General features: G+C 40.6%; 1 long non-coding RNA gene across 5 annotated transcripts; it reads right to left on the bottom strand.

The window, feature by feature from the left end:
• Positions 1-65492: 65492 nt before the first annotated feature.
• On the bottom strand, positions 65493-195346 carry LOC138739128 (uncharacterized). Of its 5 annotated transcripts, XR_011342020.1 has the most exons (5): positions 195155-195346; positions 191240-191311; positions 188601-188634; positions 65735-65911; positions 65493-65562 (listed from the first exon to the last, which is right to left on the bottom strand). It is a non-coding gene; the product is annotated as an uncharacterized lncRNA (long non-coding RNA). The 5 variants fall into 5 exon arrangements; XR_011342019.1 differs by lacking the exons at positions 65493-65562; positions 65735-65911 and adding an exon at positions 172148-175942; XR_011342022.1 differs by lacking the exons at positions 65493-65562; positions 65735-65911 and adding an exon at positions 179545-180202.
• Between the last annotated feature and the right edge of the window lie 93012 nt (positions 195347-288358).

The following is a 288358-nucleotide window of genomic DNA, read 5'->3' as shown; positions in this document are numbered from 1 at the left end:
AGGAGAAGTTAAAAGATGCTGTGTGTGGGCAGGGTCTTCAACAATTTTGTGAGCCCTCTTCAAACAACGATCCCAGTAGATCACGTCATGGGTGGGGGGGGGGGGGGAAGGAAATGGAAGAAGGGAGACACCAGCGATCCTCTCTGCCACTCTTATGGTCCTGTGGATTGACCTCCGATCCAATGATCTACAGCAATCATACCACATTGTTGCAGCCAGCCAAGATAATCTTGATGGAGCTCCTGTGCTCCTGTAGAAAGTTAGCAGGATGGTGGCTGGTAGCCTTGCTCACCTCAGTCTTCTCAGGAAGTGCAGTCAATATTGTGCCTACTTGACAAGTGAGGAGATGAATGTTCAGGATAGATCACTTAAATGGACCCTGAGGAACTTTATTTCCCATCAAACAAACTGCTAGAAACTGACAGACAAATGAAGATATGCTAAAATAACTTTGCTCATACACCCACACTAGATCTTTACAGGGCCTCAGAGAGAAGATATTTTCTTACAAACATCATGAACAAGGCATTGCAGTTCTATGCATCACAAGTTCCTACTCCTCACTGAGATAATGCACATGTGCCTCATGTGAAAAGTGCAAACTTACCTCCATTTCCTCCCAGCATGGTGGGTGCTCTTGATGTGGAAGTTCAGAATAGAAATGAGTCAGTGGGCCGGAGTCTAAATACCCATTGCTGGAATGGACACTGGAGTAGCCATTCTCCTCCAAAGGATTATCTGACATCACAGTATCAGAGATTGTTACCCATGTTAACTATTGGAAAAGATTTTGCAATCCTCTTCAATCGTGGACTCCCTAGAAGGTATAAATTGGCTTTGAGCAAACTCACCAAAGGCTTCTTCCTCACCCCCAACTGCTGCCCGCAGTCGCACTCAGTTAATTCAACGGACATGTCAAAGCATTATTGCAACAGGCCATACAATTAATTACTTACCAATTGATGTCACTGTTCTGTGATTAGTGGCCTTGTGAATGTCAGAGGAAGGCAATGAGGCAGTTTAATTGCAAAAAGCACCTAAATGTGAATGCAATAGATTTTCAATGGGATAGTAGAATTTCTAGCCCACTGACTCCACCTGAATATTTTCAGGCATTGTTTTCAACCAGCAGCACACTGACTGGCTTTCATCCTTGCAGAATTTTACTGTAGGCCTGATCCTGCTCTCATGAACAATCCACATCCCTTCAACAACCCAGAGCAGGATTGCTGACTGCCTTTGTCCTCCTTAACCCAGCCAGGCACATTGATGCTGGTAGTTTCACTATGCATGCTGTCAAGGTTTCATCCTTCCCGGTTTGATGGCTAAATTCTCAGCCGAGTTGATGCACACCTTCCATAAACGAAATGATTCAGAAACAATTCTACAGTGTGGACAAAAATAATTGAGCCTGGGAATTTTCTATATTCTTCTGAAAGCTCTAAAAATAATACTGCTGCATGCATGCTTGTCTTCGAGCCACATTCTTTCATAAATAATGGTGCCAAACACTTAAATTGCTATGAGAGCAAGTTTGAAGGAAATCTCCAGGATAATTTTGCAGTGTCATTTTCACTATGAAAACTGCTAATATGAATAACCTACGTGAGGAGGAGCACAGTGTTCCTTGCATGAAGTTGACAGTTCATTAAATGTCGAGTTTGTTCAACAGAGAGAATGTAAGGAGCTGGGGTTGAGAAGTGCTGGGGTTAGGAAGTGCAGGGAAGGATGGGGGGGGGGTTGTTTGTGGTGAAGGGGTCTGGGATCATGCTGTGAAGGATTGCACATTTTAACTATTCATATCCCTTTCAATTTCAAGTAGAGTCAATAGAAAACTTGCAGATTTCTTACAAATCAGAAATTGGGGTTTGCCAAGTTAAAAGAAGAGGTTATCATGCATTTGTTATCCAAGTACTTAAAACATTTTCTCATTTTTATTCAGAATCAGTGTTGATTTCCAGATGCTAAGAATATTATACATAAAGCTTCTTTAAATAGCTTCTTTCTTCCTTCCCACCCATTCATGGAGTCAATCAGACCCACCCAAGCCTATGCAATATTGAAAATGATGTGTGGGAAAAAAAGGGAGATCTTAAAAGAAGATTAGCTTTCATATATTGTTTATGAACTTGTGCAATGACTTCACTAAAATATTCTCATTTCAAATACACTTTGAGAGGGTTTTCATGTCAATAATAGTGATATTTAGTGCCTTCAGGTCAATTTACTCTATACCTCCAGCTTGGATGAATCCCGTTCAATAAACAACAAGGAATTTTGGTCATGACCATTGTTTCCCTGTAGCACAGTAAAATATACAAAAACTCACTGAAGTAAAAGACAAGCTGAGTCTGTTCCTCTCCTTCTGCACTAATTCCAGACCATACCTTCTCCCATTCACGCCTCTTGCCTCCAAACCCATTCACGCCTCTTGCCTCCAAACCCTCTGCTGACTACATCCTGAAGAGATAAACAGTTTGGCACAATAATGGGAAAATTCCAGAGGATCACCTCTGATCCAACACAAAATAAGACCATTCTGACTGGGAGGGGAACTTCGCCCATTTTCCATCAACCTAAGAGAACGGGACAACAACTTTCTGAATTCTGCAAAATAATTGAGAAATGTATTCCATATAAAAGATAAGGTCTGGTTAAAATCACCCTTAGTCCTCAAAGCGTTTTTAAAAATTCATACGTACAAATATCATGAAAAGAAAAAATCAATTCCTTGATAACAGGGTAGAAATGCATAAACATTACCTGCACACTGAATGACAGGCCATGCTTTCAATGCATTGAATAGCTTGTGAGTACACTCTCCTCAAAGCTTTGGAAAATATCAGTTGGAAAAAAATTATGTCCTTTAGATCCATCAGAATGTGTTGAATTTTATCAGTTCAGCTCGAGTAAATTTAACTGCTTGGCTACATTAGTTTTTAAAGTGTAGTTATTCATTGGTAATTAGTGAAGTTGAAGATTAGATGTTCAGTACATTCTATCCACATAGATGTTAAAGGTTGCATAATCTAATGAAAGGGAACCTCAGATTTTGGCCTGTGTATTGGTGCTCCCAGCCCACATACCCTAGACTGTATATTGCTTAATCAATTCTATACAAGGGATAAAACTAGATACAGGATGTCATCATCACTTATCCATGATACTATTGACAAGTAACCACCACAAATCCCTTGTAGGTACAAAATCCTGCCTTCACACCGAGGACGCTGTACATTCAGTTATGTGATATGTTTTGAATGGAATTAGAGTCAGAACACTTATGGAGCTTCAAACTGGGAATTCATGAGATCTTATGGTCCAGCAGCAGAAATATGCCCATCATAATTGGTAAACCCCTGGATCAATACATAGTTCACCCTATCATCACAATCAAACCATGGAAACAGCCATGGATCATCAGAGAGTACCGTATGAAAAGCATGCCAGGAGCAGCAATGGATATATCTAAAAATGATATGCCAACCAAGCAAATTTGGGCCAAATTCATGCCATGCAGCAAAAACAGCAGGACACAGATAAGAGCTCAGCTCACTCTAAATAGTTGACATTTAGACAGCAATAAAAGGAGTAGGTTGCAAGAGCATTCCCATTCCTCAGTAATGAGCCCAGTGTATTGATGACAAAGACAAACTCAAGCATTCGCAAACCCATGTGTCCAGAGTGCCAACTGGATGATCCATTTGGATTCCTCCTGAGATTTAACACAACAGATTTTAGTCTTTAGTCAATTAGATTTATGACACAAGTAGTGTTTGAAAGCAATGAATATGGAAAAGGTAATGGGAACAGATCACATCTGACCACCTGTGCTCCAACCAAGCCATTCCATTACAGTTATAACATTGACAAAGTAGAAATTCACAAAAAAAAAACATGACAAATACAACCTCACTGCTTATAACCGCTACTCTCCTCAGCAAAGTGATGGAAGACACCATTAACAGTGCCATTACTCAGCACTTCCTCACCAATAATCTTCTCTTCATTACAACAAGATGACTTAGCTCATTGCAACACTGGTTTAGATATAGACCAAAAGGATGAATTAAGGAGTTGAGGTGAGAGTAACTGCCTTCAATAGTCAGGCAGTATTTGACTGAGTGTATCATCAAGGATCCTCAGTAAAATTGAAGTCAAAAGGCTTCGGGAGTAAGTGGCTCCAATAGGTGGGCTAATAAATTGTTCAAGGGAAGACATTGAAAGTCACAAAATCTGTAGAGCAGGGAGGAAACAATGAGAGCATGTAAAGGGGCAGTGAGAGGGTGGAGTAAGTGGGGAAAAGATGGTGGAGTAAAACAATGACATATCTCTGACCAATAATATTACATATCAACAGACTTATATTCACCATACTGCATTCATGCCATGGTAACAGATCTCTGCCCAATTGTATTACACAGCTGGATATGGACCTGATGTTCAAGTCTAATGATCACATTGGATGACCTGAGTTCATGGGCCTAACGACTGAGTATTTCACCTCTGGTTTCTCATCTCAGAGGCATGGTGTTATGTGGACATTGGTAGGGCCCTGAGGTTCAGCATCAGGGGCCTCTGAGGCATATCATTGTTAGGACCTAAGGCTTACCAATGTAACATGGCATTAGGAGGGTTCTGAGGCCTGTTTTCTTGTGGCTCTGAGGCCTGATGATAGTAGGGTTTGAGGCCCTGTGTCAGGAGGCGTGAGGGATGGCATGGAGAGGGCCCCAAAGATTGGTAGTGGAAGGGTATGAAACCAGGCATCAGGAAGGCTCCAACACCTGTTTTTGTATGGTCCTGGAGGCTTGGTCTGCGAAGACCCCACATGTTTCTCGTGAAGATCTGTCAAGCTTCTCATTTTAAGGATTGTGACTGTGCTTGGGATTGCTGCCTACTGTTGTCAAGTCTAGAACTGGGATTATGAGAACTATTAGGGTGAGAGTCTCTTGTGCCTATTGGTTTTAGAGTGGAGACACAGATAGCATGAAAAAACCTTTATATTCCTGATGCCTCATTCGTGTGCACTCATCAATATGCCTGTGTTCCATGCTTACATTTAACTAGCTGTCATGGCCAAATTTAGAGCAATTGCAATTGTTCCTCCCTGCCACGTAAATGGTATAGATTAAAAGTAGCTGAGGCAACAGCTTTGATCGCTGTACCTCATTAGAAATGGGTTTGCCTTCTCAAAAGTCATTCTTCCTTTCTCTTTCCTTGCTGTTAATCTTTAATCCATGACCTATGAGCACTTAACTGTAAGCAATAGCCTATTTTGGAGCAGCTTATTAGTATTTAAAAAAAATATATACTGTATCCACTGGGGCCCCTTTATCGACAGTTTCTTAACTGCCTTTATTCATTCAGTGAAAATAATGCTCTAATAATGAGAAATTTGGGGCTTATTACAAAAATTTCATAGCTTTCTTCAAGATAAACAATATTAAATCCAGGAAGGTGAGCAATTTACTGATTGCTTTGTTTGTTGCTTTTCTTTTCTTCTTTGGCTTGGCTTCACGGACGAAGATTTATGGAGGGGGTAAAAGTCCACGTCAGCTGCAGGCTCGTTTGTGGCTGACAAGTCCGATGCGGGACAGGCAGACACGGTTGCAGCGGCTGCAGGGGAAAATTGGTTGGTTGGGGTTGGGTGTTGGGTTTTTCCTCCTTTGCCTTTTGTCAGTGAGGTGGGCTCTGCGGTCTTCTTCAAAGGAGGTTGCTGCCCGCCGAACTGTGAGGCGCCAAGATGCACGGTTTGAGGCGATATCAGCCCACTGGCGGTGGTCAATGTGGCAGGCACCAAGAGATTTCTTTAGGCAGTCCTTGTACCTTTTCTTTGGTGCACCTCTGTCACGGTGGCCAGTGGAGAGCTCGCCATATAACACGATCTTGGGAAGGCGATGGTCCTCCATTCTGGAGACGTGACCCACCCAGCGCAGCTGGATCTTCAGCAGCGTGGACTCGATGCTGTCGACCTCTGCCATCTCGAGTACTTCGACGTTAGGGATGAAAGCGCTCCAATGGATGTTGATGATGGAGCGGAGACAACGCTGGTGGAAGCGTTCTAGGAGCCGTAGGTGATGCCGGTAGAGGACCCATGATTCGGAGCCGAACAGGAGTGTGGGTATGACAACGGCTCTGTATACGCTTATCTTTGTGAGGTTTTTCAGTTGGTTGTTTTTCCAGACTCTTTTGTGTAGTCTTCCAAAGGCGCTATTTGCTTTGGCGAGTCTGTTGTCTATCTCATTGTCGATCCTTGCATCTGATGAAATGGTCAAAATATCTAATCAATCAAACTACTCTTGATACCTTGCTGAGCACAGCAACAGTATTTAGTGAGTGAGGTAATTCGTTCCTTTATACCTTCGTGCTCAGACATTCATGGGTTATCAGAAACGGACACTATGAAAGGACGAAGTCCTTCAATTGTGATTGCATCCAAATCCACTATCAGTGATCAACATTTGACTCAAAGGATCTTTTTAAAAAAAAACTTAAATTTATTGTATTTGCCTTTTGAGATAATGACCATTCAGAAATCTACTGCATCATGGAACATTCCTCAACTTCAGCGACTGCATCAACACAATTTGGGTATAAACCCCTGAGAGGATTTAATTTCGATGGGAAGGGGATTTGGAACCAGTGTAGAGGGGTGGCAAGAGGAGGGATTGAAGAAATGGCAGATGCTAGGGGAAGTAAGTCTGAAAATGAGAAGAAGGGACAGTTGAATAAACACAGCTGTAATCGTGGGCTGAAGTGTGTTTACCTTAATTGAAGAAATATTGTGGGTAAGTTGGATAAATTTGGGGTCAGGATTGGCACAAGGAGTTATGATGTTGCATCCATTACAAAGACATAGCTACAAAAGGGACATGATTGACAGCTCATTGCTCCTGGGCTTTAAATTAAATTTAGACATTCAGCATGGTTACAGGCCCTTCTGGCCCATGAGCCTGTGCCCCCCAAATACACCCATTTACCAGTAAACCCTGTGTATATTTTTGAAAGGTCAATGGATTGGGCGGTGTTCAAGGACTTAGCTGAGGACCTGAATGATTACACTAGGGCTGTCATAGACTCTATCAAAACAGCTGTGGAAGAGTGCGTCCCACCAAATCGTTCGTGATTTTCCCCAAAAGAAGTACTGGATGAACAATGAAATCACGAAATACTGAGAGCTAGGTCAAAGGTATTTAAGTCCAGAGATCCAGATCAATACAGAAGGATCAGTTAATACCTGCAGAAAGCTATCTTCCGGGTGAAGTTATGATCCCGGATGAAAATGGAAACAACAAGGGACACCCGACAGCTGTGGCAGGACCTAAATGCCATAACCTGCTACAAAAACTTAACTGGTGAAGTAGCATACGGCAAAGCTTCACTCCCAGAGGAACTCAATGCCTTCTACGTCTGATTTGACGACAGTAACAGCGAAAACTACCCCTCCACACCCCCACATCCCCTGATGATCCCATCCTGCCTGTATCGGAGGATGATATGCATGCTGTGTTCAGGAGAGTAAATCCAAGCAAAGCATTCGCCCCAGATAGAGTACCAGGCTGAGTATTAAAAATCTGTGGTGACCAACTTACCAAGGTATTCAAATATATATTCAATATCACACTGTAGCAGGGTGTGCATCCAACTGCTTCAAACAGTTATCAATCATACCGGTGCCCAAGAAGAGTGTAGTAACCTGCTTTAATGGCTATTGACCAATAGCACTAACATCAACAATGACAAAGTGTTTTGAAAGGCGTGTGATGAAGCAGATCAACTCCTGTCTGAGTGGCGGCCTGGATATATTCCAGTTCACCTATCATAACAACAGGTCTACAGCAGATGCCTCTTCACTGTCTCTACACAATGCCCTGGAACACTTGGACAGCAAAGATACATTCATCAGGATGCTCTTTATCTACTACAGTTTGACATTTAACACCATCAACCCCTCAAAACTGATCAGCAACCTCCAAGAGCTGGGACACACCACCTCTTATGTAATTGGATCATGGATTTCCTCATTTCAATACTACAATCAAGATCACATCTCCTCCACACAGTCCCTGAGCACCACAGAGCTGCATTCTTAGCCCCCTGACCTACTCACTTTATACCTACGATGGCGTGGCTCGATACAACAATAGCACCATCTACAAATGTGCTGACGATACCATGTTAGTGGGTTGTATAAAGAAAGGTGATGAATCAGCATACAGGAGGAGATTGAAAACTTGGCGCACCAACAACAACCTTGCACTCAATGCCACCAAAACTAAGGAGCTAATTGTTGACTTCAGGAAGGGAAAGCCAGAGGCATACCATCCAGCGATCATTGGGCAGTCAGAGGTGGAATAAAGATTTAAGTTCTTGGGAGTCACTATCATGGAGGATCTTTCCTGGACCCATCACACCAATGGCATTGTGAAAAGAATTCACGTCAGTGCCTCTACTTCCTCAAGACTTTGCAGAGGTTTGGTATGACACCAGAAACCCTGTATTATGAGTTCCCATTTCATTTAGAGCAAGTATCACTTTAAAGGCTATTACAGGCTTGAATCATTCACAGCATCAGAGAGACAAGGTGGGATCAGCTAGGACAGGCTGTACCCAAATTTACTACTTTGTAGAGGGAAAGGACATTGGGTGTGTTTTTTTCCCCCCCTCAGAGAGAGTCCTGTGGGTGGAACACTGAAGGAACAGCATTGAGTGATAAGTGGCTATCTCATCTGTGTGATAATGGACAGTTTGGCTGATTCTTCCTGCCAAGGGAATTATTGAACTCCACCATGACCAAAGAAAAGGTCACTTTGATTGACCTGCTCCTGGGTTTTGGAAGCACTGTGGAAATCACGTGTTTTGTTTCCCCTACACACTGAAAAGGGGAATTGTGGCAACCATTCGTACGAAAGGATATTTCTCTGGAAGAAACTTTACAAGGATTTGTGAATTTTCCACAGTTCAGGCACTAGTCTCTCCCATCTCATTTCTTTAAAACTCCCAGTTTAAAAGTTTGCCTTTCAACAATAGATTTCTAAGACTGAACTTTGGAATGACTTTCCAGAATTGTGCCTAAGCTGTAATAGTTTTGGTATCTCTCACACACACACCCACACGCCCACACGCCCACACGCCCACACGCCCACACGCCCACACGCCCACACGCACACAGGTTTGATTTGACCAATGTGTTACATTATTAGTAGTTATTAATTAATATAGTGTTTCAAAAGAAAAAATAACACTGCCTTGGTGAAATTCCATTGATGCTGGTCTGTGATGTAACCCCTGGCAAATTTCTACTGATGTGTGGTAAAGTGTGCTGACTGGCTGCTTCACAGTCTGGTAATAGGGACACCAATACCCCCGAAAGTAAAACACTCCAAAAGGTAGTCGATATAACTCAGGACATCACAGGCAAAACAAACTCCACGATAGAGAACATTTGCAGGTAACACAGCCATTGGAGAGCAGTAGTAATCATCAAGGATCCACACCACCCAGCACACGCTCTATTCTTGCAGCTGCCATCAGGGAAGAGGTTTAGGTGACACAGGTCTCACACCACCAGGTTCAGGAACAGCTGCTACCCCTCCACCATCAGACTCCTCAACAACAAACTCAATCAGGACTCTTGTGCACTTCATTGATTTTTTTTTCCCTCTCTGTATTGTATAGTTTGTTTACATTCAGTATCTATTTACAGTTTTTTAAAAAGTTATTTACATGTATAGGCTGTGGACATTTTTTTGGACTACGAGTAAGAGGCAATTCTGCCTTGTGCACAGGAAAGATAAAAGAATCTCAGGATTGAATGCAATGTCATGTATGTACTCTGACAATAAATCTGAATCTGAAAGGTGGGAGGCAATTGGAGTACCAGAGGAAACCCACTCATACACAGAGAGATCATACAAACTCCTTACAGACAGCGCCAGATTCCATCACAGGGTACTGGTGCTGCATAGTATTGTGCTAACCACTACACTAACTCTGCTGCCCATGGCTTTAGGCAGGATAGAGGAGATTTTTAATAAAAGGTGGAGCTGGAGGTTTAACATGGATAATCAGGGAGAAAGACACAGCTGTACCAAGAGAGGTAGGTTCAACGACTGAAGCAGTGTGCATTGAGATCAGAAATAAGAAAGGAGCAATTACTCTGAAAAGGCTATCCCAGTGGTTCTCAACCTTTTTCTTTCCACTCATATATCACTTCAAGTATTCCCTATGCCATTGGTGCTCTGTGATTTGTAAGGGATTGCTTAAGGTAATATGTGGATGGAAAGAAAATGGTTGAAAAACCACTGCTTTAATCATTATGTGCACAGTTTCGTAACTCCAAAGGAAATGGAACAAATGACAATTTTTCTCAGGCAAAATATTTCAGTAATAATTGGGTCTAGAGCAGTGATTCTCAACCTTCCCTTCCACCTCACGTTCCACCTTAAGCAATCCCTTACTAATCACAGAGCATCAATGGCATAGGGAATACTTAAAGTGGTATGTGAGTGCAAAGAAAAAGGTTGAGAACCACTGGGCTATACTATAGGCCTCCAATAACCATAGGGAAGTAGAGAACAGATGATTATGGAAAGCTGCAAAACCAACAGAACTGTTAGAGTGGGAGACTTTTTTTTTTGCAATATTGCCTGGGATGTCCTTTGTGCCAAAAGCTTAGATGCAGCAGACTGTTTCAAGTGCAACCAGGAGGGTTATTTTTTGAATCACGTGTAGTTTAGGCCCAACGAGGAATGGAGATAAAACTAGATCCTGCTCTGGCAAATGAGCCTGGCCAAGTGATTGGAGTTCCAGCGTGAGAGCATTTTGGGAACAGTGATCACTCTTCCCTCAGTTTCAAGATATTTATGGACAACTACAAGCTTGGGCCTGGAAAAAAAGTACTAACTTGGGGAAGAGAAAATTATGACATAATTAGACAGGATCTGAAAGGAGTAAATTTAAAGCAGCTGCTATCAAGCAAGCCCATAACTCCCAGGTGGGAGTTGTTTAAAGTCCAACTAAATAGCATCCAGGAATGGAATGCTCTAATGTGAAGGAACACACTGATGGCATGACGAGAGAACCTTGGATAAATGGAGATGCCATGAATTTAGTCAAAAAAGTAGAACATGTATGTAAAGTTCAGGAAGCTTCAAATCAGACAGGACCCTGGAGGAATACAAAGGTCACCAGTGAGAGCTCACGCAGAGACATTATGAAGGACAAAAGGAGCAATAAAAATATTGTGAATGAGCAGCATTAAAGAGAATTAAAAACATGATGACCAGGGAGAGGATAATGCCATTCAATGAGTCAGAAGAAGTGGGTGAGGTACCAGAATACTTTGTATCAGTATTTCCCAAAGAGGATTGTGATATGATGTGGATAATTCTCATGTGTTAGGAGATAAAGAAAGAGGTAGTGTTGGGTCTTTTGAGGAGCATTAAGAAGGACAAATCCCCAAGGTCTGATGGATGTATTCTATCTTATTGATAAAGGGATGTGAATAAATTGCTGGGGGTCTTGACCAAACGCTTTGCATCCTTACTGGTTACTGGAGAAGTCTGGAGTGTGGCTGATGTGTTGAGGATCTGATGAAGGGAAAAGTAACAATAATCCAGGAAATTATAGGCCAGTAAACCTCATCAGTGGTAGGAAACTATTGGAATGTATACTTGACATAGTATCTATGCTCATTTGGAAAGTCAGGATAAGATGAGGAACAATCATTGTGGCTTGGTGAAGGGCAAATGTTGTCTTTTAGCAAGTGACCTTATCCTTTGTGATAAGCTGATCTAAAAAGTACAGATGTTTGATATCCAAGACTTTTGCACTCTTATGGTGAATTTATAGTTTGGTTATAGAATTGCTGTCCACAGAAGACAGATGTCAGGGATGATGAAAGGCTGCAGATTTCAATGTTGGGGCCTCTATGGTTTCACATGCGTGTGCGTGTGTGTGTTTATGATTTGGATGATTGGGGATCAAGTCTACGGATGACAAAGAATGGTGAAGCTGTGGACATTGTAGAAGATTATCAAATAGTACAACAGTGGTTGTCAACCTTTTTCTTTCCTCTCACTTACCACTTTAAGTAATCCCTATGCCATCAGTCTCTGTGCTTAGTAAGGGATTGCTTAAGGTGGGAATGTGAAAAGGAAGCGAAGGTTGAGAATCACGGCTCTAGACTCAATTGTTACTGAAATATTTTGCTTGAGAAAAATTGTAATTGGCTCATTTCCTTTGGAGTTATGAAACTGTGCACATAACGAGTCAATTAGGTATGATTAAAACAGTGGTTTTCAAACTTTTTTTTCCACCCACATACCACCTTAAGCAATCCCTTACTAATCACGGAGCACCTAATGGCATAGGGAATACTTAAAGTGGAATATGAGTGGAAATAAAAGAGTTGAAAAGCACTGTTCTAGATCATTTACAGATATGAGCAGAGAAATAGCAGTTGGAACTTAATCCAGACAAGTGAGAGGTCAATTCTAAGTGGAATTTATGATAGGAAACTGAAAAGTGTTGATATGCAGAGAGATCTGGGAGTCCAGGCCCATAATCTCATTGAAAGTGGCCACGTAAATAGATAATGAAGATTAAGAAAACTTTTGGTATTTTTGCCTTCATAGGGGATTACAGAAAAGTAAGGAAGTCATTTTGCAACTCTAAAACTTTGGTTAGTCTGGATTTTAAGATTCTGTGCAATCTCACCACCCCATCCACAGTAAGTATGTGGAGGCTTTGGAAAGGGTAAAGATGTTGTCTGGTTTAGAGGGTATGAGCTTATGGGGAGGGAATGGACTGACCAGTGTTTCTTTCTCTGGAGTGCAGGAGGCTGAGGGGCCTAATAGGGATTAATTTCATCAGGAGACACATTGATGGGCTGTACAGTCAGATTCTTTTCCCAAGTCGCACTTGAGTGGACATGCATTTAAGGAGAGGAGGAGGGAAAGTTTGAGGGTGACAAGTGGAACAAATCTTTTACAGAGTGGCTGGAGCATGCAGTCAGTGGTAGTGTGAGATTTAAGTCAGATTCATTGGATTCATGGAGAAGCAAGTCCAGACACAGGCTAACAAACAAGGGATGATCTTTATTGTACACACGGGCAAATCGTAAAAAGGAAGGCACAAAGCAACTCTGATACTAAAACAATATAGGCATTCACATCAGATACAGCAATCTCAGATACCAGTGGCTACCTACTCACTCTAATATTTGGTTACTAACACATTCATTACAAGACAGACTTCAACACACACTCTTGATTCATTGTACCAATGGGGTATGTTTTTCCACACAATACTAGTCACTCTCTAAGTATCTTCTTCTTTCTTTTCTTTGGCTTGGCTTCGCGGACGAAGATTTATGGAGGGGGTAAAAAGTCCACGTCAGCTGCAGGCTCGTTTGTGGCTGACAAGTCCGATGCGGGACAGGCAGACACGATTGCAGCGGTTGCAGGGGAAAATTGGTTGGTTGGGGTTGGGTGTTGGGTTTTTCCTCCTTTGTCTTTTGTCAGTGAGGTGGGCTCTGCGGTCTTCTTCAAAGGAGGTTGCTGCCCGCCAAACTGTGAGGCGCCAAGATGCACGGTTTGAGGCGTTATCAGCCCATTGGCGGTGGTCAATGTGGCAGGCACCAAGAGATTTCTTTAGGCAGTCCTTGTACCTTTTCTTTGGTGCACCTCTGTCACGGTGGCCAGTGGAGAGCTCGCCATATAACATGATCTTGGGAAGGCGATGGTCCTCCATTCTGGAGACGTGACCCATCCAGCGCAGCTGGATCTTCAGCAGCGTGGACTCGATGCTGTCGACCTCTGCCATCTCGAGTACTTCGACGTTAGGGATGTAAGCGCTCCAATGGATGTTGAGGATGGAGCGGAGACAACGCTGATGGAAGCGTTCTAGGAGCCGTAGGTGGTGCCGGTAGAGGACCCATGATTCGGAGCCGAACAGGAGTGTGGGTATGACAACGGCTCTGTATACGCTTATCTTTGTGAGGTTTTTCAGTTGGTTGTTTTTCCAGACTCTTTTGTGTAGTCTTCCAAAGGCGCTATTTGCCTTGGCGAGTCTGTTGTCTATCTCATTGTCGATCCTTGCATCTGATGAAATGGTGCAGCCGAGATAGGTAAACTGGTTGACCGTTTTGAGTTTTGAGTCACTCTCTAAGTATAGAGCACACCTTATCAACACCTCCAGTGATGTACGCAGTTCATGACCTGGTGAAGAGCAGCATTTGTAGTCAAGACCAAGGAGAAAAGAGACTGGTCAGTTGCCAGTGTTGAGCTTTTAAAGTGCAGTGAGATGGGGAGTCCAGCCCAGATAATCTGTAAGTTATTAGGTGTGCACTATTATGTTGGGAGAGTCCAACCTTGATTGCCAGGTGATGCAACTTCTGACTCGCCTCCAGACAGAGAGGTTACATGGCCCTCCACAATCCAAAGTCCCAGACAGAAAGGGGACATGACCCTTACAATCCATAATACTGGTGGCAGCAAATACTATAGTAATATTTAGATTATAATATTTTCAGTTGGTTATAACCATTAACGGAGCGGAAACAGGCCATGTTGGCCTTTCGAGTCTGCACCGGTTCACTGATTTTGTGCGCCCTCTTCAGGCATTGGTCCTGGTAGATCTTCATTCAATAACGATGGGCGAATTCAATGCATTTCGTTTGGCAAGTCTTGCGAAAACACGTCAGTGAATGGGCATGGTTCTTAGCTGATGGTGGATACAGATGATCTGATGCCAATATCTAAATCTCCATGTCTCAGAATCTATTAATGCAAATGTGGACTATTATCTGTTACAGGGATATTTATTACAAATCTAATATGATTTGAAATTTGATAGTTTAAGTCTAGATACTTCAAAAGAGTTACAGTAATAGTTACACCCAATTAGTAAAGCACAGCTAAAATCAAACCAACTCACACCCACAACTCAAACATAATGCAACATTGCTCATGTGGTGAACTTTGAAATGTCAAATAAATTTTTAATTAGTAGGTGGCATGAAAATAAGTGGCACTGATGACACTGAGGTGTGTAAGTGTTAGACTATAATATGATATTGGTCACCTGGGCAGTGCAATGGTTGGTGGAAATTAATCCTGATAAGGTGATGACAGAGGTCTAATCAGAGTTGGCAATACGGTATATGATGTTTTGTGGGACTTTAGGCGCAGTAAGAGAGGGACCTTGGTATATCCAAAGATCCTAAAGGTGGGAAAAGAGGAGATAGACTGGTGAAAGAGGCATACAGGATGCTTGTCTTCATTGGATGGGGCATAAAATATAAGAGCATTGGGGTCATAATACAACTTTGTAAAACAAAGTTTTGGCCACAACAGAGAGTATTGTGTGCAAGTGTGGTTGCCACATTATAGAAAGGATGTCATTGCTCCAAAGAGGGTGTGATTAAAACTTACTAGGATGTAGGCTGGAATGGAATATTTCCATTATGAAGATTGACTGGAGAAGATGGATTAGATTTTCTGGGAGTGACAATGTCAGTGGCGTCGTGAGGGCTAACCAAGGTATACAAAGTTATGCTGGACATAGGGCATATAGTAGTAAACATTTCCCCCATACAAAAATCTAAAACTGAAGGCAAAGGTTTAGGGTGGGGAGTGAAAGTGTAAATGGGATCTCAGGATTAAAAAAAAATCACCTAGATTGTGATTGCAATGCAAAATATACTGCCTGAGAAGATGGTGGAGGTAGGCACTCTCCCATTATTTAAATACAAGGATTAGCACTTGATTTGCCAAGGCAAAGAAGATGGGGTTATCATAGATGAGTGAATGATGGTCTGAAGGCTTTGGTGCTGTATTACTATCCATGATCACTGCAATAGATGGTAATTGGTGCTAAAAATAGTACACAGCTGTTAATACAAACTTCCTTCATGCCTAAGAATGATATCCAAATGACAGCATCATAAAGTGATGAGATAGGATTGAAATATCAGTGTAATGTAATCCTTTGCCAATAGTCAGATTCCATAATTGCAATTTTCTGTGAGCTGAGTAAACAATTAACACTGAAAACTGCCACACTTGTTTTCCTTTGAATATTAGATTATTTTCTTCATCCAATTCCTTTTGTATGGATGAAGATTTTCAAGCAAGAATGACCATTCTTGATGTGCAACAAGTTGCATTTGCTGAATCATCTACAGCATAACTATTAAGTTCTCGCCAGGATGGAAGTACTGATCATTATGATCAGTTTCTTCAGATCACATGTGAAGACTTGAGTATTAATCTCTGCCAGGAATGTTTTGCTTAAGGCAAGTAGCAATATCAACTTTTCCTTTTTATTTGTAGGCCAATTTCAAAGATGTTTTTCATAATCTCAGCAGTCTGCTCTGAAAGCACAATTTGGTTGGCTTGAGAACAATCCTTTGTAATATCAATGGTCTGTTTTAACATTCACTTGTTCAGAGATCTGTGGTTTCATTTGTCACAGGTGAACAAAATTGCTAAGAGCTCCTTATTGATTTTTGAATCTTTGCTCCTTTTCACATCCTTGATACACAAGCAATTGGTTTTCCATAGATGCATCACATTGTCGCTTGCCTCTTAAGATACTAGTGACCACTGTGTTTAATTGTTCAGTGAGCGACCTCTTGGGATTATCTCCAGAGCTAATATGCGTGCTTCCTTGTTAAAATGGTGTGGTTTTACTATAACTAATAGATGCAAGAGAAACTTCAAGGATATTGTGCATGTCTCAACAAATGTTAAATGCTCCCTTGTGTTTGGATATTGCCATCTCTAAAATAGCTTTAGCTTTCACTGAGCTACACAAAATTTTTGACTTTATCTGTGGAAGCCTGATCACTGGGGGAGTTTAAGGAGGAAATTGATAGGCATCTCTTTGGATTGGCTTCACGGACGAAGATTTATGGAGGGGTAATGTCCACGTCAGCTGTAGGCTCGTTTGTGGCTGACAAGTCCGATGCGGGACAGGCAGACACGGTTGCAGTGGTTGCAAGGGAAAATTGGTTGGTTGGGGTTGGGTGTTGGGTTTTTCCTCCTTTGTCTTTTGACAGTGAGGTGGGCTCTGCAGTCTTCTTCAAAGGAGGTTGCTGCCCGCCGAACTGCGAGGCGCCAAGATGCACGGTCTGAGGCGATATCAGTCCACTGGCGATGGTCAATGTGGCAGGCACCAAGAGCTTTCTTTAGGCAGTCCTTGTACCTCTTCTTTGGTGCACCTCTGTCTTGGTGGCCAGTGGAGAGCTCGCCATATAACACAATCTTGGGAAGGCGATGGTCCTCCATTCTGGAGACGTGACCTACCCAGCGCAGTTTGATCTTCAGCAGGGTGGATTCAATGCTGTCGGCCTCTGCCATCTCGAGTACTTCGATGTTGGAGATGAAGTCGCTCCAATGAACGTTGAGGATGGAGCGGAGACAACGCTGGTGGAAGCATTCTAGGAGCCGTAGTTGATGCTGGTAAAGGACACATGATTCGGAGCCAAACAGGAGTGTGGGTATGACAACAGCTCTGTATACGCTAATCTTTGTGAGGTTTTTCAGTTGGTTGTTTTTCCAGACTCTTTTGTGTAGTCTTCCAAAGGTGCTATTTGCCTTGGCGAATCTGTTGTCTATCTCGTTGTCGATCCTTGCATCCGATGAAATGGTGCAGCCGAGATAGGTAAACTGGTTGACCGTTTTGAGTTTTGTGTGCCCGATGGAGATGTGGGGGAGCTGGTAGTCATGGTGGGGAGCTGGCTGATGGAGGACCTCAGTTTTCTTCAGGCTGACTTCCAGGCCAAACATTTTGGCAGTTTCCGTAAAACAGGACGTCAAGCGCTGAAGAGCTGGCTCTGAATGGGCAACTAAAGCGGCATCGTCTGCAAAGAGTAGTTCATGGACAAGTTGCTCTTGTGTCTTGGTGTGAGCTTCAAGGCGCCTCAGATTGAAGAGACTGCCATCTGTGCGGTACCAAATGTAAACAGAGTCTTCATTGTTGAGGTCTTTCATGGCTTGTTTCAGCATCATGCTGAAGAAGATCGAAAAGAGGGTTGGTGCGAGAACGCAGCCTTGCTTCATGCCAATGTTAATGGAGAAGGGTTCAGAGAGCTCATTGCTGTATCTGACCCGACCTTGTCGGTTTTTGTGCAGTTAGATAACCATGTTGAGGAACTTTGGGGGGCATCCGAGGCGCTCTAGTATTTGCCAAAGCCCTTTCCTACTCACGGTGTCGAAGGCTTTGGTGAGGTCAACAAAGGTGATGTAGAGTCCTTTGTTTTGTTCTCTGCACTTTTCTTGGAGCTGTCTGAGGGCAAAGACCATGTCAGTAGTTCCTCTGTTTGCGCGAAAGCCGCACTGTGATTCTGGGAGAACATTTTCGGCGACACTAGGTATTATTCTATTTAGGAGAATCCGAGCGAAGATTTTGCTTGCAATGGAGAGCAGCGTAATTCCCCTGTAGTTTGAGCAGTCTGATTTCTCGCCTTTGTTTTTGTACAGGGTGATGATGATGGCATCACGAAGGTCCTGAGGCAGCTTTTCTTGGTCCCAGCAGAGCTTGAAAAACTCATGCAGTTTGGTATGCAGAGCTTTGCCGCCAGCCTTCCAGACCTCTGGGGGGATTCCATCCATACTTGCTATTTTGCCACTTTTCAGTTGTTCAATTGCCTTATATGTCTCTTCCTGGGTGAGGACCTCATCCAGCTCTAGCCTTAAGGGCTGTTGAGGGAGCTGGAGCAGGGCGGATTCTTGGACTGAGCGGTTGGCACTGAAAAGAGATTTGAAGTGTTCTGACCATCGGTTGAGGATGGAGATCTTGTCGCGGAGGAGGACTTTGCCATCTGAGCTGCGCAGCAGGCTTTGGACTTGGGGTGAGGGGCCATACACAGCCTTTAGAGCCTCGTAAAATATCCCTGAAATTGCCAATGTCCACGCTGAGCTGGGTTCGTTTGGCGAGGCTAGTCTACCACTCATTTTGGATCTCCCGGAGTTTGCGCTGAAGATGGCTGCATGCGCGACGGAAGGCTCGTTTCTTCTTTATCCAGGAATACTTTGCAAGGTGAGCCTGGTGGGCAGCTCGCTTCTTTGCCAGCAGCTCCTGGATTTCCTGGTTGTTTTCGTCGAACCAGTCCTTGTTTTTCCTGGAGGAGAAGCCCAGTACCTCTTCAGTGGATTGCAGTATGGCAGTCTTCAGCTGATCCCAGAGGGTTTCAGGGGACGAGTCCATGAGGCGGATTGCATCCTCGAGCTTTGCTTTGAGGTTTGCCTGGAAGTTTCCTCTCACTTCGTCTGACTGCAGGTTTCCAACATTGAACCTCTTTCTGGGGGCTTTACTGTACCTGGACTTTGGCTTGAAGTGAATGTTGAGCTTGCAGCGAACCAGCCAGTGGTCAGTGTGGCATTCTGCGCTGGGCATGACCCTGGTGTGGAGCACATCTCATTTGTCTCTTTCTTGCACCAGGACGTAGTCCAGGAGGTGCCAGTGTTTGGATCGGGGATGCATCCAGGTAGTCTTCAGGCTGTCCCTCTGCTGAAAAATGGTGTTTGTAATGACAAGCTGGTGTTCTGCGCAGAGCTCCAACAGGAGCCGCCCGTTGTCGTTGCACTTGCCGACACCATGCTTGCCCAGGATTCCTGACCAGGTTTCTGAGTTTTTGCCGACGCGAGCGTTGAAGTCGCCAAGGATGACAACCTTGTTGGCTGCAGGGGTGCGTTGAATGAGCTTGCACAGATCAGTGTAGAACTTGTCCTTTTCTGCTGGTTCTGCCTGGACGGTTGGAGCATAGACACTGATGAGGGTGATGAGACGCTTGTTTTGAAGGGGGAGTCGCATGGACATGATCCGGTCCGAGTGGCCTGTCGAGAGGTTTTCGAGTTTGGAGGCAATGGAGTTCTTGACCATGAAGCCTACACCAGATAGGTGTCGTTCATCCATAGGATTGCCAGACCAGTAGAGTGTGTAGCCCGCGCCGCGTTCTTGCAGGCTGCCTACATCTGCAAGGCGGACTTCACTGAGAGCGGCTATGTCGATGTCAAGTCTGAGGAGTTCATGTGCTATGAGGGCAGACCGACGTTCAGGTCGGTGGCTGTCAGCCTTGTCTAGCATGGTTCTGATGTTCCAGCATGCTAGCTTGAGTTTGTGAGCATCTTTAGAGGGGGAACACATGGAAGGGGAGGACGTGGAAATGACCTTGGGCCTGCGCAAAGGAGCTTTTAGGTGGAGTGCAGTGTGCACAGTACTGGCCCCACCCGTTACACCCATGGTTCGTGTGCCGTAGCCAAGCAAGCTGGATCATGGCAGCGAGGTCCTTGGGTCGTAGGTTTTATATCGGAGTGGCCTTCTCCTATGCAGGTTTCTTACCCGGGCTGGAGGGGCCTGCCTCCCCTCCTAGGTCGGACGATACCTGGTCGCAAATCACCTGTGGACATGGCCTAGGTAAGTTTAATTGGGTTCTCTAACTACCTCTGAGGTAGGTCAGGGACTTGGTTGGATTTTGACGGGGTTGACTGAGTCACACCCTTTCTTACTGCTGTGTAACTGGGGTGTAAAATGTAAAAAGCGAGGGGGAGGCGGTGGCCCCGGCCTTGGCAGAGTGAAGCAGACGGAGGCCCCGGTCCGGGCAGAAAGAAGGAGGTGGCGGCCCTGGTCTGGGCATAGGGATAGCGGCGGCAGCCCCGGCCCCAGTCCGAGCAGAAGGTAGGCGGCGGCGGCCCCGATCCGGGCAAAAACGTGGGGGAGGCAGCGGCCCCGGCCTCGGTAGAGTGAGGCAGGCAGAGGTCCCGGTCCGGGCTGAAGCGAGGGGGAGGCGGTGGCCCCAGCCTCGGTAGAGTCCTCGGCTGTAGTCTACTTCACTCTTTACTACAGTTTACACCTCCTTCAAATGCCATCATTCATTAGGACAGAAGCAGGCATTCATCCCACCATTTCAAAGTGCAGAGAAACAAAAACTGCAGAATGTGCTGATACGACCGCCAGCCTACTGCATCTAATTAGTCAACATATCGAGGGATATGGGGAAAAGGCTGAAAATTTAAACTAGATGCATGTTCTATAACAGACTTGATGGGCCAAATGGCCTACTCCTGTTCTTTATCTTGTGATCTTTACTTAAGACTAGTCCCTATTTACTGGACCATTGAAGAAAGGCTTTGTAATGTGTACCGCAATTTTGATTTGCTTCTTTGTTTTTATTTTTCTTCAAAACCTACAGCCACCAAATGATTTTCTATTCCCTCGATATTTCACCATATTATGCATTTCCTGGTGCAGAATTGATCCCAAAAGGTGTTTGCTTTTAATGGTTCTTCCTAACCTACAGCCACCAAATGATTTTCTATTCCCTCGATATTTCACCATATTATGCATTTCCTGGTGCAGAATTGATCCCAAAAGGTGTTTGCTTTTAATGGTTCTTCCTAACCTACAGCCACCAATTGATTTTCTATTCCCTCGATATTTCACCATATTATGCAATTCCTGGTGCAGAATTGATCCCAAAAGGTGTTTGCTTTTAATGGTTCTTCCTAACCTACAGCCACCAAATGATTTTCTATTCCCTTGATATTTCACCATATTATGGATTTCCTGGTGCATTGATCCCAAAAGGTGTTTGCTTTTAAGGGTTCTTCCTAAGTAGTTAAGCATGATGAGCATTTTTACCCAAGTGCTAAAATACATCAACATCGAGAGTCATTAAAACTTTAGAAACTTGGAGGCATTGAACTCCATCATCCAATACTGCCGATTGACAATTCAAAATCAAAGATTAATAGAATATTACAATAATGTCCCCTTGTCCACCGGGTCCTTTCTATGCGACAGCTATTTACAATGATCCCATCTTATTCTTCCAAGATGCCCAACACCACCACTAATTATTAGAATATTGGAAAATTTACATACCAAATACACATTTTTAGGAATGTGGGAGGAAACTAGAGCAACAAAAGAAAACCTACAAGGGTACAGGAAGAACATGCAAGCTCCACATTGTGGCTATGAATGAGTCACAGATGAGAATGCAGATATTCAGTGTAACAGGTAGACAACTGGGGAAAAAAAAATCATTTGGAAACCCCAGAGAATCTCCATGAGCACAAATGTTTTCATACCATTAAAAACAAAGACATCAGGTAGTGATTGAAATCAACTTCAATAATTGCAATTGCATAGTTTACTTCAATATTTTTTTGAGCAAATGGATGGTTCTATTGAATGACATGTTTACAAAGGGAGCACATTATACTTGAAAAGATACCCCTGAATATTCATTCAATCACTTCTGCTGGGACAACTAAAGGTACTTCATCAGAATTCTAGGAGATGTTCTTCTATTAATTGTATCCTTGTCACTACTGGATAATGTTCTTGATCAAATGTGCCTTTTTGCCTCAAAGAGATCTTACAGTTCTGCTCAACACAAACTCACAGTTCAATTTACTTTTACAATCATTATGCTGAGCCAACAGTCACCCCAAAACTCTGAAGAAAACAAGCTAATGAGCTAAATTTAATCATGGGTCTAAGTGATTTTGCCTTTGTTTTCATCAGTACATGAAATACAGCCTTACATTAGGCACCTGCATTTATCTGATATGTTGCTCGATTCCAGTTTAAATATAATACATTCCTCATCACCCAAACCATAAGCATGGACCTCATTAATGCCATAAACTGTTCTGGATTTGATTTGGCTGTGTTTATATTCAGATTAAGTATTTCCAAAGCACAATGATTCCTATATTTATTAAATTGTTTGCAATTTAATTGCAAGACACAATTCTCTTGTGGAACTCACGTTTTCTCCACTTCCAGGACTTCTGCATCTCAAGGTTTCCTTCACTTTGGTTAGTAGTTTTCTCATGTCACCAGAGAGTTTCTCAGGGTCAGTTATTACATTAACATTCTGTCCTGTTCACTAATTACTTTAAATTGAACCTCCATGCTTTCCACTACATGATAAATATTTAAGGTCAAGTTTGTGACTTGAAGCATTTTTTCCTCTTACCCTTGAGCATGCAGTTCAATGCAAGTTTATCTTTGAGTATTTCATGAACCATAATTGCATGAAACTCAAAACCTAATGTGAGATTTTAGGGCAGTGTTCTGATTACATGTTTCACCAGAAACTTGACTTCTTTTGATTTGAAAAATAAAATCTCTCAAAAGTAGTGTTTTTGCACAAATTCTAAGTACTATAGAATGATTAAGTATGGAAGAAAGCCATACGCCACATTGACTACACCATCTCTAGTAATATTAGTCCAGCTAGTCCAACTGCCTGTTCTTAACTCATAATATTGCCCTTTGTTTTCTTTTAGAATTGAAATGTACTCCCACTATTATCCCTGATAGTACATTCTAGATCTCCACCCCTCCACCACATGTTTAAAAAAAATCTTCTCGTGTTGCTTTGTATCCTTTTGCCATTCACACCGTTCCTAAAATATGGCACTCAGAACTTATCACATTACACAAGATATTCTTAACTGTGAAAAGAGAAAGAATCAAGATCCTAGTTTTGGTAGCAGAATTCCTGGGTCTTCACCTTCCTGCACACCAGTTTCAACATTCAATGGATGGGCAAACATTTATTTGGTTCATCTCCTTGCTTGCTAATTGGGATAACACACATCCTTCTCTCATTGTACCCCACAAAACTAGAGGATATTGTTGAAAAACAAATAGAGACAAGTACTTTGTCATTATTTTACTCCACTCCTCCTCATACATTACTCAGTCTAAAGTTACATTTTGGAGTCTCACTCCAAGATCATGATTATAGAACTTATGTTGAAATGTCAGTGATAAAAATGAATGACACAAAATCAAGGTTATCCATATTTTAGGCAAGGTAATGGTGTGGGAAACCACTGTAATTATCTGGTCAAGCATACCTATTGACCGAATGTACCTCTGATCCCTCCCCACAGGCTCCTGTATAAAGGTGATTGTTCCCCAGCCCCCACAGCTCAGTGCAGGACAACCAAACAGTAGAGATATGCTATGTTTTCAAGTGAATTAAAGCCTATTTGTTTCTCCACAAAAGTCTCCTGAGTGATTGATGGTGGATCAAATAGGTCAGATCTTTTGAAAGGATTTAAAAAAAATCAAAATGCAATTGTCCATTTACTAACCTCCTGCAGAGCTTCCACACATTCAGCAGACCAGAGTCAATCGTAAGCAGACGACACTTTAGGATGAAGCCCCTTTGTCAAAGCAAAAAATTGTAGCATGATTTTTTTTCATATTTCCAGCATCTGAATTTTTTTTGGTCATCATCGGAAGCTCTTCTGTGGTGCTGATCTCTCCAAAGAGCTCGATTTTCAGATTGAATATATCAGCAATTTTGGCCCCACTGGAATGGGAGTCTGAGTGGTATAAAGCCATCACATACCCTTTTGCACTAATCCGAGCTGACACCTTTTAATTTTTCCACCTTCCTCAAATTATTCAGTTTTAAATCCTACCTTTGGTTTCCCCCTACACTGTTTCACCAGCCCTCTAATATTGCAGCCAAGTGCCTCATCTTTTCCCCAGGATCTTGCTTGTGCTTTCAAACACCAATTTTAACTTGCACTTGATATGTTCTGCGAGAGAAGGGTGTTGCCCTGGTGAGGCCTAGAGGTTTCCTGGCACCTGCCACTGCACTAGGAAAAGAAAGTTAAAACTGATAACATTGTTTTAATGTTTATACAGTAGAATTGCCAAAACTATATTGCAATATGATGCAACTATTTCTGGATGAGATCATCAAAAGCCCCAACATAGAATATAAAATTCTAGAGCAGCAGTCTCAATATGTCAGTCTAGTCTTTCAGGAAATATACATTAAATAGGGGTATTTTTCCAAAAAGCTGTTGGTAACCTGAACAGTAAAGAAGGTTATCCAAGATTACAACAGGATCTAGATCAACTTGGGATATGGGCCAAGGAACAGGAGATAGAATTTATTTTGGACAAGTACAAGGTGTTGAATTTTGATAAATTAAACCAATACAAGATTAGCACAGTAAATGACAAGTCTCTGAAAAGTATATCAGAACAGAGAGACCTTAAGGTACTGGTAAATAATTCCTTGAAAGTGGCCTGCTCCCGTTTCTGATGTATTGGCACTGGTCACTGCAGTCACCTGCACCATTGCAGCATCAATAGCCAAGCGCACAATGTGGGAAGTGACCCAATGCAAAGCTGCCTCTTGCGGCAGGGCTAAGCCAGGGGGCTCACATCTTTGCCCTTCCCAGTCCTATACTCCACTTCCCTCTTCCCAGTGGACGGTGGGATGTCGGGGATGTAGCTGGGAGCGGGGGCTGGGGTATGGAGCAGTCTAACCTCTGCACTACGTGGTGCTGACTCTCCATTTAATGGGGCCATGGCTTGCCCATGGGAATTGACAGGACCCTTCACTGCTGCTGCCAGCTTCAGCTCTGTCCTAGCTTAGCACTTGGATGATGTCCTCATTGGGGACCCCCTTCAGACTCTCTTCCTGGTCTGTCATCTTGGTTCTCCTCTGCTAGAGTGCCTGAACAGAGGCTCTGACTCTGCAGCAGGCCATGCCTCAGAGCTCTCCTGGCCGAGCCCTGGCTTACCCACCTCTGTGGCCGATGACCCTCCTCTTTACCCAAAACTCCTACCATACACCTCAGATTGGCATGACCTGGCCCATGCGAGGAGAACCAGAGTCCAGCGTGTACTGCTATCTCCGCTCCTCTGCGGGACTGTTTCTGCAGTGCCCTCTTCCATCTCCTTATCATGCAGACCAGGCTGTCATTATCCTGGGACACCTCCCCCCCCCCCCCACCCGATTTAGCTGCAGGGATTTGGAGTGCCTGGGGAAGCTTTGGGAATGCTGATCTCTTCTCCAGCCAACACGTTTTTGCGAGCTGCTCATTGCATGTCAAAGAGCCGCAAGTGACTTGTGAGCCAAGGTTTAGCCACCCATATTATAGATGCATATAAAATCATGAGGCCTTGGATAAAATTAATGGTTGCTATCTTCCCAGGGCAGGAAACAAACTGGATGCATATATTTCAGGATTGTTGAAATCCTGACCAACAAACCTATGAGGAACTCCAAACATGAAAATTAATCATGGTTATTGGTTTTTTATAGTCAGAGAACATAGTGAGAGAGCACAGTAGTGGAAGGAAAATCACAGGATTACTGGTAACTGGACTTTTGCCTCATTGAATATCAGGATCTCATTAAATCCAATGAGAATGAAGACAAGACTTGGTGGATAAAGGGCAGCCACTTTGCCCATCAGTTGCAGACTGGCTTCCCCACAGGAGACTGCCCCTGGAATATAACCAGCAACCTCAAACAGCTTACTGGTCATTGGGAAAACTACCTTCTTAAAATGGCCTGAAAGAGAAAAATGCCATAATACTTACTATCTGATGAAAAACAGAGGAGTGCCTCTTATCTTTAATCAACAGACTCATACAGACGGACATAAATCAGTCTGCTGTTTCATGTCAGTGTTCTGTGTAGGGTGGTTGTCATGCCTCCTACAATGCGATACCTCAAAAGTTAGAACTACTTCTGAACTCCTACAACCAGCCCACGCAGGTTACGGGGAGAATGTATAAACTCCTTACAGAGAGCACCGGATTCGATGCTAACTCTACGTTAACTGTAATATTGCCCAGATGTATAATCATTTGTTGAATTTAAAAAAAAATAAAACCACAAAGAATTCACATAATTGATAATACAAATCAAATCCAAAATACATGTGGCATATATAAAATGAAAATAAAGGGCAAGGGCAACTTATTACTTTAAAATTTCTTAAAATATTGAGACCTTAAGGAGAAAGCGAATGTCAGAGCATTATTTAAATATTCACACCCACCCTTTGTAAATATGGGCATCATAAAACCCATCTTCCCTTGGCAACTTACTACTTTGGAATGAACTCATTACCTCCTTTACTGTAAAAGGAGAATTCAAATCTATTTAGAATAAAAATGTATTAATCTTATTTTCTTTTTGAACTAATTTTGATTGATAAAATTCAAAATAAAATTCTTTAAAAGAATAATTTATTTCTTGTGATTTATATGTAATAATCCCAGAATGCATTAATTGTTCTAGATACCTGTTCTGCTTTCAATTGCCATGCAAGAATCTTGTGCGCTCTCTCCTAATTCATAATATTGATGCTTTAAAAAAAATTCAGCTCTATAAGTCTGAATAGTATTATATTTTTTTATATAATTAATTGTCTCTTCTTTAGAAGGTTACTTTTGCAACTCTTTTTCCAATTCCTCTACATCTTGTTCCAACTGATTTGCCTCTTTCATATAATCCTTCTTAATTTTGGCTGAATAACGTATTATTTGTCTTCTTAAGTAGGCTTTAAGTGCTTCCCATATAATAAATTTGTATTAAGAAAAAATTGAATTGGTTGATCTGGTTGAGGGGAATCTGGAATATATCACAAAGGGGGCAGGAGATCATATCTAACCAAGTTACTCTTGCTCATTGAATTACTAAACTTCAAAAGCATTGAACTTCAGAAGAATGATACAATGTATATCTATCAACAAACTGCAGAACTTGGTTCTTTTGCAATCTTTGACATTGTTGCCATGATAAATAGTGTGGTTATCTACAAATCAGAAATATGAATGGAAAATGGGAAGGATCACAGCATGGAGTTCTGACACACTATTGCACACATCACTTGCATCTTCAGGATTATACATTCATTCCTACTCTTTGCTTCTCTCATCAGCATTCTGTCATTCCCGTCACAACACTCATTTCAATATTAATCTGCACAACAAATCTCTTGCATGACAAATTCACAAATGCCTCCTGAAAAATCACCTGCAGTTATCTCATACAGTTACAGGATTACAATACGTATAGGACAAAATACGGGCCAAAGCTTAGCATAAACAAGTCTTGAGCAATGAAGGAAATGAGGCTTCATGTTATTGGATAAAAGGATGGTACTACATGATTACAAAATACTAAATGTAATCACAATAATTTATAAAGGTCACAGTGATGCTCTGGGGAATTAGTAACCTATCTGTGTGACTTTTATCAGGGAAAATGTTAGACTATTTTATTTTGGGGAATTAATTTAACCCTTTGGACTCTATGTCCCAGTTTTCCAGGACTACCAACAAGCGCATATATTCTGTGTCCCAGTTTTCTGAAACTGGTTTTATACCCAATCACAAGCTGGTTCATACTGTAAAGGTCTACACATGGACCCAGTCCAGAGTATACATTATGAAAGGTAAACAATGGCCAGAGTCCAAAATGGTTAAGAATATCAATTACATTAAGGCTTAATGCCAATCTTGCAGGTTTTCATTTCAATAATGTAAACAAAAAAAGATTGTGTCTTTGTAAAAATAAAGTCTTTGTAATGGATTAAATAAATATCCCAGGCATTTAACTTTTAAAATACTTCTGAAAAAATTCCTTATAAAATTTATGAGTGTGATGAAAATCTGCTTAAGGAAGATAGACTGAAAAGAAAATTCTGATAAATGATAATTGGTTAACTAATAACAATAAATTTCTAGGATGTTGTTTATCATAACAGCAGCTTTCAAGACCATGATTGGAGTCTGCCATTCCAGTTATTCTCTTGGAGTAATACTGCAGGAATGTATGAATTATTCCTCAACCAATAGTTTTTCTCAGCAGTTATATTGAATTGATTTGTTCATTTTTTGTTCAATTTGTTTGTTTTTTTTTGAACAATTTTTTTGAACAATAATTTGTTCAATTATTCATAATTGCATTTGAATAAGTGATGATGCCTTACTTGATTACTGGTTAATATGCATGCAAATGACCACTAGGAACTGTGGGATGTCCTGAGGTAGTGAAAGCTGCCATAAGAACTCAAGTTCATTCATAATTTTAAGCAGAGTATTTAAAATTAGAAAATCAGAATTGAGGAAGAAGTTGGAGAACTTCCCATCTTGAATCATTCTATTCAAATCATAGATTTCCAAAAATGTGAAAAAAAATGGAGCTTTTTAAAATGAACTCAATTTTAGCCCAACTAATAATTGGGCTGGTAGTTCAGTGGAGAAATATCAACAATATCCTTTTAATTTGCCTCTGACATCTGCACCTACACATTTACACACAGATATCCAAGATGAACTGCAGCTCCGATACAATCGCATCTGTCTTCCTCTATTGCTAGACTCAGCAGTGGATCCAGGGTGCAGCACAACCATCCTGAACAGATATTGAACTTTGATATGGATGGCATATGTAGCATGACATCATTCATTCAAATGGGATCATTATTCTCAATAAAGAAGGTAAATGCAGGTAAATCATTTATTTTTCTTTATTCCAATTTATCTGGTCTGTGGTTGATATCTGGTTGTTGACTAAATTGATTGTTATGCAATTCAAATATTTTCATTAATTTTTATTTTTCATGGAAATACTGTATTTAAAACCATTGAATTATCAGCATTTGATGTCTCTAATCATCTATAAAAATCCAGAGGCAGGCCTGAATATTAGTGGCCTTGTCACTGTTCACTCTGACTCACTGTACAGCTTTGGCAGTTAGGCTACGAGATTCATTGGTATCACACAACATTGATCATCCCATACAATTCTGTTTGTGGCCAAATTGGAGGTAATATGACATTTCCCTGTTGCAGTAATCAAATTTTTTTTAAAAGTTAGAAATCTGAAATAAAATGAACAGAATTTGCTAGAAAAGCCTTCCTGGCCAGGAAGCAACAGAATGAAAAAGTAAAATAAAACTGTCATATTAAATTTGCATCTCTTTTCACAAATGCTGCCTGACCTACTGATATTTACCCCCTCCCTCCCCCCCCCCCCCCTCCAGTGTTTTCTGGTTTTATTTCTGGTGATCAAAATTTTGTAAATGAATACTTGGCAGTTAACTGAGCCCCACCCATTGTTATATATTTTTCTGGTGGCATGATTCTAGTCTTTGGGAGAAATTACCATATCTTCATTCATAAGTTCTGAATCCTTTGCTCTTGAACGAATTCTCATTTTCTCATTCAGTCAGCACTTAAAAAAAAAATTGCCTATTTAAGCACCTGACTAAACGTCTCTTAGCCATCGTGATTTTATCTGATTATACCACCATCTTTAGTAACAGGTTCCAGATATCAATCTGTGCAAAAAAAAACTTTCTCCTCAATACCTCTTTAACACTCTTTCCTTTCATCTTAAACTAATGCCCTTTGGTTTTTGATATCTTGACCATGGGAAAATATTCTTGACCATCTACCCTATCTAGTCACTCTTCAGCCCCCTTTGCTCTAGTGAAAAAAAAAAGCCCAGCCTATCCAATCACTTCCAAAAACAAAAGATCTTAAATTCAGCAACATTTTGATGAATCTCCTCTGCACTCTCTCCAGAACAACTACATTTTTACTGAGTGGCAACCAGAACAACACACAATATTTCAAACCAAGTCTAACCAGTGTTTTGTAAAGCCGCAGCATAACATCCCAATCATGCCATATGCCTTCTTCACTGCCCTATCTCGCTGTGCTGCCACTTTCAGGGAAACAAAGTCCCTCTATTTTTCAGCATTCCACAATAGACTACTGTAGTGAACTGGAATTCACTGTGAGTTGCTCTGATGACTGGCTCCTCCCTTGACTCCACCCTCACCAACCCCATATAAATCCTGGTTTTCCCACCTTACCTCAGATTCACCTGAGGACTATTGTATCTACCAGCCATTGACTGTAAGCTATGAAAAGAGTGTTTTAACTCTTCTGAAGTCTGAGTGCAATCAGTTGTGTTACACCTACCATTTTCCATTAATGTTCAACTCTTGATTGCATTCCTAAATTTATCATTATATAAATATCACGTTAAATTCCATCTGCCAATGTTTGCCCAATTTTCCATCTGATTTCTGCCACACTGTAGCCTGTGACAGCCTTCCTTGCCTTCCACAACTTGACCAATGTTGCCCCACCCACAAACTAATTAATAATTTCTCCAACATTCACCTACAAGTCATCAATGACTATTACAAAAGGTAAGGGTCCCAGCACTGATCCCAGTAGAAGTCACATAATTCCAATCAGAAAAGCATCCTTGCACTAAATGTCTCTGTCCCCTATCTCCAAACTAATTTTAGATATATTTGCTAGGTCACTTTGGATTTCATGTGCCTCAACTTTCTGGACAAGCTGCCCTGCCATCACTAATTATGCAAAACATGCAAAGTAATTAAAGCTGTTCAAGCTGTATGCAATACTAATTTAGTTTTCTCGTCCTGATACTTTTCCTGTTCTGATATACTGTCGTCAATAATAACATTTATTTGTTCCTGCTCAACTTGTTCTTTTGGAACCATTTTCTTCAGAAAATTCCTGATTTTTAGACCCAGTAATATTTTTAGTGAAATACCTCCCTTTGGCCCAGGAATAGATCACATTTGACTTAGTGGGAAACAAATGATTACCAGTAATTTTCACACATTAAGCCACTGTGTTCTCTTGAATCTTCTATTTTTTTTTCTCTGCACCCTTCCTTATTTTTGAGATTGTTTATTTATGATGGAGTTCCCAGGATTAGTCAGTTCAGCATGTTACATTTTTCACCCACTGTCAGATAATTCAATTTTTCCATAGGAATTACAGGTGAAGTCCTGTTGAAGGCTAAGACTTTGTATGATCTAGAAATGCAGTGACTTCATAAATAACACACATTAATCAGAGCAAATGAAAGTAAAACAAGGAGCAGACAGAAGGTTTGTAAATTTGACATTTGCAGTTTAACAACTCACCTCCCCCTCTCCCCCCCCCCCCCCCCCGCACCACACACACACAAACTGGCTAGGTGCATCATCCCTTCTAGCACTTGGCAGAAGGGCTCATCTCACTCAGTCCAGCAGTGTTCTGCTATACACAGAGCTCAGGAGTCATATATACTTCTAATGGTGCAAAACCAAATTAGTATTCCAAACAAAATGTTAAAATATTAGTGAGACCCAAAAATATGTTAACCATTGTAATACATTCCTTTCTTCTCATCTTTCTTGTGTCTTCTCTACCCTCTTGCTAAGTTGGTGGAAGGCTGCTCACATGCTTTAACTCGAAAATTCTTGTGTTTATTTTCGAGTTATCTTAATTGTAAATAGTTACATAGTTTTTTTCTTCTAAAATTAATGGCAGGCAATACAACATTTACTAACACTGTCTCTAGCAGCTGAAAACTTTCCCTGCAACACTTATCATAGAATTTAACTGCACAGAAAGTACCCATTCATCACAAAGGATGTTACTTAATGTAAATGCCCACTATTCCCACTGCCTGACTTTTTAAAGAAATGTTAGACTTTTACACAACCACTTCATTCCAGGATATTTGCAGCTTTTTTTTTTAAAAAAAAGCTATGCCTTCTGTCTAAGATGGAATAGTGGAGTCATTCCAGTCCTGGCTTTTTTCTAATTCCAACATCAATGCATTTGGATTCATTTACAGGTTCTTTTGCCATTTATCTCAAATCCATGTTCTTACATTATTACCCCTACTGCCATAACATCACATTAAAATTAGTTGTTAAAGTTGTGGATAGCATCAGTGCTATGCTTTGTTTAGAGATTCATTCCTGGCGAGAAGTACAAGCCACATCATTTAGTGGAGGCAGGATTTGTAACATGGCCTTCAAAACTCCCCAAATTAAAGTCAATGGAGATTAGCAGAATTCATTTTAGAGACAGTAAGGAACACTGTGGTAATCGTGTAAAATAAGTTGTTCTCCCTTGATTTACAATGGACCAGAAATGAGTTATATGTTGTCATGCAAGAGCTGACTGAAAGTTTTAATTAAAAAAAAACAAAAGATTACTTTGTGCTGATCTCAAACTTTGTGTTACAGAAGGTTTTTTTTTCAAAAAAGTAACATTACCATGACTGAGATTGATTGAAGTAGTTTTCAAGGGTGTTGTCAGGAAGCATTAACTCACCAACACCCTGTGCACTAATGGGGAGTTTGAATCACTTAGAGCCAGATCTCTTTGCTGCCCTGGTTTAAATAAGGAAATAGTGCCAAATTCCAATGCACTTCAGGTCTTTACGCTCAGGGTTACTGGTTTCTCCATACCAGACTGCGATGTAGCCAGTCACCACACATCTGTAGAGATCTGCCAGGATTTCTGGTCTCATACCAAACCTCCGCAAACTTCTGAGGAAATAGAGGCACTAATGTGTTTGCTTCACAATGCCATTAGTGTGATGGTTCAAGGAAATAACCTCCAAGATAGTGACTCCCAAGAACTTAAATTTGCTAACCCTCTCCACTTCTGATCACTGGATTGTATAGCTCTGACTTTCCCTTCTTGAAGTCAACAATTAGCTTCTTAGTTTTGGTGACAATGAGTGCAAGGCTGTTGTTGGTGTACCATTCAACCAAAGTTTCAATCTCCGTCCTGTATTCTGACTCATCACCTCTTTTTATACAATTCACTCCCACACTGATTGTGGTCTGGAGATGAAGAAATCCATGATGCAATTACACAGTGGGGTGTTGAGTCTAATGTCTTGGAGTTTGCTGATCAGTTTTGAGGGGATGAGAGTGTTAGATTCTGAACTGTGGTCGTTAAAGAGCATCCTGATGTCTTCATCTTCACTGTCCAAATATTCCAGGGTTTTATATAGAGCCAGCTGGATGGCATCCACTGTAGACCTGATGCTACAATAGGCGAACTGCAACATATCCACGTCACCACTCAGACAGGTGCTGGTTGATGGTCAGCAATGGTCACAACTATCAATACATACACAGCAATAATATACAAATAACTACACATTGGATGTGAATAAATCACTGCTGAGCATTTTCAACTCCCAATTGTGAATGCAAGGGTTAAACACACAGTACCCATCAACCCTCTCCTATCTCTAGCAGGCAAAGTACATTAATAAATAGTATATTAATTACAACTAACAAGTATATCAAATGAACCTGGTCTCCAGCATCACCCACATCTTGGGATCCAGGATGGGTCCATTGCAGTCGGCCCTCCGTTAGCACCTGTAGCTTGGGGCTCAGTGATAGTCTCCAGGCAGCAGCAAAAGAGAATGAGAAAAACTCCATGTGCTGCTTTTTTTTCAATGCAGGACAAGTCCATATGACCTGTGATGATCAATCATGCATTAGCCTCACCTTTGGGCAGATCCATGACACCTGGAGGACCAATTACATGTCAGCTGCAAGGTCCTATCACATATCAGCCTCACAGGTGGGTAGATCTAACTCTTGATTGGCAACTGAGATCAATTCTGATCTTAGGCTCACTGGATAAGCCACGTGACCCTCCCTTTACACATACCCCTCCACTCCCCAACAATCCCTCCCCCTTCCCCCCGCCCCCAATATTGTCAAGAAATGGCTGGAATTCATCCAAGTGACATTCTACCTCACAACTAGGACTGTGTGGTAGCTTGTGTCATGGCTATATTGACCTTGATAGAATTCCAATGCATTTTATGATGACAAATGACTCAGAATCAGAATTTGTCATATAAATTCATGTTTATTTCATGTCATGTAAACTATTTTGAAATTTGTGGTTTTGCAACAGCATTACGGGTGCAAAATTGCAATAAATTTCATAAAAAAAAACAAATGAATGTAAAAGAAGAGAAAAGTGAGGTAGCGTCTGTGGTTCATTGTCCAATCAGAAATCTGATGGCAGAGGTGAAGAAGCTGTTTTTATTGCAGATGATTTTTTGTCTCCAGGCTCCTGTACCTCCTTCATCAGTCAGAAGAGGGCATGGCTTGGGTCAGAGATGATAGAGGCTTTTTTTGAGACACCACCCCTTGTAGATGTCCTTACATGGGTGAAGACTAATGCCCTCGATGGCTGAGTTCACAATTACCTGTAGCTTTTTCCTGTCTCTTTGCAAGACTCTTTGGTGACATACCAAATCTCCTCATAAGTTTATTAAGTGTGTAAGAATGGAGGACCATCGCCTCCCCAAGATCGTGTTATATGGCGAGCTCTCCACTGGCCACCGAGACAGAGGTGCACCAAAGAAGAGATACAAGGACTACCTAAAGAAAGCTCTTGGTGCCTGCCACATTGACCATCGCCAGTGGGCTGATATCGCCTCAAACCGTGCATCTTGGCGCCTCACGGTTCGGCGGGCAGCAACCTCCTTTGAAGAAGACCGCAGAGCCCACCTCACTGACAAAAGACAAAGGAGGAAAAACCCAACACCCAACCCCAACCCACCAATTTTTCCCTGCAACCGCTGCAACCGTGTCTGCCTGTCCCGCATCGGACTTGTCAGCCACAAACGAGCCTGCAGCTGACGTGGACATTTACCCCTCCATAAATCTTCGTCCACGAAGCCAAGCTAAAGAATTTATTAAGTATGAAAATGCAGGTTAAATATGAGTTTAGAGTGGAAGATAGAAGTTCAATCTCTGCCTCAACATTCTGTGCTGATTTGTATCCTAACTTCACTTGTTTTTGGTATTAGCCCAAGTTAACCATTCTATTGTCAGTGATGAAATGCCATTCTTTAAACAAATTGTTCCTTGCCTTGTTGTGGTTCTTTGATTGAAGCAGCTCATTCCTGCATTTCTAAAGAGTTGATTAATGGGTTTCAGATCAAAAACAATCTGACTTTTACTATTTCCAAGGACTTTGGGGATGAACTGTGGTTATTATTGTTATGTGACTATTCAGTGTTTTGTTGGTAATCAAAACCACAGGGATTCTGACAAGAAAATAAATGGTTAAAATTCATTAAATGCATGTCAGCTCTCTCCTTCCTTTTTACATTTTGTATATTTGCAGAGTTCTCTGTTATAGCCTTTTGGGACCTTATGATTTGATATGTTCTAAATTGCTTTTATTGTGGAACCACCCACTCCTGCCAAGGTAGATTTAGTTCACTATTCTCACATACATACCATGTTTACTCTTTGATTGTACAAGATGGAGATGAATATCCAGACACTAGTGTAGTCCCATTTTGATGGTTCCATGGTTGGCTTTTGGTTCAAATAGGATCACATTTAACTCCCTCACTCTATGATTATTCATTACCATTTAGAATCAACTTGTTAACAAATTCAGTGTATGAAAATAGAATTTAAACCAGCAACTAGTCAGCTCCATATTGGTTGAATGTCTTTATCTTTTTTCTCTCCTGTAGTGATTGCAAACATCTGTAATAATCTACCACGAGAAAAATATTGGCAACGTGATTCCCTCCTAGAAATTTTATTACAATGTATATAAGACAGGGTTTACTGAGAAAAATACAGAATAATGTATAATGTATGTGCCCCTGTTATTTCCTACTTCCTTCAGCAAGAACCATATTGAAATTATGTTTCAACATTTAATAATTTTAAAGGTTTTGCTTCAGTGAGCAATTGTGACATTTAAGAGATTTTTACCCAGAAATCTCGCGATATTGCCGGAAGGATGACCCGGCATGAAGCCGACTTTGGTCGTTTACACAGAACTGAACAAGCTGGCATAATGCTGGGTCAGTGTGTCTTTTTACACAGCAAGCCAGCATTCTGGGTGCAAAAGAGGCAGTGTCGACATCTAGTGTGATGTATTACACATGTGTTGGATATATCTTTCTGCACAAAAATTACAGTAGATCTTGATGTGCTTAAGCTACTAGGTGTGAATATGTATACCGCCCTTCGAGTGCAAGCACATTTTCTGCACATAGTACACGTCTTTATGATACACAGATGGACACAGAATTCATGCGAGCAATGTGTTAAAGCGATCAGAAATACATTAGAGGAGAAATTGAAGAGTATCAGAGAGATGCTTGAGGCAGAAAGGCGGGTGGACTTTAGATGCCATAGACAGAGTGGTTTAGTTCTTGTGAGTCAATTCACGCTGATCTCAGATAGAAAGATGTGGAGAAAAGAGAGAGGCCACACCAGCCCATGAATGTCCTCAACAATTTTGATGAGTGGGGGAGTCATTTTCATATGCCTCGGGCCACTTTTGATTTTGTATTGGAGCTCGCTTTGAGCCACAAATGAAGCACAAGACAACAAACTGGCGAAAGTCTCTGGAATCTCAGCTTAGACTTGGCATTGCTGTGATATTCCTATCAGGACACCACCTCCCCCCCCCCCACCCCACCGAGGACAAACTAGCCAACCACAAAACCACAATAGGAAAGGGTGACACTTCATTGTTCTTCAAGATGTTGTGGACCACAACCAATGGTAAGGATCATGGCCTGAGTTACAATTATTTGCCTCTATCAGTTAATGTGTTTCATATGTCAATCTAAACATAGACTTTTTTTTGTTGGTGCACTGGAAAAAGCAAAGCATGTAGCAGGTTGTGTGCAAGTGCAGCGAAAAGACTGAGACAACAGGCTGAGAGCTTGAGTAACACAACTCCTTTTACTTGAATTCCGCATTGCTGCCTTTAAGCCCGCCTCTAGTCCTAACTCCTGTGTTCCGGCACTTGCGTTTGGACCTGAAGAGATGGTCTCACGACACCGTCTTTGCTGTGGCTGCCCCGCTGACCTCACGTGACAAGCAGGGCCAGTTCGCCGCTACAAACATGTGCGTTGCCACACAATCCTCCTCCCACAGAACCAGCACCGATGGTCTTGCGATACATCAAGGATGAGGTCTGCTGGTTTGGCGGCCAACCCCTACATACCAGTGGAGGGACCTGTACTGGTTGGGACAGGTCCAGGTGGGCTGGTTTCAAACAGTGCAGTATGAATAACTTCTCCTTGCCCCCCAATGTCAAGCATAAACATGGACATGTTTCTTTGCAGCACATTTTAGGGCCCTTCATAAGGATGCTGAAGGGGAGTTCTGTGTTCACCCTTTCACTCAAATACATACTCACAGGAGGACAAGTCTGCCCGACAATGTCAAGGTGGACATGCTGGAATCAGCGGGTTGGAGCTTCAAACTGCTGGACTTTGTGCTTGATCTGCTGCTGGACCTTGGGAGACTGGCAGTCTGTGATCTGATTGCATAGCTGTGCCAAACAAATCTTGCAAATACTAGCTGACCTGTCGTGCGGATGGAGGGGTGTGACAAACTGTGGATTATGTCAAAAACTGTTCTCCTCCATTGGGCGGGGATCAATGGCCAGGGTTGGCCTGTGGACTCATCGCAGAAGGGTGTAGTACCATTGGTGTCAAGTGGGAGGACTTGGAGCTGCAATCCTGTGACTACAGTGCTGAAGCTGTGCATCTCAGGGTCATCTTGCTGGGCATGAGCCAGATTGTGGTAGTCGATGCCCTGCACCGATGCATTGACTGCTGGCCTGGAGAGTGCGTCGGCAACACCTTTTTTTTCTGGAGAGATGTCGAATAGCGGTGGTGAATTCTGAGATATAGGATAAGTGCCTCTGCTGTCGGGTGGACCATGGGTCAGAAGACTTTGAGAAGGCCAAAGTGAGCGGCTTGTGATTGATGTAGACAGTGAATGGCCGCCCTGTCAATCGCGCTATAATTCAGTTCAGGCAGTCGCAGGTGGTGGCTGAAAAGGGCGACTGATCTCCATGAATTGTTAATAATGTTCCAGGACAGCAACTACTGCTGTGTTTGATGCATTGACAGTGAGGGCCATCAGTACATCCAGTTATGGGTGGAGTAGCATCATTGTATGGGCCAGGGCCTCCTTGGTCTTCTTGAAAGCATTGTGAACCTTGTCCGACCATGTGTGCTCTTCTTCAAATTTGACATCAGGGCTACTGCGGAGATGAACTGGTTTAAAAGTTCACCATGCCCATGAACTCTTGAAGACCCATTAGTGTTGCCAGCTTGGCGAACTGTTGTACAGCTTCCACTTTGTTGGGTAGGAGGGGTGGCACTATCTTTGGTAATTTTGTGGCCTAGGAAATCTATTTCTTTAAGGGCGAACTGGCACTTCTCCAGGTTAATGGTGAGGCTGAACTGAGTGAGGTGGTTGAATACTGGCCCAGTGTGTCATGTGCTCCTTGGGTGTGCTGCTGACTACCAGGATGTCATTGAGGAAGATAAAAAGGAAAGGCAAGTTTCTGCCAACCGTGTCCAAGAGGTGCTAGAATGTCTGCGCTCCATTTTTCAAGCCAAATAGAATGTGAAGGAACTCGAACATGCTAAAAGGAGTGATGATAGTGGTCTTCTGGATATCATCCAGGTGGACGGGGATCTGAAGGTATCCCTGGATCAGGTCGACCTTAGAGAACAGTTTTGCACCATGGAGGTTCGCTGCAAAATCCTGGGGAATTGGATAGTGGTCAGGTGTCTTTGCATCATTGAGGCATCTGTAGTCCCTGCAGGTTCTCCAGCTGCCATTAGACTTTGGAGATTTCAACGACCCATGCAAGGTTGCAGCATGAGCCGATTACTGGCTATGGCGTATGGCTGATCGAATAGCCTTCTCCTCATCTGGGACAGGATCTCAGGCTGTAGTTTCCTCATGGACACGGGGGTGGAGATAAGTGTTATACCCCCTATGTTGCTCGAAACCCCATGGCCCGTCCCTATGCACTACCAACAACACCACCATTAAAAATTTCAGCAAGAGGCGAATTCCTGCACTTTTCAGTTTGGTCCTTCATACTGGCTTCAGTGGGAATACCTCTGTTGGGCATGGATTTCCTGCAGGCACACTTCCTACTAGTAGACCTCCAGGGCCGATGACTAGTCCATGCTGAGACTTTCCACACCATGCCCCTTGGCACGTCCAATGAGCTGTGAACCCAGCTTGCTTCCATGGACTCAATACAGCCAATGCAGTCGCCTCCTCGCTAGTTTACCCTCAATTCTGTGCCCTCAGTTCACCGCCATCATGTCAGTGCACAGCGTCCAGCACCACATCGCGACCACTGGCCTGTCATTGCATTCACACGCCAATCGTCTAGCCCCAGACAAACTCAGCCTTGCAAAAGACGAGTTCAAATGCATGGAAGTGCTTGGCATCATCCACCATTCTGACAGCCCTTTGGGCATTTGCTGAAGGAATGCCTACTTGAACATGAGGCAGGGCTTGTGCCCTTCTGCCAGTGTGAGCATTTCGTCCATGAGGGCGGAGGAGATCCTATCGCCTAGGCCATCAAAGTGAAGGAGCCTGGCGGCTCTCTCGTGTCGTGAGAGGCCATATGTGTTATTGAGGAGGTTTTTAAGAGCCATGTATTTACCTTCCTCTGGTGGTGCCTGGATGAGGTCATTGACCAATGAGGCCATTGACCAATGAGGCAGCTTCGTGGTCGAGAGAGGTGACAACGTAGAAGTATCTCGTCGAATCGGAGGTTATCTGTTTGATCTGAATCTGGGCCTCAGCTTGGCCAAACCAAGTGTTGGGCCTGTTTGTCCAGAATGTTGGCCGCTTCAACGCAATGGCACCTACAACTGCTGGTTCCATTGTGTTGCGTCTTCAGGACATGGAAACTCGGGGTCACCAGTGTAGTGTGTTGTGTGTGAGCACAACGATAAGACTGACACAACAGGCTGAGAGCTCGAGTAACACAATTGTCTTTATTTGAATTCTGCACTGCAGCCTTTAAACCCGTCTCTGGTCTCGCACTCCACACTCCAGCACTAGCGTCACGATGACGCAACCGCATACGCATCCTTCCTGACTGGAAGAGATGGTCCCACGACACCTTCTTTTCTGCGGCTGCTTGCTGACCGCACGTGACAAGTGGGGCCAGTTCACTGCTATAAGCATGTGCATGGCCACAAGCAGGCTTTAAATTTTGATTGTAGCATTCTTTTTGTATTTAACACATTCACTCATAACCCTGGATGAGTTGTCCTTGATGACACCAATCTTCTGACCTTTGTAATCAATTCTTCCTATGAGATGAGCTTCACATAATAAAAGTTCCTTAGTTTTAAATTCATGAAAGCAGGCTATAACTGAACAAAATCTTTGACTGGGAGCTGGTTTGGGAATCAGCAATCTGTGTGCACGATCTATCACAGGGAGAGTAGGCCGAATTGCAAATCCAAACAATTCAGCCAGAACTCTTGCAAAAAAAAATTAGTAGGCTGGCCACCCTCAGTTAACTTTTTTCAATCCCCAAACTCATGTTAATCTTATGCTTCTGTTTTCTAAATTAATAACCTTCTGGGTTAATATTTCATTAGTCTTTGATAAGATTTTACAGTGCTTTTGCATATCATGCATTCTTCCTTTCAAAGCATTCACCATTTCCTCATTATCTTGAATATGCTTATCATGTTCTTCTCAGGGTTTTTATGAAAAGAATCCAGTTTTGCGTCCATCTGCTTAAATTCAATTCTGAATTCATTTTTGAATTGTTGTAATTCATCAGAGGATTCTTTTCAATATTGGGGAAGCAAATCCTCTTTTCTCGTAGCTTTACTCCTTGTATCCATATTGAAGACATATCAAATTCAGTAAGCAGTGTAGAGCTTAAGAATAAGGTTTTAAAAAGGTTGGAAACAGTAAGGTATATTGGAGCAACTTCAGAAAGCTGCTACTCCATCAACAGACTGCAGGAACCCCGCTTTAAAATTTTCAAATTTCACGCTGAAAGATCATACACATTACACATCATCATAATGTCATATTCCTTACCCAAGTTGGTTCCGGAATACCAGATCCGCCTTTTTACACAGACGGCGTCCCGGGGCCGATGCTGCGCCTGCTGTTGGAAAAAAAGCCAGGACAGGAATGATCCCACCAATCCGTGTTGATGCTTTTTAGACAACAGGCGTAGTGTAAAAAAAAGCTGCAAATATCCTGGAACTAAATGGCTGCGTAAAAATCTCCAGTGATTTTCTACTCACACTGCATTATTTAAACCTGCAAAGACTGGATAGTCATGTAATATGACCTAATTATGTTGGTAGGTTATCAGAAACACATTCTATTTCAAAAATAAAGTGAGAGTATTACTAATCTGCTCAAAATAGAGTGATAACAATATCACAAAAAAAAAGCTGGGACAAGCATTTTATTAAAGTTTGCACTCGTGGAATAAAACTGATAAAATGATTAGAACCATAGAATGCTACAGCAGAGAAATTAGGCCATTTGGCCCTTTTAGTCTGTGCTGACCATTATTCTGCTATTCCCAATGACCTGCTCCCATTCCATAACCCTCTAGACCTCTCCTATCCATGTATCTATCCAATTTATTCTTAAAACTTAAGACTGAGTCGCATTCACCACGTCAGATGGCAGCTCATTCCACACTTCCACCATTTTCTGAGTGAAGGACTTTCCTCTAATGTTCCCCCAAAATCTTTCCCCATTCATCTTAAAGCTATGACCTCTCATATTTATCTCCCCCAATCTGTATAAAAAGCCTACTTGTATCTACTCTATCTATACCTCTCATAATCTTGTAAATCTCTATCAAATCTCCTCTCATCCTTCTTTGCTCCAAGGAATAAAGTCCTAATGTAGCCGACCACTGCAAAGAAGCGCACGCACGCACGCACGCACGCACGCACGCACGCACGCACGCACGCACGCACGCACGCACGCACGCACGCACGCACAGTGCAGCAGGTTAAGCTCACTACTTTATTAGGGTTGGAAAGGCTACTTATATACCTTTCAAGTTCCTGGCGTTTTTTTTTTGCTGATTGATTGAAGCATCCGTATGAATAACAATAGAGTTAATTCATGAATATTAATGTCCTTCTTCCCCAGCCTGTTTCTTCTGAGTTAGGTGGGCAGCTTGACCAATGCCATTTTAGGGCTGTTGGTCTGATGCTGCCTCAGCTTCTACCCCCGCTACAGTTCGTTGTCCTGGGAGTCACTTTAGTGATCTCTGTCCACATCTGCTGCCGCGCGATGTGCCGGCCCGATCTCCGCAATTGCAGGCCACCACACTAATCTGTTTAATCTTTCCCTGTAACTCAACTCCTGAAGACCCGGCAACATCCTAGTAAATCTTCACTGCACTCTGTCAATCTTATTCATGTCCTTCCTATAGTTAGGTGACCAGAACTGCACACAATATTCCATATTTGGCCTCAATCTCTTAAACAACTTCAACATAACATCCCCAATTCCTATACTCAATATTTAGATTTATAAAGGCTAAGGTGGCAAAAGCTTTCTTTACAACCCTGTCCACCTGTGACACCACCTTCAGGGAATAATGTATCTGTATTTCCAGATCTCTTTGCTTCTCTTCACTCCTCAGTACCTAACCATTTACTGTGATTGTTCCACCTTTGTTTGCCCTTCCAAAATGCAACACCTCACACTTGTCTGCATTCAATTCTATTTGCCATATTTTTGTCCCATTCACCCAAATGGTCCAAATCTTCCTCACTGTCCAAAACGCCTCCTATCTTTGTGTCATCAACAAACTTGGTGATCTAATTTATCACATTATCATCCAGATCATTGATATAGACAACAAACAACAATGGTCCCAACACAGATCCTTGAGGCACACCACTCATCACAGGCCTCCAGTCTGAGAAGCAACCTTTCACTACCACTATGTGTTTTCTCTCACACATAAAATTTTGAATCCAGTTTACAACCTCTCCATGGATACCTAGTGTCTTAACCTTATAAACTAACTTCCCATGGGGGACTTTGTCAAAGGCTTTACTAAAGTCAATGTAGACAACATCCACAGCCTTTCATCTTCTTTCTTGGTAACCTCCTCAAAAAAACTACAAGATTCGTTAAACATGATCTACCACACACAAAGCCTTGCTGCCTGCCCTTAATCAGCCCATGGAGGTTCAAATACCTATAGATCCTATCTGGCAACATTTATGCCTCAACCAAAATCACCAAAACTAATTAACGGCCATTATCACCTCGCTGAGCACAATGTGAAATTATTACCACACCTATGAATCATTTGAAATGTCAAAAGATGCTGAAAGCTCAAAGTGAACTTAAGTTCATTTTTTAAAGCATTTAACTTTCCTTTTGGATCTCTGTTAATGTGCTTCCAGATACATTTAATATAAGTCAGGCCACTTTTAGTGTTCATTTCTAGTTGCTGTAGGAAAGTAATTATAGGGCTTTCGTTGTGGTGGCTCATTTCTTTATCCTTGAGAGGCTTGTCAAGTAACTTTAGGAGACATTGAAAATCAAGCACACAAGCTGGAATCAGTTACATAATAGGCTGATTGATGATAAAGAAAATTTTCAGACCAGTTGAGTTTTTACAGCAATCCAATGACTCCCATGGTCAGTTTTAATGGTGTCACCCCAGTTGTGTCCAATTTTATGGAATATTATTTGCAATGTGCCATGATGAGGATTTAAACTATTGACCATTTTTTAATTACTCCATTACTTTGAACTCTGCATTGAAATTCATGCACTTGGACTCCATTTACCCAATGATCTCAAATAAACAATCCTTTAGCTCTCCAATTGACCTGTCTGATTGTAGAGCGGTAATGGAATTAATCTACATTGCTTTGTTGGTTGCATTCGATTGGTCCCTCCTGGTCAATGGCACATGTGCAGATGCTGAAGAAAATGTTGTTCAATTGTGATGACATTCCAGGAATAAAACAATCTCTACATTTTTGAGGACTGATCTCTTGGGTAACATATTGGAAGGTTGCTTCTAACCTGCTGCTGTTGTGGGAAGAAAACTTTGTTCAATGATTTGTAATAATAAAGCAGAAATGATTAATTATAAGATTTCATGTGAGGAACATGGTTTTCAAAATAATTGTTGTGAGTCAATCTCATAAATTGTTTTCATTTTTTTAAGGAGCTGGCCTTCAAAGAAATCAGAACAAGGAAAATAAACTGATCTGTAATAGCAAACTCTCAGAAATAGTCAAAAACAAAGCTTTAAATAGATATTCCTAATGTGACAGATTCCTGGCACAACCTAATGCACTGAGTTTCCATTTAACTACATTCTTTAAACTGAACTATTTATCCCTTCACTTATTCATTTATGTAGAAATAGATTGCAGCTGGAAAATGATGCAGGAATTGCAATGCACAAATCACCAAAGCTTGTTTGACTCAATGCAGGTTTAATTATGCATGACTGCATTGTATTGCCAGCTCCAACTGTGATGTATATAGTCTTAGCACATGTGCATGGGATTCAAATGTTGAATGGCTAGTGCCTAATGCTGACTGAAATCATGCCTGCACCTCTTAAGGAGCAGGTCTTCCTTATTCCCATTGTCATTCCAAAGTTGGAAAAACTGCATGAAGTAATGGTGGGTTGAATGGTGTCCATACAACTTTCATAAATAGGATTTTTAAAAATGGATAAGATGGAGAGGCAAAGAAATATCTTTTATCTCCAAGGGGCCAGAAACCTAATTGGGAAACAGCAATGGAAAAAATCACTGACAAGCCAACAGCAGAAGTCAAGCAGCAGGGTTAAGGAACAGCTCCAGAATTAGTTTGACAATTTCAAATGCATGGTCTCTGAAAACATCAACACAGTCCCCATGTTGACAACTACCCCACTGGCCTTATCCACTGCCTAAAACAATTCATCACCATCTTTAACCTAAAAATTAGTCTCTATCAATCACTACTTCTACCTGACATTCAGAGCTACACCATCTCTTCACACAGTTAAAGCAATAGACACATGCACTTTTCACAGGGTTGGTGCAGCTCCAGCTTTTCCACAATGGCATGAACATTTTTTTTTGTTCTGTAGAATCTAATTAATGATAATGTGGTGAGCTGACTTGGTTGGGTTTTGCAAAATGAGTGATTATCATGCAGATTTGAAATGATTAGGATCAGAAGAAATGAGAACTTTAAGATGCGCAGTGGGGAATTTGTATGTACAATTAACTCATGGGATGTGAACTTTTCTGGAGGGACATTTTAAGATTATTGCTAATGGTCCTTCAACTTCTTCAGGGGTTATGGCAGGAAGGAAATTGTTGGAGTTTAATCAACAACAAAGATATGCTTGAGTAGAGATGCCAAGGAGATAGTAGATGCTGGAATCCAAACATAATCTGCTGGTGGAACTCAGGGGAGTCACACAGCAGCAATGGGAGAAAAAGTATTGTTGACGATTCCAGCTGAAACTTTTTGTGGGGACATTTCCAATGTGAAACTAGTGACGTTGACTGACTTGCAGAGCATTTGTGAAGGAGAAGTTGTAACTTTTCCAGGATTTGTGAAAGGAACTTTGACAAGATACCATTAGGCATTGTGCAGACGTAACTTTGATGAAGGGCTCAGGCCTGAAACATTGGTTACCCTTTACTTCCTATAGATGCTAAGTTTCTCCAGCACTTTTGTAAATTTTGCAGATGGAACAGTCTGCAAAACAAAAGTAGCGGAGGGAAGAAATATTAAAATTATTTTTTGAGAGGGACATAAAGCTACCTGCTATGTCATGGGTAATATCTAGTTTTTTTAAAAAAAACCTTCTTGGATTGGCCCATACCAAAATGATGAAAAAAATATTCTTTAGTGTAGCAGGAGCTCTTTTCATCTGGTTAAGTGGAGACTATTCATATCTGATGCCCATCAATAGTAAAAAGGCTTTAGTACATCAGAAAGACTATGCAAATTATGACTCAGATCCAATTAAGATTCTGGTCAATGGGCTGCAGAGGGTCCTGCTACATAAAAAAAAATCTGATTCTGAGCCTATTGATGCAGCTCAATCTTCTAACTAGGACACGATGACAAAGTTGGGGGAAGAGCCCTTCCATTGGTTCTTCCTCTGTTAATCTTTCTCCTCCTTTCTTGTAGGCATATTGAACCAGCAACAATGGACCCATTCCAGTTTGCCTATCGGCCAAACCAATCTGCAGATGATGCAATAACCCCAATCCTCCACTCTGCCTTACCCTCCTTGAGAATGATGCCTTACATGCCAGGCTATTGTTCATTGACCAGCTCGCCATTCAACACAATCATATCTCAGAGGCTGGTGGATAAACTGGCTTTGCTGCGACTCAGCACATCTCTCTCCTGGACTTCTTGAAAGACCACAGACTGTCCAGGTTGGCAGCAAAATTTCAAACTGCATCACACTGAGCACTAGCCCACCTGAGGGCTACGTGATCATCCCACTTATTTAACAATGCTAACTCACAACTGGATTGCCAGGTTCAACTCCAATCATCAAGTTTATGGATGACACATGTGTGTACAATCAATTTAATGTTCACAGAACTTTAATACTGTTGCTGGTATATCTTGCATCCCTGTGTAGGTGCAACAGGTGAGAATTTTAGAGCATCTCAACATTGTACTCTCAACATTTCATGGAGAAATTCATTATGTTGCCCATGTGCTCCTGAGCCAGAGCGAATGGCTTGCATTTATTTTTCTTGAGTGAGCCTCTGTTATTTTCCCTGTTCCTTGGCATCTTGCAAAATGGAAATTGTTTCAGATCTTTTGCGTCTACTCCTGTTGTCTACATGCAAATACAAAGCAAAGGGCCATTTGAAAATTGTTGCAAGAATCAAGTCTACAACAAATGCCAGATTTCAAAAAAAACATTTGTCTGGAGAATTATGCTTTTAATAAATATTGGTACTCAAAAAATATTTATCATTTATTCGTTCTCCAGTAATGAACCCCTTGTCCTGTTCACCCTATCCTGGGAGCTCTCCTCATTTTCTCACTTGCCTTCTGGAGTCAGCCAGATTGCCTGAAGAGGCATAATTTTGCAGTGGAATGGTTGATTTCATGCTGATTTCACAAATGTCAGTGACATGTACAGATGTTTATATTCAGCATAGCTAACTAAACTGCATTTATTTAGAGACCCGTCGATTACTGAGAATCTTTTTAAACAGTGCCGGTGGTATGACTGTTTATTATGCTAGGGAGCTTCTTATACTACTAGATTCTCTGTTAATAGATGCCATCAATTGTATTTTTCTAGGCCAATTTTTCAGGACTGATATCAGATTAGTGTTATGCAGGGTTTGATGTCATCAACTGCTTTGATAGCACACATGACATATGGGCTTCCAGACTATCTAACCAGATGAGGAGCTCAAGTTATATGTATGACTGGAAGCTAATTGCCACCCATAGTGCTAGAAAAATGATACTGCATGACCCAATTTCTTTGCTACCGGATTGCAGAAAAGCTTCACTATTATTACAGCTGTAAAATCATAGAGCAACACAGCAAAGGAACAGTCCTTTGACCCATTTTGTTCATGCTGGCTAAGTTCCATTTGCCTGGCTTGGGCCCATATCCATCTAAACTAATCATTCTCAATGGGGGCCAAATGCCTCCCCTGGGGGCCATGACATGGAGTGAACTCATATTTTTTTAAATATCACCAGTAGGATAGAAGTGCAGAAGAAACCAACTAAAATGACTGTTTTACAGGGAAGGGGCGCCATAAACTTTGATCAAGGGCCATAACCTAAAAAAGGTTGAGAATGGCTGCTTTAAACCTTCTCAGTCCATATACCTGTCCAAATGGCTTCTAAATTGTTAATATAACTTATGTTTGGATTAGTTTGTATTTTGATTTAAAGTAAGTGTACAAGTGCTGGGGCATACCTAACAGAAATCTGTGAAACATAAAAGCTGCAAATGCTGGAGTCTTAAACAGACAAAAAATTTCTAGAGCAACTCAGCAGGCCAGATAGCATCTATGGGTACAAATGGCCAGTCAATGATTTGGGACTCTTTAGATTTATTTATTTTCATACCAAGCATTTGTGTAGGTACAGTGATTGAGATTTCCCAGTTATCATATTGGATCCATGTGACAGGTAAATTGTCAGTTTGAATTTAATTGACCAAGTTTTATTCACGTAGGGCTATCTATATGAATAAATGAATGGGGAAAACTGAAGACTCAGTGGCTGGTCATTTTCAGGATAACATTTTCTACTTTTTACTTTATTATCTACTTTTTTTGCTGCTGAACTGGGCTCTTCTCCTCTGTCCAGACAAATGTATAGAGGCTGCTAGACAGGTAGGGAAATCAGTACGTAATGTTATGAATATAAAATTGAATGAGAAATTCAGATGAATCTTCATTTCCCAGAGAGTTAAAATGTGGAAAATACTACCATGTGGAATTGTATGTAAAAGGTTTGGAGAGATGCAGAATTGCCTGAGGGAGGAAGGAGAGATGGAAATGATGAAAGATTGGTATAAAATAAATAGTTCTAGAGGTTTAAACTGAATATAATGATGAACAGACTTTAACTTAAGTTAAAACAAATCTGTATTTTTTTTATAAATGAGGGTTAAAACTGGTGAAAATAAAGCTGATGGATTCTGATTAATTTCTGTACTTTGGGAGGTGCACTTTCCAACTTAGTCTGGAGGATACATGAAAAAAAAAAGCTGCGAACGTTGGTAATCTGAAATAGAGCAGAAAATTCTGGAAAAACTCACCGTGCCTGGCATCACCTATGGAAATAAAAGCAGTCAATATTTTGGGTCTGTGACACTGTCACAACACAGCTGTAATTTATTATTTTGGCTGGCAACTCACCTCAAGACTTTCCAGCATCTACAAAGTGTGAGCTAGGAGGAGTGATGGTGTACTTGGATCACAATGAAAAAAGATGATAGCATCTAAGAATAAATAATTGGTTTGACCAACAGTCTTTTTGAAGCACTCATTTGCTCCACAAAACAAAAGTAGTGAAGGGAACTGAAGACCTGTACCTGCAGATTTTGGTTGTTGGAGGATAATTATCCCTCCTCCAGGGTGCTATTGCTGGAGATAATGAAGTGGTGTTCCACCAGGCAGCTCACAAGTACGCTGTGGAGTAATGTGTCAGTCTCAACCATTTCCTGGCGTTCATTCAGTAAGGTTAGAAGGGAAAATATCTGCAGCTGAAAACTTGAAAGTCCTCAGTAAAACAAATTGTGCCTGCCTCCAACAAGGTCTGAAAAATGTTCTAGTTTTTTTATATTTATTTGGTATATAGACATTGGTATATAGATATAGACATTGCTTTTGAGCATTTGTTGCTTTGGAAAATTCAACTTGAAGTAATTCGCATAACACTGTTGGACAGGGCTTTCCAGGATTTAGATCCAATATTACTGAAAAATAGCAATAAACTTCAAAGTCAGAATTGTATGCAGTTTGAAAAGGAACATGTATATGATGATGTTCCAATTAACCCAAAGTTTCTGATTTTCAGGACAGTAGAAGAAGTGCCAGGGAAAGTAATTTATAGTGCATTTATAGATGCTGCACACTGCACCAACTGTGCATCAGGTTGGAGGGAGTGAATGTTTAAGGTGGATAATGTAAGTAAACTTCTTTGTCTAGGATGAGGAGGTGTTGAACTGCTGCACTCATCCAGGAAAGTGGAGAGTATTAATTCACACTCCTAAATTTTGTTTTGCAGATGGTAGGAATGGCTCTTTTTTACTCTAAAATCCTTTTGGATCATTTTTTATATTATTTGCTAGCATCCATTTAAATTTAATCTTTTCCTTTCTAATGACCTTCATATTTGCCTTTGATAAGCTTTTAAAAGCTACCCAGTATCTCTATCTTCCCACTAATTTTTTGTTTCCTTGTATACCCTTTCATTTGCCTTTAGTTTGGCTTTTTCTTCTCTTGTCAGCAACAGTTGTGTCATTTTTCCATTGAAATACTTTTTATTTTTGGAATTTTCCTGTCTTTCACTTTGTTATTTCTCATAGAAACGCCAGCCATTGGTGCTCTGCTGTCCTCCCTGCAAGAGAGCCTTTCCGATTAACTTTTGCTGGTTCCTCTCTCATAGCTCTGTCGTACCCTTTATTCCATTGGTTTACTGATACCTCTGATTTTAGTTTCTCCCTCTCAAACTGCAGGGTGATTTCTAACATATTATGATCACTGTCTCATTAGGGTTACCTAACCTTCAGCTCCCTTATCCACTGTGATTCATTACCCATTGAAGAAATGCCATTTCCCTGTTCGGCTCAGCTGTTCTAAGAATCCATCTCATATTCATACAACAAATTCTCTCTATTGAGATTCAGTCCAAACCTATTTTTCCCAATCTACTTGCATGTTAAAATGATCATAACATTGGCCCTCTGTCACACCTTTTGCTCTTGTAATTTGTTGTCCACATCCGGTTACTGTTTAGAGGTCTGCATATAAGTGCCAAGTGTCTTTATCCCTTGCTATTTCTTAATTCAATCCAGAATAATTCTATATCTTCTGATCCTATGTCACCTCTTTCTAATGATTTAATGTTATTACTTAACATCAGAGCTGCACCACCCCCTCTGCCTACCTGTCTAGCCTCTTGTTACACTGTATATCTTTGGACACTCAGCTTCCAATGCCATCCATTCTTTAGCCGCAACTTCACGATGGCCACAACATCATACTCGTCAATGTGTAGCTGTACTTAGCCCTGTATTGGTTGCTTTATTTGACTCTGTGTTTCTGTTGCATTGAAACTCATCCCCATGGCTGCAATTTTGCCCTCTCTGACTTGCCTTCTACCCAAACTCCCTACCAGCTGACTCTACTTGTGCACCAGCTGCCTTTTTCTCTGTTTCCATTTTGGTTCCCACTCCCCTGCCAATCTAGTTTAAACACCCACAACAGCATTAACAAACATCCTTACTAGGATATTGGTTTCCCTCCAGTTCAACTGCAACCAACTGCACTTGGACAGGTCACACCTGCCCCAGAAATGGCTCCAATGATACAAGAATTTGAAACCCTGTCCCCTGCTCCATCTCATCAGCCACTCATTTGTCTGTGCTATCTTACTTTTCTGACCTTTCCTAGCTCGTGGTACTGGGAGTAATCTGGAAATTATCACCTTGGAGGTCCTGCTTTTCAGCCTCTTTCCTAACTCCCTAATCTTACTTTGCAGGACCTCTACTCCACTCCTGCCTATGTCATTGCTACCAATATATATCACATCCTCTGTCTGCTCACCCTTCCCCTTAAGAATATTTTGTAACTGCTCAGAGACACCCTGGACCCAAGCACAGGGGAGGCAACACACTATCCTGGAGTCTCTTTTGCAGATGAAGAATCTTCTATCTATCTCCTAACGTGAGTCTCCTACGACTATTGCTCTGCTTGACTTCACCCTTCTCTTCAGTGTGGTGAATGTCTGCCAAGCTGCCTGTCTCCCCTCTGGTTAGCCTTGCTGTACTAACATTGGCTGTGCATTATCTCTACTGTTAAGGACATTCCCCTTGGGTATAACTGTATATACACCTATTGTCTTTCATTATTGTACCATGAGTTACTGCTAATAAAAGCCATGATTATTGTTTGACCACATCATCTTTGTCTACTTCATCAACTGGTACTTCAATTTTATTAGTAGAAATAGATGCAGCACTCAAGCCAGAGCGGCTGATCATCGACCAGTCTGCCCCGAGGGCCAGAGAAATTTTCAACCACTGGATTGCTTGTTTCGATTACTACATGGCTCGAAAAAATGTGGTCGATGAGGCAATAGAGTGGGGCTCTCTCCTGGGTGAGGTCCCTTTCGCCATAACACAAGGAGCTACCACTCTGGCTATAGCCCGGGAACGTCTGACTGCTTACTATGCAGGGCCACGGAATGTGGTGCTTGCTCGACACCAGTTGCTGACTAGACGCCAAAAACTTGAGGAAAGTGATGCTGCCTATGCTCTGGGCCTCAACTCGCTGGCAAATGAATGTGATGTCAGGGCAGTCAATGAGCAGCAACACCACAATGCCTTGAAGCTGGATGTTTTTGTCAATGGGATTGACTCCAGTTACATCCGACAGAGGCTGCTGGAGATGGAGCGCTTAGCCTATGACTGGGCAGTCACTCTAGCCAAAACATTGAGAAGTGCCATGCGGTCCAGTGAAATGCTAGAAACCGAAAAGGAAACATCCAGGAGTTCTGGAACCCCGAACGAAAGAAAAGGGTGAACTCCTGAAAAATGCTACTTCTGTGATAAGAGCTGGTACCCCAGACAGAAGGGCCCTGCTCGATTTGCTACCTGCAGCTAATTTGGGCAACTCAGCCACTTTGCTAAACCGTGTAAGGCAAAAAGTACTCCCACTGATGAGAAGAAGAGAGGCACCAAGAAAATGTGTCCTGGAGCTGCAGGAATGGAAGACAATTGTGAAAAGGGGAATCTTCAGATGAGCAGGCTGAATTGACTTCAAGTGACAGGAAGGTGAGATCCCCTGTGATAGCTCAATTGACTGTAAAGCTTGGAGGATGTTACAGAATGGAACGGTCGACTATGAAGGGGGAGGTGAACAGTGAGACTCTTGATTGTCTAATAGACTTGGGGAGTACTGACAGCTACATCCACGAGAAAGTTGCCAGAGCCTTAAATTTGCGGAGATATCCAGCGAACCAAAAGATAACGATGGCTTGCGGTGAACTTACAAAAACTATATGGGACAAGTGTAAAGTTACTTTAAATATGCAGGGACATTGCCTTGCTGATGTGTTGCTCTTTATTATGCCGGAGCTCTGTGCCCTTGAATTACAGGAGTTAGATATTCAATCTCAGATGAACAGTGTAGTGTTAAATTTCGGTGGACCACTACCTACACTTACTATTCCCCGTACTAGTCTGTCTGCATTAAAGATCAAAGCTTCTTCCCTTTTCAGTGATTTATCCCCTGAGTGTCAGCCGATCGCTACTAAGAGCCATTCTTACAGCAAAGAGGATCAAACCGGAGTCCCAGAGACTGCTTAAAGAGGGAGTAATTGAACCTAGTAAGAGTCCATGGCGGGCCCAAGTGGTAGTTGTGAAAAATCACACTAAGAGATGACTGACTATTGACGACAGCCAGACAATCAACCGTTACACTAACCTGGATGCCTACCCACTGTCACGCATCAATGAAATGATTGATCAGATAGCGCAATACAAAGTGTACTCCACTATCGACCTCAAAGCAGCTTATCACCAAATCCCCATTAAGAAAAGGGAACGGCCCTATATGGCTTTTGAGGCTGATGGGGTGGGGGTGGGGGGGTTTATACCAGTTTAAAAGGGTACCTTTTGGGATCACTAATGGTGTGTCCATGTTTCAGAGGGAAATGGATAAGATTGTTAGGACGTATGAGTTACAGGGTACATTTCCCTATCTGGATAATGTCACTATCTGTGGGAAAACACAGGCTGAGCACGACAACAACTTAAATAAATTTTTAGCAACAGCTAAAGAACTCAATCTTACATTTAACGAGGGCAAATGTGTGTTCAATGTGACAGAGCTACCCATTCTGGGCTACATTGCCCGCAAGGGTGAAATCCACCCCGACCCGGAAAGAATGGCCCCCCTTAAAAAGTTGCCACCCCCAAACTCAGCAAAAGCACTTAAAAGGTGTATGGGATTCTTTTCCTACTACTGCAAATGAGTTTGGGACTACGCCACGAAGGCACGCCCTCTGTTTGACGCTAAATCTTTTCCTCTCTCTCCAATGGCCTTGAAGGCTTTTGAGAAAATTAAAGCTGATATTGCCAAAGCTGTACTCTTGTCCATTAACGAGGATGTCCCATTCCAAGTGGAAACTGATGCCTCAGATTGTGCCTTGGGAGGAACCCTTAATCAAAAGGGCAGATCTGTGGCATTCTTCTCCCACACATTACAAGGACCTGAACTTAAACATCCTGCCATTGAGAAAGAAGCCAAGGCTATTATTGAAGCTGTTCACTACTGGAGACACTTGCTAGATGGCAGACAATTTACTCTTGTCACTGATCAGCAATCTGTGGCCTACATGTTCAGTACTAAACACAAAAGTAAAATCAAGAATGATAAGATGGCACACTGGCGAATAGAACTCTCAACTTATAATTATGAGATCCAGTACAGACCGGGCAAGTTGAATGATCTCTCTAACACATTGTCATGATCTGCTGCTGGTGCTCAGCTGGAGGGGCTAAAAGAGATCCATAGCAGACTGTGCCACCCAGGAGTCATGAGGTTCTTCCACTACATAAGGGCTAACAACCTTCCTTACTCTCTGGAAGAAGTCAGGAAACTGGAAAACGCAAACTTCAATACTTCAAAATTCCAGAGGCCACTCTCATCAAGGAGACCTGATATTTTGAGAAGATTACCTTAGATTTTAAAGGACCGTTACCTTCCAACAACAAAAATGTATATTTCCTTACTGTAATTGATGAATATTCCAGGTTTCCCTTTGTGATACCCTGCCCTGACGTCTTGTCAGTGTCTGTCATTAAGTCACTTGACAGAATTTTCAGCATTTTTGTTTTTCCCAATTACATTCTTACCGATAGGGGCTCAGCATTCATGAGCGCTGAACTGCGGCGAGCCCTGCTATGGAAGGGGGTTGCCACCAGCCGTACCACGAGCTACAACTTACAGGGCAATGGGCAGGTCGAAAGGGCTGATGCTACAGTCTGGAAGACTGTTAATCTTGCTTTAAAAAGACATGGTTACCCTGTTACCTGGTGGCAGGGGGTGCTGCCTGAGGCACTACATTCTATTCGGTCTTTATTGTGTACTGCAACAAATCAAACACCTCATGAACGTATGTTTGCCTTTCCTAGGAAATCAGGAACTGTGATGGACTGCCTAGCCTGTTTGTCTGAGTCTGGAACCGTGCTACTGAAAAGCCATGCTCGGACACGTAAAACAGACCTCCTAGTCCAACCGGTTCAGCTATTGCATACCAACCCCAACTACACTCATGTTAAATTCCCAGATGGGAGTACTGACACTGTACCCCTAAGAGATCTGGCCTCACCTGTTTCGCCCCTTCCTCACACCCCTACTCAGAGTGAGCCTGAGAGATTGGGTTCACCCCCCCCCCCCCCAGCCTGTGACCCCTAGTAAGCTTTCAGATGGCCATGCTGAGCCCTCACGCTGGCGATTCTGAAGCAGGTCCAGAAGTCAGTCCTTCCCACACTACAGATCCAGGAACTGTACCAGTTCCCAAGGTTGCAAAGGAGCCACCTGTTTTGAGAAGAAGCACCCGAATTTGTAAACAAACTGATAGGCTGACATATTCATAAAACGTCTCATTATATTTTGATTGCTTGCTAGATGTGTATTTTGGTGTATTTTGGCTGTTAGAGTATTCGCAATGCCAAACATGGTATCCATGTTTCGCTTGCTTCAGTCTTTCCTAGCAGCTGTCCTTTTGATTTTAACCCTTCTTCTGCCAGGGGGAGACTGTGGTGAATATCTGCCAAGCTGCCTGTCTTCCCTCTGGTGAGCCTTGCTGTACTAACATTGGCTGTGCATTATCTCTACTGTTAAGGACACTCCCCTTGGGTATAACTGTATATACACCTATTGTCTTTCATTATTGTACCATGAGTTACTGCTAATAAAAGCCATGATTATTGTTTGACCACATCGTCTTGGTCTACTTCATCAACTGGCACTTCATTCAGAGGCTCAGAGCTGATTACAGTGCTGTAGGTCTGGCTACTGCCTTGCCCAGATAGATCGTCCATCCCAGCAGTATCCAAAGAGGTATACCTTTTTTTTACTGATGCAAACAGCCATATGGGCACTCTGCACTGACTGTGCATTCTCTTTTCCTCTCCTAGCAGTCATCTTGTTCCAGCCTCTTGCCTCTTGGGTGTGACTGTCCCCTTGTAGCTTCTCTCTATCTCCCTCTCTGCCTCCCGAATGATCCGGAATTCACCCAGCTTCAGCTTCTGTTCCCTTACGGACTATAAGGAACTGCGGCTGGATGCACCTCTTGAAGATGTAATCATCAGGCACACTTATGCCCTTTATGTCTATTTTTGTTCATTCACTACCTGCTGCGGACCCAAACCTGCAACCATGCTCTTCATTATTTGACCAGCCCAATCTGTTATGAAGCCATCCTTGATAATGGACATTGAATCCCTCCCTCAATTAAAAATATTTTGTGGTCTTAAGTGCTTCTGTAATGCCTATCCATTAGGCTCAATTGGAGAAACATGAATTCACCTGTTCATTGAGGATGAAAGGCAATAATCTGAAAGAACTTTCTTTGCCCATTGTAGACACAATGCCACAAGACTTTATAGGGTGTGGAATCATTTTTGAGGACCTCGAGGTCCACTCTTTCTCATCAGCATGTGACTTTATCACCACCTTTGGTGGGTCTGTCCTACTGTTAGGCCAGTACATGCCAGGCAGCTGGCACTTTGTCGTAGGTTAGGATTTTGTGCATATGACTGTCAGGACACTGCACCTGCACAGATATTTGTGACAATGATGTGTCTGAATTTAGGGGCTTGGTTGATGCTGAATTTTAGTAATTGCAAAAGATTCATATAATGTCATACATTGAACGTTGAAAGAGGTGTAGGTGCCACAAGACTCGCACGACCAGGTTCAGTAACAGCTGCTACCCCTCCACCATCAGACTCAAGGACAAATGCAATCAGGAACTCATTTAAGGACTCTTACTTGTGTGCCTTCTTGATTTTTTTTCTCTCTCTATATTGCACAGTTTATTCACATTTCTTTATTTGTTTATGTGCATGTTGTGTACAGTTTTTTTCCCCACCACCAATAAGTGGTGATTCTCCCTCGCCTGCAGGAAAAAGAATCTCAGGGCTGTATGTGATGTCATGAATGTAATTTGACAATAAATCTGAAATCTGAAAATCTGTATCAGTTTGCTTGCCAGACAGAGTTTAAATGCTACATTGGAACTGCCATGTGCAGTCATGGACCTGGATGGTCTCTTCTTGTGCTTTCTTTGAGGCCTGTTTAGGAAAGATGTAGAAAATTATCAGCACCTTTTACAGTAGTGGATCCATAACCAAAATGGTTATAACACACAGCCATACAGATCACATACAAGGACCTGCTACATTTTTTTCAGCCCATGTGTTTATAGAGTGTTACACAAAGCAATGGTTTGGTGATACTGTGTTATAAGAGCTTATGAAATTTCAGATGAAAAATAACAGCTCAGTATAGTCTGTTCCACTTCATATATTGTGTGGTCTCACATAATCACGTAATAGATATGTTCACTATGCCACCTCATCTAAAGCTATATAATCTCTTGAAGCAACAAAAGAGATCTGAAAACAAGTTAATTAGAATGAGGTGGAAAAGTCTGGAAAATATAAAGTAGCAAGATTTGGAAACCTCTCTGACCTTAATTAGGATTTTGCAGCACCCACCTCTTGGATCGGTACTTGGAAGTACGACGTTGTGCTCATTGCACCAACATCACAGCAAGAGGGATAGGATTTACTGCTCAATGTTCTTAGGTTTTATGTTGTTAGGCATAATAGAGAAGGAGGCAAAAGAGCATTACAAATCGGAGAGTGCCACAGCTGCATTCAGAGAGGACCTAATTGTGGATTTGATGACTGAGGCAGTGTTGATTGAGATCAGAAATAAGAAATAGCCCTTCCATTCACAACTGAAAGTTGGAGACACAGATATGTAGACAAATTATGAAAAGTTTCAAAAGTAATAGGGTTGTCTGAGTGGGAGACTTTAATTTCTTTAATATTGACTTGGAAGTCTTTAATATCCGAAGCTTGGATGGGGAAGAATTTCAAGATTATTATTGATAAGATAACCTTGGACCTTGCAGAAAAGTATGCAGGAACTAAGGGTAGTAAATTGGGAGCACTTTTATCTACCAAGCTCACAAATGATGTGTGAGAGTTATTTTAGGACTAGCTAATGAGAATCTACGAACAACATGTTCCAGTATCAAGGAAGGTAAGAGAATATCATATGATGAGAGAGTTAAAAATAAAGCATATGTAAGGTTCCTTGAAGGAATATGAAGATTGCAGGAGAGAGAAGCAATAGGAGGCCAAAATGGGCCATGAAAGCATTAAAAAACAATAGGATAACTAGAGAGAGGATAGATAGATAGATGCACTCAAGGACAAAGGAAGGAATTTATGCTCGGAGTCAGAGGAGGCTGGTGAGGTATTATCGTAAATGAGTTTGTTATATTGGTCTTTATGAAAGAGAACACTTTCTGTGATATGAACATAATGTGGAGAATGCTCATGTGTTAGGGATTTGAGATCAAGAAAGTGGTGGCCTTAATGTAGAAAAGTCCTCTGGGCCTGATGGGGGATACATTCCATGTTATGAAAGAAGCAGTTGAAAAGATTGGGGCCTTGACAAAGATCTTTTTATCCCCACTAGTGACAGGAGAGATCCCAGAGGATCCCTTCACGTGTTGTCATCCTATATATTCCTACCAAAATAAAACAAAACCCTTCCTACCTTGTAACTTTCTATTTTTCTTTCTTCCATGTGTCTGAAGTATCTCTTAAATGCCCCTAATGTTTCAGCCTCCACTACCACCACTAGGCACCCAAAACTCTATGTGTGAAAACATCTTGCCCTGATTTCTCTGCTAAACTTTCCTCCCTTCATTTTGTACTGATGTCCTCTGGTGTTTGCTATGCCTGCCCAGAGATAAAGGTGCTGGCTGTCTACCTTATCTACACCTCTGAGAATCTTGCAGACTTGTTTTAAGTCCCTTTGTTCTTCCACATTGTTAAGCATCCGATCATTAACCCTATACTCAGCCTTCAGGTTTGACCTTCCAAAATGCATCACCTCACATTTACCCAGATCAAACTCCATCTGCCACTTTTCTGTCAAATCTGCATTCTGTTTACATTCTTTTGTAACCTACAACAACCATCAACACTATGCAGAACTCCTCCAACTTTTGTATCATCCTCAAACTTAATGACCCATTCTTATACTTTTTCATCTAGGTCATGTATAAAAATCACAAAGAGCAGGGGTCCCAGACAGATACCTGCAGAACTACACTTGTTTCTGACCTCCAGGCAGAATAATTTCAGTCCACCACTACTCTCTGCTTTCTACAGGCAAACCATTTCTGAATCCACACAGGATCCATGCATCACATGCATCATGTCTTTCTGAATGAGTCTCTCTTGGGGGGACCTTGTCAAATGCCTTACTGAAATCATATACACCATATCCACATCCTACCTTCATCAATTTCTTTTGTAACCTCCTCAAAGAACTCAATTAGGCTTGTGAGACACAACCTTTCTCTCACAAAGCCAAGGTGACTGTCCCTGAGAAAGCTTACTTCTCCAAATACTGTCCTTAAGAATTATTTCCAATAGTTTGCCCACCACTGACCTAAGACTCACTGGTCTATATAATCCTAGCATTCTCCCTATTACTTATTTTTATCAACAAGGGGTCCACATTTGCCATTCTCCAGTCCTTTGGCACTTCCCCTGTGGCCAAAGAGGCTATAAAGATCATAGCCAATGCCCAAGCTATCTTTTCCCTCCCTTCCCACAGCAACCTGGGTTATATTTCATCTGGCCTTGGGGCCTCATCAATTCAAATGTTTTCAAGAAGATCCAGCATTTTCTACTTCCTAATTCTAATATGGTCCAGCACACAAGCTTGTTCTATTCTGACCTCACCTTGACCAAACTCCTTTTCTCTGGTGAATACTGAAGCAAAGTATTCATTTAGGATCTCCTCAATTGCCTCCAACTTCAGGCACATGTTACCTCCTTTATCCTTAAGTGGCTCAATCTTCACTCTCCTGGAGAGAAGCTAATGTTGTACTCATGTTCAAGAAGGGGTGGGTGGGAGGGAAAGGATAATCCAGGTAATTATCAGATAAAAGTCTCATATTAATGGAAGGGCAACTATTGGAAGACATTTTTTTTGCAATTCCTCTTTATTGATCATCAGGAAGAACTGTGATTTCTGAACCACAATGGGTTTTTTTTGTGCATTGTGTCCTCCAATAGGAATTTGTTTACAAAATAGTGGACCAGAATCTACTACTAATTGTGAGCCATCAGTGCTTGAAGCTAGTCTTGATGGAAAATACATTTGTATTATTTTTTAAATTTGTCAAGTCAAGTTTATTGTCATCTGATTGCATAAGTACAACCTGACAAAACTGCGTTCTCCAGTCCTCGGTGAAAAATATTCAGACACACAGCCAGATATAACCACATACAAACAAATAATACATATGAAGGACAAGTATTTTATCTAAAAAAAATAAAATAAATATAATTTTGTACAAATGAGAATTTTGGTTTGTTAGTGTGAACAGCTCCTTTGGTCATTCAACATTCTCACAGCCCATGGGAAGAAGCTGATCCTCAGCCTGGTGGTGCTGGCTCTGATACTCCTGTATCTCTTCCATGATGGGAGCAACTGAAAGATACTGTGTGCAGGGTGAAAGAGGTCCTCAATGATTTTGTGCACCCTCTTCAGAAAATGATCCCAATAGATCATGTCAATGGGGGGAGGGAGACTCCAGTGATTCCCTCTGATACTCTTATGGTCCTGTGGATTGACCTCCGATCCATTTCTATGCAGCAACCGTACCACTCTGTGATGCAGCCGGCCAGGATGCTCTCGACAGAGCTCCCATAGAAGGCTGACATAATGGTAGCTGGTAGCCTTCCCCTCTTCAGTCTTCTTTGGAAGTGCAGTCACTGTTGTGTCTTCCTGACAAGTGAGGAGATGTTGAATGTGCATGATAGGTCACTCATTAAGTGAACTCCAAGGAACTTGGTGCTCTCCGATTTGGTATTGATTTGCTGCTGAAGTCTTCACAACCCTAAATGCTGAGTACCTGTGAAGTCATGTGGCCTTCTGCACATAAATGCTGTCCAATAAGCAGAAATGAGAAAGTTCCAACTGCAAAACAAATTATTGAAACTATCAAAGAACAGGGTGTCCAATATACTGACAACTTTGATTCTGAATGACGCTGATATTCAGGAATATTCAAATTTCAAAAAAACACAATTTAAAATTACTGCAGAATTCTTAAACTAAAAAAAGCTAGAAACCAGCAACTAAAATACTTGAGAATTGTTAGAAGCTTAAGGTCAATGAATACATAATGATGTAAATATATTAAGACTTGCCTTTTTGTCAACAGCTTTTCTCCCTGTGGGGTAAAAAAAAATGAATTTACTGCTCCTGTGCCAGACTGATTGGGCACGATTCAGTAGCCAATGGAATATCCTATCAGAAAGATTTATTTCCCAGGGAGTTTCTCAGCTAGCCACTTCATACATGGAGCACTGAATGCAGTGATGGGGTAATCAAGTGAAATCCCAGAGTAATTGCTTGGAAACCATAGGTAACTCATGCTCTGAGACCAATATCCTTAAGGAGCTCCATAATAGAGCACATTGGATAAAATCTAAGTGAGCAATTCCAAACAAATTCAGGATTTCAATGTTCCCAAGAGCATTCCAAACCCAGTGGCACTAATAAATTGCTGACAATTCAGCATGGTATTATCAGCATTTCCCTGCACGTCCCCACCCAATTGTTTGCTGAGTTTCTTTCTGGAATTCAATGTCCTTTACAATAACCTTATAAGGTGACATATTGAATCTGTGTTTATTTGCAGAAAGTTTTCCCTGTGGAAGCACATTGATATAAATAGTTCTGGTTGATAAGCTGGATGGTTATTTTAAGAGATATGTCTCACTGGAAATCGTAGACAATTTAACGTGGTCAACAAATAATACATTATCCCATTATCTGTATTCTTTTTCATAAGACATTCAGTGGAGGCAACAGTAACAGATTATTATTAGTGTCATAGTCTAATGGTTATTACATTATATTTAATAAAGAGAAATGTCTTTGGCTGAACTGGTCCATGGTGGCATTTACATTTTCTTCTTGCGTCACCCTCCACTCTTCTCTGCAATGGAAGGCAGTCATTAAATCTTTTTCAACAATCCCTTCATTGCACTACAAACAACAATTTATCCCCAGTCTCTTGTACAGAAACACTCATGTATCTAAATTTATTTCAATGCACACATTTGCAATGATATATCCTGGAGTCATGCAAACCATGAAATATCCATCTACCAAACTCATTCTCATTTTTTTTTGTTCTCCCTGGATTTCCTTGACTTAACCTTTATAAAATGGAGGCAATTTAAGTGCTCAACTAACTTACCTTCCCACATGTCTTTGGGATGTCACAGGAAACCTGAAGGAAATGCATGCAAACTCCACAAAGCCAACACCCAAGGTCAGATTGAACTCAGGTCACTGTGAGGCAGCAGATCTACAGTTGGATCACTTTGACTTCATTTATTTCCATGTTTGCTGGGCACTCATTCTTTGATATTCACTGTTTTCATTTCACAATTCTTTTTCCAGTATCACCAATGCATGAGAAAGATTCCAGCAAAGAGAAAGAGGAGAAAGAGGTTACCGTATTATTGCACCAGACATCACTGAGCATCTAGTCAGATACTGGTGCAGCAGGATTGTACAGACTAGAATAGAGTATAGCATTTTGTGTGAAGTGATATCTGAGATGGATATATCCCACGCACCTTATTTATCCTTGTAGTTCAGCAAGAGGGTAAGAGAAGCTGGTGTCAGTAAGGTTACACTGTGGCGGCTCACCACAAGGCAGGCGAACCGGACCTGCTTGTAAGCCACATGGTGGGGCAGCCGGCCAAAATGGTGCTGTTGGGGATTTCCCTTCCTTCTAGGTCGGGGCTCAGAAACCCGCGCTTGGGGACCACGTGACGCCCGGGTGATGTCAGCAACCTCCAGCGTGGTTCTCAGCCAGCTCCAGACTGGGAGTATAAGTGCAGCCCAGCAGCCTGCAATAAACTAGTCTGCTCACTGAGCTCAACCCGTCTGGTTGTGTGTGTTATTGCAGGAGCAGTGTAGCCGCCATTACAACACCTTAGTTCTTCATGCTATTATGGAAGTATGTTAATATGTTTGATGCATTGTTTTGTTTGCCTGTGAGATATTGAGGAACTTTGGGAAGTCCTTTCTACTGCTCTGTTACCATTCCTGGTGGCAAATTGACAGCTTCCAGGTTTCACCATCAGGGACATCTTGATTCATTGTTTCATAGAACTGGAGTTGATGCTTCTATTGAAGGATTTTGGCATAGAACCATTGAACCATAGAACATTGCAGCATAGAAACAGGCCTTTTGGCCCTTCTAGTCTGTGCCAATCATTTATTCTGCTTAGTTCCAGCGATCCATAGCCCTCTGTGGTGTCTCTCTCCTGGAATGGACCCCATTGCATATAATTTGCAGTCGTACTCACAATCGGGTGTGACATGTATGAATAGTTGGTGGTTTAATCATGAACTGATAATATTTAAATCTGTATAGTTCTATTAGGCACTGCTCAGTGAAAAAAGATATGTGGTTCTGCAACACAGTTATTCCAAAGTTTCAATGTTCTGCTCAGTGGGCAGTCACTTCAGGCTGATATCAATCGAGATGGCTATGACTGCTGGTTGACACTGTAATCAGTTAAGAGCATACAAGAGTATTGCCAATCTCTGGAAACTGCAGCCTCTGGAAGTCCTTGGTGGAGAATTGTCTACAATTGTCCACTGATGATGGCCACTGGCAGAAAGTGTTAAATTAGTTTGATATGGAGATAAGACAATTCACTGTTTCTATGTGGTGTGACAGATTATTGTATTTAGATATGTTTTTAGGAGATAGATTGTGGGAGTAGTGTAGGTCACAAAGAAACACAAACACTTCACAACACCAATCTCATTTTAAAATGCCAGAGCTCTGCTCAAGCCAGACAGTCCAGGCTCCCAGTACCTTTGTAAAGACAATGGAAACTGCTTTGTTGAAGGACTTCATAATTAAGTGTTATTTGATATGCTGTGGAGTAATGGATTAATGTTTTGAAAAGCAAAAGATGAACAGACTCAGAAGATTGGGTCCAGTGCTATAATTTGTCTGAATACATTTTGCTGTTCTAAGAAGGTTATGTGGTTTTTCTCTAAGTTTGACAGAGAGAGAGAGAGAGAGAGAGAGAGAGAGAGAGCTGTTTTTCTGCAGTGGCTTTTGGAAGCTTGTTTGAAACCCCATTTTGAAGAAGGCTTGTGATTTCTGAGTTCAGCCTGTTCAATGCCCTTGTGGTCCATACAAGAGGAGATGGCTGGCTGTATAATGTTTTGCCTGAGTTAAGAGAAACAGAAAAGGAACCCTGTAGTGACCTGAACGAAAGAGGTTATCATCTGGAAAACCCTGATGGTGCAGGTTTCTTTGGCAGGACACTGAAGTGGCTGATCAGAAGGAATCAGTTTGTGTGTGTCCAACGAGCAACAAATCCCTCTCTGAAAATTGACAAGAACCTTCCTGAGCTGTAACAATTTATCTTTCAAGCATTAGTTTATTTGTAATTATTTAACACATTCCTGGTGAAAATTCATAAATGTTAAATTATGTGGACAGTATAAGAATTGGCTGATACCAGTGAACTTGGAAGAGTGAGAAGTGAGATTGGACTGTGAATCAAAGAACTTTTCTGAACTTACATATACATTACATACACATGTGCTTAGATTTAGAAAGGGGTCAAGTTAGGTTAAGTTAATAGCAATGTTAAAGTTTGATCCTGTTTTTATATTTAAAGAAAATTAAAAGTAACTTTTGTTTAAGTAACCATTTGTCTTGGTGAATTTCTATTGGTGCTGGGTTTTGGGGTCCTCTGGGCCTGTAACAGTGGCCTTCAAAGCAAATATTTCCAGCAGTTACAATTATGTCATTGTAAGTTGATGCTGAAGCTGAAAGTTGCAATGCTTTATAAAATGGACAATCTTCTTAAATTAACTGTATAGGATAGGATAAATTATTAATATCTCCATTATCTAGAATCACCTACCTTTGAACTGTTGAGAGCTGATGCATTGACCAGCTGCCTTAATTAGAACTGTCCAAGTACATGGAGCTGTATTGAATGAGATAAAGTATTAGTAATCCAAAATCTTATTTTAATAATCTGAAAACATGAATTCAGACTTCACTTATTCTAATTCTATTTAAGAATTAATCCACATAAGTAACCAGAAATGTAAAACACAATTTATTAATATTCCTATCGGAAAAGATTTTGCTATTACCAGGCCCATCTTCAATCTTATGCTCTGTAATTTCTCCCTGAAGCATTTTCTTTTCAACACTCTCTGTTCCTTCAAGATGCTCTTTGACACCTGTTGTTTTGAATTCATCTTTCTTATTTAGATCATTGGTTTTTTTTTCCTTGATTGTTTTGCTGTAAAATGGCTTGAGAAGCCTTCCTGTGAAAAATAGAATTTAAAAGTGTATGGTCTTCATGCTGTGAAATTGGCATCTCAGTCTGGTTGAAACATTCTCACAGGTGCAGAAATGTCTGACTGTTTTTCTCTCTCTCTTATCTGGCCAAAAGATTAAGAATAATGCAATTATTGTACATTCTATAGAGGAAAATCTTGGGTAAAATTCATTGTTTTATTTAAAACAGCTCTGTATATTTTATGCAGAATAATTTAAACAAAGGATGCACAAACATTTTAAATGTAGGTGGCCATTAAGTTATCGCCTGCTATTTATGCTGGCTAGAATTGTTAAACTCAATATAGTTATTAACTGATAAATAGTCAATGTAAAATTGAGTTCAATACTGAGATAAACTTGGGAGGTAACTGTACAAATCTCCGAACCTAATACTCGATTGGTGGTATCTGAGAAGAAAACAGGAATTCTACCATGGACATCAGGTGACTCTCCAAAACATTTTGCTTTTTAAATTTATCTTTTTTACTCAGCTAATTTATTCTTTACCAGATTTAATAATAAATGTACTTGCTGGATGAACATTTCCAGTGAGAATTGCTAGATTTACCCTTCAATATAAAAATAAGTGAATAAATGCATGGTAGGAGCTAATCCTCAATGCAATCCATTTATCACAATCCTCTTAGGTAGAGGGGTAGAGAAAAGTTGGGAATGATCAATTCCAGTTCCAATATATACCTGAAAAAAGATGCCATGATAATGGGAAAGATAGCTTTGTGGGTTCTCTCCTCGAAAAAATAGGAGCAGTCTTAAATATATTAGTCAGGAGTTTAAGACTGTTTCACTCCTCCAATATTTATCAATGGTTCCTCTTATCATTATTAATGTTAACTGGTTCAAGTTTCAATGTTCCACTCAAGGTGTTGATTGAATTCCTGTTAACTGAATTTCTATCTCAACATGAGCCATTATATTCCCTGCACCTTTGAACAAATATCCCAAAATATATCTCATGGGCATGTTTCTGATCTGTTCCAGTCTGGCAAGTAGGCATTTGTGTACATATTGAAGATGGTGATTTCTCTGGGTGCAACTTCACTACAACTAATCAGGGTCTGTATAAATACGATGGTTAGCTTTGAGAACCAATTATATCAAGTGGCTGCAGTGTGTGTAAATATGGTACAGCTGCAGTTCTGTTTCTCTGCCAGTCATAGAACAATGCTGCTTCTGAGGAAACTTTATCTGGCATGAGGATGAAAGCTGAAAATGCTCAGGTCAAGGTTTACTGAAGGCCATGAAGTGCCAAGCAATCTCTGCGAACAAACCTTGGTTTTCAATCATGTGGGAAATTATGAGTTTAAAGAGTTTAAAGACATTATCTTTGAGGTATTGTATTTTTCTGTTTCTGTGTCCAAACAAATTTTATGTTTTACAGTTGAATTATTTGTAGCAGTGAAGTAAAGTTTTGATGGTGTTCCTACTTATCTCCATTCTTGATGTGGTAGAAGGGTTGTATTCTGGCATCTTAGAATAATGTAATTTCATTACATTACACTATTCACCATTACAAAATTGTAAATTGACTCTACTTAGTTAAATGCAATGATAATATTTCCAAGTCATGTTATTTAATGACAGAAACTTGATGTGGCAAGCTCATTTGTAGCATTTTAGGGTGGCATTAATATCGACCTCAAAGAAACCAGGAACTCCTATCTCCTCTTCCCTAATCCTCCACTGGCTATTTACCATGATCATCACCCTTGACAGGTCTCTGATTTTGTTTGCTGAGTTGTCTTTTCCCACAATTCTTCTTGTAGAGCCTTATGTCCAGCCATGGGCCAATTTTCAGACCATGCTACTCCGCTCACTTTCCTTGCCTGACTGACCCTGAATTCCTGATCCTCTTTTGGAAGGGGAGGGAGGGAGAATGGAGAGTAGGTTAGAAGAAACCAGAGAGGTCGATATTAATCCCATCTGGTGGAGAGTGGCCAGATGGTAAATCAAGTGTTGTCCCTCCAATTTACAGCTGGTCTTGGTGGCATAGTACATGAGGCCATGGACAGACTTGGGAGTGGGACACAGAGTTGAAATAGTTGGCCACTGGGAGATCCCTGTTACTGATGCAGACAGAGCCAAGGTGGTCAGCCTTAAAGCTCGGTCCACTGATGAAATTTCAGGAATTAAAATGAATATAAACCCTCATACAAGGACAACTTTGTGCAGCTTGTTGGTACACAAAATTTTCTAGATGTATTCAGATGAATAAAATCAGACTCGTGTTCTTGACCTGAACCACAAATACTAATGATTGACAACCCTGAACTTTATCTCCAGCGTTATTCCCACCTCCATGGTGATCATTGTCACAAATCCCCCTAACTAGAATCCTTACGGCAAATGTGAAATCAAGCAGTCTAACATTATATTTTAACATCAACTATCAATGCTAATTTAAAATTCAAACTTTTAACCTATTCCCCAAGCTGGATACAAGGTCAAATTTGTGTTGCAGCACTGGCTGGCAAATGCTGTTAGTCACTTCATCTCATCACTAGAGAAGGGAATGATCCGCAGTTGCCTGTCAGGTCAATAATTATTTTGATGCCATTAATGGATTGCTTTCTATAAATCACTCTCTATGATATACAGCCACTTTCAAAGAGTCCCCTGGCAGTGAATACTTTGATCTAGCACTAACTAGTTTCCCAATGCTATTACCAGCCCACATGTGGAGGCTCCGATAGCCCAGTGATTAGGGCACTGGTCTTGTAAACCAGGGGTTGTGAGTTCATTCCTCGCTGGGGCCTCATTTCTGCAATGGGTACTGGACAAAAAAAGTGACGACTTTCTGTCTTCCTTACAGTATGTATGTTACATTAATAATCGCCAGACAAATGCTCTCAATGACCAAGGAAGGAACTGTTGTAAGGGTCTTCTGCTCATCTACTGTTGGTTCAGAGTGGATTCCAATGTGCCTGTTATTCCACCTCTTAAAGTGTTTTTCACCAATCTACATTGCTCTGCCTTGCAGTCAGCACAACTCTTTAATAAGGAAACAAGAATACATATATACTGATGGATTTGGAATAATCTGGTAGAATGTAATTCACTCTTAACCATAAAATTTAAGACAAGTAAATGATCCTTCCCATCAAAGGAAACCAATAAATAATGCCTCCTTTCATCTTTACTATGGTCACTTTGTCTCTCTGTCTTAAACATTGCAATCTTGCTCTCCTTTTCTCTGTCCCATCCATCATCTTTGTTTCCACAGTTGCTAGCTTTTGCGCCTCTGTCTGTCCCATCATTCTCATCATGGTCTCCAAGGGTTTATCCAGGCAGGGGGCTCTCTTCCTCTGCTTTGAATGTCACTTCAAACAGCAGCAGTTCTGCACATTTAAAGATGCACATCAACACGGCAGTAGAAAGTGGGAGTAAACATCTTCTTCCCCTGAATAACCAGAATACAAATTAAATTATTTCCAACGTCCTTACTTTAGATGAAACTGGACGAAGATTCTATGGAGGTTCTGGTGTGATCAATAATAATTCTAATGAGTGTGTTTTCAAATCACAGATGAGTCAGGCTAACCCATACCTTGAGAGCCTGCGTCTATTCCCCCCATCACAAAATGGTATGTTTTTTTTTAGTATACCACAGAGTGTTGCCATTTAGTTATTATTTCACTGAGAGTTCACTGAGTTTCTTTTTTTTCTTTTAGCTCTTGAGTATTGCAGTACTGATGTCCATCAGCAAAATACATTTTGTTCCAGACAGAACAGCAGAAACCTTGGTTAAAATTTGCCCTCATAATAGAAATCCTTTTCCCAGCAGAACAAAAGAAGTATTTCTAGTTGTATATGACGTGCTGATTTGGCATAGTGTTATCTTAGTGGCTTCAAGTGCCATTTAAATATTGATGTCAGCGTGACAGCTGGGAGCATCTGGGAAAATGTATAGTTTAATGACATTTCCACTGTATACTGAAAATTGATCTTGATTTCATCTATAGACACTTCATTCCACATCTATAGACACGTCATTCCAAAATCTCCAGATCAATGACAGGGAGTGAATGACTTCACTTTATTTTAGCAATGCCTTAATCCATCACCTCGGGGATAATCAGCCATTCTTTTCATAATATTTGATACAAAAATCAGATGCTATGTCTGAACTGGTATTTTCACTGAGGATGGGTGCATATACTTAGCTTTCTAGTTGGAATCTCCCTGAGAATTGTCACAATTATAATGAAGTCTATGTGCACAGCTTAAGTCTTTGGTAGCTTGAGACCTTTTGCCTAAGACATTACTTGACCCCAGCAATACTGAAGCAGTGCCTTGTGTCAAAGCGCAGCTAACACATGCAAAATGGAGATGCTTACTGGCCACAAGGCAGGTCAGAAGGATCATCAAAAATGATACCACTGACAGAAGCCTGCTAAGAGCCTGCATGACCTGACATGTGGGCAGCAGCACTGGGTAGCTGTTCTAAACAATACATTTTTCAAAAAGAAAGAAAGCTTTAAAAAGATATAAGCCTGTTTCTAAACAAAGGACTTATCAAGTTTAATGACAGCAGCTGAATGGGCCAATGTGTGATGCCATTTATTGGCATTTGGAAGCAACAATTCAATGCCACTAACTTTGAGACTTAACTCAACACATAAAAGCATAATTAGATTATTTACATATTGTGCTACATGTTAAACAAATCTTGGAATGACTCTGTAGTACTGCTCATTGAGAAATTCCACTTCACATCCAACCACCCACAGGTGATAAAAGTTCATTTTCCAACATAACTCAAATTATTTTCAACAGATTGCTTGAAGTTATTTAATTTTATGTTTTGAAAAGATATTTTAAAATAGAAATAGGAATAGTTTATATGCATCTGGATGAAAGAATATTTAGCACATTTTCTACCATTTTGGGGGTTGCATAATGCAATAATACTGGAATTATTAGTTTGACAATAACAATCAGTTGACAACAAAATACAATTCCAAAACAAAATTGTGAGGAGCAGACATTCCCAACCGAGGTGAGGTGAGACAAGAACCAGGGAACATGGGTGAAGGGTGAAAGGTGAAATGTTTGAATGGAACATTAGGGAGAACTTTTTCACTCAAAGAGTGGTGAGGGTGTGGAATCAGCTGAAAGATCAAGTGGTGAATGCCTGCTCAGTTTCAACATTTAACACAAAATTGGATAGGTACATGGAAGGGAGTGGTATGGAGAGCTCTGGTTTTGGTACAGGTCAACGGGACTACACAGAATAATAGTTCAGCATGTACTAGATGAGCCAAAGAGTCTGTTTCTGTGGTGTAGTGTTTTGGAATCAACATGCACATTGGTGTGTACAATAAATATACAGTATGAGCATATAAATATGTACACCTCTTAGTTGTAGTATGTAGGTGATATCTATACCTGTGTATATAAATGCATGTATGTCTCTTTATTTATTTATATATGTTGTGTGTGTGTGTGTGTGTGTGTGTGTGAGTGTGTGTGTGTGTGTGTGTGTGTGTGTGAGTGAGTGTGTGCGCGGGCGCGCATGTGTGTGTGATTGAATTCTTTCTACATGACTCCAGACATAATAGTTGTAAATTTTTAAAATTCATTGTCCTTGAATAAGATGTTGTATCAAGGCAATTAAAAAAAGTCATTTATTTATTTATTTCATGATTATTGTCTTTTACGATTGAATAAATTTTGTTACCTTGATGGTGAATGTAACATTTCACTGGAATAGTCAGTGCCCAGTTAACTCAACAGATGGCAAATAATAGAATTTTTAAGGAAGGTTATATTTGAATTGTGAGATTCTCAACTCATCTTAATGGAAATCTTTGATAATTGGCTGTGGCTGAGGGACCCATACAAGCTGTAGGTACTTGCAGTCAGGCGATCCACACAGGCTGCGGGCTGCTGGAAACTAGCTCATGGAAACATGTATCAGAGCTGGGATTCAAGAGGGTGCTGAGGGCAAGAAGGGGTCTTGAAGGGCCTTGGGCACTGAAGGCTTCCCGATCACATTGAAAGTTTGCATCTGGAGCTCAGGTTGCCGAAGAATTGAACAGGAGTTTGTGCGAGTGAATCCACTGACAATTAGTGACTCTGAAGAGACTCTGATGGGGACTCTCATTTGCTTCTCTTTCTCTCCTACTGTTAATGGCTCTGGATGACAATAATGGTGACTCTCTTTGAGTTATGGCAGGCAGAAGGCAATTTCATGTAATATTACAGGTTCTGTGCTATTACATGACAATAAAGTAATTTTGAACTTTGAATTTATGCCCTTATAAGCATCTAAAGTTTACATTTGCTTACAACTTACTTCAACTTTTTAAAATTTAGACATACTGCACAGTAACAGACTATTTTGCCCCACGAGTCCATGCTGCTCAATTAACCTACACCCCTGGTACATTTTTGAACAGTGGGAAGAAACCAAAGTCCCCAGAGAAAACTCACAGGGAGAATGTACTGATTCCTTACAGACAGTGTGGGATTCGAACCCTGGTCAGGTCCCAATTGCTGATGTTGTAAAGGCGCTATACTAAACAGCTGCACATGTTTCTCTTGTTCAGTAATTGAACTTTTTTTTGCACTTGATCTAAATGCAACATTTGAACCATGTTCATATTGATCATTAGATCAATATGTTTCAGCAGTTAAGATTTCAAACATTTGCTTTTTTTGTTTTATGCTTAATGTTTATTTGATTTGGTGTTTATCTCAATGGGAATGAAAAGAATTGATGTATACCCAGTTCAGTCAGATGTTGCTTTAAATGGCATGATTGTATGGTCATATGTGAATGTTAATCATTTTCTACAATTATAGATGCTTGATGTCTAAACAGCCCTTTATCTCTGCTTCTTATCTTTCTGTTCCCCAACGATAGACTCACTCTTCTTAATTTAAGGTAATTAATATCATTTTTGAGAAATACATTAGACATATTTATATTATTTTTTTTTCAGGATCAGTTGATGATATAGGAACAAGGAATGGATTTATAAAAAAAAATTCACCACAAAAGGAGTTCCTCTTGTTAAATCAGACTGTGATATATGCTTGAGGGGAGAGGGCAGGAACACTGGTGCAAAGTGGAACCCTTTCACACTGTCTCTGCCATCATAGATGGGACATCAGAACATACAGTTCCAGAAATTCTGCTCCGAGAGCAATCCCACAGAGTATATATTATTCTTCTTAGGACATTTCATTTTTTTCAGTCGAGATTTTGAGGTCAATTTAGTACGCTTCTAACAAGATATAATTAAACTTGACAGACTGACAAAAGTTGAGAAGCATTTTGATCAGTTTGAAATTATAACCTAAGTAAAGGACAGCTGATCATAAGTTGCCGACTTACTAGTATGTTATCAGGAGAACTGTTCCTCACATGCTACTTTGTACAATTCAAAATTTCACTGTTATTATCATTGCATTTTGTTCACAGTTAAGGGGGACTTTGCAACACTCTTCAGAACAGAGTAATATTGTAACTTGAGTTCTGCCATAATGGTTTAAATTGGTAAAATAATTGAATGGGTCTTTTTTTATTGGAATTATGATAAAAAAGATACCAACTTATTGCACTTTGAAACACAGCAATCATTTGTTTTATTCATCGTTAGAAGACCGTAAAGAATTACATCAGATTTCATGCTCTTTCCCACTTTGCCACGCCCTCTCTAGGTTACCTTGGTGACAGTGTTGCTAGGGATTACACAGTGGGAGTTGTAAGGGCCAAAGAAGATCAGCGCTTTGTCATTTTCCATTCAAAGGCAATTGTCCCTGAAAAATGTGAAGTACTTCAATATCTGAAGGCCTGGGCACTGATATAAAGGCAGACGGCAACTCCAAGTAAAAAACTCATAATTAACTTGGTGTTCACCAATGGATCGTTCATTAATGGGCATTTCATGAAGTGGACAATTCTCAGACGTTCATTGTGTAATCCAAATAATGCGGCTCCCCAACATTCCAGGGTAATTGTTGTAATTTATTTCAGGCTGTCCACCAAACACTTCAGAACTTGTGTCCCCAAGTCTCTTTCTGCCTAAATTGCAAGCTGTTTCAGACTGGGTAAAATAATGTAACTCCAGTTAATATTCGCTCTGTTTGATCCTTTCTAGAGATCTTTCCAGGTTTATCTTCTCGTCCGTTGTTGGAGGATTTGTATCAAATGTGCACCATGAAGAGAAATGGCAGTGGAGCTGAGGTGAGAGAACTGCTCCCAGAGTCTCTGTACCACATTTCCACCCCGTACATGTTTTCCAGTTTGCTGCCTGCTGCTTTTTCGATGCCATACACACTCCTTCATGCCTCAACCTTTCAATAAAGCTGCTGTGTGTTTCTTCTCACAGTTCTAAAATGATCCATTTCCTGTCATCATTCTGGCTCTGTAGGGTTTTTGGAAGTGTAGACTCCAAATATGATGGAAAGAGTTTTTCATCAGTTGTTACTTCCAGCTTTGTTGGTGAATATTTGAAGGAATCTTTCTGAAACTCTTGCAGCATGTCACTAAGGGAATGTGCAATCAGCAGGGGTTCTTGACTTTTGTGTTTAAAATTCCTGCCTGAGCCTGTAGCAAGGAGACCCTGTAGCTTAGGGCTGCATTTGTATGTTGCAAGGGACATGAATATGAATCATGTTTAGCTGGATTTGCTATTGTGTTCTCCTTTCCTACTGAGTTCATGTTCAGAAGCAGGAATGCCATTCAAGATTTCATATTCTGCCAATTGTAACACTTGTGCCAGAGAGAAGTCAATATTCGCAGACTTTGGTGTGAACTTGGCAGTTTATCCCCTGCTGAAATTTGTGCTACTATCATGAGAAACTGTCCCTGTGATTTAGAGGTGCATCAACATAACCCAACCCAGAATGGGACCTAATGTCTCCACCCCAGCAGTAAATCTGTTGCCTTGGAGATGCTTTTTCAGATGTCTGATCACTGGCATCAGTCCAAGCGATATAGCACTTTTCAGTCCACTGTGAGTTTCCTGGCATCTCTTACTGGCCCCAACATTGGCTTCCATAGTACCTCCTACCATGATTTATTTGAAAGGGATGTGGCTTTGGGATCAATCATTGTATGCAAACAAAATGACATATCTGTGCTTTGGTCAGCGCCCCAGCCCCGACGTCCCGCACCAGCCGCTCCTGCCCTGTAGTCCTGTGCCAGCCACTCCTGTCCCGTAGTCCCGCGCCAGCTGCCCAGCCCCGTAGTCCTGCACCGGCTGCCCCTGCCCTGACTTTAACCTGTGCATTATTGCAATGTACACATGCTATCAGTGTAAAAAGACTAACAGTTCTGACTGATGCTCATGTTTAATATCCTCAGACCATGTTCCTACATCTCTAAGATAATCTGGATGTAAAGATGAGCAGTAGACTTGAATGTTAAGTTTTGAGATATGAATTTCACTGATCAGAATGTTTACGCTAAAATGGCAATTGACCAAACTCAAAACCTGAGGCAACTCACTGGAGTGTGGGAAAATGAAAACAATTACTCACCATTAAAATACAAAATAAAAATACATGATGAGAAAGAAGAAAAGGAATGAAAGAAATTTGATTTTTAATACAAATTTTGTACACATTTAATAATCCATATAAAGAGCTTTTTTAACCAATGAAGTACTGGAGAAGCGTTGTCACTGTCAAAGTGTAGGAAACATGAAAGCCAGTTTGTGTCCTCAGAGCTCCTACATTTAGCAAGGTGATAATTTCCACAAAAATAGAAATAATTCCCAGGAATTCCTCAATTCTACAATGGAGTATCAGCATAGACCAATGACCCTCAACCTTTCTTTTCCATAGGTGCTCTGTGGTTTGTTGGGAATTACTTATATGGTACGTGAGTGGAAAAAGAAAGGTTGAGAACCCTAGCATTGACTTTTTAGTGTTTGAATTTCTGGAATCAGCCATTAGAAGGGAGACTGAAAGTCAAATTTGTGGAAATGTAGTTAGGGAAGTCTTTAGAAAAAAGAGAATGTGGCTTGAGAACATTTTTACTAAAAGAGAATAGAAGGTAAATTTATTGTTTATGCAAAATCTCTGAGAGTGAAATTAAGGAAGAGATGAACAAAAGATTAGTGCTAAAAGAGCTAAAGGGTTGGAATATAAATGATGGGAGGACAACATATTGATAGAATGGGCAGGGTCATGGACATTCTTGAAGAAAAGTTTAGAGGATCAGTGAACCAATAGATGTTCACAGTAGTGGTGGGGTGGGGGTCAAGAGTGAGATTTTAGCAACTTTCAGGTGGAATCGCTGGGAAAATGTGGCTCCAGAGCCAGCTGTGGGTGTCTGCGAAGTGACATTCAGGTGGCAGCGTTGAAGGCGTTGTTCTGCCACCTGAAAGGTCTGCAGCAGAGAGAGGTGCCGTGGTGCAAGCGCCAGCTCCTGAGTCGGGCAGGGGCAGCCAGCGTGAGAAGTCAGGTCGGGGTAGCCGGTGCAGGACTACGGGGCTAGGCAGCTGGCGCAGGACTACGGGACAGGAGTGGCTGGCACGGGACTCCAGGGCAGGAGCGGCTGGTGCGGGATGTCGGGGCTGGGGCGGTGACCACCCCATCCCCAATGTCCCACGCTGGGGGGCTGTCAGGCAGTGTGGAGGGGGGCTGTCAGGCACGGGGAGGGGTCTGTCAGGTGCGGGGAGGGGGGGCTGTCAGGCGCGGGGAAGGGGCTGTCAAGCGCGGGGAGGGGGGCTGTCAGGTGCGGGGAGGGGGGCTGTCAGGCACGGGGAGGGGGGCTGTCAGGTGCGGGGAGGGGCTGTCAGGTGCGGGGAGGGGCTGTCAGGTACGGGGAGGGGGGCTGTCAGGCGCGGGGAGGGAAGCTGTCAGGGTGCGGGGAGGGGGGCTGACAGGCCTGTGGAGTTGGGTCGCTGGCTGATTGTCATCAGCCCGCCCCTGCTAGGCACCTGAAAGCATCTAGCTGTTTTCAGGCTGCTGCTTTCAGGTGCCTAGGGGGTGCGCTCGGAAGTGGAGAATATACCTGCCTGAGGTGGGTTGAGTAAATGCTCCTCGGGGATGGGTTTTCCGCTTTCAGGTGGCCTCCCAACAGCTGCATTGGGGTATTTTAGATAGCTTTACATTCAGAAATTCTGGCCACCTGAAAGCGACTTTTGTTAGAATCATAGAAAATGGGTGAGATGAGCTGCATTGGAGGCGAGCTGATGGCAGTGAAGGGTAGGAAAGTGGAATAATCCAGATTAATAAAACCAGATCTGATTTTAGCACTGAAAGGACCAAGATGGGGTTGGTTATTCATGCTGGGTAGCAAGAAAAGACAGTTGTAGAACTAGAGAAAACTACAGCACAGAAACACAACCTTTGACCCTCCTTTACTGGGCCAAACTATTTTTTTGGCCTAGTCCCACTGACCTAATCCTTCCATAGTCCTCATGTCCATGAACCCATACAAATTTTTTTCTTAAATGTCACAATTGAGCTTGCATTCACCAGTTCATCTGGCAGCTCGTTTCACACTCCTACCACTTTCTGTATGAAGAAGCTTCCCCTAATAGTCGCTGTACACTTTTTCCCTTTCACCCTCAACCCATGTCCTTTACTTTTTTTTCTCATCTCAGTGAAAAAGGCCTGCTTGCATTTACTCTATCATAATCTTATTCTTTGGCTTGGCTTCGCGGACGAAGATTTATGGAGGGGGTAAAAAGTCCACGTCAGCTGCAGGCTCGTTTGTGGCTGACCAGTCCGATGCAGGACAGGCAGACACGATTGCAGCGGTTGCAAGGGAAAATTGGTTGGTTGGGGTTGGGTGTTGGGTTTTTCCTCCTTTGCCTTTTGTCAGTGAGGTGGGCTCTGCGGTCTTCTTCAAAGGAGGCTGTTGCCCGCCAAACTGTGAGGCGCCAAGATGCACGGTTTGAGGTGTTATCAGCCCACTGGCGGTGGTCAATGTGGCAGGCACCAAGAGATTTCTTTAGGCAGTCCTTGTACCTTTTCTTTGGTGCACCTCTGTCACGGTGGCCAGTGGAGAGCTCGCCATATAATACGATCTTGGGAAGGCGATGGTCCTCCATTCTGGAGACGTGACCCATCCAGCGCAGCTGGATCTTCAGCAGCGTGGACTCGATGCTGTCGACCTCTGCCATCTCGAGTACCTCGACGTTAGGGGTGTGAGCGCTCCAATGGATGTTGAGGATGGAGCGGAGACAACGCTGGTGGAAGCGTTCTAGGAGCCGTAGGTGGTGCCGATAGAGGACCCATGATTCGGAGCCGAACAGGAGTGTGGGTATGACAACGGCTCTGTATACGCTTATCTTTGTGAGGTTTTTCAGTTGGTTGTTTTTCCAGACTCTTTTGTGTAGTCTTCCAAAGGCGCTATTTGCCTTGGCGAGTCTGTTGTCTATCTCATTGTCGATCTTTGCATCTGATGAAATGGTGCAGCCGAGATAGGTAAACTGGTTGACCGTTTTGAGTTTTGTGTGCCCGATGGAGATGTGGGGGGGCTGGTAGTCATGGTGGGGAGCTGGCTGATGGAGGACCTCAGTTTTCTTCAGGCTGACTTCCAGGCCAAACATTTTGGCAGTTTCCGCAAAGCAGGACGTCAAGCGCTGAAGAGCTGGCTCTGAATGGGCAACTAAAGCGGCATCATCTGCAAAGAGTAGTTCACGGACAAGTTTCTCTTGTGTCTTGGTGTGAGCTTGCAGGCGCCTCAGATTGAAGAGACTGCCATCCGTGCGGTACCGGATGTAAACAGCGTCTTCATTGTTGGGGTCTTTCATGGCTTGGTTCAGCATCTTATATACCTCTATCAAATCACCCTTCATTCTTCTGCACTCCAAGGAATAAAGTCCTAATGTGGTGAACCTTTCCCTGTAACTCAAGCCCCTTTTACACTTGCGTCCCAGTAAATAGGCCATTCAGTGTCCCGTTTAGGAATGGCATTTTTGTATTTTCAACCTTGGCCACTCTTAACGTGGACACTGGATGCTTTCACACTTACAAGGTGCCATCCCTGGGGATAGGACTGTTCTACCTTCAATTGGAAGTGTCCAAATGCAATTCTCAGTTTCACACTTGGCTGATTGCAATGCCAGAGCCTGCAGACACTCGGGATTGCAGTAGGGGTTGAGGCAGTCGATCCTCACGCTGGCATTCAGACAATGTTTGCAGTCACAATTGACCCTTTTTCAGCTGATTGGCTGTTAATTTCTGGGATCACATGCAAGTGTGAAAGGGACTTTAGTTTTTCAAGATCTGGCAACATCCTTTCTAAATCTCTTCTGCACTTTTGCATTAATGATTAGGTGACCAAAACTGCACACAATACTCCAAATTTGGACTCACCAATGTCTTATACAACTTCACTATAGCATCCCAACTCTTATACTCAATACTTTTATTTATGAAGGCCAATGTGCCAAGAGCTCTCATTATGACCCTATTTAGCTGTAACATCATTTTCAGATAATTAAGTATCTGTATTCCCAAATCCCTGTTCTATCACCCTTGGTTTATCCTTCCAAAGTGTGTCACCTCACATTTATCTGCTTTAAATTCTATCTGATACTTTGCAGCCTATTTTTTCCAACTGGTCCAATGGTTATGATCTGTTTGTGCAATTGCTTGTGCAATTGCTGAAATTTTGCATGGTCAATTTTAGGCTGGAAGGAAAGGAAATGGAGATTAGAAAACAGTATCTGGTGTCATTTCACACACTTATTCTTATTTTTCCACCAGGTTCAGTATCAGATTCCTGAACAACAAATTCAATCAGAAACTGTTAGGATTTTTACTTTGCACATGATTTATTACTGATAATTTACTCATTACTTTGGTTTTGCACAGTCATTTTGTTTACATTTCTCTCTTTTTTCTCAAGTACAGTCTTTTTGCACTACAGATAAGTAGAAATATTGCCTGGATTGCAGGAAAATAGAATCTCAGAGTTGTATAAATCTGAATGTTGACCTTTCTTTGATTGCCATTCCCATCCAATAATCTCCATCACTTCCATGACCATTTCCCTAATCTCTCACCCTCACCTTCCCTATTTGGACCACTCAGTCTTCTAGACATTATTAGAAAATGAAAGAGCTTCACAACCATTTCCTTGTGCTAGGCAAAATACCTTGCACTCGCATGCTGCCTGGGGGACACAGAGATTATCAGTATGGGGTCCAGTGCAGAACTACTTAAATGTGTTCCTTCTGTTTGTAACATTTCTTGGGCATTGGCTACTATTGTGTGGAATAGAACTTACAAGTCTTAACAAACCTTTTACATCTTTTGGATCACACTGTGTTTAGAGTCTTCATAACTCAAACGTTTCATGAATTTGGATTTCTAAAAAGTATGTTTTGTTTGAACTCACTCCAAGTTGAATCATTTGAGATTTTTATTCTGATCTCTTTTTAATTTGAATTGGCTCAGATTTTAGAGATGGTTAATTTAATCATTGCAATGTACTTATACACTTGTGACAATGTTTCTTGCAAATTTACAGAGGGTTTGAAATACCAAAACACTGTTGTAAGGCACTCATTATGAACATGTAAGGAATGACTTCTATTTAAATAAAAATGTTTGTATTGTTGCAGGAAAGACACCTAGAACGCATTTGTCTCTTTTTCATAATAATGGGGAAAAAAGCAGATAGAAACTATCTTTGGCACATTGCCAGTGGAAAATATTCAGGGATTATTTTGGCTAATTAAAAATTTATCTGTGAAACAAAATTAAATGAAAGGCCAAGAAAGCTAATTTTTACATTGAATGGCCTGGATAAAGGAGATTTAAAAAAAAACATCAAAAACAAAGGAAAATGTTAAGTATCCAACAACTGGTCAACCCAGTCCAGGGTTGTAATTGACCTCTAATGTGATCAACATTACCACTCAGTTTTATCAAATCGCAGCTACCTGCAGTGGAATGGAATGTTGCATAACCAACTTTCTTGGCAAAACTAAAGATGACTAATAAATACCAACATTGTCTGTTACACCCATGTTCAAATAAAGAGTTTTTAAAATGCCCAAGGGCATCCAGAAATGGAATTCACTAAATACATATTTTAAAATATCATCTCGGTATTGGTGGATGTGAAAGGCATTGAGAAGTTTTGTTGTTTCATCTTATGGGTGCAGCAGCCTTTAGGAATATTTTGAAGTGAGAGCATTTAAGGGGAGTCCAAGTGCATATAGAAGAAACTAGGCCTGCAGCCAAGAACTCCAACATTGAATCAGTTAACCAGGAACAGAAGAGAAATATAAGGAGACATTTTGTTCAGGTACGAGGCTGAGACTGAAATGACAATCTGCAGGGTGAATGTGTAACTTTTGGGGCAGGAATTTAACATTGGAGGACACCTCTTGCCTTTAATTGCATTCCAAGGGGTGTCTTCAGGCAACAACAGAGCACCAACTACCCCCCCCCACCCCCACCTAGCCCCCTCAAAATCACTTGTGTTGTTATCATGCAGTTGGCATGGGTAAAATGACCTTTCACCATTAAAAAATAAGATGGCAGGAATATGCACCTTTGTGGAATTTATCAATTCCCCAGGATGCAGTTACACTGATTGTGGTCATGTGTAACCTACTCTTGTTCTTTGATACTCTAACTCAGTGGTTCTCAACTTTTTTCTTTCCACTCACATACCACTTTACATATTCCCTATCTCATCAGTGCTCTGTGATTAGTAAGGAATTGCTTAAGGTGGTATGTGAGTGGGAAGAAAAAGGTTGAGCTCTTTGAATCTCCAGCTCTTTGATACTCTAGCTCTTTGCAGAGGATGAAACAATAGAATACTGAATCTTTGGTCAGTGGCACCATATAACTGAAGATAGCTTTGCAGAGACACTGCATCTCAAGGAGAGTAATTGTGAAACTATTCTTCAGTTTAGCAATTGATTCTTTACTTTATTATTTAAGGAATGTCAGAGCCAAAGCAGGAAAAAAATCAAACATTTATTGTAACAGAATTATGGAAATCTTTTTTTATGAAGATCAGTGATTAATTATACAGACTTGATTGTTTCCAGATTCCTCTATTATCATCTACATAAATGCACAAAATCTGTTAACTTTTGTTTGCCGTAAAGACAAAGAAGCGGCATTATTCCAGTACCCCCACCAATAGGAGAAACAGAAACAACAGAGTCCCCTCAGAGACATGGAGTGTCCATGGATTGGCCTCCTGTCCTCCCATAACTCTGCAGCCACGTCTTCCTGTCTGTTCCAGCAGTGAACCACAGTTTCTCATTCTGAACTAATATAATCTGAAAGCTGTTAATATCTGAGGCCCTTTGGGAGCCTTGCTTGCCATTGGCACCCTCATGAATCCTGGTCCGATTCTTGGTTCCCACAAGTCCATGTACTACAGCCTGCAGCCTGGTATGGTTCCTTTGGCCTCTGAGCATCTTGCTGCTGTGATCTCTTTCTATGTAGGGTTCCCACCTTGTCTTCTTTTTGGTGGAAATGAGAGGAAGAAGGATGTGTTAACTTGCTTTTGTGGCCTTGTGCCTGTCCATTGATCCCCAGGAGCTCACAGTCCTTGATGTTTCAGTTGCCTGTAGGTTTGTCAATGTTTATAAAAACACCGCCAGCCCCTTCAACAGGCCGTTTAAAACCTGTATTGATTTATTGGCATAAAGACTAGTCAGTAGGCCACTAGCGCAGTAGTCTTGTGTCTCTGCTCTCCATTCTGTGCTCTCCTGGGTCTGCACCTGTGGGAGTACTGTCATTAAGTGCCACCATATTGGTTTTCAGAAACAGACCAAGTATGGAATCTTAAATTGTGGCAGGTCACTATAAAAGAAAAGCCAGATAAACCTGACTTAGTATGCAAAGAGATGACTTAAGTTGGGGATGAAAAACTGTTTTACATAAAATACCTGTTTAAGTTATTTAAAAAAAAATTAAATTTAAATTTAGACATACAACATGGTAACAGACCATTTCAGCCCACAAGTCTGTGCCCAATTTACATCCAATTAACCTACAACTCTGGTACGTTTTGAACGGAGGGAGGAAACTGGAGCCCTTGAGGAAAACCCATGCAGGCATGGGGAGAATGTACAAATTCCTTACCGACAGAGCAGGATTTGAACCCCAGACCTGATCGCTGCCGCTGTAAAGGTGTTGCATTAACCACTATGCCAACCGTGCCACTTTTTTAAATGAACCTTTTATAGTTTATAACAGATTACTGGTTTAAGTCAAAGCAAATAGAATTCAAGAGAAACCTTTGACATCCTTAGGAGAATGGGCGAACAGATACAGGATAGGCAATATGAACAAGTATGAAATCTGCAGGATGTGAGTGGCGAGCCTCAGTTGGGAATGCATCAATGTTTCAGTTTATTGATGATTAATGTCAAGATGGAAGGAAGCCTATTCAAATTTGTTGAAAGCTCTTCCTCTGAGTACAGCCTAACTGGGAAAATAAGCAATGATTCAAGGTTCAAAATTCCTTTATTGTCATGTAATAAAGACAGTGCAATATTACATGAAATTTGTTTTGTTTGCTGTGATCCGCCATCAGTAGAAATAGCCTTAAGTGTCTCTTACAGTCAGAGAAAGAGAAGCAAAAGAGAGTCCTCTCAGAGTCACCAAATGTCCATGGATTCAACTCTAGCACTACTGCAGCACCCACAGACAGAGTCCAGTCCAAACCATCAGCAGCCCGAGCTCCAGATTTGAACCTCCAACATGACTAGGAGACCGTCAGTCTGTTTTTGCCACTTTCTAGTGCCATGTGCCAGTCCCTTGCTTCCCTGGAGTCTGCAACATCTCGTGGCTGCTGCTGACCATAGGCATTGCCATCTTGGGTGCAGGGTTAATTAGGACAAGCTATTATAGGAAACATATTTTCCTTAGTATAGTTTTATGCACTTTCGATAAGTAGAAATTCTGCCTGGCCCGCATGGAAAAGAATCTCAGGGTTGTATGTGGTGTCATGTATACATTCTGAAAATAAATCTGAACTTTGAACTTTTAGGAAGAGGAACTTTTCATAAAACCAAATCCATCAGGGATCTGGCAGGAATCATTTTCTGTCCTGGAGCTGAGAGTGTGAGATGTTTTTTGCTTCAGCATGAATATCATTGCTGTGTCAACTGCTTCAGTCAAGGCCACAGCAAGGCAAGAACTGCAATGGTCCAGTTTATCCTGCACTATTGAATACATAGGTTTCAGCAACAGGACGCAACCCACAATATCAGCGTGGTCATCAAAGTAAATTAGCATGTTCTGCACTCTGTTGATAAAACACTTATTTTGGATCAACCTTACCACTTCTCACACTGACTTTCTCAAAGTGATGGAGAGTTTTTGGACATCACTGAAACACGGAGAGCTGTTGGTCACAAAGTTGCTAATCTCAAAATGGCACCAACTGATGCAGCAAACCTTGTAGTATATTCAACTTCTTCCACATTAAATATTTTGGTTAAATTAAAGTATTCTATAGAAAACACCATTTGTGGTGGATACTTCACTGCCAGCTGCTGTGAACTTGATTAAGGTTGTGCTACTTAATAAGTCAACATCCTTTTGCAATATATGCGGAAGGAGTAGTGTTTTCAAAAGCTAAAATAATAATTTACATCTGTATGCAAACCTTCCAGGCAATTGTCCTCATCTAGATTGATTTAATTTCTTTTATATTTCTGTTCTAAAGATTCCAGAAGACTTTTCTGTGACTCTGAAGCTTTTTTTTTCTGCATGCTTTTCCAATTTATTGTCATTTGCAAATTCTGTTCAGTGATCTAGCGTTCAGTTTCTGCAGAACTAGTCAAGTTTTGCTCAAAGCTATTAAACAAATCTCTATGGCATTTACTGCACAGGCAAAACTTGTGCTTACTGCCCTAAGTGATAGACTAATGCACAAAGATTAACACCTAAATAAACATCAAAAGGTAGTTTGTAATTTCAGAAAGTGTCTGTATCATAAGCCTATGCCACGCCTGCATTAATGGTATTTTTCTGGGCATTGACTAAGGTTACTGTAATAAAGGAAATTTGTTCAAATGCTACCTGCAAATCTCAGCCGCTTGAATATAAATGCATTTTGCAGAAAGCCTGAAGTCATCCCTTTTACCACTATGTTAATTTTCCCTGATATTTGAAGTCCCTTGCACTCCATGCCATGATATCATCTGCTATGATGAATGTGTGTATGGAGGAATGTATATGAATTCTGAATGCCAAAGAAGGTTCTTTGAATTTATTTTGGAACTCATGACATCAACCACAACAAAATTTGCACAATGTGGATTGGCACTTATTTGGTATTTTACGAACAAGATTTAGCAATCACAGCACTGACTTGGATACTCAGCTTAATAAGCACATGGACAAATCTTCAGCTATTTCTCTTGCTGTATAATGGAGATGAACCATCTGTTCAATAATTGCAGGTCACTATCACTTTCCTGTGGAAATGCATCTGACACTTTCTATCAGAAAGATCTTTTTTTTGCCAATATAACAACAAAAAATTAGGCAGTGAATAATTCATTCCTAACCATGTTCTGCATCATGGTCGATGGATCAATTATATTGTCTTATTTTAAGAATGGTTGAGCAAGTAGTTGGGATTTTTCCACAAATTAATCATCCTTTCTTGGGATAAAGGATTCCATTATCATTTATCAACAGCAGTCTTTAAGAATCCCTTCCAAAAAAAATAACTGAATCAATTTAGAGAAACACAAAGGCTGTGGATCCTGTAATCTTGAACAGATGAAGAAATGTTGGAGAAACTCAGGTCAGACAGCATCCATGGGAAGAAATGGTCAGGTAACATTTCAGATCTGAATCCTTTATTAAGACTAAGATAAAAATGAATACAATTATATAAAGGGAGAAGGAAGCTGGGGTGGGAATGGGGCAAAGGCAATAGAATATAGGACAGAAGGTGTGAGAAGTGGAGGGAGAAAACATGAGGAGGGGAGGAGGACAAAAAAATAGAGAAAAAAAGTACATGAGTAGGTAAAGAGATGTAAACAGTGGAATCAGATGAGGATGGGAGTTAATTAAAATTTGGAAAATCAATGTTCATGCATTAGGGTTAAGGCCGTCCATATCTTGATATGATATGTCGTTCCTCATTTATGATTGGCCTCACCCTCACAATGGATGAGGCTGAGGACAGATTGTGGGGATGGTTTGGGGAGTTAAAATGGTTCCTGCAAACTCAGGATTCGACCCACAAACAGGGTATTGGTGTCCAGCGGAACGGTCACCCAATCTGCATTTGATCTCAGAGATGTAGTGTGGGCCACACAGGGTACCCAACTGTGGAAATTACATTGAAAGATGTGCATGTCAAATCAAAGAGTGATGAAGAAGGGAAGAGATGGCTGACAGTCGATCATGTTGAGGCTGGTAGAAGTGTTGGAGGATAATGTGACACGTGAGGAAGCCGGTGGAGTGACAAGTGGAGATCAGATGGACCACTTGATCTTCATCTCAAGGGACAATATGCCCAGATATATATTGTTAATGCATTGACTTCAAAGTTACCAGGATTATACCTCTTCTAATCCTATTCCATTGCTTTCTCAGAATTTCGTTGCCTCCATCACATCTGTTCCTAGGATGAGGTTTCCATTTGAAATCTCTCACCTGCATCTCTGCTAGTTTGTACTCTGTCCTTACCCTATCTCACCTGAGGTAGAACAAGAACAGAGTCCCTCTGGACCTCATTTCTGGTCCAAGAACAATTTACATTAGAAAATCTATTATTGAGTTCATGGTTTTGGGTACTAGACTGGAAACATTGTAACTTGTGATTAGCACATTAAGTTTAATAATTAGAAAAGGATTGTTCAATGTCTTACGTGTAAAAATAATTCTGCCTAAAGGTTATATGGAGAAGTCATATATGGGAGTTATCAATATTTGGAATCGCTATAGTACAGGTGTTAATTTTAACCATATGGGTAATGTATGTAAATAGAAGAATTAAAGAATGATGTAAATTGTTTAATGTCTAAAAACTGTATAACCACTTTGTAGGTAATAATTAACGTGTAATTTTAACTATGTACCAGCTAACAGTTAATATGATTTGATATACTGAGCAACCTCAATAGAACACTACTGTTACATCATAGTTTTGGATACCCTACAGTTATTATATTGTCATCTGAAAATAAAATCAGTTAAGTATTTGCATCCATTATTTTAAAGTCATGTTGAACTTGAAGGTCTATTAAATTGTAGTTCATAAATGATTATGAAACATTCTTTTAAATTATTGCATAAAGCAGTAATGAAGTGTTTGTTAGCACTGATTCAGTCCTTACACTGTCCAAACTCACAAATCTTGTAGAGTTGATTTTCCAGGAAGAGATTTCTTCTTAAATGCTCACACTGATTTTCTTCACTCCCTCTTAGCTTCTTAAGAGCTCTAGTGCTTCTTTCCATGATGAGGTTGCCCTCTAATAGCAAAAGGAGACAGTTAGAAGTGGTCATGATTACTCTAAAGCCACTTAGAACAGCACCTCCTCCTTCTCCAGAGAATACTGACAATCTTCTTAATTTCCTGGTCTTTTTTTTTCCATTGTTCTCTTCTTCTTCTGGGCTCAAGATGCCTCTGCCTTCAGATATATATATAAAACATTAAAATCATATGAAATTACATCAGCAATGAGGTCAGTCTTAATTCCTTGAAAACATGCGTTCAGTTATTGGAATTTTAAACAGTTGCCAACCCCAGTTTCTTGTAAACCATGTGATCTTCTCTCTCTGACTTGCAGACATCACATCTCCAAAAGATGACATCACTTCTATTTGGAAAATTGAATGTGAAGTTCAGCAGCAGGAGTCTTAGCAGTGAAGAGGAATAGAGGAACAATAGATCAGTTGAAGTTGCTGCGTAAGTTGATAGAGTAGGTAAGAAGTTCTATGGTGTGCTGGACTTTATGAGTTGGGTCATTAAGGTCAAGAGCTGTGAAGTAATGTTGCAGCCCTTTAAACTTTGGTTAGAGCACACTTAGATTATTGTCTCTAGTTCTGGTTGCCTCATTATAGGATTATGTGGAAACAGTTGTAATTTACCAGGATGCTGTCTGGATTGTTAAACATATCTTATGAGGAAAGTATTAGTGAGCTAGGGCTTTTCTTTTCAGAATTACAACAACCAGATGATAACCAGGCAGCATTTCTCATTAAATTGTTTGAAAATAGTCCCTTTGTGAAAAAAAAAAGCATTTTCTTTCTTTTTCAATCTTTTTATTAAGTTTCAGATTAATGAGCATAAGAATGATGCAAAGAGATTGGGATTGGATTAACAATGGTTAACATAAACAAACACAGACATCGAGCAACATATTTAAACTGAGCCTCCAAATCACTTAAAGGTCAAACATGAAAAGGAATCAAATTTTATTACAAAAATACCCTCTTAACTAAGAAACAAAACAAAAAAAAAAGAAAACAAAAGTGGGGCTTTTCAGCTGTTAAACAATTATTTGAAAAAAAAATTAAAACTTTTTTTCAGAAGATTCAAGCTGGTTCTGTTATTGTATTACCAAAAATTTGCTGGGGATACTTCTTTAGTATCTCTGATTTCAACTTTGCTTTATGATGTAGAACAGTGGTTCTCAACCTTTTTCTTTTCACTCACATCCACTTTAAGTACTCCCTATGCCATAGGTGCTCTGTGATTAGTAAAGGATTGCTTAAGGTGGTACGTGGGTGAAAGATAAAGTATGAGAACAACTGATGTAGAAGAATGCAATTTTGTTATTAAAAATATGGCAACCCATGTTGGGAAATAAATTAAGGATTACTTTCAGAGAAACTTCTTGTAATTAATGCTAATTCAGTTACTTAGCATCCCATTAGTCGAAGCACATGAATGAGGTTTTGGTTTCTTTTGGTAGAGGTTCAGAGTCTGGAGATTTGAATATTGGTGATGCATTTTTAATGAATTCACATGCCATTTTCATGATTTTGATTAAAGCTGGTGTGACATAGTATAAAGATATGTTTTTGGGAGATAAATTGGGAAAGGCTTGTTAGAGTAGGTCACATACAAACACTTTAAAACATCTTATTTGAAAAACTGGAGCTCTGCTAATTTTAGACATATCAGGACCTCAGACCTTTTGCAAGAGCTTTAAAGAGTGCTCAAGAGATGTCACTAATGGATTGTTGTTTACAAAAGGCAACAGATGAAAGACCATGTTGGAGCTGCTCCTGTCTGGAGGAGAGCTTGCTGTTGTAAGAGGGTCATGTGATTTTGCAAGCAGAGTCAAACAGGCTTTTGCTCAGAGAGAGAGAGAGAGAGAGAGAGAGAGAGAGAGAGAGAGAGAGATCACTTGACAGTGTTACAGTTTGCAGAAGTAGCTGGGACTGGAACAGAGAAGCTGGCAAGCCCATTTGGAAGATGGCCTGGTCAAAGCCCTTGTGGTTCATGCAAGAGGAGTGGACTGGCTGTCTAATGTTTCACTTGGAATAAGAGAAACAAAAAGGATCTCTGTGGTGACCTGAAAGAATGAGGTTACCATTTGGAGAACCCTGAAGGGGGCAAATTTCATCAGCAAGACAATGAGGTGACTAATGGAAGTACATCAGTTGTGGATGACCTGGAACAACAAATATCTCTCTCTGAAAACCGACAAGAACCTTCCTGAACGGTAACCATTTACCTTTCAAGCACCAAAGCCTGGTGGACTTTATAAATGATAAATTCTGTACACAGTATAAGAATTGCCTGCAACAAGTGAACTTGGATAAATGAGAAGTGAGATTGAACTGTGAACCCAAGAACTTTTCTGAACTTACACACACATTACACACATGTGCGCTTCGAATTAGAAGGGGATTAAGATAGGTTAAGTAAGTTAGTGATAAGTTAAAGTGTGATTCTATTTTCATGTTTAAAGATAATTAAAAGCAACTTTTGTTTAAGTCACCATTTGTCTTGGTGAATATCTATTGCTGCTGGGTTTTGGGATCCTCTGGACTCATAACACTGGTGAGCATGGAGGTCTGTTGGGGAGAAATTCCAGTAGAATTCAGCTTTCGCAGAATCACAGAGACATAGCAAATTTGCCAAAATCATCCATATATAGAGAAAACTCATACACCACTTGTAACTGTGTAACAGCAGACATTTCCAGTCCCATCAATCATCTGTGTATTTTGGTGCAGAGTGTGCAACACCATTCAGTTTAAAAACACAAAGGGAGAAATTATTTGGTGCCATCTTGTTCTGGCTGCACATATTAATTGTTTCCAGTTGTTGTCATTGTAATTTTTTTCTCTTTCCTATGTACAAAATTTATTATACAATCTAGGTTGAAGCAACAAGAATATTGGGGAGAGTCAAAGGGTGTGGTGGTGTGGTGGTGGGGTTTTTGGCTTGAAACCCTTGAAAATATTTCTGTTTCTAAATCAAATTTGGAGCGTTTCTAATAACAACTAATTGCAAGCACCAGACAACAAGTATTTATCTTGTTATTCCTCTGCATCTGTGCAGATGACCTTGAAATTCATTGGAAAGGCAAGATTTTTACTTTTAGGCTTGAAATGAATTCCTGAGGATGTTACTGAAAGTGAAACTCAAATATTTTGACTGAAATCCAGATGGCCATTTCGCCAACATAGTAAACACACACTGAAATGCTAGAGAAACTCTGTTAGTCTTTTCAGTGTCCATGAAAAGCAAAGCTACATTGTCGACGTTTCGGGCCTGAAGTCTTCTTCAAGGAATAAGCAGAATATGCTCTGGAAAATTTTAGCAGAAGGAACATTAAAATTGTTGGACTCAGGGAAAGCACTGAAGGTCAAAATTCTATTAGCCTTTTCTATGAATGGATACCTGAAGTCCTGGAAGAGGATATAGTTGGACAGAATATTGATATTGAAAGGGCACAAAGAGCCCTTATACTGTGACCAGCATCAGATTAAAAAAAAGCCACATTCTATATTGATCAAGTTCTTACGGCATCAGGATAGAAAAGATATTTGACTGTAGCGGTGGAAGGAACAAAAGAGAGAGGTGGTTCACTTGAGTTTGAAGGAAGAATTGTTTTTATGGATATAAGTGCAGGATTACTGAAATGAAGACGAGAATTTAATCCAGTTAAAAGCTCCCTCTAGCAGAAAAGGTATAGATTTGTGTTGCGTCATCCAGCAACTTTAAAGATTATTTTGACAGAGAATTTTTTCTCAATATAAGCATACAGAACAATTTGTGGAAACGTTGCTGAATATTAGACTTCAAGGATGAATAATTAAAGATAATGCTGTGTGTTTTTCTATTCTTTTTATATTCAGATACAATTCTTGTATACAAAGAATGATTAATTACTATATGGTGAATATCTCGGAGTGGGGGGAATAATAAGGTACTGGTTTCTATTGTACCAAGTGTACTTTTGTGGTGATTGCCATAACCCGTACAATGGGGGGAGGGGGGTAAAATAGTGTTGAATACTGTATTAACAATGCTAGAAGTGGATGGGAGGTTGCTAATTTTGATGTATGCTATGTCTTCTTCTTTGGCTTGGCTTCGCGGACGAAGATTTATGGAGGGGGTAAAAGTCCACGTCTGCTGCAGGCTCGTTTGTGGCTGACAAGTCCGATGCGGGACAGGCAGACACGGTTGCAGCGGCTGCAGGGGAAAATTGGTTGGTTGGGGTTGGGTGTTGGGTTTTTCCTCCTTTGCCTTTTGTCAGTGAGGTGGGCTCCGCGGTCTTCTTCAAAGGAGGTTGCTGCCCGCCAAACTGTGAGGCGCCAAGATGCACGGTTTGAGGCGATATCAGCCCACTGGCGGTGGTCAATGTGGCAGGCACCAAGAGATTTCTTTAGGCAGTCCTTGTACCTTTTCTTTGGTACACCTCTGTCACGGTGGCCAGTGGAGAGCTCGCCATATAACACGATCTTGGGAAGGCGATGGTCCTCCATTCTGGAGACGTGACCCACCCAGCGCAGCTGGATCTTCAGCAGCATGGACTCGATGCTGTCGACCTCTGCCATCTCGAGTACTTCGACGTTAGGGGTGAAAGCGCTCCAATGGATGTTGAGGATGGAGCGGAGACAACGCTGGCGGAAGTGTTCTAGGAGCCGTAGGTGATGCCGGTAGAGGACCCATGATTCGGAGCCGAACAGGAGTGTGGGTATGACAACGGCTCTGTATACGCTTATCTTTGTGAGGTTTTTCAGTTGGTTGTTTTTCCAGACTCTTTTGTGTAGTCTTCCAAAGGCGCTATTTGCCTTGGCGAGTCTGTTGTCTATCTCATTGTCGATCCTTGCATCTGATGAAATGGTGCAGCCGAGATAGGTAAACTGGTTGACTGTTTTGAGTTTTGTGTGCCCGATGGAGATGTGGGGGGGCTGGTAGTCATGGTGGGGAGCTGGCTGATGGAGGACCTCAGTTTTCTTCAGGGTGACTTCCAGGCCAAACATTTTGGCAGTTTCTGCAAAGCAGGTCGTCAAGCGCTGAAGAGCTGGCTCTGAATGGGCAACTAAAGCGGCATCGTCTGCAAAGACTAGTTCACGGACAAGTTTCTCTTGTGTCTTGGTGTGAGCTTGCAGGCGCCTCAGATTGAAGAGACTGCCATCCATGCGGTACCGGATGTAAACAGCGTCTTCATTGTTGGGGTCTCTCATGGCTTGGTTCAGCATCATGCTGAAGAAGATTGAAAAGAGGGTTGGTGCGAGAACACAGCCTTGCTTCACGCCATTGTTAATGGAGAAGGGTTCAGAGAGCTCATTGCTGTATCTGACCCGACCTTGTTGGTTTTCGTGCAGTTGGGTAATCATGTTGAGGAACTTTGGGGGACATCCGATGCTCTCTAGTATTTGCCAAAGCCCTTTCCTGCTCACGGTGTCGAAGGCTTTGGTGAGGTCAACAAAGGTGATGTAGAGTCCTTTGTTTTGTTCTCTGCACTTTTCTTGGAGCTGTCTGAGGGCAAAGACCATGTCAGTAGTTCCTCTGTTTGCGCGAAAGCCGCACTGTGATTCTGGGAGAATATTCTCGGCGACACTAGGTATTATTCTATTTAGTAGAATCCTAGCGAAGATTTTGCCTGCAATAGAGAGCAGGGTGATTCCCCTGTAGTTTGAGCAGTCTGATTTCTCGCCTTTGTTTTTGTACAGGGTGATGATGGTGGCATCACGAAGGTCCTGAGGCAGTTTTCCTTGGTCCCAACAAAGCTTGAAAAACTCATGCAGTTTGGCATGCAGAGTTTTGCCGCCAGCCTTCCAGACCTCTGGGGGGATTCCATCCATACCTGCTGCTTTGCCACTTTTCAGTTGTTCGATTGCCTTATATGTCTCATCCTGGGTGAGGACCTCATCCAGCTCTAGCGTTAGGGGCTGTTGAGGGAGCTGGAGCAGGGTGGAATCTTGGACTGAGCGGTTGGCACTGAAAAGAGATTGGAAGTGTTCTGACCATCGGTTGAGGATGGAGATCTTGTCGCTGAGGAGGACTTTGCCGTCTGAGCTGCGCAGCGGGCTTTGGACGGGGTGAGGGGCCGTACACAGCCTTTAGAGCCTCGTAGAAACCCCTGAAGTCGCCAATGTCCGCGCTGAGCTGGGTTCGTTTGGCGAGGCTAGTCCACCACTCATTTTGGATCTCCCGGAGTTTGCGCTGAAGATGGCTGCATGCGTGACGGAAGGCTTGTTTCTTCTCTGGACAGGACGGCTTTGTAAGGTGAACCTGGTGGGCAGCTCGCTTCTTTGCCAGCAGCTCCTGGATTTCCTGGCTGTTTTCGTCAAACCAGTCCTTGTTTTTCCTGGAGGAGAAGCCCAGTACCTCTTCAGTGGATTGCAGTATGGTAGTCTTCAACTGATCCCAGAGGGTTTCAGGGGACGGGTCCGTGAGGCGGGTTGCATCGTCGAGCTTTGCTTTGAGGTTTGCCTGGAAGTTTCCTCTCGCTTTGTCTGACTGCAGGTTTCCAACATTGAACCTCTTTCTGGGGGCTTTACTGTTCCTGGGCTTTGGCTTGAAGTGAAGGTTGAGCTTGCAGCGAACCAGCCGGTGGTCAGTGTGGCATTCCACGCTGGGCATGACCCTGGTGTGGAGCACATCTCGTTTGTCACTTTCTCGCACCAGGATGTAGACCAGGAGGTGCCAGTGTTTGGATCGGGATGCATCCAGGTAGTCTTAAGGCTGTCCCTCTGCTGAAAAAGGGTGTTTGTAATGACAAGCCGCTGTTCTGCGCAGAGCTCCAACAGGAGGCACCCATTGTCGTTGCACTTGCCGACGCCATGCTTGCCCAGGATTCCTGGCCAGGTTTCTGAGTCTTTGCCGACGCGAGCGTTGAAGTCGCCAAGGATGACAACCTTGTCGGCTGTAGGGGTGCGTTGGATGAGGTTGCGCAGGTCAGTGTAGAACTTGTCCTTTTCTGCTGGTTCCGCCTGGAGGGTTGGAGCATAGACACTGATGAGGGTGATGCAACGCTTGTTTTGAAGGGGGAGTCGCATGGACATGATTCGGTCCGAGTGGTTGTCGGAAAGTTTTCGAATTTGGAGGCAATGAAGTTCTTGACCATGAAGCCTACAGCAGATAGGCGTCATTCATCCGAAGGCTTGCCAGACCAGTAGAGTGTGTAGCCCGTGCCGCGTTCTTGGAGGCTGCCTACATCTGCCAGGCGGACTTCACTGAGATCGGCTATGTCGATGTCAAGTCTGAGGAGTTCATGTGCAATGAGGGCAGACCGACGTTCAGGTCGGTGGCTGTCAGCCTTGTCTAGCATGGTTCTGATGTTCCAGCATGCTAGCTTGAGTTTGTGTGCATCTTTTGAGGGGGAGGACGTGGAGGGGGAGGACGTGGAGGGGGAGGACGTGGAGGGGGAGGACGTGGAGGGGGAGGACGTGGAGGGGGAGGACGTGGACCTGTCCTCGGGCCTGCGCAAAGGAGCTTTTAGGTGGAGTGCAGTGCGCGCAGTACTGGCCCCACCCTTTACACCCATGGTTTGTGTGCCGTGGCCGAGCAAGCTGGGACGTGGCAGCGAGGTCCTTGGGTCGTAGGTTTTATATCGGAGTGACCTTCTCCTATGCAGGTTTCTTACCCGGGCTGGAGGGGTCTGCCTCCCCTCTTAGGTCGGTCCATACTGCCCGGACTGGGGCCGAGGCCGCCGCTGCTCTCCCTGTGCCCGAACTGGGGCCGCTGCCTCCAACTCTCTGCCCGGACCGGGGCCTCTGCCTGCCTCACTTGACCGAGGCCGGTGCCGCCGCCTCCCCCTTGCTCCTGCCCGGATCGGGGCTGCCGCCGCCTACCCTTTGCTCGGACCGGGGCAGGGGCCGCCGCTGCTCTCTCTGTGCCCGGACTGGGGCCGCCGCCTCCCACTCTCTGCCCGGACCGGGGCCTCTGCCTGCCTCACTTGACCGAGGCCGGGGCCGCCGCCTCCCCCTTGCTCCTGCCCGGATCGGGGCCACCGCCGCCTGCCCTTCGCCCGGACCGGGGCCGGGGCCGCCGCTGCTCTCTCTGTGCCCGGACTGGGGCCGCCGCCTCCCACTCTCTGCCCGGATCGGGGCCTCCGCCTGCCTCACTCGACCGAGGCCGGGGCCGACGTCTCCCCCTTGCTCCTGCCTGGATCGGGGCCGCTGCCGCCTACCCTTCACCCGGACTGGGGCAGGGGCTACATGACATATGCTTTAACTATCTTTTTATCTGCTGGGATGGCTGGATGTGTGCCCCATCATGGAGGATACAGATTACGCAACTTATTGGAGGAGACACATGGGGAGAGGTGAAGGGGGAACATGTAGACATGTACACCTCTGTCTGATGAATAGTGCAGTGAAATACATGTTTTAATATTAATGGGTTAAATGGGTAGTGAAGATAAAGAGAATATTGTTATATATTAATAAAAACAGAGTAGATTTAGCCTTCCCACATGAAACTCACTTAACTGAGAAATAATTTTTAAAATTAAAAAAAGAGACTGGGTAGTGCAGGTCTTTGCTTCTTCATTTAAATCAGTGGTTCTCAACCTTTTTTACCCCACTCATATACCACTTTAAGTAATCCCTATGCCATCAGTGCTCTGTGATTAGTAAGGGATTGCTTAAGGTGATATATGGGTGGAAATAAAAATGTTTTGAAAACCACTGTTTTAATCATACCTGATTGATTCGTTATGTGCACAGTTTCAGAACTCCAAAGGAAATGGGGCAATGACAATTTTTCTAAAGTAAAATATTTCAGTAACAATTGAGTCGAGAGCAGTGATTTGCAACTTCGCTTCCCACTCATCAATATCAAAGTGGCTTTCACCACTTTTGTCCTCATTACCTCTTTCGTTGATTTATCTAAATCTGGATCCAGACAAAAATTGAAATCTCCTCCAACTAAAATATTTTCATAAGCATTTGCTAAACTAAGAAATGTTTCTTGAATAAATTTCTCATCTTCTATATTTGGTGCATATATATTCATAAGGGTCCAGGATTCTGAAGATATTTGACAGTGCACCATAACATACCTACCTGCAGGATCTATAACCACATCTTGTACTCAAACTGGAAGATTCTTGTGTATCAAAGTTGCCACTCCTCTTGCTTTTGAATTAATTCAGTGGTTCTCAACTTTTTTTCTTTCCACTCCCATATCACTTTAAGTATTCCCTATGCCATAGGTGCTCTGTGATTAGTAAGGGGTTGCTTAAAGTGGTATGTGGTTGGAAACAAAAAGTTTGACAATAGACAATAGGAGCTGGTGTAGGCCCTTCGGCCCATCGAGCCAGCACCGCATTTTACAGATCATGGCTGATCACTACCATTAGTACCCCTTTCCAGCCTTATCCCCATAACCCTTAACTCCTTTGCCCACTCGAGTCTTATCTAACTCTCTTTTGAACATAATCAGCAAATCTGCCTCTACCACCCTCTGTGGCAGAGCATTCCACAGATTCACACTTCTCTGGGTAAAAAAATGTTTTCTCATCTCCGTCCTAAAGGGCCTACCCTGTATTCTTAAACTATGCCCTCTAGTCCTCTTCTCCCCCATTATTGGGAACAAGTAATCCGACTTCACCTTGTCTATCCCCCTGATAATTTTGTATACCTCAATCATGTCCCCCCTCATCCTTCTAAACTCCATCGGATACAAGTCCAGTTTTTCTAGCCTATCAGCATATGTCAACCCCGCCATCCCTGGAACTAACCTTGTAAATCTGCGCTGCACACCCTCTATAGCTAGTATGTCCTTCCTCAAAATTGGAGACCAGAACTGGATGCAATACTCCAGGTGGGGTCTCACCAGGGCCCTGTACAACTGCAGAAGGGCGTCTCTGTTTCTATACTCCATTCCCCTCTTTATGAAAGCCAACATGCCATTAGCCTTCTTCACAGCTTTCTGAACCTGCACGCTAGTCTTCAGTGACCGGTGAGCAAGTACTCCCAGATCCATTTGCTCCTCCCCACTCCCTAGCTTGTCTCCATTTAAATAATACTCACCTTTCCTATTATTGTCCCCAAAATGGATAACCTCACATTTGCTTACATTGAACGTCATCTTCCATTCAGCAGCCCACTCCCCCAACCTGTCCAAGTCCCTCTGCATTTTCCTGACATCCTCCTCACACCCCACACTGCCACCCAGTTTCGTGTCATCTGCAAATTTGCTCAAGTTATTATTAATCCCCTCATCCAAATCATTGACATAAACTACAAACAACTGAGGACCCAATACCGATCCCTGCGGCACTCCACTCGTCACATCCTGCCATCCTGAAAAAGACCCGCTTACCCCAACCCTTTGTTTCCTATTTCTTAACCAATTTCCTATCCATGTCAGCACCTTACCTCCAATACCATGCTCCCTGATCTTGCCCACTAGTCTCCCGTGTGGTACCTTATCAAAGGCCTATTTCAATAACAATTGGGTCAAGAGCAATGATTCTCAATCTTCCCTTTCACTCACATACGACCTTAAGCAATCCCTTTCTAATCACAGAGCATTTATGGCATAGGGATTACTTTAAGTGGTATGTGAGTGGAAAGAAAAAAGTTGAGAACCACTGGTTTAGGAAATAGATTTGACAATATGTTTGCCTAATGATTCATAAATGTGTAGGTGCAGGGTTCTTTCCAGGATTTGGGCAGAAAATCCAGCTTGACTCAGAGCCTCATTTAATATCAAAGTGCATTCAGAGTGATTGTTTCTTAGACAAACTTGAATTTTTCCCTATGTCCTTATCTGAGTCACAGAGATTAAATTTTACTTTTCTGATCTACATTCCCATTTTATTTATCACCTCTTTAAAACAGATTGCCATGTCTGTTTATCTAATTTTCTTAAAAAAAACAGATGTCATAAAGACCCCACTACCTATCCCACAAGAACTCTGCTTTCTCTTTGCTAATCTATATTGGTTCCATCCTCTAGTCTGTTTGAATTTGTATTGTCTTTGAAATGTAAACTTTTTTTGTCCTTGGCCCTTGGAATCTCAGTTAGGACTTACAACTTTTGGAGATTTTTCTTTGTTATTTCCTTCCAAACTCATTGATTGTCTGGCACATACATTCAGATTCCCCACCAAACAGTTATTCTCTTAAAAGTCATCTTTACAAGTAAAGTTTTAGTCTTGTATCTTAATTTTTGGCCCAGCTTCCATTTTTGTAATATTATACTTCCACATATTATTGTGGGTGTTCCCATATTTATGAATAAAATGTAATTTTGTATCTGGTCCTTATGTGAGAAACAGACCAGCATGAGGAAATATGAAAGAAAATAATAAAAGTCAAACAGCAAATAATCAGTTTGAGGACATTTTGGAGAAAAGATGCTGCGATTCTCATTTATAACACTTTAATTGTCTTTTCGTGATCTGACAAGCTTCTGAGAGAAATAATAAAACAAGATAGTTTAGCAGTAAGGTAACCATGGGGAGGTCTGAAAACAGTCCTGTCTTCCTTATTTCCTCTGTCCTATTCTTGTTTACTTTCCTCACTTCAGTTCACTCTTGTCCTTTTCTCCTCCCAGCTGTCCCTTAATCCCTTTCTCCCATCCCAATTCCTGACTGAAATAACCATCCAAGTGAGACATCCCTAGTGGCCCATGCTTCAATAGAATTTTCATGCAACTGTTTTAACAAAGAGGTCAATGGACACCTTAATACTGGATGAAGTATCAAAGACACAGTTAGTGTTTCCTCTTCGAGAGTCAAACAGAGTTTATTGTAATATGGGTAGAATGGGATGGGGGTGAAATGGTGATCGACATGTGTGTGTGTGGTGGGGTGGGGGTGGGGTGGATAAACAGGTGCATTCTTTATTACCTAGTAGAACAACAAGCCCCTGTATTCAGTTAGCTCACTGCAGTGCAAGATAAGCAGGCCTCCTACTGTTGAATTATGACCTAACTTTCAAAGAGATGCCCTCAGGATCTGCGACAAGCCTTCAAACAGCTTGAAAAATTGAAGCTTTTCAAAAGAAAGCCTCCTTGCTGCTGAGTTTGTCTGATTAAAAGGCCTTTATTTTTTATCAGACCTTTAAGTGGATCAGAGGTACGAAAAGTTCAATGTCAACTGTCTCCAAAATGGTAACAGAATTTCTCAAAATAATTTTTTGCTGTGGTCAGACAATTGTAGAAAAAGTGTACCACTAAATGTGTGAAATTAGAGCAGGCCAGGCTCTTGAATATTGAAGGCGATTGCAGGTGATAGTATATGCTCTCGACTCCACCAACCTTTGACTGTTACGTTCTCAGTTACCCTTTTGAAAAAAAGGTATTTGTCATTAAACATTAAAGGAAACTGAATCATAGATGTTTGAGTCTCTGTTCAAATGTTGTCTTTTCTAAAACTACATGCACTATATGTTAAAAAAATCTAAAATTGCTGCACACAGTACATGAAACAAAAAACATACAATAATCAGCAATTTATGTGTCAAAGTCCTAGCATCGCACAGCACAACAACAGATCCTTAATCCTCACACTTTACCGCACCCCATGTCCATGTCAACAATCTAGTATTCATCTGCTCTAATCCTATTCACCAGCTCATCTTCCACAACCTTCAATGTTTTGGAAATTCAAGTGCTCCTTTATGTGGTTTTATAATTGCTAAGTTTTAAATGTAACTCTCAACATAATAATCCATTGAGTGTGCCAGTTATTCATCTCTTCCTTATTCATGTACCTATTTGGCTGCATTCTCATGGACAAATTGTACTCTGTTCCTGTCAATTTCTCTCAGTTTTGCAGGGTCCTCAATATTCTATATTAATAGCTCATTATTCAGTGTCAAAGAATGTGGAAGGGGGCATGTGGACATTTTTCCATCATCTCCATCGAAACCCAAACTATTTATGGATTTTCGTCACTGTTTTATTGTCCATTGTGTCTTGCCGCTTGACAAATTGCCTTCGGATATTATTGTGACAAAAGCAAAATAACATTGAAAAGTTTCTGTGACTTTAATTAACTGGACCATTTGTAAAACTCAGCAATTGAAGCAAGTGGAGACAATTGGATAAATGATGCCAAATATTTCCTGATCTTTATCACAGACAGTGTAGGTAATGTTAGTAAGACAGAATTTGTAGTATGTTTACAAAGCAGGTAATTGATCTTTGCTGATGTCTGCTTGGGATAAGTCTGCATGAGCTGCATACAAACCTGAAATACTGTATTGATATTTTAGATTTTCTTGAGTTGAACAGTGTTCCTGCACTACAAATAATGACATACCATATTTTGTTTTATTGTTTCTTTGAAACCACTGACATGTGAAATAATATCCAGCCTTTATTTGTGTTTTGCTGATCACTTTTGGTGTGAAATGCTTCCAGAATTTGTTTTGCTAATCTTTGTACCACATAGATACTTTAACAATTCATAAGTGAATTTCCTACAAATAGAAGTTAATTATCATTTGCACCCAATACATGTTTCAGGAATGATCTCGGGACATAATGGCACATTACAATACATTTTGTTGGCTTACTTCAGGAGAACAATACAGCACATTAAAGGCCCTTCAGCCCAGATTGCTGTGCTGCCCTATATAAACCTACTCCATGATTAGCTTCAGCTCTTCCCTCCTTCACAGTCCATAACTCCAATTTTTATACATTCATGTTCCTATTGTATCAACCTCAACTACTACCCCGACAGTGTATTCCATGCACCCGCCATTCTCTTTGAAGAAAAGTTTACCATTGACATCTCCCTGAAAATTATCTCAACACACCTTAAACAGAAGTCTTCTGATATTGACCATTGCTGTCCAGGAAGAAGATTGTGACTGTCAACAATCTTATACACATCCATTAAGGTACATCTCATCCTCCATTGCTTCAAGGAGAAAAGTCCCTGCTCTGTCAGCTTTTCCTAATAAAACATGTTCTTTAATCCAGACAGCATCCTGGTGAATATCCTTTCCACCCTTTCTAAAGCTTTTGCATACTTCCTATAATCAGGTGACCAAAACTGAACACAATTCCATACATTAAGATTATACTTGTTTGAAATTTATGCAGTGGTTGGCCTGGAAAATGCTGTTTAATTCCAAAAGCTTCACTAATGAAACCTCAATTTTATACAGACTTTGGATAACTGTGGGCTCTCAAGTCCATCAGATCAAAATTAGTTGGAGAAGAGCATCTCATATGCTTATTAGTACGTTGTCTTTTGATCATGAAAATGGGTGATCTTGCAAATTATAGAACCATAGAAAAATTACAGTTCAGAAACAGGCCATCTCGGTCTCTCTCGTCTGTGCGGAACCATTTTTTTCCCTCATCCCATTGACCTGCACCCTGGCCATAGCCCTCCATACAGTTCCTATCCATATACCTGTTCAAATTCATCTTAAATGTTAAAATTGAGCCCACATTTGCCACTTCAGCTGGAAGCTCATTCAACACTCCCACCACTTTCAGTGTGAAAAAGTTCCCCCTAATGTTCCCCCTAAACCTTTCCACTTTCACCCTTAACCCATTTCCTCTGGTTTGTATCTTACTTACCCTCAGTGGAAAAAAAAAGCCTATCTACATTTATTCTGTCTATCCCTCTCAATTATAAATACTATCAAATCTCCCCTCATTCTTCTATGAACCAGGGAATGAAGTCCTAACCTATTTGATCTTTCCCTGTAACTCAGTTCCTGAAGTCTGGGCAACATCCTAATACATCTTCTCTGTACTCTTTTCATCTTATTGATATCTTTCCTGTAGTTAGGTGACCAAAACTGCACACAGTAATCTAAATCTGGCCTCATCAATGCCTTATATAACTTTAACATAACATACCAACTCCTGTACTCAATAATTTGATTTATGAAGGCCAATATGCCAAAAGCTCTCTTTAAATCCCTGTCCACCTGTGATTCCATTTTCAGGGAATTATATATCTGCATTCCTAGATCCTCTGTTCTGCTGCACTCCTCAGTACCTTATCATTAACCATGTATGTCCTTTCTTGGTTTATCCTTCCAAAAGGCAACAGCTCACACTTGTCTGCATTAAACTCCACCTGCCATTTTTCATCCCATTTTTACAGCTGGTTCAGATCCCTCTGCAAGCTTTGAAAATCTTTTTTGCTGTCCACAACACCTCCAATCTTAGTGTCATTAGCAAACAACTTAAAAATTCATGATTTAAGATGTTGTTTGACTCACTGGTTCGGACAGCAACATTGTTGTTACAAAAAAAAAGTCCATTTACTGCTTTTATCAACTCTTGTCATGTAGAGGATTCAACTTGCTACATTTTTATCATGATGGAGCTGGACTGAAGTACAAGCCTAGTCATTAAATCTATAAGACAATTACATAATGGCCCTATGGGATCTGGACCCTGAACAACATGAAACTGATTCTTTAAAAAATAAAGACACTCATTAGGGAAATGAATAGGTGAGTTATGTTGAAAATATTGGGCCAGAGATTTAGTTCTAGGTTGGAAGTAAGAATGTGACATGGATAAAGGCCGAAGGAAAGATAGAAAATGTGTAAGGTAAGAGAAACTATGTGAGAGATTTATAAATAAGGGAGAGCAAATAAAAAATAATAAAAGAGGTCATAAATAAGTGCAGACATGTTAGCCCTGAAGTTAATCTTTCTGACACATCCATGATTTTACCTTTCACATTCATCAACATCTCTGTCATTCCTGAAAAAGAAACACATAAATGCTGGAGAAACTCAGCAGGTCAAACAGTGCCTTGATATGGCAAAGGTGAAGATACATCACCAATGTTTCAGGCTTGAGCCCTTCATCAAGGTGTGGGGAAACATGAGAGATGTCCAAACAAAAGGGGGAAGGTGGGCGGGGGGGGGGGTGTGGTGGTGAGGGTGGGAGATGATAGGTGGGAGGGGGGAGTTATTGCAGTGGGGGAGGAGTCTAGACTAGGTGGAGAAAGAGATAGGAAGTAGGAACTGGAATAACTACTGTCGTCAGAAGGGAGGGGAGGAGGGGGGAAACAGAAGCTTATTAGTGGATTCTGTTGACATGGTGCTTAAGTAAAGAAAAAACACACATATTCTGTCATTCCTACTGGCTAGATTTAAATGAAGTACACGAGTAAAAATTGTCCATGTATCACTGCCATCAAGTTGATTCTAGATGAAGGACACATATACAATGTTGGCAGCTTGTATTAGAAACAGGAAAGCAAGTGTTGTCAAAAGGTTGATGATAACTATAGATTCCTGTACACAAGTTACCAGTAATCTATTGTGGTAAAATGCAGAAAATGGGTAAGCGTCAATAACAAAATTCAATAATTTTGTATTGCATTTTAATCTTCCCACCTTGACCCACAACTCTTACTGAAGAAAAATCAAAGTGTCATCGAACAACTTTTTTAACTTCCCTTTTCTTTAATTGCCTTAAACATCTGAAAAGACAAAATAAAGGCCATTTAACTGGATAGGCTATTGCATGATCTATCTTTATTCCCCTTCCACTACCATATTATTGCTTTTCCTTTCACAATCTTTATTCCTCCTGGCCTCTGATTTCAGGTTATGAACATAATGACGTAGAATATCATACAAGGAGGAATCCATTCTCTCTGACAAGAAAGGAATTACATGGCTGGAAACACTCACTCCAAGCAAAGGACAGCTTACTGTCTGCCCACAGAGTGGTAGAAATTTGAATGCAGCTCATGTGTTGGCCCGCTGCCGCAGTGAGCAAGCCAGCGCTCCAAGTGGCGAGCGCAACGTAAAGCCAGCAGACCGAGCAACGGCACTGGCCCCAGGAAGCGAACTGGTGGATGAATGGCTAAAACAGCCTAAAGGGCCAGCGACCCTAAAATGGCACTGGCCCCACTGCACAGCCAACAGACAGGGACAGCGCGTGGGGAAGAAGTTATAGTCATGCAAGGGTATATCTGCGTCCAGGAAAACCCGCTGTTGTCATGCAGAATGTGACATCAGTAATCAGGGCAAATGGCGGGAACTCGAACAATATAAAAGTCAGGCTTGAGCCCTAATAAAGCAGAGATGAACCTGACCACACTTGTGAGTGTTATTCTTTTGTGTAGTGCCCGGCTACAATTGGTGACCCCAATGATTTAGACGGCATCTAAGCCCAACGATGAATGAACAGGCAGCAGTCCATGCAGTTGCCTGCAAGCTGCTGACCTTCTGGACAAATCAGGCTGAGGCACATTTTCAGATCTGGCAGATCACGGCAGAGGGAACTTGGTACTACCACGTGGTGAGCACATTGGACCGGTACACAGCGAGTCAGGTGGCCAACTTTATCCAAGAGCTCCTGACTAATTGAGCTTATACTGCCTTCAAAGAGCTACTCATCAAGATATTTGAGCTCTCATGGTGCAAAAGGGGAGCACGTCTGCTCCATCTGGACAGGCTAGAGGTTCGGCCCCTTTCAGTCTTTCAGTGCTCATGAACGAGATGCTAGCCCTCCTTGGCAATTTGCTCAGCTGGGTGTAGAGCTTGCGGAGGTGCATCAGGTGTTCCTGTCTTGTCTTACTCACCACAAGAATGTTGTCTAAGTAGTCAAAAGTGCCATCCAGGTCTCGGCCCACAGTGTCCACGAGCCCTGCATTATGTTCAAGCAGGCTTTCCTTGAACAGCTACCTGAGAACGTCCAGCTGCTGCTAGCAGATGCCGACTTCAGTGACCCCTGGAAAATTGCTGCACAAGCAGATGTCGTATGAAAGCAGAAGAGAGAATGCTCAGCGTCCATGGGTCTCGTCGCAAGACCCTGCAACCAGACCAGAGTAGACCCACCTAAAGAGCAGCAGCTCCCCAGAAGGAGTGACCCTAATGGATAGTGATGCTTCTATCACCAGCGATGGGGCTCTGGAGTCCGCTGCTGCAGGCATCCCTGCACGTTTCATGGAAATGCCAGGGCCAGTCGTGGTTAATGGCCATGGTGGCTGGCCAACTTGATAGCTTCCTGTACATTTGGGACCCCCAGTCCAGACGATGTTTCCTTATGGACACAGGAGTAGAGGTCAGCATCCTGCCCCCGTCGGGATAGGACAACAGGAACAGACAAGTGGGCCCCATGTTGAGGGCTGCTAACAACAGCACCATCTGGACCTACGGTATCCATAAGGTCCAACTGCGGTTGGGTGGCAGCATCTTTTTGAGGGTATTCACGCTGGCAGCAGTGAGGCAACCGCTCCTTGGAGCAGACTTCCTATGTGCCCAGAGCCTCCTCGTGGACCTAAAAGGCTGATGACTGGTCCATATCAAGACCTTCCAGACCATCTCCCTCTGAGATGACAAGCTTCTGGCCCTCCACCTGGATTCCATACAGCGATTCATGGACGAATATGCCAAGGTCCTGGTCAAGCTCACCCGCCCCTCCCCCCCAGTTTTCCACAGCAATGCCACGGCACAGGGTGCAGCATTACATCCTCACCCAGGGCCCACCAGTCCACACTCGAGCGAGACATCTGCCACCGGAGAAGCTCCAATTAGCCAAGGAGGACTTTAAAAAACTGGAAGAGCTGGGCATCATAAGGCGGTCATATAGCCGGTGGCTTTCTCCCCTACACATGGTGCCCAAGGTCACTGGGGGTCAGAGATCATGTGGTGACTTCTGCTGCCTCAACAAGACCACCATAGTCTGAGGTTACCAGAAGGAAGCAATTTTGAATATGTGATTACAGACACAATGATAATTTAAAAAATTATAACAAACATGTACATCAAACTGCAAGAAAAGGAGAACGAGGAAACAAACTGTAAACCTAAATAAAAATGGGAACAAGATCTAAACATAAAGATAAAGAATGAAACATGGGAAAAGCTATGCTCCGGAACTATGAGAAATACAATAAACATGATACAATATAATTGGTTATGCAGGCTATACATCACACCCCAAAAGTTAAATAAATGGGACCCAACAGTATCAGACAGATGTTTTTGCTGTAAAAAGGAAATGGGAACAACAATACATGCAATTTGGACATGTGAGAAAGAGGAAAAATTTTGGGAAGATCTAAACCAGAAATTAAATAAAATCACAAAAAGCAATATACCAAAAAACCCAGAGATCTTCCTTCTAAGTAATATAAGAAATAAAGAATTTGGACTCGATTTGGATGGAGCACAAAAAAGATTTATTATGATAGCCCTAACTGTAGCAAAAAAATGAATTATGTCAACCTGGAAATTAGAAGACAACTTGAGAATACAACAGTGGTACATAGAAATAAATAAATGTATTCCATTAGAAAAAATAACATATAATTTAAGAAATAACATCACAATATTCGAACAAATATGGGAACCATACATGAAATACAATAGAGAAATCCTACCACGGACCTCCACCACCTAAAATGACAGAAGGAGAAGACAACGAAATGAACTGACTCAGTTTATAAAAGTAAAAGACAAAAATTTCTTGTTTATTTTTATTAAGTGACGACATTGTTTAACGGATTTAATGTATCTTATAGATTGAACTTTGAATAAATGGGAAGGAGGGGAGAGGGAGGGAGGGAGGGAAGGGAGGGGGGAAAAGGGGAGAAAATGACACTGTATATATTCAAGAGAAAAATGTCTGTATGTATTTTGGTCAGTATGGTTTATTGTGTGAAAAATAAAAAAAAAAACAAGACCACCATACTGGATCAATACCCCATGCCATACATCCAAGACTTTGCGGCCAACCTGCACGGGGCAAAGATCGTCTTGAAAATGGACCTCATGTTGGTAGATCATCAGATCCTGGTGCACCCTGATGATATCCCCAAGACAGCCATCCTAAGTCCTTTCGGCCTGTTCGAGTTTCTGCAGATACCGTTTGGATTAAAAAAAAATGCTACACAGACTTTTTAGTGGTCGATGAACGCTGTGGGCCGAGACCTGGATGCCACTTTTGACTACTTAGACAACATTCTTGTGGTGAGTAAGAGAAGACAGGAACACTTGATGCACCTCTGCAAGCTCTACACCCAGCTGAGCAAATTCGGACTGACCATCAACCAGACCAAATGCCAGTTTGGGCTTGAGACCATTGACTTCCTTGCCACAGGATGGCCATGGAGGGAACCACACTGCTACCCAGCAAAGGGGAGACCATTTGAAAGTTTTCCAGGCCAAGAATAACCAGGGAACTTCAGGAGCACAGGTTCATCTCCTCGGCAACCTGGATCATGCGGCCAGTGTTTGCTTAGATGGTGGACAAAGCAAAGAATGTTACATGGGTATGAGGAGTCAGCAGAGGCCTTTGTGCAGGCCAAGGAAGCCCTGGCAGGCACCGCTCTCCTAATACATCCCAGGGCAGATGCTCCAACAGCCCTGATGGTGGACACTCTGGAACACGGTCGGTGGAGTCCTGCAGCAACAGATTGAAGGAAGTTGAATGACCACTGGCTTTCTTCAGCAAACATCTGTGTGCCCCAGAGCAAAAGTGCAGTGTTTTTGACAGGGAACTATTGGCACTGTACTTAGCCATCTGCCACTTCAGGTACTTCCTCGAGGACAGGACTTTCATGGTCTTCATGGATCACAAACCCCTGACTTTTATCCTGGGCAAGATTTCGGACCCCTGGTCAGCCCGCCAACAGCGTCACCTCTCATACATTTCCAAGTACCACAAAGATGTGAGGCACATCTCTGGAAAAGACTACGTGGTGGATGACACATTGTCCCGGCAGAGTATCCATGTGCTGTCGAAAGGAGTGGACTTCCTAGCATTGGTGGAGGTGCAGCAGGACGACAAGGAGATGTCCAAATACAGAACAGCCATACTTGAGATTACAACTTCAGGACATCCCAGTGGGCACAGGTAACCTCACCCTCCTGTGTGACGTGGCCTCCGATAGGTCAGACCCATCATCCTGGTGGGTTGAAGACGACCAGTCTTTGACTCTATCCATGGACTGGTACACCCATCCATCAGGACCATAGTCTGGCTGGTGGCCAACAAGTACGTGTGCCATAGTTTATGGAAGCAGGTCAGCAGGTGGGTGAAGGCATGCACACAGTGCCAAACAGCCAAGGTACAGCGGCATATCAAGACCTCACCACAGCATTTTGAACCTGCCAAGCGAAGGTTTGACCATGTTCACGTGGACATAGTTGGATCTTTCCCAGTATTCCAGGGTTTCTGCTACTTGTTCATGATAGTTAATTGTTTCACCAGGTGGCCAGAGGCAGTCCCCCTGGCAGACACTTTCATGACCTCGTGCACCAGCGCCCTCATCTCATCTTGGGTGGCACGTTTTGGACTGCCTTCACACATCACGTCCAACAGGGGAGGCCAGTTCACCTCCAGTCTGTGGTCCGATTTCACCAGCCTGTGGGGTGCCCAGTTGCACCATACAACAGCTTACCACCTGCAGTCAAACGGGCTTGAAGATTGCTTCCACAGGTACCTCAAGGTTGCGCTTATGGCCAGACTCCATGGACCCAACTGGGCAGACAAACTACCGAGGGTACTACTGGGGATACACACCACACCCAAGGAGGACCTCAACACCTTGTCAGCCTAACTCGTTTATGGAGTTCCACTGGTTATCCCAGGAGAATTCGCACTATTCCTGGTGGACAACGAGATGATGTACCAGCCCTTCTCCACAGACTGAAGGAAAGAGTCGGCAACGTGGCTCTGACTCTATCATCCCAGCACCATGAGGACCAACATACCCAAGGACCTGCAGGATTGTGAGCCTGCATTGTTCTCTGATACAAAGACTGTACAAAGGTCCTCTCTGGGTCATACTATGGTGTGCTGTTAACCAGACTCAGACACACACAAGGTAAAGACTGTACAACAGGCTTTAATCCACAAAGACTTACACAGAGCCAGGCTGGCTGTAGCTGCAGTAACTCTGAGTGAGACTTCGGGAGGCCGGCACAGGTTTATATCCCGGAGGGTGATTGACAGCCGGCCAGGTGTTGTCCTGTCCCCTTACACTCCTGCAGGTACAGAGGTTGCCCCCTGCAGTAGGCCAGTGGTACACTCCTGAAGGTACAGCGGTTTCCCCCTGCAGTAGGCCAGTGGTGTACCACCACATTCACCCCCTTTAAATTGTCCCGGTGGGGGGGGGGAACAGTAACAAGGAATTATACCCACTATACAAAATACAATATTTACAGATTGAGATGATCTAGCGGCCGTTGGGTCTCTGTGACCATCATAGGACTGGCTCCTGGTCACTGGTTGGAGGGGAAGTGGGGGCCTAGTGGCATTGGTCTGTGTGACTGGTGTGGAGCCGCACAGAGGGGGCCAAGGCGAATGTGTGAGAGTTGTATTGGATGGGGGGGGGGGCAGGTTCATCCCCCAGGGCTGAAGCTGGCCCCTGGTGGTCAAGGAGGTTCTGCACACCCCATAGCTTCATGGAGACAGGGATGTATGCCCAGTCGGCATCATCCTGGGCTGAAGGATGCCGTGAAGTGATGGGTGCTCCTGTTGGTGCCAGGTCCCTGGGTGAGATTGGTGTCCTCCCTGCCACTGCCGAACCTAACATAGGTGTAGTTGCGGTTCACGTGTAGGAGGAAGACCTGATTGATCAGGGGTTCGGGCTTGTGTGTCCGTACATGCTTACACAGGAACACTGTCCCGGGGACATGAGCCATGCTGGGAGGGACATTGCAGTCGCCGATTTCCTGGGAAATGAGAACAGACTTTCATGAGGGGTCTCATTGGTAGCCATTCACAGCAGTGACCAAATGGCATGGAGCGCCTTGGGCAGAGTGTCCTGCCGGTACTCAACGGCCCACCCTTTCGACTTGAGAGCCAGGAGTACTGCCTTCCAGACCACCCCATTTTCGTGTTCCACTTGCCCATTGCCTCTCGGTTATAACTCGTTGTGCGGCTAGTCGCGATGCCTCTCGCCGTCAGGTACTGGCACAGCTCATCACTCATGAAACTAGACCTCTGGTCACTGTGGATGTAAATGGGGTAGCCAAACATGGTGAAGATCTTCTCCAGGGCCCTGATGATGGTGGCTGTGGAGGTGTCCGGGCAAGGGATAGCGAAAGGGAAGCATGAGTACTCAGCAACTACCGTGAGGAAGTAGACCTTTTGGTTCGTGGAAGGCAGGGCCCATTTGAAATCCATGCCAAGATGCTCGAAGTGCCAAGTTGCCTTTATGACATGGCCCTGGGGCAGGCGGAAGAAACGGGGTTTACACTCCACGCAGAACCGGCAGGCTTCGGTCATATTCCCTGATGTCCATGATGGCATATGGCAAGTTCCGGGACTTAATGAAGTGCTACAACCTGGTGACATCCGGATGGTAGAGGCACTCATGTAATGCCTGTAGCCTATCGTCGAGCATAGGTGAGCAGTTCCGAGGGAGGGCATCAGGGGAGTTGTTAAACTTCCCGGTGTGGTACTGGATGTTGTAGCTGTAGGTTGCCAGCTCGACTCACCAGTGCAGGATCTTGTTGTTCTTGATCTTGCTCTTGTGGGTAGTGTTAAACATAAACACCTCGGCCTGCTGGTCCATGAGGAGGGTGAATCTCCTGCCAGGCAGGTAGTGACGCCAATGGCAGACTGCTTCAACAATGGCCTGGGCATCTTTTTCAATGGCAGAATTCCATAGCTCGGAGCAACGGAGGGCCCTAGAGAAGAAAGCGATGGGGTGCCTCCCTTGGATGAGGGTAGCAGCGAGGGCTACCTTGGAGGCATTGCTCTCCACCTGGAAGGGGGTGTCCTCATCTACGGCCTTCATCGTGGTATTCGCGATGTCTTGCCTGATGCGGATGAAGGCTGCCTGTGCCTCAGGTGGGAGGGGAAAAGTTGTAGCTTTGGCCAGTAGGCAGACCTTGTCCAAGAAGTGAGGGACCCACTGCGAGTAATAGGAGAATAGGCCAAGGCACCTGTGGAGGGCCTTTAGCTGGGGGGGGGGGGCAGGGAGAGATAGTTCCATTAATGGGTGCATCCTTTCTGTATCTGGGCCATTGACCCCAGGGGCCACGATGGGTGTAAGTGAGGTTCAGCTCCCCAGCCATTTGGAAGAATTCTTCCAGTTTAGCATCGTGGTCCTGTGGGTCATGGCCACAGATAGTGACATTATCCAGGTATGGGAACGTCACCTTTAGCTTGTGCCGGTCTACCATGTAATCCATCTCCCACTGGAAGACGGAGACCCCATTCGTGACCCCAAAAGGAACCCGGCGGAACTGGTACAGGCGCCCGTCTGCCTTGAAGGCAGTGTAGGGCTTGTCCTTCAGGTGGATGGGAATTTGGAGATATGCCGACTTCAGGTCAATGGTAGAGAAAACCCAGTACTGGGCTATCTCGTTAACCTTATTGACTATCCTCAGCAGGGGGTAGGCATCCAGTTGGGTGTACTAGTTAATGGACTGGCTGTAATCCACGACCATCCTCAGCTTACTTCCACCTTTGACCACCAGGACTTGGGCTTTCCAAAGGCTGTTGCTGGGCTCTATGTCACATTGTCACATTCCACCTGGAGTTGCTGCCCCTCTGCCTTGATGAAGTCTCTGTCTGCGGTGCAATAGCGCCTACTTCTGGTGGTGATCGGCTTGTAACCTAGCGAAAGATGTGGGAAGAGCACCAGTGGGGTAATGCGTAGTGTGGAGAGGCCGCAGGTTGGCTGGGGCTGGTAGGTTGGCGTGCTGCTTAACATGAGTGGAGGTTGGGGGCCCCCCCCGAAGGCAAGGGTGACACTCTGCAGGAGGCACTGGAAATCCAGGCCCAGGATGACTGTGGCGCAGCGCTTAGGCATGACCAGGAGCCTGAACCTCATGTATGTCTCCCCTCCCACAGTTATGTCAGCCGAGCAGCGCCCGAGGGTACCAACAGTCTTATCCTTGGTGGCGAGGGCGATCGAGCAGGTGGTGGGGTGGACATAATCTCACGGAGTGGGCCACGCGTGGGTGAATGAAGCTCTCAGTGCTGCCACTGTCGAACAGGTACTTTGTTACCTGCCTGTTGACTTGCGTGTCCATCATAGAGCACCCGAGGTCATGAGGGATGTCCCTGGTCAGAGTGGTGGCCGCCAGGACCATCTTGGGGTCAGAGTTGTCACTCTCTGGTTGTGTGTGGTGATTTATGGTGCCTGGAAGCATGGGGAGCATCGGTGGGGCGGTCTGGTCATTGCCAGTGTTGACCACGTTGTTCCCATCGTTGTCGGGGGCCCTCCGCGTTGGCCGCTGCCTGGCCGAAGATGTTGGCAGCATGTGTGGGCCTGCTGGGTGGCTGGCCTCCTTCCCCAGCCATGTTCATTGCGCTGGGGGAAGTGACATCGTCGTGGCCGGTGGAAGTGATGTCATTACATCAGCTGGAAGTGACGTCACACCATGAGCAGGAAGTGGAGTCACTGTAGTTCTCGGCAAGTGGCGCTGGCGAGGGCGGGGGCTGGTCCAGGTGCTCAGGGGTCTGCGGGGGAGGTGGGGAGGTCATAGAGGGCCACTGAGCTGCTGGCTGGTTTTAAGAGGATCACTTTAACAAAGTGGCCTTTCTTGCCGCATCGGGAACTTTACTGGTTCCTAGCTGGGCAATTTTGGCATGATCGTCAGTCTGACCCACACCAGGATCCATAGTACTTAAAGGGGCACCAGGCACCCACCGCAGCGATGTTCTCCTCCCCAGCACGGTCTGGAGCTGCAGTGTGAGAGGGCCATGATGGAGCCTGGGGGAAGCTGGAATCGAAGGCTTCGATGTGCAGGGCTGCTGCTTCGAGTGTTTGGACCACTTCCACTGTTGGTCAGGATGTAGATACTATCTTCCAGCAGCCTCTGCCGGATGGCCCTCGAGCGTAGCCCTCAGACGAAGGTGAACCGGATCAGCCTCTTGACCTCCTCTGCGCCTACCCTGGGTTCAGCCAAACACGGTTAGGCCAACTCTCGCAGGTGTCCCAGGTAAGATTCAGCTGTCTCCCCGGGTTGCTGGGTTCGGGTATTGAGGAGGTACCTTGCACATATCGCATTCATGGGGGGCTTGTACAAGTTCTCGAGAGTGTCCATGCACTCTTGTACGTGGAGCAGCCTTAGATTGCCTGGAAGGCGTGGGAACCCAGCTTTGACTGAAGTAGGACCAGCCTCTTCTGATCTGAGTCCAGGATGCTGCCTGTGTGCGCCTCGATGATTGCCTCGACTGGGTGCCATCAGATCTTGAAGCGTGTCTGGGCTTCCATGTGGCATGGGTCGACTTTGAGGCTCCCTGCGCTCAGGAGTTTTTCCATGGTAGCTTTGGGAAAATTTTGTGTATTAAATTGTGGTTCGCTGTTAGCCAGACTCAGACACACACAAGGCAAGGACTGTACAACAAGCTTTAATCCACAAAGACTTCCACAGAACCAGGCTAGCTGTAACTGCTGTAATTCTGACTGAGAATTCGGGATGCCGGCGCAGACTTATATCTCAGAGGGTGATTGACACCCGACCGGGTGGGGCTTGATCCATTCTCCATTCAGGCTGACTGATTGACAGCTGGCCAGGTGTTGACCTGTCCCCTTACACTCCTGCAGGTACAGAGGATGCCCCCTGCAGTAGGCTGGCGGTACACTCCTGCAGGTACAGAGGTTGCCCCCTGCAGTAGGCCGCTGATGTACCACCACACATATACAACAATGGGGCCACATTCATGTTGGAGATTGAAGGAAAGACTTCATCTCAGACAGGTTGAAGTGGCACACCCGGACCTGCGGACCTGGTGTAAACACCAGCGCCATGCAAAAGAGGCTGGCCACCAAAACCTACAGAGACTTTGGCTCTGGGCACCACAGACAATTCTGCATTCTGCTGATTCTGGGGGGTGGGGGGAGTGGGTGGGGTCATGTGGCAGCCTACTGCCACAGCAAGCAAGCTGGTGCTCCAGGCAGCGATCACAATGTAAAGCCAGCAGTCTGCGCAGAGGCACTGGACCTAGCAAGCAACCTGGTGGATGAATGGCTAAAGCAACTTCAAAAGCCAGCAACCCTAAAATGGCACTGGCCCTGCTGTATAGCCAACAGACTGGGGTAGCACGCAAGGAAGAAAGCATTGTCATGCAAAGGTGTACTCTTGTGTGGGAAAACCAACCTTTGTCATGCAGAATGTGATGTCGGTAATCGGGGCAAATGGTGGGAACTTGAATGATATAAAAGTTGGGCTTGAGCCCTAATAAAGCAGAGCTGAACCTGACCACACTTGTGAGTGTCGTTCTTTTGTGTAGTGCCTGGCTACAGTCATTTATTTGCTGGATGAGTCTAAGTTGATGCATAGGCCTAAAACACAATATGTCAAGGAAACATAATGGGAAAAAAAAAATAATTTAACTATGTCTGTTTTTCAATCAACTATGGTATTGAACGTGCAGCAAACCCAGGAAGAATTTCTATGCTTTCAGTAACATGAAAACTATTTTAGGTTTGATTATGCTCTTCTGAAAAGTCTTGTCATAATTTGTAGTGCTATCGGCTCAATTAAAATGCAAAATATGTGGGAGCATGGTCAGTGTGATACTATTGCAGTGCAAGTTATCCAAGTTCAGATCCATCACTCTCTGTAACACTGTAACACAGTTGAAACCCTGGAACACCTGGATAGCAAATATACATACATCAGGATGCGCGTTATCGACTACAGTTTGGCATTTAACACCATCATTCCCTCAAAACTGATCAGTAAACTCCAAAACCTGGGATTCAACAACCTACCTGTGTAATTAGATCCTTGATTTCTTCACCTGCAAACCACAATTGGTGAGGATTGGTAAGAACATCTCCTCCACAATTTCCATCAGCACTGGAACACCAGAAGACTGCATTCTTAGCCTCCATTTTACTTGCTTTACCTCTATAACTGTGTGGCTCGATACGACAACAGTACCATCTACAAAATCTCTGATGATATCATGGTGGTGGGTTGAATTAAAAGAGACAATGATTCAGCAGACAGGAGGGAAGTTGAAAACTTGGCTGAATGATGCACCAACAACTCTCCATGTCACCATAAACAAGGAGCTGATTGTTGTCTTCATGAAGGGAAAACCAGATGTGTATGATCCAGTGATTATTGGGGAATCAGAGATGAAAAGGGTGAAGAATGATCTTGGAGGATCATTCCTGGACCCAACACACTAATGACATCATGAAGAAAGCACATCATTACTTCCTCAAGAGCTTGCAGAGGTTTGGTATGACATCAGAAACCCTGGGAAATTTCTACAGATGTGAGGTGGAAAGTGTGCTGACTGGTGCATCACAGTCTGGCAAGGGGACACCAATATCCCCAATTGTAAAGCCCTGCAATAGATAGTGGACACATCCTGGCCTTCACAGACTAATCCCTTCCCACCATCTATAACATCTATGGAGAACGCTGCTGTCAGAGAGCAGCAGCAATAATCAAGGATCCACACTACCCAGCCCAAGCTCTGTTCTCACTGCTACCATCAGGAAAGAGGTACAGGTGCCACAAGACTCTCACCACCAGGTTCACGAACAGCTGCTACCCCTCCACCGTTGGACTTCTCAACAAAAAGCTCAGTCAGCCTCTCATTTAAGGACTCTTACTTGTGCACTTTATTTTTTTTAAATTCTTTCTGTATTGCACAATCAGTTGTTCACCTTTATTTTTTAAAAAAAGTGTGCAATTGAGTAGTCTTTTTTTTGCATTACCAATAAGTGGTAATTGCCTAGCCCACAGGAAAAAATATGCCAGGTTTGTATATGATGTCATGCATATACTCTGATAATAAATCTGAAAGATGAAATCTGTAAGGAGTTTGTATGTTCTCCCTATGGATTTCCTCTGGCTTAATTGGTCTCATAGGTTTATTTAGGTAGTGTGGGCTTGTGGGGAAGAGGGGCTGCAATTGTGGTGTTTCTAAATTAAAATTAAAAATTACATCATTAAAATGTTGCATTTACCAAATAAAAATATTTTTATGCTAACATTTGTGGAGTTTGGTCTTTATATCCTATTCAGGATATGATGCTTCAAATTTCTGTTTCAATATAAACTTTAATGAAAGGTTCAGGTAGTAATTAACTATATTATTCACTATTTTCATCCAAGTTGCTTAGAATTCTTTTTCTGCTTTTAGTTGTCAGAGGTGTGGTGGATCTGGGGAGGAGGGTGTGGGTGGTTGGGGTGGGGGTGGGAAGAAGAATTTTGTCCATACAAGTGAAATTGCTGGTGCTAACTCTCTCTCTCTCTCTCTCTCTCTCTCTCTCTCTCTCTCTCTCTCTCTCTCTCTCTGTCTTCCCATTTCCTGTAGGGTTTATGTCTAATGAAACAAGCATGAGTAAACACGATACTGTTTTCACTGCAATCCCAAGGGAATAATGATCATAATTAAAAGAGTGATTCACAAAGATGATAAAACCTCACATTCTACTAATGATAGGCATAAAATATTCAGACTTATTTTCACTCAAGAGGTGGATTCAGCGTTGACTGAAACATATAGCTTGCAATGAAAGCTCAGTGTCCAAACCATGTATAACTGGAAGTCTTCATTTTTGGATGTAATTGACTAGCCACAAAGAATATGCTTGCAAGATTAAGTTGTCATAATGAAAGAATTTCATTATTGCTGATTTAGCTATGTGACCAAAGCATTCCCTAATTCAGAATTTACTGTAGAGGATAATCAACCAGATTACTATCTAACCAAGAACAGAATACAGAGATTGTTTTGAATGTACAGTAAAGGATATTAATTATTGAAACACTGGCAGAACTAGCAAGTGATTTGCAGAGCTGTTAAAAAATGCATCTTAATTGCAATTTTTGCTTTGTAAAGGATCAAATGAAATAATGATGAATCAGATGTTGCAACTGTCCATTAGTGCTGTGAAGCATATTTTGTCAAAAAAAAAATGTCAGGACCAAGTCAATCCATAAATCAAAGTTGGCATGACAGGAATAAAATTAGTATAATTTTCTCAATTTCATCTTTATATTTTGTGACACCCTAGTTCATCTCAATCTTCTGCCATGACTGCATCCGACTCGATGTAGTCATATGGTTCAGGACTGAGTGAAATTTTCCCTCACTCTTGGGGCTTCCAGTCACTCTTAGTCATCAGAAGCAAACTGGGATCAAGAATTCCAGTTAATTTGTTTTTCCCTCTCTGGGTGAAGGACACTGTAGAGTCATCAATCATAGAATAGTTCAGGATGGAAGAAGGACAACAACACATCAGATCAGTGTTGGTATCATTTTTTTTTTTGAATGGCCTCTTAATGTGCAATTATCCAGATGAGCACTGACCTTTGCCTCACACAGGATGTTGCAAAGCTATAAACACCCTTTTGCATTTAAAGTCTTTTGTGATGCACTTTACAGAATCACTTCTCCCTCTTGTTCAACCTGTAAATTCCCAGAAGAGCAAATATAATCAATCCTCAATATAGTCTTTGTGAAGAACCAAAATATGTAGTATATGTGTCCAAGATTTGGAACAGAAGTTAGCAGGCAATATTGATTTGAGTCAATACAGATTTGTATATTACCCAAGTCTCAAGATCACCACAGTTCATAAGCAAATTGAAATGAAGGCTTAGACCATTGGTTCTCAACCTTTTTTGCCCCAGGCCCCACTTTTAATTTAAAAAAAATTGTACTCCCCACCATTAGTGGAAAAAAGTTATATATTGAAAAGTAATAATTAAATCATCTACTGCAAGTGCATTTCAATGCAATTAAGGTCGGGAATACACTGGAACACATATTTCATATTCAGCGACTACTTCAATATGTCATCCAACTCAAACACACATTCAACAATTATCATCACCTTGCCCTAGATTCTGGCTGCAGATTTTTTTGATTCGAGGGACTAGTTTTGTTAATTTCAACCTTAAATCTCCATGTTTTGTAATTTTCAGTCAGTTTCTCTTAGCTTATAGCAAATCACTAACACCAATGAAGCCACATTCTACTAAATAAGGTGATGTAAAATGTATTAGTAGTTCCCTTGCTAAAGTAGTCGAATTTGGGTATTTCCTTTCAATATCATTAAACAGTCACATCATGGTTCCTTTCACTTTGAACAGAGTTTTCACAGATGCATCATGTTGCAACTCAGCTAACTCCTCCTGGTATGCACTGGAACTTTAGATAAGTCCACTAGCAATGGCTGAGTTAATCAAGAGGGAAAATCCATTGCCTTTAAATCACAAAATCTATCATTGAAGTCAATAACCAACATTTTCAAATGGTCAACAATGACATTTGTAGCAGCATTAGTTACCTCACACTTATTCAACCAATAGAAATGACTGACATTTCTTGCAGAAATATTCCTTTGGCATAATTCTAGAAGTGTCATGAATCCAAATATCTTTGTTTTTGCATCAACGTGCATCATATTTGCGACTTGGAGTTGCTTGTTCAATGTACTTTGTTTCTCAAATATGCCCTTCAAGTAACTCAGATAAGCTTTGCCATTTATGGTAAGCAAAAGCTTCATTTCAGGTTTGTCAATTAAAAAGTTGCTAAGAAGATCAAACAGTTCCATAAACCTTTTAAGCAGTTTCCCTTTGATAACCATATTACTTCAGTGTGAACTAATAATCTCGTATGTTGTGCATTTTTTAATCAATACAAAACTGCATTTTGGCATTGGCTTTGATGGCATTGATACACTTGATCACAAAATGCAGTATCTCGTGTACAATAGGGAAACCTTGGCAACTAAGTTTTCTCAGAGGATAACACAATGCACCAACATGTTTGAATTTTCATCCTTCAATAATTTTAAACATCCTATTTGTAATGTGCGTCAAAAGACTCAAAGACTTGTTGATCCAAACCAAGGCTTTTATTAACTAAAAGACTGGAGCATATCACAAGTAGGTCGACCAGTCCAGAATGACCTGGTCTGGCTAGGAGCAATCCTTTAAGACCTGCCAGTAGGTGTGGCTACACTCTCAGCCAATCACAGTCATCCTACACTACCATCTGTACATATGTACATATACACATTGGTGATAGAATCTGTACTATCACACTATTTTTTTTGCCCATCATAGCAGGTGCACCATCTGCAGCAGAAGATACAATGTTTCCTTTTGGAATTTCATTTTCATCCAAATAATTTTTGAGCTTGCTGTAGATGTCAACTGCAGTCATGGTTGTTTCCAATGATCCACAAAACAGCACATCTTCTTGAAACCTTTCCTGATCAATATATCTCACATATGTCAATAACAGAGTTTCACTGTCCTGTATGGTAGATTCATCCAGTTGTATTGAGGACATTTGTGATTTCAACTTCTCAGTAAGCTGTTTTTCAACATCTTGATTCATGTCATCTATTGTGTTGCAGTCAGTACTATTACTCAATGGCATTGCTTGGACATCTTTGTCATCCTTTTGCAGAACTGTTTTGAGGAACAATGATATTGCGGGTTTAATTGGTTTCTCCCCATTCATAAGATTCTTCCCATGGTTTGCTATCAGTAGAGAAATTTCATAGTTAGCTTCAAGAGTATGATTCAAGGCTGTAGTTTGGATAGTGAATAATGAACTGATTTTTGATCTTTTTTCTCTTTCAGCGATTTAAAATATTCCAATTTTGAATTGACATGGTTAGAATATTTTACCCTCAAATGAGCTTCAAGATGGCCTGCTTTCATTGATTCATTTGTCAAAGTCTGTTGGCATAATAGGCAAAGATGTGCATGTTTATCATGTACAGCAGGTATAAACCTAAATTTCAAGAACTCCACTGAATATTGACGAACCTTTTGCTTGCTAGGTCTGCTCGTTTTGAATATACAACAGCGCAAGCTCCCTGAAAGAGATCAATCAATATTTTATTATGTCTTAGAACTGTAAAATGTAATAAAAGTAATTATCGAATCAAGGGAAGAATACTGACCCTAAAAAAAACATTAAAAAAAAACTATACTTTCTGGGGTACCTTTTTTTTCCGATTTTGGTGTCCCCCTCAGGCTGGCACCTGGGGCGGACTCCCCCCGCATCAATATGCTTGTGCACAAAGATACATGTAGATACAGGTCTTACTCACTATTGAACTGAAAAAGTAAAGAGTTATGGATGGAGACATGATTTTTGAGATCATTTGGAATCCTCATCGCCAATGAGATAATTTCAAATGTGATAATAAGATTGGTCAGAAAAAAAAAAATTATGATGTTAACCAAGGATAACAACAGTTAAAACAGGAGAAAAAAAACAGAGAAACATCGGAAGAGCAAAAACTGTTATGAAAATAGAAAGAACAAAGTGATTTTACTTGGAAGTTACCACATTTGTGTTGTACTGACTGTGTTGCCAAGTCATAGCTTTCACACCAACAAGTTTATTTTTTCAAACCAACTTTTAAATTATTTCCCCAAATATTCTTATGGCCCACTAAAATATTCTTAAGCCCCACAGCCCACCAAAATATTCCCAGGCCCCACCAGTGGGGTGTATGCCCCACCTTGAGAAACTATGACTTAGACCCTGCTGCAAAGTTGAATAAAGCCAACAGCATCCCTGAAAATTGCATGAATTGGGAGAAAAAAAGAGCTAAATAATTTTCTCTTGATCTTGGCCTCCAGCTGTCCTGCTCTCTAAGTGCCATCAACAAATCTACCAATTTATCTGACTAGGTTCCTGGCAATGGGTAAATGTGCCTATATGTGCTCCAATGCTGCCACAGAGGGAAGTGTCCTCCCACAGTCCAGCACCAAAGAGGGATAATTCTATTTATACTTGAGTCTGACCACAGGTGTAATGTCTACCTATGTTGAGTCCCAGCACGAATGAAAATGTTGCCTCACCCTCCAGGCCCATCACAGAGGGAAGTGTCTGCCCACACACAAGTCCCTCCATTGAGGGAAGTGTCTACCCACACTCATGTCCCATCACAGAGGGAAGTGTCCGTTCACACTTGAGTCCCACTATGGAGGCAAGTGTCTATAAATGCTTCTGTAGCATTGTAGCTTGTGTTGCTTTCTTGCTTCAGAAGTGATGATTTAAAGATAAAGGCTCATGAGAACATTTCTGATGTTGAAAATAGTATGTGGGAGAGAGGTCAGGGTGCACGTTTCTAAGTTGGGCCATAAAGAGGCCAAAACTGCACCCATCAAATATAACTTCTTCAGACAAACATGAAATGTTAACCTCCGAAACTGCAAGAATTTAAAAAGGATGGTTTATTTAAAATTCCAAGCTTAACTTTGTTCAAGTTTATTGCCATCTGATTGTACAAAATACAGCGTGATGAAACAGCATATCTCTAGACATACACACAGACATACTGTACAGTCTACACACAAATGACATATATACATCGGGATCCAAAATACATGTAAAATTAATTTAAGGATTTCTGAAATTGTTCAACAGTCTCACCAACTGTGGGAAGAAGCTGGCAGTCCTGGCTTTTATGCTCCTGTACATCTTCCTTGAGGTAGTGACTCAGAGATATTGCAGTCTGAATGGTAAGGGTTCTCAATATTTGTCTGAGCCCTCTTTAAGCACTGCTCCCTGTAGATATCATCAATAGAGGGAAGGGAGGCCCCATTATTGTTCTCAGCAGTTTTAATCACCCTATGAACTGACCTCCAGTCTGATACTTTGCAGCTACCATATCACATTATGATGCAACCATTCAGGACACTCTCTTGTGCTCCTGTAGAACATTGCTAGGATGGTGGCTGGTAGCATTGCCCTCATCTTCTTTAGGAAGTGTAGGCACTGCATACCTTACTGACTAATGATGGATGCCAAGGAATTTATGCTCCCCACTCTCTGTACGATAGTGGACTCTCTAAAGTCCACTATCTTCTCTTTGTCTTGTCCACATTGATCAAGTTGTTGATCTTGTATCACTGTACAAGCCTATTAACCTCCTCTCTGTAAACTGACTCATCATTGTTGCTGATGAGTTCATCTACCATTGTGTCATCTGCAAACTTGATGATCCTGTTGGAGCTGAATCTGGCAGAAGAGTACCTAATACTTCCTTGGTGTGTCCAGCTCTAGATTTAATAAGGCTAGGTGGGACTGTTGTCTTTCCAACTCAGAAGTGTAAGGTAAAACATCATGAGATGGGAATGTGTAAGGAGTTACCCTGTACAGGGCTGTAACAAGATGTGAATGCATCCTTGTACTTACAAGATAAGAGAGACATTGATGGATTGAGAGGCAGGAAGCTAGCAGGGAAAGGATAGCAACAGTTTTAGTCATTGGACAAGTAATGATATGATGATGTTCTAAGCATGTATCCAAGGGTATAAAAAATCACCATTTTGCTGATAACGGCAGAATGCATTCTTCGACTAACATGGTTAGTCGCAAGTGTTACAATCCGGTAATAAAGAACAAAGAACCCTGATTTCGACTCAGTCTGGTGTTTGTCTCACTCATTCATGAACAAAGCAGACCTAACAGAAGGTAGGTGGGGGTTGCATGCTTTCAAGTTAACCATTTTCCAGCAGTTTGCAAAGATTCTATTAGAATGATCTTATACAAAGTTGTTTGCAGACCAGATATAACTAAACTAAATTTGACACATCACTCTGTCATGTGTGAAATTCACCCCTATGGTCACCCAGCTCCTGCTGATGACGTTTTATCCACTTACTTCATCTCTGACCTGAAGATAGCAGTGAGAAAGGGTTGTCATCATGGTGATGGGGTACTTTAAAAAAAATTATTTAAAATTTTGCAAAAATACAAAACATAAACGTAAAATAAAACTAAATCCACCTCATAACCCCCCCTCCCAATCCTACCCCCCCAGAGCTTATAAAAAAAAACCATTTACATAAAATCATAAAAGGTTGAGGTGTGGTGTGTCAATCTACATCATTAAACTCAAATAAAATATCTAAATTCATATATTCCAAATACGAAGTCCACATTTTAACAAAAAAAAACTATTGTGAATTTTTGTTGTTCTGGGTGTCACTTGTTAAGATAAAATGAGTAAACTGAATTTTGTGACATTTAATGTAAAAGGGATGAACCATCCGATAAAAAGGAAATGTGTGTTGGATTATATTAAGAAGATGAAGGTGGATATTGCCTTTCTGCAAGAGACTCATCTGACTGAAAAGGAACATTTGAAACTGAAACGAGATTGGTTTGGACATGTTTTGGCACCTTCCTTCAATTCTACAGCCAGGGGAGTAGTGATTTTGAAACATAAAAAAGGTGCCTTTTGTTTTAGAATCTTTTTCTGAAAATGCTGGAAGAGTTTTGACGGTTAATTGTAAATTGTATTCGGAAGCTTGGATCCTAATGAACTTGAATGTACCATTTGTTACAGATGCGTTTTTACATTTGAATCAATCAAATGAGAATATTATGGTTGGAGGGGATTTCAACTGTTGTTTGGATCCACTGTTGGATGAATCTCCAAAAATTGTGAAGAAAACTAAGATGGCAAAAAGAGTAATTGAGTTGATGGGGGACTTAAATCTGGTTAAAACATGGCAACGAATTAATCCGACTGAGAAAGATTATTCTTTCTATTCTGCACGGCATGAATCATTTTCAAGAATAGATTTTTTTTTCATTTACAAGGTAGGATTGAGCAAGTGGAATATAAAAGTAGAATTTTGTCAGACCATTCATTGTTGTCGATTTCTTGTATAGTTGCTGAGAAGGAGGGAATAAATTACTGTTGGAGATTGAAAGAGATGTTGTTAAAAAGACCTGAATTTATTCTTTATATTAAAAACTAAATTAAGTTTTTTTTTAAGAAACGAATGAAGGATCTGTACAAAGTCAATTTACATTGTGGGATGCTTTAAAAGAATATTAATGAGGTCAAATTATTAGTTATAAAGTAGAAGTCAATAAACAAAATAAAGCAGAACTTTTAGGGTAAGAAAAAGAAATTGCAGTGTTGGAAAAAAACATTTCAGAAAAATGCAACACAAGAGAATAAGATAGTTATCTAATTTGAAGCGTCATTACAATACAAAGCAAACTTATAATTATGAGAGAATGATTCAGAGATCAAAACAGCATTATTATGAATTAGGAGAAAGGACGCGTAAAGTGTTGGCTTGGCAGTTGAAGTCTGAACAAGTCCCTAGAACAATTAATGCAGTTCGGGGAAATTCAGGAAATACTTATAAACCACAGGAGAGTAATGAAGAATTTCATGTTTTTTTTTTTTAAATCAGGATTTATGTGCATTTGAAGGGACTGCAGATATGGAACAGATGAATTCTTTTTTTTAAAATCAAATTTAAATTTACCTTTATTGGATGAGGAAGATATAAAGTCATTAAATAGTCTATTTACTGATTTTTCAACTTAAGGAGGTATTACAATCTATGCCAAGTGGAAAATCACCTGGGAAAGATGGTTTTACAAAGGAATTTTATAAAGAATTTCATGATTTGTTGTTTCCGGTGTATATGGAAGTACTTAAACAAGCTACGGATACAGGTTTATTTCGCGTCATTTTCAAGAGCATTGATAATGGTTATACCAAAAAAAGACAGAGACACATTAAAAGTTGTGTCGTATAGACCTATATTTTTATTGAAATATAGGTTTGTATGGGTTATTGAACCATTAGCTCAAACAATAAGACAGAATGAACAGATAAGAGGGAAGCGAGTTATGGATGAAGAGTATAAGATTAATCTATTTGCAGATGATGTTTTGATATATTTGACAAATCCAGAACAATCATTGCCGCATCTGCAGGAATGTTTATTACAATATGGAACATTATCTGGATACAAGGTTAATTGGGATAAGAGTGAAATTTTGCCAGTTGGAGAAGGAGATTATTCAGAATATAAAAATATTATCAAATTGAAATGGTCTGATAAAATTAAATATTTAGGAATAATTGTCATGTTGATTATCAATCTTTATATAAGTTAAATTATCTTCCTTTATTAAAAAAAATTAAAGCAGATTTAATTAAGTGGAAAGATCTCCTGTTAACTTTAGTTGGGTGAGTTAATTGTATTAAGATGAATATTTTTACTCAAATTCAAAATTTATTTCAATCAATACTGTGTTCTCTTTCAAAGGGATTTTTTCAGGATTTAAATAAAGATGAGAGAATTTTTATGAAAAAGCAAATTACCACGGGTAACATTATATGAACTTACTTGGAAGTATGCGTTAGGTGGGCTTCAATTACCGCATTTTCAAAATTAATATGAAGTAGCCCATTTGAAATTTATTAGTAGACTGATGGATTTGCACCAACACCTGAGTTGGGCTAAAGTTGAGATGGCTTGTATTACTGAAGTTGAGCTGCAACAATTTATATTTTGATGGAATGTAAATTTGTTGTGAGAATATGAAATGCCAATATAAAACATCTATTAAATGTATGGACTAAAAATTATAAGATTTTAGGATCAAAATGTAAATTGTTAATTTTAACCCTACTATGTAACAATCAGCTTATTTCTTTTTCAATGTTTAATAATCATTCTATGGGTATAAAGATGTTACAGGATTGTTTTGTCGAAAGACAGTTTCTTTTAATCAATTGAAAGAATATTTTGATATTGCTGAAAATTCTTTGTTTGTTTATTATCAACTTCGAGTTTGGTGAAAGATATGTATGGTAGAGAGATGATTTTACCTGTATTGACAAAATTTGAGTCTTTGATTTCTTCTATACCAAAAAAAAGTTATATTTCTGTTATGTACCAAGTATTTGTAAGACAATATGGATAAACCGGAATGGGAGAAGTCTAAGCTTAAGTGGGAAAATGATTTAACCTTTGTTTTTCCTGAAGACTATTGGGTAGATATGTATCATAATAGTGTTACTAAATTGACGAATGTGTGATATGGAATAGTTAATTAGAACTTTTTACATCAGTTGTATTTAACCCCAGAGAAATTGAAGATATGGTTTTAGTAATTTGGAGTCTTGTTTTAGATGTGGTGTATGTACTGGTACTTTTTTTTACATGCTGTTTGGTCTTGTGTTCATGTGCAACCATTTTGGCAAGAAATTAGGTTAACTTTGGAAAAATTATATGACGTTAAGTTACCATTCGATCCATCTATTTTTTAAAATGGGTTATATGATTCCTTTAAAGGGATTAGGGTTGGATAAATTTCAAATTGCATTTGTATGCTTAGCATTGTCTGTAGCTCGAAAATATGTAGCAAGTACATGGGAAGATAACAGTGATTAATATAATGTGGTGGCATAATGAATTGAAAGCTTGTATTGTTATGGAAAAAAAATACATATAATCTGCATGATAATTTTGCTTTTTTTGTTAAAAAATGGTTACCATATATGGAATATATGCATTTAGATGTATTTTGATTTATTATATATTCTTAGTTTCTGATTATATATTTTTGGCTCTCCTTAAAAGAAAAATTAATATATATTTTTAAAAAATTAATATATATTTTTACTTTCTGTTTTTTATTTTTAAAAAATAAACATACATGCTTATATAAAATTGTCTTTATGGAATGTATGCTGTATTATTACTAATGATTTTTCAAATAAATAAAGTTTAAAAGCTGCTGTAAGTAACCATCTATTGTAGGTTAGTTGGCAAAAAGAATCAAAGGAGAGTTGGAATATATCTCAATTTTATTCCCCCCCATAGAGCCATGGTTTATATGCAAGAAAAAAAGGGAAAACAAATGTTTGGATTGTTCCTCTGGGGATCGACATGAATTGAAATGTGCAAAGTGGTGTTCCTATAACCAAAAGAGTTAGAGAAATATTGACTTTCATGATTTATTCCCCTCCCATCACCTTGGAAGTCCTGCCTCAGGGAGAATCAAGATTGTACTGAAAATATCTTTCCTAATGCATTGGAGCATTTGTCAGTTTTCGTATTCAAACAGAGACATTCTTATTCTATCAACACTGTTAACCTTCATCTGAATAAAAATAAATGTCTTAAGTAGTTAACAGTTTTTCATGCTTAACTACGCTCAATTATGAGCAGGCCAAGTGAAGAGGAATACTAAACCATGGACTGCTTCCATTATGACAAAATGGGTATTGATTTGGCTTACAGAATGAATCTGGTGTATTCTACAACAACAACATAAAATGAAGGCTCCAAAGACAAAATGCTGATGTATATTTAATGCCTCTGTAATGAGGCTACATTCTGCATGAAATCCAGTAGGGATTAGCTCAGTCGCTCGCGCAATGCTTGGAGGAAAAATGAGATTGTATAAACTAACATTATTAATAAATTGGCAATGCAACTGATATGGACACAGTCTAGCAACAATGATTGCTGGACTCTGCATAAAAGTCCAAACTCACAGGCTGCAAACTAAAGTCATTATACTCCTCTAATTATTTTTATGTATTGTTTTTGTATTCTCACTGACTGGTAAATTTGAAGACATCATTTGAAGTACTGCTATCATTGCATTGCTCAGAAAGGAATTGAAATAATCATCTCTGTCAGAGAGATGTGTTCCATGGCTATACACATATTGAAAGCTGCAATATATCCCAAGAATGCCTTTATCATGTAAAAAAAAATTCTGACGTACCATCATATGAATGCCTTGTTGCTTGTTATAAATGACTGTCCGTAGAAAGTGGATTTACAATTCATTCAGTGTAACATTTTGGAACTAGAAACTTGGTCTAAACTCTCGTGAAATCTGGTCTTGCTCTAATGGTCTGACATGTACATGGCCTAGATATCACTTGACTCTGGCACTCACTCTTTGTCACTTTGGCATTGGTTGTTATTCATATCAAAGAGATTTGGGATCTGCTCCAATTCTGTGTGCCATCAAAACATTTTGTGGATTTGTTCCAGGATAGAATAATCTCCAGATGTTTGAACTGAAAAATAAATCCTGTTAGTGCTTTATTGTATTTTTAGGAAATGAGCATTAAAATGAGGAACAAATAAATGCTGCCTAAATCAAATGCTCCATTATTTTTCCCTTTCTTAAATTTTATCTTCAGAGTCTAATTTTTGATCAAACTTGTAGGAAATCTCTCTCAGACCACTTTATGAAATCTCAGCTGAAAAACTATTAATAGATTGTTTATATGGTAAAGTCTTTCCAGAGTTTGCAAACCATTCTGATAATCATTATAGAGATTGCTGGAATAGAGGTGTGAATTGTTCACTTGCTTCTTTGATTTGATTTCCAGATATTTTATTTTCTATGACTGCTCTTCATGCACACATATCTTTCTGAAGTTAATTGACCCAAATTTGCAGACAATCCAAATGTGGACTTATCCCACAATACACACTAACTTAAATTTTTTGGGATAAATGTCACCATTTTACTTATTTTTTTTTGAGTGGGTGCATTCAACGTATAATGAAATACAGCATCTTCCATTTTAAAACCTCTTTTTTATTTCCTTTCACTATGGTGGATGTTGCTGTGATAAAGACCTCACCAAACAATCTCTCATCTTTCTGAACTATATTTATGCTGAATACAACTCCATGACGTGCAAGCATCACTTAGATTGTTAGCTATTTAATGGTATGATTTAGTGATTTAACATGTGTTATTTCATGATATTCTTTATAGAATTGCTGATATTGGCCCACAGAAACTGGTCAACAGGTTCTGTACATTCTTCTTTGGCTTGGCTTCGCGGACGAAGATTTATGGAGGGGGTAAAAAGTCCACATCAGCTGCAGGCTCGTTTGTGGCTGACAAGTCCGATGCGGGACAGGCAGACACGATTGCAGCGGTTGCAAGGGAAAATTGGTTGGTTGGGGTTGGGTGTTGGGTTTTTCCTCCTTTGCCTTTTGTCAGTGAGGTGGGCTCTGCGGTCTTCTTCAAAGGAGGTTGCTGCCCGCCAAACTGTGAGGCGCCAAGATGCACGGTTTGAGGCGTTATCAGCCCACTGGCGGTGGTCAATGTGGCAGGCACCAAGAGATTTCTTTAGGCAGTCCTTGTACCTTTTCTTTGGTGCACCTCTGTCACGGTGGCCAGTGGAGAGCTCGCCATATAACATGATCTTGGGAAGGCGATGGTCCTCCATTATGGAGACGTGACCCATCCAGCGCAGCTGGATCTTCAGCAGCGTGGACTCGATGCTGTCGACCTCTGCCATCTCGAGTACTTCGACGTTAGGGGTGTAAGCGCTCCAATGGATGTTGAGGATGGAGCAGAGACAACGCTGGTGGAAGCGTTCTAGGAGCCGTAGGTGGTGCCGGTAGAGGACCCATGATTCGGAGCCGAACAGGAGTGTGGGTATGACAACGGCTCTGTATACGCTTATCTTTGTGAGGTTTTTCAGTTGGTTGTTTTTCCAGACTCTTTTGTGTAGTCTTCCAAAGGCGCTAGTTGCCTTGGCGAGTCTGTTGTCTATCTCATTGTCGATCCTTGCATCTGATGAAATGGTGCAGCCGAGATAGGTAAACTGGTTGACCGTTTTGAGTTTTGTGTGCCCGATGGAGATGTGGGGGGGCTGGTAGTCATGGTGGGGAGCTGGCTGATGGAGGACCTCAGTTTTCTTCAGGCTGACTTCCAGGCCAAACATTTTGGCAGTTTCCGCAAAGCAGGACGTCAAGCGCTGAAGAGCTGGAGCCAGCTGTACATTATGATAATAGTTAAACCACATTGTAAAAAAAAAACTTGAGAAACAATGGCATAAATGCAAGATGTTTTTATCTAAATTCTTTCTTGCCTGTGACATCCCCTCAAGCCTTCAAATTCCAGGCAGAAAAATTTAAAGGTAGTTAATCAGGACTTTTGGGAGTATCTTTCTGGTTCAGTGAGGCTTTTCCTTGTGAACAGAAACAAAAATATAAATGCTTGAACTTAGGAGTGAGATCCAAGTCTCAAGCTTACAAAACATTTGCAAGAAGGCAGCATATTTGTGTGGAGCACTGGAGACATCTAGCTAGAACGGGACAATTTAGTTCATGTGCCTGGGTCAAACATTTAAGTATTTCTCAATATCTCAGTGGAATTGCATTGTTAAAAGTTAGTTTTTGTAGAAATATTGTGATGAGTGCATTTTGGGTAATGCTATATAGCAATCATAAAAATACATTTTATACTATTTGCCCAAGAATATAAGCAGCCTGGTTTTGCCTGCTTGATGACTCACACGCGGTCATTTCAAACCGCATATATTTTGGGGGAATTTATTCTATGCTTCCAGAACACAAACTTTTTTTTAAAAAAAAGCATTTTCTATAGTCGATATTCATGCAGCACACAAACAGTTCTGTTCCTAATCTACCCTTGCTGCCATCTTGAACAGCATCAAGAAAAAAATTGCAAGCAGTTGGTTTGTATGAGCTGTTGATTTCCTTGGCATGTATTTTTGGATAGTGCATTTTGAATGATTGTTACAATGGGCAGATTTCATCTGATCTGTGTTGTATGTCATGTTATAATATTTAACATTTCTATTACATATATCCTGTATCAGAGTATAGAGTTCTTTAACGAGCCAAATACCAGGTATGTATTAAATGTTCCTCAGATTGATTTCTGGTCTGTTAGATTTGATTTGATAGGGCTCAAGCAAACTGACCCTCTGCTCAAGAGTTTAAAAGAATGACAGGTGATCACATTGAAATATATAAAATTTTTAAGGGGTTGACAGAATAGATGGAAGGCTTATGTTTCCTTTGGTTGGGGAGCCAAGATGTAGGTGGGGTTACACAGTCAGTCAATAAAAGTTTTTTTCAGACAAAGATGTGCAAAATATTCTTTAGCCAGACTGTAATGAATTTCTGGAATGCTCTATTAAAAAAAACTGTCAGGACTCAGTCAAAAATCTCAGGACACAGATTTATTAGTTTGTGGATATTAAGGGAATTATAAGATTTGGGGTCAGTGAAGAAAACTCTGATGTTAAGTAACAGCCATAACCTCATTGAACAGCAGGAGCATAGATCTGAATGACCTCTGCCTACTTCTAGGTTTATGCTTGTAAATACAGGCTGTTTTAGTAAAACTTGCCTTTCTGTCATTCATTTATTCAAAATGCTCACATTACATAAGACTTTCAGTTCCTGCTAAAATATATTTAAAATTTAAAATAAAACATCTTAGCTATTTGGTTGGACTCATTCAGTCTCCCAATCTTGTTACAATTTTGTTTTGCATTCTCTCTGATAGTTTGTTCCTTGGTAATAAATTTGTGTCTTAATTTCATCCAGATTTATTCTTGAATGAAAGTTGTTATTAAATAGGATTTTAAAAGGAGTATTTACTGGGGTTGAACAAGGAGATACATCAAATGTTGCACAGCTGTGAATCACAATATTCTATTTCCTTCCTCCAGCTCGTTGGAAAACTGAAATCAGGGGAAATCTTTAAGTTTTGGCCATGCATCCAAGAGTTTCTCACGCTTTTTTTCCCCCCACTTACTTCATTGCAGGGCTTTAAAAAAAAACCATTGCTTTCATTTACACTGCTGTAAATGCTCCAGGAATTAATGTTTATTTAATCAATGATTGTTTGCAAATTTAATTTCTTCATTTTCTATAAGCGTGGAAGAACTTGTGATCCAGCTCCAAATTGATTGAACAGATTTCACAAGAGAAATGTAAAGATCACAGGATTCAGATCTAACTATTCTGCATCCCTGTTTACAGTTAAAAAGGTTGAGTTATAAATTATGAGTACACAATGCACGAATGCTGACTGGAAACAATGTTTCTGGACATCATCTATGCCACCATCACATAACAATATTCAGCTGTGTTCTTAAAAGAATGTTGTTTTCTGCAATCAAACATAATTCCTACTCTAATTTCTATTACATTTATTTTATTTTTACATGCATTGCATTTCAGCTGCAGGTTTTGCACATTCCCATCAACTTTGGAGTTCTGATTTCTGTAACATCCTCAATTATTGTGCTATCCTTATCCACTTCAGTTACTGTACCTTTTTTGTCTTCAGTTATGGTACCTTTAAAATCACCCTTGGTTTTTCACCACTATCTCATTCATTCTGAGGTACAACATGATCCCATTCACTCTCAGTAACTCTACCATCCCATTCACTTTCAGGCACAACAATGACCAAAGGGTTAAAATTTGAGTTTTAATGTAAATGGGCTTCAAAACCCTGTAAAGAGAGAGTACTGGCATTAAAAAAATTGGAAGTAGGTATTGCTTTAAATTTTTAAAAATATATATACACAAGAAACAAATTTAATTGAAAAGGAACACCAAAAATAGAAAAGAGACTGGGTGGGAACAGTAATAGTGCCACATTTTAAGACAAAAGTTCAAGGAGTATCAATTTTAATCCATAAAATGTTTCTAATTAAAATACATAATACAGTTTTGGACCCTTTGGCTGGTTTGTTTTAATACAATGTCAGACTTTTTCTTGAACAATGGACATTAATGAATATTTATGCTCTAAATGTGGATGATAAATTTATACAAGAAATTTTTCATGGGAGAAGGTCATGAAAATATTTTAATAGGTGGAAGTTTAAATTTTTGTTTGTACCTGTTATTGGATAGGTCTGCAAAGAATATGTTAAAATCCAAGGCAGCAAAAATAACTCTGTTATTAATGCAAAATTTGACTGGTTGATATTTGGAGAAGGATATACCCTAGAAAAAGGGATTATTCATTTTATTCTAATAGGCATGATTCATATTCCAGAATAGATAAGTTTTTACTATCATCAAGACCACAGGGTAGGGTAGAACAAGTTCATTCTAAAACAAGGCTTATATCAGATCATTCTCCTTTTACTTAAGCTTTAGATTTAGAAAATCAACAGAATATGAGCTTCAGGTGGATGTTTAATAGCATATTGTTGAAAAAGAAAGATTATGTTTATTAAAAATCAGATAAAATGATATTTGGACCTTAATGATGACTATGGATAATAAATTTATTCTTTGGGATGCAATGAAAACATATATTCATGGTCAGATAATAAATTTTCTTCTAAAGTTGAAAAGGAATATATGTCTTAGATTAATGATTTAGAGACAGAAATATCAACCTTAGAAAAGGAATTACATAAGCAGTCATCAGAAGAAAAAATATCTAGTGAATAGAAAGTTACAGTATAATATTTTCAGGTACAACACAATTCCATACACCCTCAGTTACACACTTCCCCTTTCAGTTCAGGTGCAGCATTTTCCTCAAGTTCCCATTCGCCGTCAGCAGAATCCTATGTACCATTTGGTACAAAATGTTCCCATTACCCTCAAATACAACTCTTCCTGAAACTTCAAGTGAAGACTGATGTAGGCAAGGCTACTGGCCACCATTATGTCAACCTTCTGCACAAACTCTTTAAAGGATGTCCTGGCCATTTGCATCACTGTGGAATATGATTGTTGCAGAGGAATGGATTGGAGGTCAATCCACAAGATCATAAGAGTGGCAGAGAAGATCACTGGAGACACCCACCTGCCCATCAACATGATCTATCAGAATCATTGTCTGAGGAGAGTATGAAAAAAATCATTGAGGACCCCTACCACCCTGAACAGAGTAACTTTCAATTGCTCCAGTAGTGAAATAGATATCGGAGTGAGGAGCAGCTTCATCCCACAGACAGTGAAAATGCTGAACGACCAAGAGAACTGCTCATACTAACCATCCAAGACTCTCGTAATCATCAAACTATTTATTTATATATATATTTTTGTCCTGCATACGTTTTGTTGGCATGTGTGTTACGTCTGGCCGTGTGTCTGCATCTTTTTCACTAAGGACCAGAAAATATTGTTTTGTCAGGTTGTACTTGGCAGTCAGATGACAAACATGAAAATGACTTGAACACAATCTCACTCACCCTCAGTTACTACATCTTGTCATTTAACCTCAGGTTCAATGCATTCCATTCACATTTAGGTTTTACACATTCCCATGCTTCTTCAGTCATTTATATTTTATTAATTGTCAGCCACACACACCTTTACTTAACTCATGGCAAAAAGAGCAATGCTATTAGCAAAACCTTGAAAGTTAATATAGACTGGAAGTAAAAATATTTATTTGCTTTGCTGTAGGAAGGTCTGTGAGGAATGAGTGAATAACTGAATTTAGGGACACATTTTCTTCAAAGACAAAGATCCACGGAGTTTAAATGTTAACAAAATTCTATGTTATTCAAATCTATAATTAATGGCAACTTCTGATACTGTCAGCAGTATGGAGGAGGATGAAAAGACATATAGCTTCTACTATATGGATAGGATTGGAATGGTTATCCACAGGGCATATCGACATATGGAATTTGTAGAAACAGCAAAATGATGTTAATCACAACTTTTGATCTAACGTGACTTACATCAATGCTATCTCAGTCATCATATTTGTTTGCATTGCTGAAAATATCAGTGAGGAAACATTTGTTATTTGTAGCCTTTTTATCTGTCATCGTTAAATTAACTGTATTGTTGTTGATGCTTTAGGGAGGATAGCAGTTTGTAATACCAACAACAGAATACAAAATTATTATTTAATTATGACAGGTTGTCTATCAAATTACCTACGGAATAATCAATAGTGTGACCAAATACATCGGGTGCCTGCTCGTTGTGTTTGGAAAGCATCAGGTTTGTTGGGTTCAGAGAGACTAGTCTGGACACAAGTGTTACAATCAAAGGTAACTTTATTGAACACAGATGACAAAGAGGAAGTTGTCAAACAATACTTCATTACTCTCATAGTAAACAATAATATAGATGTTCACATTGGACCCAGGTTGGACTCCAATACCAGTGGCCGCATGTGTATCCACTTCACAGACAGGAACACTCCTGATTCACTATACTAACTGGGGTACAGCTCTCAGCAAGCACTGATCTATTGCAATAATCCAGTTCAATTAAGTGTAGTGCACACCTTATCCATGACTCCTTCAGCGATGTCTGGGACTTGGACCAAAAGGCAGAGAGAAAGAAACATGGTGTGCATTGAAGTTTTATGTGGTTCTGAGCTGGTCATCTGGTCAATGATGACACTGAGTCATTTAAATAAGCCAACAGCAAGGTTTGCACTAATGGGTGGCTCGCATCCAACCTTGATTAGCAGGTGATGAGACTTCTGAATAACCTTCAGACAGGGAGGTCACATGACCCTCTGCGATCCCCAATGTTCCAGACAGAGGCCACGCGTTCCTCCACAATCCACATTAACACTGCTTGACTAACACACATTCAGATTAAGATTTTAGCTCTTGGAGTTAGCCAATTCTTCCTGCCCCTCCTTGTACATATGTTTTAAATCATAGGGTACCAAGACACTGATGATAGTTTGGGCAATTAAGATTTCAATTTTTTGAAAAATAACACTTGAGGAAAAGATTCAAATTACTTTGTATGCAAGTGCCATTTTTACCTGTCATTCAAGTGCGTAAATACCTCCAAACCTATACTTATTTATTCAAAGTTGCATTGGATGTAGTAGTTACTTTTCATGAATATGTGCACCTTGAAACATGAACCTTTCACTCATCCTATTGCAAAGCAACACTTTTCTACAGATTTATTTACATCTCAGGAATTATAAGTGCTTTGTAAGGCAATAATGATGATTTATGAGCAATTTAATCTTAATTTTACTTATAAGCTAGCTGTTTTAATTCATTGGTTCTAAGTGACGAAGCTCTTTAGTTTGTAAGAAAACAACATAATTGATTAATGGACTTGTCATGGTGACAAGTGAAAGTTCTTTTTTTATATTGGTCTGTGCACCCTTTGATTTGACCATTCACATCTTTACTTGGAGAGGTGGCAAGGTAAGAGTCTTTACCAAGGTCACTGACTTAGAGCAAAAGTCAGTCAGCAGAGGAGAAAAGAGATGAAAAGGTAAGGAGTCTTTTTTAAGGCACTTACCTGGGACCTGTTGTGTAAATCAGGAGGGGAAGGCTCGGGCAGTGATTAGATAGAGAGTACAGGTGAGGGAAATTGAGTAAATGGTTTAGGGCTGCAGAGTAGTTGTTTTTCAAAGACAAGCAGCACATAAAGTAGGAACAGGTCTGGGAGCGGCCCAGGGAGTGAGTGGCCTGGTGAAGGAATGGGACACCTGAGGCTTTGACCCAAGAGGCTTCGGCACAGGTAAGAAATAATAGAGGGGTGAGTTTTTTTTCCATTATTTTCACTTATTTTATTTAGACACAAAGTTTGTTTCAGGCATGGCAGGTGAGCTCAAACCTGTGTCGTGCTCCTACTGGCTATGTGGGACCTCAAGGATACTGTCAATGTCCCTGGGGACTACGTATGCTGGAAGTGTGTTCAGCTGCAGCTTCTGATTGACCACATGTCAGCATTGGAGCTGCATATGGACTCACTTTGGTGCATCCGGGATGCTGAGATGCTGGTAGATAGCATCTTTAGTGAGTTTGTCACACCACAGTTTCAGAGGGTAAAGGATAGGGACTGGGTGACCAACAGTAATTATTAGGAAGGTAGTGCAGGAGTTTCCTGTGGTTATCTCCCTGCAGAACAGATATGCTACTTTGGAGATAGCCCACCTGAAGGAAGCAGTAGCCAGGATCATGGCTCCATGAGTGGCTCTGCTGTGAGAGGGCAGGAAAAAGAGTGGTAGGGCAATAGTCAGAGGATTCAATTGTAAGGGAAATAGACAGGAGTTTCTGTGGCTGCAAACAAAACTCCCAGTTGGTATGTTGCCTCCTGGGAGCAAGGGTCAGGGATGTCTCGGAGTGGCTAGAAGACATTTTGGAAGGGGAGGGTGAACAGCTAGCTTTGTGGTTCATATTGGCACCAATGATATTGGGGGGAAAGGGGATGAGGTCCTGCAAGATGAATTTAGGGAGTTAGGAAATAAATTAAGGAGTAGGACCTCAAAGATAATAATCTCTGGATTGTTACCGGTGCCACAAGCTAGTCAGAGTAAGAATAACAGGATATCTAGAATAAATATGGGGCTTGAACGGTAGTGTAGGAGGGAAGGCTTTATATTCTTGGAACAGGTTCTGGGGCAGATGGGACTGGTACAAACAGGACTGTCTGCATCTGGGCAGGGCCTGGACCAATGTCCTTGGGGGTATGTTTGCTAGTTTAAACCTTTCCCATCAGTGCTAATGTGTCAGGGGGATGGGTACCAGTCCAGAGAGTTAGAGGGGTGTAAAAAGAAGATAGAGGCAAAAGATAGCAAGGTGAAAAGCAATAGTGACAGGCAGGTAAGACCAAGGTGAAAATCAAAAAGAGATTCTTATCCCTTTTACCATTATGTAAATATGTGGCTAAAGTAAGTCTGAAGGCCTTGTGTCTCAATGCAAGCAGCATTAATAATAAAGTGGATAAACTGAATGTGCAGATATCTATTAATGACTATGATAGTTGGAATCACACAGACATGGCTTCAGGTGTCCGTGACTGGGAGCTCAACATTCAGGATTACTCGAAATTCAGGAGGGATAGATGGAATGGAAAAGGAGGTGGAGTAGCATTGTTGGTTAGGGAAGAGGTGAATGCGAAAGAAAAGAAGGACATTAGCTTGGAAGATGTGGAATCGATGTGGGTAGAGCCGCAAAACATGCTAGTGGGTGTTGTGAACAGGCCACCTAACTGTAGAAGTGAGGTTAGTGATGGCATTAGGAAGGAAATTGGTAATCTGTCCAAGAAAGTGACAGCAGTTATAATGGGTGACTTTAATCTACATGTAGATTGGGTGAACCAAATTGGTAAGGGTAAGGAGGAAGAGGATTTCTTAGAATGTATTCAGGATTGTTTTCTAAATCAGAATGTTGAGGAACAGATGAAGGAACAGGCCATTAACTGTTACAATATCAAACCAGCAACCACAAAGAAGGCATATTACACAGGGGTAAAGATGAACAATTACTTTATTAACAAAAATTCACTTTCAAACTTTAATTCAAAATCCCCCTTTTATAACAATGCCCACTGGTTACTATGCAAATTTCTATAACAGTGTAAAATTAATATAAAATATGTAATTAAAGTCTAAGCTACATTTCCAACCAGCCTACAGAAAAACTTAGACACAAAACACACAAGACTCACAAAACTTCAATCTCAACTGAAGAAAAGATCACAAACTTGGTCCGGATCCTTCTGGCTACCTTTGGAATGTTCATCCCTTTTAAAATGCCCAACATTCTAAACTGCCTTCCAGTTCTAAAATCATATTTTGGGCCTTCTTCCACTCCACAGCACCCCCAGTGGTGGTTTGTATTCCAACTCCAGAAATTTTTAGATCATTTTCTGCACATGCCCAGTCTGTCTCCCGCTCTCTCAGCAGTCCACCTTCACCTTGGCTCTGAAAGAGAAACTGTCACTTTCCAATACAAATCATAGGCCAATACGCAACACAGAATTCTGTAACACTACTGAGTAATGGAGAACTGTTAATGAACAATCTTGTTGTGAAGAACCCCTTGGGCAAGAGTGACCACAATATGGTGGAATTAGACATTAGAATGAAATGTGACAGTGAATTCAGGTACAAAGGTTCTGAACTTGAAGAGGGTAACTTTGATGAGACAAGAATTGGCTAAATGGTACTTAAAGGTCTAACAGTAGAAATGCAATGGCGATAGTTTAATGATAGCTTGGAGCAAGTACAATAGATATACATCCCAGTTTGGAAAAAATAATAAATCAAGGAGGGTAGTGCATCCATGGCTAACAAGGGAAATCAGAGAGTATCAAATCCAAAGAAGCAGCATATAAATTAGCCAAAAAAATATATTCCTGATGATTGGGAGAAATTCAGAGTTCTGCAGAGGAGGACAAAGGGATTAATTAGGAAAGGTAAAAGATTATGAGAGGAAGCTGGCAGGGAACATAAAAAAAGACAAAGTTTTTATGGATACATTAAGAGAAAGAGGTTGGTTAAGACAAATGTGGGTCTGTTGTGGACAGAAACGGGTGAGTTAATCATGGGGAACAAAGGTATGGCAGACAGAATGAGTACCTTTTTTTCTGTCTTCACCCAAGGAGGACAGAACTAATCTTTAGGAAATTGTTGAAGATCAGGGACCTAATGTGAGGGAGGGAATAAAGGAAATAATTGTAAGTTGAGAGGCTGTATTAGTTAAATTGCAGGGATTAAAGGCAGATAAATCCCCAGGACCAGATGGTCTGCATCCAAGAGTTCTGAAGGAAGTAGCTCAGGAAATAGTGGATGCATTAGTGACAATTTTTCAAGCCTCTTTAAATATTAGATTAGCTCCTGAAGATTGGAGGGTGGCTAATGTAACCCCACTCTAAATAAGGGAGAGAGAAACTATGAAACTACTAGAATCAGTTAAAGATGCAATCGCAATACATTTGGAGAGAAATGGTATCATTGGATGGAGTCAGCATGGTTTTGTGAAGGGAAAATCACGTCTGACTAATCTAATAGAATTTTGAGGATGTAACCAAAAGAGTGGATTTGGGAAAATCAGTGGATGTGGAATATCTAGACTTTAGTAAAGTAGTTGATAAGGTTCCACACAGAAGACTAGCATACAAACTTAAAAAGCATGGTAAAGGAGGTACGGTATTAAGGTGGGTAGAGAATTGGTTGATGGACAGGAAGCAAAAAGTAGGTATAAATGGGTCCTTTTTGAAATGGCAGCCAGTGACTATTGGGGTACTCCAGGGCTCTGTGCTGGGGCCACAGTTATTTACAATGTATATCAATGACTTGTATGTGGTAATAGATAGCAATATCTCAAAATATGAAGATGACATGAAGTTGAGTAGCAGGGTTGGCTGTGTTGATGATGCTAGGAGGGTGTAGAGTGATTTGGACAAGTTAGGCAAGTAAGTTAAGATGTGGCAGATGCAATATAATGTGGATAAGTTATCCACTTTGGAGGTAAGAACAGGAAAGAGGATTATTATCTAAATGGTATCTATTTAGGAAAAGGGGAGATAGAGAGACTTGGGTGTTGCTGTGCATCAGTCATTGAAAGTGGGATTGCAGGTGCAGTGGGCAGTGAAAAAGGTGAGAAAGGTGAATGCTATGTTGGCATTCATAGCAAGAGGATTTGAGTACAGCGATCCTGCTACAGCTATACAGGGACTTGGTGAGACCACATCTGAAGTACTGTGTGCAGTTTTGGTCTCCTTATCTTAGGAAGGACATCCTCGCCATGGAGGGGGTGCAGAGAAGATTCACTAGACTGATACCAGGGATAGAAGGACTTGCATATGAAGAAAGGCTGGATAGACTAGGCATGCATTTTCTGGAATTTAGAAGATTGGGGGGGGGGGGAAGAAATCTTATAGAAACAAAATTCTTAAGGATTTAGACAGACTAGACGCAGATAGGTTGTTTCCAATGCTGGGAAAAACCAGAACCAGGGGTCACAGTTTAAGGATAAGGAGTAAGTTTTTTTTAGGACAGATGAGGAATGTGAAAGAGTGGGTAATATTTTTAGGAAAAGTAGGAATTATTTCTCATGGAATGCCCATTATTTATTATTCAACCAACATCACATTGCTCTTTGTCAGTCCATACAGTGAACAAATTAGCTATTCTTTGTACTTAAAAAAAAAAAAAAAAAAAAAAAAAAAATCAGTGTTCTGCTGAATTATCATTGTTGGGTGCAAACAGAACATAACAGCATAGCATACAGGCCCTTTGGCCCACAATGTTGTGCCAATGTACAAAAACCTGCTCGACAATTGAAACCTTCCCTACCTCATACCCATGACCTATTTTTATTCCATTTATGTGCCTATCCAAGAGTATTTTAAATAGCCCTATTATACTATTCACCTTTGTTGCTACAGGTAATTTATTCCAGGCACCCATTACTCACTGTGTATTTAAAAAAAAAAAAAACACAACTTGCCCCTGATGTCTCCCCTAAACTTTCTTTCCATGACCTTATTTATACAAATGTCTTCTGGTGTTTGCTAATAAAAATTACATACATAATTTTGGAATATATAGAGCAGTGAAAGGTACTGGGTAAATGTAATTTATTCTTTTATAGTTTATTATGTTTCACTTAATGTGCTCCCTTAAAGTGTGCTAGCATGGAAATAATACTGATAATCCCCCATACAATGTCAAAGAGCTGATGGCTACTTTGTCAGCACTTAGTATGTGTTGTATGCATGCATAGTAACAAATTATATTTTACTGTGATTGTCTGGACATACACCCTTAAAATCTAAATGCTATTTAAAAGGAAATATTTTATGATAGATTATATTTTACTTCAAGATGTGATCCAAGATTTAATGACTATCCAGGTATTAATGAGGTAAATAAATACTTTCAGGATTGAGTTACATCTGCAAATCAGAAAATATGTCCATCAAATGTAAACCGTGTTGAGAGGAGACAGTGTAGATCCACTAAGATGCTGCCTGGCAATGATAAATTCTGCCAGCATCCTAATGTGGTACACTAAAGCCATTTCCATTACAGCAGAACAGGTAATGAGGTAAATAGATTAATGTGCATTTGACGAAGGGACAGAATGCATACAGCCAAAAATTGGGAGCCAAGAATGTACAGTATGTATTTATGATATTAAATATACGATTTAGTGTAAAGAGAAACAGAAGATTTTGTATCAATGTATCGCACAATGAAAAATTAATGATTAATAGGATAGATTTTGTGATAACAATGAAGTCTGAACAAACATTGCCAATATTAGTGCACAAAGCAATCAGCCACTTATAAGGAAGAAATAAATTACCTGTCATTTGTGACTCATCAGATATTTGAGAGAACTTTGTCCTTCTCTGCGATCAACTTCATGAAAATGCCCAACCTTTAATCTTACCATGAATTTTAGGACATTGCTTGACGTGTCAGTTAATTCTCAGAATGTTTGTCAGAAAGAGCTGAGTGTTATAAAGGGTGAGGTCATGGGGAGAAATTTCCGAAAAACCCTTTCTATATTGAAACAACTTTAGATAGGGAGATGAACTTTGCCACAAGTTTAGAAAACTGTCAAAAACAATGTTTTGAATCCCTTAAACATATTTAGATTAATAATGTTTTTAAAATACAGAAAAAAGTATTTCATAAAACTAAGCACTTGAAATTAAAAACATTTAAATAAATGGAAATGATTAATTCAAGTTAACTAAAAATGAGCTGCCCGTGACAACCAGTTCTCTCCATTTAAATCCATCATTCCCAAAATAGGCATTGTCACCCCGTCCACCCTCAGGGGCAGTAAAAAGATCCAAGGGGGCCGTGAGGGAAAAAGAGCAGTTTCAACGTTTCTCGCAAACTCAGCCCGCAACACTCCTTGTGTGCTATCTATCAAGTGAGGAGGGGGATGAGGGTGACTGTCCAGGATGGTGATAGCTGGGGATGGTGATGGTCAAGGATAGGACCACTTGGGATGGCAACTGCCTGCCCGGGACAGTGACTGACTTGAATGATTAGTTTAAGTATTTGATTTTTTTTTTAGTTTCACATTCATACCTTGTATTATTGTGGCATGTACTTTTCCTAGTAATTGCATTGCTATATTTCTGATTTTTTTCAGATTCATTGTTGTGATTGCTATAATTTTTTTATGAAGAACTTGTATTTTTATGTTGCAGAATAATATATGGTTGCAACAGAAACAAAGTAGTGTCAGCAATATAGTGTGGAAACAATGTAGTTACAAGTCAGATGCAAATTTACCCTTTCATGTTTACCAAAAGTTTCATTTGTGAAAATGTTCAATTAATTGTTTTAAATTTACAGTAGACCCAATACTAAGAAAGTCTTTGTTTGTGTGAGGGGGAGGGGTGGTGGTGGTGAGGGGGGTGGGGGGTGCACTAGGTTGTGGCCTGGGAGCGAAGAGGGAAGCAGCCCAAAAATGTTTGGGAACCCCACTGATTTAAATGAACAGAGATATTGTTTCTGCACTATGTCTAATCCTAACAGGTTGGCCAACCCAGAGCCCAGGAGGAGTCCAAGATTAGGCATTGTCTGAGATTACCTGGTGAGCAAGGAGCTCAGGATTTCAATGTTTGTGTATCCACAAGATGGAATGCCAAACCTCCTGGGCCATGAAAGGGAAATAGCAACAGTGATACAAAAAACTATTGCCTGAGACCACATGACCTCTTCTGACCAGATAATGATTCATCTCATTATAACCATTTGCAAAAAGTTTCAGGAGATTACACAAGAAATCCTATCTTCATTTCTTACTTCACGTTGTGCTTCTTTTCTCTTCCTTTTTCTGTACATGCTTTGACACAAATTCATGTACACTGACCTTCTCCCTCAATATATTTCCTCTGTTTATCCTTCAGTCTCGTTTGATAAGGATCAGACCACTTCTCCGATTATTCACCAGGTGCAAGATCTTTTGATTCCCTCTCTTTGCTATTTTCTATTCTTATATCTGGTCACTTTGTGAAAACCTGAACATTCACACAGCTATCCATGTAAAAGAACATGTCAGGAGATGCCCTGCACCAGATCAATCTGGCTGAATGCCCCATGGGTTTAAACGAAGTTAAGTTAGGTAATTGGAGGGAAAGGAAATGCACATGAATATGAACTGGATGAACACCCTATTCCCAAACAATAATTTTGTTGAATAATACATTGCAGCAAACAGAAAATTGACCTGTACAACATGGTGCCCCCATGACATCTGGTGTAAAGGAGCCTTTTAAAAGGACTGATGTAGATGTCAGAAAGCTATCTGGCTTGGAGGACAGCAAAAGAGGGGGAGAATCTGAACATTGAGAAAACTCAAGCAAGTTTGTAATAGTTTTCCTTTGCTCTCCCTCTCAATAATGCCACTTCATCTCCAATCTTATTTTACCCCAGTTCATGAAGGTCAAATTATTTCTGGATTGTCACCCAGAAATAACTGTGTACCTGTACCTTCAGGCCCCACACTTCAGGATTTGGGCACATGATGTGCATTACTTCTGCAATCCTTCCTTCCATTATTTTCCCTTCCTCTACCATTTCCTCATCTCCTTGGTGTAAATACAGACTGGCTGTCCATGCATTTGAATAGATTCTGATTCAAAACATATGGAGGTAGTCAAGCATGTGAAACATTTTTACTGGCTGTGGATACTGTTCAGTTAAATACTCTTATGAGTTTTATTTTCCTTCAATGAAGAGACTTGTAAAAACATATGTTGCAGCTACCTGGCATCAATGCTTCTTTCCTTATTTATCATATTTATATTTCTTTATTACTGTCCTTAAGGGCATTTAGTCCATCAGGTCCATGTCAGATTTCACAGCATGCAAGCAATCCCATTCCCCCACTCATTTACCTGTAATTGATCCTTGTTCACATCTTAATCCATTAAGATAGGAAATATTATTATTCTGGCCAAGCTATCAGCGACTTAGAAACCAAAGAAACAGTGAATGCTTTTGAATTAATATGGAATTTGAGTTAAACTCATTGAATTATTTGACTCATAATTCACTGATTGCTATACTTTGGATTTTCATTACTGTTATAACTTAATGCCAAAGTGTGAGAGACAAGGGAGAAGTCCATGTCAGCTATAAATTAATATCACTGGCAAAAATGTCCAATGAAAATTAAATAAAATCAACCTAATGATTTCCTTGTGGTGATATTAGGTTTACTGTTGTCACAACCAGAATCCTTATCTACTTCAGCAACACCTGGGGAGCCTACATTCTCTTTAGAGTTCTTTCATGTCCTTCATCCATCACACCACACCCTGAGTTAAAAGGAATGTTTCCGTAATTGGCTGAAGCAGATGAGTCTAGCCTGCAGCTCAACTCTAAGGCTGCCACAGAGGCCAGAGTGCATCGGTATTATTCGAACAAACTATTTTCTTACTGCCAGTACTCTACATAAGAGTTAAAGCTAATTGTGCGCTGACTGTCTTGGCTTTCAATTCTTCCCAGGCTGCCTGTTGGGAGGACTGACTGCCAATCCTGCTGTTCACAGCAAAGCTGTGAAAACAAACACTCAGGAATCAGAAATGCTGATAACCAAATCCCCCCAATAGAACAAACAGACCCTTGGACTATAAATAAAAGCAAGAACTTCCACATTTCAAACTCTTACATCTGTTTTCAACCCTGCAAGCATGAACATCCAAAGTGTTATGTGAAGTCCATTTTAGAGCCTGTGTTTTATTGTTTTATCTAGTCATTGATGTGACATTGTGCAAGAACTGATTACTTTATTAAGATGAGTCTTGCTATTGCTTTGGGATGCTCCCTTCATAAAGTCAGGCCCAACTAGAACATGCTGAACAATTTTGACCTTCTGGGATAATCCTAAGGCTGCAATTGGTCCACATCTCTCAGACCATCCTACCTATAAATCTGCACAGACCACTGCCTTCAAGCAGACTACAACACCACTGCCGCAATCTGCCACTACTGCAGCCAGCTAAAGCACCCCTGACGACTCTGTTCTGCTGAAGAAGCCACAGGCTCGGGGTGCGGGAAGAAAGGACACTACCAACACGTCTGCAAGTCCAAACCCTCCCATTTGAGCAGCACTGCATGTGCCCCCGGGGTGGATCGTCAATCCCAATGTCACTTCTGACCCTGAATGGCTCAACTGTGTGAGTGACCTGAGAGTCACCATCTAACTGAATGTCACTTTTGCCTTCTTCCTCATGGAAGATGTTATCACCATCTTCCTTCTTCTTGCCTGAGATGACCATGTGGTCAACATGGAGGCTGCCATCTTACCGACTGGGCCTCACTTCTGACAGCAATGATGACCCAGTCCTTCTTCGATCCTACTCGGCCAAGGCAGTCCCCACCTGATTGCACATTTGATGATGGAGATAGTTAAACAGGAAGAGAACTAACTGCCTGTTTAACAGTGGGAGCACGGAGTTTCATTGACCCAGACACTGCCAGCAAGCTCTCCTGGTTAGATCCACAAGTGGCACCATCTTGATGCCTGCTAAGGATCGATCTGCAGGTATTGTATAGCGTCATTAGTGGTTGGGGGGTGGGGTGAACATTATGATAATTTTCATTTGCTTGTAATGCCACAGCTCTACACGTCAATTCTCCTGCATCTAGACTTCCAGAGCCAGTTTAGAAGTGTCATGGTGTTCGGAGGACCACAACCACCATTAATGGTATTCAAGCCCAACTCACAGGCCCTCCCAGCCAGTTGGCCAGTCCTGCCTGCAGCCTCTCCACCCTCTGTGTACCCCCTCCATCATTATTTGAGAGCCTGACAAAGCCCATCATGACAAAGAGCAGGTGCTATATCGTTGAGCACAGGGCATTAATTAAGTCCGAGGTACAGCAATTCCTGGTGGAGGGGATCCTAACCCACAGTTGCAGCCCAAAATCAACCAGGCAGGCCAGTGGCATTTTTCCCCCCCACACCATCCATGGCATTCCTCAATTGAGAAGGAGGCACAGGCGACCATTGAGGCAGTATGCCACTGGCATCACTACCTGGCCGGGAAAAGATTTATCCTGTTCATGGACCAACAAGCCTTGGCCTTTATGATTAACACTAAACTGGAGGGTAAAATCACTATAAAATTTTGAGGTGGAGAATCGAGCTCTCCACCTACATCTATGATATCCTATACTGGCTGGGCAAGCTCAATGGCTCATCCAGATGCCCTATTCCGGGGATATGCACCAGCACGCATCTCGATTGCCTCAAATCCCTCCACGACAAACTCTTCCACCCCGGGTCAAGAGACTGTTCCACTTCATAAAAGCTCGGAACTTCCTGTACTCCTTTGAGGATGTCAGGTCTCTGACCAGACACTGTCAGGTCTGAGCAGAATGTAAATTGTAATTCTTCTGGCCTGACAAGGCACACCTCAAAGCCACATACCCCTTTGAACAACTCAGTATCGATTTCAAGGTGCCCCTGCCCTTGTCCAAGAGGATTGTCTATTTCCTCCACATTATCGAGGAGTTCTTTAGATTCCCCTTTGCCATCCCCTGTCCCAACATGACCGCAGCCACTTTTCAGGTACCCAAACTATATCTATAGTGCCCAGGGATTCTCCTTCATGAGCAACAAGCTGCAGTAGTACCTGTTGGCTAGAGGCATAGCCACCAGTAGGATCACAAGCTACAACACCATGGTGAACAGCCAGTTGGAGAGAGAAAACACCACCATTTGGAAAGTGGTTCTACTGGCCCTCAAGTCAAGAGGCCTGGCAGTGTCTCATTGGCAGGAAGTCCTGCCAGAAACATTCCATGCCATTCAATCCCTCCTACACACTGCTGCTAACAAGATCCTGCATGAACACATTTTCCTTACCCTGGAGGTCAGCAACCAGACCCACTCTGCCTCATATTCCCAAGACCTGTCCTGCTGCAAAAACATGAGGGGCCATTAAGACCGACCCATTGCTCAAACAGATGGAGCTCCTGCAATATGCCTACGTCCAGTACCCCGATGGCCATGAGGACATTGTCCCTGTCTGTAGAACCCTACCCTCCCCCCGGCAGTCCAGACCCTACCTCCACCCAAACCACTTGGCCTCAGGGACTGAGTGCAGATTGATGATACCCCTCAGGCCCCAATACCACATCCCCACCCCCCCTTCCAGCTTCTTTGACTACCACAACTTCCCCCACATATGACCAAACCCCACCCCATACAGAGACGGCCTACCGCTCCAGCCTCAAGACACACGACCAGCAATGGAGGCGACCAGTTCACCAGAGGAAACCACCCAACCAGCTGTACCAGTGGGGTTTTGTTTTAAAAGAGGGGGTGAATGTGGTGACATGTATAAACTCTTGTGTGTATGAGTGGCTGGCCCACCCACTGATGACTCACTCTGTAGTGACTCCTCCCCTTGTGACCTGGCCATAAAGGTCAACCCCCCTTCCCCTGTCCTCCATTAGAGCACAAGAATTGGGCCAGCTATAATCTAATATGTATTAAAGCCCATCATTCACCTCACTCAGTCTTTGGTGTAATGGATAGAACATATCAGAGTAAAGGAGATGTGCAGGATGTCTTTAATGCAGAAATTAATGTGCCTGGAAACAGATACAATTGTAATGTTTGAGGCTTCTAGATAGACACATGAACATGCAGGGAATAGAGGGATACATGTAGCCCCTTTTCAACTGGCATCTTGTCCCAGGAATTAACTGGGACAGGGTCCAGGGGAAAAAGAAAACTCTCCGAATGCCAGCGTCAAATGACATCATTTCACACTGGGGTTTAACCACTCGACCCCTACTCATATCCCCAGCTTCAGTTGATGCCAACATGCTGATAAAACCAGTGGAGAAGGGACAACAGAAAGTCATCTGCTTCCAGTAGAAGGTAGAACAATCCTATCCCTAGGGATGAGTTGTGTCCCATTTAAGGGTGGTCCAGTGGAAATTGCAGTTTCCTATCCCAGGACACTGCACAGCCAATTAACTGGGATGCCAGTGGAAAAAGGGCTGAACAGACTCAGGTAGAAGAGGTCTTAACATAATTTTGCATCACATTCAGCATAAACATTGTGGGCTGAAGAGCCTGTTACTGCACTGTTTTATGTATCTGGACAACTGCTAGAGCCTCTCCAAAATGTAAGGTGGTACCATGTTGTGCTCGTTCAAATTAATTCCTGACTTCCCGTAACATCCTGCAGCTACCACACAGCTTTCACCTCCCTCCCCATATGGCCTCTTACTTAATGAATTTCTGTTATCTTGCTATCTGATCTTGTCTCATGGTTTTCAATCTAATTCCCTACCTCAGTTTGCTTTCCCCATTCTTTCAAATTCATCTCATGATTTTTTTTTCTCTAATTCTGACTTTTCATCTCTAACTTTCTCCCCACCTGTTTACTTGATCTTTAGCCGCCCTGGATTTTTATGACCCTTTCCCTCTCGCATTCTCTCTCCCAACCATAGTGTGAGATCACAGAGGTGGAGTCCAGAACAATATCTCCAATGCAAAAACAGGAACTAGGATTGTCAGTTATAATTCACATAGCTCTTTGGGCATTAAAGCCATTCACTGTAAATAATGCTCTCATAATGCTTCATTACAAGCATAAGAACTAGACACAAGTGAACTATTTGGACCTTTGTGTCTGATTTGCTAATCAGTATAATCATCTCAAGTCCACTCCTGTGCCTTGAATGCATATGGTTTCATCCCATTATGATCCAAAAACCTATTGATCTTTGAATATACTCAGTTACAACTTCTCTCCTACTCTTGGGGAGATGATTCCAAACATTCATCACCCTATGGGTAAACAAATTTCTCACCACTGACTTAACTCAGCAGGCAAGAAAAGTCCTTTATATAGCAAAGATAAAATTACCAATGTTTGTGGCTTGAGTCATTCACCATGGGAAAATGTTGACAGGCATCCGAATAAAAAGGCAAAGGGGAGGTGTGGTTGCAAAAGCAGGAGTTGATAAGTAGAGAAGGGAGGGAGGGCACAGCAGCAAGCAAGGGGAGGAGGGATGGCTGGGTGAATAGAGAGTGAAGGGGGTTGAGAGTTGATAGGGGGAAGCAAGGGGGAAAGGAGAGCAGGTTAGCAGAAATCATAAACATCGATGTTAATGCCATCCAGCAGGAGAGTGCCCAGATGTAAAATCAGGTGTTTCTCCTCCTGTTTACTGGTGATCTTGATGGGATAGTACATGAGACCATGGACAGACGTGAGTATGACAAAACCGAAATGGTTGGCCACTGGGAAGTCTGTCACTGCTGCAGACAGAGTGAAGGTGCTCAGCGATCTTCCAGTCTGTTCCCAGTCTCTTCGATGTACAGAAGGCTACAAAGGGAGCACCGGATGCAGTAAATCAATCCTGTGGATACACAAGTGAAGTGTTGTTTCACTTGAAAGTCCTGTTTGGGGTTCCAGAGCTGAGGGAGGAGGTGTGGGTTCAAGTGTGGCACTTCCTGCAGCCTCAGAGGTATGTGCCAGGGGTGATTGGTAGGGAGGGATGAATGCAAAAGGGAGTCATGGAGAGAGTTGTCCTTACAGGAGGCAGAGAGGGGAAAATGTCTCTGGCTGTTGTAAGTGGTGGAAATTTGAGGATAATGTGTTGGATGCAGAGGCTGGTAGGGGAGGACAAGGAAATCCTATGTTTGTTGCATCTGGGGACAGAGGGAGCCAGGGCAGAAGAGTGGGAAATGGAGATGTTGATGATGGTTGAGGTGATGGTGGTGGAGGGGAAGCCACGTTTGTGGCAGAAGGCAGACTCTTTGGAAGATCTGGACTGGAATACCTAATGTGGCAGAGACAAAATTGAGGGAAAGGGATGGAATCTTTGCAGGGGACACTGTTCAGCTCCGTTGTATGGGTTAATGGGGTTGTTCTGAGGACTGGAGATAAAAAGTGGGCATGGGGAAGATTTGAGGTGGATGAATTAGAGAAAGAGGTTTCAGAGAATGGAGCACTGAGAACCAGTGGAAAGAGAGAGTGAGAATGGCCATTGTAAGGAGGGGAAGGGAAGCCAAGCATAGGTACATGCAAAGGTTTGAAAGGAGAAGTTTCATGATGGAGAGAGAACAGGGGCCTAGCATTTCACTGGGGGAGATGAAATTCAGGAATAAGGAAGAATGATTGTGAGATGGATCATGGGAGAGTGTTGTAGGGGCAGAAATTATGGAAGAGGTGGTATCTTTGTCAATCTATTAAAAATATGGTATAGAGAAAATAGATAAAAGGAGTTAGGTCACTGAAAGTTGGAAAAAGTGAAGATTTAAATAACTTACTCCCATTATCGCTCTTCAATCTTCCAATATTTCAATTATCCAAATACATACACATCCTCAAATATATATCACATGTGTGTAGATGCACATGCACACATGTATAAGTTGATGTGTGTATAGCACACAAATTTACCTCATGCTCACTGTATAGACATTTGTCCAGATTTCCTGAGTATTGATTTCAATGCAGCTGAAGGTGAAGTCTTGTGGTCTTGGTCACACTTGTCCATCAGTGTGTCAATCTTGCACAGTATCTAGAATTCAATGGTCATCTGCTGAAATTGGAGTTCTATTGGCAGCTTCTACTGTTTGAAATACAACTGTGGACCTGCAATATCAGGAAACTCAGTGTGCCCCATCAGCAAGATTCCTGAATGTTTCTCCACTATCATCAATTAGAAAATCAGACCATTTAACAAAGACATTGGCCCCCTTGACTGAGACATGGGCAAGTGAATGCAACTCAAGGAACCAGGCTTTGTGTACACCAGGATGAGGAACACAATCTTTATGAGCAGGCTTTGCTGACAGTAAGAGGTAATTGGGATAAGAGATCAGTTACTCTTTAGCTCATTTGAATGTAATACCAGTGTGCAACAGTCCATAAACCTCAATGCAAAAAATGAAGACATGGCCAAGAAGGACATCTATTCCTACCTTGAAAAAGGCCCTGCCAATTTCCCCAGAGGGAGTTAAACTGATCCCTTGGGTGTCTTTGATGCTAGAAAACTCCCCTAGTAAAGGATACTCAGCAAGGAAGGAGTGGAGACCTTCTCTTTGTAACTTCTTGGAGTACAGTCTTGTAAAAACCACCCTGTATCTCCAAGAAATAAATGAAAGGCCCCATGGCAATGCCCCTGATCAGGCATTAGATTAGAATTAGCTATGGATGAACCTTGTTGTAGCCAAGATATACCAACTATTTATTATGAAACATTATCCTTGGACCTTCTTTCTTGTGCTCAGTCTGCACCAAATCAGAATTTCAAACTGCACATGATAAATTGGGGGACACATTGGAATCTGGAGCAAAACACAATCTGGTCATTGAGTTGAACAGCATGTAGAAACTCTCACATCTAAATTTGGAGAATGACAAAAAAAAATGGCAGTTCCAATGAAAGCACGGATCTGAAAAGGTGGGGGGCGGGGGGCGGGAGGGTGCTGGAAGAGGTTACTCAACCACCTCCTCAATCTCACATTTTAGAAGATAACATTAGCTGCTTCTACTTTAATCCACCCTTGTCCTGGAAAAAAACGATACAATGAAACATGCTAAGCAGATACTTGTGGAGATTAGGCTCAACTTGAATTCCTGAAACCAATGTGAGTCTGCTGATGAGTAGGTTTTAAATGCCAAATGCCTTACCTTAGAGATGACCCTGGATCACACAAAGGGTCTTGATCAAAACTGGTGACTGCAGAACTTCATTTGAAATTCAGGGAAGGGAGATCAAGGTCTGATTTCCCTTCTACTTCATACTTCGAAAAAGTGACAAATTCTATTTTATTTTTAAGCTTTTAAGGCTGAGTTATTAATCTAAAGACATCTAATGTTCATCTTATCAAGACTGCTTTTACATCTTAAAATTTAAAAGCTTTTCAATAAGCAGCGAGAATAACTATTAATTGAGAGAATGCATTTTGCCTTGTTAATATTTCCTTTTCCAAGTGACTCGTAAGTTTATCAGTAAAGGTTGGTACTGATATTAAATTCACTTCATATGGCTGAATGTTTCAACATTCAATGTCACCCAGTAGTAATTATGTAAATAGTAAAATATAAACCCCCATCTTTTCAAGAACAAAGACATTGGTGACCTGCTCTCCTCTATAAATAAAAAACCTGCCCTCTCTCATTCTCTTGTATTTGCATTATTGATCTCTCTCTCAGCAGCACAGCTTTGCAGGCCTATGAGGAAGTTGGGCTGAATTATGTTGCCTGCTAGTTCAGGCACTAGCGTTTCTCCAAGATCATGTCAAGTTTATTATTACACGTCAGAAATATCAGATTAGAGCTTGTTTAGTGAGCAGACCATTGGATATCTCATACACAGTACGAAAAGTAAAACAGTACAAGAGTGCAGATACACAGAGAGGGATCAGTTAGTACACAATAAAGGAGCCATAATTTTATTATTGTGGGATTCATTCAGGAGTATGATAATGGTGAGAAGGAAATTTAACTTGAATCTAGTGGTATGTGATCTCATACTTGCATATCTTCTTCCTGATGGGAGGAAGTTGACTAGAATATGATTGAGGTGGGATGAGCCTTTTAATTTCAAAGTTTAAATCTCTCTCTCTCGCTCTTTCTCATATGACCTATAACTGCAAACTGTACTCAAAAGAAATAAACAAATTTAAGCAAAACTGACTGCAAATGAAGAAATATAAAGGTTCAGTGATAAATAATGAGCAAAATATGAGTGTTTAAATAAGTCTCTGATTAGGTTTGTGGTTAAAGAGTCTGATGGTAGAGGGTAATGGCTATTCCTGAAGCTGGTGGTGCAAGTCTTGTAGCAACTATACCTCTTTCCTGATGGCAGCAGTGAGAATAGAGCATGTCTTGGCTGATGTGGTTCTTTGATGATTGCTGCAGCTGCTCTGATGGCAGTATTTCATGTGGATGCTCTGGATAGTAACATGTTGGCTGCTTTTCCAAGGTGGCAGGAGTTAAAGATGGAGTCAATGGTGAGGAGGGAGGTGGGTCTAATAGACTACACATTCACAAAAGTTGACAGTATCCTATGGTGTTTAATACAGTTCAATACCACACAATGTTGCACTCTGGTAGGATGCTTTCATTGTGTGCCTGATGAAGTTACCTTCTATCTCTACCTCAGCACTAATAATCTGGATCAGGGAATGAGTTTTGTCCCTCCTCCGGAAGTCTATGATTATTGACGTTAGGAGCATGGGTGGAGCTCACAAACTGGTCTGTATTGTGAGGTGGAAAGCTTTAAGTTTTTAAGTGAATCGACACACCTATGGTAATTTACGAACAATTTGTCCTTGCCCAACAGCATTGATGCTATGGGCAAGATTGTGCACCGTTTCTTACAAAACAAAAAGAAATTCAGCATATCTCCATTGTCTCTGGCTATTTAAAAAAAAAATATAGATTGGCCTTGTAAAATGAAATTAGAGCTTGGTACAGGATCTGTCCAAGACCACAAAAAATTGCAGCGAGTCATGAAGAAGCTCAGGTGATCATACAAATCAACCTCCACTACATTGATTCTGTCTATATTTCCCACTGTTTTAGGAAAGCTGCCAATGTATTACTGGACCCATCCCATCCTAATCTCACTAATTTCTCCTCAGGCAGAAGATACACGAGTTTGAATGCATCGCCCTCCAGATTCAAGGCGTATATGCAGCAAGTATAGCTTAAAACTATACATTTGATGGAAATTCTTCTGCACGAGTAGTCTTATAATGCTGCCATATATGGTAATATGTTGTCCACTAACTTTTTAAAATGTATATAAATAAATAGGAGGGAAAGGATTTGTAAAAAAACATAGATCAAAATACATCACTCCCTACAAGCAGGCAATGCCCCAAGACAACCAAGCAGCCTGTGGACACTTCATCTTGATGTTATTACCACAGACATTGGGGAGTAAATGCCTGCAAGTGCTTTCCAACCTGCACATTTGTGGGAAACACCCAGGCCAATTGCCAGTAAGGTGCTTGGGGTGCTCCTTTCTATACGAAAGGAACTTGCAGTCTTGCAAGTTCTGGGGTATATAGGACCTGGCCTGACTATACTGAGATGTCAGTATGGGTGCTAAAGAACCAAGCTTCTCGTGGAGCTGCCAATTAGTGTACGTCTTCACCCAATTTCTGACCTGTTTTTGAAGGCATGTTGGCTCTCATCTGGAGAGTCATTCTGATCAATTGATGTGCCAACCTATGTACTGTGTCAAGTACCTGCTGCTTCTAGACCTTCGGAACAATTGGGGGAGGACAACCTGTAGATATGTTACACAGGAGTTCCAGATCTCCCAGGCTTACCAGAATTTCTTCAGCTGCAGATTCAAGACTCCTGTTCTGTAATGCAGAATGTCCTCATCTGCCTGTTGCACTTTTGCAAACACAACCTAGTCCACCTCTTGGTCTAAGGTCTTCACGGATTGTATGGCCGAATGAGACTGCGCATCTGCCACTACATTGGTCTTTTGTGAGATGTATTCGATAACCATTGTAAAGTCAGAAATATATGATAATGTCTCAGTTGATGAGCTGACCATGGATCTGACATCTTAGTGAAGGCAAATGTAAGTGGCTTGTGGTCTGTAAAAGCTCTGAAATGCCTGCCTTCTAGAAAGTATCTGAAATGTCTGATAGCTAGGTACAGTGCCAACAATTCTCAATAAAAAGCACTCTACAGGAGTTCTGGTGATGTTAGGTGCTTGCTAAAGAGAGCCAATGGTTTCCAATGCTCAAGCACCCCTCCTACTAGACAAATCCACTGTCAGGGGTGTCAGGACATCTGTTCTTGGGTGGAGCAGCAATACAGCATTACCCAGTGCTTCCTTGGTGTTCTTGAATGTTACAGACAATTCTTCATCCAAAATTATACCCTTTGCCTGACACCAGGATGAAGAGAGGGCGCATAACACAAGATGGTAGAAACTGGTGATAAAGGTTCTCCATTCCAGCAAACTGCTGAAAATCTTTAACTGTGCTGGGCTTAGTGAATGCCCCGATCACCTCAACCTTTGCCGGTAGTGGCTTTGCCGATTAGTGACCAAAATTGATGGTCACTAACCTAAATTGACACTTGACTGGGTTGATGGTCAGCCTAAACTCATTCCAATGAGAGAAAAGCTTGCACAGATGGGACAGATGATCTTGACAACTGCAGCTAGTGATAATTATGTCAACTAGGTACACGAAGTCGATATTGCATTCCACTCTATTAAACATTGGAAAGTTGGGGGGTGTGCCAAGATGGCGTATATTCCACCTTTCCCCAGCTGGATTACTAAATACCCAGTTTATAAAAAGCATAAAAGTGGTTAAAATATTATTGACAGTTGTTTAAATAACAGTGATTTATGATGGCATCTAATGTGAAAAAAATTTAAACCTCAACTTTTTCAGAAAAAATTATCATACAAAAGTGCGGAAGAATTGAGGTCTACCTGCATAGCTGAATTCATGGAATCATCGTTGGGAGTCTCCAAGCCTCAGGACTCCAGCCTGTTCGAGTTTGACCTCAGTGCCGAGCCTGCCTCCACAAATTGGTGGCAAAATTTCGGTGAGCTCAGCCATTGCCGACCCACGGATGGCACGGCCGACAAGGGGACCTGTGAACCCGCGACCTCACTGGGTGGCCCGGGGGTGTGCAACGTAGCATCAGAGGATGCTCCTTCACATTCAACGGCTTTGCTTGGCTTGCGTGGGGCATCCCAGGTCCAAAGATTGCTGGACAAAGTATGGGCTGTGTGGGAGCCCAAATGCCGATGTCCTGAAGAGGTCGGGTTGCTGGCGTCAGGTGTCCAGACCCACAGATATTCAGCTAAAGGTTGTACGATGACTGAGGAAGAAGAGGAACTTACCTTATTAGAATTTGTCCAGGAGGAGGAGCCTGTAGTTAAAGGAGACAGACCTCAAAAAGTGGAGGAGGAATCTGGAATGGATTCAGTGTTTACTGTTTTGGAAGGGATTGCTTGTCAAATGCACAATATGTGAAAAGAAATATCAACTCAGGTGAATCAAGGATTTATGGAGATGAAAATAAAAATGAATACCCTGTGTGATGAAATTTCAACTATGAAACAGGAAATGACTGTAGTTAAGAGTGATATTAATAGGTGTACAAAATCAGTTGATACTGTGCAAGATAATTTTTTAGAAAATTGTAACAGCCTTTTCTGAGTGTCAAAATCAGGTGGAATGAAATATTGAAAAAATGGAAAAAAATGGAAGGTTCTTTTGTAGAATGGAGGATTCAAAAAAGAGGTTTATTGAAGAAGATTGATTCATTGGAAAATCAGAGCCAAAGGGATAATGTGAAAATAATTGGTCTTCCAGACGCCATTGAAGGTTCCGATCCTATAAATTTTTTTAAGCATTAGATCCCAGAGGTGCTGGGTAAAGAGCTTTTTCCTGAAGGCTTGGAATTGGATCAGGCTCATTGAGCTCGGAGAAGAAAACCACTTCCAGGACAAACACCGAGAGCAGTCTTGGTTCGTTGTTTAAAATACCAAGATAGAAAAATTATTCTATGCATGGCGGTACAGAAAGTACAGAAGAATTAGTCACCATTAATGGTTCAAAATAACAGTGTTTTTTAATGCCGATTTGAGCCAACAGGTTATTAGAAGGCGACGAGAATTTAATACGCCAAAGATGTTTTGTGGTGAAAAGGCGACAAGTTTGCTTTTCATTATCCTGCAATTTTGAAGTTTTTTTTAAAATGGAAATTTTCAATCTTAATTCTTTGAGAATGATCATGATGCTTTGGCTTTTGCTAATTCTTTGCCGGAAATGCGAAGAAATGGGCGTTCTCCTCTGTTGTCTCCTAAGAGGAGGAGAAATGGAAATGGAAATGTACATGGGTATGGAAAGAATGGAAAGAAAGAAGAGTTGACACAAAGTTTACCTGAGGTTGAAGATCCTGAACAGTCATTGGGCTTGGAATCATTGGGCTGAATATATGGACTATATTTTATTGTGTTTAATTAAATAATAAATATGTATCTGGCTGGGGGTGGAGGGTAGATGACACTGAAAACTTTGATAGTCATCTACCACTAGTGGGTTTACCACACCCAGATTTTTAGGATATTACTTCCTTTGGGTGGTTTATTTTTGTGTTTTTTATAAAAAATATTGAGGGTTTTTTTTTTGGAAGAGTTCTAGACGGGAGCATTATTTTATAGTGTGTAAATATATATTAGTAGTTAAAAAAGATGTCTAAATTGAATTTTGCAAATTTTAATATTCAGGGATTAAATAATCTAATTGAGAGAAAGAGAATATTGGCTTATATAAAAAATGAAAATTGATATTGCTTTTTTACAAGAAACACATTTGACTGAAAAAGAACATTTGAAATTGAAAAGAGATTGGGTTGGTCATGATTTTTCTTTTAATTCTAATGTAAGAGGAGTAGCGATTTTGATTAAAAAAATATCATTTGAATTTGAATCTTCAGAGGGGTATGGTGGCAGAGTCTTAAGAGTGAACTGTAAAATTTTTGCTGAATCTTTATGCCCCCAATATAGACGATGAGCACTTTATTTCAGATGCTTTTTTTTATTGTTAACTCAAGCTAATGAAAATGTCTTAGTTGATGGTGAATTTAATTGTGTTCTGGACCCTTTACTGGACAGAAATCCAACAAGTTTAAGGAAATCAAAGATGGCAACACAAATTAATGCATTAATTAAATATTTAAACATGGTGGATATTTGAAGAAAAGTTAATCCTACAGAGAAAGATTTTTTTTAAATTCTTCACGACATGATTCATTTTCTAGAATTGATTTATTTTTGGTATCAGAACATTTACAAGGTAGAGTATTATGAGCTGAATATAAAAGTAGAATTATATCAGAGTAGAATTATATCAAATTTGGAGGTAGTACATCTGTCATTTAGATAGAGGTTTAATGCAATGTTATTGAAAAAAAGAGTTTGTTATTTTTGTTAAAGAGCATATCTCTATTTTTTACTGAGAATATTAATTCTGTGGATATTCATTTTGTAATATGGGATGCTTTAAAAGCATATTTGAGGGGGCAGATTATTAGTTATTCTACAAAAGTTAAGAAACAATATATGGCAGAAAGGTTAGCGTTGGAAAATATGATTGCTGAGTTAAAGAAAGATTTTCAGAAAGGTGTAACAGAAGATAAAAAAAATGCATTTGCAAGGTTGAAATTACGTTATAATACTTTACAAACTTATCAGTTTGAGCACTTAATTAATCGATCTAAACAACATTATTGTGAGTTGGGGAAGAGCACATAAAGTACTTGCTTGGCAATTGAAAGCTGAACAGATATCTTTGACTATTAATGCAGTTAAGAAGAATTCAAAAGTTACTTATAAACCTCAGGAAATTAATGACCAATTTTATTCATTTTATCTAAAATTATATACTTCTGAGGGGAAAAAGATAATGGTTCTATTGACTCTTAATTATCTAAATTAAAGTTACCTGTATTAGATGGAAATGATGTTCAGGAATCAGAATCTCCATTTACAGATTTTGAAATTAAGGAAGCTATTCAGGAAATGCCTAATGGAAAGTCTCCAGGGGATGATGGATTCCCTGTGGAATTTTATAAACTTTTTAATGATGAAGTGTTGAATCAAGTTACTGAAGATCAGAAGTTACCAGAATCATATTCAAGTACTTTAATAACGGTCATTCCAATAAAAGATAGAGATCCATTAAAAGTGTCTCATATAGACCTATTTCTTTATTAAATATAGATTATAAAATTATAGTGAAATTATTAGCTAATAGACTTGCTAAATATTTACACAAATTGGTAAATATTGATCAGACAGGTTTTATTAAGAATAGAAATGCATCAGACAATATATTTCAATTAATTACTTTAGTCAATGCATATAAAAAGCAATCTAACTGTTAGATGCAGAAAAAGCTTTTATTAGGGTTGAGTGGGATTTTTTATTTAAAGAGTTATAGAAAATTAAATTTGGCCCTTTTTTACTGGTTGGGTTAAGGCTTTATATATGAACCCGATTGCTTGGGTGGTGACAAATGGACAGATTTCTTTACCCTTTAAATTGACTCATTGAACTCGACAGGGCTGCCCATTGTCACCAGCCTTATTTGTGTTGGTTATTGAACCGTTAGCTCAGGCTATTAGACAAAATGAAGAAATTAGAGGGATGAGGGTTAAGAATGAAGAATATAAAATTAACTTATTTGCAGATGATGTGTTGGTATACTTGACGGAACTGGAACAGTCGTTGAAAAAATTGCAAAAGCATTTGTTGGAATTTGGAGAATTATCGGGACATAAAGTTAGTTGGGATAAAAGTGAAATTTTACCAGTTGTAGTGGGAAATTATTCTGAATTTAAAACTATTACAAAATTAAGGTGGACAAGTAAAATTAAATATTTAGGTGTGTTTATGCATACCAATTATCAATCCTTATATCAATTAAATTATGAACCTATATTAAGATGGATTAAAGCAGATTTGATTAAGTGGAAAGATCTTCCAATAACTTAGATTGGTTGGTTTAAATGTATTAAAACTACTCTTTGCAGACGATGCCGCTTTAGTTGCCCATTCTGAGCCAGCTCTTCAGCGCTTGACGTCCTGCTTTGCGGAAACTGCCAAAATGTTTGGCCTGGAAGTCAGCCTGAAGAAAACTGAGGTCCTCCATCAGCCAGCTCCCCACCATGACTACCAGCCCCCCCACATCTCCATCGGGCACACAAAACTCAAAACGGTCAACCAGTCTACCTATCTCGGCTGCACCATTTCATCAGATGCAAGGATCGACAATGAGATAGACAACAGACTCGCCAAGGCAAATAGCGCCTTTGGAAGACTACACAAAAGAGTCTGGAAAAACAACCAACTGAAAAACCTCACAAAGATAAGCGTATACAGAGCCATTGTCATACCCACACTCCTGTTCGGCTCCGAATCATGGGTCCTCTACCGGCATCACCTACGGCTCCTAGAATGCTTCCACCAGCGTTGTCTCCGCTCCATCCTCAAAATTAATTGGAGCGACTTCATCCCTAACATCGAAGTACTCGAGATGGCAGAGGTCGACAGCATCGAGTCCACGCTGCTGAAGATCCAGCTGCGCTGGGTGGGTCACGTCTCCAGAATGGAGGACCATCGCCTTCCCAAGATCGTGTTATATGGCGAGCTCTCCACTGGCCACCGTGACAGAGGTGCACCAAAGAAAAGGTACAAGGACTGCCTAAAGAAATCTCTTGGTGCCTGCCACATTGACCACCGCCAGTGGGCTGATATCGCCTCAAACCGTGCATCTTGGCGCCTCACAGTTCGGCGGGCAGCAACCTCCTTTGAAGAAGACCGCAGAGCCCACCTCACTGACAAAAGGCAAAGGAGGAAAAACCCAACACCCAACCCCAACCAACCAATTTTCCCCTGCAGCCGCTGCAACCGTGTCTGCCTGTCCCGCATCGGACTTGTCAGCCACAAACGAGCCTGCAGCTGACGTGGACTTTTACCCCCTCCATAAATCTTCGTCCGCGAAGCCAAGCCAAAGAGAAAGAAGAAAGAGAAAATGAATATTTTTCCTCAAATTCAATATTTATTTCAGTCAATACCTTGTTTACTTTTTAAGGGCTTTCTTTTCAAGATTTGAATAAATCAGTGTGAGAGTTTTTATGGAAAGGTAAATTAGCTCGAGTGGCATTGCATAGACTTACATGGAAGTATGCATTGGGCGGATTATAATGACTATATTTTCAAAACTATTATGAAGCGGCCCAGTTGAAATTTGTTAGTAGATTGATCGATTTAGATCAGCCTCCTAGCTGGTCTAAAGTGGAGATGGTGTGTATTTCTAGGGTTGAGATACATGAATTTATATTTCATTGGAATTTTATTTTGTTATAGCAATATGATATGCTAATATTGAAACATTCATTAAAGATTTGGATAAAAAAATCAGGTTGTTAGGGTCAAAAGATAAATGATTAATTTTAACTCCATTGTATAATAATCAGCTTATTCTTTTTTAATGTTTAATAATCATTTAAAGTTTTGGGATTCTAAAGGTATAAAGACAATACAAGATTGTTTTGTAGAGGGGCTATTTCTTTCTTTTAATCAATTGAGAGAAATATTTGCTATACCTGTAAATTCTTTGCATATTATCAACTTTGAGCTTTGATAAAAGATAATTATGGTAGAGAGATGATTTTACCTACTTTGTCGAGATTTGAATCTTTGATTTCCTCTATACTGAAAAAGGGTTATATTTCAGTTATGTATAATTTGTTACAAGATAGTATGGATAAGTCAGATTGGGAAAAATCTAAACTTAAATGGGAGAGTGATTTAGTATTTATTTTTCCCGAATATGACTGGGCAATTTTGTGTCAGGACAATGTAATTAAATTGACTAATGTAAGATAAGGAATGATTAATTATAATTTTTTACATCAATTATATTTGACCCCAGAAAAGCTAAAAAAAAATGGGTTTAGTAATTCAGATTCTTGTTTTAGATGTGGCTCATGTATTGGAACTTTTCTACATGCCATTTGGACTTGTGTTAAAGTTCAAAAATTTTGGCAAGGATTAGAGTAATTTTGGAAAAAAAAATATAATTTTATATTGCCGTTAGATCCAATGATATTTTTGTTGGGAAATTTGTATTCGTTAAGGGGAATGGGATTGGACAAAATTCAAATTGCTTTAGTACGTTTGGTATTATCAGTAGAGCGTAAATGTGTTGCTAGTACTGGGAAAGATGATACTGAGATTAATATATCACATTGGCACAATGAATTGAAAGTATGTATTGTCATGGAAAAAATTACATAATTTACACAATTATTCTTCTCTTAGTAAGTAGTCTCCGTATTTGAAAATATGCATTTAGATATAAATGTTAATAACATTTCAAAGTATAATTTTCTTTTTATTTAGATATAATCTACATATATTTTTTGCTCCCCTTAAGGGAGTTGGCTGAAGGGGTGGGAGGGTGAGGTGGATGTTAATACAAAATCTTTTTTTTTTGATTATTTCTATACTGTATGTTATGTTTTTTTTCTATCATTTAAATAAAGTTTGAAAAAAACATTGGAAAGTCTGCAAGACATTCTTGAGCCCAAAAGGCATCCTTCTGAATTCAAAAAAGCTAAAGGGTGTAATAATAGCTGTTTTCAGAATGTCATCCAGGTGGACTAGGATCAAATGATTCCCCCAGACCAGGTCCACCTTTGAAAAGATGCAGGCTCCCTCCAGGTTGGATGTATAAAGTCCTGTAAATGTTGTACTGAGTAATGATCCAGTGCAGTAACATTATTGAATCAGTGGTAATCACTGCAGGGTCTCCATCCACCTGTGGCCTTGAGTACCATGTGAAGAAAGGAGGTCCAGGAGCTATCAGACCATTGTACAATACCCATGTCCTCCATCCTTTCAAACTCTTCTTTGGCCAGATGTTTTATCTGGAGGGAGTCTGCAAGCTCAGGCATGCATCAGTGGCCCTTTGATATGTGATGCTGCACTCCATGTTTTGTCATTGCTGAGGTGAATTGCAGCATAGTTATTGCAGGGAATTCTTCCAACAACTGGTAAATTAATTCTCTGTAAGAGTAACAGAGTCTAAATGAAGGGCTGGCAACTTGGTTTCACCTAGGGCAAAGGCCTGGGAAGTGTTGGTATGAACAAGCCTTCATTTTAGATCAGGGGTCAGAAAAGTGGTCTACATTGACTCCTGGGGGTTGATGGGACTATCCAAGGGGTCAATAAATGACTAGGCTATTGAGAAGTTTATTATTGATCATATTTACTTAGCATGCTTGGCAGTCAAATGAGAGATTAAGGATTCCATGAAACAGTCAATGGTTTTAAAAAAGTTTGCCAGCCCTTGCTCTAGATCAACTAGCAGCCCATGTGTTCTGAGAAAAAATCAGTTCCCAGTAGCAGTTGTGCAACCACAGCCAATGTGAATGTCCACATGTACTTAATATCACCAAACTGAAGCATAATCCTACACATGTCAAATGTCTGAATAGTACTGTAGTTTGTGGCTTTCAATGATGGCCCAGGTTTTCTCTTACATGTGTCACACCCAAAAGAAGGGGGAAAACACACTGATCTCAGCCCTTGTATCCATCAAGAAACACCAGCTGGAATGCCTGTCTCAATGGCCAGCCATCAGAGCTTCTGCACCCCATCATTGATGGTAGAAACACCAATGGGTACTATCTTCATCCCATTGTTTCCTGGCTGACTGACTTGATCATGCCTACTGCTAGTCTGTTGGAGTTGCACAGCCCTGCTTCAGTGAGCAGGATCAGATGATCTATCCTACAGATGCTATGCTCTCTTGCTTAGCCCACCATAGAACATCAGCACAGGCCACAACTCTCCAGCAGCATGTGAATATTTTTTGAGAACTGCTCCCAGAAACCCTACTCAAACAGGAGGCAGGGCCTATGCCCTTCCACTAGTGCCAGCATTTCATTCAGGAGCACAGAAGGGATCCTGTCTCCCAAGCCATCCAAGTGAAATAAACAGGCTGCTCATTCACATTATGAGAAGCCAAAGATAAACTTGCCCTCCTCCAGAAAAAAAAAACAGAAACTTAGCATACTCTTTTGATCCAGGGCACTTGCTACATTGTAGTACTGCATAGAATGAGATCTTACCTGCCTCAACCAGAATTGGGCTTCTGCTTGGTCAAATCATTCACATGGTTGTTAAGTCCAAAACATTCACAGTTTCAGAGCCCATTTTCCATATTGGAATCACCAATGTAGCAAAGTATTCTATACTTAACTAACATAGACATCAGTGCACACACTATGAAGCCTAATGCAAGACTGATCTCCAGGCTTGCATGCCGGGTTTATATACATCACTAATTCTGTCACATGGACAGGAGGTGACAAAATCAGTGATGTCATCAGCCCAGATAAAAACCTGTGTTGGATGAAGGTCATTTTTAAAAAAAAATTCTACAGCACATCTGCCATTTTGGGACCTGGTTTGCTTGCTGATAAGTGGGTAGCTGCAATGTAATATTTCTATCTACCAAATCAGTAAAAATATTTTGAAGAGAAATTAAATAGGCAGCCAAATGCCTCTACTTTTTAAAAAGTCTGAGGAATGCTTCAACTTCTACAGATGTACTATGACTATTTGCATCAATGCCATGTTTGGAACTTAAGTGCCCAGGCAGGCAGAAAGCTGCATAAAGTGGCAAACCCAGTCAGGTTTATCAAGGGCACCAAAGTTCTGTCTACTGAAGATGGTTATGTGAGGCACTGCCTCAAGAAGACAGTCAATATTATGAAGGATCCCCATTCCAGAGTACAGTATTCAGATTTAATGATATAGTAAGCTCGAACTGCTTTTCTGATTTTTTATTTTATTTTTTATTTCACTGTGGTGATAAATATGCACTTTGCCATCTAGCTTTCAGATCTGGAAGCTGTCTTCTATATTTGCTGTACGTTTTCATTGTTTGTGGGTCTTGTTTATTTTCCAGTGAAACACATCCTGGCAAACATCAGTGTTGTTCGGCATCCAATATTTCAGTATTCATTTCTGGAATGGTTTGCTGAAAATGTTGTTGCCAACAAATATTGATGTGATTTCTTGTGGAGTCGGAATTGGGTCCTGGTCCCTTTTATTGGTTAATTCAGATCTTTGCCCCTATCCACATCCATTCATCTTTAGCTGAATTGTATTTTATGCAAGACGCACATTGTTTTATACGTGGGGATCAATGGTAATGTGATTTTTAAAGTCTTTAATGCATCTGACTGTTTCACTGAAGCATTCTAGATGCATTTGATGAGAATGATTTTATCTTTTTATTACATGGTGTTTCAGCTGATAGATTACTTCCAAATTTTAATGTTTGTTCCCATCTCATGGCTTTCTGAAGTGATGTGGCTCTTAACTTCTCAGACCCATGAAAACAAAAGATATTGTTCCTTTTGTCTGATTCCCCAGTCCAAATTGTGGAATTTTACTCTTCCTTATGCCATGAGTAGATATGGTCTTTATTTTGATTACCTATCTTCTTTCAGGTTTTCAGAAACAACTTTCTGGTACAAATGGAGTGGAGTGATATCATTCAGTATTCTTGAATCCAATTTTCATTTTAGGTTTATACACCTGAGGTTATTTCTTAATCTTTTTCTGATCTAGATGGATTTCATTCTCCTGATGAATGCCATGTCTGATTTTGACTTGAACTCTCTTGAACTCAGTGGATGTTTTGCCTTGATTTTTGGTACTAGTCATTTCACTCTTTATTTTCCAACTTCTCAGTACTTGGATTTTGAAATGATTCAAACTCCTCATTCCCAATCAATGCTGAACCCCAAATGAGCTGATTCACCAACTCCTCCAACAATTGTATTTATTGACAATTTCTAAGTAATTTAAAGAAATCATTGATAGTTTTGTTTGTATCTTTCCTCAGGTGTTGAAATCCATTTCTGCTAATGCTGAACTTTTTAAAGGTCATGTCAAGATTATAATTTTTGCTCTTCTTTCCCAGTTGTTGTAAACACCGGAACCTTTCTCTCTGGTCTTTAAAAAAAAAAGATAAAACTGATCTTCAATTCCTCATCACGTCTTTAAGAAAACTATTGAATTTTAGTCTATAATTTTTGTTTCAATCTTCTGAGTACTTTTCTGCTGTGTCGGACCATGAACTGAACTGCACACTTGTAAAATGATGTTGTCTTTGCACTGTATTTTTAACTGCTGGACTCTGCTTCGGCTGACTAGCTGGACTGCTTGCCAAACAAATTTTCTCACTTTACCTTGGCTCATGTGACAATATATATGAACTTTAACTTTTGCAAAGTTATTGGCTTCCTTATACAATGTGGGCATAAATTGTGCAGAGATTGGAACCACTTTTACACATGGACTCGGACAATACTGCGGCCAGATGCCTTATTTGTAAACCAATTCAGCACTTGAACCCTCATAAACTCTAGTTTTATTTCACCGACTTAATTGCTGCCATCATGTTAGGTATTGTTTGTTTTTCAGAACACTATTAAGTAGGTTCCAGACTAAGGTCTGTGTCTTAACAATGTGCTTATTCTTCCAGCCCAAGCCATGTGCTCTGAGGAATGATAAAATTTATTCCTATTATACAGAATACAGTGCACTGGAGAGTCATGTGGAAGAAGTACTAAACAGTACATTTATACATTACCAACAATTCTCTATTTATAAAGAGATTCTACAAAACACTGTTATAGCCTAGAGTGCAGTTAGTTACATGGCACAATCCAACAACTGGATTTATTGACTATTTCTATAGTTTTAAAATAATAATAATTTGTTCAGAGCCAATGTTGCACATTGCAGTTCTGATGCAAGGTCATCCGCCTGAAATTTTAATTCCATTTAGTTCGGTTGAGGATATTTGTCCTTCCAAGTACTTCCAGCATTTTCTGTTTGCATTTAAACCAATACAATTTGACAATTTTCTGTTCCACTTGCAAGTCTTCAGATAATGGACCAACCACCTTGAACCTTTTTTTCCAATCAAAATTCATAGGCGCAGCTCACAAAACTTCATCAGCACCATTCAAACTCATGAACTCTAGCAGAAGGTGGTCTAAATGGTGTTTACTCGGTCCAAATAATGGATCTACCCAAAAAAAACTGCAGCAATTCAAGAAACTAGTTTACCACCAGCCTGTCTGTAAGAACAATATTGAAACCATTGATAATTGCTGACATTTCTTGTTGACACTATATTAGGTGAATTAAAAAGCACAGATTAATTTTCTCCTGCAGCACAAACCAATGAAATGGGATTTAATAAGAATTATAGCCAACAAAATATTAATGTGAACTTTTTGCAAATGTCTCAATTATATTCATCGACTATAACGTATACTGTATTTGCACATAAGTAGTTTATAGGAATCCTTTACAACTGATCTGTAAATGGCACTTTATCAACTCAGTAGATAAATACAAAATGAATAGTTACCTTTTTGTTACTGAGTAAACATCATGACATCAGAATAAATATCAGAATTTATCTTCATGAACTTGTCATAGAATTTGTTGCTTTGCAGTGAAAATATTGCTATAAATTTAATATACCTTTCAAAATAAATAAATTAGTGCAAGAAAAGAGGAGAAAGTGAAGTAGTGTCTGTGGTTCATTGTCCATTCAGAAATCTGATGGCAGAGGGGAAGTCGGTGTCTGGTGCCGCTGGGTTCTCATCTTCAGGTTCTGGTACCTCCTTCCTGATGGTAGAAGAGTGGCCTGGGTGGTGCAGCTCCTTGAGAATGTAGAATGCTTTCTTAAAACCTTGCCTCTTGTAGATGTCCTTGTTGGAGTGAAGACTGATGGTGCTAGCCGAGTTAACAGCTCTGGAGTGTTTTCCTGTCCTATGCATTGACACCTCCATACCAGACAGTGATGCAACCAGCCAGAAGGCTCTCCATGGTACAACTGTAGAAAATTTCAAGCATCTTTCGTGACCTACCAAATCTCCTCACAAAGTATAGCTGCTGGTGAGTCAAAGTAAAGAAACTGTCAGATTTTGTTAAATTCTCCAGTATTATTTCCTCCAAGCTTCATTCAGAATGACTTTTGGGTGAATGTGTGAATTTGAAGAACTTTTGGTTTACAACCTTAAGGATCAGCAATTTTTTTCCCAATATTTCCATATCATGATTGAATTTTTGAATGATAGGATCTCAGGATAGTAAATGAGAATGCCAATTGTGATTCAATTGTCTCAAGTGTTCACAAAATCCTCCCATGACAGCAGCATTGGAATTCAATGTGAATTCAGGAGGAGAACCTATGAATGTCCCCTTTTGGACAGGCCTCTGGCACATGCGATGTCGCTGATTGTGACATCATTTTCCAGATGTTAATTTTATTAAATAACAATATTCTGTGTCATTACCCAGGTTTTGACAGCATAATCAAGTAGAGTCACACACCTGGATTTCTTTGAAGATTGATTGAAAAGCCATAAAAATGCTATTTTGATTCACAGAACTTCAATAGATTTTTTGTTTCATGTACAAAAATCCAAACCCATCCAAAAATCAAATCCTCCACATCAAACCTTTGCTAAATTAAAGAAACAACATCCTGCAACAGCTGATAGAACCAACCATTTCACTTGGAGTTACATAGAGCTCAGAAAATGTCAGCACAGGAATGGAATCTTCAGCCGATTATGTCTATGCCGAATATGATGCTCAAATGAAACTAAAACTCTGCTACCTGCACATGATACAGACACCTTCATGTAAAAAAAAATCTGCAGTGTACATCTACTTTAAATTCCTTTTATTTTCAAACATAATGTTCCTGCCATGTCTGATAATACATGGTTGCCTTTTGTAATGCTTCTTCACTTATGACCTGGGATTAAATATAATAGTTGGGAGACTAATTTCCAACTTTTGCTGCATAAGGACATCAAAAATTATTTATTGGAACAGTGAAATGCCTAACATTGAGTATGTGCTAAACTTCACTTTTTAGAGATTAGATTAGAGGTTAACAATGAAACACATTCCTTGCAAATACAGTTATGACAAATAATGACTTGCATACTCTCATAATCTCAGGGTAGACCAAACTGATCCACAGTCACTGATATTTCTGAATTAGTAGACTCTGTTTTAATGCAAATATTTATTTCTGTGGATCCAAGCTGAGACTAAATGGTTAAGAAGAGGACTTAATTGTGTAATAAAATACTTGAAAAGATGTGAACAACTTGATAACTGTGATAAACATCTGTATATTTATCTATTGGGCTACACCCATTGGGTGACGGTACCTGTGGCTCCTACCACAGACTCCTTAATAAAAGTGACTGTCTCAAAGCCCCCTACCTAGCTCAGGACAGTCGACCAGCATAGACATGCCTCCTTTCCATTATGAATAAAAGCCTGTCAGTTTTGCTTAACCTCCATTCTTTTGGAGTTATAGATGGTGCATCAGTATCCATTCTAATAACATTGTTGTCAGATTTCCCTATTTATTCACTATTATTTCTTAATTTGCCTATTCTAAACACCTATCCTCAACAATTTCATTGAATTTTAGAAATGGGGCATGACCAACAAATGTGTATGATTTAATATGTCATATTACATTAGGGTGATGTTTAATCTTTTCAAAGAAGTGTTGTCAACAAGATTTGATACTAAGTCACAAGACAGGCTAGAAGTGGACAACAAACCTTTGGTAGATTTTAAGGAACATTTTAGAGATCCAAAATGGAGTGATAGAAGGACAGAAGTCTGGAGTTTAATGTTATGATAACTCAAATCAGAGATGCCAGTTATGAAATAGTTATATTGGAGAATGATCAAAAATTATAAATATATAGCTGTAAATATCGCTTTTGTTTGTGTGCAGAAAATTCAGAGAAGGGATGGATAGTGTGATGAGGATGTTTGAAAACAATAATGATTAAAAAAAATTGAGATAATGCTTACCTGGTTATCTCAGTGTCAACATAAAAATGGGTCTAGGTCTACATCAAAATATTGCAGAGTTGATTTGAATACCATCTCACTCCAGCAGGACGTGGTACCCACCTGTTTCAAACAGGCCTCAATCATTCCAGTGCCCAAGAAGAGTGCAGTAACCTGCCGTAAGGACTATTCACCAGTAGCACTTACATCAACAGTAATGAAGTGATTTGAAAGTCTGGTGGTCTGGTGTTGAAGCATATCAGCTCCTGTCTGAACAACAGGTCTATAATGGTGGATGCTAGCTCACTGGCTCTACACAAAGCCCTGGAACACCTGGTCAACAAAGAGAATTCATCAGGATGCTCCTTATTGATGACAGTTCAGCATTTAACACCATCATCTCCTCAAAGCTGATTAGCAAACTCCAACACCTGGGACACAATACCTCATTGTATAATTGGATCATGGATTTCCTCACCTCCAGACCACAATCATTGAAGATTAGTAAGAATTTCTCCTCCACTATCTCCATCAGCACTGGAGCACCATAGGGCTGTGTTCTTCAGCCCCTGCTGTACTCACTTTATACCCATGACTGTGTAGCTCAGTATGTCAATAACACTATCTACTAATTTGCTGATGATGCCACAGTAGTGGGTTCTATAAAGTAAGGGGATAAGTCAGCATAGAGGATGGGGATTGAAAATGAGGCTGAATGGTGCACCAGTAACAACCTTGCACTCAATGTCACCAAAACCATGGAGCTGATTATTGACTTCAGGAAAGGAAACCCAAGAGGTATACAATCCAGAGATCATTTGAGGGGATCAGAGGTGGAGAGGGTGAGCACATTTAGGTCCTTGGAAGTCACCATCTTGGAGGACCTTTCCTGGACCCAACACACCAATGGCATTGTGAAGTGAGCATATCAGTACCTCTACGACCTCAGGAGTTTGCAGAGGTTTGGTATATCACCAGAAACCCTGGCAAGCCTCTACAGATGTGTAGTGGAAAGTGTGCTAAATGGCTGCATCATGGTCTGGTATGGGAACACTAATATCCCTAGTGTAAAGCCCTCCAAAAGTAGTGGACGTAACCCAGGATATTACGAGCAAAACCCTCCCCACTATTGTGTCGGAGGGCAGCAGCAATCATCAAAGACCCACACCACCCAGCATGTGCTCTTTTCTTGTTGCTGCCAACAGAAAAGAGATATAGTTGACACAAGACTCTCATAACCACGTTCAGGAACGTGCTACTCCTCCACCATCAGACTCCTCATCAACAAATTCAATCAGAGACTCATTTAAAGATTCTTAACAGTGCACTTCATTGATTTTCTTTGCTCTCCCTGTATTGCACAGTCAGTCTGTTTACATTTGTCATCTGTTTACAGTTCTTTTGATTGTTTACATTTTGATGCTGTGTACAGTTTATTTTTGCACTACAAATTAGTGGTAATTCTGCCATGTCAGCAAGAAAAAAAGAATCTTACAGTTGTATGTGATGACATGTATGTACTCTGACAATAAATCTGAAATTGAAAAAAATCTGATTGATTCACTGAAGATAGAACACAAAATGCTTGCCAGAGAACTTTATTTGAATACTTTTGACTGTGGATTAAAACATTATTATGGATGCAGAATGAATTAATCATTGTATGGATATCTGGTCAGCAACAATTCTGGCCAAGTCAATGGGTGTATTTAAGACAAAGATTTATAGGTTTTTTTTAGCCAGGGCATCAAATGTTATGAGGAGGAAGTTAGGCAGTGGGACTGAGTAGGAAGATGAATGGGCTCATGATTAAGGGCTGAATGTTTATTTTTGCTCCTATGTCATTTGGAGTTATGGTCTTTTATATTAATTACCAAAGTGAAAAAGCCATTCATCCCGCCATGGGATTACATTTTTGCATCAATGGGTTATATGTCTGTGGTTGTTCAAAGATAAACTAATTCAGCAAAAGGTTAAAATCTTCATGCCTTGATGTGGGTAAGGTTCAATGGAAATGGAAAAGAACTATTATTCATTTGTAAGCAAATGATAAGGTTGATTGTAAACAGGGCGTTAAAACTGGTATATTGTCAATGTATCTGACATGGCAAAAATTATCATTATCACTTCAGATCAGACGTGTAAATGATGCAACAAATATGAATCTGTTGTTGAAAATGCCAAAGACAAAAGCAAGCAAATAATTGAACAGCTTGTTGTGCACGGCATCTTGTGAAACTAGATAAATTCTTGTAACAATACAATGTTCTAAAATATGGCAATGCTGCTGGACCTGCTGTAACACCACCACTGCCACTAGTTCAGGCCCGGGAGAGTGGGGAACAGCGACACAGTGCTGCTTAGCAGGCTTCTGCTGCCCTGTTGGGAGGCTGAATGGCTCTATAAAGGTTTTAAACAGACTGCGAAAGGAGCAGAAGGTATTTATTTTCATCCTGTAGCCACATAGGTCTATGCCCAAGATGGTGGCACTTGTGCTGAGCTGCGTACCATGAGGGTTTGCTGACTCAGGGGAGGAGCAGGGCACCAAAACTGGGGAGAACACCTCTCCCCACCCGTCCCTCCATTGAGAAGGAGAAACCTGGGAGACAATCCTTCAGGGAAGAGGCAGACCAGCGAGGGGCTCAGCGGGTGAAAGACTCACACAGGCTGTGGACTGCTGATGTCTGTGGTGCGCAGTTCGACAGAATCAGACACATGCAAGGTTAAGACTGAACAGCAGGCTTTAATCCACAAAGACCTCCACAGAGCCAGGCTGGCTGTGGCTGCAGCAATTGGGTGTGAGGCCTTGGGAGGCCGGCGCAGGCTGATATCCCAGAGGGCGTTTGACAACCGATGGGTGGGGCTTGATCCATTCAGGCCGACTGATTGGCAACTGGCCAGGTGTTGTTCTGTCCCCTTACACTCCTCCAGGTACAGAGGTTGCCCCCTGCAATAGGCCGGTGGTGTACCATCACATTCACCCCCTTTAAAATTGTAAATTGTCCCGGAGTTGGGGGGGGGGGTAACAAAGAATCGCACCCACTATGTACATACAATATTTACAGGTTGAGATGATTCAGCGGCCGCCAGGATCTCTGTGACCATCGTGGGACTGGCTCCTGGTCACTGATCAGAGGGGAAATGGGGGGGCTGGTGGTAGGGGTGTGTGTGGCTGGTGCGGTGCCACGTGGAGGGGTGGCCAGGGGGGCCGGGGTTGATGTATGAGGGTTGTATTGGATGGGTAGGGGGGGGCGGGTTCATCTCCTAAGGCTGAAGTGGGCCCCTGGTCGTGGAGGCCCCTCGTGCCCCATAGCTGCAAGAGGATGGGTATGTATGTCTGGTCAGCATTGTTCTTTATCTTGCTCTTGTGGTTAGTGTTAAGCATGAACACCATGGCCCACTGGTCTGTGAAGAGCGTGAATCTCCTGCCGGCCAGGTAGTGGCGCCAGTGGCGGACTACTTCCACAATCGCCTGGGCCTCCTTTTCAATGGTGGAGTGCCCTAGCTTGGAGCCGTGGAGGGTCGTGTAGAAGAAGGCGATGGGGTGCCCCTCTTGGTTGAGGGTAACAGCGAGGGCCACCTCGGAGGCATCACTCTCCACCTGGAAGGGGGAGTCCTCATCCACAGCCAGCATCGTGGTGTCTGCGATGTCTTGCCTGATGTGGGTGAAGGCTGCCTGCGCCTCCAGTGTGAGGGGAAAAGTTGTGTCTTGGGCCAGTGGGCGGACCTTGTCCAAGAAGTGAGGGACCCACTGTGAGTAAAAAGAGAACAGGCCCAGGCACCTGCAGAGGGCCTTTAGCATGGGGGGGAGGGGTAACTCCATTAATGTAACCTACCCATTGACTTGCATGTCCATCATCGAGTGGCCAAGATCGTGGGGAATATCTCTGGTTAGTGTGGTGGCGGCCAGGACCATCTCGAGCTCGGAGTCGTCGCTATCCAGAGGGATAGGGAGCGTCGATAGGGTGGCCTGGTCATTGCCAGTGTTGACCATGTTGCCATCAGTCACTGTGTGCGGCGAGCGGCAGCTGATGGCACCCGGGGGCATGTAGAGTGTAGGTAGGGCAGCCTGGTCATCATCTGTGTTGACCACGTCATTCTCAATATTGTTGGGGTCCCTCTGTGTCGGGCGTTGCCTGGCCCAAGATGGTGGCGGCATGTGGGGAGCCGCTGCATGGCTGGCCTCCTTCCCCAGCTGTGTCCACTGCGCTGGGGGAAGTAACATCATCATGGCCGGTGGCAGTGATGTCGTTATGTCAGCTGGAAGTGACGTCACGCTGTGAGCCGCAAGTGACATCGCTGTAGTTCTCAGCGAGCGGTGAGGGTGAGGGGTGGTGCAGATGCTCAGAGCACATGCTGCGATGGTTGCTGGCAGGACTGGATGTTGCGTGCTTGAAATCGGGGAAGGCGGAAGTCATCACGGGGACAATGGCGCTGCCCGGCATGTGCATGTGGGGGGGGTCGGCGGGGGAGGTAGGGAGGTCATAGAGGGCCGCTGAGCTGCCGGCAGGTTTAGAGAGGCACACTTTTGCAAAGTGGCCTTTCTTGCCACGTCAGAACAATACTGGTTCCTAGCTGGGCAGTTTTGGCGTGATCGTTGATCTGAACCACGGCAGTACCCTCAGTAGTTACAGGGCACCGGGTACCTGCCGCTGCGACATTCTCCTCCTCAGCTTGGCCTGGGGCTGCAGCTGTAGTGTGAGAGGGCCATGAGGGAGCCTCGGGGAACCCAGAATAGAAGGCTTCGACGTGCTTCCAGGATTTGGACCACTTCCACAGTCCTGGTTAGGGCATAGATGTCTTCCAGCAGCTTCTGCTGGATGGCCCTAAAGTGTAGTCCTTGGACGAAGGCATCCTGGATCAGCCTCTTGACCTCCTCTACACCTACCCCAGGTTCAGCCAGACACGGTCGGGCCAACCCTCGCAAGTGTCCCAGGTAAGACTCAGCCATCTCCCCATGTTGCTGGGCTCGAGTGTTGAAGAGGTACCTTGCACAGACCTCATTCATGGGGGCTTGTACAAGTTCTTGAGAGTGTCCATTGTGTTTTTGTAAGTGGAGCAGCCTTTGGTTACCTGGAAGGTGCGTGGACCCAGCTTTGACCGGAGTAGGACCAACCTCTTCTGATCGAAGTCCAGGATGTTGCCCTTGTGTGCCTCGATGATTGCCTCGACAACATGCTGCCAGATCTTGAAGTGTGTCTGGGCTTCCGGGTAGTGTGGATCGACCTCAAGGCTCCCTGCACTCAGGAGTTTTTCCATGGCAGCCGTGGGAAAATTTTGTGGATTACATTGTGGTGCGCTGTTAGTCAGAATCAGCCACACACAAGGTAAAGACTGAACAACAGGCTTTAATCCACAAAGACCTCCACAGAGCCAGGGTGGCTGTGGCTGCAGCAACTCAGTGTGAGGCCTCAGAAGGCCGTCACAGGCTTATATCCCGGAGGGTGATTGACACCCGAATGGGTGGGGCTTGATCCATTCAGGCCGACTGACTGGCAACCGGCCAGGTGTTGTCCTGTCCTGTCCACTTACACAGGTACAGACGTTGCCCCCTGCAGTAGGCCGGTGGTGTACCACCACAATGACTAACAGTCAAAGAATCCTCACAAGCTGTCGGCTGCACAAAACTGGTTCATAGTAACTGGATATAAGAACTGAGATTTGAGAGGGTGCTGCATGCACCTGGAACTGTTCTGGGAATCACAGAGCGGTTCCTGCTGCGTGAGAGATTATGGGCAGGGAAGAAGGCTATTGCTCTGCTGTGTATTTATGATGGGTGGCACTACAGTACCAGTCTCTCCGCATGCATCAGCTCCAGAGGGTGCTATGAGGTGCTTCTCGATATTAATGGGATGCTGGAGAAGCCTTTTAGAACCTGTCTGAAAGGTGTTTTAGATCCCCTCTTGTAGCTGGCCTCCATGTGGAGGCCTGACATGAAATGGCTTAGTGTCTTTGAAGGCATTCTCTTGCTTCTCTTTTTCTTATTGTTAGTGGTGTCAGACAATGCTCATGACTCTTTGTTTGCCTATGGAAAACAAAAATTGAAGCAAATCATGTATTTTACATTTGTATGTATTATTACATTACAATAAAAGGAACCTTGTAACATGCTTGTTGTGTTTAGAAATTATCAGGTTCAGTGGGTTCACAGAGAGGTAAGTCTGAACACAAATGTTACAATCAAAGGTAACTTTATTGAACACACATGGGAGACAAACAGGAGAAGATGTCAAACAATACTCCACTACTAAACAACTATATTCACATTGTCCTATGACTGTAATAGGGACCACAGAATCAGTCGTATCTCAGAATGGACATGTTGGAATTGTCGAGTACTGAAGTCTTAAACTTTTTAATTAAATCTTTTTTTTTCATTGCACATTTGATGATAACACTTACAGCTTCTTGAATTTGTTGATCTTTCCACATTCTGGTCCATGCTTTTCTTAGTTGGTGTTCCAGAATCCTGGGGCAGAGCGCAGCAATCTTGATTCTTGTGAGCATGTGCAAGTCTCCGGTTGGCGCGTGTGCGAGCCTGCTGTGGGTTGGCGCGTGTGCGAGCCTGCTGTGGGTTGGCGCGTGTGCGAGCCTGCTGTGGGTTGGCGCGTGTGCGAGCCTGCTGTGGGTTGGCGCGTGTGCGAGCCTGCTGTGGGTTGGCGCGTGTGCGAGCCTGCTGTGGGTTGGCGCGTGTGCGAGCCTTCTGCAATGGAGTTTGGTTGGCACATGCATGTGAGTTAAGCACCCTGACAATATTGAAATCACTTTCTTAACTCGTGTGCACTCATGCCAGCTGAATTCCAATACATGAACCCACAGTGGAGCACCGTAGGTTCAGATATTGGAGTTCGGTTGGCCCATCCATGAGACATAAGCGCACTGATGATATTGAATTTGCATCCTTAACTCTCACGTGAGCCAACTGATCTCCAATACACAAACCCACTGTGCATGCGCCTACTGAAGACTCTCGCATTTGCACAGGAATAAGATTGCTGTACCCCTCCCGGGGACCCTGGAACGCTAACTAACAAGGAAAGTATGCACATTTTGACTCTTGAGTATCCTGCATCCCTGTATAGTTGGTAATATACAACATTACCCGTGTAAATAAATATCCTATCTTCAATACGCTTCTGCATGTATACACATTTCACAGACAGGGATTCTCAAACACACTCGATTCCCTGTAACAATGGGGGTGTGGCTTTCTGCAAGCATTGATCTATTGAAGTTATACAGCTCAATTCAGTGTTGTGCACACCTTACCTGTGACTCCTCTAGTGATGTCCATAGTAACGACCTGGCATAGAGCGATGTCCAGGCCTTGGACCAAGAGGCAGAGAGAAAGAAATTCAATGTGCACCAAAGTTTTGTACTATTCTAAGATGGGCGTCTGACATGAATCATTTAAATGAGCTAATGGTAAGGAGTGCACTAATGGGTGTCCGGGGTCCAACCTTGATTGGCAGGTGATATGACTTCTGAAAGTTTCAGACAGGGAGGTCAAGTGACCTTCCACAATCCACATTGTTTCAGACAGAGAGGCCATGTGTTCCTCCACATATAATAATGGCAATACTAAATTCTTCCTGTCCACAACCAGTGAGTAGTGGAAGGGATCAAGGGCATGGTTAAGAAAGGAAATGCATAGTGCACAGCTCTAACCCGCCAAATGTGTATCCCCTCTCTTTTTATTTATGGTTAATGCTCTGCTCTGTCAGATATTGACATTTACTTCACTTAATTTAATGGAATCCAAACTGATTTACTTGTATTACATGTACAGGTTAGAAAAAGTCAGATTTAAGCAATGGAGGAACACATGGCCTCTCTGTGGCAGTATTTCTTTCAGAATTCCTTTTGAGCTCATTATCCTCAAGAAATCCCTCAATCATCTCCAGTTTCCTTCAAGTTTCTTCTACACTAAACATGCCGCCATTCCCTCTTCTCCTCCCCAACTTAATTGTCACCTTCCACCCCCAGGGTCTTATTGCTAATAATTAAGACTCAAATATAGCCAAGTCTTCAGTTGTTTTAGGTTTCACATGCAATTGCCAACATTATTGTGTTTCTTAGTACCCTGGGCCTACTTAGAGCTGAAGTTTTACACTGAGTACAAACCTGCTGCAAGTACAGAGAGGTGAAGTTCTTTGCATTTGATGAGGGAAGGATAAATTCCTTCACAATGTTATACAGCAAATTTGAGGCAATAATTGGATTACTAAGGCTAACTCTGTATTGTTTATAAAGATTAGATCATATCATTGTGAATATAAAATGATTAAACATGTCATTGATTCCATGGATGTGAATGTGGGAACATTTGATTGAGTTATGGATATAATAGTTACTACAATTTGCTTCATTTTAGCATTTGTTAGCTGGTTACCATCTTCTTCAGAAGCTCTCTAACATTGTCCATATAGATATTTTGATTCTCTTTTTAATCCTTATCCTTGGATACTGATGACAACTGACAATCTTTTATATCTTTTTGCAGCACTGCTCTCTCAAATTGTTTCATACGATTTGTCTGACTTCAAGTTTATATGTGCAGAAATGTCCAACTCTGGGGAGGATTGAAGACACTCTTTCTGAACCCATGAGAGGCTCAGCAACTTACTGATCATTTACATCCCAGGATGGGATGTTTTCATGGTAACAGACACTGCTGACCCATGAGCTCATGCCACCTAAATACCCCAATTTACCTACAATGCCCATATGTTTTGGAAGGAAACCGGACCACCTGGAGGAAGCCTACACGGACATAAGCAGAACGTACAAGCACCTTACAGATAGAACCAGATTTGAACCTGGGTCACTAGGTTTTGTGTTATCTGCTATGCTAACATGCAGAGTCATTTGAAGAGATGAGTTTTCATCTGCTCCATCATTATTCCACTTCAAAATGTTGCCTGACTTTGCTCATTCATCATTTGCTGAAACTCTCATCTGCCTTTTCTATCTCTTGAAATGAATTGTTCAATTATTTTTTGGGGCCTCCAATCTTCTTTCCTTTATGAATAAACCTGAGCTCAGCCAAAACTCTGCTGCTGTACCTAAACACATTCTAAGTCAAACACATTCTACGCCTTACACATCAACCACAAAACAGCATTGGTGATGGTTAAAAAATCATCTTCACTCATTGCATTCCCAATGTATTCACCCTAAGCACCAATTTCCTTGACTTATAATAGTCAGATCTCACCCACTCAGTTTTGGATCCATCTCTTGAAATTCTTTCAATTCCACCCCCCCCCCCCCCGTCCGCCCCATCCCAACTCCCAGCCTTTTTGATTTCTCTGCTACTTCATCTGTGACCTTTGGCATAGTACTCAAATTAATTGTTTTGCAATTGGGAACTTTGCTTCCAGCAACCTTATGTCCAAATAATGTAACTTTTTAATTTTTTTTTCTGTTTGCAACATGATAGAAGCTGATTTCAAACATTTCAACCCATGCTACCCAATTACACTCAAATTAACCTACAATCTTGTATATTTTGGAAGGTGGCAAGAAACTGGAGCACCTAGGTAAAACCCACACAGACACAGAGTGAATGTATAAACTCCTTACAGCCAGTGCCGGATTTAAGCCTGCGTCATTGGCACTCTAATAGCCTTGTGTCAACTGCAACACTAACCATGCTGCCCTACAATTCTTAAGTTATTCGAAAGAAGATATTTTTGACCTGAGATTCTTGCTATCTGCTAAAAGGAACTACAGTTCATATGTAAAATTTCATGCAAATTAATCTGGGACTAACCATGGTTTTATTGAGTAAAAGCAAAAAAAAACTGAACAGAATGGGGCACTCTATATCTAGCCAACCAGGTTTGGACCAGAACGCATGTTAGGAGGGACATTAGCGAGTTGGTGGCGGGAGGGGACTGGATTTGTCATGCCATAACTGTATGGAACATTAAATTTCTAAATTAAGTTATTTTTACATTTTCAATTTCAAAAGACTGTGAGTATGGGAAAGGCCTGATTATATGAAACTCAAAGGTAATTCTGGGGTGTTCCAACCCAGCTGGCTGCATTAACATGTTATATTAATACATTTAGGAGATAGACAACATGCTTGAAATTATTTCAGCCTTGGTGTTTAAAGAGATGTTGCAAGAACAAGTTGGGGAAAGCACAAGGAAGCAAACACAATAAAAATCAAATATTAAAAGTCTGCTCATTACTTGATGGGAGGAACGAGACTGGCAGTGACATCTGTCACTGGAGGTTTTCATCAGAAGTACAGTCCCACTCTGGGAGGTGCAATCTGAAAACAGTCAAAAACTATTAACAGAGAAAGAAGAGTGAGCCCGGTGGACTATTTATCTATATCCTGATGCTCACAAAATAGACAAAACCCATTTGTCTAATTATTATTCCTCCCTCCCCTTTATCATCAAATAATGGAAGGTAGCAATGAAAGTGCTATCAAGTTATTCACCATTAACTTGCTGTTATGAATTTACCAGACCACTTAGCTCATATTATAGCCTTGAACCACCCACTGATTTCCAGCAGAGAAATGAGAGTGGCTGCTTTTAACATCAGGGCAACATTTGACTGAGTGTGGAAATGAGGAGTACTGAGGAAAATGAAGTTCATTAAATTTAAAGGGAAAGTACTTGACTTGCAGTAGTTTTCTGTTCCAAAAACGAAAATGATTTTTTAAAAATTGGAGGTCAATAAATCTTTCTCTGACCAGATTAGTGGTGTGTTACATTAAAGCTACACAATTACAAGGTAATTACTTTGTTCAAAAAAGAGAAGTTAACCACTTACTCTTGACACTGTTAAGGCATTTCCTCTCCATTAACAGTCTAGTATTACAACTGAGCAGAAGCTTAGCTGGACCAGCAACCTAAATGCTATGGCTTTATATCCTGGGACAAGCACCATCTACAAAGCACAAGATAAAGAGTGTGTCTGAATGCTCTTTGTAGACTTGGTGCTTGCAGTGTCAACAATGCTCAAAAAGCTCAACAAAATAACCCAACTGATTATTGACCCCATCTACCTTGGTAAACCTTCACTCCCACCAGCTCACCTTGGATACAGTGTGCGTGTGTAGCTTCTCACCAGGAATCTTTTGACACCACCTGCCATGCATACGATCACTACCACTCAGAAGGATAAGTACAGGAAGAACACCACATCCAGATGGATGTCCATTGAATGATGAGCTACCTTGATATGGAAATATGTTCTTTATTGGTGGATCTAAATTATGGAACTCCCAACACACTGTGCTGTGCAAAGACCTTTACCAGTAGAACTGTAATGATTCCAGAAGGAGGTTAAATATATGGGTATTCCTGGTGGTAGAAATAGTAGAATAAGTTTCTCCAAGCCTCTCTTTTTTGCCTTCTTCAGCTGCTCAGTAACATTATTCTTCATGCCAACATTGCTTCAGCTGCACGGTTCCTTTGAACAGTGCTATCCACATTCAGCCACCACGGTTTCTCAGTCTCAACTTTATTAGGTCATCTTACCTCACCTTAACAGTTTCTACTGTTTGTTTTACCCCAACTTGCACATGCTGTCATCCTTCTCAAAATTCACATCTGACGATCGGATTCTGTAAGAGGACAGCGGCCTGTGACAGAATTTAATTACATTCACTCAAGTACCTGCAGTACTCATTCATGTTGACTTGAAATCAGCAGTGTTTATGCGCATGAAGATTGTGAACCGATATTTCTAATCTATGGCTTTACTCTTCCACAAAACTTTCACACATCCTGGAGGAGGTGGTGTAACAGAACAATGATGATTCCTCAGAGGAGTAAGCTAAAGACACACCATGACACAACCTATGTAGATGATGCACCATTATTTCAGTGGTCCTTGTCTACTAGTTTCTAACCCTGTGATCCAAGTCTGAGGGCCTTCATCAATTGTAAAAACAAGAAACTGCACAGTGGGCCACTCAAGAAGCATGTGATATACTGACAACACCAGCATCATTGCTGCTCTGTATTGGGCAATTGGAATAGTTTCCCTCAAGCATGGTTAGAAAGATGCTTGTAGCCTTTGTGATGACCCCACAAACACTGATCAAATCAGTGACTGGAGATCATAACCAATGCATTGCACATCATGACAATTAATATTATTGTGCCTGATTATCCTCTGCCACAATACTTATCAACTTCAATGAAACTGAGCTAAGATACTGACATGTTGATCACAGATATCTGGGAATGAATTTTAAGACAATGTCAGCTTGTCATCTTCTGTTCATTGCTCTGATTTGTAAAGTATTTTGCAATTTCATGGCTGCAATAGACACAAGAATAGGTGAGGAGAGATGTTGATGGAAAAGGACAGGAAGTGGAGCAAAGCAAAAGCATCTTCACTAATCAGAAACCATTAAGAATTCTCAGCAGGTCGAGTAGTTTCTAGGGTGGGAGAAATAGATTAACATTGGTTACCTATCCAGATCAAGTTTTTTTTAAAATTTCAGACTTCTGGCATCGGCCGTATTTTAGTTTTTCATCTTTCACATTTCACCATCCCCTGTAAATACATGCTTCATGTCTTGATGCTGGAAATTGCCACTATGCATGCAGACCATGATAAGATGAACCCTTGCACTAACTCTGAGAATGCTTACCAAAGGATCCCAGTATTTAAAGCAATGCAGTAATTTCTATCTTCTTTAACACTCAAGGAGTGTTAAGAAGGGGTAAAGATTCATTGTTCCACAAAGTTTTGCCCAAGAGAGTGCACATTATGTTGGATTGTAATTTTATACTAAAATTTTGACAAATGATTTTTTTTCACCTGTTTCTTTGAGCCTGTATTTTTTTAATTGCTGCCTGGTAGCTGGACTTTCAGTCTGTGACCAGTGATGAGCTGTCACCTGTTGAGCATGCATGCTTAATTGAATAGTTAAGAGTGAAAAGTTTGATTAAACATTTAACTCAGTGCCCTCGGATACTTAAGTTAAAAATGTGCAAGAAATTTGAACAAAGTTACTCGGTACGCTGAGATTCACTTTTGAGGGAACATGCAAAAAAATGTGAAGCAACTTCAGGGGCCTGATTCAAGATGCACATAGGGAACAAAGTGAGGGAAAAAAACTAATGACAATGTGGTTTCCTTCTTCATCATTATAAATGGAAGATCATGTGAGTGTAAAAGGCATGTGAACTTGTCATGGATGTGCTGGGAATCATTTGCTCCCAGAATGGATAGGTGCTTGGAATGTAACTGGAGAGGACCTATTATTACCAACTGCATGACCCTGGAAAGTAGCCACCAGTACAGATGTAGCCTTCATTTATATCAGATGCAAGTGGGCAGGAGTATGGGAAAATCCCATTCTGGGACTCTACATACTGTAAACTTGGAAAATAAGGTGGTGAAATTAAGAACACTAAATGGTATTGAAGAGCGCGTCGAAAGAACCAAAGACTTGTTGATCCAAACCGAGGCTTTTATTAACTAAAAGACTGGAGCATATCACAAGTAGGTCGACCAGTCCAGAATGACCTGGTCTAGCTAGGAGCAATCCTTTAAGACCTGCCAGTAGGTATGGCTATGCTCTCAGCCAATCACCGTCATCCTACACTACATATACGTTGGTGATAAGAATCTGTACTATCACAGGTATTTATTAAACTGAGGAGGGTGATAAAGACAATAAAGCAAATCAATAATCTGCTTGGTCAGAATGAGGAAGCTAATTTATGTGATTTGCTGACATTCAAACCCACAAACAGTGTGAGAAGTGGAATATACAAGGAAAATCGAACCTTTATCCTCCCTCTTATGTGAAGATGCAGGTCAATGAATTGCAAGCCCATGCTGGTTCTATATCCCCAGTACCAACCACTCTTGTTTTTGCTAGTACTATTCTACCAAATGTTCACTTTTCACGTAGTATGACGAAAGATAACAATGATGTGATAAATCAAAGCCTGGGAGCATGTCGTATTTCGTCCATCCAAACACCAGAGTTTTTCAAGGTAAACTCTGAGCAGATTTTCAGTGTCCAAAACATTGCTTAAAAGCTTTCAACCATACATCTTTGTGGTTCCTCTATTTTTAATGCATTTCACAGTCAATTCTTGAGCTTCCTCCTCTGTTGCTCTTATTTTGCCATGCTAAATGAATGAATTTTAGGAAGCCTGAGAAATACACATGGAGCCATGGTAACTGTTCAAAAAAAACATAAATATTGCTCTGACTGCGCAATCAACATATTGAAACTGACAACCCACCTTTCCCAAGGGGCTTACTTACACACTGCTTAATATACTGGAATTAAATGTGGAAGTCAGTGGGTTGGAGTTGACATCCTAACATGCTGTTAATTTCAAATTGCAAAACCCCACATGCACACTCCTACAACTTAAACTTCAGCCCCAAGTGTCTACTGACTGAAATTTATGTTCCCTCTCAACCACAACTGAATAATCTCTCTCGTAGCCATTGCAAGCAGCTGCTGTGTATTTTCTTGCTTCTTATATTTTTCACAGATGGGGAAGATCTTCCCAGAACAAATTAATTTTGAATAAACATAATTTGAGATGAGTCAACTGCAGGAGTGTTAAAGAAATATTGTATTGCTTGTGGTGAACAGAAAGAATGAGCTGAGGATATTTTTAAAAATGTCTGCATTAAAGTTGTAGCAGATCTTCATACTTTCATGTTTTGAATGGTTTTATACTTAGGATGCAATCAAATAATAATAATGATTAAGCTGTCTGTGCTGAAGACCTAAAGTGAGCTGAACATTATGGAATAATACAAGAAGAATAGGAGGAAACTTTGCCTGTGTTTTGAAAGAGATATTCAATAATTCATGTCTGATCTTCGAAGATTGCACGAACATTTTCTCAGCCCATGAGTCCACCAGTTTAAATTCATCCCATCTGATTGCACATGGTCCACATCCCTCTCAACTGCCTATATGTCTCATGAATATTGATGCCGTAATCACTTGCAGCGCGCTGCAGGCACCTGCCACCCGCTCTCATACTGCTACTGAACGTGGGATGAACAGGGCAATATAGTGGCTATTTAGCGGGTTACCCATCAGTGTGAACACTCCCAACCAGAGGTGGGGTGTAAAAATCAATCGTGTTCTTTGGGATGTCAGTGTGAAAGGGGCTTATTTAAAAAAACCCTACCTCACACACCTTTTTTAAAATCTTTTTCTCTCACCTTAAACCTCTGCCCACCAGTATTTGGCAATTTCACTTTGGAATATACACTCTGACTATCTCACTTATATATGTGCCTCTCCTAATTTCACTAACTTTCATCAGGTCACCCTTTACCTTCTAATCCTTCAAAGAAAACGATTGAGTTTGTTCAAACTCTGCGTTTAGCTACAACTTACTAATCCAGACATCATCCTGGTCAACATTTCTGCATCTGCTTCAAAACCTCCATGTCATGACTACTAACAGTGTGGTGACCAAAACTGCATACAATACAGCAAATATGACCAAAGCAAAGTTTTATGTAAGCGGCAGCATTATTTCCCAACTGATGAAAGCAAGCGTGCCAAATGTGTTCAAAACCACCCTATCCACTTGTGTTGCTACTTCCAGGAAAGTATGGATTTTCATTCCAAGATAAGAAAATCTGCAGATCACGTGCAATAGACAAATGTGCAGGAGAAATTCAGCAGGTCACATCATTTTCCTATCAAAGTGCTCAGACCTAAAGCATTATTTACCCTTTACATCCTATGGATTTTGCCTGATTTGCTAACTTTTTTTTCCAGTACATTTGTGCATTTCCCTCTGTAGGTCAACACTCCTAAGGATTTTGCCATTTACTGAATACTTTTCTCATGCATTTGAACTCCCTCCCAAAATGCAACAACTCCCATACATTTTAGAATCCTCTCTATCACCCCTCAGGCATTGAAATCCTGGAACATTAAACTGCCAATTCTGTGTCATTCTCAACCAAGCTTCTGTAATATCATATCATAGTTGGATGTACTAATCTAGGCCCTAAAGTCACCTGCATTGCCCATTGCATTCCTTGCATTTAAATAAATATCCTTCAGATCATCTGGCCCATTATGTTCATTAACCTGGCCCTACCTCCTCTCCTTATTAGTCTAACTAGACTAAACCTTTACCTCTCCTCAATCTCATCTCCACTGGAAGATCTACTGATCCACGTTCTACTCCTTTGTACACTCGCTTATACCCTCCTTGTAATTTTAGCAATCCTCCAGCAAGAATACTGATGTTCCTCCAGTTTAAGTACAACCTGTCCTTGTTGTTTAGGTCCCACCTGCCCTAGAAGAGAGCCTGATAATCTTGGAATCCAAAGACCTCCATCCCACACTAGTTCTTTATCCATGCATTTTACTTTATTTATTTTGTGCCTTGCTCACACATGCCATAGGGAGTAATGTGAAGATAACAGCCCTTGAGGTCCTGCTTTATAATGTTCAACCTCACTCCCCAAATTCTCCTTGCAGGATCTCTGTGCCTGTACTAATGTGGATCACAACTTCTGACTGTTCACTCTCCCTTCAGAAAATACTGTTCACATTCAGACTTTCTTGATTCAGGCATCATATCCATTTCCATAATCCTGCAATATTTTGTTTTTCAATAATGACATCAGAAACCCTGGCAAATTTCTACTAAGGTGTGTTGGAAAGTGTGCTGACTGGCTGCATCACGATCTGGTACGGGGACATCAATACCGCTAATTGTAAAGCCCTCCAAAAGGTATTATTGATTTTCTTTTGTTTTACTTTCTTTGTATTGCACGATTTGTTTACATTTGTTATCTGTTTACATTTCTTTATTTGTTTACAAGCATATACAGTGTACAATTTTTTTTTTGTACAACCAATTCGTGGTAATTCTGCTACACCTGCAGGAAAAAGAATTTCAGGGTTGCATGTGATGCAATGTACATGTACTCTGACAATAAATTTGAAATCTAAAATCTGAAAATCTGATTTCCTTTTGAATGTTGCTCAAGGCTGAAATTATGACAGTATATTGAGGATATTGGAGGCCAAAAGTGGAGAATTGCTGCAATATTAAAGGGTTTTAGGTCAGGAGAAGATTATGGCATTCAGGATAGTTGAAACAACAAAAGGATTAGAAAACTTATGAGAATCATAAGAATGTATACTGCTGAATGGAGAGCCAATATACTTTAAAGCTCTGAGATGATGGGAAAATAGAAAAGATTATGAAAAAAAACCCATCAGATTATGACAATAAAGGAGGGTGATCATACAGAATTGGAATAGATATGTGGTCAGAAGAATTGGTCATGTTAAAAAGGATGAAATGCTTGTTGCTGTACCAATGACTTTTGTTTATCTCTTAATTCCTTTAACATAACATAACAATTTACAGCACGGAAACAGGCCATTAGGCCCTTCTAGTCCGCACCGAACCAAACACCCCTCTCTAGTCCCACCTCCCTGCACAATGCCCATAACCCTCCATCTTCTTCTCATCCATATACCTGTCCAACCTTTTCTTAAATAATACAATTGACTCTGCCGCCACTATTTCTCCCGGAAGCTCATTCCACACGTCTACCACTCTCTGAGTAAAGAAGTTCCCCCTCATGTTACCTCTAAACCTCTGCCCCTTAATTCTTAACTCATGTCCTCTTGTTTTAATCTTTCCTCCTCTTAACGGAAATAGTCTATCCACATCCACTCTGTCTATCCCTTTCATAATCTTAAATACTTCTATCAAATCCCCTCTCAACCTCCTACGCTCCAAAGAATAAAGACCTAATCTGTCCAATCTCTTCCTATACTCTAGATGCTTAAACCCAGGTAAAATTCTGGTAAACCTTCTCTGCACTCTCTCCACTCTGTTTATATCCTTCCTATAATTAGGCGACCAGAACTGCACACAGAACTCCAAATTAGGCCGCACCCACGTCTTATACAGTCTCAACATCACCTCCCAACTCCTATATTCCATGCAATGATTGATAAAGGCCAGCATACTAAAAGCCTTCTTCACCACCCTATTCACGTGAGTTTCTACCTTCAGGGAACGATGTACCATTACTCCTAAATCTTTCTGCTCTTCTGTATTCATCAATGCTCTCCCATTTACCACGTATGTCCTATTCTGATTCTTCTTACCAAAATGAAGCACCTCACACTTATCAGCATTAAATTCCATCTGCCATTTTTCAGCCCACTTTTCTAAGCAGCCCAAATCCCTCTGCAATCCTTGAAAACCTTCTTCATTATCCACTATTCCACCTATCTTACCCTATCATTGAAATCCATCTGCAGTGGTTGGTCCAAGCCCAAAGATGTGGCAATTCCTTTGTCTCCACATTTCTCTCACTTCTAAGACCTTCTTAAAATGAAATTTGTATCCTCTATCATTATTGTTGCCTTTTTTGACATGATGGCAAATTTTCTGTGAAATAAGTTTTTCCCAATGTAAATGCATTGACACAATGCCTTTTTGACTGTGAATCCAATAAAATGTATGGGGTTTAAAGATTAATTGGGTGGCACTGGCTCGTGAGCTGGAAAGGGCCTGTAACTGTGCTATATGGCTCATTTTTTAAAAAAAAATGTACATTAAAAAAATAATTTAATTAGGTTACCAATTAATATTTTAAAAGATTGCTCTTAATTTTCAATCCAACATGTGTTGCAAAATTAATTTAAAAAACTTTCTACAAACCTTTTGTCAATAAATAGACGAAGACTCTTTGATCCTGTAAAATGAACAGAGAAAAATCTGAATGGAAATATTAGATGTAATATTAAATATTTCAAAGGATTCAATTCTTTTTTCTAGAGAACTAGTAATGCTGAAGGAATTGAGATGCAGATGAGTTGATATCTAATTGAAGAGTGGGACAGGTTTGAATGCTCTTCTACAGATTGTCAAAATGAAGTTATGTCTGTGAGAGCCACAAATATACAAAAAGGACTGAATATATTTGGGACTTCAAAAATAGTGTAACTGAAATATGATAGTTTTTTTTGTTAATTTGATGCAGGTAGGTGAGTAAATATAGTATCAGATGGCAGTGTTCTGACATGCAGTGTAAATAATATTTATTGTGTTTGTTAGCTTACAAAGTTATGTCTGTTCCCCTGTTTCTGAATTGCTTATGTGGCCCAGATGAAGTTGACTTCTACATACTTGGCCAGAATTATCACAATAATGTGCAAGATTTGTCTTTTCAGAATGATGTTGAGATCGTACTTATTTCAGAATCAGGATTTATTGTCATGAAGAAGTCTTGAAATTGAAAGTGTATTGCAGCAGCCTCAGTAAAAAAAACATGCATATTATAACCATCTTACGACATTACTATAAAAATGAAATGATAATAATAACAGGGCATAAAAAGTAAGGCAGCGTCTTTGGTTCATTGATATTCAGGAATCTGATGGGAATGGGGAAGAAGCTGTCCTTGTGCCACTGAGGTGCTTGTCTTTAGTCTCCTGTACCTTTTCTACAATGGTAGCAAAACTGAAGAGGGCATGTTCTGGGTGTTGGGGGTCTTTGAAAATAGAAGCTGCTTCTCGATGGAGTATAATCTGGTGCCTGTGATTGCGCAGGCTGAGTTAACAGCCCTCTGGAGCTTATTCTTGTCCTGAGAGTTGGTGCCTCCATACCAGGCAGTGATGTAACCAACCAGAATGCTCTCCATGGTGCACCTGAAGAGGTTTACAAGAGTCTTTCTGACATATTGAACTGCCTCAGACACCTCACAATGTCTGAGCCTTCTTTGTGATTGCATCAATGTGGAGGCTCCAGGACAGATCCTCAGAGATGTTGACACCCAGGAATTTGAAGTTCTTGACCTTCTCCACTACTGAGCCCTCAATAAGGTATGGGTCATGTTCCTCTGACTTCTTCCTGAGGTCCACAATCATCTCCTTCATTTTGCTGATGTTGAGTGCAAGGTTGTTGTTGTTACACCATTCAATGAGCTGATCTATCTCCCTCCTGTATGATTCCTCATTGCCGTTTGCGATTCTTCCAACAACTGTGGTTCTGTGGTTTTATCAGCAAACTTGTAGATGGCCTTGGAATTGTGCCTGGCCACACAGTTAGGGGTGTATAATGAGTAGAGCAGTGGGCTAAGCACACATCTTTGCTATGTGTCTGTGTTGATAATCAGTGAAGAGGAGATTTTGTTTCCAATTTGTACTTACTGTAGTCTTCCAATCAGAAAGTCAAGGATCCATTTGTAGAGTGGGGTACAGAAGCTGAGAGTTTATAGCTTCTTGATCAGCACTGAGGGAATAATGGTGTTGAAGGCCAAGCTGTAGTCGATGAAGAACAGCCGTATGTATGAATTGCTGTTTTCGAGGTGATCCAGAACTGATTGGAGAGTCAGTGATATTGCATCTGCTGTGGAGTGATTGTGACGATAGGCAAATTGCAATGGGTCGAGATCTTTGCTGAGGTACATGCTAATTCTGTCCATGACCAGCCTCTTGAAGCATTTCATCACAATAGAAGTTAGTGTTACTGGCCAGTAGTTATTGTGGCAGCCCTCGCTACTCTTCTTGGTGCCGGGATGATTGATGCCCTTTTGAAGCAGGTGGCAACCTTTGACTGTCATAATGAGAGGTTGAAAATGTCTGAACATTCCAGCTAGTTGGTTGGCACAGATTTTCATTACCCTGCCTGGTATTCCATCAGGGCCTGATGGTTTGTGAGGGTTCACCCTGTTGAATTATGTTCTGATGTCACCCTCAGAGACAGATATCACAGGGTCCTCAGACTTTTCAGGGATTCTAGTAGGCATTGTTTAGTTCTTCTGAAAGCTGACATAGAAGGTATTCAGCTCATTGGGTAGTGAAGCATTACAGCCATCTACAGTGTTTGCATTTGCTTTGAAGGCTCAAATGGCCTGCACTCCCCGCCATAGTTGGTGTGTATCTGTCTCTGCCTCGATTTATCTTCAGAATTGCCACTTTGCTTTGGAGATGGCCTCCAGCAAGTTTTATCTCGACTTCTTGTAAAGATCTCAATTCCCATCCTTAAATGCCCTTTTTCCCGCCCTCAGCATTATCTGATTCATCCAGGGCTTCTGGGTAGGGAACACCCAGTATTTGTGTGTGGACACACACTCATCCACACAGGTCTGTGAATTGCTGAGCCACAATGTATGATACATTAAAGAGAACTTGGAGAAATATTTTGAGCAGAATTGAAATGGAATTCTAGACATATACAGGCATTTAAATTACCCTGCAAAAGGCCCGCATAAGTCTCAATTATATTCAGTCATACTATATGTCAGAGCATCACCAGTGCCAGTTTGTGAAAATACAGCTCCAATATGGAGCAGTTACCTGGATGTTAAGCAGATGGATGATGGTCCTCGTATAACAAAATTAATTGAAACTCAACTAATCCAACAACATCTGTGAAAAGAGAAAACAGTTAACATTTCAGTTAGAAGACCCTTCATCAGAATAGTTTGTTGGTTATTACGGAACTTAGTTTCCAACCTGTGCAATACACAAATGTGTTGGAGAAACTCAGCAGGTCACGCAGTATCCATAGGAAGTAAAGGGTGACCAATATTTTGGACCTGGGCCTTACTTTAGGTATTGTAAGGGCCCAGGCATTGCACTCAACCCCAACATTTACCAATTTATTTTCGTTCAACTTAGTTGCCAATAAATTATCATTGATGCTGTGCCATGCCTTGGAAAAAATAAGAGGGTTTATGTCATGGCACATCACATGAGAAGGTCCATTAACAACCAAGGGGTCAATTTAGATGCCCAGTTTGTACCCAATTTGGATTCAGCTATTGCCTATAGACAGCAAGACAGATGAGTGAAGGGTGAAAGTTGGTGTGGAGAGAAAGAAAACTTCCTTACTATTCTTTGAGTGCTACTATATTGTCTTGTTCATAGAACAATACAGCACAGTACAGGCCCATCGGCCCTCAATGTAGTGCCAACCCAGATATTCCTTCCTAAAAAAAAGTGCAAAAACCCTCCCTACCCCATAACCCTCTATTTTTTTTAATCCATGTGTCTATCTAAGAATCTCTTCAATGCCCGCAATGTTTCAGCCTCCCCACCACCCTGGCGAGACATTCTAGGCACCTATAACTCTCCGTGTATATATAAAAAAATAACTAACCCCTGATGTCTCCCCTAAATTTCCTTCCTTTAACTTTGTTCACGTGTCCTCTGGTGTTTACCAATAGTGTTGGGTTCAAACATGCTCGTAATAAAAACTACCTTGAGTCTTGAGTCGCGTTCATAGCTTGCTTTGTTTTACATACTCCGAGTGAACATCTACTTGCACAGGCTTTCCCTGCTAGTCCTAGCTAACTGATGTCCCACCAATAGTGTTACACCACAGTTACCTGTCTCCTGCCTTCCACATTTTTGAGAGGACAAAATGTCTGATGCAACCACAACAGATTGTAATGCACAGTAAAACAAGAATGTCTGCAAAAGCTGCATTTGTGGTTAATACAAAAGTGCTGGAGGAACTCAACAGATTCTGCAGGATGACTTGACGAAGAGCTTGGGCCTTCGTTATACAGTACAACTCCAATTATCCAGGATTGGTGGCAGTGTTTCAGCCAGCATTTTTTGTTTGGTGAGAATTAAACATTATTTTAAAATTTTGGATAAATGAGGCCATTTGAAACAAATAAAAAATCCCTTGTCGCAAAGTTTTCAAGGAGTACGGCCTCCCGGGCAGGAGAAGGATCTCTGGCTCCTCTCCTTTCCTCCCCTCTTGGCACACTGGAGCTCCCGACCCTGACTCTGAACCTTCCCCTTGGCCTACTATCACATATGCACACCAGATTCCCCGGTGTGTGGTAGGCCTAGGGGAGGATTCGGAGTCAGGGGTATCGGGAGCTCCAGTGACTGGAGAGACAGGAACTCGCTAACTCACCAGTGAGTGTTCCATTAGCCCGGGAGCCTCCACAGAGATCAGCAGCAGTGGTGAGCACATGTCGGGGATGGGCGGCAGTGGTTAGGAGGTCTTGGTGATTGGCAGCGCCATTGCAGCCAGCATTTTTTTTGGTGAGAATTAATCATTATTTTAATGTTTGTTGTTGTTTAAACATTGATACAAGTGATTTGCTGTTGCGAATGGGCTATTTAAAAAAAAATGGTCAATTCTCTGAAAAAGTATTTATCCGACATAATTCCTGTCCCAAGCTTTGCAGATAATTGGAGTTCTACTGTATATCTTTGCCTCGTATGGATGCTGCAGACCTGTTGAGTTTCTCCAGCACTTCTCTGTCTGAATTCCTGAAGCACAACAATCTCATGATATTTGCATGAGAACCACAAACTTTTCTGGAAAACTATGAATGAATAAATGTGTAAAATTATTCTCAGTGTAGAGCAAATAAAAATATGGCATAAAATCCAGATATTCCCTTGGAAAAAAAATGAACAGAAGTTTTTAAAATCTTTTTTGTGCAAGGTTATTGCCACAAATTTTACCACAGGTAGTTAATGAGGTGTTGAGACAATTTAAAAAAATGATACTAAAATATTATTTTGGTGGATAGCCCTATTTATCAGTTAAGCCTTAACATATACACTGCACCAAACAGACTCCTATTGACCTGCTGAGCTTCTCCAGCATTTTGTTTTTACTTCAACCACAGTGGCAAAAGATTTTTGTTATTTACTTCTCACTACTACTGAAAGCCCTCCGAGGAATGTCTACACTGAAGAAGTTTGCTTTTGCTCTCCGTAGGGAGTTCTATAGATTTTCTCTCATTGCTCCCCATCTGTAATCCCTGCTGCTCTGAAGCTTAACGACCATATTCACACCCAGGCTCGATTGGACAGCCATGTTGCCTTCCTCTCTACTTGGCTGCACTGCCATCTTGAGCCTCGTGGTTTCCAGCTCTGGTTCCAGGCCTCACAGTTTGGACCCTGCAAGGATCTCAGCATTAACTGCTGCTCTCTCCACTTCTCCCGATGACTCCGATGCACCACCCTTGCCTTGATGTGGAGATATCAGCGATAACTCACCCTCTCACCACCAATGCTCCGAACCTTGCTGGCCATGGCCTGCAGTGGATTTCTCCTGTACTTCATCTGCCGCTGGATCCACGCATTTAACCTTGCCTCTTCACCTACTTGGTGTCCATCAAGAACTGTAAGCTCACCGCTCTTGAGATTGCAGCCTCTGTGACCCTCCACATAGATCCCCATCTTGGCCCTGAAACCCTACCCTTTGGCACTCCAAATGCCATGGCTGCCAATCCGACCATGGCTTCAGCCACCAACTCACCAGAATTCCTTAGGCCATGACACTGACTTAAGCCCGGGGCCCAGCCGTCCACCGGAACACCGACTCTGGCCGCAGACCCCACGAATCTCCCAATGCCACTGTCACCCACTCCCACCTAGGCCTCAGCTGCTGTCATGTTGGTACTCTCAATGCCATGGGGCTGCCCACTCCCACCTGGACCCCGGCCACCAACATGACATTACTCCTAATGCCACAGCCACCCAGTCCAACCCAGGCTATGACCCTCTACTCACCAGAGCTGAAGAATCCTCGACTAGCAACTCCCGACACAGACTATTACCACCAGACGACGCTGGAGCCTCCTTCACTGACTTGCACTGCATGTATCCCAACACAGATTGTTACTGGACTCCTGACCTCACTCCTGGATCCTACTTACTTCTCCCCCTCTCTACCCATTCCCTATCCTACATCTCTCCCTAATCCATCCCCATCTCCTGTATTCTGCCCCTCCTCTCCCCAACCTTCATCTCATTAATCCCTTTCTCTGGCTATCCCACTCACCCCCGACACCCCCCTCCTCCTCCCTCCTCTGCCCTCCCCAATCTCCCTCTCATCAACTCCCCTCCTCCTCCATCCAATGTCCCCCAGCTTTCAGCTCCATCCTTGTACCTCCCAACCCTACTTCTCCCATTCCCCCAATACCCTCCACAACACCAATCCCAACACCAGCACCTGTTTTGTTTTCACTATTGTTACAAGATCAAACCAGCAACCACAAAGACCAGCATATCACACAGGAGTAAAGATGAACTTTATTATCAAAAATTCACCTTCAAGCTTTAATTCAAAATCCCCCCCTTTTATAACAATGCCCACTGGTTAATATGCAAATTTTTATAACAATGTAAAACTAATAAATTCCCCAGCCTAGATATAAAATATGTAATTAAAGACTGTTATATTTCCAACCAGCCCATAGAAAAAAACTTAGACATAAAACACACAAGACTCACAAAAATTTGATCTCAACCGAAGCAAAGATCATAAACAAAATTCAGTTTGTTTGGTAAACTGAAGCCAAAACATCTTTGAGAGAGAGAGAGAGAGAGAGAGAGAGAGCACAAAATTTGAAGTTGTCTTCTTGTGTTGCTTGCAGAGAGAGGAACAATGGCTCAGTCCGAATCCTTCTGGCTGCCTTCGGAATATTCCTCCTTTTTGAAATCCTGACATTCTAAACTGTCCTCCAGACCATGACTCATGCTCTGGGCCACCTTCCACTCCGCAGCACCAAGTCCAGAATTTTTTTTTCATTTTCTGCACATGCCCAGTCTGTCTCCCACTCTCTCAGCAGTCCATCTTCACCTTGGCTCTCTAAGGCAAACTGTCACTTTTTAACATAAAACCACACAACACATAGGCCAATACACAACAAGGAACACTGGACCACCTCCCCTGCTAAGATAAATGTGGTCCACAAGAACAAATTTTTAATAATTAATGGAAGTATTACATAAATGAAATAAACACTCCAGTTTTTTTTACAATAAGTATGTGATTAGATTCATATCTATCCATATTAACATATTGACAAACAATCTGCTATTACATTTATGTGTGTAATAATTAAATCATACCCTTGTAATAGTAAGCTCCAATTCAACAACAAAGCTGGTGATAAAGGACAACCTTGACAAGTTGCTCAAGTTAACTTAAAGGATTCTGACATCAAACCATTCACCAATACCCTAGCTACCGATTTACTATATAGAGCCCTAATACAACCAATAAAAAAAGGACCAAACTTAAATTTCTCCAAAACTTTAAACAAAAAATTCCATTCAACTCTATCAAATGCTTTTTCTGCATCTAAGGATATCACCATCGGATGATCTGAAGATTGTCGAAATCTATTAATCAAACTAATCACACGTAAAATATTATCCGAGGCATATCTATTCTTTATGAAACCTGACTGATCCATATGAATCAACTTAGGTAAAAACTTAGCTAATCTATTCGCCAAAATTTTAGCTATAATTTTATAATCTATATTCGACAATGAAATCGGTCTATATGAAGATACTTTCAAAGGATCTCTATCTTTCTTTGGAATTACTGCAATTAAAGCACTAGAACAAGACTCAGGCAATTCATAATGTTCTCCAACCTGGCGTAGTACATCTCCAAACACTGTAGAGAGGTCATCATAAAAAACTTTATAAAATTCGACCGAAAACCCATCATCACCAGGTGATTTACCGTTCGGCATTTCCATTGTAGCCATTTTAATTTCTGAGTCAGTAAATGGTGCTTCCAATTCCTGTATATCTACATCCTCTAATGTCAGTAAGTTCAACTGTGATAAAAAAAGATCAATCGATCCGTTTTCTTATTTTCCTTCAGATGTATATATTTTTTTTATAAAATGAACAAAATTCATCATTAATCTCGCGAGGTTTATACATAATAAGCGAATTCGATCTAACAGCATTAATAGTCCTCGAAACCTGTTCTTTCTTTAATTGCCATGCCAATACCTTATGTGCTTTCACTCCCCATTCATAATATTGTTGTTTAGTCCTATTAATCATACACTCAAATTGATAAGATTGCAAAGTATTATATTCCAATTTCAACCTGGACAATTCTATCTTCTGATCTTCTGCAACGTCTCTCTGAAATTCCTTTTCTAACTCACTAATCCGTTTCTCTAACTCAAGACTCTGATTTAATATACTCTTTTTTATTTTAGAAGTATAACTAATTATTTGTCCTCTCAAATAAGCTTTCATAGTGTCCCATACTACAAATTTACTTTGAAGAGAATTAGAATTTTCTTTCAAAAAGAAATTAATGTGTTCTTTCAAAAAATCAATAAATTCCGTATTTTTTAACAACATTATATTAAACCTCCAATGATCGGCCACTTGAACTTTCTCTTAAGTTATATATGTAAAGTATAACAGAGAATGATCCGAAATCACCCTACTTTTATATTCCGCTTGTTGTATTTTCCCCTGTAGATGTGCCGATGCAAAAAAAAAGTCAATCCTTGAAAACGATTCATGTCGAGCTGAATAAAAGGAGAAATCCTTCTCTGTCAGATTAAGACATCTCCAAATATCCACTAAATTGAGATCTTTCATCAACGCCTCTACTTGGATTATCAGCAGTATTCCTTTGAAAGGTTTTCCCTGGTGTCCACTTAGGCTTATGGGTTAAAGCATATTCCTCTGCGAATTTAGCCAATTCTTGCCAAGTTTTTATATTTTTCTCTGCCAAGTACTCTTGAATATTGTCAGGAACAAAATTTTTAATCTCCTCAATCAGAATGATTTCCCTCAATAAATCAAAGTTATTTTCTTCTTTCATTGTGGCACACCACTGATCAAAACACACAACCTTCCTATAAGCAAAATCCAGGTAAGATTGGGTTGCTGCTTTTTTTAAACTGCTGAACTTTTAGTATAAGCCTTTCGAACTAGTTCATAAGATCAGAGTATAACCTGCTTTACAAATTCATAATCAGCTGCTTGTTGTACAGTGAGACATGAGTACACCTGTTGGGTTTTCCCTTTAAGAACATTTTGTAGCAGGAGTGACCACTGGTCTGGTGGCCATTTTAAATTTACAGCTACTGGAATGCTGGAAATACTGGTCTATTTCAGCTTCCTCAAAAGGAGGAATGAACCTCACTTCTCTATTGACCAGAAACTTCTCCTCCTGACCAGCACGTGGGTTTTGGGCTTCTCCCTCTCCTTGGGTTAGGTTCTGGCTCAATTTAGCTTGTTCTAGCTCATGTTTCCATTCTTTCTCTCTCTCCTCCCTTGCGGCTGCCCTTTCCTCCATTTCTGCCTGCCTTACTGCTTCGTGTTCGGCTTTCCTTTCTGCCTCTCCTTTTTCCTCTCTCTCTTCCCTTTCTGCCTGCCTTACTCCTTTCCATTCGGCTTTCCTTTCTGCCTCTATTTTTTCCTTTAACATGTGTAATTAAAGTCTAAGTTATATTTCCAACCAGCCCATAGAAAAACTTAAGACACAAAACACACAAGACTCGCAAAACTCAATCTCAACCAAAGCAGAGATCATAAACAAAATTTAGTTTGTTTGGTTAACTGAAGCAAAAAGATCTTTGAGAGAGAGAGAAAGAGAGAGAGAGAGAGAGAGAGAGAGAGAGAGAGAGAGAGAGAGAGAGAGAGAGAGAATGAACAAAATTTGAAGTTGCTTGCAGAGAGAGGAACAATGGCTATGTCCTGATCCTTCCGCCTGCCTTCAGAATGATCCTCTCTTTTAAAATGCTCAACATTCCAAGCTGTCTTCCAGACAATGACTCATGTTTTGAGCCTCCTTCCACTCCACAACACCCCCAGTGGTGGTTTGTCTTCCAAGTCCAGAAATTTTTAGATAATTTTCTGCACATGCCCAGTCCGTCTCCCACTCTCTCAGCAGTCCACCTTTACCTTGGCTCTTAAAGGCAAACAGTCACTTTCCAACACAAAACCACACAACACATATACCAATACACAACACAGAACTCTGAAACACTATCCCCTCTGGCCTTCCTTTCTCTGAGACTGAGTTCTCAGTCCTCATGGAGGCCTCACCTTCATCCCCCTCTTCCCACACCTCATTGAGTTTCTTGCATGCCGTGACACTGAACTCTTCCTCTGTCACCTCAACCTCCAGGCTTACTTCTATGACCATGACTGTCCACCTCTGACCCAAGACACTTGCTCCCACTTCAAGCCTTCTTCCTCCTCCTGGACATCTCATCCTGGCCATCTGCCCGCTCTGGACCTTTTTGTTTCCAACTGCTGCCAAAACATCAACTGTCTCATCTTTACCACATCCCCTCTCATATACTAACCTCACCTCCTCAGAATGCTCCGCCTTCCACTCTCTCTATAACAATCCCAATATCACCATCATACCCACAGGCAACGGTGGTGCTGTTGTAAGCTTGCACAGGCCAGTTGACAGCTCTCGGACAACTCTTCCTATTGACCCTTCCCACAGGACTCTACCATGGCACATCCACCCACTGTCTCCAATACCATCAACCTCATCACCTCTGGTCATTCTCCCCCCCCCCCACCCCATGGCCACCAACCTCATCCCCTCTCACCTCCACACTCTTCATTTCTTCTACTCAAGATACCTAAACCCAACGATCCAGGTAGACCCATTGTTTCTTCCTGCTCCTGCTCCAGTGAACTAGTTTCATCTTACTTTGACTCTATCTTTACCCCCTGGTCCAATCCCTCGCCACCTACATCCACAACACCTCACATTCCCTCCATCTCCTCAATGACTTCAGATTCCCCGAACGAGACTGCCTCACCTTCATGATGGATGTCAAGTCCCTTTATACCTCCAATTTGCACATAGAATGTCTGAAAGCACTTTGCTTCTTCCTGGACCAAAGTCCTGACCAATCACCCTCTACCACCACCCTCCTCTGCTTGGCAGAACTTGTCATCACTCTAAACAACTTTTCCTTTAACTCATCTCACTTTCTCCAAATCAAAGGAGTAGCCATGGGTACCTAAGTGAGTCCCAGCTACGCCTTCCTGTATGTGGGCTTTGTGGAGCAATCCATACTACAAGCCTACACAGACAAGATCTCTCAACTCTTCCTCCAGTATATTGATGACTCCATCTGGGCTGCCTCATGCACCCACAGTGATCTTGTCAATTTCATCCACTTCACAGCCAACATCCACCCTGATCTCAGCATCTCCGACAACACTCTCCCCCTTCTGGATCTTTCTGTCTCCAACTCAGGAGACCAGGTTTCCACTGGTATATACTATAAACTCTCCAACTTTCATCCCCCTTCTCTCAATTTTTCCATCTTCACCACATCTGTTTCCAAGATGAAGTCTTCCAGTCCAGATCTTCCAAAATGTCTGCCTTCTTCCACAAACATGGCTTCTCCTCCATCACCATCAACTCAACCCTTAGCTGTATCTCCTCCATTTCCCACTCATCTGCCCTGGCCCGATCCACCCCCAGATGCAACAAACAGAATCCCCCTCATCTGGCAGAATTTTCAGCACTTATTACAGGATCCCTTCACTAAACATAATTTTTCCTTCTCTTACCCTCTCGGCCTTCCACAGGGACCGTTCCCTCCATGATTCCCTTGTCTATTCATCCCTCCCCACCCCCAGCACCTTTCTTTGCACCCACAGGAGGTGCAACTCTTGTGCCCACACCTCCTCCCTCACCACAGACCAGGGCCCCAAACAGTCCTTTCAAGTGAAGCAACACTTGAAAGCAAAGTCCTTTCAGACATTCTATGTGCAATACATCCAGATGACTTATTTACTGCATCCAGTGCTCCCTTTGTGGCATTCTCTACATCGCAGAGTCCGGTTGTAGACTAGGAGATCTCTTTGCTCAGTACCTCCTCTCCATTTGCAACCACACTAGCCAACCATTTCAATTCCAAGTCACACTCCCATGCTGACATGTCTGTCCATGACCTTGTGCATTATCCCATCTTGATCACCTGCAGACAGGAGGAACAACACTTTATTTCTGTCTGGGCACCCTCCAGCCAGATGGCATTAACATTGACTTTATTGCTTTCCATTAAATCTGCGTTTTCTTTCCCCTCCCCCTTTCCTGTCCTTCCACCCACCGAGTTATCCCTCCTCCCCCTTATTGCTACTGTCCCCTCCCTCCTTTCTCCACCTATCTCCTGCCTTTGCCACCCAACCCCCCCCCACTCTTTGGTTCAGATGCTTGCTGATATTTTCTCATACTTTGATTAAGGGCTCAAACCCAAAACATTTACCTTTGCTATATAAAGGATAATGTTTGACCTGCTGAGCTTCTCCAGCATTTTGTGTTTTTACTTCAACGACAGTGACTACAGATTTTTTGTATTTACTTCAGCCTCGTATTGATAATTTGTACAATTTTATCATATTATTCAACATTTTTTTTATTGAGTGCAGTTTTCTTATGCCACTTTAAATGCTAACAGAATGAAATCTTTGGAAACCTTTTGTTATTTTATAATTAATCTTGCTGGTAGGATTGTTTTGTCCTGCATATTTTTGAAATAATTCTGCTGTGACTAGCTGTCTGTCATTGAAATTACAAAATATTGCATTCTGAGGAATAAATATGATACCAAAATTCCAGTGGCTCAGGTGAGATTACAGAGACTAGGATGGGTGGATGAGGTGTGCCGAAAATAAAGGATATTGTCATTCATAGCCTGAGAATGTTAAGCAAGGGCAAGAAGTTGTGGAAGTAAATGAGTGACTCTGATGTATTGAAACATGAATTCTGGCACCTGGCCCAATGTCTGGGTGGAGGCAATATGAATGTGTTATTGTTAGATGATGACTGAAGAACAAACTGGAATGGGGGGGGGGTGGGCGGGAGGTGGTGAGTGTATGTTGTTATTATAGACAGCCAACTGAACAATGAGTGGACAAAACTTAGAAGTTCTCAGAATAATTGACATTGAGAATGTAGCTTGTGGAGATGCGAGAAAAAGCAGGAAGTTCACTCAAACATTTGGAGGTTAAAACATTTGATGACACCTGCCAGTAATTTTTTTACTGAAGTATGAGAAGAGTTTAATTCCATTGGCCTAATTGGTTGAGCTTTGTTTTATTTATTTATGAATTACTGGTGTCTCAGAACAAAACCAGCATTTATTGATTATCCTTAATCATCTTTCAAAAGTTTGTGATGTGTCACCTGTTAAATTGTCATTTGAGATGTTAGCTGGGAATCATCCAGTAATGAAACTCAGTCAGGATTTAGTGTTGACCAGGTGATGACAATTTGCTCATGCGCTAAGGTGATAACTCCAGTGACTGTGCAACATCTTGCTGTCCTGCTCAGTCTGGGGATGTGTGTGTGTGTGTGTGTGTGTGTGTGTGTCTTTTCAGGATCCATAAAAAGGAAAGATATATTGCTGACATTTTGGGCCTGAGCTCTTCAGGCAGAGTGCTCAGGGGATGTGTGGCTCAGCTAGTAGGTGTTCTCACATCTCCCTGAGAAGTGCTGTGGTCCCAACGAGTTTCAAAGCCACCACAATTGACCCCATACCATGAAATCATCTGTGTTCTGCCTTGTCGCACGTGTGTCTATCATCATGAAGTGCTTCGAGAGGCTTGTTGTGGGACACATCCAGTTCCTGTTTCCCCATCACTTGACCCCCTGCAGTTTGCCTACAGACCCAACTGCTCTATGGACAATGCCATCGCCGCTGCCTTCCATCTAGCCTTCACCTACCTGGAAACAAGGACTTGTATGTTCGAATGCTATTTATTAACTTCAACTCAGCATTCAACACAATTATACAATCATACCACAGTTCCTGATAAGGAAGCTGAGCCTGCTTGGACTAAACACTTCCCTCTGCTACTGGATTCTCGATTTTATGTCGGGGAGACCTCAGGCAGTCTGGATTGGTAACAGCACCTCCAAGACCATCACACTGAGCATAATGGCCCCCACCATCCCCCCCAGGGCTATGGGCTTAGTCCACTGCTATTTACTCTTATTGCAGCTAAACACAGCTTTAACCACATCAAGTTTGCCAACGACATGACCGTTGAGAAGGGAGCATACAGGGATGAGGTTCAGTCACTAGCGGACTGGTGCAGAGCCAACAACCTGTATCTGAATGCTTTAAAAAATATAAGCGATGGTTGTCGACTTCAGGAGGGCCTGGGAGGACCAGGCTATGCTGACCATTGATGGCTTCACTGTTGAGGTCATCAAGTATATCAAGTTCTTTGGAGTGCATTTGTAGAATCTCATGTACCTAAACACCAGTTCCATAGTCAAGAAGCCCAGCAACGTCTCTACTTCTTGAAAAGGCTGAGGAACGTCCAACTCTCACCCTCCATCCTCACTGCATTCTGCAGAGGATGTATTAGAGCATCCTGTGCAACTACATCTGTACCTCCTCAGACTGCAAGACCTTGAAAAGGATAGTGAAGTCAGCAGAAAAGATCATCTCTTCCTACCCGTGAAGGACATCTACTACACTCGATACAGGCAAAAGGCAATAAACATTGTGGAGGACTCCACACATCCCTCACATAAACTGTTCTCCCTTCTACCATCTGGTAGGGGGTTCTGAAGTACTTAGCCATTACGTCCAGATTGGGCAACAACTTTTTCCACAAACCCTTCAGATTCTTGAACTCCCAGAACATTTGTGGATAATGTACTTTGGTCTGTTACTGGAGATGTCTTAATATTTAAATATTAAAATATTAAGAAGTTGAATGTGTTTAACTTCTATTCTAACTTGTGGTTATATAAATTTGTTCTGTGGTCCTGGAGAAACGCTATCTCGTCTTTACCATGTGAGCATGGTAAATAAAGGTGACTTCTTGACTTCAAGGAATCAGCAGAATGAGTCAGAGCTGGAAATCTCAGTCTCAGATTTCAGACAATGCTGGCTGGGGGCAGCAATCCAGACCAACAAAAGGTGTTAATTGGATATGATAAGCAACAAGCTAAGGATTAATCATTTTTGCATAAAAAGAGACAGGGAAAGGTGAAACAGCTGGGGAAGGTGGTGGGGGGGGGTGGTTAACAAAATCTAGAGGTCAATATTAATGCCATCAGGCTGGAGGTGTTCCTCCAATTTGTGGGTGGTCTCAGTTTAGTAGTACATGAGATCATGGACAGACATGTCTACAAGGGAATGGGGTGGAGAATTGAAATGGGTGCACACAATCGAGGTGCTCAACAAAGCGATCTCCTAGTCTGTGTCCAGACTGTCCGATGTAGAGGAAACCACTTTGGGAGCACTAGATTCCGTAGATGTTCCCTGCAAATTCAAAATTGAAATGTTGCTTCACTTGGACTGTTTAGGGCCCTAAAAGGTGATGAGGGAGGATGTGTAGGCACAACATCTCCTCTCCATGGGAGAGACTGGATGCAGAATGGGAGATCACTTTGTTGGGTTCCCCAGATCTAACAGCCAGTGGCCACCCATTTCAATTCTCCAACAAATTCCTTTTTTGTTTTCCGGAATGATTTTATTGTTAACTTTTAACTTTCACATTGATTGAGATAAGGATATGAGTTCACATCAGAAAGATGACCAATTATTTGATGACATAATTTCAGTCAACAAATTTTCCTGGAATTAAAAAAAGGAGAGAGTATTAAATTTAGCATTGAGTATGAGCCAGACTTGGATAACAGATGAACAATGTATGAATGTATACCCAATAGTGATGATAATATGATCTTACAGACAGATCGGAGTCTTGCAACTACTTAAGAACCAGGTCCTTAAAATGAGTCATCTCCTGATTACTCCTTGTGCATAAATGAATGTGTGGCTGAAAGATGGTACAGGAGGGAATATATTAAATTCTGAGGACATTGGAACCTATGAAGTTCTTGAACAGGTAGGACATATGCAGTGCAAATTGATTTTGACCTCAGGGAAGCTGGGACCAGAGCTACACTGGGAAGATTTGTAATTGCTGTGGGGCCAGATTTTAACAAATTTGACATAAGATTAGACACAGGATTGTACCATTGAAAAAGGAGGAAGAGTGCAAAAAGGAGGGAATAAATAGTCGCACAATAAGATAGATAGGGTTTTTAGACAAAAAGAAAATACAAGATAAAATGGGTTATTGGTAAATTAAAAATGCAAATAAAGTGTTAAATGAAGTTGGTGGGCTGCAGATACAAATATGATGTAAAGATAAAGATGGCAGGAGTTGGTTCTGAATAAACTGGTGTATTCAGGAAACAAGAAAAGGGGCAAATGAGAGTTAAGGAAAATATTGCAAGGCTGGTTAGAGAGGATATTTTGGAATGATCATGAACAGAAACAAACTGTTTAAAATTAAGGAAAAATGCAATTATATATTTTTCCATAATTCTAAATGGCTTGGTTCTGAAATATTCAATATGATGCCAACTAGTGGGATGAAAATTGACCACAATTACAGTAATATGCAAAGCCATGAGGAATTATTTTGGATTGTGATTACTGATTCTTACTGTTAGCCCATTAACCAGGTTTGGCACATTACTCATAAATCTAATATGGTCAGCCCTTTTATACTTCACTGACATTTTATGGCACAAAACTATCTCCCTTATGGATAATTTCAAACATCCAAATCGAGACTGACATAGTAATAACAACAGGAAAGGAGGGGTTAAGAGTTCCAAAGTCTATTCAAGAGAACTTTCTTGATTGGTATGTTTCAACCCAACTAGAAAAGTTGCATTGCTTTACCAGGTTCTGGAAAATATTCCATGCCAAGTAGAAAAAAATATCAGTTGGAAACATTTGGGATCAAATGTCAAAAGATTTAGACCACTCATAGATTAAAAAAAATCTGAGATGAGTCAATGTTAGTTGGATGAAAGTAATTCTGATCCAGATAGAATGAAATATAATCCTGACAACAATGACTATAATCCATAAGAAGTCCTTTAAGGTTCTTTTCTTTATATAAAAATTTTTTTTTCCCCACATAAGTATGCATAGAAAAACTTTCCAATATTTTATATATTTGTAAAAATAGCTATCTTTTACACAAAACAACCCCTCCCTTTCACAGTAGAAATCCACACACTGTCAGGGCTCACATTTATGATGAACATCAGAAATTCTATATGGAGAAATCAATGTATATTACAGCAGCATTTATTATTAATATTGTTTTTATTTTTATATTCATAATTAAAATTGCATCCTTATATAATCCAAATATGGCTGCCATATCTGAATAAATGTCATATTTGTTTTTTTAAAGTTGCATGTAATTTTTTTTTCTGTAATGCAACTAGTCATCTCATCAGACCATCATGCTACATTGGTTTTCCAAGTAATTGCAATACATTTCTTAGCCATGGCTAAGGCTATTTAAAAAATGAAACTTGGGTTGCTCATGAAGGCCACCCCTGTAATCCTTGTCAATATTTCAGTAATATCCTGCCAGAAAGGTCTCACCTTCTCACATGACCATGTAGCATGTAAGAACATTCCTTTTTCTAACCCACACCTAAAACACATTTCTCATATTTCAGATTTTGATTTATGCAACTTCTGTTGTATGAGGTATAATTGGTGCATGAAATTGTATTGCACTAATCCATTTATAGCATTTATGACATAGCATTTATAATTGATGTCATGCTAAACAAACACCTATCAGACCAACAGCTTTCCATTATTGCAATTCCTAAATCTAACTCCCATCTCTCTCTCGATCTCTGTAAACCTAATTTTTCACTTTCATTCTGGAGAGCCCAGTACATCTTAGTTATCAATTTAAGTGTATTCCTCAGCCAAATTGATTGTTCCATTTCATTAATTTCAGGCGGGGCCAAACTTGGTCCCCATCTTTCTCTTAGGAATGATCTTAGCTGAAGAAAACAATGAAAGTCCCATTAGCTATTCCTTAATTGTTCAAAAGACACGAGATCCCTACAAATAATAATAATCAATATATCTTATTCTTTTTTCCAACCATGAATTCAATATTTTGCTATTTATTCTTCTATTGAAATCAATCCTCTTCAGATCCAAGGAGGGAGACTGTGTTCTTCAATAAAGAATTATAAAAATCTTGCTTGTGCAGATAAATAGTATTTCTTAAAGTCCAGAAGTCTAAGTCCTCCCAATTTATAATCCCATGTTGGCTTTTCCAATGAAATTCTTGTTACTTTATTATTCCATGGGAATTGCCTTATGTAATTATTCAATAAATTAAAGAATTTTTTTAGGTAGTGCAATAGGCAATGATTGAAAAATATACTGTAATCTTTACATTATCTTCATTTTAGTACAATTTACTGTTCCCACTAGTGTAATTGGCAGGTCTTTACATTTCTGTAAACCTTTCTCTGATTTTTTTCTAAAAGGGGAGTGTAATAAAATTTATGTTCTACAAATGATCTGTTATTATTCCTAAATATTTGATTATATCTATCTTCCATTTAAACCTACTACCTTTTTGATATATTTCATAACCAAAAACTTTCAAAGGTATTATTTTGCTCTTGTCCATATTTATTTTATAACATTACATTTTCCAGTGGTTTGTAATTTTATTAAGGATTCAGCTGGAACAGACATATATAAAAACACATAATCAGCAAATAATTTAATTTTGTTCTTTTTGTCCAACTTTGAAGCCTTTAATACCCAGATCTCTCCTTATAATCCCCACCAGTGGTTCAACAGCTAAGATAAAAAGTGCTGGAGACAGAGGACACCCTTGTCTACTCAATATACTCAAGGGAAAAAAACCATTGACATCTGATTTTTATTTATAATTTTGACTTGTGGTTTATGATAGAGAGTTCTTATTCAGTGTATAAATTTTATGCCTATACCAAATTTTATCAATGTTTAAAATAAGAAGGACCATGTTAATTAATTGAATGCTTTTTCTGCATCTAGAGAGATGCTTATACTTGAATTCAACTTTGATTTTACCATATATTAAATAGTCTACTTAGGTTATTTGAAGAATGCATTCATTTGACAAAACCCACCTGATCTCTTTGTATTAATTTTGATAGATATTGTCCCAGTCTATTAGCTAATGGCTTTGCCAATATTTTATAATTAGGATTGAGGAGTGATATTGGTCTATATTATGAAGTTTTTAATGGGTCTCCACCGTGCTTTGGTGGCACTGTAATTGTGGACTTTTTTACCCCCTCCATAAATCTTCGTCCGCGAAGCCAAGCCAAAGAAGAATTATAGTAGTTGAGAAAGTTTCCAGGAGGGTCTGGGTCTCCACCATCCAGTCAAATACTTCCGTCATAAGAAGTATTAATAAATATTTAAATTGTCTTTAGAACTCAGGAGGAAATCCATACTCTGCCAGAGATTTGTTAGCTTATAAAGTACCCAAGGCTTTATCATTTTCATCTCTTGTGAAAAAGGCATCTAAATCAATTTGATCTCTATCTTCTAATTTGGAAGTTCAACATTTGTTAGAAATTTGTCCATCTAATTTTCATCTCTAAATAATTCTGATTTCTTTGATTTCATATAATATAGTCTAAAATATTATTTATTTTTGATTATATGTTACATCAGCCTCATTTATCATTCCAGACTACTCCTCTGCCTTTAACTGCCTGTTCTCCTAATTCATAATGTTTTCTTGTATGAGAATCATGTCGCCTTGAGTAGAATGAATAGTATCTTTCTATGGGATTAAGCTGCCTCCATATATCAATCAAATCTAAATTCTTCATAAATGATAGTGGTCAGTCTTGTCCAGCAGACAGTGTCTGTCTGACTCCCATTGCTTCGCATCTTTCTCCAAAGTTTTTTGCTTTGCAGTGAAATAAAATCACTGTCTGTATGTGGTTCAGATGGCTGACTCCTCCCTTGTCTCCACCCTTACCTACACCAATATAAACCTTGGTTTTCCCACCTGAGTACTATTGTAAGCCATTAATTCTAAGATATTAAAAGCATATTTGTGCTCCTCTCAAGTTTCTGAGTGCAATCAGTCACATTACAAAATTATCTTGTGTTTTTACCAAGTCTACTTCTGCTTGGGTCATTCTGTCAGTTAAGTCTTCAAAGATTTCTTTAATTTCAGTCATGTCTCTCATTACATTTCTGACACCAGAAAATCAGATGCTTAAGTTTTTTATTTTTTCCAGGATAATATTTAGTACTTGTCCCAACTCCCCAGCTCTGCCAGGGTCCACTGTTCCCAAGCCATTTTTATATCACTCCCTTGTGGGCTTTCGCTCGATATTGCTGCTGAGTAGAAACTTCATTTTTTTTTGGTTCTCTGCTGCCTTGGTTTCTTAGTATTTATTTTGTATAATTTTTAGCGAAAAATTCTTAATTTAAAATTTTAACCATTTTTTTATACTCTTCACGGAGAGCTCAATCAAAACACATCTGTCTAAGTCCTTCGCATGGTCATGCCTTTAACATTCTTCAGGTAAAATGCTCGGCACTACAAATAAATTCCTTTGAAAATGAATTATAGCCTGAGTCTTTTAATAATCAAAAAGATAGAGAACAAAATATAGTTTGAAAAAAATCATATGACTGATGTCAGATTGTTAACAAAATTGAGGGGTAGGCTGTGTACAGAAAGTACAGATGTGAAAAGGAACAATGCAAGGTAAAGAAAGAACATGAGAAAAGATTATCAGCAAACTTAAATGGGAAACTAAAAACATTCCACAGGCTTGCAAATAGAAAAAGTCCTATAAGAAGAGAAGTGGACAGATTGGAAATCAGAAAGGTTTTTTTACTCTTGGAGACTGAGGACATCATGAAGAATAAGATGTTGATGTGTCATCAAGGGAAGGTTTAATTGAAATTTTAGAAATTTTGAAAATTGATAAAGAAGTGGGACCAGAAAGTCTGGCTGTTCTGAAAATGGATTAACCACTTTGTCTGCATGGGATGTAGGAATAAGGGAGCAAAGTGTAGAGTCACTGTCCTTAATCTTCCAAACATCTGTAGATTGAGGGATAGTGCCTGTCACCGGAAAATTGCAAATATTATACCTTTGTTCAAAAACAGGATGTAGGGATAAACCTAGTAAGTACAGACCAATCAGTTTATCCTCAGTGGTGACAATGTTGTATTACAAGGTTATTTATTGATTTTGGAGGAAGGTGAGAGATGTGTACAGTAGATTTCCCCAGTGCTTGGTAGAAGGACCATGAATTTTCATTATATGTATTAATTGCTTGGACTTGGGTGTACAGAGCATGATTTTCAAATTTTCAGATGAAATGAATCTTGGAAAGCACAAAAGTATTGGAATTCAAGGAAAAAATGGACAGGCTGAAAGAATGGGAAAGTAGTCTTCAGATGATATTGAATGCTGAGAAATGTGAAGTGTTGCATTTTGTTTGGGAACGGAGTTCTGAGGATATATGAAAATGTGTTGCAAGTGTCAGAGCATGTTGAGAAAATGGTTAAAAATTAACACTGGACTATGCATATAGATGCAGGGGATGCAAGACTAAGAAAGTCATGATTAACCTTTAACAAACTGGTTTAGTCACACTGGAATTCTATATCAAGATTTTTCTGTCACTATTTAGAAGAACAAAGCTTGTTTTGCTTGGAACTGAGGACATTGCATAGAGATCTGACTGAAATGTTTAAAATCATGAAATGTTTATGCAGAATAGATAGAGAGAAACAGAGGGGTCAAGAGGATTTTAAAAAAAAAGTATACTTTAATAATTAACATCAAGCCTTTCAGAACTGAAATTAGGTAAGGAACAATCTTCAAGAAATTGGAATTGATGGCAGGTCACTTGTAAATTTATATCTGAAGTTGACAGATTTTTGTTAACCAAAGATTTTGAGAGATACCGGAAAAAGTAGATACATGAAACTAGGTCACAGATCAGGCATTGTTTTTCTTCACTGCCGGGCAAGCTAATGACACAATTCACAGTTCATTCAATTTAAAATTCTTATCAGGGACTTCAAATTTTATCCATAGACTTGATCAGTTCTATCTTCCACCCCTTCTGATTGCATTTGAAACATGTTCATTTTACTTCCTTGCATCACCGATTGTTTACTGACCCTTATATAAGAGACAGCACTGTTTTAAGATGATGCCCTATTTTTCCAGAATTCCATTATTTTATCCCTTCAAAATCATTTTCTTTTTCATACTTTTAAAGAACCTTTCAAATCCTATTTTTTTCTCCAATCTTTTTTTCCTGTCCATAATCTTAGCACAAATATTACATTTATGACACAATAGCCTTCAGGAGAATGAATCCAAGGAAATCATCTGGTCCAGAGGAATACCCAGCTGACTATTAAATATCTGTGCTGACCAATTTACCAATGCATTCACAGATATCTTCAACATCTCATTCCAGCAGGGTGTGGCACCACCTGTTTCAAATAGGCAGCAATTGTACCAGTGACTAAGAAGAGTGTGGTAACCTGCCTAAATGACTATCAAAAACTGACACTTCAACAGTGACTAAATATTTTGAAAGGCTGATGTAGAAGCATATCAACTAGTGTCTAAGTGATGACATGGATCTATTCCAATATGTCTATTGTAGCAACAGGTTTATGGCAGATGCCATCTCACTGGCTTTACACAAAGCCCTGGAACACCTCAACAGCAAATATCCATATGTCAGGGTGCTTTTTATTGACTACAGTTTGGCAGTTATACCATCGACCCCTCAAAATTAATTGCCAAACTCTAAGACCTGGGAAACAATACTCCACTGTGAAACAGGATCTTTGATTTCCTCACCTCTAGACCATAATCAGAGAGGATTGGTAAGAACATCTCCACAATCTCCCTCAGTACCAGAGCACCACAGGACTGCATTCTTAGCCCCCTGCTCTATGTTAGCTTTGACAGTGTTGTTTGGTATAACAACACAGTCTAAAAATTTTCTGACTATACTCCATGGTTATGTAAAATTAGGGCGATGAGTCAGCATTGAGGAGGCAGATTGAAAAATTGGTTGAATGGTGCACCAACAACAACTTTGCACTCAATGTCACTAAAACCAAGGTGTAAAGGTTAAAATTTGTGCTTTTGATTCTTAGTTAATTTTGTTCCTACCTCTTTGAAAAAGTATTGTTTGTAGTGTTACCATAGTGACTATGAATATGTCATAACATCAGCGCAGACTAAGAGTTTTCATCGAATTCTTTGATGAACTATGAAGGAGATGTGAGCTTGAGATAATTTTCTTTGAATTTGTCTTATTTCTTGTATATCTCTTTTCTTTATAATTTTTTATTTTTCACACCATAAACCACATTAACCATGTTACACACTTTTTCCTTTTCAAACATATACAGTGCCATTTTCTCCCCCCCCCCCCTCCTCCCATCCCACCCTCCCTACCTCCCCCCTCCCGTCCATTTAAAATACAAAATCTAGGATACATTAAACCAGTCAAACAATGTTGTCATTCAATAAAAATGAAATTCCACTGAGTCAATTCTTTTCATTTCCTTCTCCTTTCGTTAATTTAGGTAGTGAATGTCCCCGGTAGGTTTTCGCTATTGTGTTTCATGTAAGGCTCCCATATTTGTTCAAATATTTCAATATTATTTCTTAAACTATATGTTATTTTTTCTAATGGAATACATTTATTCATTTCTATATACCATTGTTGTATTTTCAAATTATCTTATCTCTTTAAAGTTGAATATCGTTATATCTTTAAATATCACCGAATGCTTTGATTAATACATCATTATGAAAATCTTCATGAAAAGTTATGTGAAATGTTTATCAATGAATTAAAGCTACATAAAACTGCATTCACAAAATTTGGTTTATTGGATTAAAAAGATAGTAATTCGGAATATCGTCCCCATGTTTCCTTGAAGATGACGTGTTTTGAAATTAGGAAATACTAGAACCTGGAAAGTGTCGTCTATACAAGGAGCTAATTGCTGACTTTTTGGAAGGGAAAACCAGAGGTGTACAATCCAGTGATAATTGGAGGATCAGAGTTGGAGAGGGTGAGCAAATTTAAGTTCTTGGGAGAATCTTGGAGGATCTTTCCTGGACTCAACATGCTAATGGGATCGCGAAGAAACCATGTCAGTGCACCGCACCTACTTCCTCAGGACTTTGTGGACACTTGATATGACAGCGGAAACCCTGGCAAAATTCTACAGATATGTGGTGGAATGTGTGCTGACCAGCTGCATCATTGTTTTGTCTGGGGACATCAATACACCCGAGTATAAAGCACTGGAAAAGGAGTGGACACAGCCCAGGACATCACAAACAAAACCCTTCCCATCATAAAGAACATCTACAAGGAGAGTAACAGCAATCATCAAGAATCTACATCACCCAACACACACTCTGTTCTCACTGATACCATCCAAAAAGAGGTATAGGTGCCACAAGACCATGGATGGAATGATTGGTGCAGCTGTTTGCGCAAGGCCATTACAGTACCAGTGATCAGGACCAGAGTTCAAATCCCATGCTGTCTGTAAAGAGTTTGTATGTTCTCCCTGTGTATACATGGGTTTTTCCTGGGGGTCTCCAGTTTCCTCTGACCATTCAAAATGTACCAGTGATGTAGCTTAATTGGGAGTAAAATTGAGCAGCATGGGCTCGTGTACTGAAATGGCCTGTTACCATGCTGAACGTCTAAATTTAAATTTAAAAAATCTGTTACCCTTCCTCCATCAGACTCCTCAACAATAAACTCAATCAGGGACTCATTTAAGGATTCTTACTTTTGCATTTTATTGATTTTTTAAAATCTTTCTATATTGCACAGTCAGTTTGCTTACATTTCTTTATTTGTTTACCTGTGTACATTGTGTAGTTCTTTTCAGAAACAGTATGAGTTAATTCTGCTGAATGAGCAGGAAAAAGGAAATGAGTTGTAAAGCTGAAATCGGTATAGTCAGGTTATTGTTGAGTGAAGGTGACATCACAACTTTCAAACAATGAAAAAAAGAGTTTTAAAGTCCAGTTTGAATCGAAGCAGCAGAATGATGAAAAGATTTTCTTGAAAATCAGTGTCTCTATTACCTTTTTTAAATTCTATGCAAAATTCATGTGTCAAAAATATTCTTTTGTTGAGATAACATTTGTTTTGTTGTTTTTCTTTATTTTAACTTGGCAGACTCGTTGCAGAAGGTGAGAGTTTTTGTGACATCTAAATTGTTTTCTGTTAATGGACAAACTAACTTCGTCTTTTTGCAGTTGATCTGTGTACTGTTATTGAGAAACTTTCCAATTGCAAATGTGGAATTGCATTCTGTGGTGAAGTGTCCTTATTAGACAGATCTCACAGAAGAATGTGGATTAGTTGCTATGTTACCAAACTATGTTCCATTTGCAAAACTTTAGTTGCATTATTCTCGGAAGAGATATGCAAAATAAGTGGCCAAAAAGCCAATACAAGTCTCATCAAAGTGGGATTATCTTAGAAAAGCATCTCTATTTCAAGTTCAATAATGCTACAAGGATAGACATAAAAAAGTAATTTCACGGTTTCAAAATTGCACCTGCATTTTCACCATCTGCTTTACTTAATACTCATAGTCTTGTTTTCTGAATATATTATCATCATATTGTTTATGTTCTGTATTGTTGAATCTACTGTTCCAACATTTCATTTGAATCATGTTTTAGGCCAAATTTGTGGTGTCGCAAACATTGTAAAGCATTTGTTCCAGTATTCCCTTTAGCTTTATATTTTATTTTAACCCTCTTGTGCTCATTCATGTATTTGCCTACTGCATCAGCAAATATTTTGACGCAAAAAAATTAGGCATTTTGCAGACTAACACACGTGGACCTGCCATGAAAATCTGATTACTTTTCTCTACATTTTCCCACAGAATGGGCTGTATGATCAATCTGTACAAACGCATATTTTTAGACTGAAATTCTATGATATTGGCCACAAGGAAGAACTGGCATGACATTGATTTTGGTTGTTTAGACTGGACTGACCAAAGTTGGCATAATGCTGGGGCAGAGTGTCTTTTTTCACAGAAAGCCAGCATTCCATGAGTAAAAGAGGCAGGATGCGCCACATAACAGTCTCTAGTGTCACGTATAGCATACCATATTTTTTTTTCAAAGTTTTTTTATTTTTCACACTATGAATCATATTAGCCAAAATACACACAAACATTTCCCTCTTGAATATACACAGTGGCATTTTCTCCCCTCCCCCTCACCGCCTTTCCCTCCCTCCAAACCAATTAAATGTTCAACATATACAATAAACCCATTAAACATTGTCATCACACAATGAAAATAAACAAGAAAATTGGGTCATCTATTTTTACACACTGGGTCAGTTCATTTCGTCTTCTTCTCATTCTATCATTTTAGGGGGTAGGCCCTCTCTCTTGTGTTCCATGTACGGTTTCCAAATTTGTTCAAATAATGTGACTTTATTTTTTAAATTATATGTTATTTTTTCCAATGGAATAAATTAATTCATTTCCATGTACCATGGCTCAGGCTCTCTTCTATTTTCCAAGTTGACATTATGCATTATTTTGCTACAGCTAAGGCTATCATAATATTTTTTTTTGCACTTCATCCAGTTTGAGGCCTAATTCTTTACTTCTTATATTACTTAGAAGAAAGATCTCTGGATTTTTTGGTATGTTGCTTTTTGTGATTTTATTTAATACCTGATTTAGATCTTCCCAAACTTTTTCACTTTCTCACATGCCTAAATTGCATGTACTGTTGTTCCCATTTCCTTCTTACAGCAAAAACATCTGTCTGATAAAGTTGGATCCCATTTATTTAACTTTTGGGGCGTGATATATAGTCTGTGTATCATGCGTAAGGTCATGTTTATTATATTTCTCATAGTTCCAGTGCATAACTTTTCCCCTATTTCATTTTTTATCTTTATGTTTAGATTTGTTCCCACTTTTGCTTGGGTTTATAGTTTATTCCATAATTTTCCTTCTCTTGCAGCTTGATGTACATGTTTGTTATAAATCTTTTTATTATTGTTGTTTCTGTAATCACATATTCAAAGCTGCTTCCTTCTGGTAATCTGAGTCTGTTTCCCAATTTGTTCTTTCAGTAGGTTTTCAGTTGGTGGTATGCAAACATTGTACCGTGAGTTATTCCATATTTGTACTTCATTTGTTCTCCCATTCTCTAAATGAAAGGTTATCTATTGTGAAAGGGATTAGTTGATTTATTGGATTAAAGCATTATATAAGGGTCCAAGGGCAAAGGTAACAGTAAATGGATATATATCGAACCAATTTAAATTAAGCAGGTCAACTAGGCAGGGATATCCACTATCTCCCTTACTATTTGCTTTAGCAATAGAACCATTGGGAAAACCGATAACAACAGAAAATAAAATAAAATAGATAAAAATAATAGAGAAGGAATATAAAATCAGTTTATTTGCAGATGACATCATAGTATACTTAATAGAACCAGAATTATCAATAAAAGAATTACATAAGAAATTGAAGGAATATGGAGAAATATCGGGGTACAAGATCAACACAAATAAAAGTGAAGCAATGCCAATGAATAATGCGGATTTCACAAAGTTTAAAAAAGAATCACCATTTAAATGGCAAACACAAGCAATCCAATGCCTAGGTATTAGACTAGATAATAATCTTGGCCACCTATACAATTTAAACTATCAGCCATTAATGAAGAAATTACAAGATGACTTAGAACATTTGAAAGATTTACCACTAACACTGATAGGAAGGGTAAATTGCATTAAAATGAATGTCTTCCCAAGGAAACAATACCTATTTCAATCATTACCAATTCCCTTATTTTCTTCAATGAGCTAAAGAAAATAAGAAGGAAATTCTTATGGAAAGGGGGGAAACCGAGGATAGCACTGGATAAATTAACAGAATGGTACAAACAAGGTGGTTTGCAGCTACCAAACTTTAAGAATTATTACGGAGCAGCACAATTAAGATATCTATCAGATTTTTTATCAAACAAGGGAAAAATCAGATTGGACCAGGTTAGAGCTAGATAAAATAGGGAGAAGGTACCAGAACATATACTTTATAAGTGGGATGAAAAACTGGTGCAACATAGAAATTCACCAGTACTGCACCATCTGCTCAACATTTGGAAGAAGATTCACATAGAAAGGAAAAAAAAAACAAATTACCAACTAGCATACATATTTGACAGCATGTTAGACCCACTTTTACTCCCAAAAAATAGGTGGCGTCGGGCTGTTTGGTGACTCTCCTGGCAGCCGGCTGTTGATCCCTGAACTGGTCATTCTTCCGTTTGAGAGAGATGAGTCTGGATACAAGGGTTCACAATCAAACTTTACTTGTATTAACACAACAATTAATAAAAGAGCTTAGGAATATCGTAGTGGGAATAAAAAGCATGAAATTTATAAAAGAGCATGGGAAAATGCACACATAATTTATAAAAAAAACATGGGAAAATCTACTGCAAGCATTGATTGATAGCAGTGGTTTTCAAAAAGCCTCTGGAAGAGAGTGGGCCAGGGGTATTATTATAAATAAAGGATTTTTTATCTGTTGTCCAAGTTTTAAATGCTTACTGGTGATGACACAAAAAAATGTACAGCACACAAACACATCCATATCCATCACAGTTTCGGAAAGATGGCATTACGGCGTTGTTACTTCCTCTGCTGGCGGAACAAAGTCAGGGCTGGACTAACCCTCCATTCAGTGTCGGTGCTTTTTACACAGCAGGCATAGCATATAAAAGTGACAAATATTCCAGAATGAAGTGAGTGCGTAAAAATCATCAATTAATGGCATGAACCATGCGATTTGACACAAAATGAAGATGGAACTAAGGACCCCATTTGTTGCTTTGACTTGATAGATATTGAACCCTTTTGTATATCTGAGGAATCCTCACAGATAACTAATATTTGCTGCTGGTGCATTAACAGCTGCTGTGCTTTTTAAAGGGTGCACATTTCACTGAAATGTGCATGGTGCTGCATAGCATTTGGAGAATATCTGCGGTCACAACAGAGAGTCCAAGTAGCTGGAAGAATTTTGGGTGATCTGGATTATTATTTCTCTGGTTATTATGCACTGTGGCGCCAATAATGATTGTTGCAGAAGCAACCTGGAGGACAGTAATTATTGAGGCATGGCAAGCGCACTTGGAAATCTTGAAAGAGGAGGCAATGGAAAGGTCATGTCTTCAGGTTTGCTCTTCAAGAACACATGATGACCCATATTCCTGGTTCCACCTCCTGGACAGGTGATGTATTGGTGGCAGAGATCTGTGATCTCATTCAAGAACCATCCAAGCACCAAATACTGGTAACCACCTCTTTTGGTCTCTCTTTCCCTCATCCCTCTGACCCCTTTCGTCCAACTACCCAGCCCTTCCTTTCCTTTCTCCTATCAGAGAGCTTCTTTCCCAGATCTTTGCTCCCTTCCCAATAACCTCTCAACTCATTTATCTTCCTCCACCTCCTACCTGTATTCTACTAGCTTGTGCTCTTCCCCCTGCCCCCACACCTACTTATTCAGGCATCTTCCTATTTTTCAGTATAACTCAAGAAGGGCTCAGGCCTGAAATGTTGATTACTTTTTAAGGAGGCCGCGTGACCTGCTGAGTTTGTGTGAGCACCTATGTCATCATGAAAGAGGTGTAGGTGCCACAAGACTCACACCCCCATGTTCAGGAACAGCTGCTACCCCTTCACCATCAGACTCCCCTACGACAAACTCAATCAGAGACTCGTTTAAGGACTCTTGTGCATTTTATTGATTGCTTTACTCTCTGTATTGCATAGTCAGGTCATTTACATTCATTATATATTTACAGTTTTTGTTTGTTTACATTTTTATGCTGTGTACAGTTTGTTTTTGCACTGCCAATTAGTCGTAGTTCTTGCACGCCCTCTGGAAAAAGAATCTCAGGGTTGTATGCAATGCGGAATCTATATGGGTAGAACTGAGGAATAGCAAGGGGCGGAAAACGTTAGTGGGGGTGGTATATAGGCCTCCAAGTAGTAGTGTAGAGGTGAGGGAAGGCATTAAAAGAGAAATTAGAAAAGCATGAAATAAGGGAACAGCTGTCATCATGGGAGACTTTAATTTGCATATAGATTGGACTAGCCAAATTAGTAAAAATACTGAGGAGGATGAATTCCTTGAATGTTTACGGGACGGTTATCTAGACCAATATGTCGAGGAACCAACTCGGGAGCAGGCCATTTTAGATTGGGTATTATGCAATGATAAGGGGCTAATCAACAATCTTGTTGTACAAGGCCCTTTGGGTAGGAGCGATCACAATATGATCGAATTCTTACTCGACATGGAGAGTGATGAAATTAAAACCGAGACTAAGGTCCTGAATTTAAATAAAGGGAATTATGATGGTATGAGACAGGAGTTGAGTAAGATTGATTGAGTGGTGTTCATGGGGGAGTTGACTGTGGATAGACAATGGAAAGCATTCACAGATCTAATGGAGAAATTGCAAAAATCGTTTATACCGGTTTGGCATAAAAATAAACCAAAAAAGGTGACTCAACCGTGGATAACAAGGGAAATTAGAGACAGCATTAGGTCCAAAGAGAGAGCATATCAATTGGCCAAAAAAAGTACCACAACCGAAGACTGGGAGCAGTTCAAGATGCACCAAAGGAGGACAAAGGGATTAATCAAGAGAGCAAAAATAAATTACGAAAGTAAGCTTGCGGCAAATATAAAAACCGACTGCAAAAGCTTTTATAAATATGTCAAGAGGAAAAGACTGGTGAGATCCAGAGTAGGTCCCTTGCAGTCGGAATCAGGGGAATATATAATGGGGAATAAGGAAATGGCAGACCAATTGAATTCTTACTTTAGTTCTGTTTTTACAAGAGAGGATACAAATAACCTCCCAAGGATGTTGGGAAACATAGAGACTAATGCAAGGGAGGAACTGAAAGAAATCAGTATCCCTAAGGACATGGTCTTGGGGAAATTGATGGGATTGAAGGCAGATAAATCCCAAGGGCCTGATAATCTACATCCTAGGGTACTTAAGGAAGTGGCCATTCAGATAGCAGATGCTTTAAGAATTATTTTCCAGAATTCAATAGACTCAGGATCAGTACCCATGGATCGGAGGGTAGCTAATGTTACCCCACTATTTAAAAAGGGGGGTAGAGAAAAAGCGGGGAATTATAGGCCGGTGAGACTTACATCAGTAGTGGGCAAAATGATGGAATCCATTATTAAGGATGTAATAGCGGAGCATTTGACTAGCAGAGAAGGGATCGGACGGAGTCAACATGGATTTACAAAAGGTAAATTGTGCTTGACAAATCTATTGGATTTCTTTGAGATGGTGACAGGTAAAATAGATGGGGGAGAGCCAGTGGATGTGGTGTACCTGGACTTCCAAAAGGCCTTCGATAAGGTTCCGCATAAACAACTGGCTTCCAAAATCAAGGCTCATGGGATTGGGGGAGAATTATTGATGTGGATTGAGAACTGGCTGGCAGGTAGAAGACAGAGAGTTGGGATAAATGGCTCATTTTCTGAGTGGCAGGCGGTGACCAGTGGGGTGCCACAGGGATCTGTACTGGGACCCCAGCTGTTCACAATTTACATTAATGATCTGGATGAGGGGATTGGATGTAATATCTCCAAATTTGCAGATGGCACTAAGCTAGGAGGGGTTGTGTGCATGGAAGAGGGGGTCAGGAAGCTCCAGTGTGATTTGGATAAATTGAGGGACTGGGCAGATACATGGCAAATGCACTACAATGTGGATAAATATGAGGTTATCCACTTTGGTAATACAAACCGGAGGGCAGATTACTATTTGAATGGCAATAGATTAAGAGATGGGGAAGTGCAGAGAGACCTAGGGGTACTTGTACACCAGTCCCTGAAGGTGAGCATGCAGGTACAGCAGGCGGTTAAAAAGGCAAATGGTATGTTGGCCTTCATATCAAGAGGGTTTGAGTATAGGAACAAGGATACCTTACTGCAGCTGTACAGGGCCTTGGTGAGACCCCACCTGGAGTATTGTGTGCAGTTTTGGTCACCTTATCTAAGGAAGGATGTTCTTGCAATGGAGGGAGTGCAGAAACGATTCACCAGGCTGACACCTGGAATGGCAGGAATGACTTATGAGGAAAGATTGCGCAAATTGGGATTGTACTCGCTGGAGTTTAGAAGATTGAGAGGGGATCTCATAGAGACATATAAAATTCTGGCAGGACTGGACAGAATGGATGCAGATGGGATGTTTCCAATGATGGGAAAATCCAGAACCCGGGGCCATGGTTTGAGGATAATAGGCAAACCATTTAGGACCGAGATGAGGAGGAATTTCTTGACCCAGAGGGTGGTGAATCTGTGGAATTCATTGCCACAGAGGGCAGTAGAGGCAGGTTCATTAAATATATTTAAGAGGGAATTAGATATATTTCTTCAGTATAAGAGTATTAAAGGTTACGGAGAGAAGGCGGGGATGGGGTACTGAACTTTAAGATCAGCCATGATCTCGTTGAATGGCGGAGCAGGATCGAAGGGCTGAATGACCTACTCCTGCTAATCCACTGAAGAGGTACTGGGCTTCTCCTCCAGGAAAAACAAGGACTGGTTCAACGAAAACAGCCAGGAAATCCAGGAGCTGCTGGCAAAGAAGCGAGCTGCCCACCAGGCTCACCTTACAAAGCCGTCCTGGCCAGAGAAGAAACAAGCCTTCCGTCGCGCATGCAGCCATCTTCAGCGCAAACTCTGGGAGATCCAAAACGAGTTGTGGACTAGCCTCGCCAAACGAACCCAGCTCAGCGCGGACATTGGCGACTTCAGGGGTTTCTACGAGGCTCTAATGGCTGTGTACGGCCCCTCACCCCAAGTCCAAAGCCCACTGCGCAGCTCAGACGGAAAAGTCCTCCTCAGCGACAAGATCTCCATCCTCAACCGATGGTCAGAACACTTCCAATCTCTTTTCAGTGCCAACTGCTCAGTCCAAGATTCCGCCCTGCTCCAGCTCCCTCAACAGCCCCTAAGGCTAGAGCTGGATGAGGTCCTCACCCGGGAAGAGATGTATAAGGCAATTGAACAACTGAAAAGTGGCAAAGCAGCAGGTATGGATGGAATCCCCCCAGAGGTCTGGAAGGCTGGCGGCAAAACTCTGCATGCCAAACTGCATGAGTTTTTCAAGCTTTGTTGGGACCAAGGAAAACTGCCTCAGGACCTTCGTGATGCCATCATCATCACCCTGTACAAAAACAAAGGCGAGAAATCAGACTGCTCAAACTACAGGGGAATCACGCTGCTCTCCATTGCAGGCAAAATCTTTGCTAGGATTCTCCTAAATAGAATAATACCTTGTGTCGCCGAGAATGTTCTCCCAGAATCACAGTGCGGCTTTTGCGCAAACAGAGGAACTACTGACATGGTCTTTGCCCTCAGACAGCTGCAAAAAAAGTGCAGAGAACAAAACAAAGGACTCTACATCACCTTTGTGGACCTCACCAAAGCCTTCGACACCGTGAGTAGGAAAGGACTTTGGCAAATACTAGAGCGCCTCGGATGCCCCCCAAAGTTCCTCAACATGGTTATCCAACTGCACGAAAACCAACAAGGTCGGGTCAGATACAGCAATGAGCTCTCTGAACCCTTCTCCATTAACAATGGCATGAAACAAGGCTGCGTTTTCGCACCAACCCTCTTTTCAATCTTCTTCAGCATGATGCTGAACCAAGCCATGAAAGACCTCAACAATGAAGACGCTGTTTACATCCAGTACTGCACGGATGGCAGTCTCTTCAATCTGAGGCGCCTGCAAGCTCACACCAAGACACAAGAGCAACTTGTCCGTGAACTACTCTTTGCAGATGATTCCGCTTTAGTTGCCCATTCAGAGCCAGCTCTTCAGCGCTTGACGTCTTGTTTTGCGGAAACTGCCAAAATGTTTTTCCTGGAAGTCAGCCTGAAGAAAACTGAGGTCCTCCATCAGCCAGCTCCCCACCATGACTACCTGCCCCCCCACATCTCCATCGGGCACACAAAACTCAAAACGGTCAACCAGTTTACCTATCTCGGCTGCACCATTTCATCAGATGCCAGGATCGACAACGAGATAGACAACAGACTCGCCAAGGCAAATAGTGCCTTTGGAAGACTACACAAAAGTGTCTGGAAAAACAACCAACTGAAAAACCTCACAAAGATAAGCATATACAGAGCTGTTGTCATACCCACACTCCTGTTCAGCTCCGAATCATGGGTCCTCTACCGGCATCACCTACGGCTCCTAGAACGCTTCCACCAGCGTTGTCTCCGCTCCATCCTCAACATTCATTGGAGCGACTTCATCCCTAACATCGAAGTACTCGAGATGGCAGAGGCTGACAGCATCGAATCCACGCTGTTGAAGGTCCAACTGCGCTGGGTAGGTCACGTCTCCAGATTGGAGGACCATCGCCTTCCTAAGATCGTGTTATATGGCGAGCTCTCCACTGGCCATCGTGTCAGAGGTGCACCAAAGAAGAGGTACAAGGACTTCCTAAAGAAATCTCTTGGTGCCTGCCACATTGACCACTGCCAGTGGGCTGATATCGCCTCAAACCGTGCATCTCGGCACCTCACAGTTCGGCGGGCAGCAACCTCCTTTGAAGAAGACCGCAGAGCCCACCTCACTGACAAAAGACAAAGGAGGAAAAACCCAACACCCAACCCCAACCAACAAATTTTCCCCTGCAACCACTGCAACCGTGTCTGCCTGTCCCTCATCAGACTTGTCAGCCACAAACGAGCCTGCAGCTGACGTGAACATTTACCCCTCCATAAATCTTCATCCGCGAAGCCAAGCCAAAGATGCACTCTGACAAACGTGGCTTCCCCTCCACCACTATCAACTCAATCCTCACCCACATCTCCTCCATTTCCCGCTTATCTGCTTTGGTCCCCTCTGCCCCCAGATGCAACAAGCATAGAACCCCTCTCATCCTCACCTACCTCCCCACCATCCTCTGCTTCCAACACAGTACACACCAGAATTTACAGCACTTACTACAGGATCCCACCAACAGACAGATTTTTCTTTCTCCTCCCCTCTTGGCCTTCCGCAGGGACTGCTCCCTCTGTGATTTCCCCATACACTCCCTTGTGCCCACAGGAAGTGTAACACTTGCACTCACACGTCCTCTGTCACCATGGTCTGGGGCCACAAACAGTCCTTTCAAGTGAAACAACAATTCACTTGTTTATCCACAGGACTCATTTACTGCATCTGGTGCTCCCTTTGTGGCATTCACTGCATCAGAGACACCGGCCACAGATTGGGAGATCACTTCACTGAGCACCTCCTTCCCATCCGCAACAATTACGACTTCCCAGTAGCCATCCATTTCAATTCAGAATCACACTCCCCTGCTCACATGTCTATCCATGGCCTTGTGTACTATTCCACCCTGACTACCTGCAAATTGGAGGAACAACACCTTATTTTCCATCTGGGTATTCTCTAGCTACATGCCATTATCATCGACATCTCTGCTTTCTGCAAAACCTGCTTGCCTTTTCTTTCCCCCTCCCCTTTCCTGTCTTTCCAGTTCTCTCTCCCTCTCCCCTCTCCCATCCAGACATTCCTCTCCCCCTCATTATTGCTGTCTCTCTTCCTCCTTTTTCCAACCCCTTCCCTCCCCCTACTTTTAAGTTCAGACGCCTGGCAGCATTTTCTCATACCTTGACAAAAGGCTCAAGCCTGAAACTTCAGTTATGTATCTCTACCTTTGCTAAATAACGGACACGGTTTGACCTGTTGAAGTTCTCCAGCATTTTGTGTTTTTACTTCAACTGAAATGTCTACAGATTTTTGTGATTTACTCTGACAATAAATCTGAAATGCTCTTCCCCCAGGTTATTGCAGGTGGCAGTGGCAAAACTATCCAAAAATCTCAAAGTGTGTGTTTCACAACTTCATGAGAGAACACACTGCTGGTCTTTACTGAAGAATAGACATATCACATTTGCTCTTCGTTGACACTTGGATTTACAAGCCAATTTTAAGATGCAAAATATTTCACCAAATTGATTCTGTATTTGAATCAATTGAATTATCCCTCCCAAAGTATTCAACTGGTCTCTGGCCATACAGCAATTTTTTAAATGGTTTCTTTTACTCTGTGGTGTTTAGCATTTTCTGGAAGCTATGGTTGGCTCTTAGGATCAATGAATATCCTTGGCCTTCTCACTCTCTCCAAGACCATGCTGTTCAGTATCTCTCCAGCAGACCATCATTCTAAATATGTTGCCTGAAGCGGCATTCAGCATTATTTCAAAATAAAGTAGACCAGAAAGCCAACTTGGTTGGCATGGGCAAGTTGGGTAGAAGGGCCTTCTCCATGCTGCCTGATTCTATGACTCTGTAATCGTGAGGTTTCAAGCAGATTTACAGTTGAGTAATCCTATCACAATTCTCTCTAAAATCACAATGGAAAAAGATTCAAACATTTCTGTTTCACCCATACCCATAAAAATGAAACTGCCGTCAAATATGCTGAATAATCACTATTTGGTTGTTTAAGTACGTACAGCAGCAGCTGCATTGGGTGGGGTATTACTGATGTGTGCATAAGGTTTTGTGTGTGGGTGGAGTGAGGAATGGGGAAGGTGGAAGGGGAATTTAGATGTTGTAAAATTGAGACACAAACCAGTCTGACAACAGAAGGCATTGTTCATTAATCATATCAACAGTTTCATAAGGAATTTTTATAGTGTAAAAAAATGCAAATGTAAAGGTGGATATTATCTTCCCTTCATGAAAGCACCGAGGGCAGATTCAGCAGGTGAACTCTGATCCACCTGGCGGGGTGGGGCGGGTATCCTCAGACTTGGAGCAACTCTCCCCACCTTCTCCATAAAGGCAATGCCACTGAAAGTGGCTGCGAATGGGTGGGCTGATGATGTTGTCAGCCCGCAACCCAGGAGCATGATTTTGAAAACGCTAGGTGTGTTTAGATACTTATTACTCCACGCCATTGACATCATTACTCTGTTCATATTAGTGAAGGCTAAAGTTTTTTGTTCTTTTGGGTGGGAGGGAATGTCTATATTAATTTTTCACTTTCTGGCATGTATGGATGAAGTCATGCTGCATCACTTGCCCCGCCTCCCTTAGCTCAGGAAGATGGCTCCCAACGCTGCTCTAAGAAGGCAATGCTGGATCTGCCTTATAGGTCTTACCTATAAAAAGTTAAATTCATTTTTTCATTGAGCTGCCTTTAATATGCTGTTGCACCCTAAAAAGGTCTATTTACTGCTAATGCTGCAGGTGTCAAAATATCTGAGTTGCCACAAACAATAATGGCATAGCAAATACCTTCAGATTGAGTCTTATTTATCTTTATGATGTATATAGTCCAAGGATTATGATTGTCTTCTGAAAATGAATCAAAGGTTGGCTTTTATTTCGCCTGAAGTCCTTCACTTTTGGTCTAATTGTTTAAACAAATTCATTGTATACTGCAACATTGTCAACACCTTGTTGTTCAATTCATATTTTCTCTAAACTTACATTATGTGGCAAGTGCCTTTGACCTTCACTTAATTTCAGAATCTTGCAAATCCACAATTCCCATGCTAATGCCTGAAGGCTGCAAGGTCAAGGATTATCTGAGGTGTGGAAGGTGAGGGCCCTGCAGAATGTTTACCAGCTCAGTGGTGATATTTCTTTGCGATACTGCCATTGTTTCATCCTAATGAAAAATATGTGGCAAAGAATTTATTACAGAGCATTCCACACCCAATAAAACAACTTTTGGTGAGTGGATCATTCCTGACACATTTTAAAAAGTACCTCAGGGTTATATAAATTACACAATAATTCCAAGTAAACTATTCTTTTTATGATATAGTCACATTTTATTGGCAACGTGGCTGGTACATATATGATGGGATGATGTGTGTTATTACATCTCCTTTTTCAAGGAAGTCACCCAATTTATTAATAAACATAAAAATGCTACTCTTAGCAGCAAGAATCATTTTGCCTGCTTTAAATTGCAAAATCAGCATTGCGGTGATGATGGAATCGTACTGGCAATACAAAACTGGAATATTGTCTACAGATTCAGTACCATTAATGCACTCTGATATCCCCCTTGGGTCTCAATAAAACTAAAATAGGAAGACCAGAAACTTTCCTGAAGACAACAAAGACTGCAGATGCTGAAATTTGGAATGAAAATAGAATGCTGGACAAATTCAGGAAATCAAGCAGTGGGTTGAGAAGCTGAAGTGGGAGTGAGAGGAAAGAAGAAAAATTGCCAGTGTATAGTCGTAGATAGGACAAATATGGAAAGTGATAGTTAAACTGTGTTGGGTGCGGGGGGTGGGGGGGGGGGGGGGGGGAGGGCAGTAGGAACCAGAGGAGACAGAAGGCACTTTCAGGTGGCCAAAATACCCTGATGTAAAACCGCATGATCTACCCTTATGCGGCTGTCGGGAAGCCACCTGAAAGAGCAGGAGGTGCCTCCGAGGCACACTTTCCAACCTTCCCCTCCACTGAAGTCCCCTAGGCATCTGAATGCAACCACCTGAAAGTGGCTGCTAAGTGGATGACAATCAGCTGGCGAGCGCCTGACAGCCCCCCCTTCCCCACTGCCCTGCCCCCCCGGCACAATACGTCAGGGCAGGGGCAGCTGGCATAGGAAGTCAGGGCTGGGGCCCCAGCACTGACATCCCAAAGGGACAGGAGCCGAAGTGTGGTCTGAGGTGCCTCTGTTTGGCTGTCCCTTTCAGGTGGCCAGCATTTTGCTTTTAGCGCTTCCACCTGAACGACCATTCCACAGGTCTGAGTCCACTTCATGGCAGAGAATGCACATGAAAGTGGCTGAAAGGCATGGGTGGAACCAGAAGGGAGGAGTTAATCAGCTGATGGAATGTGGAGGTAGTTCACCTGGCTCCACCAATCATCTTTCAGCCTCTGTTCTCTTGCAGGCTGTAAAAAAAACTGGCAATTTTTCCTCTTCCTTCTCAGTCCTGACATTCACTTGGACCTTTTGCCTCCACATGTGATTTTTTTCTGGTGCGGTGTATTCCTTAGAAACTTTCTCTGACCTTAAATTACTTCATTACACTGGTGCTATAGACATAACCATTGTTGGTTGTATTCTTGCCATGGAAACTGGATAATTAAATCATGATCTTTGCATATCACATAGTTTTCCCAGTTACTACAGAGCTGGCATTTGTCATCGAAGCAATGAAACACAAAGATGGAACTAATGCTGTGGTAATCGGTGTGAAGGTTACAGTCCTTAGTCAGGGAATTCTGGAGCCTCAAGCAAAGCATTTGGAGGTAAGGAAGCACAGGGGGTCATTCATGCACCACTTGTTAGAATTAGAAGAACAAGGGTTTCTTAGATGATTATTAGGAGGAAGTTACAAACTATCTGAGATGTTCAAGTTTCATCAACATGAAGGAAAACTAGCAACGATATATCCTAAAGTCCGCTCACGAGTGCAAGTGAAATCTTCAAAGGGTCTCCTGAACCATAACATTAACGTTCAAATCTAGAAAATCCCTGCTTCTTTATGGTGAGATAAAAATTGAAAATACAACAACAGAAAAAAAAATGTTTGCATGTTAATTTCTTCCAGACACACATCTTCATCAATAAAAGCAGGACTGGGATGGGTGGTTGTGTTGTTTAACATTTTCTCATGGTTACCATATTTAATAGTCATCTGAATAGCTGTGTAGAATTTTTCCTGACCATCGCCTTCCCAAGATCGTGTTATATGGCGAGCTCTCAACTGGCCACTGTGACAGAGGTGCACCAAAGAAAAGGTACAAGGACTGCCTAAAGAAATCTCTTGGTGCCTGCCACATTGACCACCGCCAGTGGGCTGATAACGCCTCAAACCGTGCATCTTGGCGCCTCACAGTTTGGCGGGCAGCAACCTCCTTTGAAGAAGACCGCAGAGCCCACCTCACTGACAAAAGGCAAAGGAGGAAAAACCCAACACCCAACCCCAACCAACCAATTTTCCCCTGCAACCGCTGCAACCGTGTCTGCCTGTCCCGCATCGGACTTGTCAGCCACAAACGAGCCTGCAGCTGATGTGGACTTTTTACCCCCTCCATAAATCTTCGTCCGCGAAGCCAAGCCAAAGGAAGAAAGATAGCATTGCCTCCCTGGAATACTTTCACCTGGAAGAATTGTGGGAGAAAATGTTAAATTTAGAAGCAGTATTCTTTGTGTGACAAAGTACTGCTGGAAGTTGCTTACATTATTTACACTTACTGTAAATTAACCGTACCAATCTGCTTGCGATAATAGAGTTGAAAAAGAAACACCAAATACGGGCAGATATTAATCAGTTGAATTGCTATCAATAACTATACTATTTAATTTGGGAATATTTTTGGCTGTGGCTTGCTGTATCTAATAGATCAGTGGTTTTCAACCTTGTTCTTTCCACTCACATACCATTTTAAATAATCCCTATGCCATTGGTGCTCTGTGATTAGGTGGGAAGGGAAGGTGGACAATCATTTCTCTGGACCCAATTGTTACTGAAATATTTTGCTTGAGAAAAATTGTCATAGGCCCATTTCATTTGTAGTTATGAAACTGTGCACATAACAAATCAATCACATACGATTAAAACAGTGGTTTTCAAACTTTATCTTTCCACTTGCATACCACCTTAAGCAATCCTTTTACTAATCACAGAGCATCAATAGCCAAGGGAATATTTAGTGGTATGTGAGTGGAAAGAAAAAGGTTGAGAACCGCTGTAATAGACTAATCATGTGTCTCAATTGCAAAAAAACCCCTTATATTTACACATTACTCATGTTTACAACTTTCTCCATTACATTTTTTTTAACATTAAGTGTAGAAATGGCCCATGGTAGGATTTCTCTATTGTATTTCCTACCATGGGCCATTTCTACACTTAATGTTTAAAAAAAAATGTAATGAAGACAGTTATAAGCATGAGTAATCTGTAAATATAAGGGTAAGGAGAAGACAACGAAATGAACTGACTCAGTATGTAAAAGTAAAAGACAAAAATTTCTTGTTTATTTTTATTAAGTGATGACATTGTTTAACGGATTTAATGTATCTTATAGATTGAACTTTGAATAAATGGGAAGGGCAGGGAGAGGAAGGGAGGGAAGGGAGGGGGGAAAAGGGGAGAAAATGACAATGTATATATTCAAGAGAAAAATGTCTGTATGTATTTTGGTCAGTATGGTTTATAGTGTGAAAAAGTTTTAAAAATTATAAAAAAAAGTGTAGAAATGGCATTGCTCAGTGTTTTTAATTTCACCTCAGCTCCTCATCATGATAGTTGGTCCATGTGTCTTCATGATCAAAGCAGAAAACACTGGCTGAATGTTGATCTTAGTTCAAACAGTTAATTAATTCATGATTTATTATATTTATTGATGCTGCATTATTTTAATATAGTTGGTCATAAAGTTACTTGCAGTGTAGCAGATAAAGTGAGTTTCATAATGATAAGATTAACAATCAAAGTTAGTTATTTACCATGTTTTTTTTTCCAACCAATTATTGCTTGATTGCTGAACGTTACTGTGGGATGGTTTTGACTAAAGGAGGATTGCTGCGCTGTTGTCCTGTACTTTGTGTTTGTTGCTAAAAATTATAAGGGCATCATTTCAATTTCCTGTGAATCTGAACATATCTTTATCTTGGGAGTGCAATATCTTTTGAGAAAGAAACAGAGTTAATATTTCAGGTTGACTGCCAACTTCAAATAAATAACAGCACTATTATCTTTGTTTCTTGTTTTGTCTGGTGGAAGTTAATAGAAAGAACCCTGAACAAAACTAAAGGTTATCATCTTTTGAGATGAGACACGTAATTTGTGAGATTGAATGATTCTAGCAGTGCTTTTTAAATTGGCCGGAGGGAATTGCATTTTTAAATTGCTATTCATGGATAGAAACAGTTAAATTTTCCCATTTTGTCTAATCAAACATCTTCCAGTCAGGAAGGACATTGCCTCATTTATTCTCAAAGGGTGAATAAAATATCTAAAAGTCTAAAATGATGGTACATTTTCTTGACTCTCTCTGATTAAGGTGCCACCATGATGTGGCTCATTCACCAATGAAATCTTTTGCTATTCCTCTGAAGGAATGATCCAATTATTTCCAGTTGATTTTCATACATTTGGTGCAGTTATCTCGCAGCTTCAGGGATCTTGTTTCAATCTTGACATTGGTGACAACTTGTGATGAGCTTGGCCATTCTCCTCATGGCTGTCGCCCCTTTCACACTTGGCATTGATCCCAGGAATCGAACGCCAATCGGCCTTTAAAATGGCAAGTGTGAAAGCAAAGTCTGCTCAAGGCCGGCATCGGATGACATAATCTCACATCAGGGACTGCTGGCCTCAACCCCTAGTAAAATCCCTGGCATCTGCAGATGCCAGCGTTGAGATCAGGCAACTGTGAAATGGGCAGCAACATTGCAGGCATTTCCGATTAAAGATAGAACAGAATAAATGCTGGGGATGAACCCATTCAAGTATGAAAGCGTTCAATGTCCTGGTTAGGAGTGGTCTAGTGTGAAAGGCCAAATCCCCATTCCTATCCCAGGACACTGAATGGCCGATTTACTGGGATGCATGTGTGAAAGGGGCTTGTGTCAGTTTCCTTAGCTTGCCCTACTTTTCTCTCATATTCCAAAGACGTGTTGAAAGCTTAATTTGCAATTATAAATTGTCCTTAGTTAATGTAAGTGGTAAAAGAATCAGAAGAAAATTGATGGGCCTTGGAGAGCAACAATGTTCCAAAGTTCTAAGGTGATCTTTCATGCTCTGATGGGAGCTCTGGGCTGAATAATACTTTAAATGTTCAAACTAGTAAATATTTAGTGTTACTATCAAGCTTGCAGTGTTTTCCAGATCATAACAATAATATTAAATAAGTGACCAACATTGACTTTTTACCTTCGTCTCATTAAAGTGTCCCAACCTGAAACTCTGACTGACCATTTCTTCTCAAGAATGAAAAGCAGCAGGTATGGATGGAAACCCCCAGTAGTCTGGAAGGCTGGCGGCAAAACTCTGCATGCCAAACTGCATGAGTTTTTCAAGCTTTGCTGGGACCAAGGAAAACTGCCCCAGGACCTTCGTGATGCCATCATCATCACCCTGTACAAAAACAAAGGCGAGAAATCAGACTGCTCAAACTACAGGGGAATCACGCTGCTCTCCATTGCAGGCAAAATCTTCGCTAGGATTCTCCTAAATAGAATAATACCTAGTGTCGCCGAGAATGTTCTCCCAGAATCACAGTGCGGCTTTTGTGCAAACAGAGGAACTACTGACATGGTCTTTGCCCTCAGACAGCTCCAAGAAAAGTGCAGAGAACAAAACAAAGGACTCTACATCACCTTTGTTGACCTCACCAAAGCCTTCGACACCGTGAGCAGGAAAGGGCTTTCGCAAATACTAGAGCGCATTGGATGCCCCCCAAAGTTCCTCAACATGATTATCCAACTGCACGAAAACCAACAAGGTCAGGTCAGATACAGCAATGAGCTCTCTGAACCCTTCTCCATTAACAATGGCGTGAAGCAAGGCTGTGTTCTCGCACCAACCCTCTTTTCAATCTTCTTCAGTATGATGCTGAACCAAGCCATGAAAGACCTCAACAATGAAGACGCTGTTTACATCCAGTACCGCACGGATGGCAGTCTCTTCAATCTGAGGCGCCTGCAAGCTCACACCAAGACACAAGAGAAACTTGTCAGTGAACTACTCTTTGCAGACGATGCCGCTTTACTTGCCCATTCAGAGCCAGCTCTTCAACGCCTGACGTCCTGTTTTGCGGAAACTGCCAAAATGTTTGGCCTGGAAGTCAGCCTGAAGAAAACGGAGGTCCTCCATCAGCCAGCTCCCCACCATGACTACCAGCCCCCCCACATCTCCATTGGGCACACAAAACTCAAAACGGTCAACCAGTTTACCTATCTCGGCTGCACCATTTCATCAGATGCAAGGATCGACAATGAGATAGACAACAGACTCTCCAAGGCAAATAGTGCCTTTGGAAGACTACACAAAAGAGTCTGGAAAAACAACCAACTGAAAAACCTCACAAAGATTAGCGTATACAGAGCCGTTGTCATACCCACACTCCTGTTCAGCTCTGAATCATGGGTCCTCTACCAGCATCACCTACGGCTCCTAGAATGCTTCCACCAGCGTTGTCTCCGCTCCATCCTCAAAATTCATTGGAGCGACTTCATCCCTAACATCGAAGTACTCGAGATGGCAGAGGCCGACAGCATCGAGTCCACGCTGCTGAAGATCCAGCTGCGCTGGGTGGGTCACGTCTCCAGAATGGAGGACCATCACCTTCCCAAGATCGTGTTATATGGCGAGCTCTCCACTGGCCACCGTGACAGAGGTGCACCAAAGAAGAGGTACAAGGACTGCCTAAAGAAATCTCTTGGTGCCTGCCACATTGACCACCACCAGTGGGTTGATATCGCCTCAAACCGTGCATCTTGGCGCCTCACAGTTTGGCGGGCAGCAACCTCCTTTGAAGAAGACCGCAGTGCCCACCTCACTGACAAAAGACAAAGGAGGAAAAACCCAACACCCAACCCCAACCAACCAATTTTCCCCTGCAACCGCTGCAACCGTATCTGCCTGTCCCGCATCGGACTTGTCAGTCACAATCGAGCCTGCAGCTGACGTGGACCTTTACCCCCTCCATAAATCTTCGTCCGCAAAGCCAAGCCAAAGAAGAAAGAAATAAGTGACCCTTTATTTCTCCTCTGAACCTGCTGTAAATGATCTTAAGTTCCTATTCTTTGGTTGCCAACCATTCTGTCCTGGAAAACAAATCATTTTTATTTCTATTTAGCTTTTCCAAAAATAATGAGCTCCTTTTTAATCCCTCTTAAGTTATTTTTTCTTGTGGTGGAATAGTCAGATTATTACAGCAATAATAAGATTGTTAATTGTTTCTATGGGAAAAATAGAGTATAAAGGACAACATTTCTAAATTTCAGAATTTCCCAAGGTACTTTACATCAATGAAACATTATGAAATGAAGTAACTGTGGTAATACGGAAAATATGACAACTTGGGCACAATCAACTTTTACAAATATAGTTGGTTTTAATGATAGCCATTGGTCAGGTTGCCAGAAATAACTCATCATTAAAACATTGTCATGGGATCATATATCATATCCCGGTACTTCTTGCTGACAGAGATGATGAATTAAAATGAAGAAAGCAGCATCTTTATCAGGGTACCATTCCCACCACAAGACATTGATTTTGAAGAACATTGGATGGACAAATGGATAAATTAACAAACTGAAAATAGAAATTGATATTCATGATGCAGCCTCAGTGAGCTATCATAAATGAATGAGAAAAGAATGAAATCAGGATTGGAATTTTGCCACATTAAACTTGATGGAAAGAGACCATCTCCAGCAAGGTTCTGCTTCTTGCAGATAATTCTATGGCTATAGAAAAATGAAATTGTGCTATAATGATAGGCAGCAAAGCATCGCCGTTTAATACCGAAATAAAATGGGAAATGGTATTTTTGATCCACTTGACATTTAAGACTGTTCATTATTCCCTGCAATCCATTTAAAATACTACACAAAACTTTAGTTTTAGCCATTGTTTATTCACTTTCATTTAAAGGACATAAGAGAGACTATATGCCAATGTGATTTCTTTCCATTTCAGTGTCACTTGAATGACAGAAGATAAGCCATGTTAAAGTTAAAATATATATTATTATGGGAGATTTCATAATGTTCACAAAATACTCATCTAAGGAGAACATTTAAATTTTGGTGATTACCATCTGCTTTTGGAGAGTTATTGTAATTTTGCCAGAGGTTCATCTTCATATTATAGCACTTTAATTTCACTTTGTTGATCAATGTAATGGATGGTAACTTGAGGTTGCCGTTTTGTCCAGAGAACATTAATATTGGCACATTATCTTGAATTGGAGATGGTCTGATTAGACATTAGATAGATTTGTGCCCATTTTTAAAGCATGATTATGTATCTAAATTATTTTTCCACACAAGAAGTTGTGATATTGATTATTTACACAGGAACATAGGAAGCAGGAACAGCTGTAGGCCAAGAATAGCCCATCGAGCCTGCTCCGCCATTCAATACGATCATGGCTGATATAATTTATGACCTAACTCCTCCTACCTGCCTTCTCCCCATATCCCCTAATTCCTCTATCATGTAAAAATTTATCAAACCGAATTTTAAATATGTTTAATGAGGCAGCCTCAACCACTTCCCTGGTTAGAGAATTTGAAACATTCACTACTCTCTGGGAAAAACTATTTTTCCTCATCTCTGTCCTAAATCTACTCCCCCGAATTAACAAATATTAGCAAATTGGCTCAGCTACTTCTGTATATGATTCACCTTGGTGCAGCTGATACGTGTCCAAACCAGTTGAGCAGCTGGTGATATCACACAATATCCAGTGCATATTGCAATCTCAATTCACAACAAAACCAGAAGCACGTTACACAAAGTACTGGATTGAGAAGGCTATTAAAACCACTTTAATGTGCTGCATACACCATCTTCATTTCATAGACCAGAATCTTGTGAGATATTATTATGTTGGATAATTTTATATAATTCTGTAGCAGCAATTTAATTTGATATTAAATGATATAATTTTATATCATTCCCTAGTATTTCCTTTATTATTGCAGACTTACTTTTGAATTGACATTCATGATCTGTACGCAATGATCACTGGCCTGTTGATCAAAATAAAAACATAATGCCGGAGAAACTCAGCAGGTTAGACAGTGTACTTTATATTGCAAAGATAAGGGTACATAACCAAGATTTTGGGCTTGAGTCCTTCATCACAGTATGGCAAAATGCCAGCAAGCACCCAAACAGGCCTTTTGATCTGCCTGCTTGGGATTAGCCATGGTACGGCAATGGATCAGATCAGATTATCATGTAGGTATTCCCAGGAGACTGTTATGCCCCCTTTCCTACCCTTCTTTATACTTTTTTTCTATATCAGCCTTTTCTGTGCTGAGTTGTTTTAACTTGCCTCTCCATGTTCAACCCAGCAATGATGCTGCAGCTGTGAGCCTGTTCTTTTGAGAGTGGCACATGTTAAAAGTTTCATATATTTTTGCCTTGTTTCATGACATTTAGAAGGGTAATAACACAATGCCCAGTACATATTCAGTAAAAGAGAGTAAACTCTAAAATCCAATGGTCTTCTTAAAAATAGTAAGGCATACTGGTCTCTTGGAATAATGGCCTTAAACTAGGACAAAAATTTTTGCTTTGCTGACAGGTCAGTGTGTTTATTGATTTGCTGATGTGGCCGATGTGGCATTGAACTATTCCTTGTAGGAGGTCATCAGACAGTGCTGATGTGGAGAATTTCAAATGAGTAATGAAAATGTGGCAAATGGCTCCAGAGTAAGAAAATAAAAACATTAAAAATTTCTAAAGTCTCCTGATTAAGTGGATTAGTGGAGCTTGTGGATTCCTATTCCAACCCTCAAGTCAAGAGGATGAATAGTTTTGTTTTGAAGTGTTAATTCAATTGTTGCTCAGAAGGTTGGTAGGATTTTGGACTCAGGTGAGCTGCCTGTGCAAGCCATTGTGAGGAGAATAAAATGTGTTAGGGTAAAATGTAGAGAAAATTCTCTTGGTCAAGGTGAGGCTTATGTGCTGGACCATCTTGTGATTAAGAAAGAGGAAGTGCTGGATCTTCTTTAAAAACATGAGGATTGATAAGTTCCCAGAACCGAACGAGATACATCCCAGGTTGCTAAGGGAAGGGGCTGTGGGGGAAGGGAAGAAATTGTTGGAATGTTAATGATGATCTTTGTGTCCTCCTTGCCCACAGGGGAAGTGCCTGAGGATTAGAGAATGCCAAATGTGGTCCACTTGTTTAAAAATGGTAATAGGGAGAATACAGGTTATTATTATCAATGAGCCTTATATCAGAAGTGGTCAAACTATTGGAGAGGATCCTTAAAGACAGATTTTCAAGAGTTTGAGAAGTTTAGTCTTCCCAGGGATGGCTTTGTGAAGGGTTGTGCCTCACAAGTCTAATTGAGATTTTTGTGAAGGTGAAAAAGAAGTTGATTAAGGTAAGGCAGTAGATTTGGTTTATATGGCATTTGAGAAGGTCCTCCATGGGAAACTTGTTCAGAAAGTCATGAGGAATGGGAGCCATGGAACCTTGACTGTGTGGATTCAGAATTGGCTTTCTTGTAGAAATCAAAGTAGTAGTGGTGGGAGGAAAACATTATGAATGGATGTGAGTGACTAGTGGTGTTCCTCAGGGATCTGTTGTGAGACCCCTGCTCTTCATAATTTTTTATAAATGACCTAGACAAAGACGTAGAGGTGTGTTCTCAGATGATGTGAAGATTGGAGAGATAGAAGATGGTGTTGAATGCTGTAACAACAAGATATAGTTTTGGGCTGAAAAGTGGCAGGTGGTGTTCAATCTGGATCTGTGCATTTTGGCAGGTCAAGCAAAGTCAGAGAACATGGTTAATGGTAGGATATTTAACACTGTAGAAAATTAGAGGGACCTTAGAGTCCAAATCCAAGGTCACGCAAGTTGTTAGGACAGTTAAGAAGGTCTATGGTATGCTACACTTCATTATTTGGGGATTGAGTTCAGGAGTTGTAAGATAATGCTGCAGCTCTTTAAATCTCTGGTGAGACAACTCTAATGGTTTTGTGTTCAGTTCTGGTCACCTCATTAAAGAAAAGATATGGAAGCTACGGAGCTGGTGCAGAGATTAAGAAGGAAGAGAGGTGACTGAATAGATTGAGAGGCATAAATTAAACAGCCAGCACCTTTTTGCCAGGTTGGGAGCAGCAAATACCAGAAGTCATCTGTACAAAGTGAAGGGAGGAAAGCTTAGGGGAGATGTCAGGGGTATGTTATTTTACACAGAGAGATGTGGTGCCTGGAATGCCTTGTAGGTGTTGGTGGTGGTGGCTTGAATAATAGGGGCTTATAAGAGACTCTTAGTAAGCTCATGGATGAAAAAAAAATAGAGGGTTATGAGGTAGGGAGTGTTTTTTTTTGGTAGTACAGTATATGGGTTGGCACAAAGGGCCTGTAATCTGAAGTAGTATTCTATGTTCTAATATTGACATAAAAGTGTGTGCTAATGGTCGTCATGGTCTTGGTAGGCTGAAAAGTCTGTTTATGTCTCCTTGACAAGGCTTCAGTGCAATTACATTCAGTCACAGCCATTGCATTACTCAACCAATGTTCTGGTCATTTATACAACTAGATTATTATTTTAATACAAATCCCTTTTGAGGTTTAGAAGTTTAGAAGATTGAAGCAGATAAGTTTTTGTGTGCTCATGATGGATGGACAAGGAGAGGACATTTCCTCATGTGATAGAATCAAGAGCTGGTTAACACAGTTTAAAAATAAGGATTTGCCCATTAATGACACATGAGGTGTATTCTTTTATCTGAGAAGATCATGTCTTTGCAATCATCTTCCTTAAAAAAAATGGCGAAAGTATTTATTTTTAAAGTAGATAGACAATTGATAAGCAAGGAGATAAAAGTTTACTGTAGCTAGATAGAAATCCACAGTTGAGATTCCAGTCAGACCAGCATGATTTTTTTAAATGGCCAAGTAAATTCAAGGAGCTACTCCTAATTCATGTGTTCATATTTAGAAGAAACAATTAATGGTCATTGAAATTGACATGCATTTTGTTGGTCAACTTCATTGTCCCAAGAGCAACTGATTACCCAGTGGGAAAGAAACTTTGTTACATTTAATGTTACACAGTTTTCTGCAGTTTTTATTACCAATGATTTGCATGCAAAAGTACAGACTGTGCTGCTGTTTAATGAACAGATGAGAGATATGAACTGACCATAACTTCACTACACTGACAGGGCAATAAATTAATAATCTCAACCTTTCAAGGCATCAGAACAGAAGAAATGGTTGTGAACTGGTTTTTTGAATTGCTCAGAATGAGGAATGTCAACTTGCACATTTTATTTATTGGTTTTAAAAACCATTGTGGCCTCCTGCTTCAATCATCCGGCACCTCATGGTCTGTGCTTTAAGCTTCATGTCTGATTTTTGCCAGGGCCATTACAATCCCATGAAAATGTAACACTTAATTTTCCCCATGGTCTGTAGATTCCATTGACGTATGTACTTGGAGCCCTAAAGCAAGTATTATCCTTAAGTATTTAAAGCACACTGGCAGATGTTTCAGCCTGAAGCTAAACCTTTACTTTGGAACACCATATATTTTCTGGCAAGTAAATGATGCCCCGCAGGCCACACCGGCCCAATGAATCAGCTTCATTTTTTGAGCAGATGATCCATAACAACAGCTTCACACCACAAACTCACCTTGCCGTAGACTTTCCAAACTTGGTCAACCTCAAATGACGAATTCTATGTTGAAAATGAAGTGCACAGAGTTTGATGTCATTTTGAGGAATGTTTAAATGGTCAAATAATTGACCTATATAAAAACATATGTAGGCTGTATTCTGCTCTCCTTTCACTTGTACCAATCGTGTGCCACTTTAGGACTTCTCCACCATGCAGAGCATATTAGCTGCAAGCTGTCTATATGACTCCTGAAAACGTAGAACATGAAACTGAAATTGCTGCTACAGAAAACGAACTTCATTCCTGACAGTGTGAGGTGGACAGGTTCTATATGAGTATCTGTGCATTTCACTACTCTTCCAAAGTGAGGTTCTATTGATAGAAGGGAAACAATGACAGAAGTAGATTACAAAGTCATTCCTATGTAATATAGAGACTGCTGATGCTGGACTCTAGAGTGAAAAAAAGTCAAACTGTTGGAAGTCGAGCAGCATTTGAAGGAGGAAAGGAATTGTTGATGTTTCTGGTCAAAACTGCATCAGGACTGAAAGTTGAGAGGGAAGATAGCCAATATAAAATGGACTAGAAAAGGGTGAGATGGGCCAGATAGCCAATATAAAGTGGACTGGAAAAGGATGAGACGGCCCAGATAGCCAATATAAAATGGGCTAGAAAAGAGTGAGATGGGCCAGATAGCCAATATAAAGTGGACTGGAAAAGGATGAGATGGGCCAGATAGCCAATATAAAATGGGCTAGAAAAGGGTGAGACTGGCCAGATAGCCAATATAAAGTGGACTGGAAAAGGATGAGACGGGCCAGATAGCCAGTATAAAATGGGCTAGAAAAGGGTGAGATGAGCCAGATAGCCAATATAAAGTGGACTGGAAAAGGATGAGACGGCCCAGATAGCCAATATAAAATGGGCTAGAAAAGGGTGAGATGGGCCAGATAGCCAATATAAAGTGGACTGGAAAAGGATGAGATGGGCCAGATAGCCAATATAAAATGGGCTAGAAACGGGTGAGACGAGCCAGATAGCCAATATAAAGTGGACTGGAAATGGGTGAGATAGGCTAGATAGCCAATATAAAATGGACTAGAAAAGGGTGATATGGGCCAGATAGCCAATATAAAGTGGTCTGGAAAAGGGTGAGACAGGGGGCAGTAGGGAATAGGTGGACTGAGGAAGAGTGATTGATGACTGAAAATTGAAAAGTGAAAATTCCCAGATGCAAAAGGACCTGGGATCATTGCCTGAAGGTGAACTTGCAAGTTGAGTCAGTGATGAAGAAGGCAAATGTAATGCTGGTATTCATTTATAGATGACTAGAAGAGCATGGGTGTGATATTGAGGTTTGAGAGAGGGTTTAAAGGAGGACTAGGGAATGATTCCAGGAATGAAAGGGTTATCATATGAAGAATATTTGGCAACTCTTGGCCTGCTCTCTTAGAATTTAGGAAAATGGGGGGGGGGGGGGATCTCATTGAAACATTTTGAATCTTAAAAGGCATTGACAAAGTAAATGTAGAAAGTTTGTTTTCCATAGTTGGAGAGTCTTGGACAAGAAGGCACAACTTCAGGAATGAAGGGTGTCTACTTACAACAGAGATGTGGAACCAGAGGGTGAATATATGGAATTTGTTCCTATAGGCAGTTGTGGAGGTCAAATCATTGGGTGCTTTTAAGATAGAGATTTATGAATTCTTGATTAGAAAGGGCATAAAATGTTATAGGAAGAAGGTGAGGGAGTGGCACTGAGTGGGAAAAAGGATTAGCTCATGATTGAATGAGGGGCAGACTCGGTAGGCTGAATAGCCTATTTCTGCTCCAAGATATTATGATGCATGGATGAAGCCAGGTAGGGGAGGGCAAGATGGGTGAAGGTGGGTGAAGGTGGTAGGAATGAGCAAAGAAAGAAGACAGATGGAGCTGAGTGAGGGAATAAAGGGTGAAGGAAGAGATAGTGGCTGATGCTAAGAGGTGACACAAAGTTTACAAGTGCTGTAATGCAATAGGAAGGTGGTAATGGGAACTATTAGTGAAACAATGAAAGGCGATCTGATGGGTGAAACAGTGGGTAAACCCTCCAACTGTGGTTGATAGAGCACTGTCTTCCATTTCATTTATGTCTCAGATGTGGTTTCACCACATTGATAAAGCTCACCTAGTCCTCACCTTCTACTCCCCTAGACTCTGCATCCAGTGTATCATGCTTCACTATTTCCACCAGCTGCAGTGGGATCCCACCATTTGCCACATCTTCCGCTCCACACCCATTTCCACCTTTGGCAAGGATAATTTCCTCTGTGATTCTCTGGCCATGCTCATCCATTCCAATCTAACCCTCCCTAACTTCTGGCACTTACCCCTGCAACTGCAAGACGTGCCACACTTGTTCATAGGCCTCCTTCTCACCACCATCCAGAGACTTAAACAGCCTTTGCAGTTGAAGCAAAGTTTTATGTGCATCTCCTCCATCTGTAGTTAGGGCTCCTCTCTTCTGATGTAATCTCCTCTACAAAGGTAAATTCAAACATAGACTAGCTGACTCGTTTGCCTGTGCTCCATCCACAATCACTATCCCAAATGATTGCCTTTTCAACCCCTTTTGCTATTCCCAGACCATCTTGCCCATCCTTGACCTTTTTCTCAATCAGCTTGAGGTTCAAAGCAAACTAGAAAAATACTTTCTATTCTGCCTGCATGGTTGACAATCCAGTGGCATGAATATTGAATTTTCCAATTTCAGTTAATGTTGATTGCCTGTGTTCTCCCCTTTCTCTCCTCTCAATCTACCTCTGGTTCTTCACCCTCCCTAGGCCCACCTCTACCTTCCTGTACCCCCTCCTGATTGCTATCACCCATTTTTGACATCTTTCACATTCCTGCCTTCCACCTCTCATTTATATCCCACTTCCTCCCCCCCCCCCCCCCCCACAATCCAAGTACCCTATAGTTCAGCCACTAGATCTCCTTCCTCATCTGGTTCCATCTGCCCTTCACCTCCCTCCCCTTAATGGTTCCTATTATCTTATTCCAAAACTGTCTTCCTTTTTATCACCTTTAAGCAACTATCTCCACTCCCCTTTCTCCGCTGGACAGCTGTTTTTTTTTCCCCCCCTCTCTGTCTACTTGTTCCTGTCTCACCACACTTGCCTTTTCCTCTTGATCCTGATTATTTTTGCTTTCCCATCTTGATGCAGGGTCATGACTTGAAACTTCGACTATTTCCCCCCCCCCCCCACCCCCACCGATGCTGCTTGACCAACTGACTGCATCCTGTAGTTTGATTTTTACTGTACAAGGGTCATAGAGCATGGAACAGTCCCTTCAGCCAAACTCATCCACTCAAGAAGAATGAGAGGAGATCTTATAGAAACATATAGGATTATAAAGGGTATGGATAGGATAGATGTAGGAAGGTTTTTTGACCTGACCGTGGAAACTAAAATGAGAGGACACAGTCTCAAGATTCGGGGGAGTAGATTTAGGACAGAGATTAGGAAAAATAGTTTTACCCAGAGAGTAGTGAATGTTTGGAATTCTCTATCCAGGGAAGTGGTTGAGGCTGCTTCATTAAACATATTTAAAATTTGGTTAGATATATTTTTACATGATAGAGGAATTAGGGGATATGGGGAGAAGGCAGGTAGGTGGAGTTAGGTCATAAATTAGATCAGCCATGATCCATTTTTGGCCTACTCCTGTTCCTACTTCCAATGTTGCTATGTTCCATTGCATTCTGAGCTAGTGCTATATGGCTGAATTTGATCTCTATCCTTTCTGAAACCATTTGTCTGTCCAAACGTCTTTTGAACATATTATTTGTAACTGCTTCTGTAGATTCCTCAAGAAGCATGTTCCTGATGTGGATCACTTTCTGAGTGAAAAACCTTCCATTAGGTCCCTCTTAAATCTCTCTCCCCTGACCTTGAACTCCCTCATTATCAATCTAGCCACACTTGGCAAAAGACTGTAAGCATTCACTTTATGCATGTCCCTCATCATTTTATTTACCTTCATATAGACAACTCTCAACCTCCTTTGCTCGAGGGATTAAAGATACATTCTATCCAACTCTCCCTGTAACTCAACCCTTCAAATCCCAACCATGTCTTGGTGAATCTCCCATGTACCTCTTCGAACTTATTTATATCCTTCCAACAACTCGGCAAACAGAGATGAATATTGCACTTAAATTTGGTCTCATCGATCATTAATGCCATGTGTAGTTATCTCAAAATTTGGACTCAGTGAAGGCAAACATGTCAAATACCTTCTTCTCCTTTGTCCCCGGATTACCTCTTTCAGAAAACTATGCACCATTAATCCTAGGTCTCTACAATATTCTCCAGGCTCTAACATTCATTGTTTAAGTCCTATGCTTGTTTGCCACACCGAAGTATAACACCTTGCACTTAAATTCCATTTGCCACCCTGGCCCATCTTCCCAATTGATCAAGATCCTGTGGTAAACTTAATTATTCTTTCTCACTCTCCATTACAATGCCAATATGTGTGGCATCTCCTCTGCAAAGTTACTAATCATGTTAATTACTGCTCCATCCTTGTTGTTAATAGATAGATCCAACATCAATGGATCTGCATTGACCCTTGCCTCTCCCCATTGGTTACAAGGCTCTAATCAGAATAAAGGCCTTCCACTGCTACCAAAGAGAAACTCAAAAATTGCAAAAGTGCAATCCTGAGTGAACAAAATGGAGTGAAGAGACTGAAAATCAAGCAGCACCTGACTCACTGACAACCTCCTCCAAGACCCTTTGATTCCTTCCACATGGATCCCATGTGGTGAATCTTCCAGACTAACTTTCAGATTTCTAACCTACCAAATGGGACCTTATCAAATACGTTGCTAAATATCCTATATACATCAGACATTGCCCTGCTTTCATCAATCTTCTTGGTTCCTTCCAAAATACCATCAGAATCGCGAAACATGATCTTGCATTGACAAAGCCATTTTGACTATCTAGTATCTACCCCCCCAACTGCTGATTGATTCTCCCCCTCAGAATCCTCTCAAGTAAATTTCTAACCACTAATGTTAACCTCACTGGCCTATAGTTCTTCAACTTGACCTTGTTGTGCTTTTTTTTTAATTAACTGCAGAAAATTAGCCACCAGCGAGTCTTCTAGCACTTTACTTGAGGCCATAGATAATGTAAATATCTCAGCAGGAACTTCTCCCCAACTTCTTACCCTAATGTCGCACAAGGTCCGAGGAATTGCTTGGTCAAGCCCTGTTGATTTGTCATCCCCATGCATTCCAATGCCACCAATACCACCACTCTAATGGTATATAGTCCAGGACCTCACAAATGATTTGATTCAACTCCTCAGGAGCCTCCACAATCTAGTCCACAGTAAAGACCAATGAGAAATACTAATCTAAAATTTGACCTGCATCCTCATTTAAAATTGGCTATTTTGATCTTCACTGGACTTTATCCTGCCAGCTAGGTTCATATGTTTCTGTAGCATTGCTAAAGATAGCTGCCAGAATAAATGCTGTCCACACAAAGCAAGTAAACCAGTAACTGCCATTTATTCAAACCAGCTGCGCTCCATTTTAGAGGAAGGGACGGGCTCACAGGAGTGATGTCATATTGCTGCTGTGAGACCTGGCCGTTCCCCTAGCAATGCGCTCCTGCAGCCTGCAGCTTCTGTGCGGTGGGGGGAAAGCCCCTGTGCCCTGCTGCGCTGGCTGTTCGCTACAGTGATTCGGCTCATCATGTGTGGGTTGATCTGGTCCGCTACACCTCCCTGTTTTTGCTCTTCTGACATCCCTCATATGTGTACTCTGACATGGAGGGAATTGCTAGCACCAGATTACTTAAATCTGATGTATAAATCCTTAATTTTTCCTGATAAGAGTAGTGTAGTGTTCTATGTATTTATTTCCCTCTTCAGCCACCAGCCCCATCCGATCTTATCCCTTCCTATTTGTCTCTTTCTCACAATAAACATGTGAGGCAGTGATAAATTCCTATGCCATGATCAATAACAGATATATTTATGGACAATAGTATTTAAGAGGCTTTTAGGTAGAAGTGGTAATGCAAAAGATGGAGGGATGTGGATCTTGTGCATGCAGAAAAGATTTACTGTACCTTTATTTGTCATCCTTCTCAGAGGACATCATGGGCTGAAGGCTCTGTTTTGTGATGTAATGTTCTATGTTCAACATATATATTTAACCCAACAACATTATCTTGATCCTATCCCTCGCAATTCTTCTCTTTCTCTCAGTAATATTTACTTTAAGGAAAGAAGATCCAGGGGAGCAAATGTCTTTTGAAGTTTGGCAATTGTAAATTGTTCAGCGTCTTTATTACATCACCGAGTGACCTTCTGCCCTGCTTCACTGCAGGATATCTGTTACTCATTTATTCAAATATATTGCAGTCTGTTTTGAGTGGAACAGAAGTGGTGAAACATTTCCCAGCAACAGTGGCATGCATTAATCCAGTAACAATTATCTGTCAGATTAGTAAACAAATCTCTTCCATTGAAATGTGATTATTCTTGCATTTGTGAGTATATTTCCCTTATTCAGTAAGATTCTGGAGGGCAGCTGTTAATTTAAATTTGCAAACACATTTATTTCATTTATAAAAGAACTTGAACTGCATCATCCAGAGCTTCTGAGAGTGCTCCTTTCAAATGTTCTACATTTATAAGCATTGTAACAAGTGGCTTGCAATTGGTTACAGATTGTAGTTTCAAAAGTATCAAAAAGATTATATTACAATGGAAACTTCGTAACACCCATTTTATTAATTTCTAATTTTTAAAAACTGTTTATCATTTTCAAATCCTTTACACATCATTCTTGGTTAAATGAATGTGGATGTTATTTTTTTTCCCTGCAATATTTAGTAGAATGATTTTGAGAATTAAAGTTATCGAAAAACTCATTATGCTTTGGTTTCATCTCATTAATGATTAATGATGAAAAGAGAAAATGCATTTGTGATTTTTAATGACATGGATATGATGGTAAATCTCATAAATGCCAATTTAGTCTGAAATGATAATAATCCATCCTGTGGAGGTTTTAGCTTGTACAGTAAAGTTGTGGACATCTTGATTAGTTATTCCTATACTTAATTAGGATCAGAAAGCTTTAGTAAAAATATGGCATTACTAATGAAATGTTTATAATCTCTACACTGCAACAATTATAAGGACTCTCGTGTAGTATCAAACATGGATTTCACAGCCACCTCCTGGACTGTAAATCAAGACCAGGATAAGGCTGACTTTAACATAGAACATAAAATAGTACAGCACAGGCCCTTGGACCTTGATGTTGTGCCGACCCATATATTCCTTAATTAAAAATGTTCTAAACCCTCCCTACCCTGTAACACTCTTTTTCTTTTGTCCATTGGTCTAAGAGTCTCTTAAACATCCCCAATGTTTCAGCCTCCTCTACCATCCTTGCCAAAGCAATCCAGTAAAACAAATACCCCTGATGTCTCCCCTAAACTTTCCTCCTTTAACTTTGTACAATGTCCTTTGGTGTTTGTTGATCCTGCCCTAGGAAACAGATGCTGGCTGTTCACGCTATCTATGCCTCTCATAATCTTGTAGACCTCTATCAAGTCTCCTCTCATCCTTCTACAAAGAGAAAAGTTCCAGCTCTGCTAACCTTGCCTTATAAGACTTGTTTCCCATTCCTGGCAACATCCTAGTAAATCTCCTGTGCACCTTCTCCATAGATTCCACATCCTTCCTATAATGAGGTGACCAGAAAGGAACACAATAATCTAAGTATCATTTACCAGAGATTTGTCGAGTTGCAATATGACCTCTCCATTTCTGAAGTCAATCACCCTATTAATAAAGCCCAGCATCCCATAGAGCTTCTTAACTTTCCTATCAACCTGTGCAGCGACCTTGACAGATGCATGGATTTGCACCCCAAGGTACCTCTGTTCATCCACACTTTTAAGTAACCGACCATTAAACCTGTATTCAGCTTTCTGGTTTGTCCTTCAAAAATGCATCACCTCACACTTAGCTGGATTGAAATCCAACTGCCACCTTTCTGCCCAACTCTGCATCCTGTCTATATCATCTTGTAACCATTGACAACCTTCAGCCCCATCCACAACTCCTCCAACCCTTGTGTCATCTGCAAACTTATTGTCCCATCCTCTGCCTCTTCATCCAGGTCATTTCTAAAAATCACCAAAAGCAGGAGTCCCAGAACAGATCCCTGTGGCACTCCACTAGACTCCGACCTCTAGGCAGAATACTTTCTTCCTACAAGCCAATTTTTAAAATCCACACAGCCAATGTTCCACTGATCCTGTTTCTTATGACTTTATGGATGAGTCTCTCAGGAACCTTGTCAAGTGCCTTGCTAAAATCCATGTAGACCACATCCTCTGCCCTACCCTCATCAATTCCGTTTGTCAATTAGACTCGTGAGGCATGATTTTCTCTTCACAAAACCATGCTGACTGTTCTTGAATTGGCTGTACTTCTCCAAATGCTCATAGATCCTATCCTTACGAATCCTATCCATTAGTTTGCACACCACTGATGTAAGACTCACTAGTCTATAATTCCCAGAATTCTGCCTATTCTATTTTTAAACTACATTCGCCAATCCTCCAGCACCTCCCCTGTGGCTCAAGAGGATTCAAAAGTCATAGCTACTGCCCCAGCTCTCTCTTCTCTCATTTCCCACAGCAGCCTGGGGTATATCACATCCAGCCCCAGAGACTTGCAATCTTGATGTTTTTAAGAAGATTCAACCCTTCCACTTCCTTAATCTCCACATTGTCCAACACTCGGGCCTCACTGTGATTAAGGTCCTTTTCCCTTGTGAATACTGATGCAATATATTCATTTAAGACCTCCTCAAAGTCTTCTGCCTCCAGGCACATGTTGTCTTCCTTATCCTTTAGCAGATCCACTTTCATTCTTGTCATCCTTCTGTTCTTCACATACATGTAGAACACCTTGGGATTCTCCTTAATTCTACATTCTAAGGCCTTCTTATGGCCCCTTCAGCTAAGTCCTTTCTTAAGTTCCTTCCTGGCTACCATATATTTTTCATGAGCCCTTCTTATTTCCTGCTTTGTATATCTAATGTATGCTTCCTTCTTCCTCTTGATTAGTTGTCTGACTTGTCTCATCAGCCACAATTGACCTTTCCTACCATCTTTTCCTTGTCTCAGTGGGACAAACCTACCTTTAAACTATTAAATCTCTCAATGAGACCTGTGGATTAATTTCACTTCAGCAGGGCAAGTGTAGGATTGCAGTGAGAAAGAGAATTTTAAAATGTATCAATTTTCAAGACCTGGCATTTCTTCTGGTGAAGGTATGGTGGGTAGGGGGTGGGTGGGTGGTGAACAGTTCTAGTGTTTTGACCAGCAATATATTTCCAGGTCAGGATAATGTATGGCTTGTAGGGAAACCTGAAGTGGAAGTTTTCCCATGCAATAAAAGTCTTTGTCCTTGGTGATATATGGATGTCAGTTTAGATGCTAGCCTGAATGAGTAACTGCAGTGCAGCATAGACATAGTAGTCAAACAGGTGCTTTCACACTGACATCCCAGTATATTGGCATGTCAATGACCTGTGCTTAAAGCCAGGTCAGATTTCAGCATTCACACTGAACCAAGAAATACCATTTCTGTGAAACATTTCCAGCATCCCACATCAAAAGGAGCCGGGATCTGCAGCAACTGCATCAGTATCCTATATAATATGCCGGTCAGTGACAGCTGTCAATAGTCAATATGGCAAGAGTTGCTTATGCTAGCCATGTGTATTTATGGCACTCTTGGAATGTATGTAAATTTGCTGTGTGTCATGTTCAGCTCGATGCATATACTACGGAACCTGTATTAACAATGTGCGTGTGTGTGTGATCAGAAAAACTTCTGAGGCAAGATTGAAGAGAAGCAGGGCATTGTATGAGGAAGAAAGACATGTGGACCTGAGAAGCCATAGTTAGAAACATTTGGCTGCTTTGAGTCTTGCACTGCAATATGAAAAAAATAATGAGAAGGAGTGAGAGAACAGATGGGACTGAGTTCTGGTCTAATGTTCTTGACAATTTTGATGAAGATGAGAGACAGAGTGACTTTTGAATGTTTCAGGAACTCATAGAGCTGGAATTGAGGTGCAAGGTAACAAAATTGAGACAGCCTCTGGTACCTTGGCTCAGATTTGCCATTGCTCTGTGGGGTATGCCACCCCATATGAACATTCATTGATTAATTGTATTTTTGGTGTAGGTGTCGCAATTTTGTTTGTGTTGGTGTGCCAAGTTAGTGGGGTGTTGAAGAGGAGCATTTTTAGACATTTTGTTGACCTGCTGAGTGGTGCACATCTTCAGGAGACAATGAATGGATTTGCAGAACAAGGGGTATCCACTTTGTGCTGGTGCCATTGATCACACATCATTGCCCCCCATGACGCAGCAGCCTATGACAATCGGAAAGGGCAGCACTCCATTGTTCTTCAAGCTGTTGTTGACTACAACTGCTGGCTAGGAACACTACCTGAGTCACAATTATTTGTCTTCAACAATCCATGTGCTGCACTCTGATCCTTTTTTGTTACAGCTTCACAGATGTGTATGTAGGTTTGCCCGGTCACACGCATGATTATTGAGTTTTATCCAACTCGCCCATCTTCAGAAAGGCTGAGGATCAGTGTGGGTATCTCTTCCCACATGAAGTAAGTGTAATGCCCTATTGTACAGTGGAGTATGTCCAGCTCAAGCAAACAATCGTTTTACTTCTCAAAGTGAAATTAATATTGTTATAAACTGATGGGTCTTATTCCATCCTTGCATTGTGCAAAGTATTAGAAGGCATTGATGAACTAACTGTGCTGTCACAGTATGCATAACAATCTCTGACATCTGCCCATAGAAATCCAAAACTGTTAACGGTATGGAAATCTAATATGAGACTCCACTTACCTTCTCAGGAATTGGGTAATGAAGGGATTTACTGGCCAACAAGCTCTCGATCAATGGCAGTAAAGATTCAACTACCATTTGAACTCAGCAAGACTGGTGATTGAGAATGCTTTTGGATGTTTTAGAGGTTGCTGGAGATGTCTAGCCAAATGACTTGATCTTTGTAACAATTTAGTGTCAGACGTTGTTGTTGCCTGTTGTGTCCTACACAATATATGTGAAATTAGCAAGGACCACCTCATGCCCGAGTGGAACACTGAGCTACTCGATCTCCCTGAACCTGATCGAGTTGCTTATCAGGGTTCACAAGCGCGGAGTCACCAGGCTATTCCTGAAGTTATTATGTCAATTCTGTAAAAAAATTACACCAAAAAATGCTTTTTCATAAAAGTTTATTGCACATGTAAGGAAAAAGTAGTGCAAATAAAAAAAGCTTTTTACATTAAACAGTTAGAACTGTGAATTAAACTCTGCATAACTGTAAAATTGCAAATCAGAACAAAGCAATAAAATTTTTTAATGCAAAACATGATGCCAACTGTTAAATTACTGCAACATCTGGAGGTAGGAGGAAGAAGAAGAATCAAATTAATTATATCCCTCACATCCCTCCTCCGTGTGGTGGTTTTCAGCATGACCAAGTATTACAGCATATTGCTGCAGGGTTGCAGGAGCTAGGTGATTTACTAGGATACTGCAGTACATGGGATTGGGAGCAGGGTTTTGTGGTACAGGAGGTACCATGTGTCCAATAATTTCCCATATAAGGGTGGTCTGTGCATGCATCTCCTGCTGCGTATTGTCCACAAATCTGGTAAAGGCATCCATCCATCTTTTGTTCTTCTCCGTGCCAACCTTCACTTCCAACTGGTCACACCTCATCTGAGCCTCGCACTCCACCTGCCTTTTCTGTATCAGGAGATTCATCTCTTGCTCCTCCCAGGCAATGTCCTGCAGGACCTCCTTAATCTTGCTTGATATCCCCTTTTCTGTTGCTTAGTTCCCGGCTGGCATTCTGAGAACAAATGAAACATGGGAACCTGTTCTTAATGGTCAAGCACTCACAGAAGACATGAGAGAAAAGGCATTCACAAGCAAGTCTGTTGCTACCTGTCTGATTAAGAGGCACGGATTCAATATTTTCATTGGTAACACTGGTGGTTGCATCCCAGTCAGCACCACAGTTTTAGGAGGGGCTGCATCCTCCATGGTGCTGACAAGGAAAACACTGTTTGCGGATTGGCCTTGGCCCCAGATTGAGTAACACTGCTAATAATACAACCAATCCAGCTGCCTTTTCCCCCTTGAATTGTGGTCATTGACTGCATGCAACTTTCTCTTGAGGGACTTAAGCTTATTGATTATCTTGGCCTTGTCCTTTAAATATCCAGGCTCCTTCAGTAGCTGTGCCATGTGCTCATACAAAGGCCCATCCTTAACTGTCCTTGTGAGATATTTTTCTATCTCCTCTTCCCCTATGAGGAAAAGAACTCCCTTACATTCCTATCAGTCCAATTTATCATCGGATTACTTCAAATTTGCAATGTCCACAAACCTTCTCTGTGCTGCAGATTCTATTGAAAGTACCAAGAGAAAGTTGTATGCATTGAACGTCATCAATGTGTCACCATCTTGGACCTGAGAGGGTGGGTGGGTCATTCAGAATGGAGCCAAATGTGAAACACATTGACTCTGATAATACCTAGCTTGGCGGGTAAGTATTGGGATGAAAATGACGCCCCCCCCCACCCGAATATTGTGTTGGTCTTGTCCACATGGGAAATTTAAATGATAAAAAGGTGATTAAATACCAGCTTTCAGGGCCAGTGTGAAAGCACCTAAAGTGTGAAGATGGAGGAGGGAATTAATTGCTTTAGGTCAATGGTTCTCCACTTTTTTCTTTCCACTCACATACCTCTTTAAATATTCCCTCTGCCATAGGTGCGCTGTGGTTAGTAAAGGATTGCTTAAGGTGGTATGTGGGTGGGAAGAAAAAGTTTGAAAATCACTGTTTTAATTGTACTTAATTGACTCGTTATGTGCATGGTTTCATAACTCCAAATGAAATGGGCCAATGACAATTTTTCTTACGCAACATATTTCAGTAACAATGGAGTCTAGAGCAGTGATTTTCAACCTTCCCTTCCCACCCACATACCACCTTAAGCAATCACTTTACTAATCACAGAGCACTTATGGCATAGGGATTACTTAAACTGGAATGTGAGTGGAAAAAAAAGGTTGAGGACCACTGCTTTAGGTTGTTACTAGAGTACCATGCAGATTGCTTTGTTGCAGATAGAGATGAGCTGTTTGAGAGTTGGTGCTTCACTGATATAGTCTGGTGGGTAGATTCCATCATGTCTTGTCTTGAACTTTGTAGATAGCAGAGGATACCCACTGTCTGACCTGATCCTTTAGCATTTATGTGGTTTGTCTCACTGAGATTCTGGTCAATGGTGATCCTACCTTCCAGGTGAGGATAAGTGACAGTAGATTGTCTTTTCATGCTAATTTTGTGAATTTGCCATTTTTAAGCCTATTTCTGAATGTCTTGCTCTTGATGCATACAAGCCTGAGATGCGAATGGAATTGAACATTTTGCAATCACCATGCTCATCTTCACTTCCATTATTATGATGAAAAGAAAGCGATAAAGCAGAAGGAGGTGGTTAGTATGGGACAGTGCCCTGAGGGACAAATGCCACAATGACCTGGGGCTGGGATGATTGACCTCTGACAATCACAAACTTTGTGGAAAATATGAATCCAACTGCTGCAGTGTTTCCTCTTTTTAAAAATGATTTTATTTTTCACACTATGAACCATTTCAATCAAAATACACATAAAGATTTCCCTCTTAAATATACACAGTGTAATTTTCTCCCCTTTTTTCCCTCCTCCCTTCCCTCCCTCCTTCCCATCCCCCTCTTTGGAGTTCAACATATACAATACAATAAAACCATTAAACAATGTCATCACACAATGAAAATAAACAAGAACGTTGTGTCATCTACTTTTACACACTGGTTCAGGTCATTTTGTCTTCTTCTCATTTTATCATTTTAGGGGGTGGAGGTCCGCGGTAGTCCCTCTCTGTTGTGTTCCATGTATGGTTCCCAAATTTGTTCAAATAATGTGACTTTATTTTTTAAATTATATGTTATTTTTTTCCAATGGAATACATTTATTCATTTCCACATAACATTGCTGTACTCTCAGGCTCTCTTCTGATTTCCAAGCTGACATTATACACTTTTTTGCTACAGCTAAGGCTATCATAATAAATCGTTTTGCACTTCATCCAGTTTGAGGCCTAATTCTTTACTTCTTATATTACTTGGAAGAAAGATCTCTGGAATTTTTTGGTATGTTGCTTTTTGTGATTTTATTTAATACCTGATTTAGATCTTCCCAAAACTTTTTCACTTTCTCACATGCCCACATTGCATGTACTGTTGTTCCTGTTTCCTTCTTACAGCGAAAACATCTATCTGATACTGTTGGATCCCATTTATTTAACTTTTGGGGTGTGATATATAGCCTGTGTAACTAATTATATTGTATCATGCATAACCTTGTGTTTATTATATTCTTCATAGTTCCACAGCATAACTTTTCCCATATTTCATTTTTTATCTTTATGATTATATCTTTTTCCCACTTTTGTTTGTGTTTATAGCTTATTTCATAATTTTCCTTCTCTTGCAGCTTGATGTACATGTTTGTTATAAATCTTTTTATTATCATTGTTTCTGTAATCACATATTCAAAGCTGCTTCCTTCTGGTAATCTCAGTCTGTTTCCCAATTTATCCTTTAAGTAGGTTTTCAGTTGATGTTATGCAAACATTGTACCATGAGTTATTCCATATTTGTATTTCATTTTTTCAAATGATAATAAATTATTTCCCAAAAAAAGCAATTTTATATTCTTTTAATTCCTTTTCTCTCCCATTCTCTAAATGAAAGGTTATCTATTGTTAAAGGGATTAGTTGATTTTGCATCAATGATAATTTTGGTAGTTGATAATTTGTTTTTTTTTCCTTTCTATGTGAATCTTCTTCCATATGTTTATTAAATGGTGCAGTACTGGTGAACTTCTGTATTGCACCAGTTTTTCATCCCACTTATAAAGTATATGTTCTGGTACCTTCTCCCCTATTTTATCTAGTTCTATCTTGGTCCAATTGGTTTTTTCCTTGTTTGATAAAAATCTGATAGATATCTTAATTGTGCTGCTCTATAATAATTTTTAAAGTTTGGTAGCTGCAAACCACCTTGTTTGTACCATTCTGTTAATTTATCTAGCGCTATCCTCGGTTTCCCCCTTTCCATAAAAATTTCCTTATTAATCTCTTTAATTCATTTAAGAATTTCTCTGTTAGGTGAATTGGTAATGATTGAAATAGGTATTGTATCCTTGGGAAGACATTCATTTTACTGCAATTTACCCTCCCTATCAGTGTTAGTGGCAATTCTTTCCAATGTTTTAAGTCATCCTGTAATTTCTTCATTAATGGCTGATAATTTAATTTGTATAGGTGGCCTAAATTATTATCTAATCTAATACCTAGGTATCAGATTGCTTGTGTTTACCATTTAAATAGTGATACTATTTTAAACTCTGTGTAATCCGCATTATTTATTGGCATCGCTTCAATTTTATTTGCGTTGATCTTGTACCCCCATATTTCTCCATATTCCTTCAATTTATTATGTAGTTCTTTTATTCATATTTCTGGTTCAGTTAAGTATACTATGATGTCATCTGCAAATAAACTGATTTTATATTCCTCACCTTTATTTTCATCCCTTTTATTTTATTTTCTGTTCTTATCAGTTCTACCAATGGTTCTATTGCTAAAGCGAACAGCGAGGGAGATAGTGGACATCCCTGCCTAGTTGACCTACTTAATTTAAATTGGTTTGATACATATCCATTTACTGTCACCTTCACCAATGGTCCCTTAAATAATGCTTTAATCTAATTAATACATTTTTTTCTGGTAGGTTGAACCTCTGTAATACTTTGAAAAAATAATTCCATTCTACCCTGTCAAAGGCTTCCTCTGTGTCTAAAGCAACAGCAACTGTTGGTATCTTATTTCCTTGTACTGCATGGATTAAGTTAATGAACTTACAGACATTGTCTGTTGTTCATCTTTTTCTTAATAAATCCAATCTGTTTGCTAATAGTTTTGCTATTATCTTATAATCTGAATGAAGTAGAGATATTGTTCTATATGATGCTGGTGTTAGTGGATCTTTCCCCATCATTGGTATTACTGTAATTGATGTTTTACATGAATCTGGCAAGTTTTGTGTTTCTTCAATCTGGTTCATTACTTCCAGGAGAGGAGGAATTAATAAGTCTTTAAATGTTTTATAGAATTCTATTGGAGTCCATCCTCTCCAGGTGTTTTATTGTTCAGAAGCTTTTTTAACATATCCTGTATTTCCTCAATTTCAAATGGTTTTATCAGTTTGTTTTGCTCCTCTTCTTGCAATTTTGGTAGTTCATTTTTAGCTAAAAAGTCATCTATTTTGTCTTTTTTCCCTTCGTTCTCACTTCGGTATAATTGTTCAGAGAATTCCTCAAAGGTTTCATTCATCTCTATTGCATTATATGTAATTTGTTTGTCCTTTTTCCTTGCTGCCAATACAGTTCTTTTGGCTTGTTCTGTTTTAAGTTGCCAGGGTAATATTTTGTGCGTTTTTTTCTCCTAGCTCGCAATACTTCTGCTTTATTTTCATTATGTTCTTCTCCACCTTAGACGTTTGTAATGTTTCGTATTTTATTTTTTTATCCACCAATTTTCTTCTTTTTGTTGTATCTTCCCTTGTAGCTAGTTCTTTTTCTGTACTTACTATTTCCCTTTCCAACTGTCCTATTTCCCGATTGTAGTCCTTTTTCATCTTAGTTACATAACTTATTATCTGTCCTCTGATGAAGGCTTTCATTGCACCCCATAATATAAATTTGTCTTTCACTGATTCTGTATTTATTTGAAAGTACATTTTAAATTGGCGTTCAATAAATTCTCTAAATTCCTGTCTTTTAAGTAGCATGGAGTTTAATCTCCATCTATATGTTCTTGGTGGGATGTCCTCCAGTTCTATTGCTAATAACAGGGGTGAATGATCAGATAACAATCTAGCTTTATATTCCATTTTCCTAACTCTCCCTTGGATATGGGCTGACAACAGGAACAGGTCAATCTTTGAGTATGTTTTATGTCTACTCGAATAATATGAGTATATCCAAAAGTTGCATTTCCTGCATTGATTTAACCATAAATTTGGCTACTTTGTTCTTTTTGCTAGTCTTTTATCCAGTTTTATCCACCTTTGGGCCCAAATTAAGGTTAAAATCCCCTCCTATCAATATATTCCCCTAAAATAATATCAAAAAAATATCTTGCGTACACTTTTGATCCTCTTCATTAGGTGCATATATATTAAGCAAATTACAAAATTTTGAATATATCTGACACTTTATCATTACATCCCTCCCTGCTGGATTTATTATTTCCTCTTCTATTTTGATTGGTACATTTTTATTGATTAATATAGCTACACCTCTGGCTTTTAAATTATATGATGGTGCCGTTACATGAGTGTTTCCTCTTTAACATTTGATGGTTTATTGGCAGTTTTAACAAGGTGCTTTGATACTGAACCTTGGTACATATAAGCTTGTTAACAAGGTGTTCATTTTCATTTCATCTTTCCTTTCTGGCATAAAGGCACAAAAGAATATAAAGTTGTTAGGAAAAAAAAAGCAAGGTTGTGGATTTAACAATAATCATCAAAGATCAAGAGACTGATTAAAAGAGCAAAAAATGAATGAAAACACGCAAGGAAGAAAATGAAAAAAATCAGAGAAAATCATTAAAGGTTTTTTTAACAATCAGAAGCAGGACAATTTAGAGTGAAGACAGGATATGTGAGAGAAATTAACAAGTACTTTGGTGTTGTCTATTGAAGAGGATGCAACTTTCCAGAAACACAAGAGAATGATGAGTCCAATGTAAAGAAGGAATTAAATGCAGGAGAAACAAATAATTTTTTCAAGACCACTGATTATTTCCCTTCCATAATACAAAACATGGAAATTGAATGGAAAGGCAATCATGTGGGCTTGATTATACTTAGCCCGTTTTTTCACCCAGACTGCTACACCTTCAATGAAAATGAAAATTGACCATGCAAATATACCTTTTATCAGTTTGAGATGTTAAATTTGTAAAATGTATCCATTTGCTTTAGTGATACAAGGTGGCTGTTGAAGCAGCAAGGAAACATTTGTGGATGTCCTGGCCAAGACACTGAATCACCACAATGTAGATTGAACATTTTCTCCAGCAACAATTTTTGCTGTGCGCAAATAATGATTCCCTCTTCCCACTAAATAATGGTTATATTTCTTCAAATAATTGTTTGCTTTGAAACTTGGGTTATAACCAAGTCCATTTTAAATGCAAGTCATATTTAGATTAATAATTTATAAATTATAACCATATGCTATTTGCTGGCCACTCATAGAAGTCATCACTCTGGCTGATTTAAGTTATCCTCAATGATTACTCTTCCAACAGTGAGTGGCATAATATTCATGTTGATTCGAACTGCACATCTGACTGAAGATAATTAGGCAACTAAGGAGTGGTGAGTGCAATTGAAGTTTTCACCGACAATTATCATGTTAGTGAGGCTGGAGGAGAGAAAAGAAGTTACAGATAAAATTAGGAATTTTGTGTGGGGTGAATTTTCATTAACTGACATTATTATCAGATGGTTAGGAACCAGGGTGTGATGGTTCTTATTAATAATGAAGAACCAAATATTTGAGACAGTGTTGAGTCAGCATCACCGTTTGCCCACATCCTTTGATTACATTTCTTTAGAGCATTCTGAGTCCTGGGGAAGAAGGCCCTCAGCATTTGATTAAACTTTTCTTCCCACATTAAGGGGATTAACATTTCACTTTCACAACAGAAAAAAAAGTCATGTTTTTCTTGAAGAAAATAATATAAGGAGATTTCAGAATAAATGTTTAAATAATATGAAGTAGCCTTCTCTATGCTCAGCCACCATTTTTATTTATAAAATTTTTGGTGGCACCTTGTTCTTTAAAAATCTTTAACAAAAAAAGTCTTGGCTATAAATGTCACAGCCAGACGAGGCAGCCAAGGCCTGCTTCTGTACACAAGGAATACTAATGTGGATCATTTGCACCATAAATAACAAGTCATTAGCTGATTCCAGATACCCACACAAAATGCAGAAGTAATAGGAATTTGGTTGTTTATAGAGTCAAAATCTGAGTGAGGCTAAAAATGTTCCTAACTGCTCAAATTTTCCACACTTTAGCATGGCATGTGAATCAATAAATGCTCATTGGAGATGCTGTCGTACCTTCTCCTTCATTTCAGCATTTCAAAGGGACATTCTCTTCCCTATTTCCTTGTCCTGTCTTGCATCACTTTCCAACTCAACAGTAGGAGATGCTACTCCTGGCCCTTCACCTTTTCCCTTCTCACCATCAAATCTCCCAATCTAGAAAAAGCACTAACACACTTGCACTTCCTCCATTCACTGTACTAGATTTGGCCTTTGAGGACCCAAACAAAGAGTCGAGTGAACACGGTGAACACCCTGAGTGCCCCATTGTCTGCTATTTCAGTTCTTTGTTGCACTCTAATTTAACCTACCCTCTGTTGCTTCCTGCAATATCATGACCCAAATTAAGCTAGAGGAACAAAGCCCCATCTTCTGTTTGAGAATGTTGCAACCTTCCAAACTTTAACTCAAAATTTCCAACTTCAGATAACATTTCAGATTTCAGCATCTCCGGTGTTATATTATTTTTCAGTAATTTTGTTTGTCTGCATCAGAATTGGCCATTTCTACTGGAAGTCTTCAATCTGCGATATTATAACAGATTTCTGTTTTTCTGTTGGCATAAGATGATCATCTGTGTTTGTCTCAATGCTCTCATACTTGCAACACATTGCACTCTTTGTTATAGTATCAATTTATATTTGCCCCTTGAACTAAATTTTCTAGAGAAACTCCCCTCTGCAACTTTGGCCATGCACTATCACAGATATTCCTTTGTTCTATCCATGCATGCCTCACCTTCTCTGCAACTTAAAACTAATCTCTCTCTCTCACTCTCTCTCTGTTCTGACAAAAGACCTTTGATCTGAAATACTGATGCTACTTGACATGTTGAGTGTTTCAAACACTTTCCTAAAATGTATTTATTGAGCATCAAAAACAACTTCTTACACATTATATAGGTATATATTGTGCTCCTGTTTAATTTTATTTGAACAGAAAAGCCATCACACATATACACAAACATTCACATACACCCTCAGATACATACCTTGACCCAAAAGGTTGCCATTTGTAGAACAAAAGATTCTGATGGACCCTCTTAATGTGTATTTCATTTTATCCAATTTAATAAAGAAACTGATATCCTTAATCCATAGTGTAATAGAAGGTCCCCTATCAGACCTCCAGTGTAATAAGATTAGATGCTTGGCTAATAGGGATGTGAATGCTATTGCATCTTTCTGCAGGGAATTTATGGAGTTGTCAGAGATTCCAAATATTTCAGTCAACGAGCAGGGTTGACCTTAACTATTCGGATAGTGGGCTGAATCCTTGCATTTCGGGGCACTGATAAAACACGCGACTTAGGTGGCAAGTGGAGCCATTACACCGATTGTATTTGTCCTTTATTTCAAGAAAAAAAGCTGGCAGCCTTGAACTGAATGAGTCTCAAATGGGCACAGGAGGTAGTAGAATTAATGCTCTCAATAGCCTCTTCCCACAGTTTCTCCGCAATTTCCATTTCCAACTCTTGCTCTTATTCTGTCTTTATTTTGGAAAGTGAATGACATTAAATTGACAGGATAGAACTTTAAATTTTTGAAACTGTCCCTCTCACTTCTGGGAGAGGGATCTAACAGGTTTGTTTAAGGGAAGTTTGGGAAATACTTTGAAATTAAAGATCGAATCTGAAAGTAACAAAATAAGTGTGATGCAGAGAGGTGATAAGTGAAGCTGCTAAACACTCCATCCACATAAAGATATTGAAGGCATTTGATACCTTTAGTTTGCTGTGTATTTAAAAAAAAAATCAATCAGTGACTGAAGATGAAAATAAGTGATGATTATTTCAGGGAACCTGAGCAGATGCCATTGCCCACTTAAATAATGTCTAATCAGGTACAAAAGTTGAGCACCACTGAGTTGTTGATATGGTTAGATGGTTTTGTGGGCAATGAAGAATTTACCATGGTGGATAAAATGATGATATAAAGACTCTTCCACTTTACATTAGGAAACCTTGGGGGAATGCACCCAGTAATTTAACTCGTGTATGTGTTGCCCAAAAGTAGAATTGGAAGTTGGGAAGAACAAGTACTCCACTAACCTTACATTTTTGAAATAATGCTTTTTGGACCCTTAGAGTTTTTCAATTCCAAATAAGGGTGGAAATTATTTTATCCAGCGAGCGAAAAAAAATATTTTGGGAATTGTTTTAAACAAGTACAGTCAAGGAATCTTGGTAAGATGTTCATTTTGACTACATTTATTCTGCCCATTAGTGACAGGGGCAAGTTGTTTCATCTCTGAAAATTTGATTTCACCTGGTCATTAAGGGAAGGAAAAAAATTTCTTAGGAGATTATAGAGAATGTGTGTGTGATGTTTACACCTATGTACTTGAAACCTGATTGACTAAATTGACAAGGCAGATCTGATTGGTTAAGTTGAAGAGCTGCTCTGTTCACCCTTTTGAAGATTCAAGTTATAACCTGAAAAAGCGCAGAAATCTCCCAGAATGGGATAGAACAGAGGAAGTGCTTTTCTGTGGGTCTGTGCAAACAACAGCAAGTTATCATAATATAATTAAACTCTCCTTTCTGATCCATTTTGGACAATACCTTTAAAGGTAAGGGAGGACTCTAATGTAATTGATAAAGGTTCAATTGCAATGGCAAAAAATAAGAAGAGATAAGGGATACCCTTGCTAGGAACTTTGTTCCAACACTAAATAGACAGATGGACTACCGTTTGTGTGAACCAGTGCTTATGGGGTAGTGGATAGAAGGCGAATCCAAGAAGTAAACTTGTTAACACATTCAAACTTCTTTAATACAGCAAAAATATACTTGCACTCAGCCTCTAGTGAAATTAAACTTCCGGAGTCTTTGTCGAATCTTTAAAATTAATGATGTTGAAGAGTGTATGAATGTTAAACGACAAGTGATGCGTTTTTTATAAAACAGTTCTGCCCTTCAGATATGATAATTGGTGACGCTCCTAGTCAAATTGCTATGACCTTGGCTAACACTTTGACATTGATATTAAGTGAAGATTATGACCTATAGGAGCTACATGACATGGGATTCATGTTTTTCTTTAGAAGGAAAATTATTGATGCTTGGGTTGAACTCCTCACTCCAGTACTTCAGTAAACTCTTTTGACCTAGTTTATCGTTAATCTTTTTATAAAACTTCATTGGAAATCCATCAGAGCTTGGACCTCTATAAGAATGCATTGCTTTAATCCAGGGATGGGCAACCTATGGATCATGGGCTGGGTAAATCCAGTCCACAACCCAATGCATTTGCCTGATAATCTTCATCTGCTTCAAAGTATACCGTTCGCCACACTAAACTGTCAGCCTTTGTCATCAGTGGCCCTGGGGACTGTGTGAGTGGATTAAACATTCCTCAGCTAAGCAAATACTTTGTGGCTATAAAAATGTTGCCCGTTCCTTCATGGTTGTGAAGTAGGCAGCGAAATGAATGTGTTCATGCAGAATGTTCACAGAAGTGTCTCCACATCATTAAAACCAGGAATTGATCATCAACTGCATCACTTTCTGCCCCTGGAAAAAATAGCCTATCCTTTAAGATGGGCTTGAAACAAGCTGTACATCAGGAGCCAGCTGTCCCAGGCCATTCATCCACCATTGAATGTGGAGCCAGCTGACCAGCAGGGTGAACCTCTTGGAGCAACCCTGAAGTGCCCTTTCTCCTCCACTGAGCTACTGCCACCATCATCCACCCTCCTCTCTCCACTCTCCTGGGCTCCTCGCTCTACCCGCTCCCAGGCCATCCTCCTCTCCTGCTTCCCTCTCCCCACTCCTCCATCTTTCTACTCCCCTGAGCTGCTCAAGTAGGCACAAAGCCAGATGTCCATATGTAAGATGCTGTGATATTCCTGCATCCAACTCCAGCTGCAAGTAAAGCTCATTTAGCACAAAACAAATTTTGTTCACTTGAAAATGGGATTTACCTCACAGACTCATAGTTCAAAACACACCTTAGAATGCAGAGAAATTAAATAAAAGCGTGAGATCTGGATCAAAGGCAGAAGTTGAGAGGAATACACAATAGCTTCTGCTGAGAAAGATTCAAGAGGCTGTATTCGACAAATTTATTCATGTCCACAGTTCTGCATCAAAAATAATTGTTACTGATGATTTTTAAAACTCCTTAACTATTTGAAGGATTATTTAAAAACAACCAAGTTTAAATGACAGTTTGCAGCACTCCAAAAACCTGTCTGAAATATTTATATCCAGCAAGGGATGATTTTATCACTTCTCCTAAGTAGTTCGTTCGACCGGTGGTTAAGATTGATAGCACAACTCCTTTAAATGATGTCTTGCTATTGGCATCAACAACTATGTCAGCCAATACTGAAACGCTTTCAAACAACAAACAAAATCAAGTTTTCCACAGTTTTGGGGTTGAGTTATTTTCATTGCGACTAATTTTTCTCCTTTTTGACTTTGTTTTTTTTATTTTAATAAATAACGTGTGATTATTGGTGCATTTCCTGATTTGAAAATACCTTCTCTGATCTGAAATGCATCATCGATTTTTTGGAAGGAATACAGTTGATCTTGTTACTTGAACTTTTTCTGTGGATTGTTGTTTGATAAATTATCATTAGTTTTGTTCAAACATTGTATATTACATATTTCAAGCAGAGGCAATCAAAAACTTAAATTACATAATGTCTGTGTTTCAGTATTTATTTCATTTATCGTGGTATCAATGCGGCCCACCATTCAACCACTGATACACCATCTGGCCTATGCAAGGTAAAAGGTTACCCACCCCTGCTTTAATCAGCAGTGTAATCTCATCCAAAGTGAGTGAGCCATTCAGTTCCTTAGCCTAATTAGGGTCAATGACCGGAGTTGTAAGATTGTTAAGATCATTTTGGTGTCATCAGAAGTGTCTTCGGATTTGTAGAGTGACGATCAGGAAGATTTAAAGGCAGCATTGATTTTCGAGGAAGCCGATGTTGTTATTTGAGGGATCTCTCATTTGGGGTATCAGCCTTGATACAACGTGACATTTCAGTTGGTGTGCTTATAAGTGGCTTGCCTTTTCAACATATTCATAATGTGAACCATAAGTTTACATTAATAACCGCTCCGCCTATGTAGTTGATATAAGATCAATTTCCACAGGGGTGTGGTGTGAGGGTGTAGGTGGGAGATATGAAAGGACACTTCTCCCAACAGAACTGTTAAAAACCTGATCTTAAAAGTTTTTAAGCTTTAAAAAAGTAATAAGTATTCTTATAAGGTACTATCAATAGCAATAATGAGAAAGACAAATGCAGAGACTGCAAAAAAAAACTTCAGAAACAATTATCAAGTACTGAAGAACTTGGGCTTACCTTCGAGATGGAGCCTGTGGACTCGACTTCTCTTCACTTTCGTGCACAGTAACAATCTCTGGTGAAGGTACAGTTGACTCTGGTGCCAACTCCCTGGAGTGCTGGGGAAGGTGGCACCAGAGCCCGAAGACATCTTCCTCCTGTGTTACATCAGGTTTGGCCCATGCTGTGGGGGTGGGGGGTGGAACCAATCCCTCACATCCCAGCAATGCTGGACCATTGGGGGAGAGAACCAGGACCCATAGACAGGTGGAGATGCTATTTGTTTCAACGGAGGAGGAAGAAGGACACATCGTTAGTGGAGTTCAGGAGGAGGAAATTTATCCAGACACAGAAGAAGAAGAGAAAACAGTGATATACAAGGATAGGCCCTCACCTAAGTATACTCAAGGGACATCTAAGCCTGATATTTCTCATTATGTAGATCCTGCTATTCAGTTTGATATTTTGTCTATAAAGAAATTGAAACCATGTCAAATCAGATGAATCAAGGATTTTTTAATCTATGAAAGATCAATTTACTGGCATGAAAGAAGAAATGTCAACTATTAAAACTAATGTGGCAAAATGTGTAAAGCTGATGATAAAGTGCAAGATAAAATTAGGAAGATTGAAGAAGAATTTCATGATTGTCATGATGTAGAGCGATGTAAAGAAAGGATCGGACAAATGGAGGATTATTTTACTGGATGAGAAATCCAAAGAAATGATTTATTAAAGAAAATTGATTCTTTAGAGAATCAGAGTCAAAGAAATAATAAAATTGTTGGGTTGCCGGAAGATTTTGAAGCTGCAGATACGGTAAAATTTTTGCAGAAATGGATCCCTGATGTTTTGGGAAAGGAGTATTTTCAAAATGGTTTATATTTAGACAGAGCTCATAGAGCAATCAGGAAAAATCTCTTTCTGGACAACCACCACATTCTATATTAATTAGATGTTTGCATTATCAAGGTAGAGACATGATTTTGTGTGTTGCAGTTTAAAATGCAAGAAAACATCAGGGTCCTTTTGTGGTTAAGAATAATAGTTTTTTTTGACAATGTTGTAAAGTTTAATTCTGCTAAAGCTGTATTGTGGAAGAAAGGTTATAAATTTGCTTTTCGATATCCAGCTATACTTAAAGATTTTAAGGAGATTTTCAATCCCAGTTTTTTAATGATGAAGTTGAAACTTTTATATTTGCTCATTCTTTGCCTGATAATAAACAGATGAGAAGTCAAAACATCTTTCTCAACAATTGAAGCCAGCTGAAGAAGAGAGGAAAAATGGTGTGAAAGAAAAGGAATGCCATCAATTTGCTGAAATTGACATTGATGATGATCAGGTTAACAGAGACTTGGAGGAATTCAACCTATCAATGGTTATAACATTAGATGCTGAAAAGGCATTCGAAAGATTAGAATGGAGATTTTATTTAAAGTTTTGGACAAAAATAAGTTTGGACCAATATTTATTGGTTGGATTAAGGCTTTTTTAAATGTCCTATTGCCAGAGTTGTGATGAATGGGCAAGCATCTTTTGCATTTACATTAGCAAGATCTACTAGACAAGGCTGCACTTTGTCATCAGCTCTTTTTGCTTTAGTTAGGGAACCTTTGGCTCAATTGAAAAGGCAAGATAATAATATTAAGGGTATTAAAGTGAAATCTGATTAATTTAAAATTAATTTATTTGCAGATGATGTTTTGATATACTTAACAGAACCTCAGAATTCTTTAAAATGGTTACATGATAGGTTGGAACAGTATGGAGAAATAACTAGTAATAAAATTAATTGGAGAAAAAAAGTGAGATTATGTCATTGATTGAAGTGGATTATACTTCTTGTAAAAAATATTTTACATTTAAATGGTCGGAACAAATTAAGTACTTGTGTATTAAAGCAGAAAATAATTTTAATCAACTGTATTAATTATTTACCTTTATTTCATAAAATTAAAAATTATTTGACTCGATGGAAAGATTTACCGATAACTTTAATAGGTAGAGTTAATTGTATTAAGATGAATATTTTCCATAGAATACAATATCTTTTTCAATCCATTCCTTGTAAAGTTCCTCAAAAATTCTTTAAAAATTTGAATTCTATCGTAAGGAAGTTTTTACAGGAAGATAAAATGGTAAGGGTATCTTTACAAAAATTAACTTGGAAATATGAATTAGGATGTCTACAGCTTCTGAATTTTCAAAATTATTATAAAGCAGCACAATTCAAATTTATGAATAGAATGTTTGATTTGGAAAAATCATTGGTATAGACAAATATTGAATTATCTTAAATTGGTGAGAAGAAGATGGATCAATTTATTTATAAATTGAATTCTAAGTTATTATGTAATTATAATTCACCTATTTTGATACATTTAATGGAATTATGGAATATGGTAAATGAAGCAATAGGTACATAAGGGAAAATTTGAAGTAGGATGCATTTATATCAGAATAAACTTTTTCCTTCTACAATTAATGATCAGTTTTTGAAATTATAGGATCAAAGGGGAATTAAACTTGTACAAGATTGTTATGAAGCAGGTTATTTTATATCTTTTCAAAAGAATGAAATAAAAATATGAAATATCATCAAATACTTTTTTTGTTATTATCAAGTTAGATTTATTATTGGATAATTTTGGACATACTTTAAAGCTACCAAGACCATCTCAATTTGAAATTTTTATTTATAGAAGGTGGGAAGAAAAGATTTGTATCTGAAATGTATTCATTATTACAGAACAAAATTCCTAAGTTAGATTTACAAAATTCCAGGTTAAAATGGGAAAAATATTTTGGCTAGTAATTAATCAGAATGATTGAAATAATTTATGTCAAGATAGTATGACTAAAATTGTTAATGTGAGATATAGATTAGTTTATTATAATTTTATACTTCCATTATATTTAACTCCAAATTAAAGAGATATAATTTAATTTCTTCAGATTTATGTCTTGGATGTCAAAAGTAAGTAGGCTCTTTTTTACATTCTACTTGGCTGTTTGAAATGGTAAAAACCTTTTTGGATGCAACTTAAAGAACTTTTAGAAGATATTTCTAAAGATAAATTTCCATTTGGATCCATCAGTATTTTTTTAGATAATATTAAAAAAGTTGAGTTTAGAATTGAGATTAACTCGGTTTCAAATTGCATTTTTGAGACTAGCATTGGCTGTAGCGAGAAAATATTTAGCGATTACTTGGAAAAATGAGACTGATTTGAGTTTACAAAGATGGCATATGGAATTGATATCTTGGATTCCACTGGAAAAAAAAAATAATGTATAATTTACATGACAATTTTTTGATCGGAAAATTCAAAGTCCTTATTTGAATTATATGGGTTTAAATTTTTGACCTCTCCGGCCATGGTGTTACTCTAATCCATGGTCATTAATTATGTTATTGTGGTTTATAATCTCCTTTTTTTTTCCTTTTCTCTTTGGGGATTAGGTTAGTTGGTTTATCTCTTTTTTTTAACTTTTCTCTTTGTGGTTTAGATTAGTTGGTTAGGAGAGGTATGGGGAAGGGGATAGAGTGGGGGGGAGGGTTGGTATGGGAGGAGGGTGGGTAGGAAGGGGTAGTGTGTTTATATATATTTATATATACATGTGTATTTTTTGTTTTTCTGATTGTATTATGGTTTTAATACTTTAAAATATTTAAAAAAAATCAAATTCCACTTGTAAATCAAGACACGGCTTGTATAATTCTGGGGATTGACAATCTACAGAGCATTGATCCATTTCACTAATAGCAGATGTTAGTTCATTGATCCTGGCAGTGTTTTTTTTTAATTTATTGAAGCTGTGTCTGAAATTATTTGACCCCTCAAATAACACTTAAGTGACTCCCGGAGTAGGGAGTAGGAGGTTGACACTTATTGATTACGAGAAAGAAAATCACTAATAGTCTGATATATGTTCACCAAATTTTCATCTGCCAGAAGAAGAGTATTAAGTGTTCAGCATGGTGGGTTAAAGGGATGATTGGGTAGTTAAAGGGTAGATTGGGTCTAATAATAATGGTGCGTGATCATTAATCCGAATACTGGATTAATCTGAGAAAAAGACACATCTGAAAAGAAATAGTTTATCCTAGAATGTGAATTGTGAACTTTGGAAAATAATGAACATTTTATTTTTGCTGAGGTATTGCAGAATCTCCAAGGGTCAATCAGCCCATTCTGTAGCATGAAGTCAGAAAATGAGCTGGCCATGGCAGATCTGGAAGTTCAATGGTGGTTAGGTAGGTCTAGAAACCGATCCATAACACAATTCAAATCCCCCTCAACCATTTCTACTTCAGCACCATTGATACAGACAGAGGCATCTGCTCTATTCATTTTCTGAAGTTGTGCTCACATTGAGGGAGAGGTTGTTGGCTTGCCACCATGCCACAAGATTCTTTATCTCCTTCCTTAATTCCATCTTGTCATTGCTTGTGATCTGGCTGACTATCATCACCTGCAGGCTTATAGATAGAGTTAGAGCAGAATTTGGTCACACAGTCATGAATGTATCAGGAGAATAGCAAGGAGCAATGTATGCAGTCTTGCAGGGCACATGTGTTGAGTGTTATTGTGGACAAAATCCATCACCTGATTTTTAATTGCTGAAAGTGAAAGAGTATAACTGCATTTTTCTTTGTAGCATTGAACTATATATTTGGGACATGGATGAAAGAGCATAATCATATGGAGTCACTAGCATTGGTCAATGAATCTATTGGAATCAGTTCTGGAGGTAGTAATCCAGCTGCATTTAATATAATTTCAAAAGCCATCTTGCTATGGATTAAGTCAAAATTGCTCTTACTTTCATTTGCTATTGATGACAAAATATTTACAGGCTACAGATTAAATTAAGGTTGATCCCAATCTAAGTGAGAGAAATTCACATAATTCCCAAGCACTGGACCTCCATTTAGGAAACAAGTTGAAGAAATTGACAAAAGGGGAGGGGGGGGAGAGCATTTTTGGACCACTGAACATAACTCTATTAGTTTTTAAATAGTTATAAAGATAGGACTCACTTACATGTTAAGGGACTAAAGTGGGCAAGTTCTACTTGGAGGTAGAAGCTTGCAAATGTTGATGTGGAGAGGATGGGTGTTGGTCAGGGGATGGCTGGAAAGTGGAAGATCTTTAACATTGAGACAGTAAGAATTAAGGCACAACATGTTCCTGTTAGGGTGAAGTTTAAGGAAGCTTGGCTGATGAGAGTTATTGAAGCTCTAATCAGGATCTTGGTGCCTGCCACATTGACCACCGCCAGTGGGCTGATATCGCCTCAAACTGTGCATCTTGGCGCCTCACAGTTTGGCGGGCAGCAACCTCCTTTGAAGAAGACCGCAGAGCCCACCTCACTGACAAAAGGCAAAGGAGGAAAAACCCAACACCCAACCCCAACCAACCAATTTTCCCCTGCAGCCGCTGCAACCGTGTCTGCATCGGACTTGTCAGCCACAAACGAGCCTGCAGCTGACGTGGACTTTTACCCCCTCCATAAATCTTCGTCCGCGAAGCCAAGCCAAAGAAGAATCAGGAAAAAGAAGGAGTAGTGTGAAGAGCTGGTGCTGCAAATTTCTGTACTGTTACTGTCATTATCAAGAGTTAAATATTTACACCTCATAATGTACTGTATCTTGAGTATTAAATTAGTGTTTACCCCAACTTTCAAAGCTCACAGTTCATATTTATTGTCATTATACATAAATACAACCCTGAGATTCTTTTCCCTGCAGGCTAGGTGGAATTTCAAATTCGCAGCAGTGGAAAAAAAACTGTACTCCAGAAAAGATGCATATACAAATGTAAACAAAGAAATATTAACAAACAGAAAATTAATATTCAATAATAAATGTGCAAAGTAAGAGTCATGATTGATTTTGTTTAGGAGTCTGATGGTAGAGGGTAGGAATGGTTTTTGAACCTGGTGGTATGAGTCCTGTGGCACCTATACCTCTTTCCTATTGGCAGCAGTGAGGACAGAGCATGTCCTAGGTGGATCCTTGATGATTACTGTTGCTCCCTGATGGCAACATTCCATGCAGATTTTCTTGATGTTGGGAAAGCTTTCCGATGATGTACTGGGCTGTTTTCACTACCGTTTGCAGGGCTTTCCACTCAGGGATGTTGGTGTCCCTATACCATGTCGCACTGCAGGTTGTCAGCACACTTTCCACTGCACATCTGTAGATGTTTGCCAAGGTTTTCAATATCATACCAAATCTCCACAAACTCCTGAGGAAGTCGAGGCTCTGACGTGCTTCTTCACCATGACATTGGTGTTGGGTCCAGGAAAGGTCCTCTGAGATAATGACTTCTATTAATTTAAATTTGCTTATCCTTTCTACCTCTGATCATTGTTCATCTGCTTTTACTTAATGGGGCAAGTTGCAGAGCAAATCAAAGTTGCATCACACAAATAATATCAGTTTTGAATAAGGGATTACATTTGAACCTTTTGCAGTTGGACCTAATAAAAAAACCATACAACAGTACATTTCTTCTGAAGAAAAATAGAGTACTCCCCATTGTGTTGGCCAAACTTTCCCTCAATCAATATTATTCAAACCAGCTCAAGTTCATATTTTAGTTCCTGGGAGCTTGAAGTGCCAACTTTGGCTGTTGTGTTTCATTCCTTAGAGTTGTGTTTTCAATACTTCACAAATACTTTATTGACTGTAAAGCTCTGAGGAACTTCCAGAGACTAAGAAAGAATGTGCTTAAACTAGGAGCATTCCAGGCTCATATAGCATGTACGCCAACTGTAAGAATATCTTGCTTAGAGTCTTAGAAGTGAGCAGAAAAATTAAACCTGGAATTCTTCTGTACTCTGTGGTGAATTTATTCTCTGCCCAATATTATTTTTGTATCAGAGATACTGTAAATTCAGTTGGTGCTTTTTTGATAATTGAACAGCATCATTACCATTAAAAAAAAATTGCTGTTCTTTTACCAAACCCAATAAACAAAATTGCCAAATAAAGATATTTTTTCCAATGTTGCTCTTTTCAGAGGAGTTCCAGTTGATACGAATAGTTCATTTTATTTCAATTAATGTCTAAATAAAAGTATTTCTTTTGATTGTCAATGACCTCCATCTTTCTGTTATGCTTGAATAACTAAATCAGGCTGACAGTTGGATAATGCCATTTAGAGATAACAGGTGTGTGTGTTCTCCAGTTAGTAATCTCCATCAACACTGAGCTTAATGAATAATTACATTTTCCCCCATGGGCTCCTGCAAATTCAATGATAAAACAAATGGAATCACAAAGTGAGCCTAATTTACTGAACTCCACTTATGTTCATCAGAGTGCAATGTTCCACTTACTGCTGTTCATTTACAAAACCTGACCTTCAGGAGATTTTCATTTCCTCTCTTTATTTCAAGTCAAATATTCCATTTTCTAATGGAAAAAAACTTCCACTGCAAGGGGGTTTTCTTATATATATATATATATATTGAACGCCACCAGTTCAGTCCGTTGTTTAAGAGAAAAAAAACATACCCACGTTAAGATGACAAGAGCAAATGAAATAACAGCCCATGTGAATCAAATTTACTTTAAGATCAAGGCAACAGGAAAGTGTCATAAATGCTTAATGATGATAGTAAAAAGGATCAAAGGGTTTAGTCCCTTAGTTATAACTGTCCCGTTAAATGCATAGACTGACCTACTGTGAGCTTACGGATGCTTCCAGTAGGGTACCCAGATCTGATTGCAATGAATTCCAGTAGGGTACCCAGATCTGATTGCAATGAATCCCAGTAGGGTACCCAGATCTGATTGTAATGAATCCCAGTAGGGTACCCAGATCTGATTGCAATGAATCCCAGTTGGGTACCCAGGTCTGATTGCAATGAATCCCAGTAGGGTACCCAAATCTGATTGCAATAATTCCCAGTAGGGTTCCCAGATCTGATTGCAATGAATCCCAGTGGGGTACTCAGATCTGATTGCAATGAATCCCAATAGGGTACCCAGATCTGATTGCAATGAATCCCAGTAGGGTACCCAAATCTGATTGCAATGAATCCCAGTAGGGTACCCAGATCTGATTGCAATGAATTCTTTCTTTTGTCGCTTAATGAATGATAATGACATTATAATGCTATAAAAATTCCTATCAATTGAATTTTTCATTGAGATGTTTTTAAACTCGGGATTCTCTTACATCAATTGAATGTTTTAAAGTTCAATAAAACTATGACTTTGCAAACATAATCACACTGCAATATTTTTTGTAATAATCAATGTGTTTAATCTAAAATGGAAATAAAAAATGCAGGAAAGACATTACAATCATCTTTAGAGAAAAGATATTGAGTATATTTTCAAAAAATATTTTAATCACTTTTTTAATGCTCAATATAAAGCTTGGCATGGCATAGCATAAAATGTATTGTTAAACAGTACTGTAAAATGCATGGATTAACATTGTAAGATCTGAATTATTAATATATGGTCTATTTTAATTGTGGTATATTGAGTTATTTATTAAATTTAGAGATATTAAATTACAGCAAAGTGCTCTCAGCAAGTTCAAATGACAAAATCATCCCGAGTGAATATTGGTAGGCAATTGTACAGCACACTTTACTAACAGCCCAAGGTTTTTAAATGTGGAATGTGGCACAGATGTGCTAAGTGCTTGAACAAAACAAAAAATTGTATTCAGGCCTGGCTCCCATTGTGTTACAAAAAGTGATTGGCTGGTATTCTTTCTCCACCTGCTATTGCCTCTTGCAATGTCATGTGTGCATGACTTGGACCTGACTTTGTTTATGTTTTAGGGCACTTAATAGAGTTGAGGCTGAAAATCAAACCAATATAAAACCTAAGAAGTCTCCTACTCTTGGTTTTCATATCAGAAGGGCTCCTGACTTAATTATTCTGTTATTTGTGATTTTCTCCTGAAAAGATTTGTATTGAACACACCTTATTTTCATGATTAAAAAATATACCAGAAGCATTTAGCAGGTAAATTGGTGTCAGTGGAAAAACAGATTCAGTTTTTGCCAAGGATACTTCAACATCTCTGGAAGAATGAAAAGACAATAGTGTTTGTCATTTCTTACAGTCAAATTTTAACAGCTGAATATCTTTCTCCCTATTCCAGAGGAGAGAATGGAGAGCAGAAGCCCACTGACTCCCTTGAATACTCGTGCTGTAACTTCTCCTGTCCTGGTTTCTGCTTGGACTCTATTCCATTCTGTCAGTTGATCTGCTCTGACAACAAGACTTTCCATGAGACCTTTATGGTCTCTTCAATTTGTCTTCCCTTTCAAAGCCAAAAAGGCTTCCAGCTTTGCTTAATCAGATTACTGCATTCTGATCACATCCTTTTTTCTCCTAGACATTAGGATAGAATTCCCCCCCAGTTCTCATCTTTCACCCTGCCAGCCTCCATCTTCAATGGATCATCCTCTATAATTTATGACCTCCAATGAGATTCCACCATCATCTTCCCATCCCCCACTCTTTCAACATTCCAAAGGAATGATTCCTTCCATGCTCAATCATTTCCATCAAGCATGTCCATGAACACTTTCCCTTGGCAACTGTGGCAGATGCAACTCGATCTCTTTCACCATATTTCTTCCTAAGCTGCTTGCAGGTGGCCAGAATACCTGAATATAAAGCTACCTAAAATACCTGAATGTGGCTGTCAGGAGACCACCTGAAATTGGAAAACCTGTCTCCGAGAAGCACTTACTCAATCCACCTCAGGGAGGTATAATCTCCGCTTCTGAATGCTTCCCCTAGGCACCTGAAAGCAGCAAGGCAAAGCAGCTAACAGCTTTCAGGTGCCTAACAGGGCATGGGCTGATGACAGACAGCCGGTGACCCAACTCCCCGTGCCTGACATCCGCGTGGGACTACGGGGCTGTCAGGCGGGCTACCCCAGCCCTGATGTCCCACACTGGCCACCCGAGCCCCAGGAGCCAGTGTTTTCTCTGCAGCACCTCTCCCCGTGGTGGACCTTTCAGGTGGCAGAACAGCGCCTTCAACACTGCCACCTGAAAGGTCTGCACCCACACCCGCAGCCGGCTGCAGAGCTGCATTTCCCAGGCAAAACCACCTGAAAGGGGCTATAGAAATCGAAACAATACTCCTAGTGAAGGAGCAATTCATTTACATTTCTTCTAATTTAGTGTATTGCATTCAGTGCTCCCAATGTGGTTGCCTCAAGTTTGGCAAAACAAAATGCAGATTGGCTAATTGCTTTTCAGAAAACTTTTATGTGGTCCTCAATTTTAACTCTGCACCCCACTCCCAGTGATCCCTTTGGTTCTCGCCTCCTATTTTGAATTAATGGTGCCTAGTGTAAGGGTGAGGAATAGCACATCGTTTCCTGATCAGGCACGTTACAACCTTAGGAAGAATTGAACATGCTTGCAAAATGCTGCCCCTTATGTTATGGACTGTTCCTTTCTCTTTCAATATGTTATGTTGCAAATTATTTCTGTTTTGTTTTGTTCTAACTGCCAAATTCAAAATAATTGTTACCTTGGTCACTTTGGGTTGAAAGACATTTCCCATTTTGATGGAAGGGAAGAGTCTTGACCTGAAACATTAGGCCATTTCAGATAGACCAAAAGTTTAGATGTTAAGGCGGAGAAACTCCGCCAAAATGCATAATCACCTTTCTGAATGTGCGGAGGCAGTCTCCAAGCCTCATGTTCCAACCCCTCTCTGAGAGGGATAATCTCCGCAGCACAGCTCTGCACCGATCAATCTGAATGTACAGCTGCGCTAAGCAGCTGTTTAGGGGTGCGCTGATGATGCCATCAGCCCATGACCCATCTCCCCACTCATCCCTCACCCTCAGGGGCAGTGGGGAGCCTTCGGGGCTGTCGGAGCAGTGGGAGCTGTCAGCGGGGACCGTCAGGGCTGTTAGTGGGGACAGTCGGGGAAAGCTGGGATGGCCACACCAAGCTGCTTCGGCCTTTGGGGTTGCTCTCTGCGGCTCAAAACGCGGCAGAGTAATGGCGGTCTTCCCTACACATAGTTCCCCATGCAGCTGGAACTGTTCTGCATGGGGGATTATGAGTGGGGAAGACGGCCATTGCTCTGCCACGTATTGATGATGGGTGGTGCTATGGCACCAGTCGCCCAACCTCCGTCAGATCCGGGGGGCACTACGAGGTGCCTCTGGATATGAATGGGACACTAGAGCAGCCTTTTAGGGCTGCTGTCTGAAAGGTAAGTTCTCATTTTTCTATCCACTCTGTAGATGGTCTCAAGGTGGAGGCCTGACATGAAATGGCCTATTGACTCTATTTCCATTGATGCTGTTTAACCTGTTGATTACTTCCAGTTTACCTGTTTCTTTTCATATTATTGGGTCTATGTTAGGAGAATAAGGTGGGAGGTATGATGTTGTTGCCACTCTTGCCATCCTTCTAAATAATTTAACCTGCTTCACCATGATAATAGGGCAGAGCATAAACTGGGGAGCATGAAAGGTCATTCATTTACTCTATAGTTTTATGCTAGAAGATAAAACAATCCATAAAGGGCCAACTTTAACCCTTTATCTTTTTACAAGGCTGATTTAAAACCATTCATTTGAGTTATTTTGTACTTGGAGAATAATTCTAATCCCAGATTGAACTGTGTTAAGGAAAGGCATAAACTGTTTAACATTTCAATGGTCTATCTTGATTATGGAGCACCAGTACACAAGATCTCAAGTCCTGGATTCAATTTTAGCTCTGACCAGTGTGATAAAAAGCTTTTCTCTTCAGTTCCTGAGGAATCATACATGCAATGAAATTGGACAGGTTTGACTCATCCCCTGGTGAGATTTGGATGGTGTGCCCCACAAATTGGTACCTTGTCAGGCGAGGTTTGACACACGGGCAAGCATGCAATATGAAATACTTCATATTGGTGTCACAATAAGTTCTTAGAGAGGTAGATTGTTACCTTGTGGAGGAAGCCATCGCAAAATGAAATACACTGAGAGTGGCAACTGTGAAACAAAATGAATTGCGACAGTTAAATCTGAGAAATGGACTGTGCAGGATTACTGAACTGAAAGCATTTCTTTAAATCAGTTCTTTTATAACTGACCCCCTCTCAAACTCACATTCCACCTTAAGCAATCTTTATGTCATAGGTGCTCTGTGATTAGGAAGGGATTGCTTATGCTGGTATGTGAGTGGAAATAAAAAGTTTGAAAACCACTGTTTAATCATAACCAATTGATTCGTTATGTGTACAGTTTTATATCTCCAAAGGAAATGGGCCAATGACAACTTTTCTCAAACAAAATATTTCAGTAACAATTGGATCTAGAGCAGTGATTCTCAACCTTCCCTTCCCACTCACATACCACCTTAAGTCACAGAGCACCAGATAAAGGGATGGATTAAGGTGGAATGTGAAATTAGGGGGGCATTTTGAAAATCACTGCTTTAGATTGAGGCACATTTGATCAATTGTCCTTTTCCTTTTTCCAAAAAATATATAATTTCTTTTTAATATGTCATATTTGTTCTCCAATAATTTTATACCAAGTATCCAAAGGCAGATATATGTGAAGAGAGCTGTGAAATGCAGAGCAGGTGAAACTCATACCAAAGCTTTTTTAAGATGGTCAGTGGGTAGCAGTGAATTAGTCTGAGTTAGTAATCACAGGACGTAGAAATACCTTGGTATCTGTCTTCTGGCTTATATCTGGCACCTCAGAGTAACATGTAGAGCACTGGTCAGCAAAGATAAGCAAGAGGATTTGTACATGGTTAAAGTATAAATAATCACTCCCTGGAGAGAAGTATCATCTTAATAAAACAAAAAAAAAAATCCTTCAGTATCATCAGGCAGAATTAATTGAATCTTAACTGCTCGGAACTGATAAATGCAAATAATTAAAATGTATGAGTTTCTACTTCAATTTCATGACTTTGCTAATTAATGGGATCACAGGAGTTGTGTCATTTTATCATAATAATACTTACTTACATGAGAGACATATCTTTAAGTGTGGAAGGATTCACTTGGTGATTAATGGTTTGATGGGCCATGAGATGAATACTCTTCAAAGGCTGGATAAGGCTAATGCCAGCAATCTTCAGTTTCCCACAATCTGTAAAATGGGCAGAGAAGGGTGGAGGACATTAACGTAGGATTTTTATCAAAAACAAAATCCTGTCTTGCGATCGCATGATGGCGCTGGCACTGCTCTCTGCCCAGCCGACTCTAATATGCACGCCCATGAGGCAGCCAAGTGGCGTCTTTCAACAATGCCACATGACCCTCAACTGAGCCCAGCAGCCCTGAGACACGCGGAGGCCCGTCGGATGATGCGCCCACGTGGTCGGTGGAGCTGCTGGGCATGTGTAGTGCATCGCAAGTTTGTGAATTGCTGGAGAGGGTCTGGCTGTGGGGGGACTCAACCAACAAAGGGCTGAGGAACTCGGCCCAGAGTCGGTTGGGGTCCAGACACGCAGTGAAGCGACCTGACCGGCGACGAGTGCAGGTGATGAGGAGGAGGGAAGTCCTGCCTTATCAGAATGGAGACATGAAGAACTTGTTTTAGGCACTGCAGTTAAAGAAGGTAGGCCTCAAGGTGAAATGGGGGAATCTGGCTTTGAGTCAGTTTTTACAATTTTGGAAGGGATTGCTCACCAAATGGACAACATGTCATCACAGATGTCTTTACAAATGGATCAAGAATTTATGGATATGAAAGTTAAAATGAATAATATCTGTGAAGAAGTGTCATCTGTAAAGAAAGACATGACTGTTGTTAAAGCTGATGTTAACAGATGTCTGAAAGTGGTGGACTCATTACAAGATCATTTAAAAAAGATTGAAGGGGCATTTCATGATTGTAGAGATCAAGTGGTATGGAATAGAGAAAAAGGGGAAGATTCTTTTGTAGGATAGGAGATTCAAAAGAAAGAATTGCTGAAGAAGATTGATTCTTTGGAAAATCAAGGTCGACGGAATAATGTGAAAATAGTAGGACTTCCAGAAGATATTGAGGGTTCAGACACAGTGAAATTTTTTTAAAAAGTGGATTCCAGATATAGTGGGTGTTGATTTTTTTCCCGGATGACTTGGATCTGGATAGAGCACATAGAGTGTTGAGGAAGAAACCTTATCCGGGTCACCACCACGAGCAATTTTACTTCGTTGTCTAAGATATCAGGATAGAGAAATGATCTTATGGGTTGCTGTCCAGAAGGCTCGACAAAACCAAACTCCAATGATGGTCCAAGGCAGTAGAGTGTTTTATTTTTTATGCTGACCTGAGTCAGGAGATTATCAAGAGGTGTAAGGAATTTAATTCAGCAAAAGGTTTTTGAGGAGAAAGGGGTACAAGTTTACTTTTTGGAACCCCGCTGTGTTGAAAGTTTTCTATGGGAACTTTCAATCTCAGTTTTTTGAGAGGGACCATGATGCATTAATTTTTGTTAATTCTTTGCCACATTTGCGGGGAGCTGATCGGCCATTGTCACCTAAGAGGAAGACGTCTGATAAGAGGAATGGGAATGGAAAGAAGGGAGAACTGTCAAGGAATCTGATTGATATTGAGGATTCGGAACAATCTTTGGGACTGGAATCATTGGGATGAATATGATTGAGATGGACAATTGTTGAGAAATTCAACGGGGGGGGTGGTGGATGACTCTGAAACTTTCAAAAATCATCTGCTACTAATGGGTTTTTTTTACCACACTCAGTTAATTGGGGAGTTGCTACATTGGTGTAGTTTTGGGGGAAAAAATGTTTTTTTACTGTAGGGTTTTTTTGCATTTTATTTTAGACAAATTTTTATATTATTTGAGCAAGGGGAGCCTTTTTTGCTATATATGTGTGAACTGTGAAAATAATAAGATTTAAAAAAAATATATACATTTTGTGACTTTAACGTACAGGGATTGAATAATCTGATTAAGTGTGTTGGCTTATATTAAAAAAGATTAAGGTTTACATTGCTTTTATTTTGCAAGAAACACATTTAACTGAATAAGAACATTTAAAATTGAAGAGAGATTGAGTAGGGCATGTAATTGTTTCTTTTAATTCTAAGGCGCGAGGAGTGGTGATTTTGCTTCATAGGAAAATATCATTTGAATTGGAATCATTTTCTGAAACAGCTGGCCGGGTTTTAACAGTGAATTGTAAGATTTTTGCAGAACCGTGGACATTTCTGAATGTTTATGCATCAAATGTAGATGATGAGCGATTTATTTCTGAAATTTTTTTGACATTAAAAACCAAATGGCTAGATGTGATTGATTGCTTTGTACAAAAATTGTGTTTTATTTTGTGCTAATTGCATTAAAAAACAACTTGGATTCATAATTAATGAATTGTGCAGGCCTCGGAGAAGTAGAACTTAATGGGTGATGTTAAGTCCAGTTTTTGGATTAACTTAAGGGCTGTCTCTCCCTAACGTCTGGCAGGGAAGAATTTACATGGAGACTTCTAACCCTCTTCACCAAAGTTTCATTTCCATCAGAGAGATCAGTGTTTGGCTTCCCACTCTGTATTCAGTCTCCACTGCATGGGCCTTCAGATCTCTCTCCCTCCCCAACTGCTGATGTCTTTACTATATTTAATCTTGTTTTTGACTTTCTAAATCTCTTTCTGATCCTCTATCTGAATTTCTCCTCAGCTCTCCTCCATTTTCTTCCCTACATGTCAGTTATTCACTGGGATTTATCCTCCTGCTACTCAGTTTTCTTAATGTAGCAAGTTCCCCCTGATCATTTCCATCCCCAGCATTGCTGCACCAATCTACTGGTCACCATAGCTCCTCTATCTTCTTCCTATTCACACCAATCACTTGTTCACTGCAGCCCATAGCACTCCAGTCTTCACCACTGATTATTTCCATTTCTTCATCACAGCACTCTCTGATATCTTGATCTCCTGTTGTAATTTTGGATCATGCAGGAAATGCTTTTGTATATCATTTAACATGAAAGGCTGGGATTTACCATTTTGAAGTGCCCAGTGCTTCAATTAATGCAGAGAGTGGAGTTTTGCAACCTAGCAGTTTCACGCCATTGGAGGCCTTCATTGCAGCACCTTTTCAGTGTTTGTTTTCACACACTGAGTATCTAAACCAGTGGTTTTCAAACTTTTTCTTTCTACTCACATACCACTTGAAGCATTCCCTATGCCATAGGCGATCTGTGATTAGTAAGGGATTGCATAAAGTGGTATGTGGGTGGAAGGCAAAAGTTTGAAAACCACTGTTTTAAATGTACCTCATTGACTCGTTATGTGCACGGTTTCATAGCTCCAAAGGAAACGGGCCAATGATAAATTTTCTCAAGCAAAATATTTCAGTAACAATTGGGTCAAGAGCAATGATTCACAAACTTCCCTTCCCACTCACATACCATCTTAAATAATCCCTTACTAATCACAGAGCACCTATGACATAGGGATTAGGTTAGGTGATATGTGAGTAGAAAGAAAAAAATGTTTTAAAAGCACTGACGATAACCATCAAGTTTCACCTTTTTGAATCTGTTAATTAACGGCACAAAACTCATGCTTTGCAGTTCTCTAAATTGAAACATACACTGGAAGTCCCTGATTTAGGACCGTCAATGGGACTGAAGGATCAGTCATATCTTGAAATGGACATAAGTTGAAATTTTGGCCTACTGAATTTGTTGATCAACTTTGGCTTGTCTTTCCACATTCTGGTCCATGCTTACTTTGTTAGTCAGCGTCTGAGGGTCCATAGCCTGGGCACAGGCAACTTGATTTCTCTGCACATGCGCGAGTCTTTGGTTGGCACATGCACGGTAGGTTCACAAATTGGAATTCAGTTGGCACATGTGTGAGAGTTAAACACCCGAACAATATATAATTTGTGCCCTTAACTCTTGCACATGCGACAACCGAACTCCAAGATGTGAATTCACCATGCATGCGCCAACCAAAGACTCATGCATGCGCACAGGAATCAAGATGACCGTGCCCAGCCTATGGACCCCAAGATAAGTATGTAAATTTTGGCTCTTACATGGCCTGTATCCATTTTATAGTTTCTCAAATACAATATAAACTGCATAAATTTTATATTTTTTAATATATGTTTCTAAAAATTTTGGTTGTATGTGTGGATGGACGCAAGTTGCATAGGTCACAAGTTGGGGAATATCTATAGCTTTGTAATGTGACAGATTATACTCAGAGACTTGTGAGGAGTGCAAACACACTTTTAATAACTTACAATCAATGGCTGGTAGATATAAGAGTCCTCAGGTGAATCTGAGGTAAGGTGGGAAAACAGGGTTTATATTAAGGTAGGTGCGGATAGGCCCAAGGGAGGAGACAGCCACCTGAACAACACACAGAGAGTGAATTCCAGTTCACTGCATACACCCCTTCCTTCAGAATAGAACCTGTGTGTGAAAAACAGAGACCGTACATTAAAGAAAACTAATAGTTTACAAATATTTACAAGTTGAGTCAGGGGGGGGTCTAGTTATTCTGGTTGAGCACCACAGTACTGGAGGACTTTGGACTTCCTGGACCTTCTGTGGTGCAGGGTTACTGGGTCTTGAGGTCTCCAGCTTTGGTTGCAAAGTGGATTGACCCAGAGTCGTGGGGTACTTGGTTGTTCTTGGCTCATCTGAGGCATCAGATCCTCAGTTTCAGCTGGTGCCAGGTTTCTGATCGAGACGGTGTCCTCTCTGCCATCAGTGTATGCCACGTAGGCATACATTGGGTTGGCATGCAGCAGGTGCACCTTCTTGATCAGGGGGTCTGTCCTGTTCCTCCTCTCATGCTTTCTCAGCAGGACTGGCCTCAGTGCCATTAGCCAAGCTGCGAGAGTGGTCCCGGATGTGGATTTCTTCTGGAAAGTGAACATGAGCTTGTGAGGAGTTGCATTGATTGCAGTGCATAGGAGCAACCTTATGGAGTGGAGCACTGTGGGTAGGACATCTTGCCAGCACGAGTCTGGAAGCCCTTTGGACCTGAATGTCAATTTCACAGCCTTCCATACAGTCATGTTCTCTTTTTAAAATTGTTCCCTTGGGGATTGTAGCTAGTCGTCCTGCTTGAGGCAATGCTTTTTACGAGCAGATATTGGTTAGGTCTTCGCTCATAAATAATGAGCCCTGGTCAATGTGAATATAGCTGGGATACCCAAACAGGGTGCAAATAGAGTGCAAGGCATTGATGACCGTGGTGGTGATCATGTCTGGGCAGGGGATGGTGAAAGGAAAATGTGAATACTTGTCGATAACGTTGAGAAAGTCAGTTCCTGTTGGTGGAAGAGAGGGGACCTTTGAAATTGACACTGAGTCGTTTGAAAGGGTGGGATGCCTTTATGAGGTGTGCTTTGTCGGGACTGTAGAAGTGCTATTTGCACTCTATGCAGATCTGGCAGGACCTGGTAATTTCCCTGATATCCTCAATGGTGTAGGGCAGGTTGCGTGCCTTGATGAAATGAGCCATGCAGGTGGCAAAGCTCATCGTACAGAGACCTCAACTGGCTGGTGTGTGCAGACACACAACTTCCTCTTGACAGGGTATCTGGAGGTTCATTGAGAGTAGCTAGCCTATATGCTATATCATAATTATAGGTGGAGAGTTTAATCCTCCACCTAGTGATCTTATCATTCTTTATTTTACCCCTTTTTGCATTATTAAACATAAATGGCACTGATTGCTGATCGGTAAGCAGTGTAAATTTTCTGCCGGCGATGTATCTGATGGCCTCTACAATGGCTTGCCCTCTTTCTTCATGGATGGCTTCTGCAGGGTGCGGGGTGAAATAAAAGCAACCGCCCTGTCCGCCTCATTAAGGGTAGTGTCAGAGCTACATCAGAGTTATTCCTTTCCACCTGGAAGGGTAAATTCTCATCCACTGCATGCATAGTGGCCTTTGTGATATAGCTCCGAATGTAATCGAAAGCTGCCTGGGCTTCAGCCAATAATGGGAAGGGGGTGAATTTTAAGAGGGGTGGAGTTTATCCACGTAGTGAGGGACCCACTGGGTGTAGTAAGAAAAGTCTAGGCACCTCCTTAAGGACTTCATGGTCTTCAGGATCGGGAGGTCTAATGGGGCGTATTCAATCGGGGTCAGGATTGATTACATCATTCTCCACCACATAGCCCAGAATCACCAGACATTTCATTCAGAACACACACTTAGTGTACTTGAGATTCAGGGCCTTAGCCATGTGGAGAAACTTTTGGAGGTTGGCATTACGGTCTTCCAGAGAGTGTCCACAAATTGTGACATTGTTGAGAAAAGAGAAGGTGGCCTTCAACCTGTATTTGTTGACCATTTGTCCATCTGTCTCTGGAAGAATGAGACTCCATTAGTGAAACCAAAAGGGACCCTCTGGAACTGATAAATCCATCCATCTGCCTCAAATGTTGTGTAGGGGAAGTTCTCGGCACTGATCAGTAATTGATGGTATGCAGCTTTCAGGTCAATGGTCGAATAAACCTTGTACTGTACAGTTTTGTTTACTATGTCTGAAATTCAGGACTCGGGCATGGGTCAAATGCTGATTCGGGGTTAATGAGGGTGTCCCAGATTTGTTTATCCTCTCTTACCTGTGACTGCTTCGCAATGTCATTTTATAGCCAGAACCCACAGTTCAAGGACATAATCATACAGACTCACCTGAACATTGCCAATGTTGAGAGAGCTGGTGCCTCACCAGCATATCATTCTGAGGCCTCATTTAATGGGTCTTCAAGTCTTCTATGGCAGACTCATAAGTTGCACACTCCCTGATGACGAGAGAGAGAGAGAGAGAAGTGCAGATCTCTGGAGACTATCGGAGTTGAAGACATCTTGTTTGGCCGTCAGGTAAAACTGGAAGCGAATTCCTCCAGATCCTACGGGGACAGAGGGTCAACCTGAAGCATGCCTGGCTTCATCAGGGCTTCCATCCTGCTTGAAAGTTAAGCTATTAAAATTGTAACATGACTGACTGCACTTAGAGACAAGTGAGGAGTACAAACTCACTTTACTAGCTTACAATCAATGGCCAGTAGATACAATAGTCCTCAGGTGAATCTGAGATAAGGCAGAAAAAACAGAGTTTATATTAAGGTAGGTGAGGGTGGAGCCAAGGGAAGAACCAACCATCAGAACAAGACATAGACAGGGAATTCCAGTTCACTTCAATGTCATCATTTAAAAAAAAGTTTATTTAAATCTTGCCGCTCGTTTCTCTTTTTTTTGGCACTGTATCTGTTTTGTCTACTGCAAAGGCCTGGAGTATTATTTTACATTGATAAAGAAATATTTTGCAATCACATATGGCCCAATACATATTTACTTTGAAACCTATGTAAATATATCCACTTATGTAATGAATCAAAAATTCCTACGATGTGGCAACATTCTCCTCAAGCTCTTTTATTCTATACATGATTTTGTTCTAAGATTGCTCCAAGAGGAAATCAAAGAGAAGGGCACCTTCATCTAAATTTCTGTGATCTCAGTGAACACAATGCACTTGCTTGTTAATTTATTCAATCAGACATCAGAACTCTGAACAAAACAGTACAAGGTCTGAAATGGGAAGAGAAAATTAGGAGGACTGAATTCACTGTCCAATCAGATACTATAAAGCAACTAATCAGATGCAAAGAAAGACTGAATAAGGAGCAGGAAAAAAACACCTGAAAATAAAAAAAATCTATCTTTGACAATATAACAGATATTTAAACTGAATAATTTATAATGCCAAAGAAATTGAGCTATTGTTAAAATAGATTTAAATAGAAGATACTCATTCTTGAATTTAATTTGTATCCATAAAATCTTGCACCCTTCAGTGACTATAAGTGATGAAGCAGAATGACCATGGCCCAAATCAATAAATGTAAATGGTTGAAGTTCAAAGAGACATCCTGATGCACCAGCATACTTCTTCCTTACATAAAAACACCGGGATTTCAATATATATAAACACCATGCATGAACAACAAACACAAGTTGCTTAATTTCCAACAACTGGGGAAACATTTCAAATTTTAATTTTGACATGCATAAAAATCCATCAAGTAAAGGAAGAGAAAGTACTAAAGAAAAGTTTTATAGACAACTTTGAATTTTGTAATTAAACTTTCTTCTATCAGAGGAGCTTGTTGAGAGATTACTGAACAGATGCAAAAGGTGCAAATGGAGCAGTAAGTTAGCGTTGTGAGTAGAAGTGAACTTGGATGCACAAATAATGTCCAATTGTAAACTATTAAGTAGACATTCCACTGCATGCAGAAAAAAAAACTCTTATCTTTTGAGCCTTTGCTTGATTCCAGATGATGAATATCTCTGGGTGCAAGTGCAGAGAAAATCTAAAACGGCAATAGATTGTTTTTTGCTGTTCCTTCTGTATCATTAAGGTTCGGTTCTGGGATTCAAGGCCAGAGTTACAACTAGGCTTTTCTCAACTTATGAACTACTCTCTTGAAATATTTTAAATTTGACAACCCTTTCATTTTTTTTCACGTCAGTAATCACATCCCCCTCCAGTTTCATTTATATTTTTAATAGAGATTTTTATGAGTCATCTCTTTTCATTTAAGCTTTGACAATTTAATGATACATGGGAAATATTTGGAAGCTGTTATAAGTTTTGCATTGAATCTAATTATGACAGTCTCTCGATCTACAGTATGAGGTAACTTTTTAAATGAATGCCATATTGAAATGCAATGTTTCAGAATCTGTGTCCACACCCTCATGTCTTTAGAAATCAAAGCACAAGCTCTGAGTCATTGTTAGAGCAACCAAAACCTACAGAAACTAAGCTTGCAGCAGCCAGACTGAATCTTATTTACAGGGTGTAGCACTATGTCATTTGAGGCTCACATCTTTCACTGCTTGCTCATGCACATTTACCTGTCTTATGAAGCTATACCCTGAATAGTATTTCCAGTAATATTTTAAATAACACTTTTGTTCCAGATGGCTAGCAGTCAGGAAATGACATGACTTCACACAGAACAAATGTTACAGCCACTTCCTCCCTATAGATTAGATTCTAAATGCAGATTTAAATTAATAAAAATTAATTTGGAAACTTAAACAGTATCTTGTTCCTTTATTTTCCTTCTTTGTGATTTGTAATAAGAATATGCTGTTCGTTCAATTGAAATGGGAACATTTAAATAATTAAAATTGAATCAGGACATGGAAACTTTGTAAGAAAATAAGATTGATATTTTGCCACCAACAACCACATTAATGCAGCTTCTGTGGCCTGTCACACTTTGTACCACTCCAAATATACCCCATGAAAACAATGTCAATTATTCCCCATAAGCAAAATCAATTTGCCCTGTCAAATGTGGCAAACAAAAACTTTTATGCCACAGCATGAGGATGATAGATTTAGTCCAGGTATGCTCAGTTTTGTTTTGTGGAGACACCATAGAAGTGTAAATTAGAATCAATTTGTGTTCAGTAAATGGACAAGATTGTAGATAAAAAGATGAAGTTCCATATAAGTAACTGAGTGCTTACATTTTGTTTTTCATGTATATGTTTTAAATTGCTTTCACGCTTGCGTACCTTATATACACAAGCACACACAACCGAACACATAGTCTCACTCAATTTACCATCTTCCTCAACAGTATGACAAAATATCTATTGATGTGAGATGTAATATTTGCAATCGATCTCATATCAAATCCTTTCTATGAAAGAGATTTTTAAATTTCTACACCACTTGCTTTGAGTACAAGAGTTGGGATATCATGTCACAGCTGCATAAGATATTGTTCAGACTGTACTTGGAGTATTGTGTACATTTCTGGACATTGTAGTATAGAAAGGATTCAAGGTTCAAGATTCCTCTGTTGTCACGCATTAATGCACAAAATGAAATAATACACAAAATTTGTTGACCTTTTCCTGATATAGAGGCACACGAAGCATAGCCCAATTCCCCAACAATAAGTGAAAGAGAAGCAAAGGAGAGTCACTTCAGATGGATTTGTCCATAGATTTGCTTCCAGGACTTTCTCAACCTCTGCATCTCCACAACCTCATGTCTAATCCATCGATGAACCTAAGCTCCCAGTTTCTCACCTCCAATATGATCAAGAAGTCCCCAGTATCCAAGCCCATTCAGGAGGCCATCTTGCCATCAGCACCCTCACAAATCCTGATTTCAATAAATGGTTCCCACAATCTCCTGCAGACTGCAAGGGCCCCTTGCTGGTCTGCTGATATGGTCACCTTCCCCCAGTCTGCAGCTCCATGTGGTTGCTGCCAGCCATGAGCTCCACCATCTTGGCTTTAAAATTTTGAAAAAAAAAACTGTTAAAAGCCTGTATGAGGCCGTTAGCATCACAACTGGTCAGTAGGATGCTGCGGAGGAGTGATCTCCCGGGTCCACACTGGCGTCAGCGCTACTATAACAGCAGCTCTGGCAGCACATCCATTTTACAATATCACTGAGTTAGAGAGGGTTGCAAGGACTGGAAGGCTTGAGTAATAAGGATAGATGGAGGCCATTTCCATGGAGCGAAAAAAGTCACGAGGTGACTATATAGAGATGTGTAAAGTCATGAGAGATGTAAGTAAGGTGGAAGTCACTGTATTTTCCCCAGGGTAGGGGGTTCTAAAACCAGAGTTAAAGGAGAGGGGAAAGATTTCAAATGAATGGTGGAAGGTACATGGAATCCCATAATTCCAAGGGAAGATTGTAGAGGTGGGTACAATGACAAGATTTAACAGACATTTGGACAGATTATTGAAAAGGAAAAATTCAGAGCCAAATGGGAAAAATGAAGGTAAGTTGATTTCTGGAAAGCACCCTGGACACATGGGTGGCGCAGTTAGTGCAGCAGTTAGCGGGATGCCATTTGCGACCTGGGTTCCAATCTCCTGCTGTCTTTAAGGACCTTGTACATTCTCCCATGTCTGCATGGGTTTCCTCCAGGGACTCTCATTTCCTACCACCCTTCAAAACATACTGGAGTTGTCAGTAATTGGGTGTAATCCAGCAGCATGTGCTCATGGGCCAAAAAGGCTAATTACCATGTCGTACGTCCACATTGAATCATTGAGTTTTCCATGTTTTTTTTTAAATGTTTTCCTTCGTCAGCTTCTCCTTCCTGAGGACTAGTGCTCAAAATTACCTACAGGACTTGAGATGTAGTCTAGGCAGTGCTTTGTTTAACTGCAGCATATCTTGGAGCTTATGTACACTTGTGCAGTATTCTATTAATCTTTTGTATTATCTTCTGCAATTGTCTATAATATTTTAATAATTTATGCCCTTTGTAACCTGTTTCTAGGTTTTCATTATTTAGAAGTTAATTTAATCTGTCTTCTCTAGTGCAATGTGAATGGCCTCACATTTGCTATATTGCTTTCTAATACCCAAACTTTTGTCCATTTACTAATTCTATTAATTTGTAGGGTAATGCTTCAAACTACAAGAGACTCTGATAGCTTAGTGGTTAGAGCACTGGCTTTGTAAACTAGGGGTTGTGAGTTCATTCCTCATTGGGGCTTCATTGAGGGGCGCTGGACAAAGTGGCGACTGTCATTCTTACAGTGGACAAAGTTAAAGAATTTCATGTATGTTGCATTCTAAATTTACGTGATAATAATGGAACCTTCATAATTCATTTAATGATGCCTAT

This window comes from Narcine bancroftii, chromosome 7 (genome assembly GCF_036971445.1).
Source record: "Narcine bancroftii isolate sNarBan1 chromosome 7, sNarBan1.hap1, whole genome shotgun sequence".
Taxonomy (NCBI): domain Eukaryota; kingdom Metazoa; phylum Chordata; class Chondrichthyes; order Torpediniformes; family Narcinidae; genus Narcine; species Narcine bancroftii.
Note: the sequence above shows the minus strand (reverse complement) of the source record. Positions and strands in the feature narration are given on the sequence as shown.